Source organism: Triturus cristatus, chromosome 2_2 (assembly GCF_964204655.1).
Source record: "Triturus cristatus chromosome 2_2, aTriCri1.1, whole genome shotgun sequence".
NCBI classification, from domain to species: domain Eukaryota; kingdom Metazoa; phylum Chordata; class Amphibia; order Caudata; family Salamandridae; genus Triturus; species Triturus cristatus.
In genome coordinates, this window is record NC_140582.1 from 314269187 (window position 1) to 314557544 (window position 288358).

The 288358-nt window shown below is 44.3% G+C and overlaps 1 protein-coding gene across 2 annotated transcripts; it reads left to right on the forward strand.

Moving 5' to 3' along the window:
• The first annotated feature begins 28943 nt into the window (after positions 1-28943).
• On the forward strand, positions 28944-210510 carry CFI (complement factor I). 2 transcript variants are annotated; one of them, XM_085641367.1, is made up of 14 exons: positions 28944-29038; positions 57874-57960; positions 99346-99658; positions 107866-108028; positions 127036-127214; positions 128530-128640; positions 149278-149388; positions 175036-175059; positions 179156-179191; positions 183527-183630; positions 196621-196724; positions 200058-200341; positions 205444-205545; positions 210200-210510. In XM_085641367.1, the coding sequence occupies exons 1-14, from the start codon at positions 28967-28969 to the stop codon at positions 210415-210417; spliced, it is 1908 nt and encodes a 635-aa protein (XP_085497493.1). In that variant the 5' UTR covers positions 28944-28966; the 3' UTR covers positions 210418-210510. The 2 variants fall into 2 exon arrangements, with proteins under 2 accessions (XP_085497493.1, XP_085497494.1); XM_085641368.1 differs by lacking the exon at positions 57874-57960.
• The last annotated feature ends 77848 nt before the right edge of the window (positions 210511-288358 follow it).

Here is a 288358-nt window from a genome sequence, read left to right on the forward strand (position 1 = left end):
TTGCACATCTAACAAGCATTGGCATAGCCAATAGGTCTCGCCTTTGGGACCTTATAAGTGTTTAGCCATGCAACAGTTCATGTTGATACAGTACTCAACAAGGCATGGATGACACTGGTTGCCTTACTACTAAGGTGGGAACTAAAATAAAAGAGGGAGCGAGGGAAAGAAGGAAGGAAGAGAGAGAGAAGTTGCCACAATGATACGTTACAAACCTTGACATTGAGAAAGGATAGGTATGGTCGGGTAAATGGTCAATAATTAAGCATCATCCTGATAATCGCTAAACAATCATGTATTGTCTCAATTTATTGGTGTAACATGTTAACGGTGGGAGCTTTTTGCATGCACACTAATAATAAATCTGCCAGAGCGTGTTGAAAGCCGCCTGCCAGATGAGTGGTACGATTGCACTATGAAGAATGTGGACAACTAACCAGGAATAGGTGAAAATGTCTTGACAGTAAAATGGCTGAAGTTCTGAGTCCTCCTAAGCTAGTTAATTACTCTCACCAGTGCAGTTTACTATTGCATGGCACTATGGAAGCTTGGCACAAGAGCACCTCTTATGGTGCATGGTTGGTGCAGCACCTCCAGGCGGAGCCCTTTTAACGTCTGGGCTAACACCGCAGCTGTCTGAAGGACATAAATGTATTAGTTCTTAAAATATACATAGATAAGTCCTTGACTCCATCCAGAAGAGTATAGCCTTTATTACCACCTTCTGTTTGGGGTCTCATTCTTCTTTCCAATAAGAGCTTCCATTGCATTGGTCTATATGAGGGACTACTTTCCGTCTAGAATCTATACTCAATCATCACGCCGTCACATTGAATTCTTCTATACACATTTTACTCAGGGAGCATTCCTTCATTTCTCCTTTTGACCCCGGCATAGGCAAAGCCAATAGGGAAGGCTTTAATGTGATAAAGAGCATTTCCGCATGCAACGCTTGTATAACAACATTAGGGAATGGCTGTATTTAAATGTATTGACACATTAAAGCCAGCCCCATTGGCTTTGTCAATGCTTGTTTGTCATAAAACAGAAAGATTCTCCTGGGTGATGAAGCCCTGAAATATTTGAGTTGTGGTGATACAATTGTGTCTCTCTAAAAAGTGTATCGGTCCTTATAAGGAAATGGCTCTGTCAAGAAAAATCTGAAATAATATGAACAGTTTCCGGACTGACAACAAAACTTCATGTCATCAACGCCGCATGTTGGTAACCTTGTAACAAAATAAACCTCTGCTACTGAGGCCCGGCTCGCTAGTGAGCCTGGTGCATGGGGGCACAGGGTGTGGGCAAGGTTAAGCCTGCAGCCCACAATGCTTGCCTATTTTCGAAGAAGTATGTGATCTTTTGCTCGCAGATAACAACTCCCGAGGAAAGACCCAGCCAAATATGTAGCGGTCAATTTTACGTGCAAACCACCCACGGTAAAAAACACACCAACTTGGCAGAGGAATCAAAACAGCTCCCATCGCCAGGTGTTACTGGAGCCGGCATTATTTCTGGGAACAAGATATCATCAAACAACCCCCCAGGTGTGGCAGACGCCGCCATTGTTTCTGGAAACAAGACACCACCAAACACCCCAACATACTTAACAGGGCGTGAAAGCAAACAAGCACAGTAGTGTCATCGAAGAGCCGCGGATCCAAGTGAAACAATGGCTTTGATTGGGCAATCTCAAGATGCACATCTGATAGAGGCGCTCCCACTCACAAAGGCAGCGCGTGCACTGCCCCCGCCGTACAATGCACACTTGCTTGCAGATACGGGGAGGAGGGGGCAGGGGCGCAACTAGAACCAAATTTCGGGGGGGGGGGGCTAAGAAAAAATTTCGGGGGGGGCTGAATCTTTTAAGCCATAGGCAGAGTGGAGCTGAAGGGGCTCTTAGAAGGGGTGAAACAACAGCAAGGCCTCATTAACATGCAAATGGTATTTTAAAGACCTGTGAAGTGCTCGGGTGCGGCTGTGTGTGCGCCGGGAAGCTGTCTCATCCTGGGCTGCCACACACGAGGGGGGGGGGGGGGGGTGAGCCCAATGGGTGTTGCGCGCCTGGGAGGGGGCATGCAGATGAATGAGCTATTCAGTATGGGCTGCTGGTCCCAAGTCATGGTGCTGACAGCTAGGGCAGGCAGGCACTGAGGCCTTACTCCAGAAATCCAGGGATAGGAATTCGAGGAAGTCCTTCCCAGGAAAGCAGAATCTGTTTTACATAGTTTAGTGCTAGTATATACCGGCTTCTTGGCGCTAAGAACCAAATCAAGGGAGGACCAATATGAAAAAAACACGAATCTGGAAGAACAGAAACATCTTCAGAGACTTTCAAAGGAACATAGAGCAACCAATTTATAGCAAATGAACTGAAGATTGCTTCAAAGTTTTGGGGCCCAGAACATCAAAGAGTGCCCGCTGACCATGTTTAACTTTGAGAGCAACCAAATCAACAGAGGATCAAAGCTAAGAGCTATTAAGGTGATATAAGCGGGATAAAAGGGGTATTGATGACTGGTCAGAATGATAGCTATCTCTAGGCATTAGGCGAATGCATTTAAGTTGAAATCTCTGCTCGATGCGCAGCCAGTGCCAGACTCTTGAGGTCTCAGAAAATTGCTCAAGCTTTGAAAAATGGAAAACAAGGAACCCTGTTGGGTTCTGTACTCTGAAGCCTTGTTAGAGAATATGCCTTAAGACCCAGGTATTAGACACCAAAGTAAGCCATCTTTGAGAGTGAGGTGGCACTGTGGACAAAAAAGATGGATTGAGATGCGTTCCGAGTAATTACCAGTGGCTGAGATTAATTCAAGCATCCCACTCGTTACTTTTTTGCATAATTCAGTGTAACACCTTAAGTGCTCCGGGCATGGCCAGATGTGGGTCCTGTGTTCACTTTGCCAATGGAACAAGGCAGCACCTGATTAAAAGCCCCAACTAGGGCGCAACTAGTCTTTGGTTGTTTGTGTTCCAGGTCGCAGAGGGCCTGACAGTTTGGTTTCTGTTGGATAGAAAAAAAATTATGGACAGAATGCTTGAATTAATCTCAGCCACTGACAGCTACTCGGGCCACATACTACATCCCAATTCATTGTTATCAGTTTGGACCCACTATATGCAAATCACACTTGACCCTGCTCCAGTCGGAACTGCCAAGCCCGTCCTAAACAGGAACACAAGCAACCGAGGACAGGTTTCACCCTAGTTATAGGCTCAACCAGCCGAGCACAGCTTAGTTCCAGTGACACAGTGTGCACGGGGCCTACATCTGCTTCAGACAGGATCTGGCTTGGCAGTTTAGACAGGACAGTTCCTGTTAGAGCAGGATCGAGGCTACTTGGCGTAAGGATGAGTCTAATACAAGGTGACATTGTGGGGTAAAAAAACAACGTACCAGGGTACGCCCCATGTAATTACCAGTGGCTGAGCTTAATTCAAACATGTCGCCCGTCACCTTTTTTTTTACAACTTATAAAGAAGGCACTTTCTAAAATGTGTACTATGCTGAATTAAAGAACACAAGTGCAAAAACAGAGTATTTGGACTAGTCACAAACCCCAATAAATGATTCTTCTCATGGTCAGGGGCCAGCAGAACTAACTGAATCTTCCTTGTGCTTACAAATGTGCACAACAACACTGGAAGAAATGTGCCTCTTTTGGAACCAATGGAAATACCACACCAGCTGTTTACCCAAGGTCAATTCCTGAATCAAGCCAGGTTTGTGCAGAAGCACCGAAGACCCATGATGAGGACAGACATGAACTGCTGTTTTGAAAATCATTTAACGTTTCAATGGAATTCGCTCCTAGGAGGGTGTAGAGTATATCTACGTTGCCTGTTCTTGCCTCCCCACCCCCGGACCCTCCAATATTGCAAGTGACTATGAGGCGGTTTGATAGTTAGAACCCGTTCTCTGCTCACTTTTTCCGATCCATTCACAATGTGAATCTGTGCCAGTGGTCCATATACAGCACATATAATGATGGGAATATGTTGGGAAAGATAGCTCAGTGACTTAAGATAGCACAGTGAGCTAAGATAAAGCTGCTAAGGTCTACATGCAACCTGCAAGTCATATGTACAGATGTCAGATGGTCAATTTGGCCTTGTTCTGAGTCGGATACAATGATTCAGTTGTGAATTAATAACTGCTACAGAAAGAGATGCGAATTGGCAAACAATGCTGTAGCGAGCATTGTATAAAAACACAAATAATCACGTAAAATTGAAAGTTAACTACACATGCAGAGTAAGCCTATAAATACACCAATCTACATTTTTTGGGACTAAAACTAATAGATCGAATAGTATACATAGAGTTGCATGCCAAATGCCGGAAAGCTCTATAAATCTGCTAATCGTACCCAGCTCAATATATCAATGTTTCAGTCTGTAAAACGAAGAACTGTTGTCCTTGCCAAGATTAAAAACAAGCGCGCGCGTGCCTCGCGCTAAAAGTGGGAGGGGTGGGGGGAGTGCAACAGCACACAAAGCGTTTCCCTTGCGGGAGCGAGCCAGGGGCACCATGTGTTTGTAAGTTAATTACAAACATATGGTGTCAAGCTCGCTCCCGCAAGGCAATCGCCACACGTGCACGCGTTGCCATTGAAGGCAAAGGAACGCGAAGCGATTGCTAAAGGTCTTTTTGCCTATGCAGCTCATGCGCGTTGTGTAGACAAGACCTAAAAATGGGTGTCCTTCGCATATGAATGCACCTCAGGCTGAAATGTTGGTATTATGTTAGAATATTGACCACCAGGATGACCTGGTACCATAATGTTGATGTCAAAATATTGACTTAAAAAATATAGGGCCTGATTCTCAAATGTAAAAAAAGACGAAAGTCTAACTTTATGACTTTCGGTATTCACGAAGGGCATTTACTACTCGTGAATGCCATTTGTGAATACCGAAAGTTGTAAATTTCAACTTTTGGTATTCACAAAAGGCATTGACTGTAGTATATAAAACCCAGTTGTGGTTGCCACTGGGCAGCTATAGTTTGGATCGTGTTTCCATAGGAAATGCCTTTTGTGTTGCTAATAACTTTGGCGCTGTTTGACGAATCTCCAGGATTTTTTTTTTTTAAATGGTGCTGTTTGAACTGTTTGTGCATGGAAAGTTTCCAGGTGATCTGTCAAGCGGGGCGGCGGTGAGGAAAAAAGGGACCCCAAAATGCGTTTTCCCCATTCATTTTTCTATAGGAACTTTAGACACAGCTACAGCCCAAACCGATGAACGAATTTACACCACATTTGGTCAAGAAAGAGTGCTTTTTGTCATTTGATGTAAATTCGTTCAGTTGTTTTTGAGCAATTGATGCCCTAAAAAATTGTATATCTAAGGATACGGAGCCCACGTGGATTCAATAGATATCAAGCTGAGATCTGATTGGCTGCCACCACGTTACCCAGGAAGTGATGGCAGACATGGCAGAAAAAAAAATCCTGAACGTCTTTTTAAAACATACCCCCCAGAGGTGGGCCAGTTCATGGGGGTGACATAAACTGTATAATTCCCTGGGGCCTAAGGAGGCTAGGGGAGGGGTGATCCCTGGCCCTCCACCCAGTTTTTTATTGAATTTGGCTCTAGGGGATGGGGTCCCTGGGGCCTAGAATCCTCGTGGAGGGGGACCATGTGCGCCCTCTCCCCATTTTTATTTTATCTGGCCCCAGGTATGCAGTCCCCGGAGCCTTGGGCCTTCCCCAGGCCCTTTGCCCCCTGCCCTTTTTTAATTGAATTTGGGCCTGAGGGATGGGGTCCTTGTGGCCTATTGTGGCTCAGGTAGGAGGACCCTGTGGCACCCTCCCTTGAATTTGATCCCGGGGGTTGGGGTCCATGGGGTCTAATATGGCTAGAGTAGGGGGGGGCAGTGATCCCCTCCCTTTTTGTATTGGCCCTGGGTTGGAGTCTGGAGCCGGATAAGGCTCGAAGTTGGGGGGCAGGCGTCCCGCTCCCCATTTGTGTTAGATTTGGGCCCAGAGGCTAGGACCCCAGGAGCCTATTTAGGCTTGGGAACGGGGGCTGTTTGCCCTCTCACCCTTAATATATATGTTTTGGGCCCAGGGGTTTGGGTCCACAAGGCCCAAAGGCCAACCCTACACCACCTCACCAAAGGAAGTGTGTGGCATGGGGTTGGTAGCCTGCGGGGGTTGGTTGCCTTCTGGTGGTTTGTCCACAGGGGCAGGCTGAAGGCCAGGCCCTGTGGCCAACCCCTCTGCTACACACGGCCGAAGGTCATGTGCAATTAAAAAATGTAACTTATTTTCCCGCTGGCCGGGTCCCACATCGTCTCTGCTTCTGCTAATGCTCCAGGAAGCAGGTAGCCAGGCTCCCACCCCTAAGCTGCTTTGTGATTGGTCGGGAAGTCGCCCAGCCAGGGCCTAATGGCCCGGCCATGTCCTCCATGTAGGCTGCATTGCAGCCTGCATGGAGAAGGGCAGAGTGAGCATGACTGGTTTGGTCGGCTCCAGAGGGGTGACCAAACCAGTCATGTGCAGTCAGGAGTAGGCACAACACTCCTCCCCTGCCCAGCACTGCTCGCAGAGCAGCCCCGCCCGCCCGCCCGCCCGCAACCAAACCCTTCTGCTTTCTCACAGTGAGAGAAGCAGAAACATAAAATGGTAGTTATTACCATTCTATGTTTCTGCTTCCCGCACTGCGTGAAGGCCCTTTGACCAACCCCGCTTTTCACTGTCGAAGGCATGGGGTTGGTTGACATTGGTGGGGGGGGTTGGCCACAGGACCTGGCCACAGTCGAGGTCCTGTTACCAATCCCTGCTGCTCAGGGCCAAAGGCCATTTGCAGCATGGGTCTGGCTGCTTAGGGGGAGATTGACTTTACGTAAAATATTACTTTACATTTAAAAAAAAAACTAGAAATTTACTGAAAAAACAAACGGTTAAAGTAATGTTATAGTTAGGTGAAATGTTCAGTAAAATGTATTGTTTTAAACACTGAAGACCACAGAAACTCACCAGTTATAGTTATCTGAATGTAATTACAATTCGTGCCCTTCTGTAACTATAACTCAGGCCCTCACCATGCACTGCTAATTACCCCACATATTACATCACTTTTGACATCTTCTATGACATCACTGATATTACTGCAACATTTACAATTAAATTATTGGGACAGTCTTCTTATTAATAATTTCCTTACAAATGTTGCAAACCCCAAACTCGTGTTGAACAGGGCACCGTATAATTGGAGTTCCTGAGTTCAGAGAAGATGGGACTTGTTGAGATTGATGATGAAGCCATGGTCCTCCAGACACATACAAACCATCCCTAACATTTCTTGGCCCTTAAGGAAAGATGAGGCAGAAATGAACCAATCAACAAAGAAGGGGAACAACAATTTACCCCAAAAATGCAAGAGTCCGATTAGATAAGTTTGGGTTTTAGTAAAGACCCTGGGGTGGAAGCAAGGCCTAAAGGGAGCGCACAGAATTGGAAGTGTTGCCCCACTGCAAAGGATCTCAAATACCTAAAAAATCATGAATTAATGGGAATATGAAAGTAAGCATCCAAAAAGTCCAAAGAAGCAAGGAAGGAGCCAGGCGAAATAAGAGGTAATATCTTATGTTCACTCTACAATCTACATCATGAAACTCTGATGAGGGATATAGAGATTAACAGTCTTTAAATCCAGAACAGGCTAATGCTCTCCAGTGGTTTTTATTTCAACAAGAAACATGACGTAATAGCAGCCAAGACCAATTTCCTCCTCTGGAACTGGAATTATAGCCCACTTCTGCAGAAGGTTGAGAATCCCTTTCTGAAGACCTTCGAACTTCTGAGGATTTCAATGAGTTTGTGTAGTGATGAAGACATCCAGTGAAAGGAAAGAAAATGTGATGGTGTAAACGTCTCTTAGTAAATGGAGAACCCAGGTGTCAGAGGCATTCCTTTCCCAGATGGAGAAGCATTTTTTGATTCATCCTCCCACTCTCAGATAGCCATGCTTTAGGGGTATTTGAGGAGTCTGAAAGAGTGGAAGGTTGTTGCTGGGACTTGTCACTGGACAGAGTGCCACGACCACATCAACTTCCACAAAAGGGCTGAGCTATTCCATTCAGAGCAGTAGAAGATTGTCCAAAAGCTTGCTTAAATACATAACCTCTACTCCTAGAAGAAGGTTTAAAAGGCGTGTGAAGCTTACAATCCTCCACTGACTTCTTCAAAAGTTCCTACAGCTGAGGACCAAAGAATTTTGCACTTATTGAATGGACTTAGATGACTTAGGAGAGCATTCTGATATCTGTCCACTCTCCAAGAACACATCCAGACGTGACGGAACCAGAAACTGCAGCAGCTGCTGATAAAGAATCAAATGTGGCATAAGAGTGGAATCGCGCTTGCTGCTCAATAACTCATAACCTTGTGTTCACATCCTGCCCCTGCTGCTGTTTCTCTGACAGAGCTTGAAAATCAGGGAGCAGAGACTGTAAGGAAAAGGTAGCGTAGGCTCCTGCTTTGATGGGAAGGTTGGATGCGGAGTATGCTCTTTTAGTTGCATTATCCACTTGATCAATAGGTGAAGCATTCTCCGAAATGATGGTACCATTAGATGCTAAGCAGGCTATTTAAGAGGCCATCTTAATATTGGAAGGAAACTTCCCAGAAGTTGTAGAAGTATGCTTCTTTGAAAGGAATCTTCGAAATCCATACTATTCAACTACTGCCTACTCCCTGGATAAAAGGCCCCATACAGTCTTATGAATTGGAAGTGTGTCTGTGTTTTTTCTCCCATGTCTGAAGAAAAAATCCTTTTCCTCTGCCTGATAAATAGTCTCATGAAATGCCAAATTATCTTTACGGTGGGTCAATATTTCCTTCAGCTTGGACCCCCTGATGAATTTCCCTTCCTTTCTTCATCCTCCGACCCATCTAAGTCAGGAGCTGGCTGAAAGGAAGTTCTTGGAATTTTGACAGAGGGCTGGCTCTCACATGCAGCAAATGCAGACTCACTGCCTATTGATCATACTCCAAAGTATGTCCAAATCTACACCAGAAGTCTCTTGGGAGGCTGATGTATTAGCAGGAGCTTCCTCATCTGCACTGGACTCGGAGACATTTCTTCTTTTTTGTAGCTCACTTCACCTCCATGGCGCCTCACAAACAGCAGCCATAGAAAAGAAAGCGAGCCTCCCGTTAATAGCAGCCACCACTTCCTGCATCTACCTTTTGCCTAGCAACAAAGATGCACACCGCTATGGGAGTAGGAAACCGTCTCAAAACAAATAGAGGACACTGTTCCAAAGGTTGGATGTAAGTAATCATCCATATACCTTCAAAAATAGAGGAAGGAACTAAAGTTCTAGGTGGGGTGGTCCCATCAACCAAGGGAAAGAACATATCTTGCCTCTTGTTGCCCTCACACACCCCTAGGGGTGTCATGTTTCATCATCGGGCAATTGCTCCTCGTTGGGACCGGCACTGCAATACCCAACGGGTCCCCCGAAGGGTCGCTTTATCGGAGATCTTTTGAGGCATGCCGGATGGTGCATGAGGGTGTGTGGGGTCCTATATGGGGGTAATACAAAATGTGCGTGCATAGTGATTTAAAACTGGCAAGGGGTGACCTTAGAAAAGGTAAAAATAGGTTAGTTCCCCCTTTGACAGAGTAAAAGACTCCGAAATGGAGTATAATCCCAAAAGGGCATACTGTGCCTTGTTGTCACAAAACGGTCAACATGTTTCGCGCCTCTGTTGCCAAAAAGGTCATTGGCGCTTCTTCAGGACCAGGATAATGGAATTGTTGTGAAGTGCACGGGACAGTGGTTAAAAAGTAATAAATACCCATAATGCATGTGAAGGCGGGCCAATGTGCTGCTCCTGATCATAACCTAGAACAGAAAGGAAAAGACACATACACAGGATGTGCATTAGACTAGCTTAATGCTACATAGCGTGCCACAATCGTGTGCACAACAGACCTGTGAAAAAGAGAAGTGAAAAGAAACAATTGGAAATAAGAACTCCCCTTAATAAACTTAGGACATATTACGTTGCCGGATATCAAAATGTTGGGCAAAGTAATCAGGAAGCCCAGATTCACAACATCCTGCTTCCATAGTCATCATACTCTACATAGTCGCGGATGACAAAACCCCTAAACACAATGGTCCACACAATCTCATGACCTCTCACATCAAATCTGTGGGTAGGGCTCTATCGAAAGAAATCTTACCTCCCGACTAACCGAGAGTTGCTCCAATGGCTGAGAGCGTGAGACGCCCGCACCTTGCTGGACTACTAGAAGAAATGTGATAGAAAACAGCATAGGTAAACATGTCCCAGAGTACAAACAAACGCTAGAAAACAAGTGGCTGCGCGTCTGCCGAACCTGATGAATTCCTGTAAGCCTCCCTACCCAGTCATTTCCAAGGCTCGTGTATATGAAATAACTAGAGAAACAGTGAGGATAGAAAAGACAGTAGGTCCCTCGGCTCATCAGCCATGCAACTGCTCAATCAAAAAGAAGAAGGGGGGACCTGAGAGCCATTAATGGTCCAGTGTCACTGCTCCCCAAAAGAGGCAAGATATGTTCTTTCCCTTGGTTGATGGGACCACCCCACCTAGAACTTTAGTTCCTTCCTCTATTTTTGAAGGTATATGGATGATTACTTACAGCCAACCTTTGGAACAGTGTCCTCTATTTGTTTTGATCAGTCCCCCCTCCTTCTTTTTGATTGAGCAGTTGCACGGCTGATGAGCCGAGGGACCTACTGTCTTTTCTATCCTCACTGTTTCTCTAGTTATTTCATATACACGAGCCTTGGAAATGACTGGGTAGGGAGGCTTACAGGAATTCATCTCTGGGATACACCCTTGGTTTATATGAGGTGATGGCCCCCCACCCTTTAAACTCCCCCACCCTTTCAACTCCCCCACCCTCTCTGTTCACCAACTTTACGTGAAAGCAACAGAATGGAGTTATTTACGCATATATGTACATTAGGCATTGGTATAACACCATGACTATACACATTACTCTTTCAGGTTATGACGTGGTTTGACTTAATGCAGGAGTCCCCCTTATATAGAAAAGAGAGTTTTCTCTTCACTAACTAGCACACGTTTTCCCGATTACTGTCCGTCACACGGACTTGGGGGAGTGGCTATGCTATATCTCGCAGACTGTCACTAAACTAGCCTCTTAGCGGGGCGGACACGCGTCGGGGATCAGTCTTCTCCGTTTATGCATGCGCATTGTGGGCCAGCTTGCACGCATGCGCTTTTTTCATTAACACTATGGAACCCCCCGGAAGGAAGGTCTGCCTGGGCACCAACACGCATTACTATTTAATAGCTACCGCCCCTCTGCCACGAGTATTGTACCGGCTGACGGAGGGACGCATTAGGTGCAAAGGCCCAGGCATCTTTTGATAACGGTGAGAAGAGTTTAGATAATGGGGACGAGGTTAGGCAGCCACGCAGCCACTTGTTTTCTAGCGTTTGTTTGTACTCTGGGACATGTTTACCTATGCTGTTTTCTATCACATTTCTCCTAGTAGTCCAGCAAGGTGCGGGCGTCTCACGCTCTCAGCCATTGGAGCAACTCTCGGTTAGTCGGGAGGTAAGATTTCTTTCGATAGAGCCCTACCCACAGATTTGATGTGAGAGGTCATGAGATTGTGTGGACCATTGTGTTTAGGGGTTTTGTCATCCGCGACTATGTAGAGCATGATGACTATGGAAGCAGGATGTTGTGAATCTGGGCTTCCTGATTACTTTGCCCAACATTTTGATCTCCGGCAACGTAATATGTCCTAAGTTTATTAAGGGGAGTTCTTATTTCCAATTGGTCTCGTGTCTTTTCACTTCTCTTTTTCACAGGTCTGTTGTGCACACGATTGTGGCACGCTATGTAGCATTAAGCTAGTCTAATGCACATCCTGTGTATGTGTCTTTTCCTTTCTGTTCTAGGTTATGATCAGGAGCAGCACATTGGCCCGCCCTGACATGCATTATGGGTATTTATTACTTTTTAACCACTGTCCCGTGCACTTCACAACAATTCCATAATCCTGGTCTATTTGTGAAGGTATATGGATGATTACTTACATCCAACCTTTGGAACAGTGTCCTCTATTTGTTTTGATATGATTTTGGAGAGCACGGACACTGGACAATTAATGGCTCTCAGGTCCCCCCTTCTTCTTTTTGATTAGGTAGAGAGGCGTACAAGAATTCATCTCTGGGATAACTTGGCAAGTGGAATCAACGGCCACCCTTCTCCCTAGGGTCCATACTTTGGAGAGAGCCTGGTCTAGGTTATCGGTGGACAACTGGATTACTAACCTTGAATGTACGTGTCCCTCCCCAGTTTTGGACCCGGTAATCGCAGATGCAAACCTCGATCGGTGGCTGACCAGCTCTCTTGACGCTATTCTTCCTAAAAAGAGAGTGTTAAAGAGGGAGAAGAGAATGGGTTCTGCCCCATGGTATACACCCAAGTTGAGAACCCTTAGGAAGGGATGTAAAAAGTTGGAGAGGGCTTGGAGAAAGGAATGGGTGGAAGCCAGGCGAGAGGAATATCGTGCGGCAATTAGGGTGTATAAATCTGCTCTTCGTTGCGCTAAGGCTCAATTTTTTGAGGAGAGAATAAAAAGTGCCTCTAACTCTTCTAGAGAGACTTTTAGAGTGGTAAAGGAACTTCTTAAAGTTCCCAAGCCCTTGGTAATTCATGACAGCCCAGGTGAGAAATGCAAGGAGCTGGCGAACTATTTTCATATGAAAATAGAGAACATTCTAAAGGCCTTGCCCCAGGCTGTCCACAGAACAGATACTGGCAGTCAGCCAGGGGGAGTTCTTGTCCATTTGGACACCCTTGGGCCAGTATCAGTAGATGAAGTACTTAAGGAACTGGGCGCTATGAAGAGTGGTTCCCCTAGGGATCCGGTCCCTATGAGATTCCTGAAACAGGTAGCAACCGTTATTGCGGTCCCGGTTACGGACCTAATTAATGCATCCTTTGTCCAGGGCTTGGTGCCACTGAGCTGGAAGAGAGCAGTGGTAAAGGCTCTCCTGAAAAAGCCAAATCTGGATCCATCGGATCTGGCAAATTTCAGGCCCATTTCCTTGCTTCCTGGATTCGGTAAGATCGGTGAAAGGTTGGTGAACCGTCATACTTCCTGGAGTCGAATGGCCTGTTGCGAGACTCTCAAACTGGATTTCGCCCAGGTCAGGGCACCGATGCCGCTCTTCTGGCAGTCGTTGAGGAAGCTAGGAGCATTGTGGATTCAGGAGGGTCAGTGGCAGTGATCCTCCTGGACCTTAGTGCGGCCTTCGACACTGTGAACCATTAAGTGTTGATCCAACGGCTGTCAGATATAGGGGTTACAGGTGTGGCTCTGAAGTGGCTTATGTCATTTCTTTGTGACCGGACGTACCAGGTTTGGGAATGCAGTGTACGGTCGGCATCTATCCCCCTCCAGTGTGGTGTGCCACAGGGCTCCTCCCTTAGCCCCACATTGTTTAATGTATATATGGCCCCCCTGGAGGATGTGGTGGCCCCATTTGGTATTAAAATCGTCAGCTATGCTGACGATACTCAGCTGGTGGTCGCTTTGTCCCAATTTGTGGATAACCCAGATTCGCTGCACTCCTTTATGTCCAAAGTTTACACCTGGATGTGTGAATCAGCTTTAAAGTTGAACGGTTCAAAGACCGAAATAATGTTGCTAGGGCATAAAATTCCCTCTCTCCCTTCGACTATTTGGCCTAGATGTCTGGGAGACCTCCGAGTCCTAAAGAGGAGATTAAGAGTCTGGGGATCTGGCTGGAACAAGATCTTTCTTTCAGGACCCAGGCGAAAGAAACGGCTGGAGTATGTTTTGGTCTTCTCCGTTCAGCTCGTAAAGACTTGCCCCTGCTTCAATCTAGGAAGCTGCTCATTCAGGGGCTTATTGTATCGAGACTAGATTATAGCAATACTATTTTTCTAGGTGCCCCGGAAGCTACGTTCAATAAACTTCAGCAGGTTCAAAATGCTGCTGCAAGGCTGCTTATGAGTATACCAAGGATGCAGTCAGCTAAACCCGCTTTAAAGGCCCTGCACTGGCTCCCAGTGCGGGAAAGGGTTAAATTTAAGGCTCTGTGCACAGCGCATAAAATTCTTCAGGGGAAGGGACCTCCTATCCTGAGGAATTTAGCTATGCCCTATAAGGCTAATAGAGCTTTGCGCTCTGACCAGAAACATCTACTCCAAATTCCCAGAGTGAAAAGGGCTCGTGCTGGTGGGCGAAGATTCTCGGTCAATATAGCCATCCTGTGGAATGTGCTTCCTCTGAGTTTGCGCTCAGAGACTTGCACTTCTCGGTTTCGTAAACTTCTTAAAACCCATCTCTTTCCTGCCTGACGCTGCTGAACCTGTCTTTTGTTAATGGTTGTCGCCCTGGACAAGCGCTGGGATGCCCTAGGGTAACTATGCACTATATAAAACTCCAAATAAATAAATAATACACCCTTGGTTTATATGAGGTGATGGCTCCCCACCCTTTAAACTCCCCCACCCTTTCAACTCCTCCAGCCTCTCTGTTCACCAGTGTCCTCTATTTGTTTTGATATGATTTTGGGGAGCACGGACACTGGACCATTAATGGCTCTCAGGTCCCCCCTTCTTCTTTTTGATTGAGTAGGAAACCGTCGCCATCTCAAAATAGACGAGTGGTCCTTAAATGATTTAGCAAAAGCTACCATCAGGTAGCGGCTGCCTCCCTCTCAATCCACAGGGGAGGTAGGGTGAATTCCTTTACATTTATTCAAAAATAGGGATGTGAGACCAACTTCCTGACTCCACCAGTGCCAGATAAAAGTGAAAGGTAGCGGCTGCCTCCTAGTCAATCTGGGGAGTTGCGACTTACCCAAAAAGAACAATACACCTGGGTCCATATTACAGGAGTGCCTCGGGAGCACAATGGGCATTTGTGCCTGCTTTGTGGATCTACAAGTCACTTTGGTATCACAGAAGGGGCTGCAGACACTTGTGCGTCCCCTTCTGTAATACAGATAGCGCTGGCAATCAATCAATCAATCAAAGTCATTTATAAAGCGCACTACTCACCCGGAGGGTCTCAAGGCGCTTGGGGGGGGTGGGGGGGGGGTGCCGCTACTGCTCGAACAGCCAGGTCTTGAGCTTCTTCCTGAAGGAGAGGTGGTCTTGGGTCAGGCGCAGGTCGGTCGGGAGGGAGTTCCAGGACTTGGCGGCCAGGTAGGAGAAGGACCTTCCTCCTGTTGTCGCTCTTCGGATGCGGGGGACGGCGGCGAGGGCGTGGCTGGTTGATCGGAGATGGCGTTTGGGAGCGTAGAAGTTGAGGCGGTTGTTGAGGTAGCTCGGGCCTTGGTCGTGTAGGGCTTTGTGTGCGTGGGTGAGGAGACGGAAGGTGATTCTCTTGTTGACGGGGAGCCAGTGCAGGTCTCTCAGATGTCCGGAGATGTGGCTGCTTCGGGGGATGTCGAGGATGAGTCTGGCTGAGGCGTTCTGTATCCGCTGGAGTCTCTTCTGGAGCTTGGCGGTGGTTCCGGCGTAGAGGGCGTTGCCGTAGTCCAGTCGGCTGGTGACAAGGGCCTGGGTGACCGTCTTCCTGGTCTCGGTGGGGATCCACCGGAAGATCTTCCATAGCATGCGCAGGATGTTGAAACAGGACGAGGAGACGGCGTTGACTTGTCTGGTCATGGAGAGGGAGGAGTCCAGGATGAAGCCCAGGTTTCGTGCGTGGTCTGTCGGTTTGGGTGCGGTGCCCAGGGCGGGGGGCCACCAGGAGTCATCCCAGGCGGAGGGCGAGGAGCCCAGGATGAGGACTTCCGTCTTGTCTGAGTTCAGTTTCAGGCGGCTGGTCATCATCCACTCGGCTACGTCTTTCATCCCTTCGTGGAGGTTGGCTCTGGCGGCGGCGGGGTCGTTGGTCAGGGAGAGGATCAGTTGGGTGTCGTCTGCGTAGGAGATGATGTTGAGGTTGTGTTGGCGTGCGATGGCCGCAAGGGGGCTCATGTAGACGTTGAAGAGGGTGGGGCTGAGTGAGGATCCTTGGGGGACGCCGCAGATGACTTCGGTGGCCTCTGACTTGTACGGTGGTAGGCGGACTCTCTGTGTCCTTCCGTCGAGGAAGGAGATGATCCATTCCAGTGCCGTCTCCTGGATTCCGACGTTGCTGAGGCGCTGCACTAGGGTGCGGTGGCAGACAGTGTTGAATGCCGCGGAGAGGTCTAGGAGGATGAGGGCCGCTGTTTCTCCGTTGTCCAGCAGGGCTCGGATGTCATCGGTGGCAGCGATGAGGGCGGTCTCGGTGCTGTGGTTGGCTCGGAAGCCAGACTGTGAGGGGTCGAGGGATCCATTCGTCTCGAGGAAGGCGGCCAGCTGTTTGTTGACGGTCTTCTCGATGGCTTTGGCTAGAAACGGGAGGAGCGAGATGGGGCGGTAATTCTTGAGTTCGGTGGGGTCCGCTGTTGGTTTCTTTAGTAGAGCGCTGAGTTCGGCGGGCTTCCAGCTCTCAGGGAAGGTGGCGGTGTCGAAGGAGGTGTTGATGATGTCCCGCAGGTGGGGTGCGATGACAGCGTCGGCCTTGTTGAATACGTGGTGAGGGCAGGGGTCGGTCGGAGATCCAGAGTGGATAGAGTTCATCGTGCGGATGGTGTCTTCTGTGTTGATCGGGGTCCAGGCGCTGAGGGTGGTGGTGGGGGGCGTTGGTGCGGTCGTGGGGGGCGTTGTTTGTGGGATGAAGCTGTTGTGTATGTCAGCGATCTTGTTGTGGAAGTACGAGGCGAGGGAGTTGCAGAGGTCTTGCGATGGGGTGATGTCGTTGTTTCTGGCGTTGGGGTTGGAGAGCTCTTTCACGGCACATATGTTGCGTCAGCGATCTCTCAAGAGGGTGTTCCCTTGTTTGCATGGAAGCATGGCCCCATGCAAATTAGGGAATCTCTTTACCTCAGAGCCCACGCCATATTATAGATGCGGGCGCAGAGGTAGAGAAGCTGTCAGAGGACCCACTTACAATGCGCCACAAAAAGGTGTTGCACTGTGAGTGCGCCCCATGATGACAGCCCTCTGAAGGGGAAATATTGGACCCTATGGATACCCCAGACATCCCCTTGCAGATGGGTGCAGTCACTCAGGGCACACGCCTGCAAGGGGATCTCTCTCCCTTCTTTAAAGGGCAGCCAGGTGCCGCTGCACAGTGAAACAAGGAGCAACTTTGAAGCAGCCGCTCCGTATTTCACTTGAATGCAGAAGTTTGTGGCCGTCCTGAGGGCAGCATATTCAACCTAACAGGGCGCACTTTCTCTTTGTGCCACCGGCACACCTTTTTGAAAGTGCACCGTGGCACAAACAGGGAAAGAGTGCCCTATAGGTAGTAGGGCCCCTGGCATAAGCCACTAGAGCAGACCAACATACATAATAACAAATAATGATGCGATAAGTATGCATAAATAAATGAACCTACATACATCATTATGGGTGAAATCTTACCACATACAGAAGAAAAAAACAGGAATATCCTGGGTTTCAGCCAATCTTTATTGGTCATGTGGCAAGAATTTCCTGTGGAGGCCATATTAGGTGGGGAAATAAAACTGTAGACGGGACATGGAGTGCTCCCTGGCTAGGACTGTGACAAGGAAGATGGAGGAGAAAGGTAATTTTGCTTTGCTTGCTACTCTTTTTTTCAAACTTTCTTTTATTGGGTCATTACAAATTAAATAGAAACATAACATTGGATTGAATTCACCTGTTCTAAAGCATAGACACCACAAAGAAATGTCTACTTTTCCGGGAAAGTTCTCTTCAAATTTTTTCTAGGTGGGTATTTTTTTTATTTTCATGGGCATCTTAGAAGTGTACTTTATTTCTGCAACGGGTTTTGTCACCTGCTGATATTTATCATAAAAGGAGATATTTCATAATACAAAGTCTATGTTTTATGTACTAAAATGAAGGCGCCGGCCTCTATATTCAGGTAATTACTGACTGTACTTGTGAGGCCTCAGTTTTTTTAGAAGAATGCAAGGTGTTGTGTTTCTTATTATTTTCTATAGTACACTGGTAATAATCCACAGAATGATATGACCCCCCTTTGCAAATTAGCAGTCATCATAGTAGGAAAGGGGCTTGCTTAGTGTAGCACAGTCAGGCAAGCAGGATGAAGGACAGATGTTTCCTGTGGCTTATTGGCTCATGGTCTCATGCGTGCTAGCCCAATGACAACTCTGAGGAAGAGTTGGTACACTATCCTCGGTGGCTTTGGAGAGCTCCTGTTTGGAAGTTCCAATAAAAGGCAGTGCCACAGATCTATAAGTGCACATTGTGCAAGAACACAATACCGTCACTCAAAGAGAAGTAAGTTAATGGAGGCGGAAATGGGGTGTTCTTGTGCCCCACACTGTGTGGTGTGGTGGGTGGAACAAAAAGGTGAATGACTATCCAATGGATGTAGAAGTCCTTATAAATAAGTATATTGCATATATTTTATTAAAATCAAAAGGTCTTGCATAGTGAAAACCTGTTTTTCCCCAAACAGCCGTACAAAGGCCCCTAAAGCCGCTGCTAACTCTAAAGAACCATGCACTGGCTATGTGGACTGCAGTTGAGAGGGCGCAGGTGCGTGCTTTACAATCTCTCATCTGATGGATCTTTTCAAGTTGACTGAGACGCCAAGGGAGTTAGCAACAATAAAACATTTCAATCTGTGTGAAGCCCATTTGGCCGCTCAATAACAACCAGGAATCAGTAATTAAAGTTAAGTTGTTTATTGCAAATTATTAATCAAACCAATATATATGATAGCAAGAGAATATTTAAAAGATACAGAATTACAGTTGACAATCTGAAATCTCACAGTAGGTTCAGTCTCAGAAGGATAAGGTATGAAATAATCACAGTCACTACAATACAGTGAACATGAAATCAGTGTTTCATAAAGAAACTTTGATTTTTCCTCCTAAACATAAATAAGTTAGAGAGTCACCTAATCAAGATTCTAAGTTTAGAATAAGGATGGTTTCAAGGAAAATCAGAAATGTGAGAAGGTCTCAGCATGGTAAAGACTCCAGTAGAAGTCTTTTCAGAATGGGACTAAGTGTTTAGCACAAAGCTTCAAACTTTTCTGCTCTAACTCCTAACAGCGAGTTCAATAATCAAAACAAAACGAAATTCAATAACAATTGTATCTCTTCCCACTCTACCAAGAACCATTCGATTTCATCCTCATGTTGTGCATTTTCAACGTTACCGGATTTTCCTATTCCACAGAACTTGGACTGTTACTGCAGCCATGAACATCCCTCCGTTCCTGATACATGATGAATAGGAGGCTTCATTAGCTCATTAGGTCATTGTGTTCTTGCCAAGATTCCTCTTATCAGGCATTACTATCAAGAAACTAAAACAGACCACAATACTCCTTTCTCTAGCCAATAAAATCTTGTAAATGCACCTTCAAAAGAAAGAACGCGCTAACCAAGCAAAATACATTTTCAAAAGCAAGGCCTTAGTCAGGCTTAACGTTAACTAAGCATTTAATGTGCACTTCGATTTCATGGTTATGCATGCACTTGTGTAACTTCTAATAGATTATACACCATAAATACATGTTTACTTAAGCAAATATAACTTGAAGTGTAAATGTAAAACGTGAATAAACAATACATGATTCGTTTAAGTTCAACATTAGTGCACACAGTTATAAATCTTTATGTTCTACTGTGAATACTTTTCAGTAATGCATTAAATGTGTCGCACAATTTAATATTATTAAGGCACACAGTAAATATAATGTCAGGTGCACATATGTAGCTGCACTTCTGTGGCATATAAGGGTGAAGCCTAAATTATGCTGCTCCACATTTAACAGATTTTAGGGTGGGAGCAAAAACACTGTTATGCTTAAAAAAAACAGGGATCTTGGCAGAGGAGTGGCTCAGAATATTAGTAAAGAAGAGCTCCCTGTTTATCTTAAATTAGTATTTTTTTTAAAAAACTGTTGGAGCTGATAAGAGGTATTCCAAGGCTTTCTTGGTCTTTTAGCTATCTTGTTTGGAGCACCAAGTAATGGAGGCTGCCTTCTCTGATTCTGTTATTACTATTCCTTGAAGTTACGGGAGCCTGGCATGGGATTCCCTGAGAATCTTGATTGTGTAGACTGCGTCATCTCTTGGAGAAACTTCATAGTATACGCACCGCTTTTTAACCTGTGGTCCAAAGATCCCTGTGGGTCCGCTATACCTACTCAGAAGGTCTGTGTCTGTTTCGAAAATGAATGAATTCATTAAAGTTGATTAATGTCCTATTACTTACCGGTAATCTTCATTACTCCGGGTCCTGTAGTCCTCGACACCGTCATGGACAAGTGAGATGTAACTATCTCACTGACAGAAAAAGAACGAAGGAATGCTGGACCTACCCTTCCCCCTCCCACTGGGAGTACTTAAGGAGTACCGTCCCAGCATTCCTCCTGAAATACCAAGCCCCAATGAAGGCCGGCAGACAGGGAGGGAGGGAGGGAAGTCATGACGGTGTCGAGGACTACGGGACCCGGAGTAATGAAGATTACCGGTAAGTAATAGGACATTACCCCCAGGTCCCTCCGTCCTCGACACCGTCATGGACAAGTGAGAAATACCAAAGCAAACCCCGGCATTCATACCAGAAAACACAACAAACCACCAGGACAGCAAACAAACCCAGAGATTTATTGGAAATAAAGTAGAAAAAAACATTTAGGAGCGAACAGAGCTCAACACCCCCAATGCAAAACCTCCATCATCCCCCAACAGATTGAGGAGGCGATAATGCCTGATGAAAGTATTGGAAGAGGCCCACGTGGCAGCCCTACAAATCTCAGAGAGAGGAACACCCTGAACCTCTGCCCAAGAAGCAGCCACCCCTCTCGTAGAACGACCCTGAACCCCCAAAGGAGGAGGAGAACCAGACAGAGAGTAGGCCAAGGAAATGACTTGCTTCAGCCAACGGCCGATGGACACAGAAGAAGCCTTACCCCCAAGCGAAGCCGCACCAAAGGATACAAAAAGGGAGTCCGACTTGCGAAAAACCGCCGTACGGTCCAGATAAATGCGCAAAGCCCTGCACACATCCAGCAAAGACCACTGGGGACCACCAGGAGAATCCAAAACAGAGCCCAGGGCAGGTAAAACCAACTCCTGACACCTGTGAAATTGCGAAGAAACCTTCGGCACAAAAGAAGAATCCAGTCGGAGCACCACACCCTCCTCCGTGAAGGAAAGAAAAGGAGGCCGCGCCATCAAGGCCCCCAACTCCCCAAGACGACGAGCAGAGGTGACAGCCACCAGGAAAACCACCTTGAGAGTGAGAAATTTTAAATCCACCACATCCAAAGGCTCAAAAGGAGGACCGATCAAAACCCGCAGGACCAAAGGTAAATCCCACAGGGGAAAAGAAGGACGAGGAACAGGCCGAGAAACAGTAAAACTGCGTAGAAGACGAGAAACCAAGTCTTCAATATCCGAAAGATTCCCCCACGGGGAACGAAAAGCCCGAACAGCGGCCCACTGGGCCCGCAGAGTAGACACAGCCAAACCCTTCTCGAAACCTTCCCACAAAAACTGAAGGACAACCTGCAAGGAACAGAACAAAGGGGAGACCCCCAACGCCGAACACCAACGATCAAAATTACCCCAATGCCTATCATAAGCCTTAAGGGTAGAAGGCCGCCGGGAACGTTGAAGAGCCACCGCTAAATGTTCCGGGAAACCGCGCCGTCTCCAACCCTGCCTCTCAACTTCCACACCGACAACCGCAACCGGAGAAGCGACAGGCACGGGGAAGACGAAGCGGAGACGGAGACAGGGGAAGAAACCAGGGACCCTGCACCGCCAAAAGACGCACCGTTGGAAACCAAGACCTCCGAGGCCAAAACGTCAGGACCGCCACCACCTCCCGATCCTCCTGACACAAACGGGCCAGAAACCTGGGAACCAGAGCCAGGGGGGGGAAGGCATAGAGGAGACGCGACGGCCACGGGAGAGACAGAGTGTCCACCCCCCAGCAACCCTCCTGCAGAAACCGGGAGCAAAACCGAGGGAGCTGAGCATTGTGCCGGGAGGCAAAGAGGTCCAGAAAGGGACGCCCAAACCTCCCGCACACAAGCCGAAACGCAACCGGGGTGAGAGACAACTCCAGAGAATCCGGAAAGCACCGACTCAGGGCATCCGCCACAAAGTTGTCCACTCCCCGAAGATGAACCGCCGTCAGAGACAGCAGATGGCCCTCCGCCCAACAAAACAGGGGCACCACTATCGCATTCAAGGAAGCCGAACGAATCCCCCCTTGATGATTCAGATAAGCCACCGTCACCATATTGTCGGACCGCACCAACACGTTCCGACCGAGCAACAGATCCCGAAAACCCATCACAGCTCGGGACACCGCCGTGAGCTCTCTCCAGTTGGACGACCGGCGGCTCTCCAGGAGGGACCAACGACCCTGAAGGGAACCAGACCCCAAGGTCGCCCCCCAACCCAAGGCGCTGGCATCCGACGTCAAGACCAGAGAAGGAGAAGACTGCAGGGGCAGACCCAAAGACAGATGATCCTTCACAGACCACCAAAGAAGAACCGGGAGGACCACCGGAGACACAGGAATAAGAACATCCAAGTCGCGGGACAGGGGATCCCAGAGAGACAGGAGGTACACCCAAAGGGGGCGCAGATGAAAACGTGCCCATGCCACCGTAAAAACTGTCGCCGCCATCAGACCCATAAGACGCAACCAAAGGCGTACCGGAAAAGCACCCCCCACCCGGAAACGACGAGCAAGGGACACCAACGTCACAACCAGAGGCTCGGGGAGGAACACACGGTTCAGATCCGAACGGAAGCGGGTCCCGATGAAAACCATGTCCTGTGACGGCGTCAGCTGACATTTGGGCAAGTTGATCAGAAACCCATGGGACCGCAACGCCGAGCACACCACCTCCCTGGCCTCCAGCAACAGGACCCGAGATGGAGCATGGATCAACCAGTCGTCTAAATAGGGGTACACCATCACCCCTTGGAGATGAAGCCACGCGACCAAAGGCGCCACCACCTTCGTAAACACCCTTGGCGCCGACCGGAGCCCGAATGGCAACACCATGAACTGGTAATGACGCCCCTGAACACAAAACCGCAGAAACCTGCGGGATCGAGGATGGACCGAGACATGGTAATACGCATCCTGAAGATCGAGGGTACACATGAAGTGACCCGGCAGCACCAATGGAATCACCCTCTGCAAGGTCTCCATGCGGAAAGGAATCTTGGCCACCCATTTGTTCATAACCCGCAGATCCAAAATCAAGCGGAAACCCCCCGTGTTCTTTGGAACCAGAAAGACCAGGGAATAGAAACCCAACCCCGTCTCCAACGGAGGAACCTCCTGAATGGCACCCTTCCGAAGAAGGTCCAGAATCCCGAGAGAAAGATGAGACCGCTTCACACGACTCGAAGGCCAAGGAGTCGGCCGAACACCCGAGTCTGGAGGAGGAGCCGTAAACTCCAGAACATAACCCTGGCGAATGATGTCCAACACCCAGACGTCGGAACAAGACTGAACCCAGGCATCCAGGAAGAAGCGCAGCCGCCCTCCAACCAACAACCCGGGAACCACCGCCAAAGAGTCAGGAACGCGGCTTGGCAGGAGGAGGGGACTTAGCCTTACGGTCCCGACCACGGCCAGAAGCAAACCTACCCTGGCCTCTCACAAACTGCCTACGAGAAGCAGGGCGAAAGAAAGATTTGGGTTTAGAAGTGACAGGAGCAGTAGCGGAGACTTTAAAAGAAGAAGAATGCTTCTTTTCCTTAAATAATTTGTGCAATTTCGCCTCCAACTCCCCCCCAAACAACATTGTACCCTGAAAGGGCAACCTCAAAGCGCATGCTTTCTGCGCAGAGTCCGTCTTCCAGTCCTTAAGGACAAGACTGCGACGGGCAGCCACACAAGCCCCCCCGGACAGAGCAGAAGCACGCACAACGTCAAAGGAGACATCAGACAGCAGCTCCACCTGACGCTCAATCTGCTCAAGCAAACTAGAACAGTCCGTGGCATTATCCATAGACTGATAGAGAGACTTCAGGTCAGACAACGGGGACTGCGACACATAAGTCCCGTAGATGCCCGCCCTCAAGGCCAGGTGGGAACCAGAATACACCTTACGGAGCGCCACATCCGCCTTCTTGTCAACCGGATCATTCAGCACAGCATCTTCAGCAAGGGAAGTACACCCCACCAAACTAGCCACAAGTGAGTCAATAGGAATAGTATCAGGCAGTTCAGTAGCCATATCCTGCAGAGGATAGAGTTTAGTCATGAATCGCGGAATCAGGATGCGGTCAGGATCAGCCCACTCGCGCTTCAAAACATCCTTGATGAAGGGATGGACAGGTACATCGACAGTGGCAGCACTCTGAAATTGTCGCAACAAAGGGCCCCTAGAGGTACTAGGCGCGTCCTCGTCAGGGAACCCCATGTTCTCCTTAACATGCTGCACAATAATGGTCATAGCATCCTTGTCCACATATTTGCCCTCCAACTCTTCATCCCCCAAACCAGCAGACTCATCGCCACTAGAGGCCGAAGAAACAGGAGCAGGACACCTGCGACGGGATCCAACATCACCCATCTCAGTCAAGGTTTCCCTGATCATGCGCTTAATACGCGCATCAGCACCAGCATCACGGCGCCTGGACCTGGCAGGTGAGGGAGACCTGGAAGAACTAGAAGAAGAGGAAGACCTCTCCCGGTGATGTCTTTTCCTGGAATGCTTTCCCATCGTAAAGAACACACCAACAACAGCAAAATCGCCAGAGATAACAACCGCTATGCGGTACTCACCCCAAACGCTCGTTATAACGAGTTTCCCAAAGCCGGTAACCTCGAGGCGCCTGACTTCCGTCCACACGATCAAAAACCGGAAGTCAGGCATGAGGACTTCCGGCCGGGGAAGGAGCTCCAACCTATCCAGAGTAGCAGCTCGGCCGCGCCCCCCAGCAAGCCCGGCAGGCCAGGGGAGGCGGCCATCGGGCCAAGAAGAAACCAACGCGGCATTACACCGCCGCGAGGTTTACGAAAATGGAGAGGCCCGCGCCACTCCCCCCAAGCCCAGCAGGGAGGGAGAGGCCAACAACGAAGGGCCGCCGGCACCAGGTAAGAACCAGCAGCCACAACGCGATATCCAGAAAGAAGGCAGGAGCGCCCCCGCTCCTGCCGCGTCCTCACACCGTCAGGAAGACAGAAAAAGAACAGGAGGAATGCTGGGACGGTACTCCTTAAGTACTCCCAGTGGGAGGGGGAAGGGTAGGTCCAGCATTCCTTCGTTCTTTTTCTGTCAGTGAGATAGTTACATCTCACTTGTCCATGACGGTGTCGAGGACGGAGGGACCTGGGGGTAATAAAGTATATATACATTAAAAAACGAATTGTAAAATTACTTTTTTTTAATGCGCTGTAAATGCAAAGGAATTTGAAATTAAAGGCTAAAAATGTCATTTGTATCCTTATCTTGAATCGTGGAAGCAGCTCAAGTACCAGAAACTAGTATGGACAATACACACAGACCAAAAAGGAAGCATGCATAATGAGCAAAAAAGACAAAGTGGTAAGTTAGAGCCTAGCACATTGTTTCCTTGTTTTTGTGAAGTCAATGGTATATTTTGTAACTTGTATAGGAGCTTGATGTATGCTTTTTACTGTACTTTTTGTATTGCTTTGAGATTCAAAATATAGAAATTGTTTCAGCTAGAGCCCCTGGCTTTCTGTAGTAATTTAATGGGGTTCCAGAGAAGTCAACAAGAACAGCAAATATACATTGCTCATGTATGTAAATTAATGAACTAATTACTTACCGAAAATTTTAATTACCCTTAGGAAAGTCCTTGTCGTCATAGTAATAACAACAGAATCACTTTGCCAAGTTTTTTTTATATAATCCCTCCTGACCACGACCACTTCCTAGTGGTTCCAACCACATCCAATAGTGTGGGATCCTACTATGATGAGGAGGACTTTCCTAACTATAATGAAGATTACCGGTAAGTAACTCGTTCATTACTGCCATGGAAGTCCTCCGTGTCATAGTAATAACGTGTGAGGATGTAGCCAAGTGCAAGAAAAGAACATCACAGACACAATTATATGCTTCTGAACCATTTCCAACAATTAATTAATTGTAGTTTTCACCACTGAGTTACTAAAATTGCCAGTATCTCATGAGGAACAAATTCAGGGGCATATTATCAAGATCCGACGTTGAAATTATCGCCGCTGCCGCTAAAGCAGCGATAATGGGCTTGATAATATGCCCTTGAGAATTCCAATAGAAGCCCATGTTCTGGTGTGAACATGGGCTTCTATTAGAATTCTCTGCGGCATATTATCAAGCCCATTATCGCCGCTTTTGCTGCAGTTTCCTGCCACTAAAGAGGTGATAATTTTAACGCCGCTCTTGATAATATGCCCCTCAATTCGTAATGTGACAGAAAAGAATTGGAAAAGGCCCATGCAAACACTCTGCATATCTTCTGGAGGGAAACCCCTCCTGCCTCAGCCCAAGAAGTAGCCACAGCCCTGGTAGACCTGGCCATGACACTCTCTGGCCGATCCAAGCCCATAGAAGGATAGGCCTGACACATCTACTGATATTAGTGCTAGCTGCCTTTTGACCTCTAGAGGCTGCCTGCCCCACGAGAATCAAAGAGAGACTCGAATTGGTGTTGTCTGCTTCAAATACTCCAAAAGAGCTCTTCGGAAATCCAGGGAAAAAATAATGTTATCTAAAGACTAGAGAATGGGAAGAATTATCTCCTGTGAACATTGAAAAGTAGATTGGACCTTGGACCAAAAATAAGGATCCGGTCTTATCACTACCCTATGTCACAAAATAAACCCCTGCAGGATAAAGGATCCTGGGGCAGTTCAGCAACTATAATTAGAAATGACTTCCCCTGGCGACCTGTGTATTCAGTTGAACAGCTCAACAGTCACCTGGACAGATACGTATGCGGCAGAGAAAGCACAATACGACCCACTTTGGCATATGCTTTCTTTATTATTTGTTGATTTATCCTCATAAAATTACATTGAAAATATAATAGACATTTTATACATCTTATCAAAATCGTAGGGACGATGAAAGACACATTATGATAATGTCACTACATGTGGATTGTACCTAAGAGAGGCATGCAAGTGCAATAAATAAAAACTCATACCTACATCATTTATGGAATCGTGCGGCACCTCTTTGAACGGAAATCCCAACATCTCCCTGATCAGGCGCGCAACACCCATTGGACTCACAGGGCTTCAGCCCGGGCCCGTCGCGTGTGGCAGCCCGGGCTGAGACAGCTTCCCGGCGCGCACACAGCCGCACCCGAGCACTTCACAGGTCTTTAAAAGACCATTTGCATGTTAATGAGGCCTCGCTGTTGTTTCACCCCTTCTAAGAGCCCCTGCAGCTCCGCTCTGCCTATGTCTTAAAAGATTCAGCCCCCCCCTCCCTCCCCCCCCGAAATTTGGCTCTAGTTGCGCCTCTGTCCCTGATATGCTTCAACTACTCCTGAAAATGGACGCCTTGAGTGTATCTGGATTCCAGAGCAGAAGAAAGTGTCCCTCTGAGACAGAAACACGAGAAGGAAGTGGCTGTGGAGAGGGATTATATTGAAATAACTTGGCGAAGCGATTCTGATTTAAGGCAGGACAGCCTCACACGGTATTACTATGACGAGGGGGGCTTCCATGGGGTTAATGACTGTGGATTCACACTGAGCCTTTAATAAATAAAGGCGCGACCAATGTGTGTAGCACACTAGACATATAAACCCTCAATCGAATGGGTAATTAATATAGTGAGAGCGTCAAGGAATGTGTTAGAGATCTATGACGTATGAAATTAGATGTCATTTACTGTTTATGTGTTTTTAACTCCAAAATAGTTTTTTGTGAACATTTGGGAAATGCGGAGCGTGTAGCAGCAAAGAACGAGGAATAAGTCCAAGTGCTACACACGCTATCCTACGTTGTGAGGAAACTTGTTTGTGGACGTTTAGTAACGATCGCCACGGGCCTTTTTGCAGCGAATCCTGAGCTCACGGGATTGCTCTATTCGCTACTGGAAAATATATCTCGAATTCTCTCTGTTTCCTACACCTTGTAGCTTGCTATCTTTGTAGCTAAGTGCCCTACATAGTAATAAATATACAAATGCTACTTACAATCAGAGGCGCAACTGGAGCCAAATTTCGGGGGGGGGGACGCTAAGAAAAAATACGGGGGGGGGGGGCTGAATCTTTCAAGCCATAGGCAGAGTGGAGCTGCAGGGGCTCTTAGAAGGGGTGAAACAACAGCGAGACCTCATTAACATGCAAATGGTCTTTTAAAGACCTGTGAAGTGCTCGGGTGCGGCTGTGTGTGCGCTGCGAGGCTGTCTCATCCCGGGCTGCCACACGCGACGGGGTGGGGGGGTGCGGCTGAAGCCCTGTGAGTCCAATGGGTGTTGCGTGCCTGCTTACAATACTGACAGGTAAACGAGCTGATGCGTTATCGAGCTAATCCGATGTATATTTAAATGAGGGAAGGCGCAAGCGGAAGTAGTGTGAAGTGGAACTTCCAATAATGAACACAGCCATTGTTTGAGAGGTTTATATAGTGTAAGAGAATAATCCCGCGGTGCATCACCTCTCTCGCCGGATCGGCCCGCTGCCGGGGGCGGAGTCTGCTGAGTGACGTGCGCCTTATCTCTTCTTTTGCAACGCTGCTGATTCCCGTAAAACCAGGCTCCTGGGGGCGGTGTTTGGGTTCGGGCTCTTTATACATTCCGGCGCTGCTGGTCTTCCAAAGAAGCCCCTCGGTAGTATTTCAAGAGAGGTTAAATATTAAACCTGCGTCGTTTCATGTCCGAAAGGAGCACCCCTTTCATCACCACAGAGGAACGGAATTCGCCATGAAAGCGCCGCAGCTGCTCTGTGTGCTCCTCGGCCTGTCCCTGGGCGTCCACGCACTGGCGGTGACCACTGTAAGTTCGTCGTTCTTTGCAGCGCCAAAACTGTACTGTATTTAGCATCTAAATAGCGCTTCATAACATGTATTCTAAAACTGCTGCTAACTTAATTTGGGGGCGCTGGTATAGTGCTATGTGTAACGCTGAAAGTTTACGGGCTCTTATTGAGGATTATTACTCTCGAAACATGGAAACGCTGTTCAAATTACAAACATAGTTAGTGTACATTTGCGTTCTGGAGAGGGTGCGTACTTCAGTTCACGTCGATCGGTTTTTATTCTTGCACGAATTACAAACACGTCAAGCATAATTCTTGAAACATTTGCTTCTGCAGGCCAGGGGGCAGAGGAATGGGGATTAAATGGTCCGCGTGGATGGCATCACAGTCATGCATTACAAATGTAATATTGTACAAGATTGTAAAGATACAGAACATAATAACGATTTAGTGAGATAAATTTAGCTATCGTTGTCGCAGCCAGTGCAATGGCACAGGCCCAATCAGGCCCGGCTCCAGGAATTTTTATTTGGGTGGGCCAAGGGTGCATTTGGGTGGGCCACTGCGGGCTTGATTTGTCGCAAATATGTCTAGGCAGGCCTGCTTCCGGGCCCTCCTTTATCTCTCCTTAGTCTTACAAGGCCCAGTAAAACGCACTCTTTTCCAAATCTCTTTCTAAATATTATCACTCTCAAAAAGTGTTTTTTCTATGTATGTTCCTTTGATGGGAACATGAGGTTTCTGAGGTGGGAGTATCAGGCAACTGACACTTCTCGGGCTCCCTCTGTGCGAGCCTTCAGGGAGAATCCTTCTTCATTACTACCTCCACCTGACCCCGGACTCTGCAACGCACCCCTTTACAGGCTTGATTATCCACTACTCCTCTCCAGTGCACCTTATCTCACAGTTGACCTTGGGCCCCAGCCCCATATCAGGCACCATCGGGCTCCACAAACATTAGTAAAATCACCTTCAAACTTAAAACATTGAATATAGCAGTAAATATAATTAGCACACACTTTAAAGTATGTTCCAGTAGCCCTTATGACCCGACTGCTAATTAAATAAACAAAAACAGAAAGACCATGACAGGGTCTTTAGCGCTGATGCGAAAGTCTTTTTTGGCACCACACCAAGAACCTCTTTCTCCGTAAATACCATTACTACCACCTTCCAACAGTGCCCCTCATCCCTCCATGGCCCCCACTATTGACCTCTTCCTCGGATTCCCTCACTACCACCCTCCACCAGTGCCCCTCGTCTCTCCCTAGCTCCACCCTCCACCCCATGACCTCTTCCTCAGATTCCCTCACTGCCACCCTCCAACAGTGCCCCTCTTCGCTCCATAGCCCCTCCCACTACCTCCTCCTCAGATTCCCTCACTGCCACCCTCCAACAGTGCCCCTCATCTTTACGTAGCCCCTCTCTCATATGCATTTCATTTGTTGTATAGCGTAACTCATATCAGTGTAGTGTGTGTCAGTACTTTAGACCACGCACACATTATACAGAGACAATGAATCATACAAGTATATAAATCAGTCTACAGGGAATGTCACATAAGCCAATGAGGATTACAAGGTGTATGAATCACATGTCATCCATACTGGTTGGCAGTATATTTTGAGAGGGTTTGGTCTGGGGAAACACAACCGTAGGATTTAAAGAGTATTCCATGGGGATCTGCTTTACTGATAAAAATGTATATCTGCTCAAACCTACTCATATTAGCAACATTAGAATAATGAAAGACTGAGGAAGTTCTAACTATATCACAAAACTAAACAAGCATTGGAAATGCAATTGGTCTCACATTTGTTTGAGTTAGAGCTATTGGCATTGTAAATGGCAATGTCTTTTACCTATGTGTTATGAAGTGTATGTATGTGGTGTGTAGTGGAATTATGTGGGTTGGATTGGATTAGTTAGTTGTGTGGCGTGGAATTCCTTGGTGTGGAGTGGATTTGTGCTGTGGAATTATGTGGCATGGTGTTGTGGAAATATGTGGATAGTATTTATGTGGTATTGGTGTACTGGAATTATATGGAGTGGGATTGTGTGTTATGGAGTGTAATTATGTGTAATTGCATTTTGTGTTGTGGAGTGGTATGTAGTGGACTTTAATTATGTGGTGTGGTGTTGAATTTTGTGGCACAATGTGTAATTGTGTGGTGTGGATTGGATGTATGTGGTGTGTTGTGTAATTGTGTTGTTTGAATAGTATTATGTGATTTGGTGTCAAATTATGTGATGTGGATTGGACATGTGTGAAATTGAAATGTGTGGCATGAAACTGTGTTTCTAGCTTTGTATTTGAGAGCTATTGGCATTGTCAATGTTGATGTGTTTTAGCCATGTGTTATGGAGTGGATTGAATGTATGTGGTGTGGATTAGAATTATGTGGGTTGGATTGGAATTGTTTGTTGTGCACTAGTGTGGTTTGGAATTGTGGGGTGTTGAGTTAAGTTTTGTGTAGTGGAATTATCTGCCATGATGTGCAGTGGAATTGTGTAGATATAAATTATGTGGCTTCAAGTGTATTGAAATTATTTGGAGTGGGATTGTGTATTATCGAGTGTAATTATGTGGAGTGATATTGGAGTGATATTGTGTGTCATGGAGTGGCATGAAGTGGAGTGGAATTTTGTGGTGTTGAATTTTGCAGCATGATGTGGAACTATGTGTTGTGAATTGGATATATGTGGTGTGGAGTTGAATTGTGTGGCATGGAACTGTGTGGAGGGTCCCTGTGTTCAGCTGGCCATTGCGAGGAGTTTCCTGCTGCTGCCTTTACCAGCGCTGCCTACCTGCTGTGCTGCAGTCCCCCGCCGCCGCTATCCACACCAGCGACCGCAGAGCGGGGACAGGGCAGAAACTACATCCCCCAGCATCCTGAGCACCACCAGACCCGCGGACGCCCTGTTTGCGCCACGAGGCGCTTAAAAGAACGCCGCTGCCTCGGCAGAGCGGGTCCCTGTGTTCAGCTGGCCATTGCGAGGAGTTTCCTGCTGCTGCCTTTACCAGCGCTGCCTACCTGCTGTGCTGCAGTCCCCCGCCGCCGCTATCCACACCAGCGACCGCAGAGCGGGGACAGGGCAGAAACTACATCCCCCAGCATCCTGAGCGCCACCAGACCCGCGGACGCCCTGTTTGCGCCACGAGGAGCTTAAAAGAACGCCGCTGCCTCGGCGGAGCGGGTCCCTGTGTTCAGCTGGCCATTGCGAGGAGTTTCCTGCTGCTGCCTTTACCAGCGCTGCCTACCTGCTGTGCTGCAGTCCCCCGCCGCCGCTATCCACACCAGTGACCGCAGAGCGGGGACAGGGCAGAAACTACATCCCCCAGCATCCTGAGCGCCACCAGACCCGCGGACGCCCTGTTTGCGCCACGAGGCGCTTAAAAGAACGCCGCTGCCTCGGCGGAGTGGGTCCCTGTGTTCAGCTGGCCATTGCGAGGAGTTTCCTGCTGCTGCCTTTACCAGCGCTGCCTACCTGCTGTGCTGCAGTCCCCCGCCGCCGCTATCCACACCAGCGACCGCTGAGCGGGGACAGGGCTGAAACTACATCCCCCAGCATCCTGAGCGCCACCAGACCCGCGGATGCCCTGTTTGCGCCACGAGGCGCTTAAAAGAACGCCGCTGCCTCGGCGGAGCGGGTCCCTGTGTTCAGCTGGCCATTGCGAGGAGTTTCCTGCTGCTGCCTTTACCAGCGCTGCCTACCTGCTGTGCTGCAGTCCCCCGCCGCCGCTATCCACACCAGCGACCGCAGAGCGGGGACAGGGCAGAAACTACATCCCACAGCATCCTGAGCGCCACCAGACCCGCGGACGCCCTGTTTGCGCCACGAGGCGCTTAAAAGAACGCCGCTGCCTACGCGTCGCGGGACGCGTGCGGGCGACGCCGGGCTGAGCCCGGGCAGAGGGCGGGCCGTCTGTGGCCGTCCGGGGCCGGAAGAGGCCGGGCAGGGCCACCCCCCCTTATCTGCTGTGATACGGTCACTGTTATAAGGTACTGTGACAATTGCAAACGTTGGGACTCTGGCATTCTGTTGCACGTTGTGGATTGTGATAGCCCGGGACAGAAGGAGGCTGTGATCTCTCCTTACGTGTAGTAGCACCAACCGGGTCTAGCTCATATTGTCATAGTGGATTGTGGAGAATACGAGAGGGTTGTCAGGGTTGGTAATCGTTTGTCATCTATGACTGAATTGCAGTAGTACTGTATTAGTTTACTCCATGTCTAAAGTTAAATCTATTTCAGCTAAATCAACCATGGATAACTACCTAGTGAAGATGGTCGATAAGATAAATCAAGAGCGTAGGAAATCATTGGGGCGGGTGGAAGCTATTGATCCTATTTTCTCAAATATTATCCCCCCTACTCCTTTACCTGCTGTAGTTAATGTAAATGATGAGATCAATGACCCGATTCATGATACGGATGACACCATAGTGGTTGACACCATAGATGAAAATAGTACAGTTGACCCCTCTCTTGAGGATTTAATACGTACTTCAGACCCATCGACTGCTACCCTGACGGCTACAACATCGCAGAGAATACTACGTTCTAGCCGGACACATAATAAGATTGCACATTCTAAGAGGGGGGGGGGGCGATCATCATTATCTAAGAGAACTGATCCTTTAGTAATTAATTCTGCTCAAACCCCTATTGTAGTACAGGATAGCCACTCGGTCACTATTGATAGTAGACAGCTGGACCTCTTAATCAGTATGATTGATGCCAAGTTTGATCTACTAATTAAACCATTACTGAACAAACTTGATATGGTAGTTACAGAAGTGGCCAGACTAGGAGGCTTGTTAGAATCACATCTCAACGCAAGCAATGGTACCAAAGTTAATATTGAGGTTCCAGAAAATAATCATGTCCCTCGACAGGCCTCTGAGATAGTTAAACCAACGGCCAAGATTAACCCCCCTAAGACATCATACGGTGAACAATGTGATGAGAGACGAAATGTTATAGATTCTCTGCAGACTCTAGGCCAACAAAGATTGTTGTATACCCCTATCGCTGTGAATCAGTCTGGACCTGGTGTAAAAAACACTGGTACTTCTAGACCTGACCTGCCCCCAGCTTGTGTCCCGTTTGTGGCAGTTCTTACCAATGTTCCACAAGTTAAAGAAACAGGCCGCAATCATAGTGAAACCCATGCTTCTTTGAAAAACAAAACTGTGGATTGGTTGCATCGGGAATGCGGCTTCCCAGTAGTCTTGGCAAAGGATATAATAAGTACAAGAAGAGTCAATTGGATTGGGAGCTCGCGCAAGACTTGCGGGGGTGACTGTATTGTAGTTAACTTCCGTAGCCCCCATCTTGCATCCACAGCTTTGTTAAGAGCACAGTCATCTTCCTCATTGGACCAAGGGATATCTCTTCGGCCTTTAGGGTATTTCTATAGGCATCTTAATACCCGTCCCAATTTTGTACCTACTGGGACGAGAGAAGGAGATATGCATGTTTTCCCTGGCCCTACCATTACTACGGCAAACCGATTTGAAGTATTGAGCGGACTGGATGGGAATGATTGACTGGCGCCAGTTTCGTTTAATCCAACAGATGCCGCTGACACTGTGGGAGGCAAGGGAGGGAATGTTACTGTGAGGGTGTCAGATACAGTAGATGCCAGTGGGAATGACATTACCAGTGGGAAGATTGGTCACTGTGAAAGAGAGAATTGTGCTCCCCTGTTCGGGGACCAGCCTTGTAGTTCTATCCCTTCTGTTCCTACTAGGCCCATAACCTCTCCCAAACCTGGGAGACAGAGTGCTTGCTTGATCGCTAGCTGGAATATCGCGGGACTTTCATCTAAGGTCACTTGCCTGGGATGGGTAGAATTTATTAATACTTTTAACATTATATGCTTTCAGGAAACTTGGTGTGTTGACCCAATCAATTATAATGGTTTTGTTTCTTTTAATTTACCAGCTGTGGCCTCATCGTCGGGCAGAACAAAGGGTGGGTTATTGGTTTTGATTTCTGTAGATACACCCTTCAAAGTTAAAAAACATGTTTTGGTTGGTGCACACTCCCAGATTTTATGGCTTCAACAGGAGCAGGACAGGAATATCCTTTTAATTAATTTTTACAATAATGTCTTTGACTGTTCAAGGTGCCAGGTTGCACTTGCATTGGAATCTGCCATGGAAGACATTGTAACCAAATTTGATATTGTTTTTGATATCGTTTGGGTAGGAGATTTTAATACAGTGGTGTGTCCCCTTGCCGCTCAAAGGGTTTGTGGCTTTACTGATCACTGGCGGGATGGTGTCTGTCACTTCCCTCATAATTCTTATGGTAATTCTCTGAACAAAATTTTAACTATATATGACATGGAAATATTGGTTAACCAGGTTAATCACTCAGGTGAAATTATTCCCACTTACACGGGAAGGAACGCCAATACAGTGATTGATTTTATCTGTATATCATCTGGTATTGGTCCATGGTGTTCAACCCCTGTAGTTGTGGATAACTTAATTAGTGATCACAATTGTATCACTGCTGAGATATCCTTATGGAAGGAACGACCTGTGTATATTCCATGTACCATTACCAATATTGAGCCCCATCGCCCTAATGGTATTCGTATCAGATGGAAAGGTAATAAAGCGGACATTCAGTCTAATGCCATTGTATCAAAATGTCTTACGGAAATTGTTACAATTTTAGAAAGTGAAGAAGGAAATGCCGAAATCGTGCATACTTTTATTAATATTAATTTAACCATAGATAGCAACTTCACTGTACCTCATAAGGGCAGGAAACTCCAGCACAGGGGATGGTTTGACCATACATGCACTACTGCACTTAAAAGGCTCAAAATAGCACTGTCAGCAGAGAAGAGAGATATTGGAACCATTAGGGGATTACGAGGGATCTACCAGACCGCTATTAAGTCTAGGAAAATAGAACTAAGACAAGAGGCATGGGATAAATTGGACCAAGCAGCCTCTAGTCGGGATTCTTCATTATTTTGGGCAACAGTTAATAGCCCCTTTCTAAAGGATGATAAGATGCCCGAACTATCAGCAAATGTTAGTTCGGAGAGTTGGGTCACCCATTTTTCGCAGATTTTTGATTCGGCTAGAAACGGAGAACTTCATGATGACAGGTGGCCTGTCATACCTTTGGACATTACCACCGCCGAAGTGTGGGATAGTATCAAATCTAGCAAGGGTGGGAAGGCCCAGGGACCAGATGGGGTTCCCATTGATGTATACAAAACAGTACCAGAGATTTGGGGTCCGTTGCTTACAAAGGTATTCAACACTGCCGTATCCAACGGGGTTCCCCACACCTGGGAGGAATCCATTATTGTACCAATCTATAAGAAAGGAGACAGGGGGGATGCGAAGAACTACCGCCCAATTTCCCTCCTGGACTCCTCGGTGAAAATCATGAGCCGGGTGCTCATGGTTAGGCTAGAAGAATGGGCTGAGTCCAATAATATCCAGGCTGATTCCCAATATGGCTTCAGGAAGGGCAGAGGAACATTAGAACAATGCCTCAACCTTGACTTAATTATAGGGAAATATACCAAGGCAAAAAAAGGATCTCTCTATCTCTGCTTTGCAGACTTGAGTAGTGCCTTTGATATGGTGGACCATAATATTTTATGGACCACGTTATTGGAAATGGGGGCACCAGAGTCTATTGTTTATTTCTTAGCGAGACTCTATGCTAAATTAAATTCTAGTGTTCGTTATGGTCAGGCTGGGGAGTGTACCCCCAAGTTCAGTGTTAGACGGGGAATTAGACAAGGGTGTGTGCTTGCCCCTTTACTTTTTATTCTTTTTATTAACAAAGTGGACTCAGTTTTAAAGGAGGTTGTGGCTGACGCACCTAAAATTAACGATTTCAGCGTCCCCGTACTTCTTTACGCGGACGACGCTGTAATTTTGTCTAGGACCCCCATTGGCCTACAGCGTTTGATGGACAGGTTTTCACTGTTCATCAACGACAGGAAGCTGTTGATTAACAAGACAAAAACTTTTATTATGGAATGTGGTGTGGTATGTAAAAAACCCCATGCCTTTTTCATAGAAGGTCATAAGGTGTCAACAGTGGAGTCTTTTAATTACCTCGGCATCACTTTTTCTAAATCGGGCAGCTGGACCAGTGAGATCAATAGTGTCCAGGCTAAGATGGCAAAAAGCTCTTATGGGGTGTTCAAATTTGCTACTAATATTGGAGATAAACGGATTAAAGATATGCTGACGATCTTTCAAATGAGATGTTTATCGGTGGCCCTCTATGGAGCCGGGGTGTGGGGGCATATCAAGGCAGGGAACCTGCAAGTGGAGGAAAACCTCTTTCTTAAAAGGCTGCTGTGTTTGCCGAAATCAGCCACCAACGATTTGGCTCACAGAGAGCTAGGTATCTTCCACCTCTCTGATTTACTGGCACTAAGGCCCTTAATGTTGTGGCGCTCCGTCTGGTTAAAGGAAGAGACCTCCCTAAGTAGAGCAATTATTGGAGACTGTCTCTCCACCGATGGCCATCTAAAAATCCCCTGGATTAAATATGTCATAAATTGTTATACAGAGATTTATGGTATTAGACTTAAAGATGATTGTAACGCCCCCTCCAGTTTGTCCAAAGAAGTGATGAAATCGGGCTTTATGAATTTTAAGTTAGAGCAACGGGAAAGGACCAGTAGTAACTTAAGTACATGTATGTTTTACGGCAGATTCTGTGAAAACGAGGGATTTCAGCCGTATCTGAGCCTAGTTACTCGACCCTCCCACAGGTATGTTATTACCAGATTAAGGTTTGGGATAGTCCATCTTCTGGTGGCCTACCCGTGTATCAAAAAACATCCGGTAGGCCCATGCCCATGTGATAACGTATCAGCTCAAAGCACTATGCACTTTCTTCTGTTATGTAACCTATATGATAACTATCGTCAAGCCTATCTCAAACCTATCCTGTTAAAATATGGAGTTAGGAATACACAAGATGCTATGAAGTTGCTTTTTAAACCATATCCTGATGTATGCTTTTTTACTGCTACCTTCCTCCTATCAGCTATCAAAGCAAGGCCTGGTATGCTTTTTTAATTATTTAAATGTTTTAAATCATGTAACCTGTCCGCAATTTTATAATGTGATATGTTTATTGTATTTGCTGTGTATTTGCTTTGCTTTTATGGACTTGTGTTTTAAGCTCCGAATAAAGCCTTATGAAATGAAAATGAGTGAAATTATATTGAGTGTAAATATGTGGTTTGGTGTGGAGTGTATTTATGTGGATTGTTATGTGGCATATAGTGTATTTATGTGGGGTGTATTTATGTGGTATTGAGTAGAGTGCAATTAGGTGGAGTTGAAGTGTGTTGTTGAGTGGTATTATGTGGAGTGAAAATGTGTTAGGTGATGTTATACGGTGGTCTGGTTGAATCATGGTTGTATTGTCATATCCATGGCATCCAAGTCAATACTAATAATAAACTGCTCAAGAATTCTCACTGCGGTACCGGTCGCCATCCAGAGTTAAAAGACAGTATAAGAACATACAGCAAATTATGAAAGGAACAAATGGAAAATTAAAGGCTAGCGTATTGATATTCTGTGTGACAGTAGGGGACTTCTCCTGTTATTGCAGTATTTTCAAAGAAAAGCAGACGGCTGCCAGTCATATGGTAAGTGAAAGTGAAAAAATCATGTGCAGCAAGTCTCAGCACATGATTTATCACTCAAAAATCACCTTTAAATATATTGAAAATGTAACCAATTTTCTCCAAACATCAGCTTTAAGCTTTGAAAATACACACATTTTCATCTTTAAATAAATAATTTTGTCATACATATGTTAAGTTAAGCAAACAAACCGTTCCAATTCATAAAGCTGGGATGCACACAGGAGACCGACTAACAAGTAGCTGGAGAGCGACCAGTAGCTCATTAGCTACTCGTTAGAGAAGCCTAATGTAAAGTCTTAAAAAATCAGTTCCCCAAAAGTGGATGGATACAGTACTTTACTGATGGGAAACTGATAAGAGAAGCAATAGGAGGCAAAAGCATTGGTAAATGCAGGAAAGCATGCTACAGTAATCTAACGCATTCACTTTTTTTACCAGCATAATAAAACAAGCATTTGCAATGCAATAGGTCTCGCATTTGCGAGAGTGTTAACCTATTGGCATTGTAAATGACAATGCCTTTTATTTATGTTTTAAAAACCCACACATAAATAAAAGGCATTGCCATTTACAGTGCCAATAGCTCAAACTCTTAACAACTGCGAGACCTATTGCATTGCAAATGCTTGTTCTTACATATTCTCAGTGATTTCTGGCACTACAGAAACACGCCACTATTCCGTAGTGCACCAAGCACTATTCAAACTATTGACTTTCTCGTGAAACATACAAATCTAGAATTACTGCAGTAACCACGTGAGCTTTCCTACCAGAACAATGCATGTCTCACGAATTGGTTTCACTTGCGTTTATCATTTAAGATGTGTGCCTTTGCATCATATGTATGCAGGAGTACGGCCAACAACATTTTTACAAACGAATATGTTGTACGCACAGGATTTGCCCTTCTATCACAGGATGTTAAGTTAAAACAAGCCCTTTTGTGGTGTGGCAACAGCCACACTGGCCACGTCTAATATCTTTCATGGTGATGACAGAGCCCTCTTCTGTTCCCTGTCAACATGAATAGATATTCATTGCACTCTTCCATGTAGGGGATATATTGTGCATTTGTGAAAAACATGCCTGTGGTGATGTAAGCCACTCAAGTGCAGCCCACCACGTCTAAAGTACCAGAGTGTTTGATGGGCCGCACTCAAGCTGAAAAAGCCGCGTGATCAATGTTTACAATCTCCGGATCCAGGTGACCGCGGCCATCTTGCGAGTCGCTCAATAGATGTGAAGGGGCCGTGATATTGAAGGCAGCCGAGCGCTCCACTTCAGCTGAGTGTGCAATCTCCTCTCACAATTGTGCTGTCACCGCCTCCGACACTCAAAGCTGTCAAGCGCGACTCATGACAAATTGTAGGTCTTACGAAACGAAAAATGAAAAAAGTGCATTTTGTGGCTGAGCACAAAAAAGGAAATACAAAATCCATTCATTTCCTGCCAAAGTATTTGCAATTCGTTTTAAAGAGAGCGTGGCGATCTTCAGTAGAGGAGTAAAGCATGAAGCAGCTAATCTAAAAGTACCGCCTCAACATAAACATTGCAGCACATTAAAAACACAGAAGTGCTTGTTTCTGACGATGCAATGACTAATGCGCACAATAAAAAACGCCAACAATGCCACAAAATATGAGCAATGGTTTCCATTTGATGCGCTTCGTGATGTCAGAGACAATTGTAACAAGCCCGGCGGAGCGTGGCGAGGGAGCGCATTCCAGGCAGGGGAGCGGACCCTTTGAAGTGCGCGATGCCAAAGCGGATTGCATGGCGGCACAATGCGCGTGATTGTGCGCGTGCTAGCCATGCAATCCGCTTTTGGGAGCACTTTGATACGCCATGGCTTTTCCCAGCATTGATGCAGGATATTTTTACCAATCTATTTGCTCGAACTCACCACGTTATTTCAGTAATCAGAATGACTCAAACAGAATGCCATGGTGCAAAAGACACAGGCAGACAGAATGCTAGGTGTTCCATGCCAGAATGTAAACCAGATCCTCACGAGGGTTAGTCTCACGCATGGAACTGTTTACTCACGCTTACATATCATCAAGATCAAATAAATGTTATAATTGTGAACTTACTTTCAACAAAATAAGCAGAACTGCCATGTAAAGCTAGCCTCATACACATGTTCCCCTGAATTAATGAATAATAGGACAGTTGCCACAACAGCTATTCCTGTCGGAATTCTAGTTCTATTTTTTTTTTTTTTTTTAGAAAAAACATTGCTTCTCAAATTCGATGTAATTTTAAAATAAATTCTTCAACTCGCAATATGTCACTTAGTGCTACACCATGCCTACAACAGGAGGTTTTGCGCCAGCAGTTGACAGAAAACACTTTAAATACAAATAGCCCAACATAACTGAGAGATTAACTTTCACTGCAGTTTATCACTCAGTGCTTTTACAATTCAAACACATGATTAACTCAAGTGGAGATGTCAACCCAACTTGGGAATCCCTAGAAACAGCGACCAAATGTGCCAGAGGTGCTAATTAGAAGCACACTTTCACTGCAAAAGAAACGTACAGACAGGAACATACCACTGCACAGGCAATAATACCAAACCTTCCAACACTTATGCAAACGTTTGCCATCCAACCACCATAGTGACAATACATACGCATTCAAGATTATACAACTGCAGTGCAAATCAGCCAGTGCTGCAAAAGCACATACTTGAATGTACTTCCTGAATGGCTCATACCTGGGATGCACACAATAGGGGCAGGATCTGCACTTCCTCATCATTTCTGACTCTATACATAGACACCACTGGGACAATACATACACCTGCCAGATGAGGGACCTATAAATCAAGCCACAGACCTCTTAAAACAAGTCGCCATTGACATGCAATCAGAGGCGTGGAGAGGCAGAGGCGCCACCCTAGTGCAGGATGCCTCTAGCAGTGCAGTGTTGTGTTTGCTTATGGGTTTGGTTATAGATGTTTGGGGTTATGTTGGTCGTAGACTACTAAGAAGAGTGGACCAAGGTGTTTTACTTGGTTTTATATAATGTGTGCCAAGTCTTTCTTGACGTCAGAGCCGTGTACACATAATAGAAAACAGTAGCTCGAACAAACCAGTACATTCTATTACAAAGGATTGCACAAGAAGGCAAACGTTACTGAAACTCATAGTATGAACAAATATGTGTTTTAAGTGAGTTGCTAAAGGATGCAAAGATCTAGGTTTATGCAGATTAGGGATACGCAAACTGATCTCATTGGTTTACGCAGTGCCTAGGGTCTCGTGGTACTCCTAGAGCTGGTTTAAGATTCCCAGCCGTGGTGGCTGTTTCCACATGCTAAAAGAATAGACATGACAGATATGGAAAACCAAACTCCACGGAAGCCGCCTGCAAAGGCAATGCGCAAAACACTATTAAACGTACCTCTTTAGTGACCTTATGAACGTGTTAGGCCACACTTGTTTGAGATGTCACACCAAGACGCATTGTTTTCACTCATTGTATTGCAAAGCCAGGCTCCCCCACAGCTGTGAAACTGGATGCAAACGGAAGCTTACGGGAAACACACAAAGTCTGTAAATATCAGCGCTCTGAAAAAAAAATTGAAGCTGACGAGGAGGGAGTGGGAGGGGATTCACTGAAAGTGACACGGCAGTGAAAGGAAAACAAACAAGCCCGGCGGAGCGTGGCGGGGGAGCGCATTCCAGGCGGGGGAGCGGACCCTTTGAAGTGCTCCCAAAAAGCAGATTGCATGGCGGCACGATGCGCGTGATCGTGCGCGTGCTAGCCATGCAATCCACTTTTTGGGAGCACTTTTCAAACCCGCTTTCAATAGTCTCGCTTTGCGATCGCTTACGCGATAGCAAGGCGAGACCTAAAAAGCGAAGTTGTAACTATACCATTCATGTTTGTATGCAGCTCTTTGATGACAGTTCATTGGTCACTGTCCTATGTAAGGATTGTAACTTCTGAACTGCAAGGAACACAAGGATCTCTGTGACAAAGGCAGTAACCCACTGAGCTATCCACATAAAACACAGTTCATCTCCATTTAAAAGCTACTAACAGACAAATTATTGCTCTCCAGCAGGATCATTAATCACCAGCGTTATCTGGGCATTTTGTATTGTCTTATTGTTGTCCTGCATCGGCCATGATAATCATAAAAACTGTTTAAATGAAGCACACACGAAGTATGTGTCCTGCTGGGCCTGTGCATATTATAAACCGAAAAACAAATAGTAACAAATTCTCTTACCTACTCCATTATTCAAACTTTGTGTCACAGCCTGATGTGATAAGCAGCTGCAGGGGCCAGGAAAGGTGATAGGAATAAACAAACTTATTTTCTCCTGCGCTGCATAGAAAAAGAAATATCCACGCAGCAGGACAGTAGGCAAAGTTTACCTTTGTCAAAGAAAGGATTTGTCCCTTTCCCCATGTGGAGATGAAGGGGTGAAAAAATAAAAAACAAAGCCTCGTTAACATGTAAATGGTATTTTAAAGACCTGTGAAGTACCCAGGTGCGGCTGTTATAATCTCAAAAACTGTCTGTGTGCGCGCCCGGGAAGCTGTCTCGGCCCGGGCTTGACACACACCACGTGTGCTCTGCGCGCCTGCCTTCAAGCCCTCACTGCGAGGGCCAAGGCTCCTGTTTGGGTGGGCCAGGCTAATGTTTGGGTGGGCCTGGCCCACCCGGCCCACCCGCTAGAACCGGGCCTGGGCCCAGTCCTGAAAGCCTAGTAATATTGTTTCCGGGTTCTGGGCTGTACCACGGGCCCCTGGAGCCGCTGTGGGGCAGAGGGGTTTCTCATCACATTCTGTATCAGGGGCCCGTCTCCTGCGCTACGCCATTTACTGTGCACTGCTGCCCCGAGGCAGAGAAGTACAAAACATACTTAGCGGTACTGCAACACATGGATTAACGAGATGGAGGTTCATTGGCAAAACCGCTTGAGAGTGCCTTGGTAGTACAGCTGGGGTGTGTGCTGCAGATCTGTGAATCAGGTGCGTTAGCAGAGCTGGTTGTGAGGAGTGCTAGTCATGTTTAATGTTCATTTAATTAATAATTGACTGTTGTTGTGGCCAGCTCTAATTAGCCAAAGAGCGCCTCCTTGTGGCAGACTGTCACCAGCCCTGATGTTGACAATTAAGGGCCTATTTCCGAGCTCGCTAGAAAGCCCTCCGTACGACTCGGATCTGGTGGGCTTTCCGAGTGAAACGTGCTCCGGGAGTCTGAACGAGCGAGTACAACGCAGCCGTATGCTTACGGACTCGGTTCGCTCGGACTCCCCTTGAACCCTATGGGAGCCTATGTACAGATGCATACACAGGCTTCCATAGCAGAAAAGGGGTGGATGGGGAAAGCATACACCGGGTGCCCGCCACACTGTGCATGCCTGGATCGGAGGGACCCATGGGCACACCCCCGTGACAGATTTGGAGGGCCTTGGGTGAAGGGGTCTGCTACGGCCCCCGAAGTAGGATGCCGACAGCCGTTTCGTCTTCCTGAGGCCGAGGCGAAGCGGCTGTCCGAATCGTGCATCGTACTCGCTTGGTCAGAATTCGGCTCCATTGCGCAGCACGATTCGGTTAGGAATGAGTCATACGGACCGGTTCAGGCCCAGAAACGATTTGGTCACCGAGTACGTGATCTTCGCATCGTACTTGGTCGTTCGGGCCTGTGTACGAATCGGTTAGAAACAAGGGCTACGAATTGGATCTGGGAAAGCCAAATCCGATTCAGAGGCCTTCCGAACGACATCGGAATCGGGGTCTAAGTGTGGTGCTGAGCACCTGAAACCACCGACTTAAATTAACCACTGGGTTGTGAGGATCCTGCTACAGGAATCGGTTGGGACAGTGCTGCAGGACTCGACTGGGATGCATTGCCAGAACTACTTGTGTGTATGTTTTATGTGTTCATCACTAGAAAGGGACTTTGGCTCCGCACACATGTTGAGACCCAGAAGTACATCTTTTGATTCGGAAGAAGTTGTGCGCTTCCACAAAAAAGTGATTGCCCTCAGCAGCTGTGATCATCTTGTTTATTTATTGAGCTTCCTAAACGTGAACTTTCAGGGGCACACACATGACATTGGAATGTTATTAAGTGTCTTAGATGGTAATCTGGCTTGACAGTGCAGCAGAGTGGAGAAGTGTGGCTCAATGATTAGAGCGGCAGACCCTGATGCAGAGGTCTAGCCCGGGACCAGGGTTCAATTCCCCGTCTCGGCGGGTCTTGGGCTAAAAAATTCCACGGACCTGATCATTCTTGCCTCGGTGCCATTCCAATCATGGAGTCCCACTCTGCAACTCTGGGCAATAGCTTGCTTAATCTCCACAACGGCCCCCACAACACTAAGGAAGCCTGGCCTCCACCTTGGGGGTGCCCAGGAGTGGACGCCTCACAGGGAAAGCCAGGATGGGTTCCACAGCGGTATTCGTACAAGCGCCTTGAGACACTTGCGGGTGAGTAGTGCACTATACAAGTATCAATTTACAATTTACATTTACAGCTGTCAACTGACCTTTTAACCTACAGCAATATTATTCTACAGTTTTTTGCCTCAAACACAAGTACATATCTATTCCTATGCTATTTATTTGGAATGCTTCACACTACCCTACAACATTCCTTTAAAGCCAGTGCTTGTTTAATATTATACAGTGCAAACTCTATGTGAAGATATTGGAGTGCTGTACATGAGTATCAGTTACACAAGAACACATTAATTTTTAGGCTCTGGGAGATTAAGTGATGTTGAACCAACACAACACTATGTTATGTTGTCTATAAATGTACAACAAACACCAAGACCTCTTAGTGCTTTTGATAAAAATTAAAGGAATTATGGAGAGTAAAGTGGTAAAAACAATTTGGAATTTTACTTATTAAAAGGTAAAGTTCTGAGATTTTTTTGGATATATATATAAAGATGGCGTGCAGGCAGTTTTAATGGAAGCTTGTTCTATTCTTTTGCTTCAGCAACAAGAATGTCCTGTCACAAAAAATCTGTTTTAGTTTTCGAGGCATCCAACAACCTGGGTACAAGTCCTAAGGAAAATAATAGGCTGAAAATATTCATTTAACATTCATGATGACGTGACAAGAAGCAATTTCATGCCTTTATAATCAGCCTCAATTTAAAGGTAATGGACATATTTCACAAAAATAAATTAACATAATCGCACATAACATTTTTGTTTTTACTTTTGTATAACTCATAATTTTCCCACATATAATTGTGTAACCAAGCTAAAAAATGGCTAGTAGTGACAATATTTATAAAGAGACTGCTTTCAGTAAGTGAAATACTGGGCGGGACTCTGTACGCCCACGTCCAGCCTCGACTTGTGACCTGCCAACAACACTTGGTCAGATGCACACATAGAGGCATTACTGGAATGTCTCTATCAAGAATGGTTAAGAAGAAGAAAAGTGAATTATGCCATAAACAATTACCAAAAGTTTAACGATTACTCTTTTCCTCCTAAGTAGTCAGTGAAGGTGTTTTAGAATGGGAGTGTATCGAATTACAGCAGAGTTTATGCAAGAGCCATTTTAACTGTAATATGTTGATCAGAGGCAATATAATGTAGAATTTTCCTCAGTCGCTAAATTTGCCAAAAGCAATGCTTGCCACTTTGGAGATCGTAGGTGTTCGAAATTGGGTTACTGGTTGTCCTGGGTATGAGCCCTGGTCAAGCAGCAACCACAATTTTAGTCAGGGTAAGAGACAGGAAAACCCTACATTAACCTGCGCTCACCCTGGTAGCTCGGCTCAACTTGGAGGCAATGTGTAAAGTGTTTGTGCAACACTTCAAACAGTCAAAACAGTGAAAACACCACACAAAAAGATCCCACACCAGGTTTAGAAAAATAGAGTATATTTTAATAAATAAAATAAGACCAAAACCTCAAAATTCCATTGGTAAAGCCTGAGGTATTGAATTTTGCAGTTTATAGTGAAATATAGTGCCAAAAATCACAAGACGCCATCAAGAGATATCTGGTTGCGCCTGACCAGGACGAAGTCACAAGTTCAGGCCAACTGCGATGGAGCACGGGTCGGCAACAGGGACCAGGCTCGGTCCACTGAACAAAGTACATTGAATCCTGGTTCCAGAGTTTTGCATGGATCTGAGGCGAAGTGGTGTCCTGCAGTTGAAGCAATGCATTGGTTTTGAGAGGCGGCGAGGCTGCAGTGCAAGGCCCTGTTGCATCGTCATCAAGGATTTTGTCGACGGGGCTTTAATTTGAAGTCCGGGCATCGAGGATGCAGCGCGCAGCTGATGTGTTGGCTCCGATGAGCTGCGGGGCTGCATTGCAGAGGCCAACGTTGTCGTTGAGCTAGTGTCGACCAGAGATGTGAGGACCTGTGTCGGAGATGCGCTGCGCTGCGCTGTTGGCAATGCATGAGTTCTGAAGATACGAGGGTGATCTGGACCTTCTGTGCCAGGCCCAATCCACGCAGCAGTGATCCGTCGGTTCTGCTCGAGGATGCACCGCGCAGCTGAGTAGATGCATCAGTTCGGCTAGAGGATGCGCTGCTCAGGAGACGAGATGCGTCGGTCTTTCTGGTAAGCACCTTTATCCACTTCCAAGGGGTCCAGTACTGGGGTGGCACCACTTGTCAGGGTAGACTCGTAGATGGCAGAGCCTAGGTGCAAATGAAATGTTTTTGGAAGCCTGATATGTCTCTAAGGCTGCAGATCAGGAGGCCATCCAAGCAGCCCTTGGAGTCACTCTAGCAGGGCCGGACTGGCCGTAGCGGGCACCGGGACATCCCCCGGTGCGCCACACGGGTGGGGGCCGGTTTTGGGCCCCTGGGGGCTGTTTTTGTTACAGTGCCGTTTTTGCAGCATAGCTGCAAAATCGGCCCTGTAACAAAATCGGCTGAAAACCGGCCCTGGCAAAGAGCTCGGCGGCACCCCCAACCCCCGCGAGGGGGGAAGGGGGCGGCCGAGCACTATGCCAGGGCCTGTTTTGGTTCCGAGTCTGGCCCTGCACTCTAGGTTCTTGGATCAAGAGATGCAGGCCCAGTACTTGTCACCCAGGCAAGAGGTCAGCAGGCAGCAGGTCAGAACAGCAAAGCAGGAGTCCAACAGAGTAGCAGTCGAGCAGAGTGGAAGTCTGTTCAGCAGCATAGCAGTCCTTCCTGGTAGAGTATCCATAGGTCCAGAAGCATACGGAAGTGATGGTGTCTGAGGTCCTTCTTTTATACACAGTTGTGCCTTTGAAGTGGGTAGAAACAGCTAAAGGCAAGCCTTTGAAGTGCACAGATGATCTGCCCTGCCAGCACTGGCTCCAGACTAACTACAGTGGGTATACAGTCCTTTGTGTGATGACAGGACACAGTGTAAGCAGGTGCGAGTGAGGCTTGGTCCAGCTCCCCCCTCACATCCTGTCAGTGATGACCCACTCAGTCACACCTAAGGCCTCATTGTGTGTGGCTGTCTAGGAGGAATACACAAAGCCCAACTGCCAACTACACCCAATCATGTAACCAAAAGCAGGCTGTAGGCACCAACTGGCACATGCATCAAAGCTTTTTGCGATCGCAAACGGTGCGATTCGCAAAAATCGTCCGTTTGCGATCGCAAAATTAGCTTTTGCGATGCAACAAGGGTCAAGGCCCTCGCAATTTGAGAATTCGCAATATATTGCGAGTTCTCAAATTGCTATTGCATTTAAGGAATCGCATTTTGCGATTCCTTAAATGCAATGCAAGAACCACTTTGAAGTGGCGATTTCACTACTAGGGGGCGCAAATTACCATGAAGTTGAACTTCATGGTAATTTGCAAAAACTTAGAAAAATGCACTAAAGTGCATTTTTCAAAGTTGTTGGTTACACACACAGATGTCCTTGGGACATGTGTGGGCGCAACATTTGTGCACAGATCAATGTCAGGGGTGCAACAGGGTGTCCTTTTGACACCCTTGCACCCTTGAAATTGCATGAGCAATTTGGGAGTACCAATTGGTACTCGCAAATTGCGCTTGCAATTTCCCATTGATTCCTATGGGCCTACAGGCCCATAGGAATGAATGGGAAGCTATTCCTTATTTGCGACTCGCTATTTGCGAGTCGCAAATAAGGAATGTGTAGGAATCGCTATTATTATAGCGATTCCTACATGCATAGGATTTTGCAAGTCCTTAATTGCGAATCCTTAATATTCGCAATTAAGGACTCGCAAAATCCTAGCATGATGCATGTGCCAGCAAATGGCTAGAGCAAGAAAACGACAACTTTCTAAAAGTAAAAGAACTAATGATATACGGAATGCTGAACAATGTCAAACACTCAGCCCCAGTACAGAGATATGCGCCTAAATCCATAGTTATTTTGCTCACCACACGATTCCAGTTTGGACCCAACCATATGCAAATCAGGCTTGACCCTGTTTCTCATGGGAACAGTCCAGTCCGAACTGCCAGGCCAGGGCCTCCCTGGACCGGAAACAAGCATCCTAGAAAAGGTTTTGGGGTATCACCCCTCATCAGCCAGGATAGCTTGACTCCAGTGGCATGGTGAGCACGGGACCCATATATGGGCATACCCGTCCTACTTAGGGCGACAAATGCAAAAGAACAGATAATGGACGGAATGCTGAACAATGTTAGGATCAAGACTAATTTGCATATGGCTGGGTCCAAACTTGAATGGTGTGGTGAGCAAAAAATAATGGATTTAGGCTCAGATCTCTGACTGGGGGCGAGTGTTTGACATTGCTCAGCATTCCACCATCAATTGTTCTTTTTGTACTTTCTAAATGTGGCATTTTCAGATTTGTAATATAAAATCCAAGTTAGGATTTTAAATTAGGGTTTCAGAGACACCAAACATGAACCAATTGTATCTTCCCATTTGGAAATTAAGCTTATAAAATGTAATAAGGTATTCCCAATGTTAGCCTATGGGAGATATAGGCTTTGCAGGATTGAAGAATGAATTTAAGAGTTTTTCACTACCAGGACATGTACAACTTAAAAGTAAATATCCTGCTATTTAAATACATTACACCCTGCCCTCTGGGCTGGCCAGGTCCTACCCTAGGGATGCCTTATATGCATTAAAAAGAAGGTTTGAGCCTGGTAAGAGGGTTTACCTTTGTAATGCAAAGTATCATCTCCACACATATGGTCAAAGTGTGTAGAGAGTTACGTTGTTGTATGCCATGTGATGTGATGTTATATTATCTTATATTATCTTTTCCCATCCTTGAGTGTTGTCAGAGTTTGTGCACACAGATGAATTGACCTGACAGATTGAGGTTCTTGAACACATGCTGAAACATATTTGTTTCCTACTTTTGTGTAGGACATCCTACAATTCCTTTGGTATTACACCCAACTGGGTGTCGGTGGAAGCCTTTGAACTTCTCCATGCCAGCCTGCTTCCTCCTATGTTTCAGTTAGGTAGCATCTAACAGTGCAAGAATAAAAGCCTTAACCTGCAGTTATTTGTATATTGATTCACCCTACAACAAAAGAATATGGATCCCATTCGTCAGTTTGCCTCTTGTATCAAGCACCATGCCATATATACCATCCTACAAGCTAGTAGCAGCAAAAGCAGTGTTTGAAACTAAGTTTTGAGCTTTGTTTTGATTTTTTGTTGTTGACTCCTAAACAGATTATTGGGACACTAATTAGTGCCGCATTGCATGAAATGAAGGTGGAATACATTTCCCAATGAGTGGAAAATTCTGGTTAGATGGCAGATACTTATTGATGTTGATGATCCTACTTTCTTTGTTTAAAAACTTATGAAACATTTGGCTCGATTGATTTTACTATATTTAATAGCTAGCCCAATTTGTGGTTTGGACTCAAGGTCTAAGGTCAGCATTAAGGGAATGGTATTTTGGTACTTTCAAAACAATACAGTCCCAAAACGTCACTTAAAAAAAAAAAGCAAATAAAGTTAGGTTCTAAACAATTTCTTTAAAGCTGTTCACTTTTGCTAGCTCCTAATTAACAAAGTATGCTATCCTCTCAAGTGTGGCCTCTAGCTCTGCCTCAACAAATAGTAATGGTGCATGGTCCTCGCCAGGCGGAAGGTGAAAGCAATGAGCATTGGTGACAATAGGTTAGAGATACCGATCTCGAGTTAAAGATTCCTTGCACCCGCTGGCTTCTGGTAGAAAGGAAAGCTGAACGACATGTAGCAGGGTTGACTTTAGTAAATTCTGAGCGGGAGGCATTGATTAATGTCCTAATCATTATATTTATTTAGAGGGAGAAAAACCTCATGTGTCTACCTAGTCAAGGGTGGCTCCATGTGGGTTGCGCTCACCACAACTAGCTCCATAAAATCTTAAACCATCCCAATTCTCTCCGCCATTATAGCAAAATCCTTAAGTGGTATGCTTGTTCCTAGTATTTGAAATGATCTGTCCTCTTTGTGCCCTGAGTCAAAATAAAAACTATATGCCCAGACATGGCCTATTCTAATCCCACATTAATTTTGTAGGGATGGTTTATGTTTTTGTACGAGGATTAGATGTACTTTAGTTGATATGCAAAAGTGGAGAAGGATGATCATATCTCATTTATACCTCCCTAGAAAAGAGTTGTACTGCGTATCCCGTTATTATAGTCCAGCTTTTATGTTCTAATAATGCTATGGAAAGGTTTCACTACATACATTTTTAGGAGAGCCAGGAGTATTTATCCCAGGTATTTATTGCTTTTTTGGCCCATTTTGTCTGATTCTTTTATGGCTACGTCCTTTAGCTCCGAATTAGTCACGTCCATTTTAAAACCTGATACTTCCACAGAAATTTTGACTATCGGTAACAGATTTATCTAAGTGCAGAATCACATCATTCAAAAAGCTGTGCATTACCTGCTCTAACATTCCTGACCTACATATGTTATCTGAGCATTGCTCCTCACCGTAGAAGATAAATATGGAATTGTCATATCAAAGAGAAAAGGTAATAGAGTAAGAAGAAAGGTATTTGGTGTATAGGCAGTTTTGGGTATGTCTTCCATGATAAATTGTCCGATTCTCACCATAGAGCTCATAGAGTATGCATGTCTCATGCAAGTGAGTGATTCCATAGGCCCAAATTACCTAGGGGTCCTTTTTGACAAATGGTATTCCCCACTGTCAGATACTTTTTAGGTTCCGCTAGAGGTTGTACTACTGGCACTTTCAGTTTTCAGTATTTGTTGTATAATTCTTCCTGCATTAGCAAAGGTGTTATAAACCGCTATAATGTGGGCCAGACCAGTATCTATATGAAGAGCATAGATTGGTTTAATCTGAAAAGATCAATTTTACATATAATTTTTTGTCAGAATGGTACCTTTAATGTTAGACAAGAGCTGAACTTTGTACATAACCCTTCAACTGTAACGGATATTTCAAAAACATATGTTTTCAAAAAGTTTGATATCAGTATAGCATTGGTTTGAGACATTTGTATTTTTATTCAGCATGGTAATTAGAATTTCCAAATTAATTTGGTTATATTTGTGTATGGCAATTGTTACAATTAGTTTGTTTTTTCACATTATTGCAAACATTTACCAAAATTTAATACATTAAATGAGATTTTGTTTGATTTGATTTGGTCTAATCTACTAGCCACAATCTTATGGTAAAGTTTAACATCCATGTCTATACGTGCCATTGGTCTCTAGCCATATAGATAATACCTTACCTTCTAAATGAGTTGAGGTTTCGGTGAGAGGCTTTATGAAGAAAGGCATAAAAATCTCTAAAAAAAATCGAAAATCCATTGTGGCATCGGCTTGCTATAAACAACAGCAACATGATGACTTTTAGCCCTTCAATAAGGACAGGTTCCTTTGGTTCCTCTTTTTGGTGTAGGGTAAGTGAAGAAGATATAACTCATTGAAATGTCTACCTCGGATCACTGAATGTGATGCTTCCGCAGGATAACATTTTCTGTACTATTTCCAAATTCCAATCTTTTTTTTATTTTTATTTTGATTATTTTATTTATGTTTTCAAATGAGAAAACAACAACTGACAATTACAACACATAAAGCCAGCATGACCAAATTCCAACCTTGACTCATCCTTGGTTGGGTGAGCATACTCTTTTTATTGATGAGCATTTAAGCCTGTGTGCAAAACTTTACTGGCTATGTTCATTTAACTAAAATACTTTTTTTTAACCACAATAATGCATGCTCCATGTTGTTAGTAAGATTGGTGCTCATCTTTTCTCAGTTCGAAAATAGCTTGGAGATGTACACTGTCCGCCATTTCAGTTCAATTCCATTCAATTAAATTCAATTCAATTCAATAAATTTTTATTCGGTTTATCAAAAGTCATAAAAGACACATATTAATAAAAACAATCATAATGAGGATACATTACAAAGATTAACAATTCATTCAGTTCTTTAGAATACATAAAATAGGTGAGATCTTCAACAAAATATACACAATTACTATATAAAATTTAAAATCTTATTTGATCTGCAGTATTTAACTTATTGCCTGCTGTAAAATGCCAACTACAGCTAAAGAGACTGCAACATTTTTAAGAATAAAAGGGCGGATATACACTATTTACTCTGGCTTTCACGGTGGTGGAGGACATTACCTCTGATACCCTAACGTAATCTGTGCACATTGAAAGGCCCTGCCGTCACTGCGTTGCCGTTCAATCTACGAAACGTTTGGTGGACATCTGCCACTTTGACTGCTGTTTAAGAGGCTTTTAATATTTTTTGTTTTTCAAAAACAGACTCAGTCAAAAAACAAATCTTAAATTCATTTCTCCAAGGGCATGAGGGGCAGTATTTTTTTTCCTTGCGGTGATGGACAGAAAAAATAGACATCACACCATCCACACTAAAAAGGGTGGACGGTGTAATACCTCTCCTCTGATGCCCCTGTTCTTTCAGAGGAAGTGGCTCAGTCAACGGAAAGCTAATGGTCTGCCAATATCTAAAAGAGACAGGAGGACCAAGAGTTTGGTGGACAGGGTACTCTGTCGCGTTCAACACATAGTATCTTGTCTGTCAAACACTAAATCAGGCCCTATATCATGTAAGCAGGTCTTCTTACCATATTTACAATTCAAACTTGCGAGATGATCCAATAGTAGTGCATAAGAAAGATGCACAATATAAAGGGAAGAAGCGCAGTGCTAGATGCCGTCTGTCAAAATGGCCCCAAATATTATATTCGAGGGGATAGCAATACAGATTTCACGTCTTCCTACCTACAAAAATAAATGCATAATTTATTAACCAGGACAAGGGAAGTACTAACATACTGACCTTTAGAAATCATGACTATAGACTATCAACTACCAATGTTTCATTAAGGTAAGTGTTTTTTGGTAAGTATAGCTTTGATATTCTTAAATCAACATCTATGTACTTTTACCGTATCTATTTATTTTAAGGTGCATGGATGTGGAATTAAGAATGCTAAATCTATACTTAGCTACATACTCTTATCTTGATGATGTAGTAGAAGTCAATATTCTGCAGGCAATATTTTTGTAGGTTTTCTGACATGCGACCATCCTTTTATTTTCTTCTTTTTCTTAAGAGAACAATCAGCTTGCATTTCGCAGAGAAGAGTGAGCCTTGAAAAAGTCCTGTGTTTGAAATATGCCTTAATGTATATTTAGGAAACAAAATAAATCAATACAATGAGGACTGTTAATAAAAAAGAAATAATACATAAATCACTAGGCCAATCGGGCCCCTGTTATCGACAGCTAAATCACAGTTAGGTAGGGCAACCAGTAACTAATGGTAAACACTGTACTTAGCACAAAGCATTAGGCACAAACCAAATAACAGCACTTAGCATAACACATTATGTATACACATAATTAGCAGTGCACCATTAAAAACATTTGGGCAGGGCACACAGCATAAATACGACTTGCCCACCTTAGGCCTATGCCGATTACCAGTAAGGTACATAGGGTGCCAACCTTGGCAATGTAAGCCCAAAGCCTAAGCACATCAGGGCATAACATATTAGACATGCACACAATCCACAGTGCATCCTAGTAATAACCAGCAACATCCACTGTGTATACTAGGCAGGTTCCGGCAGTGAGACCTATTAGCACAATGCATGAATGACATCCATCCTAACATCAGGATATATTATAGGTAGCGCCGTACCTTAAGGTTTGTTCTTACGACACAGGAGCCTCTGCACTCCATCCAGTGGAATTAGGGTAGTTCCTTGGCAGCCGTTTCCACTTATGGTCCCTCGGGACTGGCCAGGCGGCTAGAAATGACGCCCGTATGCAGTCATACCAGGTAAGCCACCGTGGTGACGGGGGCGCACGTAACACTGGAAGAGCAAGAGACTTCACTCGGTGTCCTGCATAGGCAAGGCTGGACGAAGGGTAGCTGCCAGCGAACATGCAGTGCAGTTGCCGGTCCAGGAAATGCCAAAGGGAGAAGCTCTCCTGCTGTCCCTCCTTGGTTGGGCATCGGGAGCAAGGCGTGTCTCAGTCTGCCTCTACTGAGGTCCAGCAATCACTGCGACTTCCAGTGGAGCCCTCGTGCTCCGGCAACACAGAGGGCTCTCTGCCTCCTTGATTAAAACCCTGCCCATAACCAGGCAACAGCCGGCAGGCTTCCGGTGGCTTAATTCTCTGGCTTGGCCATGCCCCTTTTCCTGACATCAACATTACCCTGGCGCCGATTCTACGCTACTAGTGAGCCGTATTTGCAGCCCGGGGCTACGTAGCAGAGCCCCGGCTGCCGATAAGTCCCCCACTCGAGATGAAGGGGGCAGGAGAGTGGGGAGCGCAGCTCTTCCAATTACTCTCCTCTCTTGCTGCTGTAACCTGCTGAGAAGAGGGCAGCGCAACTCATACGTCACAGCAATGGTGGTACTCCTGTCCAGTACAAGGGCAGAGTGAGTCCACCTCCTCAGGCCATCAAGCAAAAGCGCTCATCAGGCGCTATTCCCTATAGGCAGGAACAATTGAAAAACACTCACTATGCACTACTGGCAGAGTGCTGGGGCACCCCAGCTAGGTGTAGGCAGGCATGCCTGCACAAGGGGACATCTGTGCAGAGTAGTTGTCCCCCGGCGGTTCCTCCTGGCAGTACAGCAGCCTGCTAGGGGCAAGCACCTGCAGTGTCTCCTTTTCCAGTCCTAAGCGAGCTCAAAAGACATGGGGTCACAGCCCCAATATTTATAGTCCATAAAGTCTTTGTGCTCTGCTGGCACAGGGCTCTAAGCCCAGTCCAAACGAGATATGGGAGAGCACTTAAAAATATCTTTACGTGCACAACACTCCCCATTGTAAGTGTAAGCCCTGGTCCCAGACACACCACAGGGGGCGGAACCATCATTGTGGAAAGCAGACACAGCCCTATTCAGGTGCAGGTGCTACTCCTCCCACCACTTCAAATGCAGACCGGGCCTATTCAGCCTAGCGCTGACTCATCCAGACTCTCTTGAGCCACTGCACCTCCCCAGCCCCTGTCACTTCAAGGCCAGACAGTCAATACACAACAGGCACGCACAAAGACACATAGCACATAGAAATGCCTACTTCTAAAAGTGGCATTTCTAAAATAGTGATAATAAATCCACGAACACCAATACGCAGCATTTATTACCACTATTCCAAACATACCAAACTGGATCACGTCACCCCTCAGATCAGGAGTTACCACTGAAGCACATATCCGGGAATCCCCAATGCATTCCTATGAGAGGGCAGCCTCACAGTAGTGAGTAACCAAAAAGGCTGTTTGTCACTACCAGGATATGCCACACAGTTAAGGCACATATCCTACCTTTTACCTACACCGTACCCTGCCCATAGGGCTAGCTGGGGCCTACCTTAGGGGTGACTGATATGTAGTAAAAGGGGAGTCACAGACGTGGCAACCACTTTATGTGTCACGTCACGGCGGCAGAAAACTGTGCGCGCAGGCCCTGCAGTGGCAGAGGCCTGAGACAGGTTTGAAAGGCTACTTTGGTGGGTGGCGCAAGCTGCACTGCAAGCCCACCAGTAGCATTTAATTTACTGGCCCTGGGTATATGAGATACCACTGTACAAGGGACTTACAGGTAAATTAAATATGCCAAACAGGTGTAGACCAATCTTACAAAGTTTACCATAGAGAGCACATTCACTTTAGCAATGAACAGTAGTGATCAAGTGCCCAGAGTCATAAAACCGCCAACAACAGGTCAGAAAGATTACAGGAGGAAGGCAAAAAGTTCTGGGATGACCCTGCAAAAGGGCCAAGTCCAACAGTAAACATAATAGTTTAAATATTTGAGCTATATCCTGCTTCAGCAATGTACTGCTTCATAAGAACGTTCACCTACAGATGCCCCAGCAAAAGAACATAGATGTTTTGTATCTTCTCATACATGGGTGTGTCCAGGGGTGAAAAAGTAGAAACAGGACAAAGGAGATATCAGAAGAGCAAGAAATGAATGTGAGGCGAAGAGAGCAGGGAGAAAAAAAAGAATTAAATCATAACGTAGATCAAGAAAGAAAGGGATAAGACGATCAGCAGTAAATCACACATATTCCCTTTTGAATAAAAAGAAAGTTGTGCTATAATATGTACCAAATTTGAACCGTATGCAGTCACTCCTGTAACATTCACCATGAAGGTTTTCTAATCCTAGCATGATTATGACCTTCTTAAATCTCTGAACTTTCAATACCAATTTGCTGGGCCACATCAACAGGGGGAATTGTAGTCGGCTATTTCACCAGCTTTTCTCAAAGATCATTGGAAGAAACTTGCGGTCCCACATTGTCAGTGATGTTGCATGGCATATCCAAAAATGTGTCTCCTCTGTAGTAGTTGAGACTACCACATCCACAAGATTTCAGTGCTGTAATATAGCCTTATAAACCTTTGAGGAGGGCTATACTGGCCATTAAAGGCCTGATCCAGCGTTATATGTCCTACCTGACAGGCCATTATTCAAATGAAAAGTATTTTTATGATATTCATCCTGTAGAGAACCCAGGTTAATGAATGCTGGGTGCAGGACTCTTCTCAACTGCCATAAGTACATATTAAACTGCGCTAACAATCTGACCCCCAATATTTATTATATTCATTTATATATTGTAGTTTTATATAGTGTGAACCAGGCCCACTTGGGCATCAGAAGGCATTACAAAGAGAGAAATGAGCACGGTTTTTAGTTTCCTATTAATATTCTGTTTTTGTTTAGAAAGGAAAGATTGAAACAGCTGATGGTGAAGAGAGCAACCAGCAGGATGAGGCAGAAGAAGAGGGGGTCGAAGAAGACATAAATACAGTGAGTTTTAAAATTTTGGGGAACAGGGATATCCACTCAAAACTTAACAATAGTCCAACTGGACCACATTCATTCTGTGGCACTGCAAGGACCAGCATGGGCTGCAATAAAGAGGACCAACCATGCTTTTGTATCAATACAAAAAGAAATAGCTTTGGACATATCTAATAAAATCAAAGGACTCTAAAGTAAACATAATAGTTTTAGTATTTGAGGAATATAATAGAACAAGTGTTCTGCTTCATGGATGTACTCCTAGAGCAAGCCTCATAGGAACGTTCACATACCAAGGCCCCAGCAAGAGAACTGAGACTTTTCTTATCTTCCCCTACATGGTTGTGTTCAGGGAGGAAAGAGTGGAAACAGGACTAAGGAGATATGAGAAGAGCAAGAAAGGAAAGGGAAGTAAAGAGAGTAGGGATAAGAAAATAAATGAAAGCATAACTTGAGTAAAAGAGTAAAGTGTTAAGTCGATGAGCAGTATGTCACATATTTCCTCTTTTGAACAAAAAGCTGATTATGCCAGAATGTGTATAAGCAAAAAATGATGTGTAGGAACTGAGTCAAAAAAGACTTTTTATGATAGAGAAAACTTTAATTAGTCTCTATTACTGGGTATCATTATCACAACAAACCTACATTGGTTTAAACTCTATCTCTGGAGTAGACCCCAATTCTAAGTATACAACATTGAATCAAAAACACGTCAAATTAAAATATACAAACTCATATACAAAAGGATTGTTTCTTCCATATGTAATAGTTTTTTCAATTTATATGGCTGCAATATTCAACAGTCCATGGCAGTCCATACGGGATATAGTCCAATGTCAATACACGCCCAAGCAAACCACAGGGCCTTTAAATCTATATGGTGTGTATTCAAACCTACGTACAAATGTAATCCTTAGTAGGACTCCTCCATGTCCAATGGTCGACGTGTTTCAGCCAAACGATTCAGGCCTTTTCAGGACAAAGAAAGAAGAAAAAACCTAAAACAACATATATACAATTTCTTTTGAAAAATTTCTTGGATGCCAGACAAATATTAACACACTTATGACAAGCATATTGTGCTTCTAGTGAAATGTACACATGCTCGACTCTCAGAGGATGAAGGTTCCGTCGCCAATGGAATCAAATATAATATTAAAAACTCTCACCCTTTTGATTCACTGAATCAAAAAGATTAAAAAATAAATAAATTAAAAAGTGAAAAAATGGCTAGATTGATGGTCATATTGACACTACACTCTTGTGCTTTCCTGCATATGTGGCCCTGGGAGTGTCCGATAGGCTCACCTTTCCTCTCAAGTACCGCAAGGGCTAGCAAATGGGTATAGAACTAGGGGCGGCTCTACAGAACATATTGACACACTGGGGCACTGATACTATGCCGACAATACATGGATGGCTACACCGCCTTTGGTACATCCTTGGCATAGAGCGCATTTCCTTTTCGTTGCAGAGTGATGGGGCTTCCTTTGCTGATATGTGGCGACCCTTTGTATCCTTGCTATGCACTGAGTTCTGTGAATTATCATGCCCGAAATACTTAAAAATTCTCCGCCTGCCTGCGCTGAGCTACAGTGCAGACTAATGTCACTATTCAACCTGACAGGGGCCGATCCAGATTTTCGATTTCCTGCTTAAGCACGCTCAACAGGGGAGGAGATGGGAGGGGGGAGGGGGGAGGGGAGGGTGGGTGCAGAGAGTTGGGCTTGGGAGTTCTTTTTGTATTTTTGTTTCTCCTTGATGCTTTGTGCAGCGATATGAGAATTCTCGGCCTATGTTACAGGCCTCAATATCCATAGCATCTGGTTGTTGATAACTCAATAAAAAGATTTCAAACTAAAAAGTGAAAAAATGACTAAATCATAATCGATCCTTTCATCCAAACGTGCACGGAAAAATACAGAAATAATGCTGTTCTCTGTCGTCTACTTAGAAAAAAACAGCCATCTTAATGGGGAATGCGACAAATATGTCTAAAGTCAAGCGAGATTTGTGCTGTGAACACTGCAAGATGTTGTTTGTAGTTTCTACAACATCACTGCTTGAATGATACACACATTTTTATATATTTATATTTCTCGGCTCAAATCTGTCTTGCATTTAGATAAATTTGGCCACATTCCCCATTAAGTCGACTACTATTAGGGCCGGATTCTTGCCTACCTGATTATCTCCAAGAATCCTCACAGGTCGCCAGGATCTTTTTATCTGCCAGATAGCATAGAGGGGATTAACACAATTATCAAAATATATCTACCACAATTAGACTTCATTTGGAAAGGACCACTGACTCAGAATCTAAAATTTGTAAGATTTTGTTACAATCAAAAACATCTGAACATACAAACACCTCAATACAAGGTGTAAAAGGTAAATGGGCACTAAGACAAAAGTGAGTCTATGCAAAATTCTCATTCGACTCAAGACAAACAGAATTACGGATTCCAAAAGCATCAGGAAGATAATCGTCAGACTAATGTCAATTTTAGGAATCATTAGTCAAAGAAAAAAAACAATTCTATCCCTACACTAACTCTAAAGTGACATCCCTACTTAACAATCCCATCCCAGGCAAGAGGATCAAGAAAAAGGTGTCAGAAGTGAAGACTTCCTAAGAAGTACATTCACTTAGTCAGAGCTCGATCTAAGATGCTCCTTCTAGCTTGACGTCTAAATCTCATCTGCTCAACCCACGGGGCACTGTCCATAATACAAAACCCCAAAATCGTAGAACACGCCCTTCGGCACACCTCTTCGGCCAGGTCTTCTCCCAGTAATTTTCCTGCAGTCCACGGTTGGCATCCAATGACGGTTAGTTTGACCTTGGGTCCCAGGCACCTTTCTCCCTAAAAGTAACTTCTTCACATTCCAATGCACTCCCCTGTTGGCTTCTCACTCCCAAAACAAAGACCTATTCTCACTAACGAGCTAAGTGTCCTTGCACCTGCAACAGAAACATGGGAACGAGAGAAGAAACATTTCACGTCTTAAGATTTTATATTTCTCTACAACCCGAAGCCTTTACCAAGGGAATCATTTTCGGCCTACAACATTAGCTAACATAAGAAATGAACAGGCCTTCTCTTCTAACGTATATGCGATCGGGCCTTTACAAAATTAAACACACTACTAAATCACATTCTAAGCATTAGTTCATTTTTCTCATGTAAGTAAATAAGCAACCTACACGTATACTTTAATATGGCTCACGTTAATCCTAATACATTGCATTATACGAAAACTAATCATCGTGCATTTTACTAAATACATTCACGATAACGTGCGACGTTGATCCTCACAAGAGCGTTATTACTTTTCTAATCACCTCTATGTTAAACGATTACAGCAATACATTTCTATGGCACTTCTAAACATACATTGATTAATATGTGGGTGCTGACTAACAGTGAATATGATGCACCCCTAAAAATTTCCAAATCTGATGACGCTCTATCAGTTCCCCCCTTTGATGACAAATGTCATCACACCATCACAATCTTATTCCCTTGGAGAAAGAACCGACCTAAACAGTGCTTGTTGCCATTCTACCCTGTCAGAACCTCTCCATTCTCTTAAGATTCTGATATTGACTGTCCTGCAGTCTCGCCATTCGTCTCTCACTCGCGCTAAGAGCTCTTTTAACTCTGTTTCCTCTGTACCACTTACAGGCTCTGATGAGACCCCACAAGCAAACCACACAAACCACAACAATAATAAGGGGCTTCAATACAAAACTAAGGAACCCTTTCCCAAAGCTCGCAAACCAACTTCCCACATGAACAAATCCTTTACCAATCTTCTCCCACACACCCTCTTCAGTTAAATTCGCAATCTCCTGATGAATTGTGGTAATGTTGTCTATATATTTCTCCAGATCCTTGCCGTTATCTGGAATATACGTACAACATTACTGAACTTTCAACAATTTACAGACTCCGCCCTCTTTTGCCAATAATACGTCTAAAGCAAGACGATTTTGCCAAACCATAGTCCTTATCGACAACATCTCTCCATCCACCAACAACAACGACCTTGCAGTATTCATTGACAATTCATCAACCACAGTCGCCAACTTTCTTATCTTCACATCATTCAAAACCACTCCCAAACTCGGTATCATTGCTCCAAAGATATCACCAATCACTGCTCCTGCACTTTCAGCTCTCCGTACTTTAGAATGATGTCCTGTCTCCAAAAGATTCAAATCTTCCGCATGATAAATCTTCGGAAAAATAATAGCCAAGTAACATGTACCATACAAATTCGCAGGCAACCTCACATAGGCATTCCTTCCGCACACATAATACACAGTTGGAATCACTTGCACCGGACCTTGCAAAAAGTTCTTAGCAGAGTCCTCCATAGTAAAGGTATGGTCACACGTACTCTGTCCTACCGAAACCTTTTCATAATAGGTCTGAGGACGTCTCACACACAACTTCCCCTTCTGCGTCTGATCTAGCGCTATGGGTCCTTAACTCCCCTTAGATCTGTGTAATCTCTCCTCATCAGTCCAATCTACTGGACTCTCTCCTGTATTTCGTGTCTGGGTTAGTTTTCTATATCTATCCTCTATTTGACCAATAAACTTCTTCTCAGTTTCCGACAATAAACACGTTAGATTATGTCAGTGAGCATAAGCCGTATCCAAATTCAAAGTCGGTATGAAATACTTCAGAAGTCTGTCCTCTGACTTATAATAGTCGTACTTATTCAAATGCTTATAGGCCGGAACTTCAGGAAGTACTGCATCGTAAGAGGAAAAGAAATACTCAAACTGTCTTCTCTCATAGAAGATGCTAAGTAATAAGCTGCAAGAAATCCCATAGGCTAGTGGAAGGTGATGGTATCTAATACCCTCATCTACAGAAGAAGGTAGCTGCATGCACACATAGCAATCTTTCGCATCCATTGCATCCACATACTCATACAACAGCTTCGCATAAGCATTAAGCTTAAAGTCACTTCTAGACAGGTCTACATGGAATCTACGACTCTCTTCAAGTATCAAAGCTCTTTGAGCTCCTATAGTAACCCCTTTTTGGCTAGAGGTGGTAGGTGTAGGTGTCCCCTGTACCTCCCCCTCCTGCTCATGAGAAACGATATATGAGGCTACAACTATCGCAACTATAGCATCTATCACTACCCCTAAAAGTGTACCTATCACTAATTTAGCCCTACGATGAGTATTTCCAGCATCTACCATTTTTGTAAAGTTCTCAGAATTCAGTTCAACAGCAACAGGTAAAAGTCTCTTTCTCATCCGAGTATTGCTTGTCAACCCAGTTCACACAACGCTTCAAAGCTGGAAATCCCCTAGCAATTTTCAGTTCCTTATTTACAAAGTCCACAAAAAGACTTCCCTAGCCCTTGTTCGTTGTCTCTAGCTGAAAGTCCCTAAATGTATTCTTCTTCCACTCGGGCCTAGGTTATCTTCTCTCGGACTTATGTACAACAAAATTAATCACTTTCAGTCCAGAACAATATTCGCTCCCAAAAGCTCTAAGACCCCTTGCAAAATTTCGAGACGAAGTATCCCCAACTCCTGATGTGGTGGCACAATACCAAAAGTCGGAAAAACCAGCGTCTCCAGAATCAACTCACGAACTTTACTAAGAAGCGGTGGATTCAGAATATTGAGGGGTCAGTATTTCTTTGATCTCCAATCCCGGAACTCTCAGCAACACTTCTATTTTCAAGTTCGGTGTATTGCTAACCAGTGTCAAGGATCTCAGCCTCCCCGTGCTCGGTATGCCTGGCATCAGTCACAGCGTATGTCCACTCTGGTGAGGCGTACCTTTGACACAGCACTCTTGCTCTCCTTGACCTTCTCAGATTCACTCGAGCTTTCTCTTCGTCACTTTGCTCAGATTCAGATGTTTCGGACACTGGGGCAAGATCTCTTCCGGGTGCCAATCTCAAGTTTACCCATCTCTAGTTCACGGGCCAAGCTCTCTCTGCTTCTGTGGCACTTCTGCTCTCCCTTCGAGTACCCTGTGCACTACTTCCTTCTTCAGCAGGATTTGATTCCACTCCACCCACAGCAACACTTTCTCCATCTGAGTCAAATTCGGGGCTTCGACTTGCACATCCCCTTTCAGCTCAATCTAGTGCACAACCAACTACATCAGCAACCCTCACAGCTTGGCTTGCCCTCTCAGATGGCTCTGCCACCTCAGCTGGATTTTCATTCACGAGAGGGGCTGTATCTTCCAAGGGTGCTAGAACTCTGCGGGTATGGGAGGCGTGCACCCAGTTCAGCAATCCCCCACACTTCACTGCCATGTTCGTGACCAGTATTACTTGGTATGGACTACGCCAACGAGCATCCAGGCAACTCTTCCTCACGTGTTTACGCACAAGCACCCAATCCCCTGGGCACAAATTGTGGCATAGGCCCTTACAGTAGTCGAGAATCAAGTCATCAGTGATGTTAATCAAAGCAGTGGCAGGTATTGCTGGCAATCGCATCGCTCTCCCCATGAGTATTTCATGCGGTGACAACCCAGTCCTCCTATCGGGAACACTACGAAGGCTCATGAGAACTAGGGGCAGAGCATCAGGCCATTTCAGGGATGTCGAAGAACACACTTTTGCCATCCGTGCTTTCAAAGTCCCATTAACTTGTTCCACAATCCCAGAAGCCTCTGGTCGGTAACTGCAATGCAACCTCTGATCCACATTTAAGGCAGCACAGAGCAATTTCATGATCTCACTATGGAAGTGGGTCCCTCTATCTGACGCCAAAGAGGTCGGGAAACCGAACCTCGGGATGAGCTCTCTCAGTAGCAGCTTAGCTACAGTGAGTGTGTCACATCTACGTGTTGGGTAAGCCTCCACCCATCTTGAAAAGACACATACCACAACTAAGATGTACCTCAACCCATTGCACTTTGGCATCTCAATGAAATCCAACTGCATCCTATTGAAATACCCTCCTGACCTCCCAATATGACTTAAAGTCACAGCAGTTCTCTTCCCTGCATTCATCTGCTGACATGTAACGCACCTCTGACATACAGCTTCAGCTGCTGCACGAAACTTAGGATTATACCATGTCTGTCGAAACACTTGCATCATCGCATCTCTTGCAAAATTGTACAGCACCATGAATCAATCTTGCCATCGGGCTCAACAGACATTCTGGCAACACAGCTCATCCATCACTCGAAACCCATACATCCACATCTCCCTTCTCACATCCGGCTCGTATCCAACTATCCCGTTCTTGATCAGAAACTTCATCTTGCAATCGTTTTAGTTTCTCCCATGTATCAGCCATGGCCAACATCATGCTGAGATGGGTTCCTTCTTGGCTTTCTTCTACATGTCCTTCAGTAAATATGCATCCCTGTTCTGCACAAAACTGGGCGACTTCATCCGCGTAGCTGTTACCCAGCGACACAAAATCATTCCCCTTGCTGTGCGCGGAACATTTGACAACTGCAATTTCTTCTGGACATTGCAACGCTTCCAACAATTGTCTCACAAATTCCCCATTTCTGATGGGTGAACCGGAAGATGTCATGAACCCTCTCTGTGACCATAACTGTCCAAAGTCATGAACGACACCAAACCCGTACTGACTATCGGTATAAATCGTTACCCAAATCTGGTCAGCAGCCAAACAGGCACGGGTCAAAGCAATGAGTTCAGCGACCTGTACGGAGTATACTCCTTCTAAACAAGCGGCTTCAACCACTCCTGTGATGGTAAATACAGCAAACGCTGCTCTCAGTCGACCAGCACTGTCTCTTAAACATGAACCGTCCACAAAGAAAATTTCATCAGAGTCGGGGAGCGGCTCATCAACAATGTCTGGTCTCGGTTTGGTGCACAATTCAGTCACATCGAGACAATCATGGTCCTCACAATCTTCATCATCTACATTTGGAATCGACAACAATGTGGCAGGATTTAAAAGAGAACACCTCTTCAAAGTCACATTCTGTGCAGCAAGTATAACTTGCTCATAACGAGTCAATCTGTTATTCGTGAGGTGCTGTGTTTTAGTCCTCGTCATTAACAATTCAACAGAATGTGGCACATAGACTGTAAGCGGATGACCCATGACAATGCTCTCACATCTTTCAATACTGACACCTGTTGCAGCAACGGATTTGAGACATCCGGGCAATGCAGAAGCTACTGGATCTAAAGTAGCTGAAAAGTAGGCAACTGGTCTACGGACACCTCCATGACTCCGAGTCAAGACTGCCAATGCGCAACCTTCCCTTTCGCAGCAGAATAGGGCGAATGCCTTGTTGTAATCAGGCATCCCCAAAGCTGGAGCGCAACACAAAGCTTCTATCAGCCCCAAAAATGATCTCAAACAGCCTTCGTCCCATGGTACCAGATCACTCACATCCTTACGCGTCAGCCGTTGTAAAGGCTTCACATCAAAGGATAAGTTGGGAATGCATTGATGACAATAGCCAACCATTCCCAAGAACATTCTGACTTCTCTTTGAGTAGTAGGCACGGGCATATTCATAATAGCCTAAATGCGATCTGGTGACACCTTTCTCTTGCCTTTCTCAATTCTGTGACCCAAATACTGCACTTCGCTCAAACAGTACTGCAATTTGTTCGAGAGACACCTTGTGTCTATTCTCTGCTAGATAATTCAGTAGGGCAATGGTATCGATCCTGCAAGCGTCTTCAGTCTCTGACACAACGAGCAGATCGTCGATGTACTGCACCAGAACAGAGTTCCTTGGCAACACAAGACCTTCAAGATTCTTCTTCAAGGGCTCTCCGTATACCCCTGTGGGATACGACACCACGTTAACACACCATTCTCCAGCCGAAAAGCAAAAAGAAATTGGCTCTCCTCATGCAGAGGAATCGAGAAGAAAGCTTGACACAAGTCAATCACTGCGAACCATTCAGCTTCACATGGGATCTGAAACAAGATCACAGACGGATTCGGTACCACTGGACAACATGGAACGACTATCTCGTTAATTTTTCGCAGATCTTGTACAATCCTGAACTTCCCACTTGGTTTCTGTAGTTCCATGATGGGTGAATTGCATGGGCTACCCATGATCTCCTTCAAAATTCCCTGCTTGATCATAGACTCAATTACAGGCTTGATCCCTGCAATCGTTTCAGGTGACAGATTATACTGGGGCATCCTAGGAAATTCTACATTCGGCTTGACCTGGATTTTCACTGGATCTACACCTTTAACCAGTCCGATCTCCTCTCCACTGAGGTCCCACACATCAATTGCCACAGAATCCCTCAGATCGAGTGGAAGTTCCTCCACCATCAGCGCTGGATACATTTCTACGCACACACGCTGATTCGCAACCTTAAAGGTCGCATCATCATCCTTCGTCTGTACTTCCACTCCCTTTGGGGTACAATAGATGGTTCAATTCAGTTTGCACAACAGATCTCTACCTAACAGGGAAACTGGACTAGAGTCGCACACCACAAACTGGTGCCGATCTCTGAAATTTCCTATCTTCACCAGAATTGGTTCCGTCAGTGGGCTAGTCAGTTTCTTATTCGCTACGCCAACAACTTGGATTGATTGTCCAGAGAGGGGTAGGTCAGGGACTACTGCAGATCGTACAGTAGACCGAGTAGCACCAGTGTCAACCAAAAAGGTTGTAGGGTGACCATCAATGTCTGCTTCCACAAACTGTCCCCTCTGATCTACCTCTAAGACTTCCCCCAGCTCACAGTCCTCTTCCCCTCTCAGGCACGGTTGTGCCAACGGATCTGGGTTGTATTCCTCACTCCCTTCAAACATAGGCATCTGTAGGTAAGTTCGCACTCCCTGTTGCATATTCTGTATCCTAGGTGGTTGAGGAACCTGCACCTGCGGAACACCAGACCCCACTTTGACCATCTTCAGTCGAGTCACTGTAGGGACCATGTCCGCCACAGGAATCTGAACTATCTCTTCCTCCTGCTGTATCTGATTCAACGGGTTCAAAGGACACTCGCGTTTCCAGGGTCCGACCTGGTGACAAAGATGACACACAGTGGTCTTTTTCAATGTCGCCACATCCACTCCTGTCTTGGGATCAATTGACTTTGGTCTTCCCTGACCTTGGTAATTCTAGCTTCCTCCTTGATTATTTCCCTGTTTTCTTCCTAAAGTCCCTCCATTAGACTGTCCCTGAGCTGTTTGCATCTGAACAAGCATCAATTTGTCTTTCAACTTCATGTGCTTCGATTCTATCTCATCACTAAAGTACCTTGCATACCGTAAAATCTCATCCACAGGCTTATTCTGCCAACAAATCAAATGCTGCTGTATCATGAGACTAACCTCTGGTCTCAATCCCAACACAAACTTCGAAACAAACTGTCCCATGTCTTTTGTGTCTAACACATCCAATCCACTGTACTGTTTAAAAGCCTGCAAAAGTCTCTCATAAAACTCATGCACCGTCTCTTTTGGCTCCTGCACGGTCCGATCTATCTTCACCCAATCAATGTCCTGAGGTGAAATTTTCGACTTCAACCATGTGATCACCTGTTCGAACTTTTTCATCACTATGGGCGACGGACCATTCGAAATCGGGTCTCTGTCAGGCGCTAAGGTTGGCCACTCCACAGCAATTTTACATGCCGACCACAAGTCACTCGGAACCACAATGTCAAACAATGTGTTCAAATCAACCCACAACACCTTCGAGATTTTGACAAACCGATCGACTTGCTTGTACCACTCCACGGGCTTCTCCCTTAATCGGGGAAAATCATTAGTAAAGGCAGCCAAATCACCCCTACTCCAAGGCACATGCACGTATCCTCCATTTTGTACCTCTCGTAAAGGGTAATTCCCTATCTCCGTCATCCCCCCACCTGGAGGTGGCGTCTCTCCTATTGTTCTCCTAGAGCTTTTCTTCTTGGACCATCTTTCTTCCCACTTATCGAGCATAATCCATGCACGCATTGCTATGATAAAATCTTTGATATGAGTTCTCAAACCCATGACTCTCTTTTCTTCCAGTTCCTGATCACTGTACTGCAGTCTATGACTTCCCTGCAATGATTTCGTTTTGGACAAATCCACATCATACTTTTTAGCCAATTCTGACAACTTCTCATGTGCAGTTCGTGCTTTGCGAGTCACATCTTTTGTTACAAAGAGTAACGCATCTTGTTCATACATGTATGTTCTCTCAAGAGGTAAGTTCCCGTTTATTATCTCATCTACTTCTGCTTTCAACCTCACAACATCTAACATTCTTCCTTTCAAGGCTCCCTTCAGTACTTCTCTACAAGCTGCTCCATCTCTTTCATCGTAATCACATTCCCATTCCTGAGATCTACTCTCTTCTGACACACTCATAGGAACTGAACGATTCACTATTGTGCCTCGTTCACTTTCTGCTGTTCTCACACTCTGATTCTGATTCCTCATTGGCAGTGCCCACATCCGCAAATCTGATCTTGACTCGGCCAAAGACTTCGGCCTCAGGGTTCTCGCCTCTGCCTGTCCCCTAGAGGAGTCTGCTGTAGCTGGCAATGGCTTACTCCATTCTATAGGCTTTGGAGTTTGCTCCATTCCACTCACTGATCCATTTCCTTCAATCACACTCCTCGCTCCTACAACCGACTGCACTGAACTTCCAACCTTCTCTTGATCTGGGTCATAAACAGAAACAATGGGTCCAATGGTGACTGGTACCTTTAGAGCATCCAGTACCCGCATACCTCTCCCAACCTCTGTGCTGGCTACAGGCTGATTTCTAGTACCCTCAGCTCCTGTCGAGATCTTCCCTTCTATTCTCACTTCAGGCTGAGTCGGTACTCCACTATTCCCTTCTGACGGAGCCGATTTTCCCTCGCAAAGATCAGGATTGTATGGAGGTGGTCTCTCGGACAACAACCTCTCTAGCAGACTATCATCTGTGTCACTGTCATCATCATCATCCACACTTTTTGTCTTCGAGCCATCAGTCTTTACCAATAAGGGATACAACCTGTCTCCTTCTATTGTTTGTACTCTCCATCTTTTCTCTTCTGCATCCCATCTCGCATTCTGAAATGCCTTAATTGACTTTTTCACCCTCTCCTGACTTCGATCTCTTTTCCTGTCATGTGCTGCTCTAATCCATGCATGCAATGCTTCAAACTGAGTTGGTCCCAGCAAAGGTCGTAAAGCCGCCATCACGGACTTCAACTGATACAACACTTCCAACCTGAATGAACCATATCGTGGGAAAGCTAATTCTCCTTCACCCTGGGTCATCTTATGCCAATTTTCAAGCCAAATTATAGTATGTAACCCTACATTTCTTGCCATGTAATGTGCCGGAGTATCCTTGGGAGGGGCCTCTTCTCCCCCACGAGTAACCACATGTTTGTCGCCTCTGCACAATTCTCGGAAAACTTTAAAACACTTCATGATGAACTAATTTCGATCGTACACAATGTTTTCGCGTACTTCCTGATATCAAACCCCATCAATAACAGCACGACTCACACCAACCAACCTATCCCAGCGCGACACCTTCTGACGTCACTCTTCCTCCGCTCGCAGCAGTTCCCCTCCTTCACAACTCACGTCTCACCCTTGCATTCGTCCCATCCATATGCTGAAATAACCGTTTGTCCCAAACAAGTTACTTCTCTGACTGTTCGTCTACAGTCTCTCGAAATTGTCGACCCCGGTTGGCAACTGTCTGCCCACGTCCGACCAGACAATCACCTCTGATAGGTTACAAATACTCAATTCCACGTACAACAACCCACGACCAGCGTCGGTTTCTCATGCACTCACACATTCGCACCCCCTATCTCGGTCCAGGTGAACGATGACGTCTCACGATCCCCTTTCGGTGGTCAACAAAATCTACCTTGGGTGTCTTCTACACCACTTGTCGAGCCTAAGGCTTTCCCGGGCTGCGCGCGCTCACAGCCTGATCTCACAATCACTCAACACTCACTCCAACTCCGCAAGACATCGCACAACAATCAACACCGCAATCTACAAACATCTCACCCTATTCATACTCACTCCTCCACGAACTGCTGCTTTCCACCGCACCGCTACTCTCCATCAATCTCCATCAACCGCCGTCGTCCGCTGCTCGCCATCCGATGAGTCACCATCACTTGACTTCTGTGGGCCTCAAGGATCTCTTATCCTAATCTAGATCTCCCCTCGCTATCGGAAATAACCATCCTACTCTGCTACCAACTGATAGGGCCGGATTCTGGCCTACCTGATTATCTCCAAGAATCCTCACAGGTCGCCAGGATCTTTTTATCTGCCAGATAGCGTAGAGGGGATGAACACAATTATCAAAATATATCTACCACAATTAGACTTCATTTGGAAAGGACCACTGACTCCGAATCTAAGATTTTATTACAATCAAAAACATCTGAACATACAAACCCCTCAATACAAGGTGTAAAAGGTGTAAAAGGTAAATGGGCACTAATACAAAAGCGAGTCTACGCAAAATTCTCATTCGAGTCAAGACAAACAGAATTACGGATTCCAAAAGCATCAGGAAGATAATCGTCAGACTAATGTCAATTTTAGGAATCATTAGTCAAAGAAAAAAAACAATTCTATCCCTACACTAACTCTAAAGTGACATCCCTACGTAACAATCCCATCCCAGGAAAGAGGATCAAGAAAAAGGTGTCAGAAGTGAAGACTTCCTAAGAAGTACATTCACTTAGTCAGAGCTCGATCTAAGATGCTCCTTCTAGCTTCCTGTCTAAATCTCATCTGCTCAACCCACGGGGCACTGTCCCTAATACAAACCCCAAAATCGTAGAACACGCCCTTCGGCACTCCTCTTCGGCCAGGTCTTCTCCCAGTAATTTTCCTGCAGTCCACGGTTGGCATCCAATGACGGTTAGCTTGACTTGAGTCCCAGGCACCTTTCTCGCTAAAAGTAACTTCTTCACATTCCAGTGCACTCCCCTGTAGGCTCCTCACAGCATCCTAACTCCCAAAACAAAGACCTATTCTCACTAACGAGCTAAGTGTCCTTGCACCTGCAACAGAAACATGGGAATGAGAGAAGAAACATTTCACGTCTTAAGATTTTACATTTTTCTACAACCCGAAGCCTTTACCAAGGGAATCATTTTCGACCTACAACATTAGCTAACATAAGAAATGAACAGGCCTTCTCTTCTAACGTATATGCGATCGGGCCTTTACAAAATTAAACACACTACTAAATCACATTCTAAGCATTAGTTCATTTTTCTCATGTAAGTAAATAAGCAACCTACACATATACTTTAATATGGCACACGTTAATCCTAATACATTGCATTATACGAAAACTAATCATCGTGCATTTTACTGAATACATTCACGATAACTTGCAACGTTGATCCTCACAAGAGCGTTATTACTTTTCTAATCACCTCTATGTTAAACGATTACAGCAATACATGTCTATGGCACTTCTAAACATACATTGATTATTTTGTGGGTGCTGACTAACAGTGAATATGGTGCACCCCTACAAATTTCCAAATCTGATGACGCTCTATCACTACTTTGATGCATATGGAACTTTTCTCATATATGTGAACAATAACACAATGCTGCTACTTTACTTTTATTTCCAACTACAGCCAGTTAGCCCCGTCTTCCACTTGTTCTGTTTGTATCTGAGCAAGGCACAATTTTCAGACTTTTGTGTTATTGTACTCAACTTTATTAAAAAAACAATTCTCAAAGCTGTACTGCATACTTTGGAGTATTCTTAATTGCTGATTTCCACTCCCTTGGGGTGATTCACCATGTAGTTTGAAGCACCACAGAATTTTCCTTAGAATGAAGAATTTGTATCATATTAAGTGGCCATTCAGGCTCACAACATGTCATTTGGAGAGGAAAAAAGCATAGTGCTATATCACATTGCAGTGTTGGTTAACAAACTTTGAAGGTAATGTGAGTGCAGATAATCTTCTATGTTTAATAGAGCGAACAAAGAGAGCGAGACACATATTCTGTATTCCTCCCCTGTGAAAAATTGGGAAACACCTGCGTCATTTTAAAACAGGTTTTTCTCACAAATTGGCCAAAAATCCAGTCATTCTGATAGAACTTTTCAAACACTTTTAAGTGTAGGCAAGCCTTAATGTCCTATGAAACGTTTTAGGAAATGGTGGCAAAGCAGTAGATTTTCAGAACAACTTTCATAATTATTAACTTCATTCAAATTGGATAAGGAGCTAAATTTATTATAGACAGCTAAAAAACACTCTGGATCTACAATGTTACATAACCCGTAATTTTTCAGAACATAGCTTATACATATACATTTATAGCATCTTTCTTCATTTCATTTGTCCAACCTACCTTTTCAGTGTAGCTTTTCAAGCATACATTATGACTGGCTTTCTGCTTGGCTATGACAGGATGAAACCAACAAACAATACAGTTCAAAAAAGGGGGGTCTAAGGGAAAATGTAATGACCACCACAAGATTTATTCCCCATAATATATATCAAAACACAGTAAGAAATCTTGGGGTCAATGAACAAACTATTAAACAGTGTGTGTAAGTATTTTTCGAAAAGTAATAACCCTACAGATGTAAACCAATGACTAAACCTCACAGTCTAAAACTGTGGGCATATCCCTTTAAAGGACGAATTCCCTCACTCACCATAGGTGACATGCTTCATCATTTGGGAATCTCCTCCCAGAGGAAAAACCTAGTTCCTCCGGGGGCAACAACCTCCTCTCTGAGAGGAGGGAGCTCAGGGATGTTTTCTTTTTTAAGTATAGATGGAATATACTAAATCCACAAATGATGAGCCTAGTGCATGTGAGGATAGACGCAGCGCAAAATATAACCAAATGTGCAGGGAATGTGATTTAAAACTAGTTAGAGAATGTAAAATGGAAACTTTATTCTAATACATCTCTACTAGGATTAAGAAAAACAGTGCACCAACAGTATAATTTAAACTGTTTTGGTGGAATAGAAAAAAATGGTCGACATGTTTCAGCCTAACACCCTATGGTGGGCAAAGCTTTCATCAGGACCTAATAATGGTGCTGCTGCATGGATGTGTACGTGATAACAACTGAAAAGGATATACGGACAGGAGCTTGGAGCAATCTGTCTTTTCTTCTAAAAACCAATACCTACATAGGAGACAATAAACAGTGCACAGCATCATATATATATCATCTCTAGTCCTATTTTCAAATGCCAAAGGTCTAAACACTGTGAGTGATACTACAAATCGAAAATAAGGCTTACCCGCATTCTGCTGGGTAACCATTTCACCTCAACCTGGCAACAGCTCAGGATGGGGCACCGCTCTATAAAGAAACGATGTGAAATACATTATTAAAACAACCTTAAAGCTCCTGTCCGTATATCCTTTTCAGTTGTTATCACGTACACATCCATGCAGAAGCACCATTATTAGGTCCTGATGAAAGCTTTACCCACCCTAGGGTGTTAGGCTGAAACATGTCGACCATTTTTTTCTATTCCACCAAAACAGTTTAAATTATACTGTTGGTGCACTGTTTTTCTTAATCCTAGTAGAGATGTATTAGAATAAAGTTTCCGTTTTACATTCTCTAACTAGTTTTAAATCACTTTCCCTGCACATTTGGTTATATTTTGCGCTGCGTCTATCCTCACATGCACTAGGCTCATCATTTGTGGATTTAGTATATTCCATCTATACTTAAAAAAGAAAACATCCCTGAGCTCCCTCCTCTCAGAGAGGAGGCTGTAGCCCCCGGAGGAACTAGGTTTTTCCTCTGGGAGGAGATTCCCAAAAGATGAAGCATGTCAACTATGGTGAGTGAGGGAATTCGTCCTTTAAAGGGATATGCCCACAGTTTTAGACTGTGAGGTTTAGTCATTGGTTTACATCTGTAGGGTTATTACTTTTCAAAACATACTTACACACACTGTTTAATAGTTTGTTCATTGACCCCAAGATTTCTTACTGTGTTTTGATATGACAGGATGAACTCACCTAAAGTGGTACAAATGTTACAATCACTAGCCAAATACATCAGAGCCAGACCGAAGCAAAAGAGTCCTTTTTTTTTTCTTCTTTTTTTTTATTGGACATCAGATACAGAAAACAAACAAATCAGTGTAACATATAGTCACAATAAAAAAAAAAGACAAGCCCATATCTGAGGCCAACATTTTTCCCCCTGGTTATTTAAAAAAGCTTCCTAAAGCAATACTTGTCAGATACATAGAGATTACCGTGCGGGAGCAGAGGTTACACCGGTTGTATATGCTCAGGCATCACATACAAGTTATGTTTAGTTTATTGAAAGCTTAATCAATAGAACTATTGAAATGCCTCCACATGAGTCATGAAAGGGCAGCCAGAGAAGTAATGCTCTCTGGTACTAGGTACAATGGGAACTGTGATGTGCTTTTGCCAGTTTAAAAAGCAAAATTACTGAGAGCTTATATCTTCTTTCTACGGTGTCCACACTGTGTGATCTTGGGCAAATGACTTATCGATCTATCTTTGTATTTCCATACACAAAAAGCCCGTGGGCACATGGAATTAAACAAACTGAAACAAGACTACAGCCAATAATTTGTCATTACTGATTTTCGACTCCTGCTCAAGTGCAATTGACAATGCATCAATATTGGCTCATACAATCCTGCACAGGCGGTGCCATGGAGCCAGCTTACTTGCTGCATTGATAATGGATCGCAGGGGCTGATAAAAATACAGTCACCACACAAAGGTTTGTTGTGCTAGAGAAAGGTGTATGGTCTGAGTTTTGAGCAGGGATAGGAGGTCTCAACTGTGAGACGTGCCCATGCTCCCAGGTATTCCAACAGGCTCTTCTATCTAGAACCTCACCCTTCTGTCAGAGCTCCTCTAAAGCAGCACAGGGGTTTCTAGCAGGAGTCTAGGCTAAGGAAGTGGTTCTCTCAATCTATGCAAGGGCTTTCTGGTCAATTTATGGGACATTTGCTTTCACAATAATAGTAACCTCTAGGCCCTCCATCTACATTCCTTACCCCATGTCTACACAGTCATTTGACCTTCAGCTTACATTTTAAAACACTTTGAAGTTCTAAAGCACAGTTTGCTGAAGGGCGAGAGAGGATCAGTCGACATCTAGAGCTTCTTTGTGGTGGATGTTTTTTTTTTTGAGTTTTATATAGCATGAACTAGACCCAAAAGATATCAGAGCACTTTACATGAGCATCAGTTTCGTTACAGACGGACACATTGATTTTTTTTTTAGACACGGGGAGATTAAGTGATTTGCCCAGAATCACAGGATGTTGAGCCTCGTTGGCAAGACTTGAGCCTGGTTGCCCAACTTCGAGGTCGATGGTCTAGCCGTAAGGCTACATCCTCCCATGTTTCTATCCTGAAGTCCAATTGGTGATTGTCCATTAAGTAAACAAAGGCAGCATGCTGCTATATCTAGTTGTTGGAATCATCAGATTGGCTGATAGTGTAACATTCTCCCGTGCCAATTTCTTTTTGTATGTAAATCAAACAGTGCACTCGTTTCCACTTTAATATTACATAAACATGTATTTTAATATATCGCTTCATATCACACGTCCTCAATAAATACAGAACAACGATGCTGTTACCCAATTTCATGGCACCAGCTTTAAGGATCAGAAGAATGAAAGATTAACTCTGCCTTGTCATGATCTGAACTTCTGCCTTACTCACAGTAGGTGTTCGTGACAACTGTTTGGCTCACAGAGCCATGATCCCAGCTTGCAAAGAGAACAACAGATAGATGAATTCCCTTTTAGAGTCTATACTGTACATTGTATTATTTCCTACTGTTGATGTCCATGGGAGCATTCTCACAGGCTGTCAACCATATTCATTGGCTAGGTGATTTGCCATCTCCTCGCCAAGCATTTTCATAAAAATCTGAATTATGTTGGGTAGGTTGTTTAAACACATGTACCTCTGGTCTGTTTTTGCACTCTTACAAATATATTTTTACCAAATATGTAAAGTTCGTGCAGATCACAAAATTGTGGCAGGATCACTGCAACAGTGCAATGGTGCAATGGCTGTATTCAAGCCTATGTTAAATTACCTTATTACAGGTGACTTGTGGCGTCTCTAGTCACCTGTAATAAAGAAGTGAGGTTGCTGCTCAACTGTTGTATCTTATTACAGATGAGTTCTGCCTGCTGCCAGAGCCAGCAGCCAAAGTGCAAGGCAAGACACAAAGCATAATTAAAGCTACAGTTTAAACAAACATTGGAAAATTAATAGGTTTTACCTTGATGACCTATTTGTTTGGTTTGTCAGTGATTTTTAGCCATGCTGTACAGCATCCATGATGTTGTGCAGGATGACTAAAGAAGACAAAAAAAAGGTGTGACGAGATGGCCACATCATTTTATAGGTGTGCGCACGACTACAAAATCAGTGCTTTATCTTTTGAAGCGTCGGTATGGGGGCCAATTGGTTGATGCAGTGAGAGGAAGCATCATGAAAAAGGTGGGTGGAGGAAACAACACTGGCATTGGGGAAGTAACAAAGAGGACGGAGGGAATGGAAACAACAGGGAGGGTGGAGGTGAAACAGGGAAACAACGGGTGAGAGATAGCAATATGAAAGAAACCTGGCGACAGAAAGCAACTCAGAGTGCTGCTGTGTGAGAGAAGTGCACGAGAGACAGCTTGAAACTCATGTACTCTCATGGAATGCTTAATCCAAAATAAACACGCATTGGCATAGCCAATAGGTCTCGCCTTTGGGAACTTATAAGTGTTTAGCCATGCAACAGTTGATGTTGTTGCACCAAGGATATTGTGCTGCATTACTAAACACTTATAAGGTCCCAAAGGCGAGAACTATTGGCTATGCCAATTCTTGTTACATTTTGTATCAGCTACACAAATACTGCAGCACCTTTGCTTGTTTCCCCCGCCTTCTTACACTGCCTTGTGTCACTGTGGAATCACTAATTTCCGTTGGCAGTAGGGTTCTCCAGTGTGAAACATATTTTGGCTGTCTGCTTGTCTCATCTTTTGAGGCCTTTTAGAAACAGTGAGGGATCTCCTTTTGACTCGCCCAGGGCTTACATAAATGAACTTGATGTTGAATTAATGTGCTGGGGTGAGAAGTTTCTGTAAATATACTCGGAATGAAAGGAGTATGTCTGCGGAGCACAGATAATAAAATGGTTGCTGGTAAGTCCAGGTTGACACCGAAGACCCCTTCGTCAATTAATCTTCACACATTTTAAAAACAAAGTGAAATACAGTTACGGCCCCCCTTGAGCGTCTTCTGCACACTGTAAATTGTATACAGTGTCAGAATGTGGCTAATGATATTTAAAAAGTGCTATGGCTGGATTGCTTTGGAATGAAAGGATTTCGCAGACATGTCTTTGAAGTTGCAGTTCGTGATGTATGCCATTGACACCATGCAGTAGTCAGTACAATAGGAAAACAAAACAAGCATGTGCACGTGAGAGCGAGCACCAGGTCATATGTTTTGAATTATCGCGCCCGTGTCTGGGCACGATAATTCAAAACATATGGCGCCCATGCGGGTAACCGCAGGTAATAGGCCACACACGCATGAGCGTGAGGTGAGCTTTTTGAAGCCCTCTTACAACAAGTCTCGCAGGGCAGCGCATGCGCGCTGCTAGGCGAGACCTAAAAAGTAGTGCCTGAAAAGCAAGCAGCGGAAGGACACAAGTAATGCCTTGATGCTCCAGGGGATGGACAAACGCAAGAAGAGGAAGGAAAGCTCACACAAGATAATGAATAAAAAGCGAGCAAATGAGAGTGAAAATAAAGCCAACCAATGGGGTGGGGTCTAAGCTGACAATAGGTATTTTGCCTATAGAAAGTTGGCGCTGTTTGATAGGGGAGATCTAAAAGTGAAATGGAAATCTGGCATTTCCTTCTGCTATGTTTTTCTAGATGTACAGTGATGAGCAAAAATATTTTTTTTAGTGCAACTTGTTTATTTTTTCCAGCTTTAGGTAATTATAGGAAAGATAGAATTTCCCTATATGTTTCTGCATATTCTGAGCTGCAGATCTTTACTAAATCTGACTTGAATAAAAATGATTCTAGAATATTTTTGCAATAAATGTCAATTGTGTTTAATTTTGAACGAGAGTTAATAATTGTATTCTTCATGTTTCAAACGCCTATGTTTTTATTATGAAAGAGCAACACACAAAGAATTTAAGTGGTTTTTTGGAAGGGTGATGGTGTGACCATGTATTATAAGTAATAAAGTACCTCCTACATTAGAAGGATATTGCAAGTCTCCTCAGAGTATGTGGTCACAAAACCCACTGGTGACTTGCAATATCCTTATAATGTAGAGAAAGAGATTCTTTAGCCCATATATAATCTAATTCTGTATGACATACAGAATCTATTGGTGAAAGCCAGGCCTCCCTTGCCCTATGTGATGGCTGAACACACTTAACATGATATTTGTCAAAATGTTGGCAATTCATTTTCAAACCATGGTAACTCCCTTCAGACTTCATCACTCAGAAATATTTGCTGCAAATATTTGCATCCTAACTTTGCTTCTCTTTGTCTTCTGAGTATTGGGGTAACAGAAATGTATAGGTTTTTATGGGTATAGGTTGTGTATAGACAATAAACTGGGTGCAGGTTATTTGTAAATATTTGGAAAGCAACTCCAAGCAAAGTGTAAGTTTAGTCCTTCTGTCTTGTAGTTGCAGATATAATCCTTGTGCAGTATGGAAACTTTTATATATCATAGAGTTGCTTGCACTGGGTGTTGGACTGCCCCCTCCAAGAATGATTGGCTTCCTGGAAGATCACACTGAATTGGACATTTGTCAGATTGTCAGCATTTGTTCCAAAACATGGTTTCATTCAGTCTTCCTCACATAGCAACATATCTATGCCAAGCGCTGACACAAATCTACATTCTCGTATGTAATTTGAGTGCTGGGTTAGAAAGCTAGTTTGTTTTACATTGGTTTGAGCAGTTATCTACACACTAGACAGCAGGGGATGTTTTTGAAGTGAGGAGATTCCATGTGGGATATCTGAAGTATTTGGGCCCGGGGTGGCTGTTACCAAGGGGAACCTACCAACCCGAGACATTTCTTGAAGCTAGAGACATAAGGGAATCTATGATGAGGTGACTTGTATGACTCCCACCACATTTTATTCAGTAGAATCCCTGCAAATGTCAATGTATGGGTAACAGAATGTTTTCAATGATAGAGAATTCCAGAACTTCAGGCAATGGCAAACTTTCTCCTCTTCAATAATCCCACACTTCTCCTGATAAAAACAGTACCCCACATGTATGAGTGGGCCTATAGCGTGGACAGGAATAGGCCAAAATTTCTGACTACATGACAACCACAACATATACGCTTCACCTGGTCACATATTTGGTCTGTTCCTGACAGTTACAATAGCCCCACCTACAAATGTAAGGTACTGTTTTCATTCGTACAAATGTGGAAATACTGGATAATGGAGATTTGGCTATTCTCCACAAATTCTAGAACTTTCCATCAAGGAAATGTGAGAAACTCTCTTTAAGGTCTCCCTTACCAGACAGTGTAAGCTGTCTGATTGCAAAAACCCTATTAACTTAAAGTAGACTTATAGACAATCCATTGCTTACTATTGGTTGTCTTTTTTGTCATTCTCATTTGCTTACTTTTTATATGTTAACTTGTGTGTGCTTTCCTTCCTCTTCTTGTTTTTGCACCTCCCTTGAAGCATAGCCTCTTTACTTGTGCCTTTCTACTGTTTCCTTTTGGGGCACTACTTTTTTAACTTTGGGTAAGCACTCCATGAGAGTGTTGTGCTTTTCTATCCGCGTTGCTCTCTCACTTCTGTGCTTCTCCCTCAAGTGCTGCTTCCTCCTACCACCTGGCCACTCCCCATTTCTGCCCCTTCCACTAGCCTAACAAAACCAAACCTACAATGTATGTATCTTGGCCACAGTTTGGAGGCCAGAAACATTTTTAAGTATGGAAAAAGAAACAAATTAAACTTGAAAACCCTTACCTGATACTTTTATACGAGCTAAACCTCATTAGATCCTTAAGAAAGATGTACAAAGTAAGGAGTAATGAAATGTATACAACTGCTTCCAGGTACATGTTCTGCAGCACTTGTTTAATGCCTGCCATGTGTCAACAGTTCCTAGATCCCACTTACAAGACTTACAAACAGACCCAATCAGGATTACTGTACTGTGTAATGTTTCACCTAACATTCTCATATTTCATCAGCCAAACACTTCTCATTAGGCAATGATCCATGCTAACAGGAGCATTATACTTATCGGGAAACTCCCCACCTCTTCCAAACAATTGCCAAAAGAAAACAAAGCAAATGATTCACAATTAATGGCAGATCCACAACTACCTAGAGATCTAAGATCTACAGCTTAGTAAGTCCCAACAACCTCAACTTTCTTCATGGAAATCTGGCCTAAACTTGAATTTCCAACTTAAATGCATACCTTTCACCTCTCTAACTACTGTGCTTGGAGGGAAAATCCTACAGAGGACGTAGAAGAAGGTATAGCTACAAGCCTTGAAACCAGTATCAAATGTACCCTAATCTCTCCCTTTCCCCAAGTTTCTATTAAAACATTGCATCATAAATGTTTCATAGACCTCATGCATTCAATGTAATGAATTTTCATGCCGGTATTTTTGGAGATATGAGAATACCTGCCCCTTAGACGCTTTGTCTGGACTACTGAGCCTTAGTGTCTACATTCTGTGTATTTTCATTAAAATGGCAACTTCAAATTAAGAGCCCTTTGGGAAAAGAGAGATGAACTAGTACTATGTAAAGTTAGACTTAAATATTATTTCAGAGGTGAACTTCTGCACTGGGTAAACTACAACCACCAACCTATGTTATATGGCTGTGATCAGCCCAGCGTCTGTGACAGATGTTAACAATATGTCTGGTTGGTACTGAAGGGCCAAGAATTGTGCCTTGGTTGCTATTCATGTAAAGCTTTTAACATCAGTTTGAGATGCTACAATAGTTCAGATAATCTCTTGCTTATGGGCATTTTGTAAGGTGGCGATTTCATTGTCTGGCAGTACAAGATAAACCGAGTTGCAGTGCTTCATATCAAAGCCAGATGCTACTAGTCTTCTTGTTAGGCTTGGTTGGTGTCAATAGAAGTCTTTTAGCCTCTGGCAAGTAGTATTACCTCAAATTGTTTCGAGATGAAGGAGAGGTAATGCCCAGGCTGGGATTCTTGATAGGCAAGTATCTATTTTGTCATGCTCATTCTCCTTCAGGTGTGATTTCGTAAGAGAATGGCATGCTGTATCAGTAAATAATCAATTTGAGACCAAATTATAATATAAGGCCTCCCACAGGATCCAAATCAATATTGTAGAATACTCAGAATAATGCTGACCATTGTGGCTTGCCTTGACCCTAGCCATCCAGTGGGGCTTGTACAAAGAGGATCTAAGCTCTTACCATGTTTGCCCGTAACATAGCTACCTTCGTGAGTCTCCTCAGTCATTTTGACGTTGACTAATAATTAAAAGACAACAGATTTTTCTGCATCCTGAAGTCAATCATTTCCATAACAGTTTTTGGTAGAGGCCAATGTAAGATTTTGAGACTCTACAAATGAGCTATCAGACATTTGTTTAATATTTGAGTTTTTCATGATTTCTGAAGCCAGTGGAAATGTAGATCTGTAGTCATACAAATGGTGTGTGTATAAAGAATGTATTTTTCAGGTGGCAGTCAATGGGTAAAACTTAACTCTTCAACTTCAGTTCTATCTCCTAACACCAGTTGAACACTTATCAATGTAAGTGCATGCATTGGGGGGGAGGGCCACGTTTATTATTCTAAGTCTAGTCTGACAAATATTGGGCAAGGTGTATACATGAGGGACACATTTACTAGTCTAACTCCAATCTAACAAACACTGAGGAAAGTGGATACACTGGCTGTGGGATCAAATTTACTACTCTATTTCAAGTCTAACAATCACAAAGGAAAGTGAATACATTTAGATGGATTAGATTTACTGTTTTAACACTAGTCAAACAAAATATTGGAGAAGTTACAGACAAGGGAGTAGTAGGAGTTGGATTTAGTACTCTAACTCTAGTCTAACTAACACTGGGGGAATGTATATTTTGGGAGGGGAGGCAAATGTATTAATCAAACTCCAATCTGGCAAATATTGGGCAAAGTGCATACACTGGAGACATGTGGGTCGAGGGGGCTACTATTCTAACTCCAGTCTAACAAACATTGGGGAAAAGCATACTTTGTGGGGTCTAATCTACTACTCTAACTCCAATAGACAATGAGGCAAATTCAGACATGCAGCATGATTATATTTACTATTCTAACTCCAATCTAACAAATATTTTGGAAAGTACAAACATTGGGGGTACAATAATAATAATATAAAAAAATAACAATACCATAAACAAAAAAACAATACAGTAAAACAATATTATAGTAAACATTATTTTAAACTATGATAACATTGTAAAACAGCAAGAAAAAAAATTCTATTTATAGGTTTGTCCAAAATAAGTTTGGATTCCAATATTGTGGCCACAATATTATGGTCTGTGGATATTTTGGAGTCTTAATTTAGGTGGAATAATACTGAGGTAGTTGGGTATGACACCAGGTAGGTTGTTTGAGGTACAGTCTCTGCATTGATGATTTGGTATGTTTTTTACAAACCAATAGCAGTCCTAGATTTGAAAATGTGAAGGTTATGGTTTTGCCAAGTGGGTACTACGATTAAACAATTTTCTACCTTTTTGTTGAAAGTGAGACAAGGATCAAACAATGATCCTTTTGCAAATGTGGGGACATGTATCCAATCCTTTATCAGCCAGTCTTTTTGCTGTAAAAGTGCAGCAGTTGCCTTTTTTGTGTGCCTGTGTATTACAGCTGTTAGCCCTGAATAAATATTGCTTAATGTATATTCCACTGGTAGGTGTTTAAGATCTAGGTAGATTGTCACTCTTTAAGATTGCCACTTGTGATAACAGGTGCGTTCCCGCACTATGGGCCCATTCATTAAAGCCATTTGTATGAGTAAATTCAAATTACATGGGCAAAGGTCTTCAGCTTACCAGTGAGCTTCTGATCATTTGATTGATTTGAGACTTTGAAGTCCAGTTCAAGCTCAATTGGGGTGATATATCTGAGTAGAGGAAGGAAGGAGCAACCGTGAATAAAGAATCTTTAAAACCCACCTGTATTGGCTGTGCGGCTTGCATGGTATCTGACAGCTGATCCTGACAATATGTACTGCAGTGTGATAAAGATATATCCGAAATAGTATTTGTGGATTTTTGTTTTATCGAGTGTCAAGATTTGTATTACACGTATGAGGTATAAATTTGTTTTACAAGGATAAATGATGTACAATATAGGCCTTGGAGCAAGAAGAATTGGCTTGCACGTCATACTGATCACAGACCACTGAACCCACCCTAAATAGCATCCTGAGTCTTAACAGGAGCATATTACTCAATGGTGTAGGCAAGACAAGAACGAAGAGAACAGATCAATGATAAATTCAGAAGGGTTTGTGGTGCTCATGATAGGTTCAGGAATAATATCAAGTAGTAAGCGTAATCGAGTTATGGCGCGCATCAGTGAGGTGAGTAAGCTGGTAGTGATCTGCCCTAACCCAAAATGAGTGCAGATTATTCAGTGGAATCTACTGAAGGGCTAATTTCCAAACCCATTCTACAATGTTGCCTGGAGATGGTCCTGGAGAAGCATGCACCACACTGGCCTAATTCAGTGTTCCACCTCAGGGTTGTCTAGAGGCAAGTTTCGTCTCTGTTCATTTAAGGCCTGGAGAGGGATTACAATCCCCGTGGTTCTGCCGTGACTGTTTTTCCAAAGTGGTGGAAAAGTCAGGTGGTCAGTGACTTTCAGGTAGCCCAATTTCAGGAAGAGCCATCATTCTCTGGTTTGCATAATCTCACTGCTGTAACATTTAGGATTTCAACTTTATGTCACTGTTGCAAAGTTTAAATTGAATTTTATTTCATTTCAATATTTATTTCTTGTTTTGTCACTCTTTAGATAGGGGTGGGGAGTATTGAAAGCAGTGTCAAAGGTAAGGTATCACATTTTATGGGGAATGCCTATTTTTTTCTCTACATTACAGCTGATGTGTGTTTTTCATATTATTAAAACGCTATGGACCGTATCACATAAAGTGAGCACTGGGAGTGCTAATTTAAAGCACCGTCTCTGCCACTGTTTTGGACTGATCCGTGTCCTGAATAGTTAAAGAGCTGGAGCAGCGGTATTTTACCACCTTAAACAGTGGTAAAAGGTCGCTATTGCTTGTCACTGGAACTTTGAAAGCACGGGCTGCTATTGGCTGGAAAAGTAGCAGCATGTGCTGACATATCGAATGTAAACAGCATAACAAAACACAGTAGCATACACCAAGCAACATAGCAACAAAATTCAAACATTACAGGGCAAAACACAAAAATAATAAAACAGAGGGCCTGATTTACAAAGGTAAATTTACACTTTTGTCTAAGTTTGTGTTTGTTTTGGCATTGACTGGCAGGGAGTTAATCGTAAGTTTAGGACTGCAGGGACAAACCCTATCTTTTAATTTACGGAGTTCTCCGCCCCAACTTCAGACTCTCAGCAGTTGTGAACTTACTATTAACTCCGCATTTGTGAATATCAAGACAAATGTAAATGTACACAAAAGTGACCTCTTCAGGTCTCAAAAATAATAGGGCCAAAAGTTACCTCCAGACAACACTGTGTGATTACTATTGTTAATCAGGCCCAGAATGCAGCACAACCACAGTAAAATGCAACAATATCTTATTGTAATAATGTAATAATGCAGCAGAAAAACACTGCAGCATGAAACACAGAGCAGATCACCACTGCAAAACAAAACAACTACACAGCATATATGCACACACATTCCCACCTCCAGAAAACTGTTTCATAAAACATTTACTTACCACCAAGGTCATGAAATGGCACCAATCAAAAATGTTTTGTGATCTGGCACCATGGGCCGACTGCATTACTGAAAACTTGGCGTCCGTTCAAATTACATTAAGATTTCTGCACCAAACAATTGAGCAAACTGGACGTGCCCTATTTTTACAGCGTTTACATAACAAGGAAAAGAATAAAAATGATCATCCGTGGAACAAGTTGTTTTCTTTAGTCAAAACTTTTTTACACACGTTAAATGATTCTAACCAGTGGCAGTGCGTCTATTGGGGGGTTGCCCCACCAATGCCACAGCCCCATTCAAATTCTTCGTTCTACTTCTCAGACGCTATTAATTCCAATCAGGACTCCTGATTAGAATTAGCATTGGAGAAGTAGAACGAGGGACGCTGAAGGGGGTGGGAGGGAGTGGGGGCAGAGCGGGGCTGCGGCAGCACTCAGGGAGTTGAGTGACAGCAGCACACTAGACAACTGTCACAGCAATAGTGCGCATGTTAGTTTTTGGGCTTGTAATTTCAACGATCATCCCGAACATGCGCACTAGCCTTCCCCTTAACAGACCGAGGGTTGCTTCATACCACAGCCCCCGGTCTCCTAATGGGCAGGTAGTATCCCTGCCCTCAGCCAATCCTGGCGCTGCTGGAGCAGCGTCAGTAGAGTGGTTGGCAGTGACGTCGCAGCTGTTCCTGTTTGAAGAGGGCGGGACCCCGGCCCAGGAGCAGGTAAGACTCTGTTCCCTTCTCAGCTTTTCGCTAAAATAAGTAATGTGCACCTTTTCAATTTCAACATAGTCTGAGAACGGGTGACAAATTTATTGCTCTTTTTGGCTGTTTGTTGCTTGAATAAATACTTCTTTTCGCACCATCTTTTACTGCTTTTACACTTTTCCAAACATCACTGTTGTCTTGCGCTCATGTACGTGCTGTGATTGAAGCGAAGCCACGAAGCTTGAGTCTATGCCACAAGTCGCATGTATGTGGGCAAACACAGCCCTCAAGTTATGTGAGACTGGGTGTGCTCCTGAACGACCCAGCACCGTGTCTCCAATCTTCACTGCACTGGTTTTGGGCGCTTTGTGGCCAGGTCTTTTGGTCCTTGATGGTCTGCTTTTGCGTGATTTATGATGAGGTTTTGAGATGGGGTTTTCAGGACTATGTTTGTGGATTAGAATTACCGGGCCATGGCTGTAGAGAGGGAAGGCAGCTCTGGTTTGGGTTTGCGTTAGGGATATGTTTTCAGCATGGTCTAGTTATTGTGTGAGTTGGTGTGTTTTCTGAGTGATTGCGATGTCGTTTTTGGAGGGTTACCATATTTTTGGTCGGGGTGGCTTCTTTTAGGATGAAGATGGTCAATCAGGCTTGTGGCTAGGGAAATCTTGGTTTTGGGTGGGGTGATCGGGATTTTGATGGGTTGCGGGATTACGCTGCGATACTGCCTCGGTCAGCCCCTCCTGTTCCCCTGCTCTCCTTGACAGTCGGACTGGCATCACCACACACACACAGGCTCATCTCCAACATGGGCTGCTTGCCTTGTCGATGTGGCTCCAAGAAGGGGAAGTGGATTAAAAGGGCATTGAGCCAGCACCTCGCACAAGAGGGGAGACTCATTTTTGCCATGTCCAAAGCCAGAATTACTGCCACAGGCCTCAGAAGCTGAGAGTGGCTGGGACCCTCCCTTTGCATTTCTGAAAGACTTGGGTTGTTTCGGCCTCTCCGGTCCACCTCCGGAGGTTTCCGAGAGCCCGTGGCCCTCTGTGTGCTACCAGGATAAATGTCCCGAGCTCGGTAGACAGCGTTCTGGCTGTTATGGTGGCCCAAGGCTGCGCCTGTCTACAAATACTAATTGCTATTTCGGGCTAACCTCTGTGTTTATGTTGAAAAGAGCCATACGTTGCAGGCGCTATCTTCGGAGAGTGTCTGGTGTTGGAGTTGTGAGGTTTGTGGCAGACAGTCTGGGGCTGCCCGGTTTGTTTCATTTGCAGTCGGAGCACACCACAGCTCCATGTATTGGCTGCTTTGTCCCGGGCCTTTGCCAATGTCGCCTGTGTTAGGAGGTGTGCACTGGGCCTCCGTTACATAACGGGTGATGTACTAGCAAAAGGACGTGCAATGGCCTTCTCTGCTCCCTGTAAAGGGTATTTTATTCAGGGCCCGCGACGTCCTTTTAGGTCTCGGCTAGCGAAGGCTGCGCTTGCGCAGTCTCGCTTGCGAGATTTAATGACTTGGAGAAGAGGGGCTTGCACCCGCCCCTCTTCTCCACTCTTCTCCATTGGCTGGCCTCTTCAATGCTGGCCAGCCATTGGAAAAGAGCTCCGTCACTCCGAACAGGCCCCGTCCTTTTCGGATTCGGGGGCGTGTTTTTTTCAACTTTTCTAATTATCTCCTCCAGCCAATGGCAAGAGGAGAGAAAAGCAAAACACGCCCCCGAATCCGGAAACGACGCTGCCTTTCTCCGGGGCATTTCTGCTTCGCCTCGGAGAAAGGCGGTGGTGTGCTTGTTAGCCGTCTTGCGTGCGGTCGCAATACTATTCTTTCCACCCTCCACCACTCGGCTGCAGGAGACACTGAAAAGAAGCAGTCACTAATTTCCTTTGGCAGCCTGACATTCCCCGCCGCAGCGCCTCCCCCTAGTCACGCGCACCGCTCCCCGGGCCTCTCCCCTGGGCCCTGCATACGTGCGCCCCGGCACAAGCCTGCACTTATAGTATTGTTCTCTTCCTGCACCGCCCGATCAGAGTCCGCTGCAGCTGCCCTCAAAGTCACTTTAAGGAAGCGGTAGAGCGCGGTCGGAAACCGGAGCCTGAGCAAGGGGAGTTAGTGGGAATGGAAAGAGGCGGGCTCTAGCGCTAGAGCGCAGGCGCCATGTTGGGAAATAGACTACCGGTGAACCCTTCGCACGAGCGGAGTCACAGAGAGCTTGCAACCTTCGTTATACTCATGAAATACAATGTTTATTATAAGGCTAAGAAGTTTTCAAGCACTGCAAAATGTAGTTGGCCCAGGGGGTTTCGTATAAATAAATACCATAATCCTTTCATAATATAACATACACCGTACTGTTTGTTGGTTAACACTGCAAGTGCTCTCCGTATACATTAAAACTGCTGCTTAGTTCTTAATGCGTCGACGGCTCTAGCGTTTCGGATACTGTGTCACCTGCGCGGATCACACAAAAGCCGTTGGAAAAGCAAACATACTGGCTTTCTTTTATGTCTGCTGCCCTGAAATGGAGACCACCGAGCGAAACCCTCGATGCCCCCCCTTGAACAACAAGAGCGCATGCGTGAGGGGGGAGAGAAATGGAAGAAGGACCAAAATCCATAACCTTTACAGAAGAAGCTAGAAATATTACAGGCGAAGCAGACGTTTCTTCTAGACTGTCGTTGGCGTTTTGTTGATCAATATGCCATAACCAATGCAGCATGGTACCCGTCCGAAGCGCAGGATGTTTTAAACTAGTAATGGCAGATAGGTAGATATATAAATTGGCTCAGATGGTGTTGTAAACAACGATATTATTAGAACACAATATCTGAAAATGCCGTGCATTTATTCACCCGTTTGTTTATCGGGTCTCTTAAATTCTAGTCTGGAAAATGTTATCAAACTATTTGGATATTCGGTTTTTGAGCACTTTTTGTGAATGATATGGAAAGGTGTTATTTGTGTGGCGGTCAGCAGTAACCTAGTACCACCACCAAGCCACCTTGAACGCGGACATGTTCAGTAAATTGTTGTTTTGAAGTGAGAGATAATAGCGCCCGTTTAATTTGACCTCCAGTTTTTTCTCTTTAAGACTTTATTTTCCGACAGTGGAGTTCTTTATTTCAGTTTCAGTGTTGTTTTGCCTTCCAACAACTGGACCATCTCTCCCTTTCGGAGGATGCGTAATTTCCATGAGACCGTAGGAGCAGATGTCCAACTGCATCCCTTTCACTGTTTGGAAATGCACTCACGTAACACTGGCGGTGTAGACCTGTGTATAAACTGGCATTTCAGATTGTTTTTAGTTTATTTGATATATTGGAGATCAACGATTCAGATCTAATATGTGCTAGTCCGACCGCATCCCTGTATTTATTTGGAATTCATGCATAATATTTTAGCGCGTCTTGCATTATTTCTTCCTTCTTGTAAACGTGTATGTACACTATTGTTTTGCTTTCCAGTGTTTTCGACATTCTATACAAAACGTAATGTATTTTTGTCGCTAGTGTATTGGTTTTCTAACATCGGGAGGTGGGAGCGCATTGCTAGGAAATCGCAAATGCGCATCGCTGAATGTGACCCCCCAACTCTCCCCTAACGCCAGAATGAGTGGTTATTGCCGCATAACATAATGTAAACCCCGCTCCCTCCCCCATGCCTCTGACGCAATCCTGGACTGCCCTACTCGAGTTGACATGCTTGTAGGAGGCACATCGTGAGTAGTCACTACGCAGAAAGGGAGAGAGCTGAGATCGAGCCAGAGACTGGGTGAGTACCAGAATACACAGCAGGACTTTGTCCAATGCAGAGATGCCAGATAGTTCTTAAGTACAATTTGAGTGTTTTAAGCCAGAAGTTGGCTAAGACTGAAACTGTGCTTTAAAATATTAGACACGCAGACTCTGAGCCGGACTTAAAGTACTTGAGATCGTGACTGTGCTCAAAGGGTTGAGGCTCTCACCCTAGCAATGCGACCTGGTGGGTTTGACAGCAGGTCTACATCCGTAGGTGAGACCTCAGATTGAGACTACGTGCTAAATAGAGTAGTAAGATCTACGTTGTGTGGAATTGAGACAGACTGCTTAAACATGTCAGCGGGGAATCTATGTAAATTATTTCGATCGAGCTTGTTTGAAGAATAGATGAGGCCGTCGTTATCGATATTCCAATTGTGGTCGAAAGGGTCTTCTTTTCATTCGCGCCCCTGATTCTCTTAATAATTTCCACTCTATTTGACAGCTACGCAAGACCCCCCTTGTATTTCCTAATATTGACGACATTTTCCTCGTTGTTTATTTATTTCACAATTTTCTTATGAAACTAGGTGTCCTAAAATAAGACACATGAAGCTTATTCTAAGTTTCCCGAATGTCTGTGTTTGGCAGTGCTTGCAAAGTGTCAGGCTTTCATAAAATGATGACCGTGGTTTGAGTGAAACTGCGCTCCAATAAAATTTGCACCCAATGTGCGCTTCTGTGCTCCACATTGGGAGAAGGGTACTCCATACAAATGAAGGCATAGATAGTTTATAGGGGTATGAGGTGGAAGCAGGCGACCAGGCGTGTTCAAATCGGTATTTTTATCAAATGTGCACATCATATTATAAACGCTGGTTAAGGAGCTGGCCCTCTGAACTCCGCAACGGGTTTAGCTTGCATCAGCAATACTCAACTCAACACTCGGCACACAGACGTACTCTCCAACCCCCTCCCCCCCCACACACACCAACCTTCGAAGTTTGAAGCCAGGTTCCCAAAATAACCTGATTTTAAGGCGTGAGTAATTCATTTAGTTCGCTATTCATTGTACAGCACCTCAACTTCGAGGTGTTTAAGTGGTTTACAATTCACACTGTCAAAGAAACAAACCTATAGTAAAAGTAACCGTGACGTTTCGCGCAAATAAACGTTTGTGCAGCAGGTGCATGAACCTAAGTACGCGTCCACATTAGTGGAGAACTAACATTAACCTACCAGTCTCTCTTATTGACAACGAATTGGTGTGTGAGCTTGTTGGATGCTATAAATATAATCTGGGGTTGCATTGCATACAGTTACTGTTTCTAAATTCAAAACCAGCTACCAGCATGAAGATGACGTCAAACGTTCATAATTTATGTATGGGATTATGTCATCGTAATTGGGTTTCGATCATGGCCGCCAGTTAAATTTACACACTCCTCATTCACATTATAGAGTTCAATATATATTTAGCAAATTCTCGGAGCCAGAGCCTATCCCGGGCTAGCCAAAAGAAGGCAGGTATATACAGAGTTAAACGATCTTCAGTTTACCTTCAATCAAGGTGAACTGGGACTACATAAGTGAGTGCATTGTTGTTTTAAGTGAAAACTGCCAGTCGTACAGTCAGTTTTAAGGTTCCCTTCTTTTTGTAGTAAAATCACACGAAACAGTCTGAACAGTCATTAAAAAAACTCCCTTCGCAGGGTGTGGCACTATGGAATGCCCCTTGGCCCTTTCGTTTCCTGGGAAGTTGTTACCTCATGGTGCCACCTAGAAACAAACATTCGAAAGCTCTCATTTTCAGATCTTATTTTCTCAACCGTGCGCTTCTAGAGCTCTTTTCGTCTAGTGTTGTTTCACCTTCCTGAAAATGCATGCAGTCATATGTTTCAAGCATCGGTATACTCAATTATAAACCCTTATGGTACGTTCAAGAGCGCACCAAGGAGGAAGCCATGTTGTATTGGCTCGATACTCTTCAATAAGTAGATTCATTTTAAGGGTGTAGTGGCTTTCAGGATGTGCACCCACCAAGTATGCAGAGGTATCCAGGGAGCAGGAAGCTCGGGCAACCAAGACTGATTACTGAAGCTTCTTCAGTCATATCGCGTGTCTGAAACGGACTCCTTCACAACATTTCAGTGTGGGAACTGTTAAGCATACTTAAGTGATAAAATAAAAAGGAACAATAATCATCTTTTCAACGTGCAATTTTACATTCTTATTAAAGCAGTTCCTGTGACTGCTTTGCATTTCCCCGCACTAGCACTATAGTGTAGCGATGGAAAGCAGTTCATGCCAGTGGATGTTTTTGTCTGCTGTGCCTCTTCTCTGAGTTAACACTGTAGGGATGGACTTATTTCATATTTGAAAGCATATATTTTTTTCAATGTGCAAATACACTTTGTTCCTTTTACAAATACAATCTTTACTAAACATTGCTCATCCTTCAGGATGAATCTGTAGCCAAGGACTTATTTATTGTTTAAAACCCTTTTCTTTTTTTCAACGTGGAATGTTTCTTTTTTTTGTAAAGCAGTTATTGTTCACGCAAATGAATCATGGCGCTATATCCCAAAAAGACACTGTACTGATTACGGGAACTAGCCTTATACACATGAGCCAAATGCTTTCTTAAACAACCTGGTTTTCAATGGATATCTAAAAGTTTCAATTGTGAGAAAGCGGATATGCAACAGAAGAGAATTCCAGGCTTTAGGAGCAAGTATTGAATACCACCATCCTCTGATTCTTGCTTTGCGAAAGTTGAGAACCACAAAAGGGTGTCCCTGGATGCGTGTTGTGGCCTTGTTGGGACCCATCTCGTTATTCGAGGGCAACTTCTTTTTAGGTCTCGGCTAGCGAAGGCTGCGCTTGCGCAGTCTTGCTCGCGAGATTTAATGACTTGGAGAAGAGGGGCTTGAACCCGCCCCTCTTCTCCCCTCTTCTCCATTGGCTGGCCTCTTGAATGCTGGCCAGCCATTGGAGAAGAGGTTTGTCTCTCCGAACAGGCCCGTCCTTTTCGGATTCCGGGGCGTGTTATTTGCTACTTTTCTCATTATCTCCTCCAGCCAATGGCAAGAGGAGAGAAAAGAAAAACACGCCCCCGAATCCGGAAACGCCGCTGCCTTTCTCCGAGGCATTTCTGCTTCGCCTCGGAGAAAGGCGGTGGTGTGCTTGTTAGCCGTCTTGCGTGCGGTCGCAATACTATTCTTTCCACCCTCTTCAAGCTCACTCTTGCTATCACTGGGGTAGTTGGACATTTCTGATTCTTCCATAGACCACTCGGCAGCAGGAGACACTGAAAAGAAGCAGTCACTAATTTCATTTGGCAGCCTCACATCCCCCCGTTGCATCCCAAGCATTGTCACGACACTCTCAGACAGATCTTTATTCCGGTCTATAGATGCATTAGAGACTGAATCAAGATTCTTAGAATTAACTAGGCCGTGCTCTTGTGCACCTTCCAGTGATCGAGTACCCTGTACAGTTAAGTGAGTGTCCTCTGCTGCACAAGCCCCAACTGACACCATTTCCCCTCTCCCGCTGTGCGAGGTCAATGTTATCCGTATTATCCATATTCATCCCCCCAGCAATTATTACAGTATTACTGCTTGTGTCATTAATATTTACACTGGGAATGGGTGGGGTTGGTAGGGGAAATATCCTGCATACCTTGTGCCTGTTCCGCTGCGGGGGTTTGAGATAACTGTAGGCATGTGTTGGACTCGTCTGCAGAGCTCGGCGTTGTAGCAGCTGCCTCTTCCAGCTCTTGCCTCTGACCCGATCCTCGCAGCAGCTCAATCACCACAGGGTCGGCCGGGCACGCATTGCCGGCAGCCCCGCCTTTCCCTTTTCGTCCTGCCTCTGACTCCTGGAGAGCACACCGCCCCAACCACAGATTCTGAACCGCAGTTTCCTCACCCAGCAACACCGCTCCTGTCAAGGTTGATGTACGGGCTGATTTCACCTCCTCATTACCGCCACCAGCCACGACCTTTGGCCCCATCTCTGCCACAAACCCCAGGCACGGAGCACAGCACGAGTGGAGCAGGGCTGCCGTCACCAAAAACTGGACAGCTGAGAGCCCCTTCAAAAGTATCAATGTTCGTGGGCAAGTCCCGGTTCCCTCGTTCCACCGGCATCCCAGAGGTCTGTTTTAATCAGTTTTACTTATTTTTGCTTAGTTCATAATCACAACCCAACGGTCAGTATGCTGCTACTGCTAACGGCCGCTACATGACCGCCATTTTGCTTCTCAAATGTGGGTCTCATTGTCTGTCAATGACCCTTCACTTACCGATCATGCAAACTTAAAGCAGACAAGCATTTACAATGCAACAGTCTCGGCATTGTTAAAGTTGGAGCTATTGGCATTGCTCATGACATTATTTTTGTTTATGTTTCATGTAAAGAAACGGCATTGTTATTTACAATGTCAATAGCTTAATCAGTGTGTGTGTAGGTGGCTCTGTGTGTGGGTGCAAATGCAATAGGTCTCGCATTTGAGAGTGATTAAGCTATTGACATTGTAAATAACAATGCCGTTTCTTTAAATGTTTTAATAACAAAAACACAAACAAAAATAATGTCATGAGCAATGCCAATAGCTCTAACTTTACCAATGCCGAGACCATTGCATTGTAAATGCTTGTTGTATTGTTCTTGCGTGAAGTAAACAAGACTTGTTTAACATGCCCTGAATCGCTTCTAGGCACTTTGCAGAGGGCGTGTAGGGCCCACGTTGAGCTCACCTCGCTCCCGGCAAAATATATCTCTGGTACAACTATGAATAGGAGTCCATGGGATTTATGAGTATATGGCATGCAGTGGTGCAGCAGGGGGCATACAGAGGGGACATATTGCGGTATCATCGAGCCTGAGAGTTTGGTGAGAGATGGGAGACGTGATAGGCATGCTGCAACATTGAGCTTTACCAGCTAATTCCGGAGGAATGGTTGAAACGTTTATGAGGAAAACATGAACAGCTATACACAATGTTTGAGGGCGAGGTGAACCCGACAGAAACTTCTCATCGTTGTTGCCAAATCCCAGAAAGATTTTAGACTTGGGACAAGACGAGGAAGAATACAAGCTGGGGGCATTTGGGGTGACGAGAATCCTCTAAAATGTACTCAGGCTTTGCTCAAAACTGTGTAGATGTCATGTTTTACAGGAAGAAAACACAATGTTCGAAACCAATGCACCATATGACCTGGGTGTGCTCGTTACTTTCCTGTATTTTCAAGAGAAACCCTTTCCTAACTTGTAAAGGGGCAATCACTTAATTATGGCTGCGGCATTAGGAACTCAAACTCAAACCATGCTAGCCCTTTGGGGAAACAGTGCATGCTGGAATTAAAGCACTGGCTGTTTTGGCTCTGGAATGTTTTAGCGATGGAAAAGATTATATATTCATTAAAAGACAAACTTAAGTGATTGTGAGCCAATTGGTAGCCCCTTCTGTCTTTCCTCTCTCTCCAGAGAGGGAGTTAAGGAAGATCTGCCCCTGCTGCCTCTGAGTGCCAGTCATCATCTCCTCAGAACTGTCCTAGCTTCTCGCGACCAGATGACTCCCTTAATCACTTGGTCATTCTCATCCTTGTTGTGAACTTTGGAAATAGTTGCAAATAAAGTTTGGTCTTGAATTTGGTCTTTATCTGTTCTTCAGGTTATCATCTGACCATACACCTTGTAATGTTGGGGCAAGTGGAATGGGGAATTATTAGCTTCAGGATTTTATTGATCTGCGTTCTCGCCAACCAGTTGTTTATAGAAGATGGTATGTGCACTATAAAAACGAAAACCAGCTAATCCCAATTTATGAGGCAAGAAACTGAAAATGATATTGCTCATTATGAGTTTAAAGGGAAATTATGCAACACATATGTGGCACGGCTGTCTAGCTGTTATGACATCTGAAGAAACTGAGTAACATGAAATGATAAAGTTTGTTTAAATATCTGTACATATTCAACAGACCCTATCCAAACTGTTATTCACTGAATAATAATAGCCCTGTATTACATGGAAGCCCAGTAACACTATTTTATTAACACATTTATTATTTTTGTATGTATGTATGTGGGTATTTATAAAGCACAAACCTAACCAGGCACAACGTAGTAAAGTTAGTGAGCACTATTAGGATGGAGGGGTGAAGAGCTGCTGTGTTCAGATTAAGAAGGTGGCTCTTCTAAAGTGTTGTGATGTAGTGTTCTTTAAACCAATAAATATTTTGCTATTTTCTGAATTAAAGAAGGAGTTCGGCAATTCTGATGGTCATAGGGATGTGGATTGTAAAGGCCTGTTTCCTGGTAAAGGCCTGTTTCCTGGTAAAGACCTGTTTCCTGGTAAAGACCTGTTTCCTGTATTTTTTTCACCTTGGTGGAGTCTGACAGTGAGGGTGCCAGAGGACTGTATATCTGCCAACATGACGGACAGCTGTCTGCCAAATTTAGAGATAACTGCCGGCCCAGGGGTTACATTGATTGCATTAGTGTATTATCTGGCTTGGGCTAATGTGATGAATTGTCTGTGTTTTGATCAAAGAGATTTTAGTGTGACATCCTTGGTGATCTGTTTTTCTTTCATTTTCATTCTAGTTTGCAAACGGTTTACTTATTGTCCCTAAATTATTTTAAGTTCTATGGGGTAGAGGGTTTACATCTGCACTTGTGTGTTTCACTGGTGCATGGACTGTTAAGCTAAAACTCTGTACTTAGCATAGTGTGCTGCCACACTGGTATTTTGCTTCTTCTGTCATTGTCTCCAGATATATAATACAAGTGACATTAAATCTACAACCAGCCAGGACTATAGGCTTTGTCAATGGTTGTAAGTTGCATAAGATAAATAAAAACAAAGTGCAGTATTTTCATTATTATATACAATGAAAACATAGGTGTTTCAGAGATGTGTTACAGGTGGGAAACACTTAGAGGGCCTGTTTTCATTGGTTGTATGTGCTTGGCTTGGGGGTCATTTTGCAAGCAGACCAGTTTGAAGATTGTGCACATTTTTTATTTGATTCTAATGTGTTCTTCACACTTGTGCTTCAAAATGCTATATTTGGATCCCCCTTTTTTCAACAATTTGCAGGAAATATGTGGTGTTAAACCAACCATTTGAATCAATTTTTTAAAAACAATTCTTGCGGGGGGAGAACCCCCCGGCACCCTCCTTTTGCAGCTTAGGCTCGCTTGCTTCGCTCATCGCCACTGATTATAACCAAATATGTCAGGTTTATATTTGAGTTTTTATAAGTCTGTTGCTGTTGTAAATGGGATTTTTGGGGAATATGGACTGGAGCAGAATATGTTTTTCCCATTGCCAACCACACAAGCAGCTAAAACAGTGCGTGCTCACTAAAGTGCAGAAACTCATTATCCGAGAATACCTGCCCATTTAAAACACTAGCTGAATGCTTACCAAATACCCTGCCAAGCCCAAAAAAAGAATACATGTGTCTGTCATAGCAGAGACGTTTTAAGGCATGGGCAAAGTGGGCTCTGGCACAGGGCCCCAGCCTTTCAGGGGGCATCCTGATAGACTGGGCTCAGTTATCCACACAGTCCTGCCCTGATGACCTTGACAGATTTTTAAATACAGATTGTTTCAAATACCATGTTTCTTTAATGTATGTTTAATTCTGGTAATGTGTGGGTGTCTATTACAGTCATTTTGCAGACAAATGTTTTGTTTATGTTTTTGAACACCAGGCAACACCCATTAAATAACTCCTTTAAGATGAAAACAGGACCTTGCATTTAAGAAATCTCAGTGGGTCGTAGAGATTATTTGCAATAATATTAGTGAACTGATGATATATTACAATATTGAAAACGCGCATCACTCTCCCTGAATATTAGATGGAAATACATTTAGAATTTGGACTGGTCTGTCTCTGCAGTGCCAGTGACCTGGCCATAGATGGCATGAAATAGCTTCAATTCAAAGCTGTTCTGAACAGGGGCGCCCCAAATATATCTGCCCCATGGCCCCCATATCCTTAAGTTGTCCCAGTGTCATAGGTGAAGAACTTTGAGAGATGTAGATGTCCCTGTGTCATAAGTGAAGAACTTTGAGACATGTATATCTGCCTCGGCGCTTCCTAAGGCGGAGTTGCGTCGCCTCACTGCCTTAAAGCACGCAAAAAAGGAAAAATAAAATGATAATACCGAGATGTTATTATCATTGTATGTTTCTGTGCTGGCGCAGTTTTGTGGGGTGGGGCTAGGCTGCGCAGAGGGAAGGAGTGATGGCACCCTCCTAAGTGCGCATGAATGTTTGGCCGGCCATCTAGGGCCGGCCATACATTCAAGTGCACTTAGCATGTTCTCCACCCAGGCTGCATTACAGCCTGGGTGGAGAACATGGCCAGGTTTCAATTTCCCATCTGAGCGGCGGACCACGGTGCTCAGACCAATCACAGCGCTGCATTGCAATGTTGTGATTGGCGCAGGGAAGCCTGGGTGCTTACCAATCACAACTCTGCATTGCAGTGTTGTGATTGGCTTAGGTGCTCCAACAGAAGCCAGGAAGAGGACGGAGAAAAGCTTGACGGCTGGCTGGCAGGTAAGTATTTTTATTTTTTATTTTCTCCACCCCCGCCCTCCTACCCATCCCACTACCGATTCATGGGAGCAGCCACGACTGGACAAAGTTGTGTTTAATGTAAAAGAGCATTTACAATATAACATTCCAAGCTATTTCACTGGGACTTTACCAAGGCTGACAGGTTCTGCGTGTGCCTTTCATTTTTCATGTAAAATCCCTGGCATGAGGGGCACAGAACATCATTCTCAATATATATTTATTTTCTTTACCTGATTGTTTCTGAGAAGCGCCGGTACTCTCTCTCTCAAAATAAAAAATTGCCGGTGCTCAGTACTGGCCCATTTAAAGCACTGTTTCTAGCCTATATATTGTAAGTGAACTGGTATTTTTTATCTGCAGAGAAATAAAACGAAACAATCCGCAGGAAAAAAAGAACAAGGTCCGGCAAGCTACTTGAAAAGACTGGATGACGTTTGTTTACTGAAAAGCTTTACCCAAAGCTCTTGCCTCAAAGTCTTCTGCCTGCCATGGGAGAGGTGCATTGATGGAAAATGTTTATGTAAGCTGCCCTACCAGTGTCCGAAGAACGCAACTTCCCAAGTGTGCACCACCTCTGGCCGCGCATTCAGAAGTTACTGCCAGCAAAAGAGCTATGAATGCCAGAACTCCAACGAGCGCTTCTCTGTGGCTGCTGCGGACTGCAAGACTGCAGGTAAGCGCATGCGTAATATGCAGCATTCTCAAAACCCGGCCCACCTGGTGGCCCACTGAGATCTGCCCACATCCAGTGGAGTAATGCAACATGATAATCCCGCCCCCTGCAGAATGTGACAAGGGGTCCCTGAGTCTCGGGTTTAATGTATAAAGGTAAATTTGCGAAATGATAATGGAGCCTTGGAAGCACCACCTTTTTTAGAAGCACAATGCAATCCATGGTGGTCAATGGGAGGGTGAGCCAGAATGTCATTTGTGACCTAACTGCTGTTATGGCTTGTTAGACTTGGGGGTCTCTACTTGGCACAGGTATGCACTTGTGACAAATATGGACCCTCGCTTCTAGTCAGGGTAAGGGGGTACACTCCTAAAATAACCCCTGCTCACCCCCTTGGTAGTTTGGTACGAGCAGACAGGCTTATCTCAGAGGCAGTGTGTAAAGCATTTGGGAACACATACAGTAATCATGTGACAACACTACAGATGGACACCACACAGGTTTTATATCAAAAATAAGTATTCTTTATATAGATTTACTACAAGACCATAAACGACAAAAATCCACAATACTGTCACTTAAAAAGGGTAGTAGCTAGCTTAAGTCTCTTTAGTTCTTAAATGCGACACTTTAAGTCAATGTACCTGTAGATGCGACACGCAGGGCAATGAAAGTGTTGCAACGATGTTGATGCGATGAAAGTTTGGTGCAAAGAAATAAAGACATGAAGATCTTGCTGATGCGGCTCGCTTCTCTGATGTTGCGAGAGATCTCGGCTTGATGCGTCTGCTACAGCGGCGGCACCCTTGTCCAGTGATGCGACGACAGCGGATTTGGCAGCGACACTCTTCTCCAGCGATGCAAGACACTTCTGCTCGATGCGACAGTTACTGCGGCGACACCCTTGTTCAGAAATGCGACGGCGGCACGCTTCTCCGTGGATGCAAGGTGCTTTTCTTGATGCGGTGCAATGCTACCGCTACAGCGGCATCATCCAAGATGCGACGTCAGCGGCTGCGACGGCGACACGCTTCTTCCTCGATGCAAGACTCTTCTCGTGATGTGGTGCAATGCGTCTGCTACGATGGCTGCGATGGCGACACGCTTCTTCGGTGTTGTGGGGCTATTCTCATAATGCGGTGCAATGCGACAGCTACAGTGGCTACACCCTTGTTCAGTGATGCAGCGGCTGCGACGGCGACACTTTTCTTCTCCGTGAGTCGCGCTTCCAGCTCCTTGCGACACGCAGTGCTTCAGAAGGCCCAAAACAGCAGTAGGCACTTCCAAAGAACTCTGGGGAGCTGGTGGTTGAAGGCTGTTGTCCCTGAGACTTCAGCAGGAGGCACGCTCTTTTCCAAGCCCTTGGAGATCCTTCACAAGTTGAGCAAAAGTACACACAAAGTTCCTTTCTCCTCTCTTTGGCAGTAGGCAACCCCTGCAGGTTAATCCCCCAGTTTCAGGGATAGTCTCTCCTCAGTTTCTTGTTAGTTCCTCTCCTCAGCAAAGGTTTCTTCTTGTTTCCCAAAGTGATCTAAAGTTCTGGGGTCTGGGTCCCCCTTTTATACACAGTTTCTCTTTGTTCTCTGAAGGCAGAGAGGCCTTTGCCTAGTCCAAACCAGTTCTGGTCAGTCCTGGAGCACTTTGTTTACATGACTCCTTCTTTCCTTTCAGAGTGCAGGGCAGAGACATCAGACGCACCACAGGAGGTGGAGCCAGCATTGTTCAGGGAAAGCACAGCCCTATTCAGGTCCCAGGTGCAACTCCTCCCACCCATCTACATGGAGATCTCTCTATTCAGCCCTGTGCTGACTCACCCAGTCTCCGGGAATTCCCCAGCCCCCTGGAATTCCCCAGCCCCTGTCACTCAAACTCCAGACAAGGAATACACAGCCTAGCAGAGGCAGGTTTGAATGGTTAGACAAGAAAATGCCTACTTTCTAAAAGTGGTATTTTCAAACACAGAATGTTAAAACCAACTTCACTAAAAGATGTATTTTATCATTCTGAGTTCAGGCATACTAAACTCGAATTTCTACCATGTTCCCTGAGTCAGTTAGGATTATAAGATGTAATAATCAAACTGCCCATTCTGGCCTACGGAGAACAGGTAGCCTTGCAATAGTGAAAAACGAAAATGGCTGTAATTCACTATTCGAACATGCCACACACACCAGGGCATGTCCTACCTTATACTTACAATGCTCCCTGCCCTTGGGCCTACCATAGGGGTGTCTGATATGAAGAAAAGGGAAGGTTTAGGGACTGGCAAGTGGGTGCACTTGCCCTATTAGCATGACAGTTCCAGACTGCACGCAGGCTCTGCAATGGCAGACCTTGGACACACTTTTACAGGCTGCTTCTGTGGGTGGCACAACCAGTGCTGCAAGCCCACCAGCAGCATTTGGATTACCAGCCCTGGGCACTCCTGGTGCATTGTACTAGGGTCTGACAGGTAAACCAGATCAGCCAATCATGGAATCACTAATGCATACATTAATTTACAATAGGGAGAGCATATGCACTTTAGCACTGATCAGCAGTGGTAAAGTGCCCAGAGTCATAAAACAGCCAACAACAGGTCAGAAAAAATACAGGAGGAAGGCAAAAAGTTTAGGGATGACCCTGCAAAAAGGGCCAAGTCCAACATGGCTTGTATGAGGTTTCCCTCTAGGAGGTCCCTTGGTTCTTGATAAATTTAGATACCTAAGTATCGGAATGCCGTCTGTTGCCATCGTACTAATGTGTTGCTGATCACCAAGGCTGGGTCAGGCGTTGTCTTGGCGAATGGGTACAATCATGATTTCCCCCACTTTACTCGGAGCCCCGCCACAGAGGCGAACTCCAGTAATGCTCTTTCTATTTCTTCGCACAGCTCCAGAATATTCCGGAGGTATATTAACAAATCTTTTGCATATAGGGAAAATGCGTGCGTGCCGTCCCCTATAGGAATACCCCAGTCTTCAGCCGTTCGACGCAAAGATTCAGTTAGTGGTTCAATGGCCAGTGAAAACAACAGCGGGGAGAGTGTGCAACCCTGTCTAGTGCCATGTTCAATTGGGATCGAGTTAGATATGTAAGGGCCCATCTTGATTTTGGCAGTGTGTCACATGTATAGTAACTTAACGAGGCCTAGGAAGTTGGCACCTAGTCCATATTTGCTGAGAGAGACGAATAAGAAGCCCCACTCTAGCTTGTCAAACTCTTTCTCTGAGTCAAGCACGAGGCAACCTCAGTGCCCAGTGCTGTCTTGAGTAGTGAGCTACTCAGAAGAAGCGTTGCAGGTTTAGTGATGTACAACGGGCGGGTACGAAACCATTCTGATCTGCGTGCACTGCCTCTGCCAGTCTGTTTGCTAGTATTTTGGCTAGTATCTTGTAGTCCGTATTTAATAATGCTAGCGGACAATAGGAACTTAGCAATTCTGTATTCCTATCTGGCTTAGGCAATGAAACTAGCAAGGATTCACGGTGCGTCACAGGTAATATAGATATCTCTTGCGAGCTGCAGTATATTGCAAGTAGTTGTAGGGCTACAGTTGTTTGATACGTTTTGTAATATTCAGCTGGTAGCCCGTCTGTGCCAGGCACTTTACCTGTTGCCAGCCCTTGAATTGCTGCCTGGACTTCTAGAAGTGTGATTGGCTCGTCCATTTCAGCCCTCTGCGCTGCGGACACTGATGGTATGGAGAGTGGGGACAGGTAGGACTCTAGTGCTGTGGGTTCTACATTGACAACTGATTTATACACCCTGGTATAGTGGGCAGCGAATTCTTGATGGATGTCATGCTGGCAAGTCAATAATTGCCCCCTATTAGATCTCAATGAAAGAACCGGCTGTTGTACTTGTTCCTGCTTGCTCAATTTCGTTAGCAGTCTACCCGCTCTGTCGGCAGTCTCATGGGTGCACGCTGGGTGCGTGCCATAGTTTAGGCATCGCAGTCACTCTATAACTTCAGTATGTTCGTGCCTTAGTTTGTCAAAGGCCCATTGGCATCCAGTGTTGCATGCTATAGCGGTTTCTAAGCTAATAAGTACGTCTTCAGTGCGTTTGGATTCTGTGTCTAACTGGCAGCGTTTGCTCCAGCTGAGTCCAAGACACTGCCCTCTGACCACTGCCTTACATGCATCCCATACTACGCCTGCGTCAGGGACCAAATCTGTGTTTGTTTTGAAATAGGTAGCTATAGTTGTGCCTAACAAGGCACTAAAGTGGGGGGCTTCCAACGCTGTGGGTTGTAACCTCCACATTCAGGTAATTTGTTCTATGCTGTGCCCTTGTAGTTTGTAATGTGTGAGGATTATGGTCCGAGCGTGTGCGGCCTAGATAGTCCGTACTGATGCAGTTCCAGAGGAGTGTCGCATTTCTCACAAAATGATTGCGGTGGACGTGTAGCCCGTGCGGGTGAGAGTAATAGGAATAAAGGCATGTCTTTGGGTTCAGCATCCTCCACACGTCTAGTAGACCCTAATGGCGCATGCACTCCCCTAAGGCCTTAGCGTTGGATGTGGCTGTGGTTTGTTGCAGTGGCGGAAAGGCCCTTTCTAGGCACGTGTCCAGCACTGCATTGAAATCACCCCCAGTAGAAAGGGGATGTCACACCACCGGGATAGTATGCCAGAATACTGCCTGTTCCATATTCAGGCATATATGGATACTAATACTACTTCAGGCGACCTTTCGTCAACACAAAATGGCCGTGCTTGTCTATTTCTGACTCCTCAGGTACTTATGGAGTGCCTGGGCGGACCCATATTAGGACTTCACTGACATTAGGAGAGTACCCTGTGGTGAGTATTTGCCTCTTCCACCTGTGCTGCAGCCTAAAGATCTCGGTTTGCTCTAGGTGTGTCTCTTGCAGTAGCACTATGTGGGCTGTGTGACGCTTAAGGTACGCATAGGTTTTGTATCTGCTTGCCGGTGTGTGCATGCCTCTGACATGCCAAGTGATTATGTCAGTGGACGGCATATGTCATTCTTGTAGGGAAGTGGCACCTGCAGGAGGCATAGTTCACTGGGGGTGAGTTGGTAGTTGTATTTTAGCTGGCAGGCGTACGCCATGCCTGTGATGTCGTTGGTTGGATAGTTGCAGTGTGCGTGGCGTCAAATAGGGAGATAAACAATGTGCTGTTCAACTAGGATAGAGCAGAGGGACCATGTGTATCTCCCCAAACTACTAACCGTGCCATGTGGCAATATCCGGGTGTTCATGTCTTTTTTCCTGTTGGGGGGTTGGGTTGAGCCTACTTGAGGTTTAGCATATACTTGGGCCCTGAAACAATGCTTAAGTGGGCGTACTGTGTACACTCCATCATGTGTTTTGGTGCAACTACGCGGTGCTTCTGGCTGAGGTGTAGAGGCGCATGCTGTAATGCGTCCAGTTTGCTTATGCTGAGGCGGTGTACAATACTTTTACATATGAAGTTATTCATATGGGAGATCTAGAGCCTCTGTTGGGTGTCATATTAAGTCATCTGTTGTTTGGGTCGTCACTGCTGGGGGTTTCTGCGAATCGTCACCGAGTGGCCACACAGCAGACGAGCTGTCTTCGCTGAGGGACCGCTCAGAGGAGGCATCCGTATCTCTATGGGCCTGGTGGCCCCTCATTGTCGCCGCTTTTTGCAGGGCTTCTCGTCTTTCTTGCAACACTTGCGCTGGAGATTTCCTAGACCACCTGTGGTGTCTTCTCTGATTTCCACTAGCGACTGGAGTCTTTCTGCAAATATTGTCTCACCTGCTCACTGAGGTGTGACGCCCTGTGGTTTCGAGCCAGTCCCAAGCCTCCTCCGCCGTGTTAAAAAAGTGAGTGGAGCCGTCTATAGGTACTCATAGGTGGGCTGGGAAAAGGAGAGAATATCGAATGTACAATTCTCGCATCCGTTTCTTGACTGCCTGGAATGTGCTTCTCTGCTTCTGAACCCCCAAGGCGTAGTCTGGAAAGAAGAAGACCAATGAGTTATCTACTTTGCCCTCCTCCATCTTGCGTACTTCGTGAAGGACTGCATCACAGTCTTTGTAGTTGAGGAGGCGAAACAAGAAAGGATGGGGTTTGGTGCCCAGTGGTGGGCGACCCGAGGGCATCCTGTGGGCTCTTTCTACTGCAAAAAAGGTGGAGAGTGTGTGTGCTGGTATCAAGGACTTCAACCACTGCTCCATGTATGTCACCACGTCGCGGCCCTCCGCTCCCTCAGGTAGGCCCACCATACGGACATTGTTGCTCCGGGAGCGGCCCTCGGCATCATCCATTATGAGTTCTAATGTGCTGATCAGTGTTGTGCATTCCCGCACTTCGGTGGATGTGGTCTTGGTGACTGGAAGGATCTCCTCCATCTCTTCTTCCATATCATTGACCCTCTCCACTAACTTACGATAATCCGCATGCAGTAGTGTGAAGTCAGATGTGATTTTATCTATGCTTCCCTTCAGAGATGTGCGGGTTTGTGCCAGGGAGACTCCGATCTGTGCTACTGCCTGAAGCACTGAGTTAGTCTTGGATTCCAACGTGAGGGCCCCGAGTGGTACGATACCTCATGATCTTACCCTGGTGGCTTTGTGGTTGCAGTTGGCTCTTAGGCTCCCATGCCAGTCCCAGTGCGTTGCCTGGCCATCTTTATGACTTTACAATGGGGCGCTGTTTGCTCATCTCTTTGATGTATGGTCGATACGGGCCAAACACACTTATGACCAGGTTTTATTTGTATAATGAATGGATGCTTCCTGGGTTACGGTCTGTGTTAGTTCTTTCCTTTTACACATCAGCAGGTTGGTAGTTCGGTTTGAACATTTGTGGCCCCTATTCTTGTAGCCACTTAACTCTGCGCGGGCAGTTGTTTCCAGTAGTGCGCTCGTGAACCACTTCTACACTGGTACTGTAAGTAGAAGGGTATGAGGCATTCAGCCAGTCAGCCATGCATCATGTCATTGTGTGGCCTCATAAGGATGAACTCAGTCATCTGCCCAGGTGCGTGCCTCGGGCCAGGGATTCCAGACCCGACCAGTTCTCTTACCCGTACCCACATGCTCCTCTACTACTTTTTGACAATTTGAGGGTCACCGGTTGGTATAAAGGACTCCCCACAGCCACTGGTCCGTCTCCTGTGTCCGCCCGCTCTTCAAGAACTCCCCGCTGGTGTTATGGATGAGGTGGCATACCACAACCCGGTATAGGGCTTGGAATCTTGCTGTTGCTCCTCCTCCAATTTGTACTTGGCTATGTGGGCCTTTTGGTAAGTGCCCTTAGGCAAGCCCACATTAGACATGCTGTCTGCTGTAGGTAGTGCCTATGTGAGGAGTATGATACTGAATTATGCATTCACACATGCTCTTCAGAGAGTCATTTGTCTGCAGTTTTCTTAAACAGTACTCTGCAGATCGACCATGGTTCAGACCTTAGTGACGTCACCATTATTTATGTCATTAATGATGTTCTAAGGGGTGATATGACATGTACATTAGCCCCGTGCATGCAAACTTGATCTGACTGATCATATTGACATGCGGTTTCGGCTGCTAGTATAGAGAACCTTTAAGTTGGACTTTAGTGTGTATTGGCTCACTGGTAGTGGGTCACCGCCCCTTTTGGGTACCGCCTCATCGTCCCTATTGGCAAGCCACCACAGGCTTTATTATCTCCCCTGGTTACTGATTCCTTGGTACTGGGTCAACATAATACTTGGGCAGCCTTACCATTCGGAGCTGCATTTTTTCTTAAAGGAGACTGTGAGTTTATCACTTCATTATGCATTTAATTTGCGTGTGCTGCATGTTATGCAGTAAACCTTATATTGTTTACAAATTTGCCATGTCTTACATTCACTGTCTTTATGTGTCATTTCAGTATATTTCTTCTATTTTTTACATTTTTTTGCAATTTTTATTGTACGTCACATTTAGTTTGTTGCTAAGTGCTTTGGTGAAAAGTGCCTTAAAAGCTACTTTCGACAAACAATAATGCACTGCTCGGTTTCACTTGTTGGTCGAATTCTATCAATCAATGCATAGAAACATTTATTCAGCCACGTATATTACGACATTGTTTATACTAAACTGACCAGAATTCAAGAATAAATTAACATTTACGTCATTTTGTGAACCAAGACTTTTATGCTGATTACTCCGTCAAAGTATCAGCAAAAAATGTTTTCATACATGTAAATATATTGTCAGTGACTGACTGGTATCTCAAACATCAACACCTTACTAAATTTCAGGAAAATTCCGCATTTCTTTGAAACATGAAGATGGAAGTGCATCACAATCTAAAGGTATCGTCGAAGTATATTTACCAAATAATGAACATGCAAAATACATATGCAAGAAAGAATGGACAACACAAGAGGCAAACGCAGTCTGTAGACAGCTTCAATTCAACAAGTAAGTGCATTCGAATACCTTATCTCTAAATTTTATAAGGCTGATTTAGGATAGCCATTGTTTCTTGATCAATATAGTTTTTGTATGTGAAAATGAATCCCTTCCATAATGAAAGAGCAAAAGAGAATATGCAAGGATTTTCAATTAAATTAATGACAAAAGCAGCAAATCAGGCTATGTAGAAACTTTTAAAGGAAAAGAAACCGTATTTGGCGAAAGTGTATGCATAAAAACACTGTGGTGGACAATAAAAATAAAAAACATATTGTCTGGAATTAAAATACAGCTTCACTGAAAGTATTAGTAAAAATGTATATTTTTGTGCATGGAAACTAGACCATCAGTAGCGAATGGATGAATATAAATAGACAAATGACTTAGATTCTTTCCTATAGCTCCACACTATATACAAAATGCAATTCCATTTTTTTTTTTTTTTTTTTTAAAATATTTTTATTGCAGGAATCCGTAAATCGTTACATAACCGGCCAACATTATATATCAAGCCCGATCAATGAGACGCAACCCTCCGTTCCCCCACCGTAAGTTACTTACACAGCCATTCAGCCCACAACCCTAGGGTCGGGCGGCGAAATTCAATGGGGGCTCAGGAGGATGTCGAAGCTGGCCCGGAGAACCCGCTGTCCGTCATCTGCTTTTCCAAACAAACCCATAAACCCAAAATAACACCCCACTCTTAAAACACCCCAACCCCAGGTAAACCCTCCCCCTCCCCCCGCCATCAGCGCGCGGCACCAACTGCCACAGGATCTCCAAAAGGACCCACGGGGAAAACAATAGATCTGAAAAGTGCAATCGTCTATCGGGACTCAGGGCGAGCCTCTTCCTCAAGCTCAGAGTCGCTGGGGGCGCCATAATCCCTAAGGGCCTGCACCAACATCTCCCATTCCAGCGCTGCCTCCTGTGCCTTCTCATTACGCTGCCTCCAAGCTAGCTGGTATCTGAGCGTACTCTCCCCCGCCGCCCACTTCAAAAATTCGCTGCGCCACCGGCTTCCCGTCGGACCAGCTCGTGCCTTCCAGTTCCTGGTCACCTCCCGTTTAGCAAGGAGTAGCCCCAGATCAATGAACTTGCTAGAAATTTTATTTTTGGGGGTATGAGGGAACCAGTGCAGGAGACCCACCGCCGCGTCAAGCGATAAAGATCTCCCCGTCGTCTCGTCCAGGGTCTTCCCCACTTCCTCCCAATAGGATGACAATCCCGGGCAGGCCCACAGCATATGGAGGAGGTCCGCCTCCTGGGCCGGGCACCTGGGGCATTCCGCCGAAGTCGTACCAAAATATCGCCTGATTTTCACCGGGGTCAAATAGGCTCTATGGAGCACGTAGTAGTGGACCAATTGAAAGCGGGCGTGGCGTGTGCCCTTCCAGGCCCTCCGCACTAGCTGGGCCCAGGTCGTCTCCGGGATCTCCCTGCCAATGTCCTCCTCCCAGCGGTTTCTCAAAGTGGTGAGGGGAGCCATCCCCTCATTGATCAGTCTGCCGTAAAGGCAAGTGACCGCCTTCACCGTGCCCGCAGACATCATCACGTATTGGCATACTGGGGATAAAGGGGGTTCCTCCTGCCCGCGTCTCCAGTGCGCCTGGATCGCTCGGACAAGGGCCGAGTGCAGCAAAAAGTCGCCGCGGGGAATCCCGAAGCGCTCGATGAGCTCCTGGAAGGGCAAGAGCGACCCGTCCTCGTATAGATCCCCGATTAGCTGCAAACCGGCGTCCTCCCAGGTCGCCAGCCGCGACCAATCACCCCCATGGGGCAGAGCCGTTAGCATCCCCAGCAGTATTTCGGGCGCGTACGGTGTTCGCAGGTGGCCCCGGGCGTGAGCTCGGTTCCAGCACAGGCGGATAGTCCGCTCCTCCATTGACAAGTCCTGCAAGGCCAACCGTTGTCTCATCGCTATGAAGGAGAGAACATGCCTGGCCATGCCCGTTCCCCTCTTTTCTTCGGGGCCCCGGAACTCCCGGGCGATCTCCTGGGTGAGGGCCTGGAGCTGCGCCGCTAAATAATACTTTTCGAAGTCCGGCACCGCAAGCCCACCCTACTCCTTCGGCCTCAGTAGGGTCTTGAGGGCCACCCGCCGGCGGCCCGAACCCCAAAGGAATCCGACAATCATGGATCGTAAAAGTCGAAACGTGGTCGGTGGGACCCAGATCGGTAGTGTCCGGAAATAATATAGCAACCGGGGGAGCGCCACCATTTTAAGCAAAGCTATCCTCCCAGCCACCGAGAGCGGCAGCGTGGCCCAAAAGCCCATACTGCCTCGAAGTGCTCGAATGCCCCGGGCAATGTTCCCATCCAAGAGGCCAGAAGGTTCATGATAGACATACACCCCTAGATACTTAAAGCAGTCGGGTTCCCATCTAATCTCCCTACTCAGAGTAGGGGTAGGGGTGCCCCTGCGGACCGGGAAAAGACAGGTCTTAGTCCAATTCACTCGGAGGCCCGAGACCGCCCCAAACTCCGTGAGCGCCGTCGCAGCCCCATGTAGGGCATCTAGCGGGTCTTCTAGGAAGAGCAACAGGTCGTCTGCATACAGTGAGATGTAATGCGGGCCCGAAGGAGTCCACAGGCCCGTGTAATGGGCTCCCGACCGGAGATGCAGCGCAAGAGGTTCCACCGCCAGCGCAAAGAGCAGTGGGGATAACGAGCATCCCTGCCTCGTGCCTCGTTCCACCGGATATTGTGAGGAAATCAGCGGTCCCGCCCGAACCCTGGCTGACGCCGAGGCGTACAGAACCCTGGTCCACCTGATGAATCCCTCCCCGAGGCCGAACCTCCGCAACACAGTACAAAGGTAGTCCCATTCCAGGCTATCAAAAGCCTTCTCTAAATCCACTGAGAGGACAACCGGGCACGGGGCGTCCACAAGCGGTTCCCCTAGCAATCGGAACAACCGGCGAATATTCATGGTCGTGTTACGCCTGGGGATAAAGCCAGCCTGGTCCTCATGTACCAAGGAGCTCATGTGGCCGAGCAGCCTCGAGGCCAGGATGCTGCTCAGTATTTTATAATCCACCGTCAGCATCGATAAGGGACGGTACGACCCCGGATCGGAGGAATCCCTTCCAGGCTTGAGGAGCGGGACCACCAATGCCTCACACATCGAGCCTGGGAGACGCCCAAGCCTCTTCGCCTCCCTGTATACTACCAACAATCTAGGGGCTAGGAGATCGGCATAGGCCGCATAGAACTCCACAGGAAGACCGTCCAGGCCCGGGGTCTTATTTCTCGCCATCTTTTTGATGGTGCTACGGATCTCTCCCAATTCTATGTCGGACCCCAAGGCTTTCGCCACGTCCCGCTCCATCGTTCGGATCTCTAAAGGCCGCAAATAGTTATCGAGCAGGTCAGGGTCTCGGACCGAGCGACTGCGGTATAAGCGCTCGTAATATTGCCGGTAGCAGCTCAGAATCGCAGGCTGGGTGTACACCTGGGTTCCGTCTGCCCTGCGCATGGACGTCGTCAGTGAGGACTGCCGCGTAGGGTTGGCCAGCCATGCCAACAGCGCGCTCGACCTATCCCCCTCTGCGATGGACCGAACCGTATAGGCCTTATAGTCAAAACAGCGGAGCCGTTCGGCCTCCGCCGCCACCGCCTCCTTCGCCTCCGCCGTGCGCGCCTGCAATTCGGGGCGCCCGGGGCGGCGTAACTCCAACTCGCGGAGTTTTCGATCCGCTGCCTCTAGGTCGGCGAGGATACTTCGCCACACGCCGACCTGTTTAGAAATGCAGTACCCCCTCACCACCGCCTTAAAAGCGTCCCACTCTAGCGCTCTCGAGCTCGCGGTGCCACGGTTGGACGCAAAGTACTCTGAAATCGTATCACCTAGGTCCGCCTTGAAGACACTGTCCTCAAGGATCTCGGGCCGTAATTTCCAGGTGGGCACCGCCGGCACCCCGGGAAACCAGCCAAGGTCCAACAGGAGGGGGTTATGGTCAGAAATGGTCCTGGTCAAATATTCAGACCGGACCGCTGCTGAAACCAGTTCGGGCGAGCCAAGAAATCCGTCCAGTCGAACGTGCAATTCATGGAGGCTCGAGAAGTAGGAGTAATCCCTGGTTGTGGGGTGTTGCGCCCTCCAAATATCCGTTAGACCCCAGTGAGTCTGCCAGTCCCGACGATCCCTAGCCAAGCGACGAACCGGAGAATCGGGGAGGGGTGGATGCGAGCGGTCAATATCTACATCCACTACTGAGTTGAAATCTCCACCGAGCAGGAGGGGTCCGGAGAGGCAATGGGCCAACGAGCCCGATAACCTGGAAAGGAAGGCAGTCTGGTCTACATTAGGAGCATACACACAGCAAACGTTTAGGTCTCTCCCTCCCAAAGTCCCCGAAATAGCCACATAACGCCCCTCTGGATCTATCACTGTGTTCGTGACCTGGAAGGGAACCCCAGCCCTAACCCAGATCAGCGCCCCTCTGGCATACGCAGAGTACGAAGTGCAAAAGACCTGCCCCCTCCACCTACGCTGTAAGGCCGCCCCTTCCGCCTTGTTCAGATGAGTCTCCTGCAGCAGCGCCATTTGTATTCCCCTACGCACTAAGTAAGCGTGGACCTTGTGGCGCCTGGACATAGTGTGAAGCCCCCGTACGTTCCAAGTAACACATTTCAGATTAGCTACCTCAGCCATTGTCCCATATTGTTCTCGCAAAGTCTCCCCATCCGGGTCCCAACAATAATAGGACATCGATCCTCACAGCACTGATGGCGGCCATTTTCCCCAACCATAACTTAACAACCCAAATATGAATCAACTCCCCATCCACCCTCCCCAGAACAGGACCCAAATAGCACCATCTAGTTCCCATCCAAACCATATTCTCCAACTATACCCTACTAATCCTGCAGTCGCCACCGCAGGAAGGCCTTAAGGGCCAGGTGCAGGCCGGGCGGAGGCAGTGGGCCCTCGACGCTCAGGCCACCAGGACTAACCGAAGCCCAAAACAGTGTCACAAATAAACCCCCTCGGGGCAAATCCAGGGCACCCCACCCTCCCTACCCCGGTAGTCAGCATCTCTGATCGACACCGGGCCCCCACCCAAAGTGAAGAAGCTCACCCCGTTACCCCTGTCCATCCAGAAGGTCCTCCGCCGATTGCGGTGTGATCACCGGCGTATGGTCACTGTCAGGCACGGATTCCTCGGAGTCCGTTGGACCCTCCTCGTCCTCAGGGACCGCTTCCTCCGCAATGGCAGCGTCCCGTGAACCAGACAGCACTGATAACACCTCTAGAACTCCCTTCCGCTCCGTCGATGTCTCTACAGTTGAGGGACCCCCCGAGCGGCCACGGCGACCCCGAATCCTCCTGGATCTCCGTCTCTGCTCCGGTTCCGCCACCTGTCGAGGCGAGGAGCCGGATCCACCTTTCCCCGCTCTATATAGTTCGAGCCAGTGACAAACGTCCTCTGGGGTATCGAAGAACTGAGTTTTGTCCTCGACAATTATGCGGAGCCTCGCAGGATAGAAGAGCGAGTATTGGATACCCTCGCTCCGGAGCTCGCGCTTGACCGCCAGGAAGGAAAACCGTCTGCGTTGAGTTTCATAGGTGTAATCCGGGAAGATGTTCACCTGGCTGTTCGCCACTTTAAATGGCCCATTATGTCTGGCGACATTGAGGATGAAGTCTCTGTCCCTGAAGTGCAATAATCGCGCCACCACCGGTCGTGGGGCACGTCCCTGCTGCGGTGGCCTCGCCGGGACCCGATGGGCCCGCTCCAGGGTGTAGAAGGAGGATAGACCCTCCGGGGCCACCGTGTCTCGGAGCCAGGCCTCCAGATATGCCACCATGTCGCCATCCTCAATCTTTTCTGGCAGGCCCACCACGCGGATGTTGTTCCTCCTGTTACGGCCTTCCGCGTCCTCCGCCCTCTGCTCCAGGACCGTAATCCGGGATAAGGCATCCTTCATATCCGCGGCCAAGGTCCGCTGTGCCGGCTCCAAGGTTTTCACCGAGCCCTCCACTTCCTTGACCCGGTCCGAAAGTTTGCTGTGGTCCGCTCTAAGGAGACCCAGGCTCGTCGCTACCTGGGCAATGTCCTGCTGGAGGGCCGAGCGCGTGGTCGCTATTGCCTCTAGGACTCGGTCAAATTGCTGCTGCAGTGGTGCACCGCCGGCATCCTCGGGGCCCCCGCGTTCCTCCTTGTCCTGGGTCTCCGAGTCCGAGACAGCTGGGGCAGTCCCCTTGGCTCCTCTAGGTTTCCCCATGTCGCCGGCCGCTCTCCGTGCAGGTCTCGGAGCGGACGCCTCCGAGTTCAGGCCCCGGCTATGACTCCCCCGGGTGCTAGGCCTCAGGTCGAATGCCGGAGATCCCCGTCTCCAGGGCCCGTTGAATCGTCTCAACCTTGGCTCACGCCACCAACACGGCGTCCGGGGGCACCGAGGAGGAGGCGGAGACAGCCGTCGCCAGGTCGGGCAGGCCCCCACGGCCGACAGAGTCCCGGAGTGGATGTCACCAGCTCCACCGGACGATTCGCGGCCCCAAAAGGTTGCGCCTCCCATGGAAGTGGGTCGGCCAGGAGAAAGTGGCCAAGTGCGGTGTAGGGAGTGGGGCCACCGACAGGGCCTCCTGCCGTCCCCGCGTGGGATCCGCTAGGGTGTGGGCCTCCGTACATCCGCGTGCAATCCCCGTTAAAAGAGACCGCTCTGACCGATGTCCAGCTCCGACCCCCACCGGGAGCCGGCAGAGCAGGGGATGCACCGCCGCCAACGACGTTCCTCCAATCTAATGGATCTGGCCAGGGGGACAAAGAAGTCCGGGCGCCATGTTGGGTCGCACTGCGTGGTACCCCGGACTGCGATTTTCGCCGGGTCGCCGCTCGTGCCGATCACGCCAGGGGCCCCGGCAGGTTTCCGTCGGGCCGGTCCGCAAAATGCGGGGGCTGGGGTGCCCCGCAGCCGCCGAATTACAGGATAATCACGGGCTCAGTCCCGGAGCCGAGCTCTCAGGCGACCATTACCATCGGCGCCCAAGCCACGCCCCTACAAAATGCAATTCCATTACTGAGAAAATTGCATTTGGAAAGGTAAAATTAAAATTTGCAAAAATGGCAATTCTTTATCATCAAGATATTTGAATGTTGATCATCGTTTATGTCATTTTGGGAAAAACACGTTAATAAAGAATTGAGATAAAGAAAAAACAAGAGTCTTACAGAAGGGACTGTGAGCTGCAGAAACCTAACAAAATTGCGAACGACGATGACAGAATCTTTTCGCACACATGGGATGGAGCACATCTTAACTACATTCTGATCATATTGCATGGCATGGTAGAGGATTGTGACCACATTTATGGAAGAGACCAAATGCTGAGTTTGGCAGCATAGCGTACATTCTAAGTATGGTAATCTACTATATCCTTATAACGTGCTATACATGGTATTTTTCCCTGTATCACATGGCCACACACCCCCCTTCATCAAACCCTCCTTTTAATTCTTGATTTCTAACTCTTTCCACTGAAAGCGATCATGTGGGTGGAACTATGTAGAATAAAAGTGGAATCTCTTCAGAAAATCTAAATTTTGTGATTTGTTGCAAAATACATTTTAAGCAGTTTCAGCTGAAGGCACTTTCAAAATTGGCTTTAGTTCAGAATGTGCAGCTGTATTGCACTTTTCGTGTAATGAACTCCAGTAGTGAAATAAAAACTCTCTATTCTTTTTACAGCATAGTTGTGACATAGTCACTGGTAGTAAGAAATTGATGTAGCTGCTCACCTGCAGTAATATATTACAGTTGAGTTTTGATGTCATAATACTTTCTGCTGGAGCCAACAGAACCCTTTAGTTATTTCTATGTGGAATGAACTTCTGGGTTTTTCTGGAGATCAAATTATGCAACCTAGGGGCATTTTACGAGAAGGCTATTTTAGGTACAACAAACGTAGGGACACATGCTTGCCTTCGTTACATCTTCATATATTTGTCATCTGGGACACATTGAGATGTTCGTAGTGCAAGGTTTTCCAGTTGTTTGGCATTGACTGGTTTTCACTGATTACCTACAGAAGCTGGATTTTTACCTTGCATAATAATCGAAAATTCACAGAGAAGCACAAAAATACTAGTTACTACTTTGATTAATTTGCAAAAAAGTGTCACTCATTTGGCAGTATAATGCCACTTCTACACACACTGAAACCACCAAAATGTCACACATGAGAAATCTGAAAACTGGGCAGCTATAAGTGGTCAGGGTGATGTAAGAATTAAACACACTCACTGCAATGTTTCATTATTGTCTGTCCACTCTTGTGCTGCTCCCTACAGATTAGTAAGTGTCACTAGTACTTTCTCCAATCCTTATTTAATTTACCTTTAGCGCATCATGATCATGAGCCTATGTAAACTGGGCACTTAGTGCCCTTCCATTTCTGGTGCTTTGCAGCAGTTTTAAGATATTCTTAGAGTTTCTTGTTGCTCAAATGGGTGTAATTTCTGATATATATATGTTTCCCTCGTCTTCATTGCTTGATTTTGCTCGCGATAAAGTGTCACTCATAAACCTTGAATGTCACTCATAAGTACACTGAAAACGTCACACACTGCAATTTGAAACCTTGGCAGCTATGCTGGGGGGCCAAGGTGGGGAAAGGACATCACTGCACTCAGGCTGCTGCACGGACACAGACAGCGGACTGAGGCTTTTCACTGTAACCAAACTGAGGGAAGCAAAATGATCACGAGGATCCCCAGAGGTGGTGGTGGTTAGGGATAGTAGGTAGGGAGGGGGAGGCATTGGCAGAGACATAGGTGTAAACCTGAGCCTCTTCAAGGCTTGCTGTGTGAACTCCAGCACATGCGGCTAGTCTTGACTTACTCTATCAGCTGCGAGACTGGTACTGTTGATGGTACAGGCCAGCCTTGACGACTTCCCACGGCACTGTCCCGGTCGGGCACTTAGACCGACTCATGCAGCAGCGGCATTGGCTGCACTGGACTGAGCACCACTCTCCAGCCGCGGTCCAATCCAAATCATTACGAGGGCGGGGCAGACAGTACGAGCTGCCAAACAATTTTAAACTATTCTGCGTGCGTCCCCTCACGCTGGCCTGCTTAAGCTGATTGGCCAATTACATCATGACACAGATGCCTCGCGACCTGATGTCAACTATTGCTGCAGTATATGGCAAAACATTATAGCCAGCCGTGAACTGAGCCAGGCCTGAAGCAATCTGTCAGCTAAGAGCTTTAGCAGTCAGAAGAGGTGCTAACTTGCAGTGCTCCAGCAGACAGCTGAGGCGCTTTAAATGCGTGACAACGTATTTTAGTGCAGTGATGCAGAACACCACACTGAAATGCGTTAGTCTAACGCCTGATGCGTGGTACTTGGCAGGCAGGCTCCACAGGACCCCTCAGCATATCACCCTGGCCTGAGATCTCCTGATTGAGTTCAGAGGGGGCCCAACCATGTACCTTGCAGGAGGGCCCCCTCACGTTTTGTATGTCTTCAGTGAATGCAAACTTGCGAAAATGAAACATATATGATAGCATGTTAATTTTTTGCACTGAAATAGCTCATTACATGTAAGCTTGTATGTTTCTGCATGTCAGCATGCATTTTAATCAATATATCTTTTAAAAGACCACTTTCGTTAAACTGCTCATAACCTGGTTTTCGCAACAAACTACGAGCTTCATATTGGTATGTTTAACCCTTTAACAGCTGAGGCTTACCTGCCCCGAGTGCTAAGCCCATTTTAGGGTTGAGCCTGCGAGAGCATGCACTAGCACATGCATCTCACTTGCGAGACACTCTTGTGTCCAAAAAGGGCCTGGAGCCTGCCCTTTGCTTACCATTAGTCTCATTCAGAGTCATTCTTCTTTGCAGGCATGTTCATTGACCAGTGCAGCCGAAACGTCACTTCCAATGCTTGCCGTGGAGCAGGGACCTAGCACAGATTGATTAAACTTAGTCCGTGCCCATTTGCTGCTCCAGACGTGATTGGGGTACTTTTTCTTGCCCCCTCCCAGCCTCCCATGCCCCTGTTCTGTGCGCAGTCACTTGCATGCGTTTCAAATTGTACTTCTCCCCACTGCACATTCTTGCTTCTCCTGTCCCCCAATCACCCTCCTCTCACTGTTGCTTGCTCCCTTCCACACCCCTGTGGCTACTTGCCCCGTCCCTCTCCCACCGTAATGGGGTGTTGCTTGTATAAGGGCGCAAACTTGACCCAAAGGTATTGGAGCACTTTCCATTTTAATGAGTGTGGTCTCTCTGGAAACTTTCTAGTTGCCATACAGGTCAATTTATGATTGGCCTCTTTCGTGGAGTGCCGCTAACAGCAATATTAGTCATGTCAGCTTTGTGGATGGGTGGGTATGTGGTTGTGCAGTATAATTCTCTTTAGAAAACCAATGTAAAGCCTACTTTCAGTTGTATTCATGGAATGAGAGAAAAGGGCAGATTGTTGTGGGCTCCAGCACCATATCAAAGGCACCCCCGTTCTAAATTGGCATGCTCCTACTGGAGCATTCCAGCATAAAGCAGAAATACACTTGTCCTGTGTTTCCCAGCTGTGTGCACCGCTAGGCAGCCAACTCTGACCTGTACCACAGTGAAATCCAGGGGTCTTAGCAATGGGAGTGATGGTGTGACAGCTGGCATCCTCTCCCCTTTTCCCTGCCTCCCACCCACCTCACTCCCCCACCCCCTCCGTCCCCACTGCATGCACAGCTATCTCCTGTTTGGCCAGATTTAACAGCTAATGAAAGAGGAAATAGTAATCACAGGAGAGAATGAAAATTTAATTTAACTCCGCCTATTTCTAGTTTTTTTCTACATGCCTTTCTGAGTTCCCTTTCCCCTAGAGAAAACGCTCTCAGAGTACAATGAGTGTAGTGAATGTTAGACTTTATTGCAAGTTTTGTCCAGATTTTTCACTTATTTTTTTTATTTTCGAATCACCTCTTTTCATGCAACGTATTCTTTCCAACCTGTATACAGTAAATATGTCACTGATTGACCACTTTAACTTAAGAGAAACATCACTTCCGGTCATTTTAGGTTGTTAGCTTTATGTGTGACATTCGTCTGTACTTTTGAATGTATGTGGCCACTTTCAGTGCATGGCATATGACTACACTCAGCCACTGATATTGAATTTACAGCGGCACAGTTTGCTATTGGTGCAGCCAATAGCATTGACTTTGGTAAACGTAAGAGACCCTTCCGCATCTTTCTTTGTGGCAACCTCAGTTCTTTGCTGCCAGAATCATTTTGAATGCCATGTACCCCCCTAAGTATAGTATTACATTCCTGCAAAGAAGCGATGGCACTGTGCCACAAAATAAAAAGAAAGATTGGCAGCGTCAATAGGCCTCGCCTATACGAAAGCTATTGGCTTTACCAATGTCTTTCAGCCATGTTGAACAGCAGCATAGCTGTGCAGTGCAGTGCAGCATAACTAAAAGTAAAGTTAGAAAAATAAAGCGCCATGAGGGGAACAGCACTCTTTTTTTAACTTTACTTTTATCAATGCTGCACAGCCACACTGATTTAAGCACGGGTAAAAGACATTGGCAAACCTGATAGCTTGCACATCAGTGAGACCTATTGGATTTGACAGTGCTTGTTTAGTTCTGGCATTAACCAAGACCTTTTGGTTTTGCTAAAATTATAGGTAAAATATATACTTATTTAAAGGGGCTTTCAGCCACATATCCGCGTCCATTTGTCTCTGGTTGTGTCATTCACATGATGTTTCCGCCCACTACAGCATACAGCATGAGATAATGGTTCACCCTACTTCAGCCACTGGTTAACTTCACTTTGAGTGTCTGCATTTTGCTCTCTCACAAGGAGCACATCCACACACGAGGTAGTCCCATTGAGTGCCAGTGTTTTTGCTTTTACTTTAATCTTGCCTCTGTGTTTTGCGACTGAGGTGGAAGCAGGATGCTTTATACCAGATGTGAGCACAGGCCACATTCCACGCCTGTCTCCTCCTAATGCTGTTGTAAATTCCTTTTGGAGTGTCCTATGTTTATTTGACTTCACAACATAACAGACTGCATTCATTTGAAACTGTTCTGTATCTTCAATATTATACAAAGGAATTACTAAGTGAGCAATTCTTCAAAACACATTTATTATGAACTCATTTTCACCATTTGTTCCTTAATACATTTTGCCCAGGGAGAAAACCAGCCTTTATCATGTTTACTTTGCAACACTTTTTAAAAATGTACTTCCCTTGTTCTTTCCTTTCTTCCTTCTATCTTTCTTTCCTTCCTTCTTGCTTTCCTTCTTTTTTCCTGCCTTCTTTCTTTCCTTTGTTCCTGCCTTCCTTCCTTCTTTCTTTCTTTCCTGTGTTCTTGCCTTTCTTCATTCTCTTTTCCCTTTTTTCTTTCTTTCTTTCCTTCCTTCCTTATTTCTTATTTCCTTCCTTCCTTTTATCCTTCTTTCTTTCCTTCCCTTCCTTCCTTCCATCCCACCCCCAGGGCATAGCTGTTTGCACTCACTTGGCGGGAGCTTAGACAGCGCCTCCCAAGTGAGAGCAAACAGTAAGTCCGCTCCCAGAGGGCAGGAGCAGGAAAACTGATTTAAAATCCGTTCCCACATGCAGGGAGCATCATTTTTGGCTGCTCCCTGCAATGCGGGAGCAATGCCAGCTGCTGGTGGAGGCGGGGAGCCGGCAGGGACCACGGGGGTATTGAGGCTCATCCGCGGTCCCCAGCACTGCACACTGGGTGGGCTCCAGGGCACCCAGAATCAAGCTGCTGGGCCCCTTTGATGGGCTACCCGGGGCCAAAATTGGCCCTGGGAGGGGGGGGCTGCGTGGACCCCCTCCCATTCTTAAAAGCACTAATGATCCTAACTTCTTGGGCTTAGGAAAGGTAAAGCAAGTGTGTTACTTCTTGTATTCCACTTTGAAAAGCGAGCTGAAATCCTTAATAGAGGTGAATGCATCGTTGATCTATCTGAGCACAATCTGATCTGTAAATACTGTGACAAGTGGTTTCTTTCTTGTTGTTTCCTGGTGAGAGCAGAGTTTATGATTCTTCCTTTTAATTACCCTGAGTATGCAAATGCCCAAAATCATCTGCAAGCTCCCCCTGTTTGGCCCACCCCATTTTCCTTTGTAGAAGGAAAGGAATGCTAAATGAAAAGGTGAATGGATGGATGAATGAAAGAGAGAATGGGTGATGTTGTTTGGGAAAAAATGTGCTGTGCAAGATGGTCTATTTTGTTCTAAAAATGGCATCAACTAAAGGGTTGCTGTGCTAAGATCACCATTTCCCCAGCTGTCAGTGACAAACAGAGCTGTATAAAAAAAAATAACCTTTTTTAACACAGTTTAGGCTTTTTTTGTTAGAAGTAGCCTATTTCCCTATTTTTTGTGGTTTCAACATATTTGCAGTTTGTGGTGGAAACAGGTGTGACTTTTCAGCCATACAAGCATAAATAAAAATACTAGGTGTCACATTTTTTTCATTTTAAATGAATTGATGAACACTAAATATTCCCTTATACTGCGGACCTACAGAAAAACCTATTTAGTATTATAAATGAAAAATAAATGATTATCAATTAAACAAACAACAACATTACCAGGTGATGGACAACCACACCAGATGGAAAGCTAACTGTATCTTTACCACCTCGACATGGTACCAGAGAAATGAGGTCTCAATATCTTCTGAAAAAATATTGTGTCCTAAAGGATTAATTTGACAAAGTTAACTGTTAAATTGATAATATGCCCTTGAAGGCACAGTATTATCGCTTGGTGACACGTTCTCACCCCTTGTTCATTGAATATTGGTTTTAAAAGTGTTAATCCGGAAGCAATTTGGGGAAAATACATACAATGTGCAATAACGTTACATTAGTATAACCACATAATCTATACTTTTGTGATTGCCAAACTTGTACCCATATAGGTGTCCCATCTTTTGTTGGATAGTGGCCAAACCTAAGCTTAAACAATATATCCCTTACCGCCGGTTTCAAACAAGATGTTAGATAGGATTGGGGTTCAATTTTATTATATGAATTAATAACCGGCCAGGCATGCTTTTTTTTTACAATCCGCTCCTGATCCAATATAAAAGATACCAAATTAGTTGATTGATTTAAAATCTGTTTTAAAATGGTGTTATTTCTAATCATATCGTCAAAACGTAGGAGCTTAAAAGTATTCAAACTTTCCTTTAAATATAACCTCCATGGTCTGGTATACTCCTTCCTACTCATTTCTTGCTAACACAAGGGACTCAGGGTCCGATAAATAGAGTGAAAATTGACATTTTAAAAATGCAGCTCGCCTTACCAATATTTGGTTTAACAAACCAAATTCTAATCTAACTGTAGAGTGTCCAACATTTTTTGAAAACCTAAAAACTTTTATTTGTAATTTATCCAGCAGTTGGCTATCTTTACCTCGGAAAATTATTGACCCATATGTAAGCACGGGGATAAGTTTCGCATTTATTACTTTTAATAAGTGCTTGTAACTTGGGCATGAAAGTTTATCACGCAATGATCTAAAGGCAAAAGACAATGAAGTTACTTTGGCCTTTAGGTTATCAAAATGCGGTTTAAAAGTCATCCTATATAAAAATTGGGATAACATTCCTTGTAGTTGCCCATTCCTCTAGATCTTTGAGTAATAATGTTGCAAACATTTTCGCCTCTACAACCATTAGGGCTATTAGCCTATAGTTGGCTGGGTTATCAGGAGGGCCACTTTTATAAATAAGATGTAATATGCTGCCTTGCCAGATTTCTGGGACTAGTTGAGTTTTTACAATGTCTTCAAACATTTGGGTGAGAGCTTTTGACCATATGGCCGTTTTTACTTTGGAAAACGCATTCGGGATCCCATTTGGACCAGGCGCACCATTTGATTTAATTCTACTTATCAGTGATTTTACCATGTCCACCTGTGGTGACTCAAATATTAATAATTGATTGTCATAGTTTTCGTGCCTTCTATACCATTAGTCAAAATATCTCTACATGACTTGCCAAAGTCTTATTCATTTCCAAGGCTAGAATCCAAAATGGCTGATTTATAACTGTCTAGTTTGAAGACGGTGATGAGGAAGAAAGGCAAAATCATAATGGCCCCTATTGAAGACAGTGCAAGTATATGTGACATTGTTGTTTACTTCAAAACTGAAAACAAACCTGGGCTGTAATCATGAATTTGGCAATCAGTCAATCAATCAGAACATTTGTAAAGCGCACTACTTACCCGTGAGGGTCTCAAGGCGCTGGGGGGGGGAATGCTGCTACTGCTCGAAAAGCCAGGTCTTGAGGAGTCTTCTGAAGGTCAGCAGGTCTTGGGTCTGCTGTAGGGGGATGAGGAGGGTGTTCCAGGTCTTGGCGACGAGGTGGGAGAACGATCTGCCGCCGGAGGTTGTTCTTCGGATGCGGGGGACTATGGCGAGGGCGAGGTCGGCGGAGCGAAGCTGGCGGTTGGGGGTGTAGAAGCTGAGTCGTCTGTTGAGGTATGCTGGTCCAGTGTTGTGGAGTGCCTTATGCACGTGGGTGAGGAGCTTGAAGGTGATCCTCTTATTGACGGGGAGCCAGTGCAGGTCTCTCAGGTGGGGTGTGATGTGGCTGCGGCGAGATGTCGAGGATCAGGTGTGCAGAGGCGTTCTGAATGCATTGAAGTCATTTCAGGAGTTTGGCCGAGGCTTCAGCGAAGAGGGCGTTTCCTTAGTCCAACCTGCTGCTGACGAGGGCCTGGGTGACCGTTCTTCTCTTTTCGGTGGGGATCCACCTGTAGATCTTGCGGAACAAGCGGAGGGTGTTGAAGCAGGAGGATGAGATGGCGTTGACCTGCTTTGTCATGGAGAGGGTGGAGTCGAGGATGAACCCTAGGTTGCGTGCGTGGTCAGTGGGTGTTGGAGCTGTTGCTAGAGCGGTCGGCCACCAGGAGTCGTCCTACACCGAGGGGGTGGAACCGAGGATGAGGACTTCCGTCTTGTCTGAGTTTAGCTTCAGTCGGCTGTTCTTCATACACTCGGCAACGGCTTTCATTTCTTCGTGGAGGTTGGTTTAGGCGGTGTGGGGGTCCTTGGTGAGGGAGAGGATCAGCTGGGTGTCGTCAGCGTAGGAGATGATGTTGAGGTCATGCAGTCAGGCGACGTGGGCGAGCGGTGCCATGTGGATGTTAAACAGTGTTGGGCTGAGGGATGAGCCCTGGGGTACGCCGCAGATGATCTCGGTGGCTTTGGAGCAGAAAGGGGGTAGGCGGACGCTCTGGGTTCTGCTGGAGAGGAAGGAGGTGGTCCAGTCCAGGGCTTTCTCTTGGATCCCAGTGTCGTGGAGACGTGTGCAAAGGGTGTCGAAGGCGGCTGACAGATCCAGGGGGATGAGGGCAGCTGTTTCTCCGTTGTCTAGCAGGGCCCTGATGTCATCGGTGGCGGCGATGAGGGCAGTTTCGGTGCTGTGGTTGCTGCGGAACCCAGACTGGGACGGGTCCAGGATGCTGTTCTCCTCGAGGTAGCGGGTCAGTTGTTTGTTGACGGTCTTCTCGCCAGGAACGGGAGCAGGGAGATGGGCCGGAAGTTCTTGAGGTCCTTGGGGTCAGCCTTGGGTTTTTTGAGTAAGGTGTTGATCTCGGCGTGCTTCCAGCTCTCCGGGAAGGTCGCTGTCTCGAAGGAGATGTTGATGGCTTTCCGGAGATGGGGTGCGATGGTGGTGCTGGTTTTGTTGAAGAGGTGGTGTGGGCATGGGTCTGACGGAGATACGGAGTGGATGGTGTTCATGATTTTGATGGTGTCGTCGTTGTTTATGTTGGTCCAGGAGAACAGGGGGTCGGTGCGGTTGGTGGTCATGGGGGTGGAGGTCTCAGTGGCTGTCGGGGCGGTCGTGGCGTTGAAGCTGTCGTGGATGTCTGCGATCTTGCGATGGAAGAAGGTGGCAAGGGAGTCGCACAGGTCTTGCGAAGGAGGGATGTCGTTGGTGTTGGAGCTGGGGTTGGAGGGTTCCTTCATGATGTTGAAGAGCTCTTTGCTGTTGTGTGCATTGTTGTCTAGGCGGTCTTTGAAGGAGGCCCTTTTGGCGTATGTGATGAAGTGATGGTGTCTGCGGGTGGCGTTCTTGTGGGCTGCGTAGCTGTCCGGTGTTCGTTCACGGTGCCATTTCTTCTCTAGCTTTCGGCAAGTTTGCTTGGAGGCCTGGAGGTCTTCAGTGAACCAGCTGGCTTTCTTGCTGGTGTGGCTGTTGGAGGGTTTCTTGATCGGGGCAATGGTGTTGGGGCAGTCGTCGATCCACTGTCTGAGGTTGCGGGCGGCGGTGTCTGGGTCAGTGGGGTCAGCGGGTGGGCTCCAGGCGAGGGTGGTGGTTAGCTGGTCTTTGGTGACTTTGCTCCAGCAGCGGCGGGGGATCTGTTGGGTGCGGTGGTGCGTGGTGGGTTTTCGAAAGGTGAAGTGGATGCAGCTATGGTCGGTCCAGTGGAGTTCGGTGGTGTGGTTGAAGGAGACGTGGGAGCTTGCGGAGAAGATGGGGTCAAGCGTGTGGCCGGCGGAGTGGGTGGGTGTTGTGACGAGTTGTCTGAGTCCGGGGTTGGCGAGGTTGGCGATCAGGGTGGTGGAGGTGGTGTCGTTGTTGTTCTTGAGGTGGAAGTTCAGGTCCCGAGGAGGATGCAGTCCGTGGAGGCGAGGGTGTGTGTGCTGACGAAGTGTTGGGATCGGTGTGGATCTGGAAGTGCAGGTGTTCGGCGGTGCTGAGGGTGTCGTCGGTGTCAGTCGAGACTCCGACAGTGTTCCTGTGGACGATGGCGATTCCTCCTCCTACTCCGTTGGTGCGGTCCCTGCGGGAGATCTTGTAGCCGTCCGGGATGGCTATGGCGATTACGAGAGCAGAGGAGGGGTTCAGCCAGGTCTCCGTCAGGAAGGCGACGTCTGGGGAGGTTGAGTCAAGTAGGTCCCAGAGTTCAATGGCGTGTTTGCGGGCGGAGCGGGTGTTGAGAAGAATGCATCTGAGGTAGTTGGGTTCTTTCCTGGTGGGTGGGTTGGCGGGTCGGATGCTGGTGAAGCTGCAGTTCCAGCAGGAGAAGGGTCCTTGGGTGCGCTTTGGGGCAGCCAGGAAGCAGGTGTGTGGGCGTTCTGTGTTGAGTGCGTGGAGGGTGCTGGCATCATAGCGGAGACGGGCGTCATGGCGATCGCGGGGGCCAGGAGTTCTGGCGCTGGGCGCCGTCCAGGCGCGGACGGGCGCAGACGGGCTTGCCTTAGGTGCGCCTTTGGTGTGCCAGCGGCGCGGCCGCGCAGCAGCCACCATAAGAAGGGGAGGTGAGAGGGAGGAGGCAGCTGGGAGGAGGGAGCGGACGAATGGGCGAGCGGGGGGGCGGGGCTGCGGGGGATGCAGCGGCGGGAAACGGGGGCAGGAACGGCGAAGGAAACAGAAGGCAAGGGGCACAGGGCACAGAATAAATAACGGGGAACAAGAAGGAAGAAACGCTAAACAAATAAGGCTATACAATTACAATTATGAGGAAACGGAGGCAAAAGGGCATGGGGCACAGAATTAAAAAAACTGGGGACAAGGAGGAAGAAACACTTTGGCGCTAGTCCAAAAATGTGTGTTTCTCGTCGGAACACTTTTGCCTCAAATTGTAATGTAAAAAACAATTTACTGTGCAATTCCAAAATTGCATGTCCCTTCTCAGCTGTCCACCACATCATGGTGTGTGTAATCTGGACTCCATACATTACTACACTGTTTCATTTGTGTCACTTCATGTTATGCCACAAGGAAAATTGTTCTCTGTAAAGCTTATGAAGTCTCCCGGAGCTAGGTCTTCCCTATATTAAATACCTCAAAGAGTTACTTAAAGCTTCCACATGTAATGGTGTTTCGAGATCTTACATTTTGCTAAGGAATAAATAGATATTCTTGAATGTTGGTATAAATGGTTTTGAAACTGTTTCTGTCACTTTCTTGCTTTTTTTGATCTCTCAATTACCGATTTGAGTTGTCGTCTCACTGAATTCAGTACTACTACTAAATGCATATTTTTGCATTGATAGAGGTGCCGTTCCACCAGTGCCAAAAAGCATCTCCCCAGAACCCATGTCTGATCTTCCCTGTCTTCAAGTAAAATGCCGTGGTCATGAGACAAGTCTTGCAGAATGTGTTATTACTAATGGATCACGGAAAAACGCCACAGAGAGTCCTGCTGAAGTAGAGTGCTACACGGATACCAGAGGTAGGTGCTCTGCTTTTAGACACTCCGCAAGGACATTACCTCAGCAGGCTATAAAATACCACAAGCTCTCTTTGCTCCATTGAACGATCGTCAAGAGTACGCATTATGGGTTTTCTGGAAAACCACTTTTCAGAATTTCATATCTATAGTTGTCCTTATTTTGAGCCTTGAACCACAAAATTTCAAATTGTAAAACCCCTTATGCTCAGTGATTTGTAATGGGAAGAATAAATCTGTTCCTTTTCTATGCTTGGATAGCTCACTGTTTTTATTGTTCTGATTGTAAGTGCGGAACCAGCAAGACACTAAAAGATCTACGAGGTGGAATGTGTTGCGGTATGGTTGGTGTTTGGATGGAGCAGCTGTGATTTATCTGGATTTCTCTTGTCTTGGTTCTCTGTAGATTATTGCATTTTTCTCATTGTTCCACCAGTGGCAAAACACATGATCGATTTCTGTTTTTTTGTGAATAAAAATAATACATTGTTTTTATACCACGCATAATACCACAGATTTCCCATTTCTAAACACTGCAAATAAAAGCTGTTATCATTCCCCTTAGGTGGCATTGCTGATATTCAGATCACATGACAAATCGCCCACAAGCACGTACCTTGCTGGGCCACTGTGCTGTTTTAGCATCAGAATAGAAATAATGATAATTGCAAGCTGCTCATAGTTTGTACTTGTGTATTTATAGTGTAGCCCCTCTACCAGAAGTGCTGTACATGGTTACAATCAAAATGTACACAACAAGTAGGTAAGTACATCCTTGGATAAGTAGATGATCAAGGGCTTCATGCTGTTGCATGCAGGAATCCTGATTCAGGCACTTTGAGCCAGAATTCAGATTCTGAGTTTTGTGGTGATTACCCCACTACTGGGTTGTTATACTGCACGATTTTAATTAGTTTAAACTCCCATTCTATTTCTTCGGGTAAGCACTACAATTATTTTACAACAGTGTAAAACATGCAGTGTTATCCTGTTATCCTACATTCGCAAGTGCAGATCTTGGAAAGATGCGATTTGGGTAAATGGGGGTGTGGTATTAGCCCATCAGCTTACAGCTGGAAAGAGATTGACTCCCTAGCGGTTGTGTGTGGTTTGGATGGTGAGATATTAGCATATTACTGTTATGACAATGGTGCTACACTTCACATACATTAGCTCACAGCAAATGTCCAGGTATAAGCCCTAAACAGATAGTATGCATCAGTGGATCTTGGTTTTTTTGTGATTGCCTATCGATCTACCATTTTTATATTTTCAAAGCAGAGCCTCCACCAATAATCTGTGGTCTTTCATCTAACAGAGTGCAAGAAGAATGAATTCCATTGCGTAAATAAGAAGTGCATTCCTGTTAAGAAAACCTGTGATGGCATTAATGACTGCGGAGACTTAAGTGACGAACTATGTTGCAAAGGTAATTCAACATTTTCCTAATGCCAAAAACATCAATATCTTATCATGACTTGATCTCATAAAATAAACAGCAGATGGAAGAGGAGGAAAAAGATACATCAACTTTTTAAACGATTAAATGAAAATAAACAGAACAATATTGTACACTATGAATATTTCAAGAATATATAGTTTGTGGGCCACACCCAAAAAACAAACCATCATTATCCAGAAAACAAAGAAATGTAAGATATGTACATATAAGTGGATGAGCATCATCTGGCACAGTTCAGTACACGTCTCTGTTTTCTGAATTACACAATTATAGAGCTAATTCAATATTTCCAAAAAGATGCAAATGATTACGACATTGTATAAAATATTTATTTTCTAACTTTAACACAGATTCTTTACACTGCACTGAGTAGTTAAAGAATTCTGATCATCATTCTTAAGGAGCCAGGGTGAAGGTTTAATCCACCTTTTGACCTATATCAATCAACTTATGAACATTGCTACTTTCTGATTTTAGGACATTTACTGGCCCTTTAGGCATTTAGGCAGACGGTATCCTATAATGTTGTTTGAAAATATTAAACTAGAAATCCTAAATATTTATATTGCAAACATATTCTTGAGACTAGCTTTTCTTTTCATCAGAAAACAGGAAAGTCGAACTTGGCCCATATCCCGCTACCAGAATTTGACCATGGTGTAATATTTTTTTAATATCATTTTCTAGTCTTAAAAGATATTTGATACATATTACACCATGGTCATATAATTTTCTATGCTTCAATGATATAGTTTACTGTTATCAAGTCTATTTGAATTTTATTAGGAGGATAAAATATGTCTGAAATAATAACCTTGTCTCCAATATATTGGACCTTTACATAGATTTATGTACCAGCTTGTACATTCATAAGTGTTATTTTGTAATGTTTAGGAAGTTGTATTCCTGGGTGTGAAATCAAGTAATTACAGATCTGTAGATATTTAAAGACTTGGCCTTGCCAAAGATTGATCTGAAGTTGCAACAAGCTAAATGGACATAATAGCATAATATGTCTCTACTATAAGGTTGGCCCAGTCTCAAGTTTTTAGTTGCCCAGTACCTGCATATGCAGCACCTTTACCCCGACCTCACTGTATGGGGAAATCAAGGACATTTCCAGACTCTCAACAATGCTCTTGCCTAGTACGGTCTCTCCATGAGAAAACTGGATCCAGAAGGAAAAGTAATGTTCTGATTACTTACCAGTAGTCTTCTTTACACTGATTCCTAGTCTTCCTCACCGCAGTCTTTATACAATAAAGAGGCTGAGTCAGGTCTGAAAAACAGCAAACTGCGCTATCCCTTTAAATTTAACAAAGGAGTTTAGCATCCTCCCTCTTTTCCTTGAGGACATAAGTACATGACCTCTAATCTACAAGTCCTGTTTATAATACTAAAAATGTAGTATGATGTTTAAAGACAGAATGAATATGAAAAAGAGAAGTAACCAAGCACCGTGTCACTGAAGAGTAGGACATGGTGTAATGAATAATAATGTTAGGTAATAGGGTGTGTTTTGACCTCATCCTTCGGCCTCATTGTGGTCCTAAATTTATGAGGATATGAAAGCTGTGCCAAATCTAAAACTAATCCCATTGGCAGCTATGTACCAGTTATACACAATTCATCTGCCTCATGGGAGTATTAGTAGCAAAACACCACTTGGAAATGTCTGTCTGATGGCGAGAGGACATTGTCTCAATAAGTTCATATTTAGAGAGCATGATACCATCCACCTGCAGAATATCAATGTTAATAATAGGTGAAAATTGCATTGATGGAACAGAAGGCTCAAACCAGCAAATGTGAAGACGCTAAAGGTGACCAGGAAATATGTGTGTATCCAATCTCCATGAGACACAATTTTTAAACTAGGAGGGTAGATCACTTTCTGAAAGTCACAACTATCCGGACCATGTGCAGCCAGGGAGTCAGCCTATGACCATTCACGTTGACCTATTGAAAAGAAGCATGCCAGAGAAATCAAATAATTCTGGGAGATGGTGGCACAGTAAATTAAAAAGTGCCATCAATTAAATAATTAACTTTGGTCAGTATAATACATTTCAATACTCTGGACTTTAGGAGAATGAAATCACACTTCAAACCTTCAATCTTGCCATAGTCCTATTTTCCACTGTTGTAACCCGGAAGAAGGAATGCCAAGACTACTGTCTACATACATAGAAAACACTTCCTCAAGCAAAACTTTAGGGCAGCCTCTGTCCTTCTCATAGACAAACTCCTGAATCATGGGAAATCCCCTGAACAGCCTAAGGAAGGATCATGTCAGTCAGTAAGAAATTAGCACTACTACTAAGGGAGCTAATTTGATTAGAAGTGTGTGACTTCATTTGAGGGCCCAAGGCAGACAGGGCTACATGGCCCCAACTGAAGTGGTTGAGATTGTATGCTACATGTGTCCTGGGGCAATCCTACTATGGCTCTGCAAACTAGGCAGGTATGCCCTTTCCTCACCTGACTCTGAGGGTAGCAAGGATGAGACTGGTTTCAACCTGATTGGGACTCTTCATTCAGGTGCAACTTGGTTTCAGTGACACAGTGAGCATGAGACCAAGGGCTAGGCATACCTGTTGCACTTAGGGCATCACACTGAAGTATACAAAAACGTGATTGCTAGAATACTTTAGTTAATCTGAGCCCCTGGAAATTACTCAAGTCACATCCCAGACTGTCATGAGTGTACACACCATGCCATCTTAGTTTGTGGCCTACCCCTACGCAGATCAGTCTCGACCCTGCTCCTGGAGGTACAGTCCAGCCCAAACAGCTGGGCCAGGTCCCATGCTGTCTGAGCCAGTGTAACCAGGGTACACACATCGGAGTGACGAGCCGCAATCAGGGCAAATCTGTTCTTGTGGTGCTTCCCTGCTGAAGTAAAACCTGAACTGCCCTCCTGCTGCTCGCTGTCCCCCACACCACAGGCAAGTGAAAACACCCTACACACATTTACCATCTGCTCCAAGCAGTGGGTGAAGGTATGCAGATTTGGGCATGTTATTTTCACCGATGATCGAAACACACTCGAAATTGGACCCGGCATTCATTAGTCCACATGTTACTCCACATTCCAGAGTAAAATAGCTTGTATTCCTCAGACATAGGTGTGTTGCTACCAATCAGAATCAGACATTCAGGCCAGCAGGCATCCTCACACCTACATCCGGTAAATTCTTAATGAGGCTCATAACATTGGTATACTATATCAAGACTGTCTTAGCTTTGAGGTGTGCTTCTAGGATTTAATAACCATTTCTCTCTTTCTGACCTTTCTTTGCGACCCTTGCAGCAACATACCTTACAGTTAATTTGCTGCTTCATAATTTCATCCAGTTCTTGACATAATTGCCAGCCCAAATTCATTATGGTATTTGTAGTTTTTCTTGTGATAATGCATTTCCTCACACTTTGTTTCAATGCGATTCTTTACTGTCAGTGTAATTATTAATTCGCTCTCATTTAATACAATTTTGCTTCAGTGCAATTTCTGATCATATTTTACTACACTTGGAGCTCTTCAGTGGACTTTATTGATGTCAATTTAACAAAAGGTGCATTTTCACCGCCTATTTCCTTAGTTCCTGTTCAGTAACAGATGTTCCTGCAAATGAGTGCCCGTGGGTAGATACAAATTGCCTCACTATAAAGTGATGTGTTATATAAACATAATTTTACTATTGGTTATGCTTTGATATTTGAACATAATCAGGAAATTAATATTTTCTAATGATCTGCAGACGCAACATTATGGTACAACATGACTGCGGTTTATACAGCTTTGTTAGCTGAAAGGTTTATATAGATAAACAAAGAAGGTCAATGAATTTACCATCCAATTTGAAGAGAACTCAAATCAGAGAATGCGTCAAAATTAATTCAATATTAAAAGGGAGCAGTAGACTGTTAACTCATTGAGCGGGGCTAGATGTGTTATTCATTATACCAATGGTCTACCTTTTTATGAGCAGAAGGTTGCAGACATCCAAAACTCATGCCCTGTAAAGTACAAAGAGATCTACATGATTTCAGTGCTGCTCTAAATGTTCAAGTCACGAAGAACCTCAATAATATTTGTATAAATGGGTAGGCCTGTGACTGGACAATATTTATTTAGGTCTTCCAGGTAAGCTTGAGGTTTTTTAGGAGAGGGTAAATCTAGCCAATTTTGTGGCAGACTGGTACCCCTCCATTAGCAAAGGGATACATAGTCAGATGAATGCTAAACAGTACCAAGTGCTGAAGTCTGTTATGAGAGAGGCAGGGAACGGTTTGGAGAAGTGGCAACAGGTTTTAAGGTTAAAAATGGTAATGATCAGTTTTTCTGGAGTAATCTTCCTGAGAAAGTTGCAATTGATTAGGCATACAACATTAAACGTCTTTGTCAAGGGGTGGCCGCAGTGAAGATCTCATTTCTTGTGCCCTTCGTTACTGCCTGGAGAAAGGGAAACTCCTCCTAGAAACCATGGTGTCAATCAGCACTAACTTTTACCTGAAAGGTGTCATTTGTCTCCTTAAGAGGTTTCCCGTTAGGAAGAAGGGGCCACAAACAGCAGAAAAAAGCTGTTGGCAATATAGATAGATCTTGATTGAAGATAAAAAAAACTTTACAAGAGTGGGGAAGCATGGCACCAAAACTACCCTGAGATAGAGGATAGAAATAATCTAGCATAATCTTCTAGGCCGAAGAATCCAACACGGGAAAAAATAGTTCCAGACAAAAATCTGGGGCAAGAAGTAAAGAACACAACAGAAATGGGGAGAATGAAATCATTGTGATGCACCATTCACAGATCCAAGCTCCCTTAGTTATGAGAAGAGTAGAAAATGACTTCACAGGAAAATAGCCAAACGCCATTTTGGACAGGCAAGCCTGGCAACACAAACTGAAAAGATGACCATCTTGAATATAACCCTAAACATACCCACCATCACATGAAAATGGCGTTGTCTTTTTATGGCAAATACAAAAAGATAGATTAACTGTGCCTTTGAGCCAACTGGCATCTTTGATCCTCTTTAATGATGCACTTTTTCCTCTGAACTCTCCTTTGGGCTCTCTCTGCAAAGCAGCCTACTGCCAGAAGAACCCCTTTAGGGCTACTGCAGCTCTGAGCATACCAAGGACAACCTGCAGTTTTGTGCAAGCAGGGGGAGACTCTTTCCATGCCTCTGAGGCAACAATGCTGCTCTCTGGTGATTAATATCTGCAGATTAAATTTTTTTTATAAAAAAGTTGAGCAAACTCTTAGCAATTGTTTTCTGTTTGGTCATTAACAGAAATAAAGGGGAATGATTATTTTTCTGTTTAACAATCTCAAATAGATTTTGTGGAGTTTTTAGTTGAAACACATTACAATTCTACAAAAAACATTTGACTTCAATATTATGTTTTTATGTTCTTTTTTGTCTAGGTCTAACTTTTCAAGAAGATGTTTTGTGTCTCTTATTCTTGATTCAATATTTATGTTTTAGTACAGATCATAAATTTAGAAAATGAAATCTATATGTGAATTTAAAAAGAATTGGACTTGTCTACTGGGATTGGATTTCCAAATTACTAAATTCCATCTTTAATAGTAATATTTTTTAAAGTGGGGCCCGTCCCTCGTGTAAGCTCTTTGTAATGTTGCTCAGCTAGAAAGTCAGGTAGTTTTGAGACAGCCAGAGCATCTTTAGGTGAAGATTACAGAAAAACAGAAAAAATAAAAAGACCAGCAAGTTACTGAAAGCCCCGCCCGTTCTTCTCCACTCTGCAAATGCGCCTCCTGGTGCACTGTTGGTTGGGGGATTGAAGTCCCCTTGTCTCCTGAGGGTCCACAAGCCCTCCTGTTACCTTCGACAAGTCCCACACAGTGGGATTGCTGAGAGGACTTCGGAGGCTACGACTCCTTTCTCCACCACTCTGCAAATGTGCTTCCTGGCGCACTACTTGTTAGAGGATGAAGTCCCCTTGCCTCCTGAGGGTCCTTGGCGGCCAGAAACCCCTCCTGTTACCTACATTAAGTCCCCCACAGCGTGATTGCTGAGAGGTGGTCAGAGGCCACGCCCCCTTTTTTCCATCACTCTGCAAATGCACCTTCTGGTGCATTACTAATTTGGGGATGAATTCCCCTTGAATGCTGAGGGTCCTTGGGGGCCAACAAGTCCTCCTGTTACCTCCAGTAATTCCTAAACAGCTGGACTGCTGAGAGGACTTCTGAGGCCATGCCCCCTTCTCCGCAACTCTGCAAACGCACCTCCTGGCGCACTGCTGGCTGGGGAATGAAGTTCCCTTGGCTCCAGATGGTCCTCGGGGGCCAAATACCTCTCTTATTACCTCCAGTAAGTTCCACAATATGGGATTGCTGAGAAGTCTTCGGAGGCCATGCCCCCTTTCTCCACCACTCTGCAAACGCACCTCCTTATGCACTACTAATTGGGGGATGAAGTCCCCTTGGATGCCAAGGGTCCCTGTGGACCAGGAACCCCTTCTGTTACCCCCAGTACGTCCCAGACGACGGGATTGCTGAAAGCTGGTCGGAGGCCCCGAACCATTCTCCATCACTCTGCAAACGCGACTACTAGTTAAAAAAACATAGAAATTCACTGAAAAAGCCAGAGGCTACACGGACATTATAATTAGGGTCAGGTTTCACTCGTACCAAACCAGTAACATTTAGCAGCTGAGCTAACTATAATTCGCAGGCCCCCGCAATGCACTGCTTATGACCTCACATATTACATCACTCATGACATGGTCAGTGACATAGCTGTTGACATCACTGATAACATCTCAAATGATATCCACAAACAGGTGGAAAGTTACTAATAGTAACTTTACAATCAGCTCTTTACATACAAACATACTTTTGCGAACTGGGCCAAGATGGTTTCAATTTAGATAAGCTAACACATTTAAACAGTTCCATCCTGGATCATCATCATTCTGTGGCTACTAATTTCGTTTTCTTAATTCCTCATCTTCACATTTGCCTCTCTCCTTAAGTCAGAGCACACTGGAACTATTGGGTAAACATCATAGTGAGATCATAGCAGTAGCGGTGCATGAAAAATCAATTTACTCCTGGATGTCTGGCATGTGCTGAAGGCGAAATCACCTGTACACCAAGATGCTGTCTCTGTTCAGTTGACCTGCTAAATGCAACAGAAATGCCTTCTCTTGTACAGAATATCAGCATCAGTCAATATTAACAAGTAGAAAATTGACGCTTCTAAATATTAGAGGGTAGGTCAGAGAGTAGACTATCATAATTGTGCATTGACCAACTTTTCATCCCATGTAACATACATATATCAGTACAGGAGATAGGTTAAATGAGTAGAGATTGGGTGAATTTAATAACTTTTGAAGTTCTTTATATTTTGATGGGTCATTTTAGGAGGGTGCTTTATATGCATTTACCTGAATTTCCCCTTTAGATCTGGAAGTATGTCGCTGTTAATGCTTCTTCATCCTTGTTCCATTGTTCCATTCCACATGGCAAATTATCATTTTTGTGGATTATGATGCTACTCGCAGCTTATGCATCTTGTGAGCCTGTTTCACAAACAGCTTTTTGTAGAATGTAAAGAAGTCCTACAGTCAGTTGTGAATTTGAACCTGGGGGTTGCAGGTTGGGCCCAACGGCAATCATTTTTGTGGACGGGCACATATTTTTCCCTTTCAGGCTTGCCTCCAGAGCAAGAGTGAGAAAAACACAAAAAGGGGAAAGGAAGAGAAAGATGTAAAAAAAGTGACAAAATGAGAAAACAGGGATGAAAAAGAACCTGCAAGATTGTAATTAAGAGTTAGGGAGTAGTGTCTGGTGGGAATGAGAGAGAAATCAGGTGGAACCAAGTTTTCACAACCTTGGTATTTGGCACCATTGACATTCTTAGCACCAGCCAATGTCTTCCGAGCAAATGTTTGGGCCTTGGCACTTAGGGCCTATTATGAGTTTGGCGGTGCAGAAGCGGGACCACCACGCTCCCGCACCGTCAAACCTGTGGTTGAACCGCCCGCCAGATTAGGAGTTTTCTCCTGTCTTGTGGGCATTTCTTTGGCACTCCCACTGACCCTCCTGGTAGGTCGCTCCCCCGCCGCACAGCTCCGCCTGTGTGCTCCTGCCCAACTGCCGCTGCTGTATTCTCGCCCGTAAGTGTGCTTCCTCCGTTTCTGTGCCCTGTTGCTTTGCTCCAGCGCCACTGTTCTTTCCCCTTGCTGACCCGTTTTTGCCTTCTGTACCACTGTTCTTTCCCCTTTGCTGACCCACTTTTTTGCCTTCTGTACCACTGTTCTTTCCCCTTGCTGACCCGTTTTTGCCTTCTGTACCACTGTTCTTTCCCCTTGCTGACCCGTTTTTGCCTTCTGTACCACTGTTCTTTCCCCTTTGCTGACCCACTTTTTTGCCTTCTGTACCACTGTTCTTTCCCCTTGCTGACCCATTTTTGCCTTCTGTACCACTGTTCTTTCCCCTTTGCTGACCCGTTTTTGCCGTCTGTGCCACTTTTTCTCCCCTTTGCTGACCCGTTTTTGCCTTCTGTGCCACTGTTTTTTCAACCTTGCTGCCCCATTTTGCTTTCTGTGCCCTCGCCTCCCCCACCGCTGTGCATCCTGCGGTCCGCCCCCCTGACTGCCCATTCACTGATCTCGCCTCCTGCCTCCCAGCTGCTCCTCCCTCCCACCTCCCCATATATGCCGGACGCTGCGCAGTAAGGAGAGGGACCCCTGACCCTCCTGGTAGGTCGCTCCCCCGCCACACAGCTCTGCCTGTGTGCTCCTGCCCAACTGCCGCTGCTGTATTCTCGCCCGTAAGTGTGCTACCTCCGTTTCTGTGCCCCGTTGCTTTGCTCCTGCGCCACTGTTCTTTCCCTTTGCTGACCCGTTTTTGCCTTCTGTACCACTGTTCTTTCCCCTTTGCTGACCCACTTTTTTGCCTTCTGTATAATGTTCTTTCCCCTTGCTGACCCGTTTTTGCCTTCTGTACTACTGTTCTTTCCCCTTGCTGACCTGTTTTTGCCTTCTGTACCACTGTTCTTTCCCCTTTGCTGACCCACTTTTTTGCCTTCTGTACCATTGGTCTTTCCCCTTGCTGACCCATTTTTGCCTTCTGTACCACTGTTCTTTCCCCTTTGCTGACCCGTTTTTGCCTTCTGTACCACCGTTCTTTCCCCTTGCTGACCCGTTCTTTTGCCGTCTGTGCCACTGTTTCTCCCCTTTGCTGACCCGTTTTTGCTTTCTGTGCCACTGTTTTTCCCCCTTGCTGCCCCATTTTGCTTTCTGTGCCCTCACCTCCCCTGCCGCTGTGCAGCCTGTGGCCCACCCCCCTGGCTGCCCATTCGCTGATCCCGCCTCCCAGCTGCTCCTCCCTCCCACCCCCCATATATGCCGGACGCTGCGCAGTGAGGAGTTTGCTTTGCTTCTGCACCACTGTTCTTTCCCCTTTGCTGACCCGCTTTTTGCATTCTGTGCCACTGTTTCTTCCAGATCCACACCGACCCCAACATCACCCTCAGAAGCACCCTCATCTACAGACCCCCCCCAGACCCCAACCGCAGTTCAGCGACTCCATCACTGACCCCGTCAGCCCACACGCCCTCGCTCCACAGACTACATCCTCCTCGGGGACCTGAACTTCCACCTCGAGAAACAACAACGACCCCAACTCCTCCACCCTGATCGACAACCTCGGCAACCTCGGACTCAGACAACTCGTCACAGCACCCACACACTCCGCCAGCCACACGCTTGACCCCATCTTCTCAGCGAGCACCCACGTCTTCTTCGACTGCACCACCGAACTCCACTGGACCGACCACCGCTGCATCCACTTCACCTTCCGGAAACCCACCACACACCACCACACCCAGCAGATGCCTCGCCGCAGCTGGGGCAAGATCACCGAGGACCAGCTAACCGCCGCCCTCGCCCAGAGCCCACCCACAGACCCAACCGACCCGATGCCGCAGCCCGCAACCTCAAACAATGGATCAACGACTGCGCCAACATTCTCGCCCCACTCAAGAAACCCCCCAACACCCACACCAGCAAGAGAGCCAGCTGGTTCACCGAAGACCTCCAGGCCTCCACGCGAACCTGCCAAAAACTAGAAAAAAACTAGACCCGCGAAAGAACACCGGAAAGCTACCCAGCCCACAGGAACGCCAACCGCCGACACCACCAAATCATCAGATCCGCCAAAAGGTCCGCCTTCAGAGACCGCCTCGACAACAACGCACACAACAGCAAAGAGCTCTTCAGCATCATGAAGGAACACTCCAACCCCAGCTCCAACACCAACGACATCCCACCGTCACAAGAACTGTGCGACTCGCTGGCCACCTTCTTCCACCGCAAGATCACAGACATCCACGACAGCTTCGGCACCGTCACCACCCCGACAACAGCTGACACCCCCGCTCCCACGACCACCACCCACACCAACCGCCTGCTCGCCTGGACCAACATCAACGATGACGACACCATCAAGATCATGAACACCATCCACTCCAGATCCCCAGAAGACCCCTGCCCACACCACATCTTCAACAAAGTCAGTAGGACCATCGCTCCTCACCTTCGGAAAACCATCAACATCTCCTTCGAGACAGCGACCTTCCCGGAGAGCTGGAAGCACGCAGAGATCAACGCCTTGCTAAAGAAACCCAAGGCGGACCCCAAAGACATCAAGAACTTCCGACCCATCTCCCTACTCCCATTCCCGGCGAAGGTCATTGAAAGGCCGTCAACAAACAACTGACCAGCTTCCTCGAAGAGAACAACATCCTAGACCCATCCCAGTCAGGGTACCGCAGCAACCACAGCACCGAAACTGCCCTCATCGCCGCCACCAACGACATCAGGATCATGCTCGACAACGGAGAAACTGCGGCCCTGATCCTCCTGGACCTGTCAGCCGCCTTCAACACAGTCTGCCACCGCCACGACGCCGGAATCCAAAAGAAGGCCCTGGACTGGACCACCTCCTTCCTCTCCGGAAGAACCCAGAGCATCTGCCACCCTCCCTTCCGCTCCAAAGTCACAGAGATCATCTGCGGCGTACCCCAAGGCTCATCTCTCAGCCCAACGTTATTCAACTTCTACATGGCACCACTCGCCCACGTTGCCCGACTACACGACCTAAACATCATCTCCTACGCCAACGACACCCAGCTGATCCTCTCGCTCACCAAGGACCCCCACACCGCCAAAACCAACGTCCACGAAGGATTGAAGGCCGTCGTCGACTGGATGAGGAACAGCCGACTGAAGCTGAACTCGGACAAGACGGAGGTCCTCATCCTCGGCTCGGCCGACGGCACTAGGAGCACCCCCTACACCCACCAACCATGCACGAAACCCAGGGGTCATCCTCGACTCCACACTCTCCATGACTAAGCAAGTCAAAGCCGTCTCCTTCTCCTGCTTCAACACCCTCCGCATGCTTCGCAGGATCTTCAAGTGGATCCCCACCAAAACTAGAAGGACGGTCACCCAGGCCCTTGTCAGCAGCAGACTGGACTACGGCAACGCACTCTACGCAGGAGCCCCGGCCAAACTCCTGAGACGACTCCAACGCATCCAGAACGCCTCCGCTTGCCTGATCCTGGACATCCCCCGCCGCAGCCACATCACACCCCACCTGAAAGACCTGCACTGGCTCCCCATCAACAAGAGGATAACCTTCAAACTCCTCACCCACGCACACAAGGCACTCCACGACACCGGACCAGCGTACCTCAACAGACAACTCAGCCTCTACACCCCCGCCCGCCAGCTTGCCAGCTCGCGACCATGCCCTCGCCACCATCCCCTGCATCCAAAGAGTGACCGCCGGCGGCAGATCATTCTCCCACCTTGCCACCAAGACGTGGAACACCCTCCCCATCCACCTACAGCAGACCGAAGTCCTTCTATCCTTCAGGAGTCCCCTCAAGACCAGGCTCTTCGAACAGTAGCAGCATCCCCCCCACTCCCAGCGCCTTGAGACCCTCACGGGTATGTAGTGCGCTGTACAAATGCTATGATTGATTGATTGACGTTGCCTATGAAATAGGCACCACAATGGGAACGTCAAAATCAGTACCTGCATGGCATGGGGTGCATGCACACACGGGGGCACAACATGTGCTCTCCTGCATGCACACCATGGTCCTGAGGCAACAGGGGGCCCTGTAGAGCCCCCTTTGTGAGCGGTGCACTAGTCCTAGTTGTATCAGGTCAAAGCCCTCTCTAATTGCCAGTTTCCTGGGGGCTATGAGTGCCTCCTCCCACTTCTCATCCTAAAGCATTCCCAAATCTCTCTCCTAGTTCTCCTTTAGTTTAATCATTATCTACGGGTAGTTGCAAAGTAGTTGTTAATATTTATCTCAATAAAATCGCTTTTACTGGCAAAGGTTCATTCAACACCCTGTCTTCTAATGGTGAAGCCTCCTCAACTGTTGTGCATTTAGATATGCGTGCCAATAGCATGTGTTTGAGCTTCAAATAGCGGAAGACCTCCGTGCCCCCTAGTTGGTATTTTCTCTTAAGCTCGTGCTGGGGCATCAGGCCATCTTTGCTCCAGACGTCTCCTAGCCTGGTTATGCCTATCAAATCCCATTTGGCAAATCCCTTCCGATGAAAACCTCCCTGAGGATGTCGCTACTCCAAAGCGAAGTCTTAGGTGTCATTTTTTAATCCCATTCCAAATATCTAGTGGCATTTCGCCAAATCCAAGACATAGTAAGAGTAAGTCTTGTCAAGTTCATGTGGGATCTCTTCTTATATAGTAAGGCCAGCACAAACTACACTTCTAGAGTTTCCATTTCCCCTAAGGAGACAAAACAGTAGTAATGTACTCAAGGCCAGCCTTGGAATAGGTCTAGCACCATCCAAGGCTTCTCACAGGTAATGCACGACACTCCTATATAAAGTGAAGGAGGAAGGGACTTAATATAACCCCCATAGGAAATACAATTAACATAATTCAATTATTTGGACGTTTATGTTATGTTATGTTAACATAACATAACATAACATAACATTTGGACGTTTATACTATGTTTATACATACTTTTGTTGTCTTTAATAATATGCAAAATTAATAAATAAATATTGTATTAATTTGAAATTTGAAATATCAATTATATCCATTAAACACACCTTTTAAATACATTTGCTAAATATTAGAAATAAAATTGCTAGGTTGGGTGTTTTATTGTGGCTTGTTTAAAAGTTAATATTTATCAAATAAATTAATATATTTAATTGATTTAATTATTGTGTTTGAAGTGGTAATGAACTCTAACATTTTATTTTATTAGCTCCAGGGTAGACATAATTATGTTAATTCATTTTGCATTTATATTTTACAATAAAATCAATATAATATCCATTTTTAACAAAAATATAAGTTTAGTAATTTTTCCCAGTCTGTTCCATAGGGAGATCTCCACTCCAGTGATTGAGATCTCGATCAAGTCGGTCGAGATCTCCGTCTATGTGTGATAAGTTACAAGTAGTAACTTTACAGTCATATTTGGCTTCACCCTGGTTTCATTGGGTGGATATGTGTAAATCTACACTTTGGAGTAACTTTACACTTTGTAATGGTGAATAGCCAAAAACAGTAAATTACTTCAAAGTGTTAGAAGAGCATTACAGGCATAGGTTTGCTTTCATATAATTTTACCTTGGTGATTAGGCTCCAAGGTTCACTCTTTCACAATTGTAAAAGCCTGTATTTGTTCTTAATGTTTACATCTCATGGACCAGCTATCAGATACTCAGTTCACATCCTTCCAGTTGACTGCCTGAGATACACCCTCAATTCTGTCTTTGGATGAGGGATTCGGTTGAGTACAAATGTTAAGACCTCAGGCTTCACAATGTAGTCCGTCTTTTGACCCAAATGTCCTAAACTATATCAGCACCAGAACCAAAGTTAATTTTTGGTGTTAAGCCCCAGAGCGCCTATTCTTCAGCCAACAGAGCCTTGCATCAGTTTGCCATTAACACCATGGAAAGGACTTTGCCAGCTCCATAAACCCATGGAAACCAAAGTGCTAATCTACTTATGGAATGAGTAGTAGCACACCACGGAGGCTTTGTTCTAGACTAGACCTCCTCATATTCACACCAAAGTTTAGATACTTCTTTGTTTATCAGTGATGAATCCAATGTCATCACATACCATCCTAGGTCCGATTGTCCCATGTTCCAGGAAAGTTAGACTAAAATGCAGACAGACAATTACCTTTACAGCATGTGCGGAACGCAGTGAGACACACATTTACTTATTTAATACAGTGATATCTTGAGCTTCATACCTTTTAGATGTCATGGGCATTTGCTTGCTTTATTTATTGCAAAGACTGAGGAACCAGAACTGTTCTTTTCCTCGACACAAACGGCCTATGCGCTTTAGTTGTATGTAATGTTATTTTTTATTATGCTATGCTATGTTGTGTTATGTCATATTATATATTAAGCCCTGTATTGCCAATACTATAACCTTGTGTTCGAGGCATATGAGCTGCAGATTGTACACTTAGCATAGGTCGCCATCTGGTGTTGGGCCCGGATGTTTGCAGTTTGTTTTTCTTCTTGGACAGTCTTTGGAAGTCACGAGTTTGGTGACTCCTCCTTCGGTCCGTACTGCGCATGGGCTTCGGCTCCATCCTCAGATAGTTTTTTTCCGCCATCGGGCTCGGATGTGATACTTCGTGCTCCGGCTTCGAACTTCTACGGTTCCAGCCTCGACGGAAAATCCTCGATTCTTCGAGTTCCTTCATCATCTTCATCTCTCGAAGCGGCACTTTTCTCCATCCCGTACATCGACACCGGCCTTCGGGCCCTCCGCGACTCCGGTCCCGGCCGATGGAAAGGACTCCGTTCAAAAAGTGCCCAAAATGTGGGTCTAAATTTCCCCACACCGACCTCCATCAGGTGTGTAACCTTTGCCTCTCTCCGGAACACGAGGCTAGAGACTGCCCCGCCTGCAAGTCTTTTCGATCGAAGAAGACCATCCGAGATCGAAGAGCTCGACGCACCATGGCGCACTCATCCTCGGCAGCTCCACCGGACATCTTCGGAGACGACGCCGAAGCTTCGGGGCAAACACACACCGAGCAGGAGGAAGACGTCGTCAGCGCTTCCGAGGCCGACGACTCTGACGTGGAGGACGTTACACCAGCGCAGCGGGCCGTGAGTACTATGCCCCCTCCCACCCCCGCGCCGAAAACCAAAGAGACTCAGGTTACTCCCTCGCCTGCCGGCCTGGGCAAAACCAAAACCAAAACTTCGATCACCCCACCTTCGGGCCCGGTGTCGAAGCACCCAAAGTCTCATGGCAGCTCGGGATCGAGCCAGCCGACACCCGGTGCCGAAAAACAGCATCCGGCACCGAAGACTGCAAAATCCAGCTCGACTCCGAAACCACCGGTGCCGAAGCCTGGACACTCGGTGCCGACCAAACACAAACACAAATCTGTCGGCACCGACGCTCCGGCGCCGAAACATCATTCGACGCCGAAACACCCGGAGACCTCAAAAAAGCATGGCGCACACAGACCATCGAAACCCCCGGTTCCGAAATCACCGGTGCCGACAGACGACTCGACACCGTTGGCTCTGTTTACACCAGACCCTTTACAAAAGACTTTGTCCAAAGATCCAAAGACTGGGCTTTTGACTTTAACTACCAAGAAAAGACGCCTTGATGCTCCGGCTCCTCCTCCTCCACCCAAAAGGAAGGACTCTGCTACTTCTCCCCTCAGAGTGCCCTCCCCACCACCGCCTCCCCTACCCACTCCACCTCCTCCACCGCCTCCACCTCACAGGTCTCCGCCACCTTTACCTCACTACGATCCGGCCCCATCCCCAGATCCGGATGATGGGGATCCGGACAATTACCCGGCGGACGCCCCAATGGATCCCACTCCACCAGGGACCCCAGATCCATGGGAGGATTACAATAACCCTGATATACCCAATGTACCTCAGGACGACCTATACCCATCAAGGCCGTCTCCTCCAGAGGACTCCTTAGGGTTTCATCATTTAGTGCAGAGAGCAGCACACTACCATGGGGTGGACATGCACAGTGAACCAGTAGAAGAAGACTTCCTACTGGATACATTTGATATACAAGACAAATCTACTTCCATTTTACCCATGCTTAAGGGTGTCACCAAGCACGCTACAGAGGTGTTCAAAGACCCTGTCAGAGCCAGAGTACTGAACCCTAGAATAGAGAAGAAGTACAAGGCGGCACCCACAGACCCTGCTTACATCAAGGGCCCTGCTCCCCTAGATTCCCTAGTTGTCTCCACAGCTAGAAAGCGGGCTAACTCCCAATCCTCAGGAGATGCCCCACCGCCAGACAAAGAATCTAAACTTCTGGACGCGTCTGGTAAACGCACCGCCTCCCAAGCTGCAAACATGTGGCGCATTGCAAACACACAAGCACTGCTTGCGCGATATGATAGAGCACACTATGACGAACTAGAGGCTCTTATGCAGCACCTTCCAGAAAAATACAAGCACAAGGCTCATGACCTCATACAGGAGGGTAAACTAATCACAAACACCTCCATTAAGTGTGCCCTCGATGCAGCCGACACTGCTTCTAGGGCCATAAATACCAGTGTCCTGCTTCGTCGCCACGCCTGGCTCAGGATCTCAGGGTTCAAACCTGAAGTCCAGGCATCCATACTCAATCACCCCTTTGACCAGGAAACACTCTTTGGGCCAAACGTAGACGAAGCGCTCGAAAAGATGAAGAAAGACACAGACACAGCAAAGTCTATGGGGGCACTCCAAACACAAGCCTCCAAACGTTCCTTTCGACGCTCGTCCTTTCGTGGCACAGGTAGAGGCTCCTCCACCGATAACGCCTCTACCTCCTACAAGTCCCCTCCTCAAAATACCTTTTCAAAGGGCAATCAGAGAGGTGGTTACAGGGGTAACAACAATAAGGGCAGGGGCAAAACCAACAACACCCGTTCTGCCACCCCCCCCGCACAATGACTCCCCTCCGCTCCCCCCAGACCATTCCACTCCGGTCGGGGGCAGACTACAAAACTTTATCCACGTATGGGAGTCCATAACATCGGACAAATGGGTGACCCAAATTATTCGGTCAGGGTACTGTCTAGAGCTAACATCTACCCCACCCAATATCCCACCAAGGCACCGTCCAATGTCTCAAGAACATTCCACACTGCTCAAACAAGAGGTACTTTCACTCCTGCAAAAACATGCTATAGAGCAGGTCCCCGTCAACCAACGAAATCTAGGGGTCTACTCTCTATATTTCTTAATACCAAAGAGAGACGAGACCCTCAGACCCATTCTGGACCTCCGGCCTCTAAATGCCTACATACACTCAGACCATTTTCACATGGTCACTCTACAACAAGTCCTCCCACTCCTCTGCCAGGGAGACTTTCTCACAACCTTGGATCTGAAAGACGCATACTTTCACATTCCAATACACCCCTCTCACAGGAAATACCTCAGGTTCGTGGTGGACGGGCAACATTACCAATTCACGGTTCTCCCCTTCGGGGTCACCACCGCACCACGGGTGTTTACCAAATGCCTAGCAGTAGTAGCAGCACACCTCAGACGTCAACATATTCACGTCTTCCCTTACCTAGACGACTGGCTGATAAAAGCCGCGTCCTACGACCAATGTGTGCAGCATACAAACAGCACCATCCAACTGCTCCACCAGCTAGGCTTCACGGTGAACTACCAAAAGTCCCACCTCATACCATCTCACACAAAGCAATACCTCGGGGCCACTATAGACACCTCCAAGGGTATTGCCTATCCAAACTCAGCCAGAATCACAAGCATTCAAGCCTTACGCAAAACATTCCTTCCTCAGCACTCTCTTCCAGCAAGAGTGTTTATGAAGCTCATAGGAATGATGGCGTCTTGCATTTTCATAGTGCCCCATGCAAGACTCCACATGCGTCCACTTCAAGAGTGCCTAGCACAACAGTGGAACCAGGCCCAGGGTCAGCTGACGGATCTGGTGTTGGTGGACGGCCGCACACATCACTCTCTGCAGTGGTGGAACACCACAAACCTTTCCAAAGGGCGGCCGTTCCTGGACCCGGTTCCTCAAGTGACTCTAACAGCGGACGCATCGCTCTCCGGCTGGCGAGCGCACCTTCTACACCTCACCATGCAAGGTCTATGGACGCCACAGCAAAAATCGCTCCACATCAACCATCTGGAGCTCTTGGCGATCTTTCTAGCCCTAAAATCTTTCCAAAAACAGATTTCGGGCAAAGCAGTCCTCATTCGCACAGACAATATGACTGCAATGTATTATATCCAAAAACAGGGGGGGACACACTCTCCCCAGCTCTCCCGCTTAGCCCAGAGCATATGGAGATGGGCAATTCCTCAAAACATCTTTCTCCTGGCACAGCACGTTCCAGGCGTACAAAACACCATGGCAGATCTGCTCAGCAGACAAACGCAACAAATACACGAATGGGAACTGCATCCACAAGTTCTTCACCCATTCTTCCAACAGTGGGGGCATCCTCACATAGACCTCTTCGCCACCCACGAAAACAAAAAATGCCCAAGCTTCGCCGCCAGATACCCACACCCATTGTCCAAGGGCAATGCGATATGGATGAACTGGTCAGGCAGATTTGCATACGCCTTTCCACCTCTCCCACTAATTCCATTAGTGGTCAGGAAGCTACAACAGCACTCCCTCACACTCATTCTGGTAGCTCCGACGTGGGCCAGGCAGCCGTGGTACACCACGCTACTACAACTGTCAGTGGTACCACATCAAAAACTGCATCTATCCCCATGCCTCCTAACCCAGAACCATGGAGAAATCAGGCACCCGGACCCAGCTCAGCTCAACCTGGCGATCTGGCTCCTGAAATCCTAGAATTCGGATACCTTAACCTTCCCCCTGATTGTATGAACATCATCATGGAAGCCAGACGTCCTACCACTAGAGCATGCTATGCCGCAAAGTGGAAAAGATTTGTAATTTACTGCCGTAACAATACAATCAACCCTCTAGATGCATCCATACAGCACATCATAGGCTATCTGCTCCATCTTCACAGGTGTAACCTGGCATATTCATCCATACGCCTACACCTAGCAGCGATCGCTGCTTATCTACAAAACAGGCAGCATTTATCACTCTTCAGAGTGCCCGCTATTAAAGCCTTCATGGAAGGCCTTAAACGAGTAATTCCTCCCAGGGCACCACCTTCCCCTGTATGGAATCTAAATTTAGTTCTTACACGACTAATGGGTCCGCCCTTCGAACCAATGCACAAATGTGAGCTACAGTTTCTCACCTGGAAAACAGCTTTCCTTGTAGCTATCACTTCCCTTAGAAGGGTTGGTGAAATACAAGCGTTCACCATACAGGAACCCTACATACAAATGCATCACAGCAAGGTCATACTTCGCACAAATCCGAAGTTTCTGCCCAAAGTCATTTCCCCCTTCCACCTCAATCAATCAGTGGAATTACCTGTCTTCTTCTCGCAACCCCAATCTGTTGCAGAAAGGGCCTTACACACACTTGATGTAAAAAGGGCGTTACTATACTACATACAAAGAACGCAACCCTTCAGGAAGACTAAACAATTGTTCGTTTCCTTCTCTCCACCACATAAAGGCAACCCCATTTCAAAATCAGGGATAGCTAGGTGGATTGTAAAATGCATACAAATTTGCTATCAAAAGGCAAAGAGAACATTATCTGTTCCTCCTAAAGCCCACTCTACAAGAAAGTTAGGGGCTTCTATGGCTTTTCTAGGGAATATACCCTTAGATGACATCTGCAAGGCAGCCACATGGTCTACACCGCACACCTTCACAAAACACTACTGTGTAGATGTGCATTCCAAGCAGCAAGCTAGGGTGGGCCAGGCTGTACTAAAGACACTTTTTCAAACAGCTGCAACGGATACCGGTGGTCGCCGCTAAGGTTGGGTACTGCTATATAATCTATGCTAAGTGTACAATCTGCAGCTCATATGCCTCGAACGGAATATGCTACTTACCAGTATGCATCTGTTCTTGGCATGTAGAGCTGCAGAGTTGTACACGCTCACCCGCCTCCCCGGCTACCTGTATCCGTTCCAGTACATCTTATTTAGATACAACACATGGGTTTCTCACTGTTATTACTACGCTCCATCATTTCCCTGTTGGCGAAAAACAATCTGAGGATGGAGCCGAAGCCCATGCGCAGTACGGACCGAAGGAGGAGTCACCAAACTCGTGACTTCCAAAGACTGTCCAAGAAGAAAAACAAACTGCAAACATCCGGGCCCAACACCAGATGGCGACCTATGCTAAGTGTACAACTCTGCAGCTCTACATGCCAAGAACAGATGCATACTGGTAAGTAGCATATTCCTTGTGCATGCTTTTGAACATTAGGCCAACCTACAAAACAATCGACTAAGCCTGTTTTCCAAATGTATGGCTAGTCTCCTGAAATGTGACTATATTTCCAACTATACTATGATGTAATATATAGTATTAAATTGGTATAAATTAAATTACCAAAGTGCATTCAATTGAAAATAAATATTTCATTTTTTTACTAGAATGCGGTGAAAATGCTTTCCACTGTCATTCAGACACGTGTATTCACAAGAGGTATCTCTGTAATGAAGAGTTTGACTGTATTAATGGAGAAGACGAATTTAACTGTACAGGTAAGACCTAACAATATAATTTTTGTTTGTTACTTATTTGAGCATATCATCCCACAGATGCTTCCTTTCAGTGCCTGGTGTAATTCCACTGGTCATGCACTTTCGCAGGTACTTTCTTTTTTATTTTACTTTTCAGCACTCCACAGGAGTTTATGTCTTTTCAGACTGTCTCCTACTCTTCCCTCTTCACATCATTGCTTGCCCGTTCCTCATCCGCTGCTGTCTGTAGTCTTGATTTTGAAACACAATTTTATTGAGTTTTTCAAAGGTTTATGACATATAAAATTCACAGCTGATCCATAACACAAAAGTCTGTGTAGAAGCTCTTGTGGTACAGTAAGTTAACCAAATTGTAAACAGGTATATGATCAAATATACATAATGACATTTTGCAGTACAGCGGTATATCAAGTATAATGAATTAGGATTACAACTGCAAATAATCAGCCATGCTGTCTGTAGTCTTGATGCCCCCCTCCGGCCCGTCTCCAGGAGACCCTTGTGTTACTTGCCACCCCAACCCTCCTCCTGCTGTCCCCTCCAACACTCCTGCAGAACCTCTTGTTGCATTCCCCTCAGGCTGTTGAGGTCGGTGTGGAGCGACCCGCAGTAACAAAAAAAGCACTATGATGCCGCCAGCACTGGCAACGTCATAGAGCTTTATACCCTCCTGCCTAATTCTGTCACATCCTTTGTCACTCTCACCATGAGGAGTTTGCTTCTATGCTCTCAGTTCCACGATACAACGCAAGATAGTGTCTGCTATCTCCCAGTTGAGAGGACAGGCAGAACGTTTTTTGATTAAAAATAGATAAATATATAGGCCCAAAGTTCTTCTTAGGAACCAGCTTGCTGCACTACTAAATGCCGAGGCTGCCAGGTACTAAGGCTGCCTACTCTTGACCCATCTCATGCCTCACCACCAAAGACTTCTTGTCTCTTAAGCTTACTCTTGCAGGTTCTTATTCATCTTTTTTCCCTTTGTCCGTGTATTCCTCTTTATCTCATCCTCCTTCTTTTTCCCTTTTCTGCCTTTCTCTGTTGCTTTGAGTCATAGTCTGATGATGAACAAGCATTTACAATGCAATTGTCTCGGCATTGTTAAAGTTAGAGCTATTGGCATTGCTCATGACATTATTTTTGTTTATGTTTTTGTTTTTAAAACATTTAAAGAAACGGCATTGTTATTTACAATGTCAATAGCTTAATCACTCTCAAATGCGCTCTTATTCTGGGAAAAAACAGAAGCTATGTATTGTCTATGATCCTAAAACAAGATTTCTCCTTCTCAAACATGAGATTATTGACCCACAGCTACAGTGTAATCTTTTCAGCGATAGATAATATCACACTAATTTATCCTCTGGTAACTCCTAAACACTATACCCCTTCATCCTCCTCTTTAAACCACCCCCATCCCTCCACTGATTACATTTCGTTTGATCTGCATGATAATGTATAAACAAATGACGCATATGTAAATCGCTTCAATATCAGTTGGTGAAGAGGCACTATAAATAAACATTGTAAATAAATAAAATACACTTTATGAATGTTTATAAACAGTGTCAGTGATAGAAGGTATCTGGCAGTGATTATGTGACACCATATGTAGCTGACCCTGCTTTAGGGTCTGTAATCTTTACTGTAGTAGGCAATACACATGCATGATCAGTAGCCACAGCATGGGAGAGGGGCGGTGGCTCACCTGCTGCTGCAGTCTAGCCCTGTATTCAGATACCTGGACATCCATCCTCAGCGCCGCTAAATACCAAAAAGAACGAGCATGGAGCCGGGCCAGCACGTACTTCCTGCCCAAACAGACAGTTTCCTGCTGTGTATGGCAGCCTGCGAGCCCGACTGGACTTTAGCGTGGGTTCCGCTGCGTGGCAACTTCTTTCCGAAGCAGCAATGTCCCGCAAATGCAACTTAAAGCAAAGAAAAAATAAATCTGCAAATATATTTAAAAAAATAAAACAAATAGAGAAAGATGACAAAGGGGGCACTCTGGAGATAATTTTTATAAGTATAAGGTTATCCCGTTTTCTAAAGCCATACAATTATACAGTCATATTTAAAATATATTGCAAAGGTGCAAATCTGTTTCTAAAGAAAAATACCAACTACTTTTTTTTAATGTGTTAAACGAGTGAGAAATGTTAGCGCGCTCGTCTCTTTCACCCAAGATGGCGGCGACATTTAACCAGTACACCTTCCGGTCTTTCTTTTGTTTCTATTTCAGTCTTAATACGTACGACATAGTGGAAAGGCTAAGGTTTATGCAAAGAGAGCTTCTCAGAATATCTCGAAAAAGATACGCCCTTAAAAAAAGCCCGAATAACTTTAGTTCTATATATAAATTCAATATTTTAACTATACTCATTTTAATGATTGTAAACAGGGACAAGGACGATATTTTACAAATATTATTTATATGTTGCTCGAACTGTTCTTTTTTAAAACAGCGTCTGCCGTTATGTTACAAACAAGGGCTTTATTTAGATTGGACCTTGTTTTTCATAACCTTGTTGTTAGCTGCAAAGATAATGGAACATCGAGAAAGATAGGTAGGTGTCATGCCTTTTGAGCTATCGGACGAAATGAATGAGGAATTATGGTTTAGCCCTTTCCATTGGCTGGCAATTGGGATTACGCGAGTTTGCTGAGCGGCGTTTTTCGCATAAGTACCAGTAGAAGGTACTGGCTCTGGTAGAGGTATATGAGTCTGATAATGTATAGGAAATTGGACGAGCCGAGCCAGGACCCCGCTTTACTTACTGTAAGAGCCCAAGGAGCAAATTTAAAAACAAGCTGACAACGCGTTCAGGGGGGAAAAAGATGTCCCGCAAGTAGGGAGACCAGCTTTGAAGCTGATTAACTAGGGGAAAGCTACGGACCTGCTCATCGCTACGCCGGAGAGCACCATGGCAGAGGCAGTCATGGAAGCTATACAACGGGATATTGCTGAGTCAGCTGCGAATCAAGTGGAATCGCTTGCAGAATCACGCCATCAGAGCCATGAACACCACCGTCTTTCTCCGAGGTCAAGCAGAAATGCCTCGGAGAAACGCAGCGGCATTTTCGGATTGGGGGGCGTGTTTTTCTTTCTCTCCTCTTCCCATTGGCTGGAATGTTTACATTCCAGAGGAGAGAAAGAAAGTAAAAAACACGCCCCCGAATCCGAAAAAGACGGGGCTTAAACGGACAGACGCCCCTCTTCTCCAATGGCTGGCCTCCGTTTGAGAAGCCAGCCAATGGAGAAGAGGGGCGGGTTCAAGCCCCGTACTAAAAAACGTTAAATCTCGCGAGCGAGACTGCGCAAGCGCAGCCTTCGCTAGCCGAGACCTAACAAGCGCAGCCTTCGCTAGCCGAGACCTAAAAACGAGTTCCAGTTGGAGGCCAAAACGGAGTGCTGGTGTCCTCCTCCTACAACCACTGCCACAAATTAAACACTTCTTCACCCAACATTTGACAGGATCACAGCTCTCTGCATCTCCTCACTCAAAAAAACAGAATATTAGAAGAATTAATTTTTGATCCTTTCCAGGAAGAGCTAGCTCTTTAATGTGTTCTCTAGGTGAACACAAAAGCTCATTTGTTTTATATGTTTTGTTGGTCTAATGGAGAGTATCACTACCTTATTTGGCCCTAATTAAGAGTTTCAGGATACGCGGGGTAATTTTATCACACAGTAAAATCGCAGCAATTTTACCATTTCCGTGAAGGAAGGTTGCCCTACTATCTTGCAGTTATGAGTAAAACTCCATGGAATGAGGAATCACCATGTGGGGCTTAGTTTGCCACTTGATCTCAGCAGGCGGTAAATGTATGTAGGGCTGGTGTGTGGCTTATGGCCAAGGAAAGGGTGTGAGGGGAGTGGCCAAAGGGAGGCCAAGTTTTTTTTTAGCAGGGGAAAGCATTGTTTACTTCCCCATTGGAACAAAAAGTGGCATGGGACTTGCCTGCACCCACACCCTGCAAATCCGGGAGCACAAAAAACCAAACCACTATTAGGCAGATCAAAATTAACATTAACAAGAAAGGTGAAATTGAGTTAATTCAATTTCACCTATTTTGTAATAAGTTCTATGGAAAGATAACTCAGCTTGTATATTGCTGTGAATGGTTATTAAAAATTTAGTTAAGGAGGGAATTACCAGCTTTGTAAAAATTGAAAAAGGTACTAGCGCCGTCTTAACGCATGGGTACTCTGGGCAGTTGCCTGGGGGCCTCATGAGCATAAGGCCCCTGCAGACCAGAATTAAACACTAATTTTCCGTTAAACATTTTTATTTCTGTGAGCGGTTGTGCAGGCAAGGCCCAGTGCACTGCTTTACCCGGGGACCTATAATGCTGTTAAGGCAGCCCGAAAGGTGTGGAAGAAAGATTCTGCAGCAGTGCACCATAAATATATGGTAACATAGCACATGTTCCTTTGTCTCCCATTAGGGCAGTCAGGTGCACCGAGATGGATTCACAATTCCAGGCATCTCATGATACTATTGGATGCTAAGAAATATGTGATTCTGATCTTCTAAATGTGAAACATGGGCACTCCAAAGGCAATGACATCATACCGAAAGGAAAAAAAAATGGATCAATGGCGGCTAAAGGCTTGTTTCAGATTTGGGTGGGAGAACCCACCTTTGGAATTTTCTCAGTGATGGTCATTGCATCGAGCAATTCTCCCAGAAATCAAAGAACTTCCCATTACTGGCCAGCTCTAAATAAGGTCCGAGATCTGAGGCAAGTATACAACCTAACCGCAGCGGGCATCGGGCGTTTTTCCGGGAGGCTGGAAGGGCGGGCCAAATTTGAAGCGGTGGGGGTTGTTTTTAGGTCTCGGCTAGCGAAGGCTGCGCTTGCGCAGTCTCGCTCGCGAGATTTAATGACTTGGAGAAGAGGGGCTTGAACCCGCCCCTCTTCTCTCCTCTTCTCCATTGGCTGGCCTCTTAAATGCTGGCCAGCCATTGGAGAAGAGGTTTGTCTCGCAAAACAGGCCCCGTCCTTTTCGGATTCGGGGGCGTTTTTTTTCGATACTTTTCGCTGGGCGTGTTTTTCTCTCCTCCAGCCAATGGCAAGAGGAGAGAAAAAGAAAAACACGCCCCCGAATCCGAAACCGCCGCTGCCTTTCTACGAGGCATTTCTGCTTCACCTTGGAGAAAGGCAGTGGTGTGCTCGTCCTCTCGTTTTTACGGGCCAGCAGTCCACCCTTGCGAGGAAAGAAATAATGTATAGGTTTGAGTGCTCTAGCGTGGGGTTGCTGGTGGAGTCAGAGCTAAGAGCCTTGAAACCCGGATTAGCGCTGCTGCGCTGCAAAGTCTTCTCAGACTAAACCGTAGGGATGAGTTGGGGTTTAAAGCTGTGTCTCTTCGTTAATCACTGGAGTTTTCTGTCTAGTGCCAGCAAATGAGGTTTACGCTACTTACGCATTAAGGAGGACTGTTGTTTTACCGTCTTTGCTTACACAAGCCAGAGTAATAAGACGCACGGAATTCCCATCACTGTAGTGAGCGTTACTGTCGCAACATTGGTTCAGGTTTTCACGAAGCTCCCATGTCACAACAGGCATGTCAGATGTTCTGTTATTGTTCATTCCTCTCAGAAGCAATAGTTTCTAGCGTCACTAGCAGAGGCTTTGAATAGAGGCTTTATCGGCTAGAGCGGCCGACTTTGAAGCTGAGGAACTGGGTCGGTGTCTCGTGCGAGGCTCAACATCCTGTGAAGCTGGACAAATCGGTCCGTGCCTAAAAATACATGTGTCTGCAAGGCAACTGGTGATCACATAGAGCGCCCTGATATCTGCGGGTTGAGTTCGCGCTATATTAAAAAGAACAGCAAAAAAAAAAAAATACAACAATGTACGTGGCAAGCAACCTACATCACAGGGCAGGGGGTTAGGATCGCCTCTCAGCAGTTGACTTGGGCAGGGTGTGTGTGTGTGTGTGTAAGCATCTAAGCTTTCAGCTCATATAAAACAGAGTAGCGTTTAAAAGGTACAATATCTTATAAAAATGCTTTTGCGAGCTTTTGTATAAACATTTAAAATATGTCAGTCTCTTGGAATTGGATTTGTTCCCAAAATTAGTTTTTAAATAATTATTTTTTCTTGACTGACTCGTTTCTGGACCCCCGCTTTATTCCCAAGATGGCTACCTTGTAGACCAACGAACGAAATCTTCAGCTTGTCGTCCGTTGTCTATTTCCACTCGATCTCCGCTCTCAAACCACTAGATCTCTATGCTCTTTTGTTTTCATTTCGTGTCACACGAGGCCAGACTAGAACGCTCCCGGGGGAAGGGGGGAGGGAGAACGAGAGGGCAGTCGGGGAGGTGCGTCACCGCATCCGGTGCTGCTTTTGCTGCCTCTTTCGGTGCATTGTGGGATCGCGACGGGCTCCTCCGGAGGCTCGAGCCTGGTCGCCTCCCTCCTTCCCCAGCAGGTCCATGATGGCGGCCGCGGAGGCAGCGGCGGAGACGCAGGCGCCCGTGGAAGAAGACACCTGCCTGGGCTCCTTGCAGGATTTCGCGGTGGTCTGCTCATTCCTGGAGCGGTACAGGACGCTGCTGGAGCTGCCCGAATTTACCTTCCCGCAGCTGGAGCGAGTGTTGCAGGATACCGGCCCAGGTGAGCGGTATTTAGTCTTTCACGTCTTTAGTCCCTGATTTCCCCAACAGCCACTCTAAGATCTGTGTGTGTGTGTGGTAGGCTCTATGTGTGTGTGTGTATATGTATGTGTGTGCCTCTGTGTGGGTGGCTTTTTTTGTAGGTGGCTCTATGCATGGGTGGCTCTGTCTGTGTGTGGGTAACTCTGTATGTGTGTAGGTGGCTCTGTGTGGGTGGCTCTATTTATGTGCAGGTGGCTCTATGTGAATAGCTCTGTGTTGTTGGCTCTGTGTGGGTGGCTCTGTGTGTGTGGGTGGCTTTGTGTGTGTGGCTGCAAATGCAATAGGTCTCGCATTTGAGAGAGATTAAGCTATTGACATTGTAAATAACAGTGCCGTTTCTTTAAATGTTTTAAAAACAAAAACAAACAAAAATAATGTCATGAGCAATGCCAATAGCTCTAACTTTAACAATGCCGAGACCATTGCATTGTAAATGCTTGTTGTTACTGGGGGCCGGTTTTTCAGCAGTGCTGCTATATTGGCCACAGTAACAAATGCAGCAGGGGGGCTGGTCTGTCAAATTTGCAAGGGTTGCTTTGGGTTACCAATCCGGCCCTGCGTACAGCTGTCTTAACAAGAGCTATTGTACATTATAAATTTGGCAGCCGTGCTACATGATGCAACAGACCAAAGTGCATCACGAGCAGGAAGTTCCTTCTCCTTTGGCAACAGGTGAAGGCGGTGGTGTGCAGAAAGTTAAATAAAAAATACTCACCACTTGTTATTTTCCATCGTAGGTGCCAATGAGCGTTTATTTGTTCTAATAATTAAAGGGAATGGAAGCCAATTCTTTAGTGTTTCCCACGTCATCGCTGAGTTATTTAAAAATGTAGTTGACTGAATGAAGGAGTAGTAGGGGCTGCTGCTCAAAGACAAGAGCGAGTTAGCTTAGAAAGAGTGATGGTGTTTCCTTATTCTGGGTCGGATGTTTTTAGGCAGAACGAGATTACATTGTTTTTATGTTTATACATATTTTACACGAAACAGGATGCACATGAGATTTCAGCGCCCGATTTTTCATAAAATGTATCCGAAGGCACATTACAACTGGGAGCTTGCAGTGTATATTTCCTGCATACCTTTCTGGATTAGAAGAGTTTAGCAGTACACTGGCATCAGTAAATGTAATTGGACTGCAACCAAAGGCCCTGGTGACTTTATAACTAAAGGTATTGGAGGGAAAGACAGTGGGCCCGAGTCTCAAAGGTAAACTTACACTTATGTGTAAGTTCACTACTTTTCAATATTCACAACGGTAAACTTAGACCAAAAGTCTAACTTAACTGCTTTTCGGTATTCACAAAGGTAAACTTAGACGAAAAGTCTAACTTTACTAGTTGTAACTTACCTTTGTGAATACCAAAAATTTGTAAAGTTAGACTTTTGGTCTAAATGTACCTTTGTGAATATCGAAAAGTAGTAAAGTTAGACTTTTGGTCTAAATTTACCTTTGTGAATATTGACAAGTAGTATCACTCTGGTGTTTTTGACATAGGACCAGTGCGTAGTGGTTCCAAGCAGGCTAGCAGAAGCGTAGAATGCGTCAAAAGACAAGTTGAAGTTTGTGGTGGTGCAATGTCCTTGCACTTGATGAATATATAATTAAAAGTTTGTAGCAGGCCTTAAAGTGATGCGTAAGTGGTGCAGAGCTGAAATGCTGAATGGCAAACGAACCAATGCAGTCATCATTTTAGACAGGAGCAGCCCAAGTCTACTTTGAATGGAGTGCTAGCCAGTGAACCTAATTTGTCAAATTGCTTACCGTATGGGAAAAGGTGACAGTGACAAAAGCAATCAAATTGAAAATAGAATCATACATGGCGATTGTTAAAGAAATCAATTTAGTTCAATTCATTGATTGTGTCATTTAAGTTGATGGCTACTAAGGAGTCTTATCCAATGCATTGCTCTCTGTAATAAATGTTTATTGTTGTTCCGGTCTGGTCTGATTTGAACTTATTCTAGAACTTGATATTTAAGTTGGCTGATATTATGGCTGATATCATTAAAATGTTTGGTTACTGGAGACTTATTGTTTTTAATCTGATGATGCTTCTGAATACATGTAAATGAATGTTGATGTTTTTTCTTATATTGTTCCTACATATAACTTGGTGCAGGGACATTTTACAGGTAACCACTTATCCAGCGGGTTACTAACCGCAGTTACTCAACTACTATATACTCACCTGTGCCCATAAACTCACACACATTCACATAAGCTAGTAGATACCACTGGGGTCAATTTATTGTACTAATACCTGTGAGATGAATTTATCTAATCATTTCTTACCAAACCTTTCTGACCAAATGTACTTTTCTCTGGTCAATGGACCTTTTAGTTAACAGTATAGGTAAAAATTTACATAGAATAAACCTTCTTTAAATAACCACAGACTCAGGAGAGTTTTAAATGTTTATCTAGTTAATTCATGTGAGCCAAAGAACCAAAATACAGTTAGAACACCGTTTTCTCCAAGGAAAAGAAGGCAATAAAATGTAAGCAGAATAATCGGTAAACAAAGTTATTATGATGAGAGAACCTGGATAGGGAGAAAATAGAGAGAGCAGTACAATGACATACTACACAGAATTATAGTTACCGAGAATGGTGTGAAAACCAACCCCTTGGCCAAGGAATTGGAATGGGTCCCCTGGGACAGATCAGGTGACAAAGGCTCAAGACAGGATTCAGGGACAGGATAGATGACTTCTTCTAGATACGACGCCTGTGTCGCACCCCTCTCTCTGACACTATCTTCCTCCTCGATTCTTCTGCGATGTTCTTCTATTATGTGCCTCCTCGATTCTTCCGCGATGGTTTTCTAATTAATTGGCTCAAAGTCTGGTAATGGATCTTCTTCAGTATTCTTCTAATTCTCTGACAGCATCTCGGTCTCTCAGCATTCTGGTGTCGCTGCAGTCTGCGATCTCTGTTCGTCTAACTAAACTACCTCAATTATACCTTTCTAATGGCATGCACTACCCCTAAATGTTTCGAATTTATGAAACTCCTAACTCTGATTGGACAGGAAAAGGGGAGATGATCATCACACCATGCTAAGTTTAATATTTTTCTTTAAACTCCTTGTTCTGTGCTCCCGCTCCTTAATTTACTTTCCAATGCTTTATTTCCCACCCGAGTTTACATTTTTATCGCTCAAAATTATACAATTTAATAATTTCTTCATTCATCAGTCTGGGAGATGATTCCGTTCCCAGGACATGTTGAGGTCATGGCCTTTGATGAGTTTCAAATTCATTCGTCATGGTCCCTGGCGGGTTACGAATACACATGTGTGGAGACCACGTGGGGTATGGACATCGATCATCCTTTGAGGCCCAGAATACGTACTAATAAAGAAGTCAGAAAGAGACATTTTAAATTCAAAATAAAATGATTTCACTGTATACCACCTATTTCTACTCTAACCCCTTTTACTTATATAAATCTTTTGCATTAGCATTTTATTAAATTTGCATGGTTTAATTTCAGCAAAAGCGTGCGCATTAACATGTAAGTTCCAAGCGGCCATCTTGAAAGCGATTGCGCAGCTGCAAAGATTCCCTCCAAAGCATAGGTATGTCATTACTACGTAGATGTAGTTGACGCATGCGTAGTAAAGATTCCCACGTTAGCGGCCATTTTAGTCACTCTCGGGTTACTTGTTAGTACGACACATAGGCAAGCTTCCCTTAAGCTTAAATGTACGAATTTTCTATGTGTTATTAGTATTTACAAACACAATTATTATGGAATTACGAGTTATCTGAGAAGATTGCATTCGAGCAAGTCTCTTTTATACGAGTCCTTGCTCCATCACCATAACATGTGGTGTCACAATTGGCTCTATCTTGTATTTTGTATTTCTTTCCAGAATATGCATAAGTGACCTTATTGCCTAATATTGTCTTTACAGTTAATACTATTGAGGGAAGGGAAGATTTTACCTTATTGAGTAGTACTCCATTTAGTGTAATTTCAGTTTTTATGCAGACTGTCTCTTTTAAATTAAATCTTCATTTATAAGCGAAAATAACAATTCAAGCAACCCTTCAAAGATAATGGAAAGCTGTTTTACCAAACCAATCACAGTGCTTCACAAAAGCTCGCCAGCCTCTAAAATCTTTAAACGTGATAAAAGAATTGGCACTGTGTGAGAAAGTGCCCTCTTTCTGCATGGTTGCCCCCACTTTTAGCTGAACTGCTGATGTGCTTTGACTGAGCGTGCCCTGGGCTCCTGCTGATCAGGTACCCAGGGCCTATGTTCTTTCCCTAAAACTGCATTGAAACCAAAACCCTATTGGCATCCCTGGCCACAGGTCAGCCCCTGGTAAATGATACCACAGATACCCAGGGCACTGTGACCAGGGAAGGCCTCTAAGGGCTGCAGCACTTATTGTGCAACCCTTAGAGGTCTTGTACCTTTACACTCACACACTGCCTTTGCAGGCTGCGTGTGCAGATTAAAGTGAAGAGTCGACGTGGCACACATCCCTGTATGCCATGCCTACAACCCACTGCCCTGGCATAGGTCAGCCACCCCTCTAGCTGGGTGCACTATACCAGTGGTGAGGGTACAGAAACATGAGCCCTGTACCGCTACAGTGTCTAAGTCCATTCTTAGACATTGTAAGTGCAGTGCTGCCCTTAAGAGTATATGGTGCTGGGAGTTTGTCATTACGAACTCCACAACACCATAATGGCTACACTGAAAACTGAGAAGTTTGGTATCAAACTTCTCAGCACATTAAACCCACACTGATGCCAGTGTGGGATTTAATGAAAAATCCACTCCGAGATTCCTAACTTTACTACTCCTAAATGTTTTTTGTGAATACAGAAAGTCGTAAAGTTATGATTTTTCTCAGTTTAGCAGTAGTAAAGTTAGGAATCCGAACTTTTGCACTTCGAAATGCCTTCTGTGAATACCGAAAGTCGTAAAGTTAGGATTTTTGTCAGTTTAGCAGTAGTAAAGTTAGGAATCCTAACTTTAGTACTCTTGAATGCCTTCTGTGACGACCCAAAGTCGTAAAGTTAGGATTTTGTCTCAGATTACTTTTGTGAATCGGGCCCTAAGTGTGGAGTTGGAAAATCAAAGAAATCTTTTAAAACTAAATAACCAAAACGCTTTTACTTACCTGTTTACAGGGAATGTCCCAGTGCAGTATCCAGGTATACTGCACTGTGTAAGAAAAGTGATCTGAAAAGTAATTTACATGATATTCTACTAAAAATCCTATACAAAGTATATGTACTGTATTCACTACTGTAATCAAATCAAAGTACATTTACAATTGCAATTCAAACTGTTTACAAACTACATTACTACTGTAAAGCATGTATTGCTTACCTGTGCCAGGCTTGCTTGGTTCTACAAAATAAAATAACTAAAATATTATTTTTAATAACAAAACAATTGGTCTGAAGTTCAGTCTTTGAGTGTGTGAAATCATTTGCTGATTGAGTGTGTACAACAAATCCTTAACACTGTCCTCTGCTAAAGCCTTACTGCTCGGACCACATCTACCAAAAATAGAGAGTAAGGTGCTACCTATTTTTACCTCTGCCTACCTTTGGGGTTCCACCAGAATCTGTACACACTATACCTCACTTTGGTATAGTATATACAGAGCCAGCTTCCTACATTGGTGGATCAGCAGTGGGATATACAACTTTGCATTTGTTGGACTAACTCTGATACCACCTGATAAAACAACAGAACTCTTAAATTGTCTTTAGAATTCAGATTTTTTCAAATTGGCATTTTTGCAAAATTGCTAAAAGTCTTATCAGGGCCTTGGTTAAGTCCCTTTAGAATTTTAGAAAAATAAAAAATCACTTTAGCTAGGGATAAGAGGGGTTAGAAGTCTAACTATGTCTCTTAACAAGAACCCAGCTGTTTGTGAGGATAACCATAATGACAGAGGACCAGGTTTTGGAGCTTGACCTCACCTCTTACCTTCACTTGCCTTTCAAGGAGGTAAGGTCCCTATGTAAAACGAAAAACATAACCATGGGGTCCCATCCCACCACACAAAAGCTCCAGGTGCTGTTGGCTGGGTATGCTAAGGACCGCCCATCTGAAAATGGTGACGACCAATCAGATGAGGAAGAAGATGAAGGGGATAGGGATACAGTCCACCTCCTCCCCCACTTCATGGGGAGAGAAGGGCCCCAGTGGCCCTGAATCCAAAAATCAACCTCTCAGTGCCTAGAGCCCACACAGGTGGTTCGGGCACTACTGAGGACATTGAGGACAGGCTCAATGAGGAGGAGAACCAAAAGATTGAATCTAGAGACCAGGTTGCTGGCTCTCTCTCTCTAGAGAGAGAGAGAGAGAGCAGAGATGGGCCTAGCACCCATCAATGGTGGCAGCAATTTAATTAATAAGGATAAAGAGCAATCTTATGATACTAAAATCCCCAAAGGGATTGTTCCTAAATATGAAGAGAGTGATGATATCCCTAAATGGTTCACAGCCTTTGAGAGGGCTTGTGAAATGAGAAAAGTGAAGATGTCACAATGGGGGGCACTCCTTTGGGAACTGTTCTCTGTTAACTGCATCAATAGACTCCTAACCCTTTCTGCTGCAGATGCTGGGTCCTATGACCTCATGAAGAAAACTGTGATTGAGGGATTTGGACTCACAACTGAGGAATATAGAATTAGATCCAGGGGGGCTCACAAAACCCAAAGCCAATCCTGGATTGACTTTGTAGACTACTCAGTTAAGACATTAGATGGTTGGTTAACTGGACGCAATGTGCCTGATTTTAATTGACTTTACAATTTGTTTATGAAAGAGCATATATTAAGTAATTGCACTAATGAAAAGTTGCATCAGCATTTGGCAGCCCTAGGTCTAATTTCTCCCCAAGAATTGGGAAATAAGGCAGACCATTGGGTCAAGACAAGGGTGACTAAAACAACCACTGGGGGTAACCAAAAGAAAGGGGTTACAAAACCTCCCCAGGGGAAAGGTGGTAGAATCCCCAAGATAAAAAGCCTGAGTCTTGTAAAGGGCCACAAAAACCTGCACAGGGGTTGGTCCCATAACTCTTCCCAGTCCAATAATGGGTACAGTGGAATGAACTTTGATCCTTTAAAGGCCTGGTGTAACGCCTTTAAGAAAGTGGGACACTTAACTGGAGATGCTGCTTGCCCTGACAAGAAGCCCCCTAGTCCTACTACAGCTACTCCCCTGGTGTAGCAAGTCTCCAAATGGGATCAACAGTGTGCCAAGAGCAAATTGGGTTGCACACTGAAGCAGTTCTAGTTTCAGAAGGGGAAGTTGAGTTTGGCACTGTAGCTGTGTGGCCACCCAACTTAAAGAATTATTTGCAATACCCCTGGATTAATGGAACTAGGATAGAAGCTCTGAGGGACACATGTGCCAGTGTCACTATGGTGAGAGATACACTGGTTACCCCTGAGCAATACTTAATTGGGAGAACTTACCCAGTCACCAATGCTGACAGTGTTACCACTAACCATGCAATGGCTATGGTGACATTAGACTGGCGGGGGGAGGGTTACTGGCCTGAAGCAGGTAGTGGTCTCTCCAAAGCTTCCAGCTGCATGTCTGCTTGTCAATGACCTGGAAATCTCAGCATGGGCTGGGGTTTAATTGAAAACCCATGCAGTAATGCTGGATATCCCCGAGATGGTGTGTGTAAAAACAAGAGCACAGAGCAGAAAACAGGGTGAATAATAAGTGTTGGAGCTTGCAAGTATGGCCCAACCTTCCAAGAGAAAAAGTAAGAAGACTGGGAAACCAGCTTCTGTACAGCAAAAGGACCAGGACCCCTTTCCTCAGGGAGAGGACTTGGACACCCCAGAGGGAACTGAGCCCATGGAGCTTGACCCTTACCAGGTTGAACTCTTAGGCCCAGGGGGACACTCTAGGGAAGAGCTGTGCCTTGGACAGCAGGACTGTCCAACTCTTGAAAGCCTGAGGCAGCAAGCTGCTACTCAGGAAAAGGGAGATGTCAGTGGTACCCACCGAGTTTATTGGGAGGAGGGACTACTGTACACTGAGGCCAAAGACCCCAACCCTGGAGCTACTAGGAGAGTAGTAGTGCCTCAGAAGTACAGGGAGTTCCTGCTATCTTTAGCTCATGACATCCCCCTAGCTGGACATCTGGGCCAAACTAAAACCTGGGAAAGGCTAGTTAGCTACTTTTAATGACCTCAGATGTATCAGAAGGTGAAGGAGTTTGTCAGCCCCCGTGTCACCTGTCAAGCCAGTGGCAAGGCAGGGGGCCACTCAAAGGCCCCCTTGATTCTGCTACACGTGGTTGGGGTTCCCTTTGAAAGGGTAGGTGTGGACATAGTGGGTCCACTTGAACCTTCCACAGCATCAGGAAACAAATGTATTCTAGTGGTAGTGGATCATGCCACTATATATCCTGAGGCAATTCCACTTAGGACTACTACAGCTCCTGCAGTAGCCAAGGCCCTCATTGGTGTCTTCACCAGGGTAGGGTTTCCTAAGGAGGTGGTTTCAGACAGAGGTTCCAACTTCATGTCTGCTTACCTAAAGCACATGTGGAAGGAGTGTGGAGTGCACAACAAGTTTACTACACCCTATCACCCACAAACCAATGGTCTTGTTGAGAGGTTCAATAAGACATTGAAAGGTATGATTATGGGGCTCCCTGAAAAACTTAAAAGGAGATAGGATGTCCTCTTACCAATGATGCTTTTCACCTACAGAGAGGTTCCTCAGAAGGAAGTAGGGGTTTCCCCCTTTGAACTTCTGTTTGGCCATCCTGTCAGGGGACCACTCTGTCTTGTAAAAGAGGGTCGAGAGAAACCTTTCCAAGAACCAAAACAAGACATTGTGGACTATGTGCTTGGCCTAAGGTCCAGAATGCCTGAGTACAGGGAAAGAGCATCTAAGAATCTTTAGGCCAGCAAGGAGCTTCAGAAGCACTGGTTTGACCAAAAAGCGGCACTGGTAGAATTTCAACCAGGGCAAAAGGTGTGGGTAATGGAGCCAGTGGCACCAAGGGCTCTCCAGGACAGATGGGGTGGCCCTTACCCCATCTTAGAGAAGAAAAGTGAGGTCACCTACTTGGTTGACCTGGGCACAAGCAGGACTCCCAAAAGGGTGATCCATGTGAACCGCTTTAAGCTTTTCCACAACAGGGTTGACATCACCATGCTGATGGTGACTGATGAGGATCAGGAGACAGAGACTGAACATCACCCTGACCTCCGCTCATACAGCCCCCAAAGATGGGTCAGTGGAATGGAGTTGTCTTGTCAGACACTCTCACTGCCCAACAGCAGACTGAGTGCAAGCAAGTCTTGCAGCAGTATGCTAAGCTCTTTTCCTTGACTTCTGGTCAGACAAACTAGTGTACCCATGATGTGGACACTGGTGACAGTTCACCTGTCAAAAACAAAATCTATCAACAGTCTGATCAAGTCCAGGAAATCATCAGAGCTGAAGTCAGCAAGAGGCTGAAATTAGGGGTTATTGAACCCTCTGAGAGCCCCCGGGCCAGCCCATTGGTTCTAGTCCCCAAACCTCATCCACAGGGTGGAAAGAGAGAAATTAGGTTCTGTGTGGACTATAGAGTGCTCAACTCTGTCACCAAGACAGATGCTCACCCTACACCAAGAGCAGATGAGTTGATAGACAAATTGTGTGCAGCCACATTTCTAAATACCTTTGAGTTAACTGCAGGGTACTGGCAAATTGGCATGGCCCCATGCCCAAAAGAAAAGACAGCATTCTCCACACCTGATGGGCATTATCAGTTTACTGTTATGCCCTTTGGTTTAAAGAATGCCCCTGCCACCTTCCAGAGGTTGGTGAACAAAGTTCTTGTTGGGTTGGAGTCCTTTAGTGCAGCTTATCTTGATGATAGTGCTGTCTTTACTTCCATCTGACAGGATCACCTGATCCACGTTGGGAAGGTTTTAAATGCCCTGCAAACTTCAGGCCTAACTATCAAGGCATCCAAATGCAAGATAGGGCAGGGAACTGTGGTGTACTTGGGCCACCTTGTTGGTGGAGGCCAAGTACAACCCTTACAGCCCAAGATCCAGGCCATTCTGGACTGGGCAGCTCGAACAACCCAGACCCAAGTCAGGGCATTCCTTGGCTCTACTGGGTACTACAGGAGGTTTGTGAAGGGATATGGGTCCATTGTGGCTCCCCTCACAGAACGTTCCTCCAAGAACATGCCCGAAAAGGTAAACTGGACAGTTAGCTGTAAAAAGGCTTTTGATACCCTGAAAGAGGCAATGTGCTCAGCACCAATTCTCAACGCTCCAGACTATTCCAATCAGTTCATTGTGCAGATTGATTCTTCCGAGCTAGGGATAGGAACGGTCCTATCCCAGACAACGATGAAGGCCAAGACCAACTTGTTGCTTTTATAAGCAGAAGGCTTCTCCCCAGGGAGCAGTGTTGGAGTGCAATTGAGAAGGAGGCCTTTGCTGTGGTTTGGTCCCTGAAGAAGCTGAGACCATACTTGTTTGGTACTCACTTCCTAGTTCAAACTGATCACGGACCTCTCAGATGGCTAATGGAGATGAAAGGTGAAAATCCTAAACTCTTGATGTGGTCCATCTCCCTACAGGGAATAGACTTTGTAGTGGAACACAGACCTGGGCCCACTCATGCTAATGCAGATGGACTTTCCAGGTTCTTACACTTAGTAAATGAAGACTCTCTAGGGAAAGGTTAGTCTCATCCTCTTTCGTTTGGGCGGGGAAGTCATGTGAGAAAGTGCCCTCTTTCTGTATGGTTGCCCCCACTTTTTGCTGAACTGCTGATGTGCTTTGACTGAGTGTGCCTTGGGCTCCTGCTGATCAGGTACCCAGGGCCTATGTTCTTTCCCTAAAACTGCATTGAAACCAAAACCCAATTGGCATCCCTGGCCACAGGTCAGCCCCTGGTAAATGGTACCACAGGTACCCAGGGCACTGTGACCAGGGAAGGCCTCTAAGGGCGGCAGCACTTATTGTGCCACCCTTAGAGGCTCTGTACCTTTACACTCACACACTGCCTTTGCAGGCTGCATGTCATGGTGTAGAACAAAGTGAAGAGTCAACATAGCACATATCCCTGTGTGCCATGCCTACAACTCACTGCCCTGGCATAGATCAGTCATCCCTCTAGCTGGGTGCACTATACAAGTGGTGAGGGTACAGGCGCATGAGCCCTGTACCCCTACAGTGTCTAAGTCCATTCTTGGACATTGTAAGTGCAGTGCTGCCATTAAGAGTATATTGTGCTGAGAGTTTGTCATTACGAACTCCAAAACACCATAATGGCTACACTGAAAACTGAGAAGTTTGGTATCAAACTTCGCTGGACAGTAAACCCACACTGATGCCAGTGTGGGATTTAATGAAAAATGAATACAGAGGGCATCTTAGAGATGCACCCTGAAAAATGACCTACCTCTAGTGTCCAGGCTGAGTGGCTGCTTTCAGCTGCCACCAGCAGACATGTTTCTGGACCCCTGGGTCGAGAGCCTGCTGCTCTCGGGGGCCTGAAACAATGCACATCCTGGGACAAGGTGCTAAGCCTCCTCCCCCAAGATGGGCAGGGTATACGAAGGGAAAAACAAGTGAGAAAGAGAGGTGTGCCCACCTCTGCCAACTCGACCCCTCAGGTGGGGGAGGCGAGGTGAAGCACAACTCCCAGTCCCCGCCATCTTGCAGATGGGGGGACCCAGCCAACCATGGAGAGGCATATGCCCCCCTTCCACTGGTGGGTGGCATAATAAGGGGTGTACCCACCCCAGGGAAGGGACCTATTGGTCCCAACCTTTTACCTACCTGTAATGCCCCTAAATCTATTGTTAAGGGGCACCCCAGAACCTTGCTTTGGCAGACAAGAAACCAGAAGAAAAAAAGAAGAAGGACCGAACAGCCGTGCTGAAGTTAACAAGAGGAGGACACCCACTGACTTGGCCCCAGCCCTACCGGCCTAACCCCACCTTGAACCTGCTCCATTGAAATCCCTGTGTTTCCTGCAGCCAGCAACCTCGAGAAACCCGGAGGACCTGCCTGCCTTCAAACCCAAAGATTTTGTCTTCCGTGAACACTGGAGGTCTCCCCGGCGATCCAGACCCGAGTTCCAGTGATCCCTGACCTGCCTCAAGCCTCCAGCTGACGCCTGCAGCCTCAAACCAGAAGGTCCCCCAACCGCGACCAGGAGCTGGTAAGAAAATCCGACCCTAAAAGGTACTCCTGCGCCTGATGCCCCACGGCCGTGGGTTGCCCAACCGACGGTTCCTAACCAATCCCCAGCCTTCGTCCCCGAGCCTGCAGTGCTTTTGCAAACCGGAGAAACCCCTTTGAAAGCTACAGGGCGCCCGATGCCAAAACAGCACCCTGCACCCGGCTGCCTCAGTGCGGCTGCGGGTGCACCTTTTGTGCTGGCTTGAACCTCCATTTGCCTTCAGCTTAAGTCTAGGAGCTTTGGTCCCACAACCCAGTGACCTGCTCGTCGGCAACCACTAACCGGCTGCCCCTATCCCCCATTGGATAACCTTGGGCGTCAGCACTCTGCACCCGGCCACCCTAGTGTTGCTGAGGGTATAACAAGAGTGCATCCTTGACGCTGGGGGACCCCTGAGTCTAACCCCAGAAAATCAACTCCCACAAAAAAGTACTTACCTGTTAACCGATAACACTATTTTCCTCCATAGGATAACATAGACTGTTTTTTCTATGAAAAGTTTCAGAGGGCCCGATTCACAAAAGTAATCTGAGACAAAATCCTAACTTTACAACTTTCGGTATTCACAGGAGGCATTTAGGAGTACTAAAGTTGAGATTCCTAACTTTACTAATCCTAAACCTGAGAAAAATCCTAATTTTATGACTTTCGGTATTCACAAAACGCATTTGGGAGTAGTAAAGTTAGGAAACCTAACTTTAGTACTCCTAAATGCCTTCCGTGAATACCGAAAGTCGTAAAGTTAGGGGTCGTAAAATTATTCTCAAAGCCTTTGCATCACTTCAAACTCTTCTCTAACTGTAATTTGGGACTGATATAGCCAGACGAGATTCAACATAAGATCCAACCCAGTGCCTTCCCAGAAATACCAAGACTCTGAAAAGTTTTGTAAGGCTAGGTTTCTGATTTATTAATTAACAGTTTCATAGGGAGGGTGTTCTTTAAATTGTATTACTTGCTTTTCAAATTTGGGGATGAAGGTAGTGTCACATTTTCATAATAGCTAGGTAGACACCTCCACAGTGGTCCAGTGTTGGCTTGGTCCATTGAGCAAGCCAGTTGGGAAATAAAGGGGTGAGTCTCATGTGCCAATAACATGCGATGTGACATATACCCATTATATGGAATTCAGGAGGGCCCTCTGAGTCTGAGTTACAATATGAGTCTGCATAATCCCTAACAACACAGAACCTGAAGAACTCTTTCTCTGCAGGTGCTCCTTTCACCTACATTTGGAGTTGGTCAATATAAGAAATTGGAATTTTATTTGGGGTGGATGACTACATGTAGGTGCAGCGTTAAGTATAGTAATCATTACCCGTGTGGGCAGAGCCCAGTTATTGTCATGTGAACTGTGGGCAGCTGGCCCTGTGTATCTCCTACTTGCAAATAAAGGTTTTGGAAACTTTAAAAAAAAAAAAAAAAAAAAAAAGTATAGTAATCATTGGATACTTACCCCTTTTCACCTATCTTGACAATTTTGTGGTAGTCGGTAATTTGGCTATGATATGTTCGCAGTACGATATTAAATCCACAATATTCTGTTAATGTAGCAAGCATCCATTCACCTGTCGGTTGCTTTTTGGACTAGTCTTCCACCATTGAACTGTGCATTGTCTGACGCCAAACCAGGCATCACTTTTGGCCTGCAATTTTGAAAACATCAAAGTTTTACGAAATATCAAGACAGGCAGCTTTAAATAATATGGACTTGTCCCTCAAGAAGCAGACTTCGTCTAAACATTCCAATAGTCTTCTCAATAGCATAGCCTTCTTAAACTTTGCCACATACCTTTTTTCTTTTATCTAGTCCAGCATTCCAGAATTCTCCTAGTTGTTCTTTCACCAGATCCACATTACTTCCAACCATTTCCTGAAGAAAAAGATTTTTTCTCTCTTACCCAATAAAACAGCCAACTTATAACTACCCAGCTTTTCAAAAATTCCCTGCAAGCCTGATGATAGATTTTCCTACTTAAGCCAAAAAACAAATTTGATTAGTGCCAGTGGTGGCTTGTGGCTTGTGGATTTTGAAAGTGGTGAGGCCCCTAGAAGCCCAAAAGCACTCTACAGCACCCGACCTCTGGCCTTGCCAAAAACCATTACAGGCTTTCAAATTGCATGCACACACATACCCTTAAACATGTGATCTGACATACAAGCAAACATACATACGCACACAGTCAAAGGCACGCTCACAGAGACAGCCACACAGGTATACACATGCACTCTCCAGCCCACAGATAAACACACGCTTGGGCTGCTAAACACAAATAAATTCACCTCGGGCAGTGTTTGATTTGAGGGTACATGATCCTTGTCTGCAGGGCCGGCCAAAGATTTCCTACTCAAGCTTCCACCCAATTAGAAGCCAGAATAGGGTTGAAGGTACCGGGGTAAAGTTTTTTCTCTAGTACAGTTCCATTATCTGACATGCTGCACCGCCTGATGCTAGTACCACATCTGAGTTAAGTATTGTGTTTGTGTGAGCTCTGGCTGTAACAGTCCCACCTGACACACACAATATCAGCTAGTAGAGCCCTCGTCTGCTGGCAAGGTAATAGTACAGCTTTTACATGCAAACAAACGATCCCTGAGATTGTTTGTTTTAATGTAAAAGCTGTAACATGGCAAGCAATAGTGGCAGAGTGAGGCAGTGGGTCGACACCCTGGCGCCCCCAATGAGCAGCTGCCACTGTCTAGTGCCTAGAAATCTAAGGCAGCAGCATTGTATTGACCTATGCCTTAGATACCTATCCACAGTCCCTCCTCTTCTGCGAATGACACATAACACCTGTGCCTACATTTCCATGTAGACTTAATGTTTATTTTTTGCTACCTGAGGGAAGTTGAAAGATACTCCGGGTTATCACTATAGAAGGTAGGAGTTGTTCAAGTCCTAAATCAGGCAACAGAAAGAAAGTCAGATACCTCAATGAGGGAGAGAAAATAAAGCATGAATAAGTCAAGTCTCTTATGTTTTTTTCCAAATCACAGTAATATGTTCCATAGATGTGACCAAGCTATATAGATTGGTGGTGGTGGTGTCCATATAGTTTGTATAATTTTTTCCTTCTATCCAGTAAGGTGGCTTACCCGTCCACAGCTATTTTAGGGAACGCCTTCATGAAGTTGAACTAGTCAATTGTGCGTGAGTTTGATTCTCAAGAGGGGGCACAAGTATATGGAGAGCATCATATGAGATGGGACATTTCTTCCAGCTATGAAGGTACACGAGGGGCACCTGTGATTACATGTTTCCATCCACACTGCAGACCATAGAGTGTGCCTGCTCCTGTACAGGTTTGCACCACAAACCGACATTCCAACTAGTGCGCAGGGTTCCAGAACAAAGAAACCAAGGCTACACTGCTGATTCATAAAGTGTCACTCTAGCACTTACCCTCGACCCCTCTATACAGAGTGGTAGTGCCACGGAATAAGTGGAGTACTTCTGTTCTGCCCAGCCTCTCGTGCACTTATTCTTGGGAGACATCCTCGATAAAGACTTGAGAGGGCTTAGCTCACTCAATTGCCCCTTTTATACCTCTTACCCTTCTTTTTGGCTATAGGGTGTTGTTTGTCTCTTGGCTATATCCTAATGTCTTACAAATCCTAGGACATGACCAGGCCTGCATACACCCTTAACAACCCAGCAAGCTGGGAGGGGGTAGTCTCAGGCCCTGACACATGCTTGGACCCTCCCTCATATTGGCTCCCTGATAGGAATCATCCTTCTTGAAGGGCTCATTCTTAAGGGTCCCCTTGGTTAGGCCTTCCAAATTATTGTCCTCAATGGCAGTATGGTTCAATGTTATTCTGGTACTGCACGTACTGCAAAAAATGTTCCCCTAGTTACCAAGCTCCTCAACAGAAGGCTGGCTTTGCTCAGGGCATTGCTTGGGGTACTAGCTTTTCTAACAATGGCCACTTTAAACCTAGGTCTGATAGCCAAAGAAACCTAATTTGTAACCGGTTTATAGGAACTATTAAATAGCTGGTGTTTGTGCTAAATGCTTCCAGCAACCTGGCGACCACTATGAAATATACCTGGTGTCAGATTGCGTACATTGCACTGGTGTAAGAAATGTGGGTAGTAGTTTTAATTTTAATAAACAAAAGAATAAAACAAAAAGAAATCCACTAAGCACAAAATGAGTTAGGCATTTTGTATTTTTGAATTAAAAAATAGCGCCAAAAAGCATCAAGAATGGTTCAGCTGGTCAAGGACCAGGGTTAGTTTTAAGGCTGACCGCAATCGAGCGCAGGTTGGATACATGCACTAGGTTCATTCCGATCAAAAAGTTACCTTCACATTTAGAAACGTTTATGGAGTAGAAAGTCTTTAGTATATTAAGTCAGTAGACTGTGACAGATGGTGGGCTCACTGATGATGGGGAGCCACAGGACAAAGTCTTGGTGAAGCCGTCATGAAGGCGGTAAATCTCAGAGTCGGAGGGGTTCAGGTTTTGCACCCAAACAGCAACAGCCTTCAACGTCGATCGAATGCAGGTGGTGGCTTGGTCTGATGAAACGTTCTACGTTTGTACTTAGAAACGTTTCTGAAGCTTGGATTTTCTCAGCAGGGCAAGACTACAGGCTGTAGCAGAACACAGCTCAACATCTTTGAATGCCAGTCGATGGTGGTCCAGCAGAAAAGGATTGCCTGCTTCAGAGAAGAACATAGCGGGGGCTGCTGGAAACTGAATTCCAGCAGTGATGCCCCCATGCCAGATCATCTTGGCAGGTTAGCCCCTGTCTCACGCCAGTTCTCAGGGAAAAAAGTTGGAAAAATGTTTCTAAGTCTCAGCTTTCAGGAAACATTAGGAAGAGTACACTTTGATACCAGCCAATGGTCCATGACCTTGAGGACAGCATTCAGGGGTCAAGACTCACTCCAGCAGAAGTCAGAAGCAGGGTCAAGGGCAGGTCCAGTTGGAAATGGTCAGCTGGAAAAGCAGGAAAATGCCTCTTGAAGCTTGTTGTAGCCATGTACCTCTAACAGGAGGTCAGCCAATGGACTCTTGAAGTCACTTCTGGGGTCCTGGGTACAAGGAGAGCAGGTCCATTCTTCTATAGGTCTTCAGACAGCATGGCATTACCCTTCTGAATCGCATACATATCTAGCAGTGTTCTGAAGAGGGTACTGTGGGTGCCACCAGCCTGTGGGCGGGGGTGTCTCCTCACCTCTTCCTAACCAAAGAGGTCAAAAATTCCCATGGGAACACTACCTACTTTTGCAACACCTCCTGTGTGCCCTAATGCAAACAATCCCATATTGCTCCTCTTCTTCCCAGAATGGCAGAAACGTTCTTCCCCTGTGCAGAACTCCGGAGTCCATCCCAGTGATGTGGCCAGGGAAATGAGCAATCCCTCCCATGTAGTCACTCTAAACCCATTCTGAGCGCAGCTACTCTCCCACTTGGCCAGATGCCTGATTGTCAAGGGGGCAAAGGAATCGACCAGGCCCAGTTGTTAGCTACATCTGCCTATGACAGGGTAGGCTTCTTTGAAGTTAATTAAGTTCCTAGGCATAGCATAAATGATCAGCCTGTCAGAGAAATAGAACACCTCCCCACACCCAAGGTCTTTGTCTCTGCTCTGGAAACAAGGTTGCACCTCATCAGGAGGCTATTCGGCTCCGGTGTCACAGTTGGAAGCACATGCAAACAGGTTCCTAGAGGCTTTAGTAAGATAACCGGCAAGTTTGCTCAAAATACCTGTTGTCAAATATTTATCACATATCCAACTTTATCAATAGATTGGGTTTGTAATGCAGTTGCTTTCTAGGCAGAGGTAACAATAATACGTTTGTAATACTTTATTCTAATACATTTCTATGGAACAGCTAACCCTACTTTGAGGGCTTTTTCACTGTAAGGAAATGTTCAACATGAAACCTTTGCACGTCCTACTTTTAAATACCATGCACCCTGCCTTATGGGTAGTAAGGCCAGCTTAGTGGTAACTTACTTATTTGATAAAAAGAGGGTGTAGGCCTGTCAAAAGGGGATATTTTTAAAGGGTGAACTTTGAGTGTACACCTGCACAACCAGGCCACTAGTGGCAGGTCAGGAGCCATGTTTATACTGTCACTCAAGTGGATTGCACAATGGGTGCTTCAGTCCACTTGTGACATTCTATTGACAGGTCCTGGGTACACTGTGGTACCACATACTAGAGACTTATAGGTAAGTTAAATATGCCAATCGGAGGTATGCCAAGTTCATCATGTTGAAAGGGGGAGCACAGACACTTCACCATTGGTTAGCAGGGTTAAAGTCTACAGAGTTCTACAGCCACCAAAAGCACACAAGGCAAACATCTATGGTGGTACCACACAAACAATGTTCATTTCCATTGACTGATGATAAGCAATATTGCACCAGGTGGCACCTGACATTTTCACTGAACAAATGGTATAGCAGTTGGTGTAAATTTCATTTTGCTGCTATTCATTGAGGCAACTGTCAGTGCAAAAGTACGTGACATCACTGTACTTTTGCATAGCACTAGTGCAAAATGTCCCTGTCTTTCCAATTTAACTGATCTATACCCAAGAACTCATACATACAATTTAAAGTGGTGTTTGATTCCTTGTGCGTCAGTTTATTAACAGTAATTATCCCACGTTTCATAACAAAGTTTAGTAATTTACTTTGCTGAGCAAAATAACTTGGCTTAAGAATCAATTCAGCACTTGTATGCTTTTGTGAGGAAGATATTGTTTACTTTGCAAACATGAGTTCTTTTTTTTCTCCTTACAGACCAGCAGCAAATAAAAAACCGAGGTAAATGTTTCGATTAACTTAAAGCAATACCTTATGAGAAATTGTGAAATTCTAAATCAGTGTTTAAAATTCTGAACAACCTTTGTCACCTCAACAACCTCTCTAGACACTCTTTCAGAAAACACAATGTTCCACTATGTCAAGGAAAAGCTGCACACTTCATTGACACACTAGGAGCCTAAGACTGCCGCATCACTAACCCTAACCCCACCTTATCTTACCAAAAACAACAGGGCAAACAGCATGAAAAAGTGAAACAGAAGCTCGCCTCTCTAAAAGTCTGGTGAGGACACCTTATAGATACCGCCAGTTCTCTGCATCTTTAAAAGAGGAAATAATTACTGCCTCTGTAAAAGCAAGACCCACTCTTTGCAGAATGATGCACCCAGGTAATAGCAACAATTCATGGAAATAATAAAAAACATTCTTCCAGGCCTTGGCTAGTCTTCACTTGCTGCCCAGCAGAGCCTGAATCATTCTCACAAATCTTTTTTTCACAGACTAGTGCTTGCTTGTATTGCCCCTACACTTTTTAGAAATCCTCTCTCTATATCACCCTACTGACTTCTTACTTAGATAATGTAAACCTTCATACAACAGAAAGATTGAACACGGAGGTGCATGCTTTAAACTGTGACACTGTTTTGTATCCTGTTTATTCTGCTGTGCATTCTATCTCTAGTGCTCTGCTCCTTGCCACGCAGCCAGTGTGTGAGGTCATTTAGAATGTTGTGAGTGTTTGTGCTTGAACGAGTGAAGAGTTGGAGTGAGTGGGCTGAGCAGCAGGGATGCTGCTCCTGGTGGGTCTTACTGACTATCTTACCATCATACCAGTTACCTCTAACTGACTGTAACTGATGAGACAATGTTTGTTGGCGCCTCCCAATGACCACCTCCACCACAAATTCCCTCACCACCACCCTTCAACAGTGCTCAAGTCTCCATAACCACCCTCTCTCAGATGCATATATAGCGTCACTCATACCAGTGTAGGGTGTCAGGGCACTTTGCATCACACACATTAAAGAGATACAATCAATCATATGTTTGTGAATCAGTGTATAGGAAATGTTACATAAGACAGTGGACTACCAGGTGTAGGAGTCACATGTCATCCATATTGGTAGGCAGGATAGTTTAATAGTGCTTGGTCTAGAGAAGCAAAAACTAAGAATTTTAAAAGGAACACCATAGTTGGGGGTTCTCTTTAATAATGAGAATAGATTTCTACCCAAATTAATCCTTTTTGCAACATTAAGCTTTGCTCAAATATACACTGTGCACCATGCGGGCAGTTCTTTGACAAAAGTTAACAGCTCTGTATTAGCATTTTTAACTTATAAATTGAAAGTAACAAATTGATGTCTCTTTTAAAAGCGGTAAACTACTGACCTATTTCTGTTCTATGCACTTTGTAATCTGCACCATACTTGTCTTTTTATACAGGCGTATTAACCTTCTTCGCTACAATAGTGAGTCAAAACCCCAATTAAAACTTGATCTCTCGTCAGGAAGAACAGGCGTTATCCTGAATTCTTTTTGGGTTGCCTTGAAATTGCAGGACAAAACGAACACGGCAGCAGGTGCTTTAAAATAATAATGAACTTACACACACGGCGCCCCCCGGAAGTCAGCACCCGGTGTGGTGGCACCGGTCCCACTGCCCTAGAGCCGGTCCTGCATGGCGACAAGCACTTCACTTTGTTTACAACACACAGCATGAACCCTATGTCATATTTAGGAATCACCTCAAACCCTTCTTCTTCTCCAGCACAAGAGTGGACTAACGAACTACAAGGATCCACAATCTTTGACTACAGTACACTAGACTGAAGAGGCTCTGCTAACATTTATTTAAAGTGTCTCTTGAACGACCTGCCTAACCATCAAAAGCTATATTAAATCTAACTTCATTATGTATATTCTGTCTGGCACTTGCTCACTTCTCCATGTTGGTAGCACTAGTCACAATTTTTTAAACAATGTAAGAGCATGTAAATGTGATTTGCAATGAAAATGCATTGCATTGAGTAGTACAAAAGTAATAGGGGCTCATGCATCAACCTAAATACTGATCGCAAACGGGCCGATTCGCAGAATCAGCCCCTTTGTGAATGGTATTTAGGCAATTGGGATGCATCAACCCAAAACCCATTCCCAATATAGGTAATCGCAAATTTTGCAATTACCTAAATTGCGAATGCTTTTAGGGAATTGCAAATTGCGATTCCCTATTTCGGATGCATCAAAGACTTTCCTAAATGTGAATTCGCATTTAGGAAACGCTAATTACCATCAACTGCAAGTTGATGGCAATTTGCAAAAACGTTGAAAAATGCACAAAAGTGCATTTGTCAAAGTGCCATGTGGCGCACACATATGCCCTTAGGGCATATGTGTGCGCCACATGTACACACATGCGAAATTTGGGGGTGCATCAGGGTGGCCTTTAAGGCCCCCTAGCACCCTTCAAATTGCATTCGCAATTTGAGAGTACCTATTTGGTACTCGCAAATTGCGAATGGCTTCCCATTCATTCCTATAAGAATGAATAGAAAGGCATTCCTTAGTTGCGAATCGAAATTTGCGATTTGCGATTAAGGAATGTGTAGGAATCGCAAATGTTTTTGCAAAACCTACATGCATAGGCAATTGCGATAGCGATTCCTTAATAATCGCTATTAAGGAATCGCAATTGCCTAGCTTGATGCATGTGTCCCTTAAAATCAGAGGAGTTGTGTTGGCAAGAAAATTTTGGTTGCCCCTAGTACATTTCTTGATGCCCCCAACTAGTGCAGGTGTACCGACGTACCATCTGGAGCAGGAAAAACAGACAGGTGTCCTGTGGAACTCCACCAACTAACCTGAAATGGATCCACATTAGGAACAGACAAACTTCCCAAAAATAACAGACATATTTTTCTGAGTTCCCTTTACCTTTCCTGAGATATAGCATACATCCAAGACATCTGGACTAGTGTGATCTGAACTAGTACTAGTAAAGGGCTTTATTAGAATGGTACAGAACATATGCAAAATAATGATAGAAAATATGACAGTTGTAGTGGCACTAAAGAATATGCTTGTTGTGTTATGTTATAAATGTTTTAAAGCGTGACAGGCTCTGAAAACTGGCATCCTGGCTCTGAAGGAGAAGCCATAGAAGTAAACTCAGGCCTGCACAAAGAGCCAGGTATTAAGCTTTCTTTTTAAACAGATCATGGCAAGAATTTCTCCTTATAGTACTAGGTAAGGAGTTCCATAGCTCAGTTGCAAGAAATGAGAATGAGCAGCTGTGCATCAGTGATTGAAACAAGGGTTCATCTCAAGGTTTTTGGATGCTGAATAGAGGGACCAGAGGGAAGATAAGGCAAAAATTTGCGTTTAAGATATGTGGGACTAATGTTGGATATGGCTGATTCAGAACAATGATTTATGGATCAGCATTTTGAGTAGATTGCAAGCAGTGTACAAGGTAGGCAGAATTCCCCTAATAGAGAGTTACCGTAGACCAGAATGGAGGAAGAAATAAAAATACTTTTTCCAGCATTCTGAGCATTAAACAGTAAACAGCTACAACTTGATTGACTTGGTTGGAAAAGGTGGGTTTATCAATATGGAAACCTAAATTTCCGCAACAGGAACAGGGACCGGGATGGACCTAAATCTGAAGGCCACCAAGATGAAGATCAAGATGAAGGCTGTTTACCAACTTAAGTAGTGTCACTTTTTCGATTCAAACAGTTCTTCTTCATCCAGTCTGCAACCAACGACATACATGGGGATTCGTTTAGTCCTGTATAAATTATACGAACAAAACACCACTAACACTAAACAAAACACCATTTACACTGCATTCGATATATGGCTATATGAATACCAGCACGCCATCATAATAAAAATTTAGGACACACAACAGAGTGATCCCAAAGATGTGCCAATTTGCAAGTGGAACTAGCACTATGAATGTGTGGAGTGTGTTATGGGCAAAGATTATGTAATAATGTGGGAAAATAATCTAGTGTTAGGTTTATAATCGTTAAACTATTAAATGTATTGTTCATTTCTTTCCAACACTAATGTTCATCTTTTCCAGATAGTGGGACACCTGCTAGGATGAACATGGATGATGGTGAGTAAACTACTGGTTTGTGGAAAAGCTTTGAAAGTGATAGGTACATAGCGAAGTGACATAGCCACATTTATTATAACATGTGCAAAATCTATTCATTTTCACATAATTCCTCTTTCTTTATACATAAGCATTTTGCCCTCTGGACCATACTTCATTAACCAAGCATGGACAATTTTTCAATCTGCATCCATGTGCTGGGTGTATTTGGGCTACATATTCTTACGTTTGTGAAAAATTCTCTGCATGGCAACAAAGTTAATTGATAACAAAATCTCACAAAACTAAGAAGGCTCCCAATGTTCAAATCCGAAATTATTACATTGATCTCAAATGTCTATGTTACATTTAGAAATGTCAAATTCAAGGTTAAACCAAATACCCAACACACTTAAAGACATTTACTAAGTCAGACACACTCATTTTACATTTTTTTAAATAAAGCTGTTGAGATACTCAGGCAACCTGTTAAGATGACTGCTGCTTATGTATGACCATTGGGTTTTGTTTTTCAATTCCTAGTTTTTACTTTTTTGTGCTTTCTCAACACTGGATCCATTTCAAATGTCCTTGCTGTTCCCCCTACATGCTTCTGAATGTAGGAAACTGGAATTTTGTTACAGTTGTCCCCCACTTTTTACCCCCATTAGAACTATTATGTGCTGGGGTTTTTGACTCTGGCAGTGCACTGAAGCCTGTTGATCAGGCTCCAGTGCCAGTACTCTTTCACTAAAGTAAAGTAACTATTTAGTTATATCCCAATTGGCAAAGACTTTAGCACCCCTATAAGCCCTAGTAAGTAGCACCCCTGGTACCTAGGCCATGGGTCCTAAAGAGGGTCCCTAAGGGATGTATCATGTAGTATGCCACCCTAAGGGACCCCCATACACATTACATGCAGGCTGCCATGCTGGCTGCGTGACATGGTGCAAACCATGAGTGAAAACACAAGATGGCACAAACACTGTGTGCCATGCCAAAGTCACTACATAAAATATATGTAAGTCATCCCTACAGAAGGCCTTGTAGCCCTAACACAGGGTGTGTATACTACATGTGAGGGCATCTCTGCATGAGCAGCTATACCCCCGAGCTGTCTAGTTCAATTACTAGACGGTACAAGTGAACAGGGAAGTATATGTACTGGGCACTGGTCATTACAAGTTCCCCATCTACATGGTCATATTGAAACCTATGGTGTGTAGAATAAAACGGATTGTTTTAATAAAACTGTACTGTTGCCAGTACAAGATTGATTATGACATGAACCCAGAGGGCATCTTAGAGGTGCCCCCTGAAAACCTACCAGTATCTAGTGTACTGGCTGACTGGTATCATCCAACCTGCCCCCACAGGCAGGTTTCTGACCGCCTGAGGGTGAGAGCCCACGCTGTCCGAGGTCAGAAACAATGCCTATTTGGTACCAGGACAGGTGGGAAATTAGCTATGCAAGTAGGCATGTTGCCAGCCGCGGCCCTTTCAGGAATGAGCAGTGGGGCCGGGTGGGGGGATTTTGACAGACAATGACGAGGGAAAATCATTTAATTTTCCCTCGTGGTCATCTGTCAAATCCTCCCCCCCCCCCAACCCAACCCCACAGCTCTTACCTGTATGGGCCGCGGCTGCGTATTCCACTCCAGGCTGGTTACACCCCTAAGGTCGGCTACCTGATGTGCTCCACAAAATAAGAGTTCCACCATCTTGTTTTTGGTGGAATTATGAACTCTGGGACTGGGTTATGCCCACTCCTCCCATTGGCGACTACCCTTCACTCCCCTTAACACCCTTAAATTAATTATTTATATGGCCCCCTGACACCAGGAACTCAAATTCATCTGCCTGAAAGAAGAAGGACAAAGAAGAGCCGAAGACGTGAGAACTGTGGAACAGCATCAACTTTGGTACAAAACTCTGCCTGACTGCTGCTCTCCCAACAACCCCCAACATCGACTCGTCCAGAAGTGGAACTGCCTGCCCAAACCCTTGGAGGTCTGTCCAGCCCTTCCTTGACCCTGCAGCATCTCCCTTGTGGTGGAGGAGCCACTCCTGTGCACCAGTAGGCACCGACTGCCACTGCCCGGTACACGGTTCTGTTAACTCTCAGGACCACCAAGGGAGAAGCACCCTAGCAACAGGTCTTTGTGCTCCAGGAGGCCAGATCCATCCTCTTGCCAAGTCTGGAGATGCCAGGACCCCCAGGAGCTGCCCAACACCAATACCTGTGGGTATCGGAGCCAGTTGCAAGCGCTAAGGCTTGTTTGTGTTCAGTCGGAACACCACTGCTGACAAAATGTACCTGCACATCGAGGGACTCCAAGAGAGGTCAGCCCAACACCAAGAGTGGCTCTTCTGTGTTTCTTTTCCCTCCTCTGCAGGTACCTCAAGAACTGTGAGAACCTCTAACTCACTGACCTGCCGAACAAAAAACCACTCCACCCGAGCTCCCCAGCCCGAGATCAGATAAACCGATGGTGTCTCTGTGGCCCTGAGACCCTCAAGAGCCAAGCCTCCCTTGGGTTCTGCCTGACTGGTCCCCCAGTCATCGCTTCCAGCCTTTACTTATAGGTACTTTTCCCATTGACTTTAACGGGTAGTGTTTGAGGCTACCACCACGTAAAGCACCTCTGCATCCGGAAACCCCAGGGCAGGTAAACTTGAATTCTTGGTGCTTTCTTGGACATTGGCCCATACTTAATTGAGGTCCAGAAGAACAGTCCTGTAAGTCTTCTGTTAGTGTATCTATGCAGTGTATGTTTCTCCCATAGGATAACAATACTGAATTTGAAGTCTCACGCCTCAGATCTGACAGCTGTCATTTTCTACCGTTTTTACTGTGACATTTGATAATGCCTAACATACTTACCTGATTCTGATAATCTTGGTGTCTAAAATTATATAAAAGTACAAAAAAATACATAATATTTTTCTAAATTGGTCTTGAGTTTCTTCTGGAGTGTGTATCTCATTTATTGACTCTGTGTGTGCAGCAAATACCGTCATGAGTGATGTAATATGTGAGGTCAAAAGCAGTGCATGGCGGGGGCGTTAGTTCTGCTAAATATAACTGATTAATTTCAGCTTTTTTTTTGTTCAAAGTAATATTTTATTATCATACGTAAAGCTAACCCCTGCTGGTCACGGTCTTTGCCTTTGTGTGGGGATTGTCCACAGGCCAGGCCCGGATGCAAGCCCTCCACAGGCAGCCAAACCCACACTGCATACAGCCTTTGGTAATACACAGCAGGGGGCTGGCAACAGGGCCTGACATTGCCCAACCCCCCCCCCCGGAGCCAGCACCGTTTACTGCTAATGTGGAAGGGGGTTGGGTGCAAATGACCAGAGAGTGTATGTGACCGGGCATGTTTTAAACAAATCCGATTCTCCACTCACAGCAAACAATGGCAGACTTGCATGACAACCATTGGCTAGAAATTTGAGGTCACAAAAGTCTTCACATTAACTCACAATTTAATGTAAGTTTCAACGTGATCTTTTTTCAGAGGCAGATGCTTCCTTGGTGCAACGGGGATCCACCCCCCAATTTTCCTGCTTTTTGTGCCATTCACTTTGGTAATTAAATAATCACATTACACACTGTGTATTGTGATTATTAAATTATCAGCCTGGATGGCCCATAAATCAGCATACCTTGCCTTAGAGACACCTGACGTTGACGCTGTATCACCAGTGCCTGCTCTCCTTGTTGGCATCATACTCTGACCATGGCGTTTTGCGAGGATCAAGCAGGCCCTTTCATTGACACATGCCCTAGTGCGCATGTGTCAGACATCATTAAGGCCCTGGCCGGCACTTATCTGCTGGGGTCTTTGTGTTCAACCCCTGGATGACAGGCAGCAGTGTCACTTTTTGCAGCAGCCCCGGGCGGCATGAGCATCATCTTCTGGCGTGGCTGCTTGCCAATTAACAATGCCTCTCACCGCACCCTTTCCTTAGTCGTCATAGGGTGGGATGGGGTCAATGAGCCCCTTTCCCAATTCGTTATAGGGTGGGGTCCATAAGCATCATGGACCCCACCCTGTTATGCCCACTTTTGTCACCGACAAGTACGGGTGTCTCTAGTTTCAGTACTAACTCCGTTGGGGCAGCCATTATGGAGAGCAATCAGAGCAACTCATGTTGAGGACCAAAGCAGGGAATCCACTGCTTCAATAAGTAGGGCTGTGGACGGAGTGGAGGGACTGGGTGACCTTTTCAGACCTAAGAAAATAACAATAGAATATGTTACTTTGTGCGGTATAATTATAACAGAAATGTTTCTCAGACTTACCGATATTTGGCAAACAAGTTAACATGTTCCTTTTTTATTTTTAAAAGAAAGGAAAATTATACGGTCGAGTCTGCCAGCCCTAACTTGTGGTATAGCGTACCACAGAGGTAAACGCGTCAAAAGAATTATTGGAGGCGAAAAGGCTGACAAGGTAAGACATGTGGCACAATGTGGTGCCGTGGATTCAAATGCATTGTGTTTTGCTACTGGAAAAATATTTACAGTGGTTTAATAGTTATCTTGTGGAAGTTTAAGTGCGGCCTAAGAGTCACTGGTTCGATTCCGTGTAGAGCTAGCTTAGTCTTCCATCTTTCTAAGAATAGTAAATAGAGTATGTTGTATCTTACTATATGTAGCCAAGTTGTAGTTTAAGTATTTCTTGTATTATCTTCAAGTTGCAGGAAGGTAATTTATGTACAACAGTCCACCAGCCTGGTAATCCTCATACACCAGCCCCACCAGGAGCAGCCTGCCTGCTGCTCAGCCCATCTTCCAACTGTCACCACTCATCCACACAGGCACCCAGGCATTCCAAGCATCACAGTCACACCAACATTACACTGTCAACACTCACACTGGCTGAGCAGCTAGGAGAAAGGTAAACTGGAATACATATGATTAAATGAGCAGGATATAACAGAGTACCATTGAATGGCAAAAGAGGGCCAGATGCACATGGCCATTTGGTCCCAAGATTGATGGTCAATTTAACTAGGTTCTCCCCCATTGCTGGTTAAATCAGTCGGGAATCTTTGAGTTATTCTCAATACTGACCTATCATACATCAATCAGGTCAATTCTGTCACTTCTGCCACTTTCTTTACCCTCAAAATGTTCAAAATGATTCTATCTTTTATTCTTTCTTGCCTGCAGAAAACTGTGGTTACATCCTTAGTTCTGTCAAAACTTGACTATTGTAATGCTCTTTACTTAAACACGCACCAACACGTTCTTAATAAGTTTAAGACCGTGCAAAATGCAGCTGCCAGGGCTCTGTGCAAACTTCCGAAATATCATTCTGTGTCCTCAGCTATCCAGCAGCTTCACTGGCTCCCTGTTAGAGCCAGAATAATTTTTAAATCAGTATGTGTAGCCTACTAAGCCCTGTATGGTCAGAGAACGGCATTTCTGAGGTCTGCCTTTTCTTTCTATCTTCCATCTAGATCTCTACGTTCCGCCTCATCCAAACTTGTGCTGGTCCCTCGCTTTAGACAAGTGAAATGGGGCGGTTGTGGTTTCATTATGGGTGCTTCAGGAGCTTGGAACACTCTCCCTCTTTCCATCAAATGCTTGCCCACCCTTCTGGCTTTCAGAAAGGCACTTAAAACATGCCTTTTTATCTCTCGCTAATATCTCTTCTACTGTAGACATTAATCAGGTTTGCTCACTCCGATATCGCCAAGACACCTTATTGGTATTTGAGTGCTTTATAAAACCTCCTAATATAAGATAACATAAATCTCTGTTTAGGGTCGATAGGCCCACAAATGTGTCAGTTTGTGGATATTCACAAAATCCTATATGACACTTAACCACCCTAGAAAAAAAGGTCAGATGATTACTCTTCTTCCATGGTAGGCAGGGGAATTGAAAACCTCCAAACTTTATAAGGGCCTAAGGGAAGTAGTGTCTCCACTTCCCTGTGGAGAAAAGAAATTGAAAAATATGCATTTGCCTAGCAGTTTACATTTTTCCAATATGGACTTCTTGTACCCAGGGCCGGACTGGTAAAATAATGGAACTAGCATTTCCATGGGGGTCTGGAGACACTGGAGGCCAGTTTTTGGAAGCGCTTCACCTCAATATCTCCAGCTCAATAGGTTTATTGGTGCAGCAGCACAGAGAGGGCATAAGCGGAGGTGGAGCAGAGGATACACACAGAGAGAAACGGGGAAAAAAACAGGGGTGAGGGAAACATAGACATCGATTAACCAAAATGCCTGGGGTAGCAGAAGTGATGTCACATGCACTTTGATCCCCAGCTGGTATCATGTGTTGAATAATCGGAAGGTTAATGGGCACATAATGATCAGCAAAAGTGCAATTTGCTATTTAAAATCAAAAACATTCATGTCCCTTTCCCCACTGCCACGAAGAGGATGCCACGGGTAAACCGAGACTCCGCTATCAGATGTGCACTAATATGTGACCTAACATGCGACCTAATATGCAGCCTAAGTTGTTGTTATAGATAGAGCAATATTAAAGTCTATTACAAGAAATATATTTGGACAGTGCACATGGAACTTTTCTATTTCAAGGTGATCTCAATGTGATGATAAGGGAAAACGAGGCTCAGAGAAATAAGTTATTTGCTTAGCCTAACACAATTTAGTCAAGTGGGGAAGCTAGGACTGATCCCTGTTTTCCTAATTTCACGTTGTGCAATTTAGCTACTAGATGGGTATCTCTTTCTTTCTTCAGTTTTACATCAAAAGTAATGTGTCTTTAATTAATTCCCACATTAAGATGCTTAAGAGTAAATATTGGTAAGGCTTACATTCAAAATGCACAGGGATAAGAGGAGCTGCATGTGGTGCAAACCCCATCATGCAAATGTTTCTTCGTGTACACTGCCTTTTGTGCGGTGGCTTGTGGACTACACAAAGTGATAATATACAGTGGGATGATCTAGCACATAGCCCACAGTTTTTGAACGGGGGCGCTCTCTGTCCCCTGAAGAAAGTCCCTCTCAGGGAGATTAAGCATCATTTCATCTCTTTTATGCTCTAACATCTGTGCTCCAGGGCCGGACTGGCTATGTCCTTTTCCCCGGCAGGCCAGAGGAGTAGGGGCCGGTTTTGTACCTGTGGGGGCCGGTTTTGCTCCTGGGGGCTGGTTTTGCATTAGTGCTGCAATATCGGCCCCCTATAACAAAACCAGGAGTGGTGCTTCTTTCTCAGTTGCACCCCATGCCCCCCCTAACATCTGTGCTCCAGGGCCAGACTGCCCATAGCGGGCACAGGGCGTTTCCCCCGTGGGTCAGAGGGGTAGGGGCCGGTTTTGTACCTGTGGGGGACGGTTTTGCTCCTGGGGGCTGGTTTTGCATTAGTGCTGCAATATCGGCCCCCTATAACAAAACCGGGAGTGGTGCTTCTTTCTCACTTGCACCCCCCATGCCCCCCTTAACATCTGTGCTCCAGGGCCGGACTGGCCATAGCGGGCACAGGGCGTTTCCCCCATGGGTCAGAGGGGTAGGGGCCGGTTTTGTACCTGTGGGGGCCGGTTTTGCTCCTGGGGGCTGGTTTTGCAGTAGTGCTGCAATATCGGCCCCTGTAACAAAACCAAGAGTGGTGCTTCTTTCTCAGTTGCACCCCATGCCCCCCCTAACATCTGTGCTCCAGGGCCAGACTGCCCATTGCGGGCACAGGGCGTTTCCCCCGTGGGTCAGAGGGGTAGGGGCCGGTTTTGTACCTGTGGGGGCCGGTTTTGCTCCTGGGGGCTGGTTTTGCATTAGTGCTGCAATATCGGCCCCCTATAACAAAACCGGGAGTGGTGCTTCTTTCTCACTTGCACCCCCCATGCCCCCCTTAACATCTGTGCTCCAGGGCCGGACTGGCCATAGCGGGCACAGGGCGTTTCCCCCGCGGGTCAGAGGGGTAGGGGCCGGTTTTGTACCTGTGGGGGCCGGTTTTGCTCCTGGGGGCTGGTTTTGCAGTAGTACTGCAATATCGGCCCCTAAAACAAAACCGGGAGTGGTGCTTCTTTCTCACTTGCATCCCACGCCCCCCCTAACATCTGTGCTCCAGGGCCAGACTGGCCATAGCGGGCACAGGGCATTTCCCCCGCGGGTCAGAGGGGTAGGGGCCGGTTTTGTACCTGTGGGGGCCGGTTTTGCTCCTGGGGGCTGGTTTTGCAGTAGTGCTGCAATATCGGCCCCCTATAACAAAACCGGGAGTGGTGCTTCTTTCTCACTTGCACCCACTATGCCCCCCTTAACATCTGTGCTCCAGGGCCGGACTGGCCATAGCGTGCACAGGGTGTTTCCCCGGTGGGCCAGAGGGGTAGGGGCCGGTTTTGCTCCTGGGGGCTGGTTTTGCAGTAGTGCTGAAATATCAGCCCCCTATAACAATACCGGGAGTAGTGCTTCTTTCACACTTGCACCCCCCTCCTCGCGCGGCCGGTCAGGCCAGGGCCTGCTGTGCTCGTCTGCCTATTGTGTGCTGGCTAGCATGGTTCCTCTTGTAATAAATGCACTGGGATATACAACATCCGAGAACAATAGAAAGGCCAGAATGAAGAGTATTTATCTAGGCATTACATATTTTTGTAGCTGAGAGATACTTACATAAGAAAAAGAACATTTTTGATTATACCAAATGTAAGATTGTTGAGGAATGGAATCAGAGTAAGCGACTGTAGACTTTTCAGTAAATATTTCAGAAAAATGAAACCGGGATGGAACGGTATTGGTGGATACTTCTTTGTTTTAGCAAGTTTAGCTCCAAAGTATGAATAGCTTCGGTGACAGCCTATTTTAAATGTAATTGCGGGTTAAGCCCCACTGCTGGGACCCCACAGCCTCCCTGCTCTTTGTAAAGTAACTTTAATGCTGGGCAGCTCAGGCCGCCGTGGCAGAGTGTAAAGAGAACAGACCGCTGCAGGTCTAAATAACAGGCTGTCAGTGGCTCCCCTCTGATGATCATACAGTGCAAGGTGGACCACTGTTGCAGAAAGACGCAGGTTAACGTGACCACGCACATGCGTCATTACTGTAAAGAGCTGCACAGCCTCTCCCCTGCACAACGGTTTATAAATGAAGGCTAGACAGGGAGTAGACATGGAGTGGTGCTCACAGGGCAGCCGAGCTGACCCTCAGAATGCATAAGGAAACGGCAGGGTGAACCAGGAAATGTGATTAGCTGTCAGTTAGAGGTCAAAAGAAAAGTAACAGGGGTCACAACTGGTTGGCTAGGGTTCGCTGTTGCGACCCCCAATTGACGTCCCTGGATGAAAAAAGAAAAAAGAAGGAAAAGTGTGAGAGGGTTGGGGGAGATCAGAGAGTGAGACATAGAGAGACAGAATAGGTGAATGGAGAGAGAAAACAAGCATTGGCAAAGCAAATAGGCCTCTCCTTTGAGACCTATTGGCTCTGCCAATGCCTTTTGTTCATGCCGTACAGCATCAGGAAAAATGGGGATGCTGTAGGGAATGGACAAAAGGAGAAAAAAGGCGCTATGAAGTGGCTGTGTCATTTTATGGACGCCCATATGTCTGAGAACATATGTGTACGCAACACTGAGCATAGGGAGCATACAGATTGGAGAGAACAATATAGAGCCCCTGATGTTCTGCTTTACACACTGTCTAAGCGATGGAAATGTCTCTAGTTAATTCCTTAACATGCATGCCCACAACCGAGGAAACTTGTATTTTGAAATCCGGCATAAACATTGTCCGAATCTTACTTTACATTAATGACATTGTTAGCGTGCTGTAAGCAGTTTTCTTAAATTTTCCAATCTGATATTTGAGAATGATGTACAATTGTCCAATTGTAGCGCTGCCTCACACTATTCAATTCTTATTTATCAATCTGCTTCTTAAAAAAGTTCTAAAACACAACAGATGAATTACAGCCCTGCAGTGCACCCGCCCATGTACAATGCTTGTTTGTCACTTGAGGGGTAGGACAATACAAGTGTTCTTCTTGTTAGCCACTAGCTAATCTGGTTCTGGCAATTGCTATGTGTAGGATTATTGTCTCTGTAATCTTGCTATCAGAGGGGATTTCGCCAGTCACACGAGGTGCTAGCCTTAAGGTTGTTTTCTGTGAATGATCATGCACACGTTTCCCAAAACTTTGTCATAGCTGCCTTAGCTTTTCACAAAAGGAGGGTTTGGCAAATAAAATCAGAAAAAACTGAATGAAAGGGTCACTTGAATCATTATTTGTGGCTGTCACGTTTCAGCTGAAGAAGAATAAAGCAGTATTTATTTTCCTGCTTCCCTTTCTCCTAGATACCTACATGGGTTTATTGATTGAGCGCTTTGAGATACAATTTCCATACAGATAGGAGAAGAACTTTTCTTACCAGCATGGCCTTCGTCAGTGCCAACAAATAAATAAATAAATGAAAGTGACCTTGTGTAATGTAATCTGGTACTCAGGTGACTCGCTCCAATGCCGTGGAGCTGATTTTGCACTATATAAAAATAATTGTGAGCGGGGTGTAGGTGGTAGGGGTGGGGGAGATGGGTGGATTGGCCGGATGAGTTACAGGAAAGGAGTTAGTTAGAACGAAGATGTATTTTAAAATGTATAAATAAATTAAACTGACCTTGTGTAACGTAATTCGGTACTCATGTATAGCCTTTGGGCCGATTTGGCGCAGCTATATTAAGAAGAATTGCGAGCTGAGTGAGATACGGGATAGGATAGACGGAAACGATCTGCAAAACTATGCAGATGGACCCATTCCCTGTAAACAGAGTGGTAAGGCAAGGCTGTGCCCTGACTCTCTTCGCGCGCTATGTTACCAACCGGATCTCATATCTGAACCATTGTGATGGAGCTCCTCCATGCCTGGCAAGCATCAAAGCTCCTGCCTTAATGTTTGCCAATGATACACTCTTATTGTTGAAATCGCCTAAGGGGCATCAAAAACCTCTAAATCGCTTTGAGAATTTTTGGGTCAAGAGGGGCCTAGAAATTAATGTGGCAAAAACCAAATATGTGATCTTAAATCCTTGCTACTCTACAAGACCTAACCCAAAGCTCATGGTGTCCCCCTTGGATCATGTTTAAACATTTGAATAGCTAGGGCTGACGTTAACAGAACAGCTTGACTGGTGGTGCCACATTGAAAAATGTAAGCTTAAACTGGAACAGCACTTTGGGGGCTTGGCTAGATCACAACAAAGATTGCACATGCGCCCAGTTTCACCAGTGATCCAAATATATAAGCAGCCGGCCCTTGGAGCAGCCCTTTACGGTGCAGAGCTCTGGGGTCATAAGGATGTGGCCAAATTGACAATAGCGGAAAATCGTTCCCTATGTCAAATGACGGGATTACCAACTAGCACAGCCCTGCTCCCCCGTAGGCACAATGTGGGGCTATGGCCAATTTCAGAGGGTGTGGGAGTAACACCAGTTTCATACTGGAAATACATACGGGCCACACCTTAGCTTAGCTCCTACAGAGAGGGGCGCTGAGGGAAGTTCCAGGAATTCCTGGTGCAGGAAAGATATACTGGATTTAGTTTATAAGAGAGACCTTGAGAAAGATAAAGGGGAACTATACTCAGTATGAGATGAGCCTTTTGCACACACAACCCTCCTTTGGTATCTTGACTGATTATTTCCTTTTGACAAAGGTTAAGTTTAAATTTGAGCACCTTCTCGATGACCTTGAGCCTCACCTAGCGAGGAAGCTATACCTACAGTTCAGGTAAAGCACATTACCGCTTGATACGTTTACTGCTAATTGGGCTAGAGTGCCAGAGACAGCCAGGATAGCCTGCCCCCTTTGTGGATCTACTAGGAAAACAGAACATGTCCTGTTCTGCCCAGCCTACCTGGTTGGCATGGACAAATGGCTAGTACCAGTCTGTTGGAATCTAGGAGTCAGGCAACATGTAGGGGCCCTCCAAATCCTAAAATTTGATGTGAGGCAAAGTTTGGTCTTTGCTGTCTCCTGTTATTTGCTTTTTATGTGGAGAATTAGGCAAAATGAGAGTCTGTTATCAATTTCTCCAGACTCCCTGGAGGTACAGGGACCTTCCTGATTTGTACTCTCTTGCAGTACCTTGTTCTAAATGTTCAAAGAGAATTGTGTTTACTCCTCTCTTAGATGTCAGGTTATTCTATAGCATTAAGCTAGAGAGGAATTTTAATAATTTCTTTTAATGTACTTTATTTATAAAATTAATTATGTTTTTGGATTATTAATCTAGACACAAATTTTAAAGTGACAGTTTTCATGTATTATGTATTCATTTAATGACCTTTGTTCTAATGTTTTAATTGGAACTGAACTTTTAGTGTGCTTTTATGGCAGACTGCCGAAATAATGATTTATGAATGAATGAAAACGATGCACTCTTATGGAGTGCTATACTAGACAAGTGATTGCAATACCAGTTCGGCCGTTAGGCATCCCATGGATGGTGCAACACATGATGCAGAGGAGATTCAGATGGACAGCAAGTAACACATGCCGAACAACAGAGAAAAGGGTTGCAAATCCTTTCTCCCTGTGGAATGAAACCATGCCTCCACAACAAGAGCCAAACCCCACCTCTTGCGGAAGACTGCAAGCCCTGGTCAAAGCCAGCCGAACCCATTCAGCAGTCCACTCGTGTGAGTGCTTGGAAAGTGCCAACTGTATGTAGAAATAAACGAAGGACACCAGTTCCAAATTAGAATGAATTGATAGAAACAGGTTTTAGCTACAGAATGTCATTTAACAACCAACGTATTCAGAATAATTATGTAATCTGCAAAATTTCTTAGTGTTATAATCCCAGAAGCGGCACAAAATATCGGTTTTAAATGGCCTGTTTTTGTTAATCTATGTAAAAACATGTTTTAGTCATTTGTTACATCATCAAGTTTTAAAGGAGTGAACTAGTAATTTAGACAACATTCTGAGTAGGCCAGTAACCAGAGCCCTGCGCAGCTGTAGACCAAAACTGAGCTCGGAGCAGAGCTAGCAAAAGAAAAAAGAGTTCCACAGAAACAACACATGAAGACCAAAGCATAAAGATACAGTAGTTAGGAACTGCTCCGTGGGAGGATACAAACAACAATGAGGAGGGACAAAGAAGAAGAATTAGCCACTAGCAAGTAAGCCTTTATGTTGGACAGTCGAAGTGATGAATAAAAAGGCAATGGGCTGGCTGTAAGCCCACAGAGTGAATACAGCATGTCTCAAAGAGACAGTGCATGTGCTGCCTAGGCTCAACCTAAAAAGAGAGAGAGAGGAGGATGGCTCAACATTTTTGCCAGTGGGGCTTTTAGTGTCCAGTCTGTCCCTGGTTGCACTGTGCATATAATCTTCCATTGGAGAAGAGCAGATGTCATAAGACATCCCTGAGCTGGAGGCTGTGACACTGGGGCATGGAACTACAACGTGGGAAAGGTGCTGTAGCACCCCCAGAATAACCTTGTAGGAGTTCACATTTTAATAAAGAGGCCTTTACATTTATCATGTAGCATTTGCTGTGCATTCAAAGACAGAGGCAAAATGCCAAGCAATGCCTTCTCACAAATGGCCGCTTATTTTTTTGTAATATGGAGAATGGGGCTTAAATTTTCCTTGTCTTACTGTAAAGTTGGTGAATTTTTGAAATGAGTGACAATCCTCTTGAGGTGCAGAGAGTGTGAAACAAGAAGAGAGCAGCATGTCAGTTGTTTTCTAATGCACAAAAACATTTAAAATACTTTTAAATGAACTTTACAAATATTTCAAAATATATCAACTGCACGTTAATGAGGAATGCTGTTTTTTCTAATACTGAATTGTGATGTATACCAAGCTTTTAATAGAATCAGAACAAAGCAAGGCACTTTACTTGTTTGTAAATATGCACAGACACCAAATTTACAACAGTTATAGTGTGTTCTTCATATACGTTCAGCAGTATCCCTGCATGCAACTTTAATGCCATTTCAACTGGTCATTAAAATGTGCTCTCTGTACATGGTAGTACCAGATATATGCTTTACTTATATATTTGGGACACTGTGCTTCAAACTGCACTACTAAACACGCACTGCAACCCTATAATATAACTTCTGATTGAACTTATCTCATTTACTACACTTTCCTTTATGTAGGTTTGATTTTTCACAAACACTGTGACTTCAGAGAGACAAAACATTGATGGCAGCACCTCCAGTTTGTAAACTGCTTCAGCACCAGCACAGCTTTCCAGTTATATTACTGGGAATGTTTGTGAATTTCATACAGTAGTACATTTACATCCATGTAGGAGTACATCCATGGATGTGAAAGTCGGACTTTTCTTTATGAATCTGGCAAAAGATGTATTTATGGTGTTCTTTATTTTTAATACAGGATACATAAGTCCTGATTAAAAGTTTGGCATGTTTAGGTGCTGGGATACCGTGTGGCTAGATATTATTTCCAGGTGGTATGCCTGTACCTAAATACACCTAGTATGATTACATTCCCATGAAAGGTGAATAACTGTACAGACCTCCTTTTTCCTGGCAGAATTCAGTGCGGATTTCTCAATTCTATGGGCATCAATGCTCACATGTTCTGAGATCTGGAAAAAAGCGAGTGAGGTGGTGGAGGGTAAGGAGTGGAGGAAGAGGGGGTAGGATGGCTGATAAAAGAGGAGAATGTTGCCTGGCAAGGGGGAGTATTACATGCCAGTAAAATAACTGCTGTTGTTCCCTCATCCATGACATCTGGGAGCTTAAACTTCAGGCCACTTATAATTGAACAAAGCTTTATCCTGCCCCGGTATACCGCTCCACTCGTAATCAGGGCCCTAGAAAGTAAGGATGCCACCGGTAGGAGCAGCACAATGTCTTTGTTCAGCATCCCTCGATTACCAGCTAAACTACCAGACAACATTCTAACCTGAAAAGTAAGAACAGGTGTATAGTATTATTCAAGCCAGCTGATTAGCAAATAAGTCCAGGCACACTTTTCACATTATGTTATGAATTGTTTGCTGACACCTGTCATCTTCTTGAGATGATCAACTGTGCATGTGTCAAAAACAAGTTATACCATATTTACACTTGCCAAGGTTTGGTAATGAGCAACATCTGTTTTTTACAGTTAATATTGTTACTTGAGTTTGAAATCCCTGAAATAACAGAAGACAAGAAGCGTTTGGCAAAATAGGAACAGTTTGTTTAATTAAACATTACGCCCAGGAGAACAGTTACAGGCACAAGGTCTGGAGACAGTCCCAATATACAATCACTATGTGTCCTTCTTTTATACAAAACATGATGGGTTATAAAAGTTTCTGGCGTACCATATCTGGTGAGGAATGTTAGTTGCTGCCTCTGGAGTCATAAATTAATTGTCTTATGGTTACTACAGGTGGGACTCGACCTCACGTGGACACAATGTGACCAATTGATAAGATGTCCAGATGTCCGGCATGGGGAGCGCGTGATCACTCTGTGTGCTCGGTCCTGATTGGATATGTGTACCTTACTCGTGTGGCATCTGACTTTTTATGGTGTTTTAGGAGTACGTATCCCCACCGGTCATGTGTGCTTTATTAGGGCAATCTCCCTTGTTCCTTGTAATGTTGCTGCGCCTATCTGTGGAATTGATCAAGAGTTTCCTAACCTGAGCGTTTGCCTGCCAGCTACGCACCTTCCCACCAGTGACATATCATTCAGCAATCCCGGGCCTTAGTCTCAGGTCCTGCTTAACAACATATTTGCAAGTCAAGGTTGATGTGGAGTTCTCAACGGGTGATTCTGTTAATAAGGACAAGATTTAGTTTTCATCAATGAATGCATTGATTTCCATATTAACAATATGTTATATGATGCAATAGAAGTAAAATTCATCTTGTCAGCTTCGTATCCTCCACCCATTTATCCAAAAACAACTCTTCCCACTCTGTTCTATGCATCAAACAATATACATATCAGCATTGCGTTATATGTCATGATTCAATCAGTCATAGTACCCGCAGCATGGGGCATGTTCCTGTACTTTACACTGGCAGACCAGGAGCATAGCATCTTGCCTATTCCCTTACTTTACAAAAACCTTTACAACATCCTGAACCAGCTATGTAAGACACATAATCAAACGTCTACAACTGGATCTTGAAAACTCAAAACTAACCAACAAACCTACAAATTCGTGCCACAGAATTAAAAAAAACAATTATAAGACCCCTTAGGACTAAATCAACTTTACAGGACAACAACATCTAACATATACAGCAAATGGATCATGAAATAAAATCACCAATACCTATTGTGGTCTGGAAGTTGTGTGAAAGCACATAACCTTCGCCGCACAGTAAAAGCAAACACTAACTTTCAGCCTGAATAGTGATGGCACACAAAACAAACGTAACACATTTTCAAACTTGACAACTGGCTCACGTGGAGAAAAGAGTCACTTTCAAAATCCTCACTCACGCCTACAAATACCTACACAACAACGGACCCAAATACCTCAAAGACAGAATCAACTTCCACGTACCCAAAAGAAACCTCGGATCTTCCAATCACGCACTGGCTGAAACCCCGCGCATCCACAGAGCAGGCGGAAGATCCTTCTCTCACATTACAGCCAAGACCCGGAACAAGCTACCGGCAGACATCAGACGCGCCCCCTCCCTGAATACCTTCAGGAATACCCTCAAGACCTGGTCCTTCAGCTAAATAGATCTGCCGGCCCCCCCCTCCCCCTGCGCCTTGAGACCCTCATGAGTGAGTAGCGTGCGTAAAATTCCCTGATTGATTGATTGAAACTTAAATAGTTTTGATGACCGATCTCATGCTTGCACCCTGAAACATAAGCACCCACTAAATGGAAGCCGAGAAGCAGTAGCATCCCTAAGCAACACCTAATTTCTTGAAAAGTACCCTCCAGAACGTTGCAGCAGTCAAGGCTCTGATACAGCCACAGTCGTAATCAGTCCTAAAATTCACATTGAAAGGTCCACTGCTATGTTCTGCAACCAGGCCTAGACCACACATAACAGCGTCCACCCACAGGGATGCAACACACTTCACTTTTGATACATTTGGGCTGATGGAACTACTTCATAACTTTACTTTATCAAATACTAATAGCTTAGCATGTTAATAACGGTTGTACCCTGGAGCACACTCACACCTCTGCAAATTGATAACAGCTGAACAACCGTGCTCTGGCACACAATAAACCAGGTTTTACCTCGAGAAATTTGTACAAGGCAAAATACCCTCTATAAGAGTTTTGCAGCTCCAAATGAGAAAAAAAAGTGTGTGGCAAAACCAATCCAGCGCATTATTTTCTAGAGGAATTACCCAAGGAGTGGCATCGGTATTTACCTCCCTATTTTTCGTCATGGAAATACCACAGGACATGGAAGGAGTCCTATGGTATTACGAATGTACATTTAGAAAAAAAACATATAGTATGGGAAACCTCTTGCCTTGCTTTTTTTATCTAACCTTGACTCCTCTGTTTTACAGGATCAGTTTCCATGGCAAGTGGCAATTAAAGATGGGGAGTCAGTAAACTGTGGAGGAATTTACATTGGTGGTTGCTGGGTGCTGACTGCTGCCCACTGTGTAAGGTAAACAGGCCTTTTATTCTGCCAAATGTCTACTTATTCCCGTCTTTGAAATATGACTTGAAATAATGGAGAAACTACCAATGTGGGCTAGTCTGTAGCAATACACAGGGCTCAATAAATTGGCCTTAAAACTCTTTGTGCACTAGATTTCAACACTATTGGAATATAAACCACTCATGAATAAAAACACTCCCATTCCTTAGTGTCCAAATAGTTATACAGAGAGAAGATACAACTGCTACATCATCATAGTGAATGAGTAAACTTCTTTAATTCTTCTATTTTCTCCCTTAGTGGTGCAGGGATTATGCTGATACCTGCCCAGTGTGGCTTGCCAACTGTCCTGTTGTTTTCCTTCCTGTGTGGCATGGGGGGAGGAATCCACACTGGCAACATAAGGGCTGACAATAACTATATGTAAGAAACTTTGAGGGTGTTAGAGACATGCCCTACGCCATCTTTGTTTTACTGGCTCTGGCCTTCATGGGCCCTCACTGAGCCAAGTTCTTTCAAAGATTACACAGACTGACAGGCTCTGTGTTAGAGTACTGAGTGATGCCTCAGGTGAAACAAAAGTGTTTGATTAAGACATCATATAACAGAGCTAACAGAGCTATATCTGGTTAAACAGATCAAACCCAACTGCCTGAAAGCTATTTCTTTAGTGTGGTGGGAACTCAACTGTATAAGAAAAGGATAAATTAGTCACCTCATCCATAAGGGGCTAAGACTAGTGTGCAGTTAAGGAAGCTTGGGTATAACATAATGAGTATCGAATTTCATACCATCAAGGTGTATATCCTCAGTTTATTTTACATGTCTATAATACACAATTATGTCAATATAAATCAATTAATCATAAATAATCAATAAAAAAAACAGATGTTACAGTCTGAGGACTTGCGTAGTGGAGCTATCCTTCAGGTTAGAGAGTGTTTCTGTTGCATGACTGTACAAACACCACAAAAGTCACTGAGTGGGTCCCCTAGAATTTCCCCACCAATCAGCATGGTGGAGGACATACCACATCTGAAACCCAGCCACTAAAGTGCCTGTCTAATCCCTACCATCCAGTCTCAGATGGATGTGATCCTGGGATTTTCAATATTCAGATTTCACTTGGGGTATTTTGATCACTTGTGTTGTTTTCCATTATGGAGCAAATCTCGGACTCGCATAGTGCATTAACACAAACGCGACCATTGGGAAAGCCAGTAAACTGGCTGCTGTCCCTTCTGCCTTCCTCACACTTCCTCCTACTTGGAGTGCATGGGATGGTGGTTTTCCTGAATGCAGAGCCACCACCCAACTCCATCATCAGGAACACACTCTGCTGGGCATCTGCCAGTGTCTATAGCGTCAGACTCCCGGCCAGCTTATCTTCTGCCTGGGACTGCCATGTGAACTTTGACAGTACTGGGCGAGAAAAATTCTGATATCATGGTAAACAACGTTTACCACAAAAGTTTTTCCCCGCAGGGAATCACAACGCGGTCGTTACAACGACCGCGCTGTGATTCTGCTTACCATTACTCCGCAAGTCGGAACAACGACTTGCGGAGGTGGGTGGAAAATGTTGGATTTAAAATCCAACACCTTCCCTAGTGTCCGCACAGACTGGAGTTGGAATAGTAAATTATACTATTCCAACATCCTGCACCCCCTCTCCCCCCTCCGCAAGTCGTTGTTCCGAATTGCGGAGTAATGGTATGCGGAATCACAACGCGGTCGTTGTGATTCCCTGCGAGGAAAAAGACTGCGGAATGACGAGATACATTCGTCCCCCAGTACACCAGGGGAATTACTGTTCTGTTTTCTGAATAGAATCCACTGCTTTAGTGTTTGCTTTCAGAAAAAAAACTAAAGCAAGTGCACCATGGCAAACCTGCCTTCAGTGTTTGTAGAGGTGAGTGACCATTTGCCCAAAAAAACAAAAACTGGTAGACCCAAAAGGCAGCTAAATATTAGTATGATGTGTGGGCTGGGGGGGGTGGTGCAGAGAGACAGCGCCTCTAAATGAGCTCTTCAGTCTTTAGGCACAATTCACTCACTCAGTGCCCACGTAGCTTTTGTTACCAAGAGTGAGGAAAGTAGGTGTGTTTTCTTACAAACATATACTCACACTCTTCTCTGTGATATGATGGGCATGCATTCTGTGAAAAAGGAGAGACTTTTGTAAAGCCGTGTTTCGTCCATGGGAATTTTTCAAGGCTAAATACTCAACGGCGGTCATGAAGGGCAGTCTTGGGTGCCCATTCCGACTCAGAATGAACAGGGGTGGTAAGTTGGCTGGAGAGACAGATGTTTCGCGAAGTAGCCAGTCATTGAAAACTTAAAATTACCATCGACGCTAAAGTCGTTATTCCCGTCCGAGCGGTTCGTGAGCAAGTTCCAAAGAAGAAAGCAAATTTGAGAATGGTAGAAAAAGAACTGGCTTGAGAATGAGGAGTCAAAGAAGATAATTTCAAAGGTAATGGTAAATAAAAATAAATAATGTAGATTTATGAATCCTATCAGCACTCAAATAGCTGTAATTCATGTGTCCCAAAAAAAATCAAATGATGTATTTTAAAGGACGGTGGTATAGTGACATAGGCTCAAAATGATAGGGGCCCGATTCACGAAGGTAAAGTTAAACGAAAGTCTAACTTTACGACTTTCGGTATTCATAATGGGCATTTACTACTCGTATCTGTCCTTTGTGAATACCGAAAGTCGTAAAGTTAGACTTTCGGTATTCAAAAAGGGCGTTTATGAGTAGTAAATGCCGTTTGTGAATACCGAAAGTCATAAAGTTAGACTTTTGTCTAACTTCACCTTTGTGAATCGGCTTCATAGACTTTAAAGACAACTTTAAATGGTCTTTACCTTTATATGATCTTTGCAAGACATCCCTCAGGAAAATATGTGAACCATTGACATTTCATGGCAGGTAGTGTGTTGTAAGGTACATTGGGTGAGTAACATCGGTAAACATAGAATTTAGAAACGCAATATGACATTTGATATGGACTATTTTTTGAAGATGAAGACCGTGGATTTTCAAAAATATTTTGGCCTTTAAACTAATTAGAACAGTACTTAGCATACTTAGATAAAGCACTAGTCTGTCTTTTACTACTAGTTTGTTTTTCTACTGATGGTGCCCATGATCTGTGGAGTTCCAATTCGCCAGTATTGCATACATTGAACAGATAGGATGAAGCAGTGTGGCATTCAAGCAAAAGACCTCTGCTTGCAATGTTGTACATATGGTTTAAATAAATTATTATTACCTGTGAAATGGCATTAGCTACTGTGATGACTAAAGTGTGTGTTGCCTTTCTTTTGTAGTTCTTCAAGACCACAACAATACCTGGTAATGGTTGGGTTGTTAGACCGGACGACGTATGATAATGATGTAGACGCGTTCCCTGTTATAGAAGTCAAGGTTCACCAAGATTACAATCCGACTACATATGAGAATGACATAGCACTGCTTCTGGTGAAGAACATATACAACGAAGAAAAGTGCATAGGAGCAGACAACGTTGTGATGCCTGCCTGCATCCCATGGTCTGAATATCAGTTCAGAGCAGGAGACACGTGCAGAGTTTCTGGCTGGGGACGGTCAGATGGTATGTAGGCAAACAGTGTGTTTTACCTTATCATTTATTGTGGGAGTAGTGCACATGTGAGATGGTATGGCCCTGATTACGAGTTGAGGTGCTATTTATTGTACCAGATAAATAACAATGCCGAACTTAAATGAGTGCTGAAGCATTTAATGCATTTGATAATTATCGGATGCTTAAATACATTCTAACTCGTAATTCCGATCCGTGTGTAAACACGAATTTATGCATGGATTGGAATACACCAGCCATCCTGTAATCAGGCCCAAAGTGTTTATCAGCTGTATTTTACCGCCAGAGATGCTCATATCCAGCCATATTTAACACTAGTGATCCTTCCATACTGTTTGAACTACCACATCATTTGCTTACCACAGTTGGATTCCAGTACAGTGGTAATTTACCAGCAGGAGTATTTCCCTTATTCACCAAGATATACAATGAGCCTCGTTGCAAAATATAAATATCCCTAAAGCTTGTTTTCTATTCTTCACAAACAATTTTTTGTTTGTTGTTAAAGCACCCCATGCCGTTCATCACTTTATTGGCGTCCACGGTCCTTTCTTTAGACGCAGCTCGCTGTATTGAACTTGACAATAAGCTGAATACAGTGAGCAAAGTGTAAAGAAAGGGGCGCAGCCACCATATATGCGAAAGCATGGCGTGGTGGGCTTGAAAACAAAAAACATTAAATACGGCAAGCCCGCACAAAGAAAGGCCTGAGGAAATAAAAGGCGCGCAGCCGCTTTAGTAAAAGTGTGCCGCTCTAGTAAAAAATAATAATAATAATAATGTTGATGAAAAGGTGCAATTTGGCCGCCATTGGTAATATAAATGTAAAAGCGAGCACCGTGCTGAAACCTAAAGCGCAGCGCCCAAGGCAAAGCAGGCACCCTTGCAGGAAAGCATGTCGTGCCTGCAATAGGAGAAAACCAGTAAATAAAATATACTTTGTAACAACACAAGTAAAAGGGCCAGTCCTCATGGGAGGTTGCAAATGTAGAAAATGCAGTACTAAGCAGGGACTACCAAACATATTCATGAATCAAAAGCAACCATTTTAAAAGGACAGTCACAGGAGCCAATTGAAAAGATGGGCGGAAAATGGGCAGAGCTTCAAGTCCCTAACACACAGCATACCTGGCAGAGCAGCACATACGCTGCCCAGGCTCGACCTAAAAAATTGTAAAAAGAGGTATAACAACAACATGGCACTTACTACATTGTTTGGATGTGGGGCGGTAAGGATTTTTCAAGGGGTAAAGAAGGCATTTATTTGGTTTGAAATCTGCATTTTTGTTGGCAGTGTCATAAAATGTGGCACGCATATATTAATAACAGCATCCACCACCATCTTAAACACCATGGGCATCATTTATAGTCTGGATATCAGACAATGTTGCAAAATTATTATCTCTGCCTAGGAGACAATGGGACATTTTAATAGCCTGTTCTGCTTTGCTGGCTGACGTTTCACTACCAATGTCGATGTATTGGCTTGGGAGAAAAACTGGTGGAAAATCTGCCAATGCCCATCACGTCTGGTGGAATGTCATCTGCCAGATGGGAAAACTAAAAATGTACCCCCAAAAGTGGCTACATGAGGTGGCAGATCAATCACACTAGGTCAGCCTGAGCAACAGCTGGAGGTGCTGGCAGTCACAGTAGTGTAGGAGTGGCAGATCCATGATCAAGGGTACACTTACTGATATACAACCACAAGTGCAGATGGAAAATCAGCAGGTTTTGTTTTTTTAGATTATCCACTACTTCTAATTCTACATCAGTCTTTATAATTTACGTAATTCTAATGCAAGGGATCATGATTGGTGAGATAATGCAATTGAAGTTCTGGGTTACTGGTTGGCCTGGAGCATGTTTTTTCCCAGTGATTCCTGTATGATTCCTAGCCTAGTGGATTCTGATTAGGGACCTCATTACAAGTAGGCAAGGTAACCTGTGCAGTAATTTCACCCTGAGGAAAATCCATGACACACCTTGAATTTTGTGAAATGACCATATAGTTCTATATTTTCTTTACATAAAGTGTGGAACAGGAGTTATTGCATCCAGGATGCACAAATTTTTACTTTTTTTCAATGTCTCCCCATGCACATTTTTGCCAAGAATTATCTTGCAAAATGAGCCTAAGGAAACCCTGCATGTGTGCAGTATTAGAGCAAACAATGTTTGCATGAAATCGTGGTATTTGTGACCTAGTTTTAATAAATAAAGATAACAGGACTCATCCTTAAACCCAACTCTAAACTGGGTAATATCAAGATTACAAACGTTGTGTATTGCTTGCTTTTATCTATTGTCCTCATGTTGTCTGACCTCTTGCTTCCTCTGTACTGTATTTGATAATGCTGATGCTCATTCTTTAATAAAAAAATGTACAAAACAAAACAACAACAAAAAGATTACAAGTATAATGCTTCTCTGGGATTTACTCATAGTCAGATGCATCAAGTGATTGCATTATTGGACTTAAAACATGTAGTCACTGGGAAGACATTATATTAAGATTCCTTTCAAACAGTAATGACAACAAACATTTTACACATAAATAATAAAGAATCAAATTGTGAATCGAGAGCTGCAGAAACGTGAACAAATCAAATCCTTTAGTCTCCAAGTATTTGTGTGTCTTTGACAAAGCAGTCTCAGTTTTACAATGTCAACGTTTCGACAAAACAAACTGTGCCAAAGGGTCTCCTCATAGCATATTGACAGTACGTCTAAAACCTACAGAAATACATTAAAACATATAAAAATAAATGAAGAGTCCAGTTAATGTAAAGAAATCTGACTGTCCAAATATGGGCACATTAGAGATCAGACAATTAGATTTATTTCAAGTTAACCCAGCCGCACTAATTGATTTTGTATTATTTGTGAACATAATTTGTATTGTTGCACGTACACAGAGTACATCACAGTCTACACTATTGTTTTTATTTTTACAATTCATGTTATGGTATTCAGTGCAAACTGCTACAACTGTTGCTTGTGTAAAACATTGGCCCAGTTAACAAAATGTCTGTTCCATGTAAATATGTTTAAAGTACTTAATGAAATTCTTTGAGGTACTTGACTGCAAATGAAACCCAGGGAACCACAGCTCTCAAATTCTTCACTACTTGTAATGAGGGGATAGAAATACCTAGCCAAACAATATGAGAGGTTTTTGCTAGGGTTTTTATAGGACAGTCTTGCAAGAGTTACCAGAGGAAAGTATTAAGTCATACTAGGAAGAAACAAGATGTGAAAGCAACCGCTAAACTAGACCACTTGTTGGTACCAATAGTCTCCTATTGGAAATTACCATATTAACATAATGTGACATTAGAGGGAAGCATCGACCTGAAGAATACTCAGCATAAGAAATTATAGGCATATTGGGAAGGAAAACATATGGGTAGAATTTACACAGTTGTATAAGGAGATCGTTTAGAGCCTGCTGATAATGCTGCAGAGTGGAAAAAATATCCATATGTTCATAAGCATGTATTTATGTATGTGTGTATTTGTATAGCAGAAACCGAGCTAAAAAGCAGATGAGTGCTGTACAGAGTTAAAGGCAAGCATATAGTCAATGAGTCATAGAAGAGGCAGCTGGCTACTGGAAGAAGTCTACTGTTATTGCATTGTGGTCTAATTTATTTTTTAAAGAGATGCATCTTCAGTTCTTTCCTGAATTGGACCAGCTTTGAGCCAGTCATGATGGCTACATGATGTTATTCCAGATCCTGGGGGTACAGATGGAAAAGGCTCTCTGCCTTGTTTTTTCTATTTTTTACACTACAGTCTGATGGTGTCCTAGCTGCAGGCTAGGTGAGAGCCACTTTAGCTGGTGAGCTAGTTTCCATGATAAGCATGGGTACTGTTTGTGATGGCTTTGTAAATGACGCAGCTTGTTTTCTAGGTGTAGGCAAGCAAAGGGAGCCAATGGAGAGACATCAGGATGGGGTGATGTGATCATACTTCATCAGGCCCTGGAAGAGATGTGCTACGACATGCAGGATGCCCTTAAGTTGAGGACTGTAGTGGAGTCTGGGAGGCCAAGGAACAAGCTGTTACCGCCATCCAAATGTGAGATTACAAGGGCTTGAACAGCAGTTCTTGAAGGAAGTTTCAATTTCTTTAGAAGGGGGAGCTGGTACGAAGTCAGCTTTTTGCCAATGTGTTCCTAGATGTTGAGGTGTGAAACCAGGGTGAATTCAAGTGACTTGGCATTTAATGAAAGCTGAAGTTCGAAGCTGTGAGGATTCATGTCAGTGAGACAGGTTTCTGCTACTATGTGTTGATCTTGGCAAATAACATAAATTCTGTCTTGGTGGGGTTGAGCTTCAAGGTGGTTCTGGATATTCAAGTCTGGATGAGGTGCAGGCAGTGTTTGAGGCATTAGATGTTTGGAGAGGAGGAGACTTTCAATTTGAATTGTTCGGATAATGGTAAATTTTGATGCTGTAATATGTGATTAGAGCCACAATGGCCACCAAGTAGCCACCAAGTAAACATTTGAATATAAGAGGGCCCCCTGGTGTTCTTTGCTGATAAGGGTTTTCTGGGACATGGAAAGGTCTTTGTGAACGTAAGCTTTAAAAACATTATAGAAATTGGCAAGAGGTGTAACAGTAATCCCATACACCACCTAGTACTTTTCTGGAAAATATCCAGCTACCTTTTAACTCCAAGAGGGGAGATGAAGAAATGACTGCTAGTAATGGTGTTACCTTTTCTTATCCCCCCTTTTTCCCTGTTGCTTTCTAAATTTGTCTGAAATTGTTTCTCATATTGTCAATATTTGACAAGCCACTTCCTCCATTTTTACAGAGCAGGTTCTAAATTGTGACATAAGGAGGTAATTCATCCATATGCCCATGGATGTACTCCACCTCGATTTTGCTCGAGGCTGGCACATATAAGAGATTATTGATAATATTCAAGCAGGGTCCACGAACCCAGAGGGGCTACTCCTGGCCAGAAAAAAATAAACAGCTGTTTTTTTTAACAAATTCTATTGTAGGTAAACATTTTAACACAAGGACCCAGTTCTGTTACCTGTCAGAAATAAACTCAGACTGTATCTCTTTTTTCAGGATTTGTCAAAGTATTTTACCTGAAATGGGGCAACATTAATCTAATGGCAAACTGTTCAGAAATCTATAAAGAACGTTACTTCAAAAACATGGAATGTGCAGGTAAGACTTTCCATTAGTGCTGTCTTTATAATAAACTTTAAAAAAATAATTCTGTGTAGGTCCTTGTTGCTAGTGTCAACAACGGGTAGACCTGAAGGTTTCTGGTGGTATCTGTCACATATGAGTTGGAAACCCTTTTCAACCTCAATTTGTGGAACTTTAAATAATTCTTGGCAAAGACATTCTAAACTCTAACTGGGTCTCCAACAACTGATCTGATGATTACCGTAGGTTCTTAGACAAACATTAGTAGTATTATGATGACTTTTTACGCATCAATGAAGATCTTGTGTGAGTGATTTCCAAGCGCCTATAATCCTTTAAAACCTCTGAGAATCTGTCTCTTGTAAAACTTTAAAAATGTAATCAATGAAAACTGCAAATAAGCAGCCATGTTTCACACATCTCATAAATAAACACACTGGGGTCTGATTCACGACTTATGTCTAATTTACTACTTTTTTAGTTTGCACAAAGGTAAGTTACTGCTAGTGAACTTATTAGTAGTAAAATTACTAGTTGTAAAGTTTCTAGTAGTAATTAACCTTTGTGAATGTACATTTAGGCTATGTTTACTACTTTTTGGTCTTCACATAGGTAAGTTACTACTAGTAAACTTACTAGAAGTAAAGTTACAACTAGTACAATTGCTAACTAATAGGAAAGGTATTAGTAGTAACTTACCTTTGTGAATACCAAAATTAAATCGGGCCCTTGGTGTATGCTAATCAAGTATATTGAAACAAGCAACTGATCCATTTTTATGGTCCAAAGCAGTTGATCAATTGAGTTTTATTTTTTTTTTATTTTTTGGCAGCGTGAATCGTTTCTGTATTCAGATGCTGTGCATTATTCCACCTTCTAGTGGTTGGGTCCGGAATTGTCTCATTGTAGTCTCTCTTCTCTAGCCCTCTCTTTTTTTTTATTGTATGGGTGTCATCAACCATTGGGCTAATGCTCCTGCTAGTTTGAGGTCAGACGTGCATCCTGAAACCCTTCGACATAGCCGCCATCTTCAGGTTCTTTGTCCTCCCTTGGGTCTGGAAGCTAATGTGAGAGCTTCGGAGTCAAGGAACAAGAAACTGCATCGAGGAAAGTGATTTTTCATCAAAAGTCACTGTCAAGAGAAAAGACATTGTGATGTGATGGTCTCTCTTTCTCTCTCAAGAGAGAGAGAGAAAGAGCGAGAGATATCACTAAAAAGCACTAACAGAGAGAGAGAAAGAGAGAGAGATATCACTAAAAAGCACTAACAGAGAGAAGACCGACGCACAATGAAACCACGTGGTCAGAGAATCAAAAATAGTCATAGAGCATATCTCCTTTAAGTTTTGCCCTAAGTGTCATCACAAAAACGCACAGAAGGCCAGACACAAGGTGTGTAACTTATACCTGCCTTCCGTAGGACTACTGCATTTTAGGACTGCATGGCATGTGCAGAGTTCTTGCCGGAAAGCATCAAAACAAAACCAAAGTATAGGTTGGCATTCTGTTCCTTGGCCTCACCACAATGAAAGGAGTCTTTATAACACCTCGTATTGTCGAACAAGGAGAAAGATACTCCCAAGGACACAGAGAAGGCCAAAGGAGAGGAACAAGTACGTAGTGAAGATACCAACTGGAAAATGACACAAGGAGACGCTGAGGGATAACAAACAGAAGGTAAACCCTCAGAGTCAATCGGCAGTCAAACTAAAGGTTTTGAACTAGAAACACACAAACAAATGGCAGCAACACTGAAAATCTTGATGTGGGAGGCCAAGATCAGGCACAGAGAGCCACAGAGGCCCAAGACATAGGACACCTCTGGAGGCAAACCCTCAATACCAGCCTCAACTCGATAAAGTATCGAATGCTTTTGAGGGATAAAAGCTCTGCAGGAACAAAATGACTGGAAGCAGAGACAGAAGACCAGCTAAACACCCATGTCAAAGAAGATCACCTCAACGCCAACCCCGGAGGGTAGCGGTCCCCAGGTGCCGAAGTATAGCTTGGAATCGACACCAAGGCAGAATTAGAGGCCTTGATGAAAAAGAAGAGAGAGTTTGACGACTCTGCAAGGGTATTGAATACCTCTAACACAGCACCCAAAAAGAAAGCAGGAACCAGAAGAACTAGAAACTCCTCTGACCCCAGAGATACAGGAGGAGATGGAAGAGGATATCCTTGAATTCGAAGAAGAAGAACAGAAACAGATGGGAGAATCCACAGACGAGTGGCAAGACATCTACATCGACTCACCAGATGAAGAGGTAGACTCTTACCCATCTAAACCATCACCATGAGATGACATCCCTGCATACAATTAAATTATTAATAGAACTGCAACTACAGATGCCGTACAGCTAGAAAAAGAACAGACAGAAACGTGCTTCTTTCTAGAGACACTGCTGTGGGAGCAGAAGAGGAAACAATTCCTCCTAATGTTACTCAGGGTTCTGGATCAAGGTAGAGAAGTCTGCAAGGAGCTGCAATGAAGACTATAACCCACAGGGGTGGAAAAGAAGTAACGATTTTCCTCAAAAGATTCACCCTACATCAGAGGAAATGTGCCAGGTGACTTCCTCATTGTGGCTACAGCAGGCAAGAGAGATAAATCTCCAGCATCAACAGGCCCTCCTCCTGACAAGGAAAGCACAAGACTAGACATGGTGGAAAGAAAGATGGAAAGATCTGCCGCAACTCAGTGGTGTATAGCCAATTTGATTGCCCTGCTCAACAATTGCACCCACCAACAGTGGGATGAGATGAAAGACCTCAAGCAAGACTTGCCAGAAGTTCTAGAGAAGGGTGAATAATGTGCTGCAGGAAGGCAAGATAATTACCAGCACATGCCTCAAATCAGTATTGAACGGAGCGAAGTCGCAGTTGGCAGCTATGCACTGCTACCACCCTGCACAGACATGCTTGGCTGGGGATCTCAGGGTTCAGGCAAGAGGTCCAGTCAGCAATAAAAAATATGCCTTTCATGGGGAACAGCCCTTTTGGAGAGACAATTGACAAAATGTTGCAACACATAAAGAAGGATAATGAGACTGCTAATGCAATGGGAGTCCTACAGTGCAAGGGACCATTGAAAGGAGGCATGGCACAAACGAAAAGCACGCTCACAAGAGGAGCCATTAGCTGCACAGCACAGATGCAGCCTTCAGCCACTTGAGCAAGGCAACAATAACACCACCACAATGGCATTACAATGCAAGTATAAAGCAGCCCTTTCATGGATGCGGAAGAAGAAGAGGAGGCAAGTGAAAGAAGAGCTGCATGGGAAATATGAAAGTGGGTGCCGTGCTGTGAGAGGAGGAATAATATTGAGCAGTCAGCAGGCCACCCTTGTTGAAGCTAAAGCACGGTGTGCCTGCTGCTTTCAAAACCAGCTGAAGCAGCGCATGTTGTGCCTGTAGTAAGAGAAACTCTTTAGAGAAAATAATGCTTACAGACTGAATAACAGGTACTATGTAACAACCGAAGTAAAAGTGCCAGTCCTCATGGGAGGTTACAAATGAAGACAATTGGAGGGACTCACAAGCCTCTTTACTAATCAGAAGCCTGCATTTACGAAGGACAAAGACCCAAGCCAATGAAAACTATGGGCGGAGAGTGGGCAGGGCTTCAAGTGCATACTCCAATACTGCATGCCTCGCAGCAGCGTATGCACTGCCCAAGCTCAACCTAAAAAACAGTAGAAAAATGAATAGTGTAACTCTAGATGGAATTTTATAAGTTACACTTGACCATTTACCATATTTGGTCCTGAATGGGCAACACAGAGTAAGTGGCTCATCCTCCAGGTTCAGTCTTTATTGGGCTCTCCTTTTTAAACTGAGGTTCTGATTCACAAAGGTGACTTACACTTTTTTTGTATGTTTACAATTGACTGTCCTATCTTTTTAGGTACGGAAACTCTACATTTGTAAAAATACTACTAGTAAATCCCTTTTTGAATAGCAAACAATCGTAAACATACAAAAAAGTGTAAGTTTACCTTTATGAATCAGGTCCTGAATGTCTGTCTTTTTCAGATATCCGTTTATTGTTTTCTAAAAAGTTTTGTAACAATAAACCGTGGCACAAAACACAGTGCAAATTATGACAGTGTTATTTCCAAAGGTCTAGTTTGTACAGTGTTAATATTTTACTTTTAAAGGACATTTTAATCAGCTCATCTCTCCAGTGTCTATTTGCCGTGAATGTCTAGCTTTTTATGCTAATTCCCGTTGCGAAGAAACACTTTCGTAAAGCGCCAATTGAGAGTGATTACCCAGTAGAAAAAACTTGTTGTTTCCTTTCCCTACTGATCCCCACATTATGCTTGGTTACTCCACCAATGAAGTACTATAAAGATATGATGAAACTTCTTGGGAACCCATCTAATAGCAAGACACTAGTATTCAACAATTGTGTAATGTTTATTGTCTTGGGAGTTTTCAGTGGAAGTGAAATAAATGTACTTCATCTCACTATCTTTCTCCTGGCTCAGTATTCGTTCATTGTCAACTTTGACATCTTAATTTGCGTCCAATGCATTGTCACCTGCAGCAGGTACGAACTGTCTTCCTAGCACTCCGATGTTTCAACTTAAAAATACCTCTATAAACACAGGTTGTAACTGCCTCTTTTTTTTCCCTCTCTCCATCCTCCCCCATCCTCTCAGGTACCTATGACGGATCCATCGATTCTTGTAAAGGGGACTCCGGCGGGCCTTTGGTGTGTGTTGATAAGCACAATGTGGCATACCTCTGGGGGATTGTCAGCTGGGGTGAAAACTGTGGAGTGGCTGGATACCCCGGTGTTTACACCAAAGTGGCCAATTACTTTGAATGGATAAGCCGCCATGTTGGAAGACAATTCATTTCCAGATATAATGTCTAAGGATAGCAGTAGTACATATGTAACACATACATATATTACTCAGTCATGGTTGTAGAGGATACAGTATAAATATTCTCAGCTCAACAACACAAACAGTGTCCTGGTGAGTCATTTCGTATACACTTTCTAAAATTAATTTCAAGTTGAATATAAAGACGTGTGTAGTCATTAAATATTTTGGTGATGAACTGCAGACATTTTTCTAATAAAGGAATGAGAATGAGACAGGTCTGCCACCTCACATTTCTGGAGGGGAACCAAAAATGTGAAACTCCCACACGTTCTAGCAGAATGGCAAGTCACTGTATAGGAGCTATAATTGGTGAAAAGAACTGATGGTTGTTGTGTGTATCATGAGCATTTAAAATTAATATTTACACCCAAAAGGCACACGGTTTTTATGCTTCCAAACCTATAGAGGTAAACTATAAATATACCCACATAGGTTTTTCATTTTGTATTAAATTCATGCTTACATACCTTACACATGTGCACCGCACTGCCTTCCCGAAGAAGAATATATTATGTGATGATCACAGATTGGTCAGCTGCATTTTTTCTCTTAGAGCAAATTTTGATAAAGAACCATATTCAGAAGTCACAAGCATTTTAAAATTAAGAGTGAGCTCAGGGGATTTCTACACGGAGATTAGCTTTTTGCAGACCTCACATTTTCAATTACATTGCATTTGTGAGCGTGTGCACTCATACACGTGTGCACACTTTCTGTCAGCTATAGTGGGTATGCATGTGTATGTTTTTTTTTACCTTCAGTTTCCATGGTAGGGAGCAGGAGCTCAAGTGTGCAGGGCCGGACCTGAGGAGGGTGCAGAGTGGAAGATCTGTGAAGGAAGAAAAGTAAATAATTAATGTCTTGCTTGTATACACGCGGGTGTAAAAGTATGTTTTTGTTATGGTGCTCGTACATGGTAACCTACTCCAGGTAACCCCCGGCATATAAAGTAAACTATGGCATACGGTGGACACTGTGGCACATGGGTGTGTTTATGGCATGATCAGGTTCAAATCTTTCATAGTGTTGGCTGACATATCATAGGCATTCTTTGCATGATGAGTGTAGCTCTTAGCGTGTGATGGCTAGTCTGTGAGAGGTGTGAGAGTGCTGGTGAAAAGGTGACTACGGGTCTGTGAGGGGTGAAACTACTGTCAGTTGTGTGTAACTGCTAGTTTGTGAGAGGTGGACGAGGGCTACAGTACTGTGTGACTGTGAATCTGATTGGTATAATAATTCTGAGAGTCACTGAGGGTATTTTGTTTTTCCATAAAGAGTGTTTTTTTGTGTTTGAAAAGCTTTATTGGCAATTTGAAATAAATAAAGACAACAGCAGTAAATATAAGAATTCAAATACAACAATATCAAAAAGAAACTAGCTGATGGCTGGAAGAAAAGAGTAAAAGCAATGTATGGGATTTATAGAAGGTAAAGAGGGGGAAAAGGGGGAAGGAGAGGCAGAAGGGGGAAAGGAAAAAACGAATACTGTAATATAAAGAAAGAAAACAGAGAAAATATACTAGATAAAATACTGTAAATGCATAAGTAAATATAAATACATCTAATGAGTATAACAAAATATATAATAACTTAACAGGGTGGATAATAAAGAAGAGAGACAAAGTCTGTTCAAGGGGGCTTGAAATTTTCAGAAGTTATATGCAGAGAATTTTTTTAAACAATTCGGTCCAAATAGGTGGTAAGGTGCAACCAAAATAGATCCCTATTCATGAGTGGTTTGCAGGAAGAAGCAAAAGCAACGTCAAGTCTATGGAAATGACAAAGTGTGTTCCGCCAATGCGGTATGGACAGTTTGTCAAGATTTTTCCAATTAAAGGAAATGTGTTGAAAAGCCAAAGCAAGCATGAGGTCAAAAAGACCATGGTCATGTGGAAGGAGATCTAAAGAATCGGAAAGACTACCAGCAAAGAGAAGAGGTATAGAATAAGGAATGGAGATTGTAAACAAATGAGAAATGTAAGCCCAAACTTTCTCCCAAAATTTGGAGACTGAAGGACAGAGAAAGAGGAGATGAAAAAGGTCAGCATTAGAAGAACCACAGGTCCAACAGTTAGAGTCAGCAGTAGGAAAAAAACGAGCAAGGGAAACAGAGGAGAGATAAAGTCTATGATAAAGGAAAAACAGAGATTGGGAAAGAGAAGCAGAACGGGAAATTTTTAAAGATCTGGACCAGTGTTTATCCCAGAAAGTAGTAGGCCAGTCACATCCAAGATCCGATTCCCAAGAAGTTTCCAATTTGGACTTAGTGCGATCAGGAATAGGGGCAGAATAAAATTTGTATATAAGAGAGCCTTTGGGGAGAGTGGGAAGTATATTTAGAAGAGGGATTTGGATATCAGATAAAGAAGAATGAGGAAGGGAATAATATATGTCGAGAATAAGTGCCATAAGAGTAGTAAATCTCTGTAAAAAGGAACGAGGACAGTGAAACATGGATTGAAATTGAGGAAAGGAGCAAGGTGAAATGCCATCAAAAGCTGATTAACACATAAAATACCTTTTGACCTCCAAGCGTTGCAAAAAATGGGTCTGTTGTTAAGTAGGATAAGCGAATTATGCCAAATAGGAGAGTCTAAGAAAGATGCACGGGAAACGGTAGAGGGATGAACTACAGGTTTCAGGAGGAGACAAGTATGTCGAAACAAGGGGAGGGAAGTATGAGAAGTTTTAGCAGAAAAACGTATAACTTCTTTGAAGGAAAAGGGTAATAATAAGGTTTGTTCAATGTAGAGCCAAAGAGGGGAAATGGAGGAAAGATCCGACGTGAGCCATCGTGAGGCCTGTCGTAAAGAGAAAGATTTATGATGAAGACGAAAATCTGGGAAATTCACACCACCATTAGATTTGGATTTCCGAAGAGAAGATGGGGCTATTATGGATTTTTTATTCTTCCAAAGGAATCTAGAGAGGCACGAATCAATATGTTTAAAGTAAGTAGAGGGGATATGAACAGGAAGCATGTAGAGAATATAAATTAAAATAGGGGCGATCGTCATCTTAACCGAATCCAGTCGGCCCCACCAGGAAAGAAAAAGGGGATTCCAAGAGGTGAATAGTTTCTCAATTCGAGAAAGGGCAGCAGACATATTCAGTTTAATAGAAGAGGTGATAGAATTGGAGAACCAAATGCCTAGGTACTTTATTTTTTAACTATTCCAGGCAAAACCAGTGGAAGAGAAGAAATGGGGAAGACAGAATTTCGTGAGAGGGAGGATTTCAGTCTTGTCAGAGTTAATCTTGTAGCCAGAAACCTGCGAAAAAGAATTAAATTCGAGAAGTAAAGGAGGAATAGAAATCTCAGGAGCAGAAATGAATAAAAGGATGTCGTCCGCATAAGCAGAATGTTTCAATTGGTGATCACCATAAGGAAAACCGGAAATAGAATTATTGATATGGATAGAAGTCAAAAAGGGTTCAAGAGCTAAAACGAAGAGAAGAGGGGATAAGAGACAGCCTTGACGAACGCCACGTTGAAGAGGAAAGGAAGATGAAACGCGACCATTAACAAGAACCAAGGCTTTAGGAGCAGAATATGATTAAGAAATAAGTGATACAAATTTAGGACCACAACCATGCCAGCATAAAGACGCAAACAGAAAGAACCTATCGACTCTATCAAAAGCTTTCTCTGCGTCAACAGAGATAGCAGCTAGGGGAATAGAGAGGTAAGAGACTTTATTTAAGACATTGAGAAAAAGACAAGAATTGTCGGAAGTTAGTCTACCCTTGACAAAACCACATTGCTCCTTCCCAATAAGATGGGGCATAATAGGATCTAAACATAAAGCAAGCAGTTTAGCAAATAATTTATAATCAACGTTAACTAAAGAGATCGGGCGATAGTTTTTGCAAAATTTAGGATCCCGACCATCTTTGGGAATGAGGCAGATGGTTGCCTCTTGAAAAGTACCTTCTGTCTTACCAGATAAATAAAATGAGTTAAAAAGTGTCAAAAGTTTAGGGAGTAACAAATCAGAAAAGTGCGAATAAAATTCAACTGAGAAACTGTCTGGACTGGGTGATTTACCCTTAGTGAGGGTATTTAAAGCATTGGAAAGTTCTGTAAGGGAAAGTTCATCTTAGAGATCAAGGAGATTAAGATGAGAAGAAGAAGGAGGAGGGATTTTGTCAAGATAAGTCTGAATAAGAGAAGAGTGGGGGGAGATTCTGGTGTGTAAAAGTTTTGATAAAAAAGTTTAAATTCATCGAGTATTGCTTGATCTTTATGAAGAAGGGAGAAGTTATCAGAGGAATAAATCGAATCAATAAAAGTAAGTTCTTTGCGTGTAATAAGATAATTAACTAGAAGTTTCCCTGCTTTATTTCGCCCACCATAAAAGCGAGCACTACTGCAAAGGAGTATTGAAGAAGCATTATCAATTGAGGTTTTGTTAAACTCCAGCTTAGCTCGTATCAATTCTGGTGAAATGGAAGTTTGTGAAGATGTGTAAAATTCGTGTTCCAAAAGTTTAATTTGAGCTAATATAGTTTTCCGTTTCTGAAGAAAGCGTTTCTTTTTCTTAGAAACAAAGTATATAATGAAACCTCGTGCAGTAGCTTTAAAGGAATCCCAGATAATATAGGGGGAAGTACTAGAATCACAATTTAGGAGAAAGAATTTATTAGCGAAGGAGCGAAAAGAGGAAGGAAACAGGGGATCAGTTAGAAGGGAATTATTGAAACGCCATCGGGAAGATCTTGGATATGGAGGGGATAAGTCAAGGTCTGTTACAATTGGAGCGTGGTCCGAGATAACTATAGGGGTTCAATAGATGAAGAGAGTACGTTTTGAGACAAAGATTGAGAAAGAATGATGTAGTCAAGACGAGAAAAGGATGAATGAGGGGGAGAGAAAAAGGAGTAGTCAAGAGTGTTGGGATGAGAAAGTCACCAAGAATCAATGAGATGTGATTGAGAAATAGTACCAAGGGAGTGCTTGTGAGTCTTGCTTGGAGTAAAACGAACTGTAGATTTACGACCAAAAAAAGGGTCTACTATTTGGTTGCAGTCTCCACCCAGGATTAACAAATCGTCTCGAAATTGAATACACCTTTGAGTGATCAAAGGCCAAAAAGAACAATCAGGATGTGTAGGACCATAAATATTAAAAACAGTTAAAGGAACAGAATTAATTGACAGTTTAGCTAAAATCCATCTACCATCAGCATCATTTTCTTGCGAGAACACTTTACATTTTAATTTCTTATGACATAAAATGACAACTCCATTTTTTTATTAGTAGATGGAGAGAATAAGACCGTACCCACCCAGCTTCTCCTTAACTTAAGTGACTTAGTTTCTGTAAGGTGGGTCTCCTGCAAGAGGACTATATCAGGATTATAAGAAGCGAGGTGGGAAAGGAGTCTCTGTCTTTTAATAGGATTGATAAAACCCTTTACATTCCAGGAGATAACTCTGAATGCAAAAACATTAAAATTCTGACAAGAACAAAATTTACAGTACTAGGAACATCATAGAGAATGAAAATGGATATAAGAGAAAAAAGATCATGAAAGAAGAGGAAAAAAGGAAGAGGAGAGAACGAAAATGTAGAGAAATAAGTGATGGAGTCATACATAGAATGAGGTAAGTCGAGCAAGGGGAAAAGAAAGGAGAATAGAACAATTAGAGGAGAAATAAAAGGGAGGAAAAAGGGGAAAAGGAAAGAGAGACAAGGAAAAAGAGGAGACAGTACATATCCAAAAAGGATGACTGAAGATAACATACCTGAGGGGAGAAAGAACAGACAATGGGGCAGGGACAACGCAGGACAAAATGAACCACCCAACGTGGGGAGTCCAACCGCATCAGGACTTAAAGGAAGTAGAAGAAGGATCATACGGGATGAAGAGACATAAACACATCAGTATGAATAAAACAAAGAGACACTTAACGTTAATATAATGTCTAGAGATATATATAACTGATTAGCATATAACCAGCAACATGGTAAACATGAGGAAGAAGATAAGAGAAAAACATCAAAGAACAAAGCAACTACTTAACTAACAGGGCCAATGAAGAAACATCAAGAAAGAGACAGAGCCAATGGAAAGAACAATCACAGAAACTCATGCAGGAAAGACAATTAAACAATCAACCATGTGAAGAACCACTTGAATAATTAGTAGTATCCATAACATTAGTGGTGTGAATATGAATACAATTCTTAAGTTCTGCATGATCTTGAAAAGTCCAAGTTTGGTTTTGGAATGTCACTTTGAAGATACAGGGATGAAACAAACCGTATCTAGTGCCAATAGCTCATAGAGGTGGACGAAGATTCAGGAATTCCTTCCTTCTGGAAGCAGTGGCGTTGGAAACATCTTGAGACAAAAACACCTCCTGACCAAGCCAAGTAATTTGTTTTTTTAGATCTAGCTGCAGAGAGAACTGAGAGCAGATCGGTGAATTTCAAAAAGAGGATAATGACACCACGTGGTTTAACTGGAGCTGTTGAGAGAGGGGGACGAGGGCCGAGCCTATGAGCTCTTTGAATGCTAAGTGAAGTAGTAGGAGGCATATCCAGGAGTTTCGGCAGAAAGGAGGAGACGAAAGAAATCGGGTCGTCGCCCTCAAGAGACTCAGGCAAACCATAAATACGAAGGTTGTTCCTCCTATTTCTATTTTCTAAATCTTCAGTGTGTTGTTGAAGGCTGTGGACTGTTTTCTCTAAGGAAGAGATTCGCTGAGAGTTATCCTGTACCTGAGGTATTTGGGAATCCAATGAAGTCACTCTGTTTTCCATTGTAGACCATTTTTCCTCCAACAATTGCATCCTATTATTGGTTTCCTCCACAAACGGACGTAAAGCACGTATCTCCTCCAAAAGTAGCTCCATAGATATGGGGGATGAAGGTTTATCAGGAGATGGAGGATCGTGTTTCAAACGTTTAGTTGAGGAGGTAGAAGAAGATGCTTTGCTTGAGGCGGCCTGTGAAGATGACGAGCTACGTTTACGAGTTACTCCAGCCATCTGCAATGTAGTAGAAGAGGAGACTGGTGATAACACAGCTGGGGAAGTTACCAATGGTCTTTGTCGTGATGGAACAAAAACAAATTTTGGCTTGCGTAATTTTCCCATAAAGAGCTATCTGCCAATGGGTAGAAAGGACGGTGCACAGGCCTCGAGAGAACCGTGGTATTAAAATTTACCAGAAGAAACAACCAATGGTGTGACCAGCCGTGGTTTAAAAAGAGAAGAAGCCCATTGGCACATAAATTTCAACAAATTATAGAGTCTCAGACCTTGAAAAAGGTAACATGTTGGCCATTAGGTAGAGAATCAAAAATGACACTGTATTATGCAAGAGGAAGGCGAAGAGAAAGACTCCAGTCATATCTAAGCATATAATAACTAGGTGATTATAAAACATTCAGTATATTGACATTTGAAGAATTGACCTGGTTATATAAGTGCAGATTAAGTAATGAGGCATATTAGATCAGGCAACAGCTGCATCCAGGAAAGAAAAGCGTATTGGAAAAAGGTGGCCTGACTCTGTGAGAAAATTCAAGCTAAAATATGAAGCTTGTGGCAATAAAGAGGAAATACAGTCATAATATATCGTAGAAGAGCAGAAATTTCTTGAATTGAACAGCGTTCAAAACCTTGAAATAGTAAACTGAGAAGGTCTCATGACAGGAAGCATGTGAGGTAGAAAAAAAAAACCCAAGTCCAGAGTCAGGATAAACATACAGCAAAAGATATACTCTCAAGGTAGAAGAAAATGTGTGTATGTCACTTTAAAAGGCATTCAGGGAGCCATGAGGGAGTTAACAGGCTCCAGTGTGTCAGCCGGGAATTCCACCGCTACGCTCAGCACTTCAGAGGAGACGCGCGCATTCCTAAAATGGCGGGCGCTCCGATCCAGAGGAGAGCAGCAGGAAGAAAATGCGGTGAGCGCGAAATGCGCGAAGCGTTTGGTGATGAAAGAGGGCTCACCGGAATCATCTCATGCTCTGATGTGCTAGGCAAACAATGCCTGTAGAGAACCAGCACTAGAAACGTGCCGGCAGCCTTTATGTCGTCCCGGTGTGGCAGAGCTCTGCCCTTAAGCGGCCATTCCGTCCGGCGCCGAAGCCACGTCCCCTTCCATAAAGAGTGTTCTAACAGTTACTCTCAGGTTTATCAGTGAGGCCATGCTTGAAGACACACTACATATTTATTTTAAAATGGACGACTTTTATTCTTGAAACAACTTTGAAACAATTTTCTATGCAGAGTTCTCTTCCTCTGCATGTGAGTACTGCTGGGCTGCTTACGCTAGTGAGGCTGCCATTACCCGATGGGGCATTAATGACCCAAGCTGTCCGTTTATTTATGTGTTGAAAGCACTTGTCCAGTAAGCCTTTGCACACCAGCACCACCTACATCCACAACCTCCCGCCACCTCCCCACATACATCACTGACCATAATATCATGTACGCAACCAGTTGCATTTCCTGCGGCCAAGCACCAGTAATACAGGTGAACAGAGCCTCAAACCTCTACCCCTGGGCTCGCTGTTACTTACCGACACTCACAGGCTGTTAGAGCTTATGGTGCCACAGTAGGGGTAACTGGGGGTAGGTGAATGGTGGCAGAGATGGTTTCTTCTGGGGCAGGAGCAAAAACCGTGCACCTCCACTGTAGTTCAAGTGGGAATGTTGGAACTTGCTCAGAAGGTCCCTGGGGTTACTGGGTTGTAATTTTGGTACATATGATATCCTGCAGTCACCTTACCATTAGTCCAAAAGCAATCACTTTATAGGCCCTATTAGCACCTGACTCACAGGATAGTACAAACGGCATAAAGTTAACCAGACCTCTAGATACCCTCCTAAACTAGAAATCTTTGTCGGAATGTTTCTTGTGTTCAACAATATGAAGCCTCTTTCTATAGTGTACTCACTGCATTCACAATGTAAAACACCTTCTCTTCAGTGTGCCACAGAGTTTACTTTGTGTACTATTTGTCAGAGAGCCCAGGCAAAGCCCCTTCCTACTGTGGTTGACCTAAAGCTTATGTTGACAATGTCGGTATCAGTTATGAGCCATGAAATTGCTTCATAGGTGGGCTAACACAACTGCTGCTCAATAAAACGCCCATAAGGAAGAACACCAACAAATGGGCAATGCAAAATCATTGGGGTTACCTTACTATTGGTTCCAAAATGAGGAACAAGTATAATACTTTAGCACCTGACCCTCAGTTTACTTAGGCAGAATAGTCCAAGGTTTTTTCAGAGTGGTGGAATGGGCTAGAAACTAAGAACTCTGCTAAGCGTGCAGTAACATTTAACTGATGAATGTCAAACCAGTGCTTTCACTTTTCACACACAATTAAATACTAATCACAAAATTACAATGTAAAACCCCTTCTACTTTGTTTGTCACGATGTAACGCCATGCAAAACCCACTTCTACTGTATTTGCCGCAGAACTACTTCAGAAGTTAGCTAATCCAACTGCTGCCCAATTAAATGCTTGTAAAGATGAAGATCAATGGTGAGTCACACCATGAAACTATTTTACTATTGGACCCAAACTGAGCTCCAAATAAACCCCCTTTAGTGCTCGACTCTCAGCGTAGTGAGGCAGAGCAGACCAGGTCTTTGACTCGGAGAGGTGGAGTAGGTTAGAAACTCGGAATGCCACAAAGCACCCATTAATGCTTTAATACACTCAAAGCCAAACAATAAACCTAAAACTACAAATGTGGACAGTAAAAACCAGACTGCTCTCTTCCTTAACTATAAATCTATGTAATGAGGTCTGTAAGTGCTAAATTATACAAAGTCTCTTCTTGTGGTGTTTGTCTCAATTGAGTGTAAAACCACCACCCACTGCCTTTGTCAGAGTTCCCAATGTAAAGGGGAGAGCCCAGTGTAAAACCTATTCCTGTTGCATTAGACAGAGTTACAATTTAAAACTCATGTGAAATTAAATTCTCCCAATTATGTTTCTAAACTTCCTTCTTCTATGTTCCCAGATGATAGGAAGCAGACCGAAACCAGTAGAGGAGCATCTCCAAAGAGCACTAGCCAGATTGAGTTAATAGCCAATCTGTCCTGCTTCTAATCTTGACACTCGGGCTATTTTAAATTACTACAACTTCTATTCTGGAGGAAGACCTTGAGAGAGGGCCAGATAGGTACCCACCTTAATACCTAGTTTTGTATCATTACTAGTGCTCATACCAGTGCTTAATTTCCAGAAACAAAAAACTGTAGGGGCTCAAATGTTTTCTTAAAAGCCTGAAGCCTGGGTTGCCAAATACCATGGCTGCCTAATCTTGAGTCTACCTGGTAATATGAATCATTACTCTTTGAGGTAATGCACAAGGCAAGTTTTATTCATTTTCTATTCCTGTCACCTCAAATTCTTTCAAAGAACTTCAAATAATGTTGCATAAATTATACATTTCAGGTTTGGTTTTCATAGTATTCAGTACAATGCATTGTGGGTAATGTGGTCCTAATGCATAAATAAAATATTTTTGTAAAACAATTTCAATTTTTCATTTGTAGGCTCATGACATAGCAATAAAATACTGTGAATGATTGCGTAGGTGGAAAGGAATCCTGAAATAAAAAATGAAAACACTACAGAAGTAGACATAAAACTTTGACATATGTTGATCATAAACATTAAAAGACTAATTTAATTTTGTTTTAAATGAGAACAGCTCACCCTACTCATATGACACAATAAGAACCTAAGGATGTGGGTGAAAAATTGTGTCACATGGAAGTTGACACAGCAGAAAATGTGAATAATATTCCCACAAATACTAAAAGTAGAAAAATCAGCTACAATAATCTAACTACATTAGTTGGGTCCACTACATATATTGCATCACCAGCAGAAACTGAACACGAGACCATACTATCAATACCTATATTGCACACAAAAAGTAAAAAGGTCATTAAAACCTACTGTGAGGTCTAGAATTCGAGACACTTGGGACAACTCATCTACTGCACAATTCCATGTATTGGAGCAGTCCATGCTGAAAACACAATGAAACAGTGCAGGGCAACCTCAGAATTGAGTTGAAGGGCTGGTAGATTAGCAAGAACTATTTCTGAGCAAAATAAAGTAAAGAGATCAGACCTTGATGAGTTTACAATGGATGATCTGGCCACACAAATGACTCAAGACTCTGCATCAGACAGGCGTCAACAGAGACACAATGGCACTCGGCTCCAAACATTTGACCGTTCTGTTGAAGGTTGGCTACAGGGACCGTACTATGTGTAGGAAAACAGATAACATGCAGGTGAAGTAAGTACACCACAGTGATAATGTGGCAAACATCCTAGCACAAATTACAAATATGCTTGAACAAACATAAACAGGTAATGAAGGAAATAAGTCACCAAGATCTGTTGGGGAAAGCTAGGAGGGCTCAAGTGTGTATTCGCATTGCCTATTCAGATACATTAAGGAGCACTGGAACCCAGAGTTGGGAATGGTAAGGAAAGGCCACCCAGCATTAAATAAACAGTCCAAGTCCTGGACGTCAAAGGCGTAAGATACTGAATGAAATAATGGCAATGCTTATTTAAGGATAAAGTAAAAAATGTAACCAGATTTGTTTAATTCTAAAGAACATATATATCAAAAAAGAATATTACTACAATTGAGATGTTGTCCATCTTCAACGTAATCTGTGAATAGGCAAAAAAATAAAACTTTGGACATTTCTCAGAACATTTTGTTTTTTATATTTAAAGAAATCTCTAAAACATTTTTCATTTACCTAAAAAGTATTTGTTTGTGATGGCATCGCTATGCACACGTTCCTTTGTAGCTCCTGCAGCATCAGGTCGTGGAGGTGGCAAGTGAGGGAGGGTGTCTCCATTTTCCTCATCAGACTCATCACTTGCTGGGTCAATTGCAAAGCACATGTGGATACCATATTACAACACATTGTAGGGGCCAACTCAAGAGCACGCCCAGTTTTTTGCAGGCGTCAGAATCTGCCTTTAAATAACCCAAACGTTCTCTCGAAAAAAGGTCCTTGTTTGTTTGTGGGTACTATTGTACGCCCTTTGTCTAGGTGTTCTTGGCTGAAAGTGGACAGTCATAATCCATGGCCTTAATGAATATACATTACCACCTGAAAATGTAAAAAGCTGGTTCCATTTTCAAACAAAACCTTCAAATGGGAAAAATAACTTTAAATGTGTCCTAGAATAACCTAAAAATCATCCATCTCCAAACTGTCCTCCAAATAGCAACTCACAGCTGAGTGCATCGCTATTATCGAACTCAGTAAGTGGTCGAAATTTGCGAGCACAGTCGCAATTTGTGATTGCAGTTGCAATTAGCGACTGTGGTTTAAAAAATGCCAATTTACTTCCTATAACTGCTGAAGGGCACCAAACCGGTAAGTGGTGGCCCTTGAGGATCCTGATCAGCAGTCACAGTACATTGGGAAGCCTGCAGAACAGTCCAATTCTGCTTACAGGCACCGACCAAGCGGTGCAATGGCCAGGAGAAGGGATCAAGAGAGCGCTGCCACAAAATCAAGTTCTCAGAAAGGGAACTTTAGATACTCACAGATAGTTGCTGCAACAACCATGAGAATCTTTTTTGGCGTGCTTCCCAGACTGTGACAGAGTTGGACAACAGAAATAAATGGAGGGAGATGTAGCAGCAAATCATTGCCCTGCAATGCAGACAGGTGTATAGATGAGCTAAAAAAGCTGTGGCATGACCTGCGCTCTCGGGCCAAGGAGAAGGTGGCCGTACCAGCTGGGAGACACCCAGAATACTGGAGGAGGTCTATCTGATTCCCCCCCATCATCTACGGAGGCACTGCTGGAGACAATACAAGAGACAGAGGCCCCATGGCCCCTAAACATGTCTGCAGCACCCCACCCCCCTGGTAAGTGCAATATTTCTACTATTCAAACATACCTACCATAACCCTGCAGTCCACACGCATGCAACACACCCTCACCTTGATACACATTGAAGCTCAATTTAGATGCACTAAAAGTCACAGCCACTGCATTATGGGAAACGTAGTCGGGTACTTAAACAGTGCAGTTACTGTTAGACACAAACTGAATAACATTGTATGACCACTGAGACAGTGTCTCATATGTTGACTGTATTCATCTCCCCATTTGCCACATAGATACACCTGTGGGAGGACAGGAAAGCCAAAATGATGCAAGCAAAGACTAGGACCAATAACTTCAACTGCTTGTGAATCATTCCACCATCGCCTGTTATCCTGGAAAACGGCTGACCCTATTATACCTAGCACATGAAAAGGTTCACTATACCCGCTCCTTGCCACTATTAGCCAAGGGGCTTAATCCTCTCACAGTTGGTCATAGCAATCTTTATTCTTACAACCATGTTTTTCTGATTCCATAGTGTTTTTTCATTGTATCTTGTTTTTGATGAACATAACATAACACTCCATTCTCATCCAAACTCTTAATCATGCCTCACATCCTCCACAACTTTGATCAGTTTGGGCCCAATGTGGCCACTTAGTAATTTCAATTGGGTTTGACCCTTCATATTTGTAGGGGTAGTGCCATGTTACGATATGCGGCCTGTCAACTCTTTCATAATTCATACTTCACCAATCAGGTTAGTTGTATAATATCTTCATGCAGCTGCTTTGAGGATAATACAATGAAGTTTTAATCAGTTTGATGCCACTTTTCTTGAGGAAATTGGTTTCTTTATTGATAACATATCCACACCGATTTCACTGACCAATTGCTTCTGGAATCCCTACCTATAAAAAGCCTGTCATAGCAATGATTTTACTTTGCTTGGTGGTGGAGTCTGTATATTAGTTTAACCTCAATCCATTTACTGAAGTAGCTGATGAGTACAATGGCAAGAGGATTTGTTTTGGTATAGCATTCCTGTGATCAATTAGATCAATGTCTCCTTTCGACATGCTCCCTCTGCTGTTGTTACTGAGCCCAAAGAGGATGAATGAACCTTCAATATCTCCTCTGCAGATCTGTATGCATAACATTCAGTAAGCGTTTCTACATCATGATTCAGTGCTGGCAAGCAATATGCCGCTCTTACTTGTTTTCTAGTTCTTGTCATGTCAACAGGGTCTTCATGGGTAAACCAATGAATTTGTGTTCGAGTGGTAAAGATGGCAACCAAAACATATCCATATACAATCATGTCATCCTCAATAGCCAATTCCTCATTAACTTCCAATAAGGCTATGGATTACCATTGCAATTTTTTTTCTTTTGGAAAGACTTTGACAGTCAGCTTGTTAACAATATTGTGTTCCATAAGTGTTTTAATTGCCTAGGTCCAATCTTGTTTGCTAATTTCATTCAGTCACTTCCTGATGCCCATGTCACAGCAATATAATTTTCTTCCTTTTTCATTTCCTCACTACCATCTTCTCTCTGGTGCTCAGGATAAATAGCCTGGAGCACAATTAATTTGATAGGATGTGCTCAAAAGTGAACGCAACAGTAAAAGCATACCATGCAACCTGCAAGCAGATTTGGCCACACAGTCAGATAGTTTTCCTAAAATCTCACTCATTAAAATGCTCAGCACAGGCGTATGGTCACGAATGGATAAGAGACCCTTCTAATGCGTTGACTACCCATATCTATGAAATCAACCCATGTTCGATAATGTTAGTTTGCGAGATTCAAATCCAATGGTTCTGTTTATTTTACCATCTGCTTAATTTTACTCTACCCTCAGGCCTGACTTACAACAACTGTAATTATTGATTTAAGAGATTCATCAAACAATTGGAATGATGATGTTAGCTGCAGTTCGTTTATGGTTTATCTCATGCTTTCAGGGCATGCAGTGCCCCAAACAAATAAAAATCTTTTTCCACAGGCTTCCATGTTGGTTTTTCAATGTAACGCCTAACATCCAAATCACAAAATGTGTTCATCCCAAGCAAAGTGATTAATTCCACAAGGTGTTTTTTTTTAATGGTGCTGGAGATTTTTATAATCGAATGTATGAGGCGTGGCTTTGTCGGCACCCATCAGATCCAACGACATTCCCCCAGTATTCAGTACGAGACTGCATAATTTTACTTTTTTTTTTTTTTTTAAAGGTTTACCTGCGCTCTTCCATTTTATGTAACACATTGCAGAAGACTTTGAACTGCTCTTCCACTGTGGCATTGAAAATTAGTACAGTGTCCTTGAAGGCCGAAATGCCTTCCATGCTCTCAAATAGGTTATCCATAAGGCACTGGAATACAGCTGAGCAGAACATAAACCAAAGGGCACTGGATAACATGGATAGGATCCCTCTTTGGTGATTACGGCACATCTGTTTTGATAACATGCAGATAGGAAATAAAGAGTGGTGAACAAGGTTGCCTTACCAGAGTCATTACCATTTCCTGGATTAAGGGAAGTGGTTAACAGTTCACAGCCACCTTGAAATGTAACTGACTAATGTCCAATCATAGTCTCAAATCCACCTCCCCCTTTTTTCTTCCAATTAACACTGAAGGAAGCCAATGTGATGCATTGATAGATTACATCACCCCAGCTTTACACCACTCCTTCAACATACTATTAATCTGTTTTCTTGCTGACAATGGTATAGCGACATATTTCTGTTAATCGTTCTGAATAATACAATGCTGCACTTAGGAAAGTTAGTACAAATCTCAAGATTTTCTTGTATGTAGTAATGTGCGCAAATCTTTGGCCATTACACTAAGTACATATAGCTTCCTGCAGGAGACCATCCTTACTATGACCACCCTAGTATGTGGATGCTTTGTCACCCATATATACTTTAAATGCTGTGGACTTTTTTCTAAATTGCAACACAACACTCAATACTCCCCCGAGAACTATCTTGTGCCCACCATAGGCACAATGGGCCTGATTCACAATCTGCACTTCTGTTGTAACTTCCACTTTTAAGTAAATGTACTACTTTTGGTACTCAAAAACTTCACTCTTGTAGTAACGCAAGTTTTTTTTTGCAACTTACACTTTTGTGATAAGTCCCTACTTCCATAATTTTCTATGGGAGTGTGTTGTAGTTCCGAGAAACGACCCTTAGGTGGGAGGCAAGATGGCGTCTGACTAGTGGCAGTAGAGAACGCTCCCGATGCCAAAAAGCGGAAAATGAGGCTTTTAACGGTGTATTAAGGATACATACCCCATGGAAGCAGCCCTCAGCACAGGCGATCTTGTGTCAGCGGCCGAGGAGTTGATTCACGAACTTCTGGCGGCGGCAGCGGTATTGTTTGCAGAGCTCCGAGAATGGAGAGCTGGGTTGAGAGCCAGGCTGAGATCGGACACAGATAAAGGAACAAGCGCAGCGAGCGGTGAAGAGAGCAGAGTCAGCGGGAAAGCCGAGAACGGCGAGAACGGTGAGAGAGACGACGGGACTGCTGCCATCGTGGTAGGAGCCAGGTGGGCAAGCAGAGCACCGAGAGATCGGCAACACAGCTCCCGGAGCGCTTCTCCAGGAGAGGAGCTTGCACTCGAATCAGTGCTTTCTCCGAGAAAGTCAAGAACAGCCAGCGGCACCCCCAGCAACACTTTCAGGATGCCGCCAAAAGTAACGCGAGGAGGGAAAGGAAGAGTCCCGGATGCTGAGCAGACAAGCAACAAACTACTTGCACCCCAGAAGGATGTGGAGAAAGCCAAGATTAGTGAGGATGCCGAAAATGGTGAGAAACTTCCAGGTGAGAGCGGGGGTGCAGCATCAAACATGGGGACCTGGAGTAACATTAGGGGAAAGAAAGTTTGGGTGCCATGCTCAGTCTCAGGCTCAGAGACTCTGACAAGTACTACTTTGGCTCGGGCTGCAAACCCTGGTGGAAATATAGGAGGCACTAAATCCATCACGGGGTATTTTTCCCCTGTTAACCAGGACACTACAGTTAATATAGCCAATACAGCCAATGTAGGTAATACAAATGACAAATCTGTGCCGGCCCTGGAAAAGAGAAAGAGGGATAAAAACACGGCTGTACGCAAAGGTAAAGCAGATACGCAAGAAAATGCAAGAAAGACTCCTGAGACACAGGACATTAACTCTGAGACGCAGTGGGGAGAGATTGTGGAAGGCCGTGAAATTGAAGAAATTCAAGAAGAGCTCGATAAGAGAAGCACAGAGTTGAACCCAATGGTTTCTTTAAATCAAGTACAAGGCCAAGCAGGCCCCCCTGGAGCTGAGGTAGCAGGATCAGAGGTGATAAGTGTGGAGAGTACAACAGGCACGCCAAATATAGAAGTATTATCGACTAAGAATCTGATCCTGGGGGCTGTCGCAAGTAGTGGCCCCAGTGGCACAGAGGATAACATAGATGCAGCTGACAATTTCTTCTCAGTGACTGACGGGTCTGAAGATATTCTATCTGAGCTAGAAAGAAGCGATGAGGAGGCTTCTACAGACGCCAGTCTTGATCTTAGCTCAGGGAGCAGCAGAGTCTCCCTTAAAGAAAAGGACATAGCCGTTAGAAAAAAGAGGCTCTCAAAACGACAAAGAGACACCCAGTCACAGGAAAAAGCGTTTAGCGGGCAAAGGCGTGTAAGCGGAGGGGGTAGTGCAACAAATCTAAAATGGGATTACTCAGCCACCCAGGAGGTTTACCTGGAACCACCGATGCAGGGGGGTGTTGGAGAGCCAGAAATGGAAGCTCCTCCGCTGCAGTTGATATTAAATTCGATAAAACAACTCCAAGAGGCAACAAAGAGTGAGGGGAGGAAAAATCGGCTCGCAACCAGGAGTCTGCAAGGGTCAATTAAAAGAGTAGCTAAAATCTGCTCAGATACAAAAACGAAGGTATCCCACCTAGAGGACCGTATTAGCACCATGGAAGACCGACATGCAGAAGACACAGCCAAGGCGAAAGGACATGAACAGCAACTCTCTGACATCCAATGGAAATTGAAGAGTTAGAAAACCGCCAACGGCGGAATAATCTAAGAATTTTGGGTATCGAAGAGGGAAAGGAAGGGAATGATGTGAGAGCCTACGTATTGAAGATGCTGAAAGGAGCCTTCCCTGAATTGAGTCACTGGGACTGGGAGAAGGAAGTCCAAAGAGTTCATCGATTCCCATTGATGATGAAGAAGAAAGAGACACAGGCTCAGGCTCAGGGCGGAACCCAGAGACCACAGAGGCCAAGAGCTATACTGATATTTTTTGGAAACTTCTTATTAAGGGAGGAAGTGTATGCCAAAGCCCGTCCCAACTCTAAATGCTCGTTCGATGGCCAAACTTTCTTTACAACCCCTGATTATTGTCATACAACAGTGGAAAGGAGATGGAGACTGAGAGAGTTGCTAGATCCATGCCACCAAATGGGATTGCAGGCTTATTTGATGAACCCTGCCAGGTTGAAGATTATATATAAAAACACGGTTAGAGTATTTACCTCTGAAGTACAAGCAAAGGTGTATATGGATACATTAAAAAAAAAAGATTAGTACCACTGCCTGAAGGAGGAAATATAAGAAATATTATGGGCCATGTAGATCTATTTTAGATATTGGTGACAGGGGGAGGGAAAAAAAAAAAAAGGGGGTAGAAAACGAAGGAGGGGTATAACAATAGAAGAAGAAATGGACGATATGGTTGTATAATGCACCGGGAAAAAAATAAAAAAATTTAGAGGATTCTAGGCTTAGGGAGGCTGACAGTCAGACTCCATCACAGAGACCTATTGGTCTGCTTGCCTCACAGGGTGGAGGGGAGGGAGGGAGGGGAGGGGAGGGAGGGGCTTGTAGGAAGGGTGGGATAGGGGGGGGTCTAGGGGGAGAAAAGAGAGAGAAAAATGACATCATCATCAAGAAATCATACAGAAGGAGGAAGGAGGGGATTAAGCGGGAAAAGGGGAAAAAAAATCGAACTTTATGCGGATAGTCACAATCAACATAAGCGGATTGAATGATGCTAAAAAACGGAGAGAGCTGAAAGAATATCTTAGGGCAATACACGCTGATATAGTATGTGTACAGGAGACACATATTGAGATATCTCAAAAATTCCTGCTAGAGCAATTAGGGTATCAACTCCTAATATGTACAACGCAAGGGTTTAGGACACGGGGGGTGGCGGTATTGGCACGGGGCGGCATGGTGACAGTAAAAAAAAAGAAGGCAGATCCCCATGGTCGATGGGTCATAATAGAATGCAAGGTGCAAGAGTTTGTCTTTACACTATGCTCTATCTATGCTCCAACCGTCGATGATCCAGAGGCCTTAGATCATATTAACACACAATTGACAAACTGGCCTATGCCGATTATAGTCTGTGGAGACTTGAACATCAACGGCTTATATGGTCTGTGGAAAAATGATCCAATTAGATTTACAGGTCGAAAAAAGAAAAGTCATAGGGCACTAATACAGATGATGCAGGATAACGGGCTGACAGATATATGGGAACAGCAAAATTCTGGGGGAGGGGGAAGCACCTATTATTCTGCGCCACACAAATCTTTAGCTAGATTGGACTATTTTCTGGTATCAGCAGTATTGATGACGATCGCTAAGGTTAGAAAATTGCCACGGGTGGTATCAGACCATAGCCCTTTGATATTAGATATCGCTATTTCAAATCAACAAAAAGAGAGATCTAGCTGGACCTTCGAGAGAGCTCTGTTGCTTGATTCTAAGTATGTTACCCAGATGGATAGCTGGCTAAAAGAATATTTAAAGGTAAACAGAGGATCTGCTTCCCCCAGAATAGTTTGGGATGCTATGAAGGCGGGCATAAGGGGGGAGACTATCAGCTTTACATTAAAACGAAATAAATTAGAGAAAGAAGAAATGGAGGGCAAACAGAGATCAGTCGCTGTTGTCGAAGAAGAATTAATTAAAGCAATAGAGGCCAGGAAAGAGGTCGCTGGAATACTACAAAGGGTGGCAATAGCAAAGGCAGCAGTGAGTGAGTCGCTCGCAGTCAAAGCGGCTGGGAAATATTTGGCGTGGAAACAGGACCAATATGAGTTCAGCGAACAGATAGGGCGCATTTTAGCTATTAGGACACGACAGGCGGCCACTAAAGGAGAAATTTTACAGGTTAATTCCGTGGCAGGGATAGCAGCGACAACACCAAAGGGGATATGCTCTGTTTTCCAAGAGTTTTATCAGAATTTATATAATCCTGAAAGTGGCGCTGCAGATGGTGAAATAGAGAACTACTTAGAAAGCGCGCTAGTAGAGAAAATGACAATGGAGGATAGAGCGAAGCTGGAGACTAATTTCTCGATAGAAGAGGTACGGGCAGCAATTAAAGATTTACCTGCTGGGAAAGCTGTGGGTCCTGATCTTATACCGCTCGAATTTTATAAAAAATTCCTCCCTAGTATAGAAGAGGATCTCTATCAATTAATGGTAGCTACACAAAGAGGGGAGACACCTCCCGAGTCATGGGGGGAAGCAACTATGGTGGTATTCCTAAAAAAGAATAAAATTTCAACTGATCCCGGGTCATATAGACCCATAAGCCTGATGAACAGCGACACTAAGGTTTACTCTAAGATATTAGCTAATCGCCTTAGTGCAGGCATAGGCAAGATTATTTCTCCCCGACAGCAGGGGTTCATCCCAGGAAGGGGCACAGCGGACCATATCAGAAGAGTGTGTGCATTGTTTGACGGGACGGCAGCCTCACGAGACCCTATGGCCTTAATTTTGTTAGACGCTGAAAAAGCGTTTGATAGGGTCTCGTGGGGCTTCCTCTGGGCGGCTTTAGGGAAGGCAAACATAGGAGATGTCTGTATTGGGGCTCTGAGAGCTCTATATAAGAACCCCACGATAAGATTAAGGATTATGAGAGAGCAGAGCGAGATAATAAAGATTGGACGGGGCACCAGGCAAGGGTGCCCCTGCTCCCCGTTACTCTTTGCCTTCTATATAGATGCTTTCATAAGAAAGATAGAGTTAAATGAAAATATCAAGCCTGTTGTTTTGAATGGATTTGAAACAAAAATTTTAGGGTATGCCGACGACCTAGCCATAACATCTACGGACCCAACTGCAGCGCTGCTAGAAATAGAAAGGGAAGCAACGGCTTATGGGGCGCTCTCGGGGTATAAATTAAACCAGAGCAAAACTCAAATAGTAATTAATAAAAAGGTAATGATGGTGGATCAAAGAATTACAGACTCAGCTACTTATTTAGGGATAACAATAACTTCAGATCTCTCGAAGGTGGTGGAAATGAATTTGGGGCCGGTAATAAAAAAGGCTAAAGGGGACTTAGATAGACTAAATAATCTACATTTAACAATAATTGGCAGATGCAATTTAGTAAAAATGATCTTTTTGCCCAAAGTACTATATCTGTTCCGCACCATTCCACTAAAATTTAATAACAGCTGGTTTTGTGAAATAGAAGGACTCACAAATCGTTTTATTTGGGCTAAAGGCAAAACACGGCGAGCATTGAAATTTCTGTCGTTACCGAGAGAGCGAGGGGGCCTGGCGGCACCTGATTATAGGGCTTATTATTGGGCGACTGTCCTGCAATATATCAGAGGGTTAGTGGGAGGAAGTATGGAGGATCGGTGGAGAGTAGGAGAGACCGTCCCTGATATATATGAGTTATTGATTAAGGACTCTAATAAGTGGCTTCTTTCGTTTAATGAAGGTAGCTACTACAAAAAAGTCAAGTTCAAGACTCTAGGCGCGGCAATGGCAGTATGGTCAACTGTCAAGAAGAAAATGAAAATGGGGAGGATGAATTATTACACCCCGTTATTTAATAATCAGCTGTTGCCAGAGGTCTTTCATGATCCAGTTATGAAGAGGTGGGATATGATGGGGGTAAAAACGATCGGTGACCTCATGGGTACAACAGGTTTCATAACATTTGATCAAGCACAGCAGCTATATAGCTTAGACCGCAGGGACTTTTTTAAATACCTTCAAATAAGATCAGCTCTGTTAAAAAAACAGGGAGGGGATATCAACTATCGGAGAGTAGAAATCATGGAAATTCTAAGAGATAAGAAGGGCTGCTCAATATCCCAGGTATACGGGGAATTGACCAGGCACAAGGAGGACGATAGTGCAAAGGTTATAGAAAAATGGAATATAAAATTGAATTTATCTGGGAATGAGGTTGAAAAAGCTTTCAAGCTATCAAACTCAGTGTTAAGAGTAGCCACCTTACAAGTCCAGCAATATAAGACCATGTTTGAGCTCTATTACACCCCACACAGAATTGCTCAATGGGGTGGAACGACGGGAGTGGTTTGCCCAAGATGTCAGGCAACACAGGCAGATACTATACATATGTTTGCTGCATGCCCCGCCTTGGATTTATTTAAGAACTCAATAGAGCAATTTTTGGATAGAGGACTAGGGATCAAAATTACTATAACTAGCAAAGTTATGGTTCTGGGGGTAACTAGGGATGGTGTAGAAATACCCCAATTTGAGTTTATATATATAGCGATGATTTTGAGCCGACTTTGTGTCGCAACAATGTGGAAAGATCCAAATCCGCCAACATTCCAACAATGGCTATCGCGATTATTAGCTGTATATGCATTAGAAAAAGCCCTGTACGATAAAAAAGGATGGAAGACAAGACAAATGGGGAATCGGATATGGGCCCCTATTGCCTATTGGAAAGAGAGGCTTGAAAAAGATTAAAATATTGACATTCTCCGTTTTGATCGGGGGCAATCAGCTAGCCCTCCATGCATTCTTGGTCTTATCATGTTTTGTTTTTCTTACTTTTAATTTTTTGTGTTTTTTATTTTCTTCTTTTTGATGAAACTGCATAATGAAATGTATCATTAAATATAATTCTCGATGATGATGAATAAAAGATAAAAAAAAAAAAAAAGAAACGACCCTTAGAATAGTTCTATGAAAACAGGAAAGAAGAACTTAAAGGAAGCCCGCAGAAGGACACATACTCTTCTATAATAACGCAAGACTAGATTATGTTGTCATTTGCAAGCCGTAGTTAATGCATTAGTGTCTCTACTTTTGGACCTCTGAGATTTATCTTTATTGTGATAAGTGTAGAATAAAGTTGTGATGTACTGCCATAAAAAAAAAAAAAAAGGGAGTGTGTTGTAGTTCCAGGGGTTGGCTATGTGTAGTGCAGGAACTTACCACAAAAGTGTAAGTTACTATAAAAGTGCAGTTTGTGACTACTGAAAAGTAGTAAACTTCTTCAATTGTGGAAACGCACTCAAAAGTGTAAGTTACCATTGTGAATCAGACCCCAAGTGTGATTCTGCTACCTCTCAGCTACTTGATATTTGGTATTGCACTGTACGACTCCAGAGATATTAATGTGATACTTGATTGTATATCGACAAAGACCTCCACTCTCAGCTCCTAAATTTGTGCAGTGCACTTTGGGTGATAATTCTCCTAATTTTTTCCAAAACGTGCAACCGTAAATACCAGAACCATCATGTGTCCTTCTGTGTCAAACATATCATATTTTTCTTCTATTGAGAATACTCTTTTTGATTTAGACACTTTATAAACAATACAAAATGTTGATCTTCTTGCTTTTCCAGCACCCGTTTCTTAAAACAGTATATATAATTTTATGTATTGATACGTGAATCGTATCCACAGGAACAAGTACTTTTATTCTTCATGTTGTTTTTGCTCTTTCTTACACTTGGTGAGTTATTTGAACACTCTCTATGGTTCTTTACAAAATTTACCTCAGCTCCATGTAAGTCTGTTTTTAGAACTTCTAAACCTTCTACACTCTTAACAGTGGCAATGTTTTATCTCTAGGCTTGGATCATCATAAAAACATAATTGTTGTCCCTTGGTGCAAGGTGTGCGGAACACTAGTGTTATGCACAACAAGCAGAAATACAATGTTTATCTAAGATAGAGTATAGCACCTAGGCCTACTCACGACAATGTTAAAATGCACATGTGATAACTAAATTTAAACAAAAACATATGGTTCATTCTGTCTGCTAAACCTAAAATATTAAACAACTTGAAAAACATTATATGAAATAATTATGTGAAATAATGAATGTCAACTGTAAATCATATGATCAGGTTACATATTAACTTATCAGTAAGCGAAAATAAGTGATGGTGTGCCTCAGCTTAGTTACAGTGTAAGCGAATACTACCAAGGTCATCTATGAAAGCATTGTGTTCTCTGCATCAACTAGGTCTAGGGTTCAAATCTCAGGCAGTTTCTATCTGACTGTGATGCTGCCATGAAGGGTTGATGGTCTGTTGCTGTATACATGAATAAATCTTAGTGAAAGCTTACACTGGAGTGCCCGTAATAATCAGAAACTAAACACCGGTGACCAATGCCTGCTGAGGACAGGTGAGGAAAGATCATCAACCTCCTCAAGAAACCTACGTGTTGAACTTTTTGGGATAAGGCAGCTTTCTGACTTACTGGGGAGGAGTGTCTATTATGGAGCATTTCTGATTGCTTGACGGATATAGTGCAGCGGTTCCATTATTGTGGCTGGCAGGTGTGGAGCACTTGTCCCGGTCTGATTGGAAGAATCGTGGCACAGCAGCAGTGGGAGCTGAGAATGATGACATCAGTGTGAGCAGTGAATCTCGATACATGAAGCAGCATTGGAATCAACAGCTACGGTTTGTAGAGTCTGCGTACGGACATTCCGTGGCCATTTTGAACTGGGAGGCATATTGTGGCCATTTTTGGTAGAAAATAGAGCACATCAAAGCTCAAGCAAGGAATGACGTGAGATACGACTGGTTGTGTGCTCAAACTGAACACACTATATTCGCGTGTTTGTTGGGGGTGTGAGGGCCACAAAAACACCTTTCAGTGGATTATGGGCAATGTGCTGGGGTGAGTATGCTTAGAGAGTGTGCACTCTGGTGATGTGAAGGCCTGGGAAAGGTCATTTTTTAACTCGTTGGTTGCCTTTGGGGGTCAGATAAGAAAAGTAAAGTGACACATTTATTGCCATTATTGGGAGATTTCAAGTGCGCCGAAGTTTTGTATGTGTCATATCAGTGCTGTACATTTATGACAAACACTAGCACAGGGCCGTGTCGTTAGTGTGTGACAGATGTCTTTGCTACTATTGGAGAATTTATGTCTACATCATCATTGTAAAGCATCGTATTATAAGTGGGCTGTGAAACTTTAGTGCTCTAGTAGTGTGTAACAGTTTCCCTTATTTCAGTGTTAGAACATCATGTTAGTTGCTAACATGCCACAGCCCCCGCAGTTCCTCTCTGACAAGGGTGAGCCTGTCTTGCCGTTGAAGAAATGGAAACAGTTATTTGATTCCTATTTGCTCGCAATTACGGGACAGAAGTTTTCTGCAGTAGGCAAACAAGCTATCTTGTTACATAATCTTGGAGTTGCGGGCAGAAATGTGTATGAGAGTCTGGATGAAATTGCTATTGGACAAGGGGAAGGTGAGCCTGATAATATATACAATATGTCAGTGATGATGTTAGAGAATTATTTTGTCTCACAGATGAACGTTGTGTTAGAAAGGCACAAGATTAGCCAAGAGTGCCTGGGAAACAGGAAAAAAGTTGGCAGTTCTATTGTGTCCTTCAAAACATTAGCATGCACATGTGACTTTGCACAACTTACTGACTCATTAGTCAGAGACCTGATCGTTATATGCACCAATAAAAGTTCAGGGAAAATGCCTCACAAAGAAACCTGACTTGAAGGACGCAATAGCCATAGTAGAAGGTATGGAAAATACAAGTATATGGGTACATGAAATACGTGATGAGAAGGGGAAGGATGCTCAGGTACTGGATGAAACTGTTCATGAGTTTAGGGTGTTGGGCAAGAGTATGGACAGAAAAGGTGACAAACATCCAGATACAAGGAGTAGAGCAGTTAATAAGAAATTTGGAACTAAGAAATCTTCTCACGGAGAGAATCCCATTTCTGTCAAGAATATTGGGGTGAAGTACTTTCAATGTGGCAGTGAGGGACACCTATGTTATGGTCCCAGATATTTTTCGTAAAAAATGTGGCAAGAAGGGGCATTATGCTTGTGTGTGTAGGGGAACAAACTCACAAGATGTGAATTATGTGGAGACTAAAGAGAAGTGTGTTTCTCAAATTTGTATGTGCAGAGTAATGGAGATCCTATCTCCTAGGATTAAACGGTGGATGGAAGGGTTGTCTACTTTCAATTATTATGTTGAGTATGTGTGTCAGGGTCAAATAATAGCACAACAGATTGTATATCAAGGGTGCCAATTGATCAAGATGGCTATTTAAGTGAAAATACTCTAGTGGGCTAAGAATGTGAATTTGTACTAAATGACAATGAATGGGCGGTTGCCAATTTTAATGATTCAGGCTTGTTGGGCATGAAGGATTTTACTGTGAAGGGTTGGCCGGATGACAAGTATATTCCTCTCCCCTTGAGGGATTTCTCCAGTGTTGACGATGAACTATGCGTTGTGGGAGAGAAAATCTTCAGAGGAAATCGAGTGGTACCCCCAAAAGACTTGACAGGAAAACTAATCAAGTTGGCTCATGAAGGGCATTTATGCAGGAATTTGACTAAAGCCAGGATATGAGAATGGTATTGGTGGCCTGGAATGGATCATGAGGTAGAAGAGGTAGTAAAGGATTGTTGGCAATGTGCAAAAAATGACCCACACTGCCCCTCTATCCCCGGTTATAATTCCATTAGAACCCTGAACCAAATTGGGTTTAAACATTGCTGGTCATTTTGATTTAATGTCTCATAATGAACGATATGTTATATTGTTAGTTGATTACACATCCAAGTGGGCATTCACCTCAGTCTAATGGTTTAGCTGAGAGTATGAACAAGATGGTGAAGAGCTGTGCTCAACATGCACTTCTCACTAAAAGCTCTGAAAATGGTTTGCAGGGAAACATGGTGGGCATACCATAACACGCCTAAAAATGTGACGTCAGTGTCACCATTTGCCTCATTAAGAGGTAGGAAGCCTCACAGTAAACTCAATCCAGCTTGGTTGAAGTTAAGCATAAAAAAATATGGAACATCATACACATGAGGATGTAGCTTGGCTTCGATCTTTACATCAAAACAAATATAAAGCCCATTTTTATTTTAAGAAATGTGTACAAGAAGGATGGTGGAAAGTGGGTGACAGAGTGAAGGTAAGAAAACCGGGAATGCCGACAAAAGGGCTTTCCAAGCTCATGGGTCCTTTTATTACAGCTGGTGTCAAAAAATGGGGCAATTATGGACTCAGGAGATGTAGCGAGTGTGCCACGGTAGGTAAAAATGGATGACAATCCAGGTTCCCGAGCTGATGCATTGGTTGAGCACCACACCTCTGTTGACTTGAATAGTGGTGATGAACATTCAATTAAGAGACTGAGGGGCTTATTTACAAGTCCCTTGCACCGCTTGTGCATCACTTTTAATATGGGAAAAAATGACGCAGCAGCGGTGCAAGGGGCTTTTAAATAGGTCCCTGAAAGTCAAGCCTGGTTGGCACAAAGACTAAGTTACATATTAAGTGTTATTTCTCAACCTCAAATGCCTGTTCTCAGCATTTGCATGCCATTTTTAATGTGCTATGTAAGATGATGTTTTTGTAGTTATTTTTGTGGTTAGTTTTTTTCCTGCACTGCAAAGCACATTGGGAGTTGTAGTATTCGCTAACTGAGAAGCGGTAACGGTCAGATCAGGTGATTAATCAGCACACGAAAGCATCGGGGAGGGACTTTAATTCATACGCGAGGTTTAAAAACCGAGCGGTGCCACGGGCGGGTCAACGATTTTTTCTGAAGATGAGGATGTTGAATCTTTAAAATTCCCGGGCAGGTACGTGCGTAACACGTTGAACTCTATTAGGTACGTGTGTTTGTAACGGGGAAATACACAGGAAGGTTCAGTTTAGTTGGGAGTCTATGGGCGGAATGCTTTCTTGGGGAGAGGAGAAATTAACATAAAAGTAAACAATAGATGGTCTGCCAACAACGTGTGATCCATCGGGGTTGTTTAAATTGGCTTAACGTGATTGGCTGGTTATGAAGAGGGTCTTCGATTATCAGAAGTATATAGGACATGTTAGTAGTTAGTTTTAGAAGCTTCACAGTGTAGAAGGGGGTGGTTATTGGGGAATGATAATAAGGGGGATGTTTATAAATTTTGTTTTGTCTATATATGCAGTACAATAAATTTAGAGCACAGTAGATTATCGCTGTTTGCAAATACTTTGCTGAACAATTTAAATGTATCATGATATATGTACATGTTTATTATTAATTCATGAAATATTTCACTTGTAGTTACCCCTGAAGAAGGACTCGAGCAGTCCGAAATGCATTGGGTTTTATTAAAGAACATGCCTGGGAAGAATCATGTGTTGATTGTGTTTTTGATAGAAGTCCGGATGGTCTCATCAGAAATATAGGAAACTTGGAAAATTAGCATGGTTCTTCAAATGTGGATTAAGCGGAGTAAAGTTGGAAGAGAGAAATGAATGAATACTCTGCTAAATTTGGATGAACATTGGAATATCGTGTACTTTGCGTATGAAGCTGTGCACCTGGCTTGGGACGTAAATGACGCCCCTCCAAATTCATAGTTTTTTTCCTGGTCACATTGTTTATTTATTTTGCATTTCTCATATTGTTTTAATTATTCGAATCGCATAGCTTATTTGGATGCTTGGAATATTGTATGTGGGGAAAATGTGCTGTGGCTTAGTTATAGGGTAAGTGGTCGTCTAGGACAGCATTGTGCCCTCTGCATCAACTAGATTCAAGGGTTTGATTCTCAGGCAGTTGATGGTCTGTTGTTGTATATCTGAATAAACCTTAATGAAAACGTACACTGGAGTGTCCGTATTAATCAGGAACTTAACATGGTGCCACTGCGTCATCAAGGCCAAGCCACCACAGCAACAGGAGTCAACATAATCAGGAAGACAGGGTCAGCCTGAGCAATCTACAAACTGCAAGACTCTCTGGCTAGACCTGAGGGCAACAGAGGCAGGGATGGAGCTCCTTATAGTAGAACATGACAAACAGTAGATCGTATAATCATCTCCATTTCATATTGAACAAGCCACAAATGCTTAGAAGCGTACAGGATGAGTTTTATTCTTCCTCCACTCCTGTCACTTCATACATAACGTACCCCAAACATCACTGAACCACCCGCAGCCAGCCAAACCACAAACTTCTATTTGTAAATACAGCACAGGGCACTTCATGTGCTGTACACATGGGGTAAGAAGAGTAGGTAAGGCCAAGACGTCAATCTTATTCTTACCTAAGGAACATGTTGGGCATACGTTTTAGAAAGAGGACATTACTGAGAGTGGAGAACTTGAAACTAAGAGGTGGTGGGATAACATGCAGGAGGAAGGAGAAGGGCTTCAGACACTTGGCACTAAGTGTTAGAAAAGAGGCAGCATAGAAGAAAGAAAGACACAAAGGAGAAAATACACTGAGCAGGGGCAGGAATAAAGTTAGCAGTATGGAAAATAATAGGAAAAGAGAGATGGTGAGTCTGTATAGGCAGAAGGTGGTAATTGAAGTCACTTTAGAGGCAGGCCAATTATTTAGTAGAAGAAAAACGAGAAGATGAGTTGGAGTGACAGAAAAATAGGAAAAACTAGACGAAGTGAGTGTACCGAGAAAGAAAAGTAATTGAAGAATCGCAAATAGGTCTGTAAAGGGGAGAAAATTAAGCATTCATATGAAGATGAAAAAAAAAATATATGTATATATATTTTTTAATGAACGCAAGAGCTTGGTGCATCTGATGTCTGCTTGCATCGAATTTCAAAGCTATAAGGCAACATCAGAGAAAGACTGGTTGGCAGCCCAGTAATGTTTTTTTTTTATTTAAGCCAGAATGTGTCTTTACTCCTCAGTGTTTTTCAGACTGCCAGAGATTTTAAGTTGGTTGTGAAGATCGTCTGGTTGCTTTTCATGCAGTACACTGAAGATAATACAGGTGGCTTTTAATCTAATCAGCATCTCCAAAGAGAGCCGATGCAGGTATCTTAATATAGGAGTCAAATGGCCAATATTTTTCTACCAAAGACCAATCTAAATGCTGAATGAATACAGATTTAAAGGGCTTAGGTTGAGTTTTAGCACTGCGAAAAGAGTGGAGTTCCCATAATTAATGCCAGAAACCACAAGAGAAGGAACAACTAGACTGACATCCAAAAGTTGGAGAGCTCTTTCAGCTCTGATAGTTGAGTAACAGGAGGAACTAGGACAATGATAATGAGTTCGTAATAGATATTAATCCAGGATTTAATACTGGCAAAGTGATTGACTTGGAAGCTGTTGATGGCATCTGCTATGGGAGCAACTGTGGGCATTCCCTGATCTACAACTGTGCAATTTACAATTAAATGAGTATGGCACTGTTTTGTTTTTTCCCAAAAAGTCAATGTAGGGAACCTTTCTTGACCTCTGTATTTATTACTTAAAGAATGTGTCCTTTGAAGAAATATGAGGTGTCTTGTCTGTCTAATGTTTACTTTGCACTACATATGCTTCTCTGTTCCCCATTACTGAGACTCATTGCTGAGCAGTTGAGAATATGCTGGATATATCTATAGAGTACGATACACTAATAATGTAAAGCATTGCCTGATTTCTCAGTGTTATGTACCCGATTGTATGACCTGTATCCTGACATTAGTATGATCACAGCACTGTGCACGTAGCAATCACCTGTAAACAGGACAACACAAAGCAAACGAAAAAAAAACTACACAAAACAAAAAATGAGAAGTCAAGATAGAAATGCAATTATTTTCTCAATAAACAAATTCAAACAAAATCAGGTATATTTTTTCTGTAATTATACTAATGAGTATTTAAGTTGCACACCTATCAACTAATTGTTTTCCACTCTATATATATAATGCTCCACAACCAGACCCATTTTATCAACATTAAATAACAAAAGATTGAATTAAACTCTGCAAGGGGTCAAACTTATGACTTGAAGGCTACATGCAGTGGGTGCAAAACACACAGGGCCTAATTATGGTGTCGGTTTGAGTTGCCTCCGACCAACACCGTTTTGTGAAAGGAACCGCCCGACCATAGGTTGGTGGATCAGATTGCGCAATTGGGATACGACCGCACATGGTGCAGTCGCAAACTTCAATGTTTCAATGAAAGCTTGTGCAGCGGGCTAAAACCGTCCGCAGCACAAGCTCTCATTGAAAAATGGAAGTTTTTAAAAATCTCTGCACCAGGAATGTCCTTCTGGCCCAAATGCGGTGGGCCAGGGGTCAAGGGGGTTCTGCTAGGGCTTCCAAAGTCAATTTATGACAGCCAATCCATGTCAGAAAGGCTGACAGTGATTGGCTGTCGGTAAACCGATATCATAATCCCGACAGCGGAAACGCCGTCCTTAAAGGATTATGAGGGCTTTGCGGCTGGCCGACGGGCTCAAGGATCCTGTCTGAACCGTGTTGGATTCCCTGGCTGGTTACATAATATGGCGGTTGGACTTTAAACTTCCCATGAGGCTTTCTGACCAACATCGTAATCAGGCCCACTGTATTTTACCTGATTGTAACTTGTGACCTGTGGATTAAATAGGAATTTTTGCAACAAAAGCATTAACTCCTGAGCTATCACACATAAGTTTGAAATGCATGTTACATGTAATTCTTGATTTTACCAGTACTCACAGGAGCTAAGTTCACCAAATTATGGATGGAACTCAGGTCATATTAGCAGCTTCTTTGAGGTGACATGCTGAGTGTCTCCCTTGGGATGCCTAACCAATGTGTCTGATTGACCATGCAAAAGACTCAGGAATGAACAAATACTCTCAGGTTCCAGAAATAGGAATTAGCCATTTATTTATTCACTTTGTATAGCTATACCCAACGTGGGCTAGACACTCCACCGAAAGAGGGGAACACATCCTAAAAACAGGTGAGGGAATAATTGGTATAGACAATTTGCATCAATGTCACGTCATCATAGGAAGAGCTGTCACAACTCAAGGAACGGAGCCTCTACCACCACGGCCAGGGGAGGCGACCCTGGCACTCACCTTCAATGAGACGGTTCCCAAGGAGGCTCTGGAGGATGAGGGCGGCCGGAGCGGATATGTGAGGGGCCGGCCTTGGTCTGGCCTGGCAGTGGCGACATCGTTGGACTAGGCGGGAATAACTACCCCGTGGGCGGAGTGAGAGGTGGAGAGGCTGCTAACGCCCTGGCAGGGGTGCAGCGTCGACGACCTCCACCATTAGAACGGTCACAGTATCTCCTACATCCCCGCCTACCACACGAGCGGACCTTGCTGGCGGTGGCGGTGGCGCCTGCATGTACGGCAATGGAACATAGGGCCAGAAGGCCCATTGTCGGTCACAAATACACCCCTCAGGGGGCCCGCCTCGCGATCGTGGGGGCCCCCAGCGGACCAATGGGCAAATCTAGAGCAGCGGCACCGGTTCCGGGGACTGCGTCGGTGGCCCCGGCCAACCAACCCAGCGGGTCCTCCAGAGCCGCTGGATCGTCAGGGGAGCCCTCTCTATCGGACAAGCTTGACAAGGTACTGGCGGCGATAGAACAGTCGCGACTCTCCCTGGAGCACCAGCTGGGTACCCTCACAACGGACGTCAACCTCCTCCGAGATGACCACCGCAAATTGTCGGGTAAAGTCTCGGACAACGCGAAGGCGGTAGCCGACATCCAACCAACGCTGCGGGCGCACCAGGACTCGCTGCACACCCTGATGGGTCGCGTGGCCACCATGGAAGAACGCATTGATGACCTAGAGGGGAGGTCGAGGCGCTGCAACATTCGCGTCCTTGGGCTGCCGGAGGGAATTGAACGATCCGACGCAGTAGAGTATATAGAGACCTGGACTAAATCATTCACCCCCAGCGACGACCGCACAGCATACTTCTCCGTCGAGAGGGCGCACCGTGTCCCGGCGCGTCGCCCGCAGCCAGGGGCGCCGCCGCGTCCCATGTTGGCCAAATTTCTACACTTCAGAGACCGCGATGCGGTGCTCCGGGCGGCCCAACAGTCGGGACCGCTCCGAGTCGAGAACAAGACCATCATGATCTTTCCAGACTACTCACGAGCGGTCCAGCGCCAAAGGGCGTCCTTTCTGGAGGTGAAGCGACGCCTACGGGCGGAGAAGATACAATACTCCCTGCTCTTTCCGGCCCGCCTGAAAATCATACACAATGGCGCTACCCACTTCTTTGCAGAGCCGGAAGAGGCGCACGACTGGGCAGACCAAAATTGTACTGTGGGTCATCGGGCGGAACGCGCCCAGGAGAACCGCATGAGAACAGAGGGCCCCAGGAGACAGCGCTCGCGAAGACAACATCGTCCAGGTGCCCCTGCACCGCTTCCACATACTCTGGGATCCCCGGACCTGGAACAAATAGTTCAGGAATGGCGCCAGGCCCTAAAAGCAGCGGCGGGCCTCTGTCCGGCCTCCCCAGCAACGGACATTGAACGCGCCCCCCACATGTTCACGTCGGAGGAGGAGGGGGACAGTGAGGCGACGCAATCTGGAGTGGACTCGGTGGTTCTACCTTCAGTCACCCCGCGAACAGGGGATGACTTGATATGACTGGACCCTCGCAGAAAGTTGAGCATTTTCAATGTGGGGAGGTGTTCTCAACTCCTAGATATTGCTAACCCCGGCGCTGCGCGCGTCCCCTTGGTGCCTCTGACCATAATGTCCCCGGGTGCGGATCGGCATGCCAAGAGCTAGTCATAGATAACGCACATAGCCCATGCGTTGAGCCCCCAGCAGACACTGGCCGCCACCCCCTAAACTATGTTGAGGATCTCGTACCACTTGAGAGCGAGTTTGGACGTATCGCCTTTGACGATAGATCCCCCGCATTGGGGCAAGTTATGTTCCATTCCAGCGATAGACGGAGAAGGGGTAGGTCACTACGTCCCGGGCGAAGGAGCACGATTTCTCCTTAGTGCCAACTCCACTTTGCTGATGGAGCCCTAATCCCTACAACTTGAGGGTTGGGTTGAGGTTTCCAGATAAGACAGGTAAACCTCTCAGCGCAAAGACGCTGGACTTACCTTAATATTGAGGTACAACAGGTCTACAGAACCACACCTCACTGAAACCTGTTATTCTATTTCACTCACAAACAATTTCACTCACTATTTAAATTATCTTAGGTCCTGACGAAGCGCATTAGGGATCCCTTAAGGACCCATTCGTAAGCGCGAAACATGTTGACCATTCACCAGTAGGCTCCCCACTCACATTCCTGAGAGCAGCAGTTACTTTCCAGGATCTGCCCTCTTTTATTTCTTTCATTAAGAGTAGCTCCAGGATTACTATTTTTAACCATTTGCCAGGTAGAGCAGTGAATAAAGGTCTGAAACTCTACCCAGCAATTTTTAACCGCACCACCCACTTGTCTTCCATTAGGCCCACACACACCCATGCACAACTGCGGCGTCTCCAACCAAAAGATCTCCGCCAAAGAGCCCTCTTGCGGGGCCCGTGGGGGACTGCAGCGCCACCCCCACGAGGAGCAACGCCCTATGATGAAGCAAGACACCCGAAAGGGTGTGTGAGGGCACTATATACAAAAGGAGAAATTCCCCACACCGCGTTGAGAGAACACACACAACCATAATTCCTCAGGAACAGTTACCCTCTCGTAATATTCAGGCAAGTTATGTTCGCCTCACCCCAGTTTTCCCTCCCCCCTATCCACACATTTTCTGCACTATGTCCTAGTCCACAAGTCGATGAGCAGCTGCGCTGACACACGAAAGGCACGGGTAAGGGGAACGGGGATCAGAACCGGGTATATCCGGGGGAGCCTGCTGACCCGTCTTACACTATACGCTAGACATACGCATTGATGGCACACACTGGTAAAATCACAATCATTACATTGAACGTGCGCGGCATGCATACTGCACGAAAGAGATACTCCGTATATGCATACATTAAGCGCCACCACGCACAAATTGCGTTTCTACAGGAGACACACCTTAGCAGGGGAAGTGGCGAAACTACGCAAGCGATGGCGGGGAACCTTATGTGCCACAACTTATTCGGCCTTTGCCCAAGGCACCCTTATATGGGTGCGTCCTGGGGTTCCCTTTCAGGAACAGTCTCATACAATAGACCCAGACGGCCGATACGCACGAATGCTAGGTCGGCTGGATGGTCAGTCAGTACTACTGGGCAGCATATATGGGCCTAATGCCGAACAGAATAAATTTTGGGAAGCGTTGTCCACTCCCTTAAGCACATACACGCAGACACCCTGGATCCTGGGGGGAGATTACAACTGCGTGCAAAACGTAGCACTAGACAGGTCCCACCCACCCCATCCAGCATCTCCCATTGTGACACAGGCAAAGCGATTTGCAGCATGGGCACAGCACTGGTCCCTAAAGGACGCTTGGCGAACCCGGAACCCTACCACCAAACTCTATTCGTTCCACTCCAGACCACATGACCTTAGAGTGCGCCTAGATAGTTTCCTCTGCTCCCCTACCATCCTCCCTATCGTTTCAGACACTGACTATTTAGGTAGAACCATATCAGACCATGACGCCCACACGATAACGCTTCGGTGGCGCCCGCCGCATCTTCCTGTCCCCACCTGGCGTCTCCCTAGGGATAGTCTTGACGACCCAGTGTTTAAACAAACTTTAGCGGATCACAATTGGTCATTACTTTCAGGAGAACACAGGCACGGCCACCACACGTGCGCAGGAGTGGAATGCATTTAAGGTTGTAATGCGGGGCACCTGCATTCATCACATCACAGGAGTCCGACGGGTTCTGGAGCGAGATATTCAAAAAGCGGAGCAAACGCTGGCCGAGCTTACCAAACAGACCAATCCGGCTAAGGCCACTACGGCCCAGATAGCCAGCGCCGAAACCGCTTACGCAGAGGCGCTGGCAAGTATGAGCCGGTTTAATTTCGCGGCATATGCGGCGCGGGTCCACGGGGAAGGCGACCGGACGGGCACGTTATTGGCTTGGCTTGTTAAACAAGATTCGAGCCTTCCGCCCATCACGGCCATCCATAATGCTCAAGGCACTCTATTATACTCACAAGACCTGATTCTTGGGACTTTTCAAGAACATTATACATTATTATATGCCAGCCCCCACCCCCCGACATCGGACGATGTCCTTTCCGAGTTCCTGGACCGTATTAGGTTACACCGCATAGATCATGATACACGCCAAGATCTGGACGGACCTATAAAGGCGAATGAGATTAGGCGCACAATGAAGTCACTGGCTACCCGCAAGGCTCCTGGTCTAGATGGCCTCCCACTAGAATTTTATCACGCCTTCGCGTCCCAATTAGTCCCACAACTGGAGGCACAATTCCAGGCTGCCATGGACGAAGGGGCCCTGCCCCAATCCATGTGCGAATCAGTCATAGTGTCCCTTCTCAAGCCGGATAGAGACCCACATCAACTGGGATCTTACCGACCCATAGCCCTATTGCCAACAGATTACAAAATTTACGGGAAGGTCCTGGCAGACAGGTATGCTACAATCCTTCCGCAGTTAATCCACCCGGATCAGAACGGATTCGTCCCAGGTAGGCACACCTCTTATAACATCCGGCGGCTGTTACATGTACAAGACCAGATACGGGAGCGGTTTCCACGGGCAGCATGTCTGGTGTTGGACCTCGAAAAAGCGTTCGACACCCTCTCATGGGCTTACCTGTTTCAGGTCCTGCAACGCATGGGCATAGGACCCAGACTGCAAGCCTATACTCAGCTCGGCTATTCCGCGCCCAGCTCCAGAGTGCGGATATGTCCCCTCATCTCGGACTCCTTTCCGGTCCGCCGTGGCACCAGACAAGGATGCCCGCTTTCCCCCTTGCTCTTCGCAATGGCAATGGAGCCGCTGGCAACCGAGCATCGCGCAGCGGGCGAGGAGTGGGGCATCCCAATAGGAGATTCCACCCACTCAGTATCACTATACGCTGATGATGTGCTTATATACGTCCGGGATATCACAGCCGACTTGACTCCTATATCACGTATCCTGCACGACTTTGCGGAGGTGGCGGGACTCAGGGTCAATTGGCCCAAATCCACGGTCTATCCCCTAACACAGGCCCTGGCCCACTGTCAAATACGAATGGGGAACGTGGACATCTCGTGGAGCCCTCAGGCGGTTCGCTATTTATGAGTTCGACTATACCATACACCGCAAGATATGTATGAGGGGAACTACCATAAATTGATGGGTAGCATTCGATCTTCTGTCCACTTTTGGAAAGATCTACCACTGGCGGTCACGGGGTAGATAGCGGTCTTCTCCAACCTCCCGGTGGTCCACCCACGATCCCTATTTCACGAGCTCGACACTCTGTTAGGGTCCCTCATCTGGGGCATTGGTCGCCGACGTATTGCTTTGGCAAAATTGCAACTGCCCCTCGACCAGGGTGGGCTAGCGGCCCCATCGTTCGAGGCGTATTTCCTGGCCGCCCAGCTGCAATGGGTGTCACGCTGGATGGCAGACCGGGTACAGGGGGAGCTGATCACCACAACAGGGTGTATTCAAACCCCCACTATTCACTGCATGTTACTACCAAGGGCAGCGCCGATTCCGGCTGGGCCCCTACAAGTAAATACGGTGCGCGCCTGTCTGGCTCGTGTCCATCGTATGGACCGGGATGCACCCCCGTACTCTCCACTTCTGCCACTGATAGGGTTCCCCAGGGGCCGAGTACATTATACGGAGAGCATGCTGCAAACATGGACAGACCACGCCGTGACAGAGATGGGGATGTTATTTTTTGAAGGACGCCTACAGACATTTGACGCACTGGTTGACGATTTCGAGCATCCCAGGGGACAGTTCCTAAGACATAGACAGCTTTTCACAGACTGCCGCAAACAGTGGCGCGTGATTGACACGGAACCCCCCACACACCCAGTCATCCACGCGATTCTGCAGATGGGAGCTGGACGCCACTTAGTCACTTGGATCTACAGGGCCATACGAACCCTAAAGCAACCCACACTCGCACCTCTCAGGGAACACTGGGAAAGTGACTTCCGCAGGCCGCTACATGACAGGGAATGGACCATGGCCCTTGAGTATACCAAAAAAGTGTCCCGTAATTACCGCTTCAAGAATATACAGTTACACATCCTGCATAGGGCATACCTCACTCCCGAAAAACTACAGAAATATTTCCCTGACAAATTGTTTACCTGCCCCAGGTGTCTAGAGCCCACTGCCTCTTTCATGCACATGCTCTGGGAGTGTCCGACACTTCACAGTTACTGGAGCGCGATCCACACCACCCTTCGCACAGTTACGGGGTTGCAGGACTTATACACATGGGAGGCTAGCGCCTTAGGCATTCATAGGCGGCACAAGAATAAGAAGGTGGAGAGGCATTTTTCTTACCTGGTGCTCATCCTGGCCAAACGATGCATCACCATGCACTGGAAGACACCGGAGGGACCTCCCTTAGTGGCTTGGGTGGGTGCAGTTAAGAAGTGGGGTAGGGCGGAGGAAACGCTACTTAGAACGGAGGAAGCCCAGGGACATCGCAAACACCCGATCTCCATGCCCTGGGCAATGCTAATGCACTCCTTCGCACAGGAAACATTAACGGCGGCGGGCCCGCGAACGGACGGTTCCCCGGGGACCCTCGCGACTCAGGAGCCCACCCAAGGTGACACGCAGGAGATCCAGGCACCCGGCGGGTCCTAACTACGGACTGCAACTATTCCCTCATTAGGCCCACACATAGACAATGATCAATGCTCCCGCCCCCATCCCCCTCCCCCAACGCCTGCGAAACCCCAACACTTTAACACGCAATGGTACAGCTCTCCGGCGCAAGATTCATACTGCTTATAATCCAAGATATGGTGCACTCCCCAGTTTACATACCCCCAGTTAGTTGATAGTTACCAGGTGGCTGCAATTCTATGACCTATATGATACAACACAAAGGGGAAATAGACACACTGAGTAGCCCCCGCATGGCGCGGCGTCCACAATGAACACTAGTGGGATACGCGCAGGCACAGGCCTCGGAAGCCTGTCTATTACTCAGAGACAGAGCGGGGATCAACATACCCCAGGCCTGCGAGTTCAGAAGACCACACAAGAAGCGTATGTGCGCTCCTGCCCACAGGCCCACATCTATTGCATTTCCAAATGTGTTAATGTATGCAATGTTTCTTTTACAAATGCCAATAAAAAGAGTTTTCCAAAAAAAAAAGGAAGAGCTGTCACAAACCTACCTCCGCTGCAGTCATAGCTCAGGGAAAAACCATGAAATGCAGTTTGCATATGCATTTAGGATATTATTTACAATGTCTCTTTTGCTATGTATGCTGCATGCAGAGATTGCAGCAGTTGATGACCTTGGTATGTCTTTATTAGTGCCCTGAAGAGAACTTTCAATTGTCTGGGCACTATACAAAATAACAATACCATGTATATTATCACAAATGGAAATGTGAAAGGAACATTTAAAGGTTATTTTACCTATTGTAAATCACATACGTATTTTTAGAAGAGTAGGATATAGTTGACCATATAAATGGCTCATAAGTATACTATTTTAAAACAAAGGAAAGTTACGTTTGCGTGGTGCCTTTAAAAAGGACACTTTTTGAACAAGTACACTAGATATTTTGTGTTGAATAGTTTAATGCTTAAGTTTGAAGGTCCTAAAAGTGAATGATGGGTTGCAAATACAGCCTTGTGAGTATCCCCTTGCTTTCCCTTTAGAAAGGCAGAGAGCCCAAGATCACACCTTGTCTGTGTGGGAAACAATCTGAAGATACCTGACCTGAACATGGAGTTCTAAAATTTTTGGTGGGGGCCAAGCCCCAATAGCAGTTATAGCGTAGCACCTGTGTCTGTATTGTGCCCTGATCTGCTACATAGGCCCCTGCTGTGGTTGCATTAATTCCCCGAGCTATCTTCAAAAGCACTAGTGGTGTTTCTGCATCCCCGGAAGGATTGGAAATTATTACGCAAAGTCATGTGATTAAAATTGGGTTTCTGGTTGGCAGAGGTATACATACACCCTGTCCAAGCAGGAACCACAATCCTAATCAAGGTAAATCAGATACATGCCCTTAATTAATCTGCGGTCACCCTCTGTTATCGTCACACAGTGCAGTCAGGCATAACTTAAGAGGAAATGTGAAAAGTATTTAGGCATCACTTCAAACAGTAAAACTGTGAAAATACCACACAAAAAGATACCACATCTGGTTAACAAAATAGAGCTTAATTTAATGTACAAAACAAGACTAAAACAACTAAACTCCAATAAATATAACCGGAGTTATGAATTTTTAAAGAATAAACTGAAATGTGGTGCTTAAAAGCATAAAGCAACAACCGTGGCTATCTAGTTGCACTAAACCAGGTCAAATCCAAAAGTTCAGGCCAACCACAATGGGGCATGGGTCGGATATAGGGACCAGCCTTGGACCGCTGCAAAGTACCTTAGTTCTGATGTCAATGGAGCAGAGATGTGCGAAGCAAAAGGATGATGCGCCGTCGCCGAACAGCAGGAGGAAGGTGATGCGTCGGCTCCAACACGCGCAAAGTCAAGGATGCATCAGGAATGGAGGTGATGTGCTGCGCAGTCAGTGATGCGATGTCCTCAATCCTCACGGCAGCGGCAATGCGCCATCGTCGATGGAGATGCACCAGTTCAGAGTTGCACATCACCGATGCATAGATTTCTGCTAGAGACTTCATACACAATTCAAAGGGTCCAGGACTGAATTGGCACCACTTTGCAGGGCAAGACTCACAGATGGTTGACTCCAGGTGCTGTAGCAGGGTGAGTTGGAAGTTTTTGATGCTCATGAGACTTCAAAACAGGAGGCAAGCCAGCAATCCCCTGGAGTCACTCTGGGCTCAAGTGGTCCAGGTCTAGTTCTTATCACTGACGCAAGAAGGGCAGCAGGCATGTCAGTACAGCAGAAAAGCAGTCCTTCCTCCTGGCACAGTATCTACAGGTCCAGTAGTTATAACCAGTTGTACCTTTAAAGTGGAGAAGACTTCAAAGAGGGGCTTGGAAGTACTCAGAGGTCCTCCTTTCCTGCCCTGGCTCCAGTCTCACTGCAGGGGGTTAAGCAATCCTTTGTGTGGGGACAGGACATAGCCTATTCAGGTGTAAGTGTGAGGCTGTGCCTAGCTTTCCCTTCCTGCCCAGGATGGCCTATCAGGATGTCGATGGGGATGGTCCATGACTTTGTGTGGCTGTCTAGAGGGAATGCACACAGTCTAGCTCTCACCATGTAACAAGGAATCTCCAATGGTAACCTACTGGAGGGGTAGACCTCACAGTAGTGAAAAACTAATTTGGGAGTTTTTCACTATCAGGACATGTAAAATGTAAAAGTACATGCCTTACCTTTTAATTACACAGCCCCCTGTCCTATGGGCTACCTAGGGCCTACCTTAGGGACGACTTATATGTACTAAAAGGGGACTTTAAGGATTGGCAAGGAGTTTTAAATGCTGAGCCGACATGGCAGTTCAAATTGCGCACACAGGCTCTGCAGTGGCAGGCCAGAAACATGTTATGAAGGGCAACTTATGTGGGTGGCACAATCAGTGCTGCAGGCCCACTAGTAGCATTGAATTTACAGGTCCAGGGCATATGTAGTGCCCTTTACTAGGGATTTATAGCTAAATGAAAAATACCAATTTATGGCAATCTAACCATGTTTTAGAGAGAGAGCCCTAAAGCCAACAAAAATAGATTCAGCAAAAAGGGGAAGAGGAATGCAAAGGTTTGGGGATGACCCTGCAGAAGGGGCAATTTTCAACAGCATAACACTTGGTAGGGACTCTGGAGGCTGCAGCTAACAGAAAAAAAGCTGATACGTACGGCTGGGAGGCAATGCTCCTTGCATGTGATGGACCGTTGAGGTCTTTTTAGTCACTTCAATATAATGCAGACCTGGCTCAGTCTGCGATGTTCCTTGGAGACTGGGCTAACAGCCCTCTCCTTCCCGTGCAGTGTAGTGACTCTAATAATAAGAGACAGTTGAGCCAAGAGTTAGACAGGCATGTCTCTAAGAGCCCATCCACGACCTGAATCATGAAAATGTTTTGCATGTAAATGATTCAAGAAGCATCACGTAAAATATGATTATGTTTCTTCAAAAGACGTGTTTCACCTTAGTGCATCAGATTATATCACTTGTTTGAGAGGCATTTACTAAGTTATTGTTTTTAAACATTAAGATCAAAACATTTGGGGAGGGCGTAGCCTGGCAAGATAGCTGACAGGACATTTTGAAATGAGCCTGCCCGGGCCCACGCAGGGGGCCCTCCATCAGAGGGCGGCCACCTTAGTGCTACATTTGGTACAACCCAATGGGTCTAGTGGTTAGACCCCTGGAGTCCCGGGGTCCAGCACATTGCTTGCATCACTTCTGGCGCACTGAGTGGGTGGGGGCTAGGTAAATCGACCTCCCCCACCCATCTGGCTTTCCTTTTGCCCCGAGGTTCTCACGCCGTTTGACGTGTCGCTGATCAGGTCAGGAGCTGATAGAAGGAGAGTCCGTAGCCAATCTTCCCTTTCCCCTAACCCCTCAGCGTTTAGCCTGGCACCGCCCGGCCATTGCCTGGACTGTTGTCTGCTAAAGGGGGGAGTGGCGCAGCTCCCCCGGCCCAGTGTTCGGATTCCTCCCCCAGTCCGCCTAGGGTACTTACTATGATGTTAAAAGGCTGCTTGGCAGGAGTCAGCCGGGAGGTGCATGTGACTGAGCTGAGCGGAAGGCACCAGGGGGGTCAGCAGCCGGTAAGTGTTGCATCCGCACCCCTCCCCCCCTACGATTTTAACAGTTTGGGAGGGGGGGCGCTCATGCGGGCAGTGACCGCAAGGGTGCGGGGAGGGGCCCACGTGAGTAGAAAAGGGCCCCCCCTCACCAGCGTGAAGTGAGCCAGGAAGCCTCTGCCGCAACTCTAGCGGCTGGGGCAGCAACGGCAAGTACACAAGGCATGGGGAGGGCGCCAAGATAGCACGCGGGCCCTCCCCGGCACGACAGGAGCCTGGCTGCTTCCCCGCCCCTGCAACTAGCACACTGGGGCAGCAACTTGTTCCTACGGTGTGTGTGGTGCCACAGGCCCTGGACTGTGGGTGGCATGGTGCAGGTAGGGTGCCATGAGAGCAGGCGGGCCCTTCCTGGCACGGCAGGAGCCAGGCCGCCTCACCACAGTAACTGGCACGCTGGGGGGGGGGGCAACTTATAAGGATCGGGTGCGTGATGCCGCGAGCCCCGCCGGATAGTGGTCCACTAGGCTTGAGGAGGGTGCCACGAGAGCACGCGGGCCCTCCCCGTCACGGCAGGAGCCAGGTAGCCCCACCCCAGCAACCAGCATGTTGGGGCAGCCACTAAGGGGAGGGACGTTTTGCACAGGGAGTGTGCCACTGAGCACGTGGGCCCTCTTTGGCTCCTCATGATCCAGGCTGCCTCAGCCCCAGCTATGGCTCGCTTGGGTGGCAACGTGCGGCCCAAGGTGCCGCACTGTTGTGGGACTATGCGGGGGAGGGCGTCGCAAGGCATGTGGCCCCCTCCCCCCGGGCATTTGGGTGTCAAGAGGCCTCCGCCCCAGCTAGTAGGTGCTGGGGCGCCTACAAATTGCGGGGGGCTGCTATGTCATGACCCTACACCCCCTCCCCCTTTTTTGGCTAGCAGGCACTAGGTGGGGGGAGGGCATTACGAATAGCGGGGCCCGCTCGCGGCTTTGCATAGTTCCCCCTGCCGAAAACTAAAAAACAAAAACGGACACATACTGGTCGGCGGAGGGGGATCCCTCAGCTGAGGCCTTCTGCCCTTGGCAGGGCGACGAAGTTGGGTTAGGTCAGACTTGGTGTTGTGTTAAAAAAGGACTGCAAGCTGAGGATCGCCATCGATTCTTCCCCCCCCACCTGTGTCTGGGGGCTGTGAATTTCCAAGAGAGAGAACTGGCACTCGGGGGTGCTCGGCGGGGAGCAGTATGGCGCCGTAGAGGCCCACTGAGAGTAGTCAGCCTTAGCTGATGTGGGTGACGCAGTGGAGCTGAGAGAGCATTGGACGGCTGGGATCCATCTTGCTGTCTGGCCTGAGGCAGCCCTGCTGATACACAGTGGGCAGGGCTGTCTCACAGAGGAGGCAGTGCTGGTGTGTCGGATGGTCAATGGAAACTGGGACAGTAATTGGAGTGAAACCGATGGTGGCAGTGATGGATGCAGTGCAGTGGGAGGATTGGCCCAAGGGAACCAACTGTTGTAGTGGCCATATTTGGGGGATTGCCTGGGGCCACACCATGCACACCACTGCAGCAAGTGATGTCTGTGGACCTGAGGTCTATTTGTGAGCTGCAAACAAAATGAGCCTGGATCCAATCAGAGTTGGAGGCATGCTGAGACCTGTCATGTCCATGCACGTACAGTAGATAGCGGGCCTTCAGAGACCGGGTGAGATCCAGTGTAACCTTGTATAGAAGAGTCGCCATGGACCCTCTAAGACAGGGGTACTCACAAACTTTCTCTCGGGGGCCAAATTTACAGTGTGGTTTCTGGCTGAGGGCCGCACCGGTGGGGACGGGGCCAGTGGGGGAGGGGGCGGGGCTAGACAAAAAAAAAACTATGACCATGAGGTTGAACACAGGCCCCTGCAGCGGACGCCTTCGTCCACTGAGCCACCAGACCAGGCATTCACACCTATCTATCTATCTATCTATCTATCTATCTATCTATCTATCTATCTATCTATCTATCTATCTATCTATCTATCTATCTATCGCTCTGTCTCCCTCCCTCTCTCTGTCTCCCTCCCTCCCTCTGTCTCCCTCCCTCCCTCTGTCTCCCTCCCTCTCTCTCTCTCTCATTCTCTCTATCACTCTCCCTCTCTCTCTCTCCGTCTCCCTCCCTCTCTCTATCTCTCTCTCTCCCTCTGTCTCCATCACTCTGTTTGTCTCCCTTTCTCTCTGTCTCCCTACCTCCCTCGCCCTCCGTCTCCCTCTCTGTCTCCCTCTCAATCCGTCTCCCTCCCTCTGTCTGTCTCGGTCTGTCTCCCTCCCTCTGTCTCCCTCTCTCTCTCCCCCTCCCTCCCTCCCTCTCTCTCTCTCCCTCCCTCTCTCTCCGTCTCCCTCCCTCTATCTCTCTCTCTCAATCACTGTTTGTCTCCCTTTCTCTCCGTCTCCATCCCTCTGTCTCCCTCCCTCTCCCTCTCTGTCTCCCTCTCTCTCTCCCTGTCTCACTCACTCTGTTTGTCTCCCTCTCTCTGTTTCCCTCCCTCCTCCTCTGTTCTCCCTCTGTCTCCCTCTCACTCTGTCTCCCTCCCTCTCCCTCCCTCTCTCTCTGTCTCTCCCTCTCTCTGTCTCCCTCTCTCTGTCTTCCCCCTCTGTTTATTTAGTGATTTGGCAGTTGAATGTAATAAAGTTTCAAGAAAGACGTATTGGAAAGAAATTATATTTTTAGTGTAACGTTTTTAGACTTTTGTAATGCAGCAAAAGATGACGTAAAACAGAACCTCCGAAAAACACAATAATAAGAATCATAATGTCTCAAAACTTACAGAACCGATTGCTATGGAAAGAAATATTTGTACATCTGAACAGAAATAAGTTGTGTTGAAATGTTGCGATGTGTTTCCGGGCATGGACTAAAAGGGTTGAAAATCACTTTGTTGTGGCACATGTAGGTAAAGACAAAGGGTAAATACAAAAGGTTTGGGTCAAAGGTTGTGAGCACAGTTATCAGGCTGCTGGGTCATTGTTCAGGCTTTCGTTGGATGGCCTCTTCACTGAAATCACCAATGGCGATGTCTTGGCGCTCTCCCTCTTTTTCTGCTGCTCGGAAGCCTCGAGTCGTCTGGGTATGTTTAGGTGTACGTGGGGCGAACCCTGCTCCCCGACTTCACTTTCTTTCCCGTCTTCGGTGTCTTCCTCCTCAATACGCCCCACTGATTCAGGGTCCTCACTGTAGCGGGGGGCAGGGTACAGTGAAGGGAAGCCTCCGTCCCCCCTGAACCGAAGGTGATGGGCAGCCCTGTTTTCCCTAAGTTTTTGAGGATGTTGGCAGGGGAAGCTCTTCCCCCTCTCCCTCTCTCTCTCCCTCCCTCTTCCTCCCTCTGTCGCACTCTGTCTTCCTCCCGCTGTCACCTCACCCCCTGCTCTCACTCCCTGCTGCCCTCCATCACCTCACCCTGCTGTCCTTGTCACCCTCAGTCACCTCACCCCGCGCTGAGACAGCTTCCTGGGAACGCACACAGCCGCCGCACCCAAGTACTTCACGGGTCTTTTAAAGACCATTCACTTTGGTTTTGCTTTGCTTATTAAGAGAGACAGGCCCAACGGGGAGCACCAAAGTCCTGTAGGAACTACACCGTGACCCGATGCCAGTGCGTCGAAAAGAGATTCAATGTATGGGTTTTGCACGCTGCCATTGTGCTTTGTTTTTAAGGATTTTTTAATTAGCTTTTGCTGCTAGAGTTTACGGTAAAGAAGGTTCGCCATAATCTTTGTCTCTGTGAAATCTAAACCTCCTGTCACAATAATGCGGGGGTGGGTTACACTATGGTCCACACAGTGCTACAGTTCGGAGAAAAATACTACAGAAAGAATACAGAGAGGGAGTTGCAATCTGTATTTTCCGTCCTAGGTATGGAGGAATAACGAAGTCACATGTCCACAAAATGTTGTTTAACTCCAAGTGGAGGCTCTGAGACTTAAACGGGTGGACAGCAGCTGTGGGGCTGTTTCGTTGTCTTGGTGTGTATACATTGTCTTCGTGTGTATACTTCTCTTAGCAGTGTCGTGGAGTAGAGATACATTGGTGTTACATCTGCCTCTCTACAAACAATTTCTCTCCTGAACTGCACACGATGAGAGGGGAGGCGGGGCGGGGCACAGAGTGGCTTGAGCGCACACAGCCGCCGCACCCAAGTACTTCACGGGTCTTTTAAAGACCATTCACTTGTTAATGAGGCTTTGTTGTATTTCACCTCTTCTTAGTGCCCCTGCATCTCCACTCAATCAGAGTAGAGATGCAGGGGCGCTAAGAAGAGGTGAAGTACAACAAAGCCTCATTAACAAGTGAATGTTATTTAAAAGAATCGCCCGGCCCCCATAGCTCGCAACCGGCGATATAAAAAACACAAAAGCATATGATGTCGGCAAGGTCCGCGGGCCGCCAAGGAAGGCTTGCCGGGCCGCTGGCGGCCCGCGGGCCGTACTATGAGTACCCCTGCTCTAAGACATAAGTTACCTGTTGGAATGGTACTTGGTTGGCATAGCAGTAAACACATCAGAAGGTAGTTGAATTACATTGAACAATATGGATGTCAGTTACACATTGGACACAGCGAGTTAACCTTGGGTCATAGAATGATTATAGAAAAAAGACAGGCACTGATTAATGCCACTGGCTCAGAGTCCATGGCTCTAACCGGGGACCCTACAATGTCAGATTTACTCTATGGCATACAAGAGTGGTCTGCACACTCGGCACAAAGATTTATGAAATCACTACTGAAAAAAAACTTATTACAGACAAACCACAGGAAAATGACAAACTGAGCCCAGACAACAGGGCCGGACTGGGAACCGAAACCGGCCCTGGCAAAGAGCTCGGGCGGCCCCGGTGGAGGTAGGGAGGTGGGAGGGTGAGCTTTGTGCAGCTTTTGTTGCTGAGGTCCAATATTGCAGCTATGCTGCAAAATCCACCCCCGGTAACAAAAACTGCCCCCCAGAGGTCTAAAACTGGGCCCCACCCTGGCAGCTCACCAGGGAAATGCCTGTTGCCCGCTACGGCCAGTATGGCCCTGCCAGACAACTGAAAACAAGGCAAAAGATTTGCAGGGCAAAGTGACAACCTTACAGAAATGGTGACTATATTAATGACTCTGGCCAGCATGCTGGAAAACATGGAAGGGCAGTTGATTGTTTTTCTGTATAAGTGGAGAAAATAAAAGATGTTGTGGGCTACTCTTTACTATCAGGAGAGGGATGGAAAGATTGCATCTAAGAGATTTATACTTAATGGTGACACTAGGGTGGCACACGTTAAGTTTTAGGCAAATTTTGTATTGTGCCTGCCCATTAGTGGAATGAAGGAGGGAACAGCTTGTGCTATGTATGGTGTTTGACTTTGTATCCAGGATACATAATGTGCCAGTGAACTACAATTCATGAATTTGGCTGCCCTGCCTTTCAATATATAGAAGCGCGTCAGAGCATGTTGTCAAAGCTATATCCTGATTTTTACATTACATTGCTGATGTCAGCTCAAAACCGTATTTCCTGAAATGTGTGGGGCCTTAAACATTACCCGAAAGGTTATAGAGCACACCCCTACCTTAAGCAACAAGATATACACATTGCTATGCTGCTGGTAACCCACTTTTTGCTATCAGAGGTGGAAACATTGAGAAAAAACTGAGCGTGCATGCATCTTCAGTATATTCCTCTACTTACTCACAGGGTGTATTCATATAGATTGAGGCAGGGATACCATAGCTGACCCCTAAGGCCCATGTGAAAAAGTGAAGAATGTTAGATGGTGTTTAGTGAATGTGCACGCTCCTAACATAGATGATATATCCTTTTTCAGGGAAATAATACAGTGTGTCCACTTATGTGAACTCTTTTTGAAGACTTAAATTGTACTCTTGATGATCAACTTGATAGTTACTTCCTAGACACAGGGTGAAACCAGGGATGGTGTCCACACTAATGCACATAATTTTGTAAAAAGATCTAGTTGATGTCTGGCAGTTTCAACACCAGACAGATGAACAATATTAATGTAATTCACCTACACACCACTCCTCTCTAGGACAGACTATATTTTGACTGCAATTAATAACCTGCAAATGATAGGCGCAACACATTATATGAATAGGTTCCTTTCAGACCGCTCCCCTTTGGTGTTTGCATTGAAGCAGGCAAATGCTAGACGCAAGATACCACTGTGGAGGCTCAAACACGAACCCTTGACAGACCTCTTGTTTAAGTACCATCGTGAAAGAGTCCATGTTGCAGTTTTTGGAGCGCAACCATGACTCCTTGCAAAGTAGGTAGTTGGAATGGGAGGGTTACAAAGTGGCCTTGAGGGGGTGAGTGCATCTTGCAGATTGTGGGAGTCAAACTGACCCTGGAAAACACGCTCCAAGATAGGAAAATAGAATGTAAACAAAATAGAGCAGGAAGTTATAAAGCTATCATTCAGTCAGTCAGTCAGTCAAAACCACTTTAATCGATTAATTAAAATCACAAAAGTACATCACAGTACTACAAATAATTAATTAGACACAAATACAATATAATAACAACATGCTAAAAATTCATCCCAACAAATACATATATCACTAAGATCATAAGGTGAGTTGTAGATCAAATTTTTTCCGTGCCCGAGCTGCAGCAACCAAAAAGTTAGCGATATTAAAAATGTTCCAAGGGCAATTTAATAATTGCAAGTACATCAAAGCAGGTCTTACTTGATAAAAGCCTCTCCCTTGCAACAATGGTATGATGTACTTCTTTCTGCTTTCAACATAATGTTTACAGAAAAAGATAAAGTGCACAGTGTCTTGGAGTGAGCAACCATCACAGTTACACAAAGCAGCATCTACGGGTTTACTCCATCCTTGAAAGCTCCCTAAAACAAACTGAATCAAGTTAAAACGAAATCTGGTCAACAGCCAACGATGATAGTGATTCCTGACCAGCTTAAGGTAGGGCTCAATCTGGGGAGAGGTTATTAGTAAAAAATGAGCCCTTACCGATGTTTTTGTAAGCTCCTCTTCCTCCCGCTCTTGAGACCTTAAGTTTAAGAACTGAACTTTAACCCATCCAATATCCCCCTTAGTAATTGTTTCTGGGTTCTCATAAATCTCACTTATAAAACATTTTCTTGATATACAAGAGCCAAGGGATATCAGCCATTCTATCTAAACCGGTGCAATCTTTTAAGATCAATCTGTTAAGGGAAAGTTCAGGGTTCAACCATGTTTTCAACCAAAATGTTAGGGGAGCCAAACTTATATAATCAGAGACAAAACCCATCCCCAGTTCTTGGTGTATTGAAAAAGTTGGAGATGATTGGGGGATGGAGAGAATTGAACGAAAAAAATTGTTTTCTGCCAACTGGATTCCCTCCGCTTTTTTATAGCCCCAAATAGCAGCACCATAAACCGCTATAGCTAAACATTTCGCCCTGTAGATGGCAAGAACTGCGTAACATGGTTTACCACCCAAACGTCGGGCAAAACTTAATATAGCGGAAGATGATCTACCTACACTATTCTTTTTAGCTATAAGCTGAGGGACCCACGAGCATCTATCGTCAAATATGACCCCCAAGTAAGTAAATACCTTAACTCTAGTTACCTCCACTCCTTTACAGTAAAAATGTTTTGCTTTATTTTTCTGGGTACCAAAGGACATCACATGCGATTTAGAGCTATTCACCACAAGGTCCAGTGAGCTCATGAAGTCCCCGAAGGAGTTCAATAGTCTCTGTAATCCCAGCGGGGTACGAGCCAAGAGGACAGCGTCAGCCGCGTATAGAAGAGCAGGTAAGGTACTGTTCCCTATACGCGGAGTGTCCAAACTGGCCTTACCTAGAGTTAGATCTAATCTATTAATATATAGGGTAAAGAGCAGGGGGGCCAGGATGCATCCTTGGCGTACCCCTCTACCCGATTTAAAGTGACGTGTGCATTTGCCCTCATGGGAGGACCTCACTGCAGCATACAAGTCTTGGTGCAGTTCCGCTAAAAAATGCACCAGACAAGGGTCTATCTCAAGGTCCAACAGGATCATCCACAGCTTTGCTCTGTTCACCAGATCAAAAGCTGTGGATAAATCCATGAATGCCAGATATAGGGATCCTTTAGTGGCTTTAGTATATTTATTAATTAACAGGTACAGATTGAGGCACTGGTCCATGGTACCTCTACCTGATCTATAACCATATTAAATCTCTGATAGAATCCCCTTCTCCGTTACCCAATCTGAGATTTTGTTCAAGATCACTTTACCCAAAATTTTGACCGCTGAATCAATTAAAGAAATGGGCCGGTAACAACTCGGGTCACCCCTATCTCCCTTTTTAAAAACCGGTATAATGATTGATTTGGACCAAGACACCGGAAACCCATTCTCGACACTATCATTAAAAACATTAGTTAAAATAAAGCTATCATATAATTTGCAACAAATGTTAGAAATTAAAAAATGACTCGATGACTTGTGGGATAGATTAGACAAATATGCCTGCACTCAATAGAGACAGACAATGTTTCAGGAGGGAGACAAGTCGGGCCAGATGCTAGTGTGGCTATTAAGACCTATATGCATATGCTATGATTGAGGCAGGTAGGCATGGCTGACATCAATAAGAGGAACAATATAAATAGCAAATGTTGAGAATACTTGGCAATACAATATGAGCAAATTAGCAATGTTCCTATTGAAGACATTAGAAAGTCTTTAATACAGCTGATCCTCCCCAAGCTAACTGTAGACTATCCCACTATGTTAGATGCCCCGTTGACCATTGAAGAGCTGAAAGGAGCTCAGGGTGGAATGCAGAAGCTGAAATCCCCGGGAACAGATGGATTGCCGGCTGATTTGTTTCAGTTGATGGCAGACCTGGTGGCAGAAAGACTGTTAGAAGTCTTTAACGAAACCTGAGCATTGGGCCTTAATAAGCCTGAAGAGGGCTAAGACCCAACACAATTGCCCTCCTAGCCTCCTACCGCTCCCTTTCAATGCTAAGCACAGATGTAAGAAGCTGGCGAACAGGGCCATGATGGGGATTGCCACCTCAATGCATACAAACCAGGTGTGTTTGACCCCATGCAGGAGTACAATGCACAACATGAGATGATTAACACATGTTATGAGTTCCCTGGTGGATGCGCAGAGTTTCTCATTGGCGTTGCTCGAAGTTAACTATGCCTTTGACACCGTCTCATTGCTGTATTTGTGGGAAGTGATGGGATATATGGGATTTGACCCTAACTTTATTACATGGGTGCAACTATTGTACACACTACCCATATCAAGGGTACATATGGGAGATAGGGTGTCAGATGAATTTAATGGAGGGGGCATGTCAGGGGTGCCCTATGTCATCCATATTGTTCGCCATCACTATGGAATCCCTGGCGTGTAGAATACACATGTTCATGATGCAATGGGATATAAGGGTTGGATTAACTACACATATTATGTCGCTATATGCACCGTGTCAGAGCCACTCCGGTGCTTCTTGCTGGATTAGAAGAATTCAGCAGACTTTCCAGACTGACACTAATGGGATAAATCGTGACTTTACCCGATGGGGGACATTCAGAGACTCTCATTGACAGCACTTCCAGTTGTGGGGGCACAATGGACATCGGATCATTTTTGTTATTTGGGCACACAACACTTCACACTAAAATTTAGCATTGCAACTGGGTATTTTCCCTACTAAGGAACTTGTAAAATGAAAAACAGAATGGCAGCTCGAGGTTGAGTATTAGCAAAAAGACACAGCACTTCACTTAGTGCGCCCAGAATTCCACACACATGACAAATGGAAGAAAGACCGTATGGACAAGGGCACTGGAAATATGCAATTCCGTGGCTGCTACTTTTTTGACATAATTGTGGATTTTCCACATTTGCCACATAATCCATCATCTGCTGCATAACGTGCAGATTACAAAAAATGTGTTTTTACATCAAAAAGATTAAAAGTTGCTAAAAACAGGGCAGTTGTGATTGTGTGCAGTGGAAGGCCTTTCACAAACGTTAACTGGTCATCTTTCACTTTCTTATATCTGTGTTTGTTATGTTATGTTATGTAAATTTAATTTATATCGCGCACAGATACTCAAAAGTGTCCTGGTGTGGAACATAGAGGGCAACCATCAGAAATGTATGTAAAGAAATATGATTTTAGATTCTTCTTGAAAATCAACGGATCCTGAATGGTCTGGAGGGAGACTGGGAGAGCATTCCAGGCAACAGCAGCTTTTCAAGCTAGAGAGCTGCCACCAAGCCTCTGACATTTAAAACGGGGAACCTGAGCAAAGCGCTGGGACAGGGAATGCAAAGAAGTGTAAAAGGCAAAGCGTTTTTGCAGGTAGATGGGGCCACGCTCATGAAGAGCGCGATGGGCCATGACCAAGGATTTAAATTTGACCCGGTCGGCTACAGGAAGCCAGTGCAGAGAGTGCAGATGAGGTCTCATGCTAGTCTAGCCAGAATTTCAAGAAGGAGTCTGGCTGCCACACTTCGGAACACCTGGAGTTTTTTTAACAGATAGCCTGGGATGCCCACATAAAGGGCATTGGTGTAGTCCAGTCGAGACAAAATCAGGGTGCAAATGACAGTCTCTTTTGCTGCCCTAGGCAGGAGAGGGAGAAACTTCCTCAAAGATTTAAGGAGGCCAAAACAGGTCCCAGCAAGTTTCTTAATCTGTGTAGCAAAGGAGAGGTTTTCCTCAAACCACATCCCCAGGTTCTTAGCGGGCCTCCCTATAGAGGTGGGGATAGGGAACTCGGGGGGCCAAAGAGTTTCTCTAAAATTCGAGGGAAACTTTCCATATAGGAGAATCTCCGATTTATCCTTGTTGCACTTAAGTTGTGCAGCAGCCAGCCATTGAAAAATGGAGGACAGACAGTGTTGAGCAGAAGAAACAGAGTCCACATTCTTATCCCAAGTTAAAAGAAGCTGGGTGTCATCTGCGTAGGCCATGACCTTAGCCCCAAGTTCCTCTGCCAGATACACCAAAGGTGTAAGATAAACGTTAAAGAGGAGGGGGCTAAGGGAAGACCCCTGTGGTACTCCTGCAATCACCGCCTGGGAAGAAGAAGAGGACGGTGGAAGCCATATCTGCTGAGCCTGTCTTTCAAAGAAGGTTCTGAACCAGCCCCAAACAGCACCCGACACCCTGATCTTGGTTAGACGCGAGAGGAGGAGGGAGTGGGGGACAGTGTTGAATGGCGCTGACAGGTCAAGCAGAATGAATGCTGCCTTCCTGCCTGGGAAGAAGAAGAGGACGGTGGAAGCCATATCTGCTGAGCCTGTCTTTCAAAGAAGGTTCAGAACCAACCCCAAACAGCACCCGACACCCTGATCTTGGTTAGATGCGAGAGGAGGAGGGAGTGGGGGACAGTGTCGAATGGCGCTGACAGGTCAAGCAGAATTAATGCTACCTTACCGCTGGCATCCAAACACTCCCTAATAGCCTCCGCAACCTCCACTAGGGCAGACTCGGTACTGTGGGAGGTTTTAAACCCTGACTGGGCTGGATGCACCAGGCCCTCTCTCTCAGCAAACTCTGTGAGTTGTCTGTTCACCACCTTCTCACACACCTTGGCCAGGCCGGGTAGAAGGGAAATGGGGCGGTAGTTCACTGTATTGAGTGGGTCAAGCAACGGCTTTTTTAAAGTGGCAGAATCTTGGCCTGCTTCCAGGCCTCCGGAACGCAGGCAGCCTGAAGAGACAGATTGATGATACCATTCACCTCCTTATTAATGATCTCAGCAACTGCTGCCAGCATTCTGGCAGGACAGGGGTCCGCAGGAGAGCCAGACTTCAGGCCTGTAAGAATTTTAAGGGAATCAGAAAGATTCAAAGGCTTAAATACATGCAGAGAGTGGTCAGGAGCAGCAGGTGATGACCCCACTACCGTCTCAACGCCCTTGTCGCAGGAGGTAAAGGCCACCTGAATAGAAAGAATTTAGTCCCTGAAAAAATTAGAGAGGCTCTCGCACCAAGCGTCAGTGGATGGAGACTCCCTCGAAAGAGCGGCAGGGGACGTAAAACTCTGTACAATAGAAAACATTTATTTGGCGTTGTTTTTGGAGGATTCGATGCGAATTGCATAGAATTGCCTTTTGGCCTGAGTTATCGCCCCATAATAAACTTTTTGTTTAAGATGAAGCTTCAGCTTGGCGGCAGGGCAATATTCGTTGTGATGCCAAGCACGCTCGAGAATCTTGCATTCATGTTTGATTGCTTTGAGATCGGGAGTAAACCAGGGTTTAGATGGAGAATCTCTAGTCAACCTTGAGCATGGTGGCGAAGTAAGCGAATTCCCTGCACTGGAGACCCAGTTGGTAAAATCAGCAAGCCGGCCCTCGAGAGCCCCCAAAAAGTTGGGCCTGGAAGCTTCCAAGGCCTGGCTAAGCGCAAGAGGGTTAATTTTGTTAAAAGCTGGTTTGCTATGCGAGCGCACTGATGGCTCGCCAATAATAATATCCCAAGAAAAATACGTTAAAAAGTTATCGGACCATGCAACCGGAAGTGGATCATCCACCGGATGGGAAAGTTGGTGCAAATGGGGTCTAATATATGGCCTGCCTGGTGGGTAGGAAGGTTAACCCACTGAGACAGTTGAGCTAGGTGCAGGGTATCCAGACAATCAAGCGCATCCTTGTTGTCTACTTGATCAAAATGTATATTGAGGTCTCCTAGCACCATGTAGTGGGAGAATTGTAAAGCTCGGGAGATAACAGCATCGCTCCACACTTTAAAAAAAGGGCCCACCGGACCAGGGGTCTGTAAATCAAAGAGCCTCGCAAAGTAAGATGAGCAGAAAAACTAATACTAAAGTCAAGGGCCTCACAGTCACCCCAGGAAGTAACATCGCCACTGCGAAGGTCCCACTTATTTTTATAAATAATGGCCACTCTGCCGCCCCTCCCCTCTGGGCAATCGGCTCTGGAGAACGTGCCGCCCTCAGGCGTAGCCAGAGTAACAATGGGATCAGACGTAGAGTCAAGCCAGGTCTCCGTAATAAACAAAAGGTCTACAGTACGATCGGTAAGAAGCTCAAAAACATCTACATGATGTTTCCTGAGTGAGCGAACATTGAGTAGCACAGCAGAGATAGGTGGGATTCTGCGTGACAAAGTGCTGGGTCGGGCAGGGGAAACTAAGCCCACACCCAGCTTAAAGCCACAGGTCGGGCATATGTTGCTGCTACAGTCCACCACATCCCAGTTACCTTGGTGGGGGCAGGACCGGCGACAGAGAGCCCACAACTGATCCCTGGTATAGCATAAACCTCCCTCTGAGCCTGGAGTTCGACAGGCATCATGGCTGGCGCTGGCCGCTACGGGGACGCTGACGGGTGCAGACGGGCTTGCCTTGCGTGGCTTTGGCACGCCCGCGGCGCGCGTCCAATGCGCGTCGGCGCCATCCCCTGTTTAAATGCGGGAGGGGAGGAGGAGAGCCGAGCAGAACCCCTAGAGCGACAACGCCAGTAATGGCTGCCGTGGAATGGCCAGGCGGAAGTACACTCCTGCCCAACCGGTCCTCCCTCCACAACAAACAGCCAACAAGAGCTGCAGTTGAACGGGGAGGAGCAGAGCTGAAAGAACGAAAAGAAAAAGTAATAGTAAGTCCAGCCGGCGTGAAACAACTTAAAACAACAAGACCCAGCCGGCGTGAAACAACTTAAAACAACAAGAAAGATTAAAAGTATTAAAAACAAGCGGCGAGCCCGCTTCTAAAATCCAGTCTAGATGTCAGAACTGTGCAAATATGCAGAGAGTGCAAATAAGCAGTGTGGGTTCCCCCACCTCAGAGAATTCGCCCAAAATAGCAGCTGCGGCCCTTCTCTATGTCCTGCGCGTCGGTGCCATAACCTGTTTAAATGCGGACGGGGAGGAGAGCCGAGCAGAACCACTAGAGCGATGACGTCAGTAATGGCCACCGTGGAATGGCCAGGCAGAAGTACACTACTGCCCAACTGGTCCTCCCTCCACAAGAAACAGCCAACAAGAGCTGCGTTGGAACGGGGAGGAGCGGAGCTGAAAGAATGAAAAGAAAAAGTAATAGTAAGTCCAGCCGGCGTGAAACAACTTAAAACAACAAGAAAGATTAAAAATATTTAAAAAGCGCTGAGTCCGCTTCTAAAATCCAGTCTAGATGTCAGATCTGTGCAAACATGCCGAGAGTGCAAATAAGCAGTGTGGGTTCCTTCACCTCAGAGAATGCACCCAAAATAGCAGCTGGTGCCCTTCTCTGGTTGTTAAATGGGTACAAATAAGGAAACAATCTTTACCGAGACAGTAATATCATGTGTAGAAATTACAAAAGAATGAAGTAATAATATAAAAAAAATTGCAGCATTATGCTGCATAATTTGCCTTTTCTTGCGGCATAATTTTTCAACCATGCCACATAATTTAGTGCACTCCTGTCGCATAATTCCATTGGCTCTGCTCATAGGATGCAGGAGGACAGCAGATAGGACAGGTCCTGCTGCTGTCCACATTCTGAATCAGAAACAAATTAAGCCATGATGGGGCCAAGAGGACTACGATTGAAGGGAGTTAACTGAGCAAGACTAATAAACCTCATCCCCACATCGAGTGAACTCCAGCTGGGGTCTGTGATATCAGGGTACTTAACTAACGAATACTGTTCTGGACACGACATATGTTTCTTTCTTTGAATACATTTAAGGCTGCCCTTTGGTCTGTCTTAGTCTTGAGGAAGACCCACCATGATGTATAGTCAATAACACTTGAAGACAGGGTTGAAACGTCGACGACATTACGTTATGTACTATGTCGGCTATCCTTGGAATATATATTGAAGATATAAGGATATACTGAACAAATAAATTCGGACATTTTGATTATATGTGCTTCTAAGGTCTCTTGTTTGTATATGTGATCAGTGGGAGATTTTTGATTGCCCCTCTGTATATGTTAATGTGATGTATTATTCTTTATGTGTTCTGGACAGCCGTGGAAAAGAGAAATATGACAAGAGACACATACACATGTTTTGATATTTGAAAAGCAATATATTTAAAATATAATTTAATGTGTGTGTTGTGTCAGTGGTTTTATGATATCATTTTCTTAAAAGATGTATGTGATTTAAGTCAGGAGAAGTTTCCCACATGTTGGAGGAATCACTTATAGGACCTATGAGTATTTAATGTTTAATGTAAAACATTATTTCCACTTCCTCTTGAGGCGATTTCTTTCACCCAGAACTGTTTGTAGCTCATAACTGTATATCCAGGTTCTGATGGACACAGGGTAACCCCATTATATTTAATGGCTGCTTATAAGATGGCCAATTGCAGGCGAACAACACATGGAATCCTCCAGGACAAAAACTAGGTCAATATTTAGCTAAATGGGCAGAAATGCTCACCAGACTAATGGATCCCCCTGAACATCGACCATTTTGAACTGTATGAAACTATATGATGATAATACGTTTGAGTAAGTAATATTCACAAGGTATAAAAAAAACAAACGTGGATCCTGCCTGTTAAAGATGTGATGAAATGTAACACTGGGAATGTGTGCATTGGACAGTGAAATGTATTGTTTAAGTTTGTTGGGGAAAATACAATTAAGTTTACTAAAAAAATAAATATGTAAACATTTATGTCCCCCAGCCTGCAAGAAAATGTTATTAGTGAACTAAGAGGAATGTAATTTTTCAAGTGGACCTTATACATAGACTACAATATGGTCTATTAAATCAAAAGCAAGAGATTTTACACAAATGGAAAAGAGAAATGCAAACCACTGTTAAACTTTCCAAACATTTCTGATGTTTTATTTTGCATTCCACAATATGTGTAATTTTAGAAATAATAACAGAGTTACGGAAGTAACTACTTTGTTTTCCTCGCAAGAAAGTATCATTCAAAGTGTCATACATAATGGATTACGAAAAGGGCTGGTGGTAGACATGGGCAGTGTGGGCAGCTGCCCAGAGCCCCAAATTCGAAAACATGGGGGCGCTGCTGTTTGAAAAGCCATACTAACACTGTCAGCCACCTGCTCCTCCAGTGTCCCCTCCCACGCTCCACCATTACATCACTTACGTATTTTTTAAGGGAAGGGTATTGGCCTCCCTAGGCAGGGCGTGTGGCATTCCCGGGAGTGCAGGTGGTGGGCAGAAGGGAAAGAGTATGTGGAGGACGTGACAGCAGCAAGGCTAACAATTATGTCGGCTTACAGGGTCAGGGGCGGGCAGAGCCTCTGTTAAAAACCTGCCAAAGTCTTGTCTGCGGTTTCTGTTTTCAGTTTCCAGGGAACAGAAGGCCCCTTTGTTTTCAGCACCAGCCGGACATTAACAGGTGACGAAAGCTGGGTCAAGGGAGGAGGGAGTAGTCAGATCAGACTGGTATGGTAGGGCAGTGTTTTAAAAAGTGCTTTGCTACTGCTTCGAGGCACGGGGAGGTGGCCCAATCCTCTGGAACTCAAAGCACTGCTGGATTGGGTGCAAGGTCCAGCTGTGGCCCCCTGCCCTGGGCCTTACGGCCATTATCTAGTGCTGTGAGGCCCAGGCTAGGTAGGCCCCCACTCGGCCTTGCAGCGGATCAGGCTGTAAGGTCGGTGTGGGGCCGCCTTCCCTGGGCCTTGTTCCATTACCTAGTGTTTTAAAGCCCAGGGCAGGGGGTCCCTCTCTTTGGCCTTTTCAAGTCGAGACATCCGGCGATTCCTGGCAAATCCTTTAAACCCCCATGTTTTAAAAAATAAAAATCTGACCATTAACTGTAAAAATAAATAAATGCAATGCCGTCAGGTAACAATCCTGGCCAGTTATTTAAATGGAAAAAACATAAGTGCAGGTAATCACAAAAACAAGCCTTTACAATGCAATGGTCTCGGCATTGTCAAAGTTAGAGCTATCGGTATTGCTCATGACATTGCTTTTTTTTGCGTTTAAAAGATTGAAAGAAACAGTATTGCTATTTTCAAGTTAGTAGCTAAATGTGTTTGAAATGTGAGAATTAGTGGTTTTGCTCACAGACACAGAGGCAAACATATAATGTAGTTATAGCAATCCACTTATAGAGAGCTTTTAGCATAGAGCAACAGCTACACATAGAGCCACTCATTCTGAGCCACCTACATACTAAGATTTACTCAGTAGTGTAAGAGGCTGTAATGCATAGAGGCAGTTTCACCAAATGGCCCCCTTATAGAGGCATATAAAGAAAAATACATACACATATAGAGCCTCCTGTACATATATTGAGACTTCTAGCTGTGTGAATTCGGGTATGATAGAGAGTTAGTATGAAAGAGTGAGTAGTAAAGTGGTATTGATAGAGTGTTATGATTTCTAATAAATTAGTAATGGTGTATTAGAGGGTTAGTAGTATTAATGTTTGTTGTATAGTGAGGATTAGAGTGAGTATGTAAGAGTGCGGTAAACATTAGTATTATTTGCAGTGTATTAGATAGTGTTTGTAGTTGTGTAGTAGAAGTAGTATTGTTCTTTGAGTTAGTGTATAGATATTGTGTACTTTTACATAATTAATAGTTGTTAAGAGTGAGAGAGTAAGTAGTAAAGAGTAAGTTGTAGACTTTAAATGGACAAGTAAGTATTAGTAGCAGAGTGCAGTAAGTATTACTGTGAAAGTATAGAGATACATTTGTACCTTTGTTTTCATATTAGTACATATATACTAAATATTGTTATGTATATGTATATATATGTGCATATATAATAGGTTATCAGAATGGTGCATATAGATGCATGCAAGTACATAAAAAATAATATCTATTCTCTGAAAAAAGAAACAGTAAGCCAAATGTCGTATGTAATTTTTATTAACTGAAACTTTAAATTTGTATTTAATATTTTTATATAATTTTGTACTTTTATGATGTTTGCATATTGTATACTTTAAGCTTTGTCCAGAATTTCGATTATGCATTCATTTTGAAAGATGATATTTAATGTCTTTGGTAGGTGTGGCATGAGAGCCTCTGCAAAGTCCTCAATATCTGCTGGTATATTTAGGTGGTCCATTAGAAGCGTAGTGTTAATTTGTACAGATTTCAAATGTTCGTTGTCTTCAATTTGTATTGTTATAGTACTTTTCTCCTGAGTTGTATTCTCTAGTCCATATATTGTGATTGTAAGTTCCTCTTGGGGTGGCTCTATTTTCTGTGAAATGAAAAAAAAATTGTTAATAAAAGCATTTATAGTGTATATGCATGTATTTATTGCTAGTTTTGAATGTGGTTTTGTGATAAATAGAAACGTGCCATAGATGCTGAAGGAAATTTTAAAATATATTAATGGTAATTGCATATAGTACCGAGAGGTAGAGACATGTGTGTGTATGGTTAGGTAATGTTAAAGACTAAAAGTGAGTAATTATGCGAAAGTATTTATGTATTTTAGTAAGGAGGGGGTGGTGTGTTGTAGAGTTTGTGATTTAGAGGGCGTGAAATGTAATGTAAGAGGAATAGAAGTTGAAAGATATTGCGAGAGATGGATGTTTGTACAGTGAGTTTTTTAGAAAAGCAGCTACATAGAATTAGAATATGTAGAGGTAGGGAGTGATATAGTGTGACTATATTAGAAGGTAAGTTACAGTTAAGATAAGAAAGGTACTTGTATTTCAAGGAAATTGTGTAGTTTTGTGGTATAAGAAGAGGTAAACGTAGACGTAGATAGAGATCTGGATGTTGCTTTGCTTGGGAAATAATTATTTATGAAATTGCTGCCATTTTGAGAGAAAGTTAGTGTTATATATAGACAAAGTTAGGTATTTTAGTTTTGCATGTGGTAGCAGGTAAGGTATACATAGTGAGTAAAACAGGTAGTATGTTATGGTTATGGAGCAGCATTGTAAAATGTGTGGAAAATTAATAGAGCGAGAGATGTAGTATGCTTTGCTAGTACTATTGTACATATATGGACGTTGTGCTTATGTGTAATTGTAAGTACGTTCAAAGTGTTGTAAAAGTTTGTTTGTAATGTAGCTTTCCTAAATGTTTTGTATTTTGTAGTTATGTAGGGAGTTGTAGGGAAGTTAAACAGAAATTTAGTTAGTTAGAGATATACAGGTAGAGTGTTTTAGGTATTAATGTATATGCATGTGGGTAAAGTGATATATTCTTTTGGTGTGACAGTTAGTTGTACTATTGCAAATCATATGTAGAAGAGAGAGCAAGAGATGTTGTTAGTTGTGAGATTAAAGAGATGAATGTAATCTGTGTTGTGTATTAGATGTGTAAGTAAGTTTTTTGTAAAGAATGCATGTATTTCAGCGAGAAATATTGGATTGTAGTTTGCACTTACTTGCAATTGTGTATTTCGAGTTGAATTTAATATTTTCTGGTTACTAAATTCATGCACTGTCAAATGAGTTATTTTGATGTATGTTGCAAGTTCGATTGGAAAGTCCGCTGCATCTCTCCATAGTGTTATTTTTACTGAGTCTGTTGCATCGTTGACTGTTATAGATTTTAGTTTAGTTTCTTGTCCTCCAATGAACACTGTTTTTGTTTCTTCTTCCTGTTAATTACAAAAAAAAATTTTTAGTATTGTTTGGAGCATACATTGTATATAGTGGAGCAGTATAGTTGTTTTTTGTCGAGGACATATGAACCAAATTTTAGTTGATTCTTGTAGTGTATTTGTTGTGTAATAGTAAGTGTGGGCTACGGTGTGTACGCTAGAGAGTGTGCGCTAGAGAGTATGTTATTAGAGTATGTGTATTATGTAAGCTGTAGGAGAGTGTATACAAAAGAGTAGATGAGTATATTTAGTATTGCTATCAATTTTACTAGTGGTGTGAAGAAAGAGTAATAATAGTTTAAATGTGTTGAAAACTGTTGACAGTGTTCCATGTAAGCAACACAATTCAATTGTGCATTTAGGTTCTCACCTACATGCTTACTTATTTATAATTACGTATTGTCAAATTATAACTGATATATATAAAAGAAATTAAAAAAGGAGCGAGTGGAGTCGATAGTACCCTGTATGTGGTATATAGTAAGTAATAGTGGTAGTAGTAGCAACATTATTGTCTAGCATATTGGAATTATTAAATTTATTAAGTATAAATATAGCCCTTAGAGATATTTTTAGACTATTAATGTTTTATTATGCATGTAGTAGATTTTACTAGAGACTATTGGGAAGGTTTATGTAGTAAAGAATGAGTGATAGAGAGTGTGTATGTAAATATATGTAATAGAGTGTGTATATGGCAAAGTGTGTCAGAGTGAGTGAATAGTATTGATGTGTTTAAAAGAGGAGGAACCAACAGGCAGTATTAGAAATTTTTCTAGATAGTATGTGTGTTACAGAGAGTGCTGTACAGAGTTTGTAGTAAAGAGTGTGCTGTTCAGAGTGTGTGTTTTAAAGATTTGGAGTTACCAAATTTGTTATAGAATGTATGTTATAGTGGTCTGAAGAGTGTGTCTTACAGTGTGTGTGGTAGATACTGTGTTTGATATTGTGTGGTTGTACTTGACTATTACATGTAATCGTTAATATGCATCCAAAAATTTCCTTTTAAGCTACGTACCTCAGATATTGTCCCTAATATGCTCATTAATGACCGTTAATTTGCCTTTCTTATTGTTTTTATTGGAGAAATCGGTCGAGCAGGTGGCTGTAGTATGTATTCTGCTTCCTGGATAATTTGTTGTGGAATTGTTAACGGTGGCATTCTGGAAATCTTTGTTTGTTTGGTTAAGATTATTACATTGTTCTTGTTGATAAAATTTCTAATTATAATCCCATTTCCTTCCTTTGTCTGTTTGAAAAAATCATCGTTGTAGCAAGTTCCTTTAATTAACCCACTTTCATCAGCTAGAGCAATATGATATAAAATTTTATTTTCTTGCTTAGCGTTTTTGTAGTTTGTTTCCGGCGAGCATTTCACTATGTTGGCTCTTATTGCTTTTTGATAAGGCTTGCTTTCTTCTTGTTTTGTCTGCTTAATTTCTTGTATAGAAATCATCTGCAATGAGAGAAAAATGTGAGCAGACATTCTGAATATAACATTTAAAAAAGGAAATCTCTGAAAGAAAAGAACATATCAAATGATAAATTATGCTTGTTAAACTGCTACCCATAATGCTTTGTGATCACTATAGTAGGACTCTAATATACCAAAGTGAGTTACATTTACATTAACATATATATGATCTAATGTTGAATTGTAGTCTGTTGTGTATGCTTGTATTTTTTGGTGACATTGGAATTGGTTTTGCATGTATTCTAATAGTAGTGTTGTGTTGTGCGATACTTGTGTTAAATCTATGTTGAAGTCACCCATTATTATATATTTATAATTAGGGTAAAAGTTTAATATGCTAGTTAATACTTGCAATAGTTTTTGTAGTTGTACATGTGGTGGTTTATATAATATTACAAATAAGTAGTCACAATTATTCAGATGCAAAGTAAAATGTACAATGTCAATTTCGTGTTGTGTTTCATAAATTGGCAACAAGGAAATATTTAGCTTGTAATAAATAGCGATTCCAAGCTTAGTATGCTTATTATGGAATTTATCAAATATTAATAGATGATAGTGTTGAATTAATAATGAATTGCTATCTCCTTTCCTAGTTGTGTTTATTTCAGTGAGACATATAATATCTGCATTCATGATATTTGTGTCGGCTTGGATAGCTTTGTAATTTTTTTGCAGTGAACGTATGTTATGTACAATAATATTAAAGTTTTGCAGATAGTTACATAATTGGGGTACTGATATTTTCAATTGCATATCTGTCCTTAATCGGGCCATTTCTTCATGAACTTTTGGGTGTACAACTATTTTGTCTTGCTGAAAGTTCTTAATATATATATTGCCTAATGATTTTGCTCTGCTTAAAGCAACATAATGCAAATGATGTATTTTGCTATTGTTAAAATGGATGTAAAGTGGTTCAATAGTTTCTCCTTGTGTTCTATGTATAGTACGTGCAGATGATTGGCGTAGTGGGAATTGCTTGCGTATAATTGTTATAAATTTTTGTGTAAATTGAAAATGTCTTGAGATAGCATGAATTGGTGTCCAATGAGGCGAAATGTTATTACAATATATATGGCTATTTTCCTGCCTTGTCAATTTACCAAAAGTTTCCTTATCAAAAAGAATCCATATCACATTAGGGACGCTAGTGATAGTTTCTACTAATTCAACTATACCTGTAGCACCATTTGTTAAGCCATCATTAACATTTATATTGCAAGTTAGATCGTATCGTAATTTTAATGCAATATGTAATATGAATGGCAGGCCCATGGTTTTAGTTGGATCTGTAGGTAATTGCATTAGTATTTTTTTTTTTACTATTTCGCTTAGGTCAGATGCAACAGTATCTATACCGTTTGATGTGTAAACAGGATAGTTTATTATGTGCTGTAATAAAACTTCATTATTAATGTTATTAACTTCTTTGTTTGTTGCCATAATATAAGGGATGGTTTTGGTAATGTTTTGGGGTGGGTCTAATTCGCGTGTTTGTATTTGTATTATATCGGCATTAGTTTGTTTTCCTTCTCTTAATCTGTTTAGTAGCTCAGCAAATGGTAAGTCATTTAGCTGCCTCATAATTTTTGTTAACTCAAACAACGTAAAGTGTGTTTGCCATAAATTCGTACTTACTGGTCTGTATGAATGCCTAGAATTTTCAAATATGTATGTGTCAAAAACTGGTTTTAATTGATAAAAATCTCCAATTGCTAATATGGATATTCCACCAAAAGGGAGGTTGGACATTTTTATTTCTTGTAACCTATTATGTATGAAATTGAAAAGATTTGCCCCCACCATTGAAATTTCATCAATTATTAGCAATTTAAGATGCAGTAATTCATTTTGCAGTGCACTTCTGTTCTCATGAGTTAGTGGTTTATGAGTTAGGCTTTGCGAAACTGGTATTTTAAACGTACTATGTAGCATTTTACCATGAATGTTATGTGCTGCTTTGCCTGTTGGAGCTGTAAGCAATACATAAATGTTATCTGGATTTTCTCCAGCTTTGGTATTGTAGTAGCGTAGTAAGGTTTGGTAAAGGGCTGTAATAAGTAAGCTTTTGCCTACTTCTGCACCACCTGTACAAAATGTATAGCAAGGTGTTTCTTTTGTTTTTATCCAATGCAAGTGATGGTATATAAAGTTAAGTTGTTCATTTGTAAGATTCAGCATCAAACTGTGATATTGGTCATTTGGCATTATATTATTGGTTAAAAGTTCATCAGTACTTGTACTTCAAATGCCTAAATCTAATGACAAGTCATATAATAGTGGTTCATTCACTTGAACTTCAGGACATATGTTTTCATCTGTTTCTATATCCATTGGAGGTATAAGTAATGTGTCTAATGTACAGTCTTCATTGGTATTAGGTGCTAATGGTTTATTATGCTTATTATACTTATTATGATTAAAGTCAACTATGTGTTGAATTTCTAGGTATTGTTCATAATATGTTCCCTTATTACCAATAATTTGATTTTCTACTCTCCAGGGGTAATAAAGCATTAACAATTCTCTATAATAATTTTCTGGATCATTTCTTTTGTTAAATCTGCAATAGCAAATTATTTTCTGTTTTTTGCGCTTTGTATAGTCTGGTTCCGCAGTTTCATTTGGTATATTAATTTCAAGTTCTTCCTCATCTGAGCTATAAAAGTTATTTTCTGTGAGGAAATTGTCACGGTCGGTTTCATTTTTTCGCTTTGTACTTTTATTATTTTCATTATACATAGATGCATAGTCAGCTAATGTACATGTTTCTAATTCTGTAGGACGTTTGCTGTACTTTACTATAACATTATCATATTGTATTTGATTGGATGTATCTGGTAACAAATTTATAGTTTCGATGTCTTTTAATAAGTAGGTACGCTTTTATGGAGGGCTTGTATTAATGAAAACATAAGATCTAGAACTTTTTCGTAAAGGAATTTGAAGTATAAGATATGCTGATTCTTGCGCACTTATTTCTGTACAGTTTAGGAATTTGTTACCTATATGCTTAAGTTGATCTTTTATACTTGGATTGTGATAAACTTCTTTTTCTGCTTGTGCAATTATCTTGCTCATTCCACGCTGTGATTTACTAATATATGATACTATATATACGGCACATGGATATGCATCTAAGATGTATTGTATATCAATGTTTGCTTGCCATGCTTGTAAAATTGTAGTATTGTAGTTATTAATAAAGCATTCTGCTGGTGTTCTTTTTAGGAAAATTGTATTTTTTTCTATAATGCACCGTATACATATAACATATTGTCTTAGATCTAGTTGCATAGAATCTAAAAACTGACTAAAGGAATAATTTGGGAAGTCTTGTGTGTTCATAGTGAGGTGTATTAGTTCAATTTGGTGAAGGAGCTCTTGATCAGTTTTGTCTAGTGCTAATGGTTCTAGTATGAAAGTTTCTGGCATTGGATATTTTGGGTACTGGTATTTGCAGGTTCTTTTATGTTTAATACGGCAATTTTTGGTATGCCCGTGCCTTTGCAGGGGTAATAAAGACTCTATATTTGGATCTTGTGTTTTTGCACATGTTATATATTTATTTATAAAAGCAGTAACTGCATCAGGTTCTGAAGTTTCATATTGTGGAGCATTTTCAATCCATATTATTGCATGTATATGTGGGGATCCTCGTTGTTGGAATTCAACTCTATAAAAGTAATCTATAATCTTGCCAATTGGGTTACTTTCATGCAATAAAATACAATTAAACAATTTTCTAACTTGAAAGTCAAACAGCCTCATGCATCAAGCCAAAATCCAGTCGGTAAAATACCGATTCGCTAATAGCTCCCGGTATTGAGTTAAAAATACCCAATCCCAATGCATCAACCCAAAAGCAAAAATCGCTATTTAAGGAATCCTTAAATAGCGATTCCTTAAATAGCGATAGCATTTAAGGAATCCCAAATTGAGATTCCTTAATTTAAGGAATCTCTATTTGGGATTCCTTAAATGCAATGCATGAAAGTAAATAAATTAGCGAATTCGCTAATAGGGGGAGCAAATTACCATGAAGATGAACTGCATGGTAATTTGCTAAAAGTTTGAAAAATGCACTTTTGTGCATTTTTCAAAGTTTCATGTTGCGCACACACGTGCCCTTAGAGCATGTGTGTGTGCAACATATGTGCACATATCAATTTCAGGGGTGCAATAGGGTGTCATTTTGACACCCTTGCACCCTTGAAATTGCATGAGCAATTTGCGAGAACCTACTGGTACTCGCTATTTGCTCATGCAATCTCCAATTCATTCCTATGGGCCTGGAGGCCCATAGGAATGATTGGGATGGCATTCCTTAATTGCTACTCGCAATTTGCTAGTAGCAATTAAGGAAAGTTAAGGAATCGCTATTTGAATAGCGATTCCTACATGCATAGCCTTTTGCTATTCCTTATTAGCGATTCCTTATTTTTCGCTAATAAGGAATCGCAAATGCCAATGTTGATGCATATGCCCCAAAATGTCTTGCACAAGTAATAGGATTTTGTTGTATTAATTTGCATTTTGCCTCCCATGACATGTTTTGGAATTCTTCTTCTGTACATTGGTTTTTTTTCTCACTACGTAATAATATGTTAATTAAATGATACCATTTAGTTTCTGCTGCTGAAAAAGTAAAAAAAAATGTTGATATTCCTAATTGTCTAATCATAGCAAATATGTCTTTTTTGCATTGCTCCCAATATGGTGGCGAGCTACGTATAGTTTTTAGTATTTTGTATCCCTCATTAAATTGAAAAATGCTGTCTAATTTCTGTTTTATGTCTTTTGCTGTAATAATGTTCCCATTGTTAAAGTATTTTCTAAGTGAGATGTATATTTTACTCTGTATTTGCTTAATATGCAACTGTTTCAATTTAAAGAAAACATTTGTTATGGACTTAGCTACTCTTTAATCATTACTTCTTAATTCCCATTGACAGATGGTACTGTAATGTATTGGTACATGCCTTTCTTTATTTGTTGGCCTTCGCTTCCCACAAAATATTGTAGGGAAAGCTAAATATTCAGAATCTTTGTCTTCATATAGGCCTCTTGGTGTGTTATATTCAGCAGGTGCTAAATTTATAATATTAATGCTTTCTGTAGTTATAGTTTCATTAGTTAGCATAGTATCTAAATTCCCTGCTGCAACGTTGTCTGAGGAATCTGATGTATTGTTTGTATCAGAAGTGTCATTACAAGGTGGTATATTTGCTGGTGTATATTCCCAATCTGGATTAACGGTGACTCCATATTCTTGGAACATACTGCTAGTAGTTGCTAAATATAGAGCTGCACGCTTTACTTTGTTTGGTCTAACATTTTCGAAATGGGTATAGGATTTATAGCTTAATTTTCATTTTAATTTTATGGGAATTGTCTTGTTATCACTAATTTGCCTTGGTAAAACAGTAACAGTTGTCATAACATCGGCAGGGACGTTAACTACTGCACCTGAGAGAGATTTTTGGAAGCCACGCGGTAGTGTTCTAATTTGTAAAAAAGGTATTCTTGGTGATACTAATCTCTCTTCTAAATTATGCAAGTGTAATTCTGGTAGTATATCAGAAAATGTCATCCCATTATAGAAAGAACAAGGTGGTATTTTGTCCTTGGCAATATATTTGTAGCATGTTTTGCATATATCTTCTGTTTGATATTTGCTAATGTTACATTCAATGAATTTTGCCTTTTTTTTATATTGTGCGTTTTTTGTAAATTTTGTTTATGCCATAATTGATTGCAAATAGTGCAAGCATACTCTGGGCCATATGTAATTTGTGCATGGAAACTACTAATTATGGCATTTGTTGTCAATGATGTTATATTTGTATCATTGTTATGTGGATTTTCTGGTTCTTGTGCATGCGTTCTTTTTCTGTTACTGTTATTTTGTTGGACTTCTATTGTAGTTGGTTGATTGTGAATTTCAGCATCAGGTGTAAATGTGCTTGTTAGTACATTGGTATTGTTAATAGCTATGTTAGAACCAATATTAGTTGCGGTTGTGGAAAGCTCTGTATGTATTTGACTATTGCTGTTTAGTGTTTCTATAATTGTATGTTCTACCTGTAAGTTTATTGGTGGGATATGTGGTGATGCATTCTGAGCTATGTTTGTAGTATGGACATATATGTTTTTTATAGTTTTCACTTTTTCTTTTCTATGATTTCTTTGTGTTACCTTAAGTGACAATTTGGCAATTGTGTTTATTTTAACTGGAGCGAAGTATAAAGTAATACTTAGTGAATTTGTTAGCTTGTCTTGAACAGCTAACTTTATGATGTATTCAATAAGTTGATTAGGTGACTCGATTTCTATAGCAATACATGTCCCATTAGCATGAGGTATTACTTTCTCATTTTGGCTATTCGAATTAAATATAAAGTATGCATGGATAGTTTTGAATATCGAAATAGTATATGTATTTAAACAGACTAATATACCATTTTGCAAATGAATTGAAGTAAGGGTTGTAAAAAACTTGGTATTTTGCATTTCTGCTTCTTTTACCTCAATTCCAAAGCATTTTTTTAGCTTAATTGCATATATAATGTTATTGTGATCTATGTAATTGGGTAAATATTGTGGCTGCATACAATTTTCTTTATTAACAGACTGCATTTCAATATATAGAGCATCTCCGAGATCCATAATAGATTGCAAGTCTAGACTATCCCAACTATCTGCGGGTTTACAGTAGTTCTGTAGAATAGCAAATAGACTATTTGGTAGAGATTGTGCACATCTTGATGGTAGTCTAATATCTGTTTGTGTTTGCTGTTTGTTTGTACTATTTAATACATTTATATTTTGTTGTGTTTCTGCTAAAAACGTTTCGTCTATGTTGTTATTCTTGATGGTATTTTGCCTCTTGGACAATATGCCATTGGTGGTACTTTGTGGAACAATTATTTTGTTACTATCAGTATCAGGTATGTTTGTATGATGGGAACTATGTGTATATGTGTTAGTATGCAAATCACTTGTTGAGGCTGTCAGGTTTTGTATATGTATGTTTATTCTATTACTACTTCTGATTTCTGTGTTGTGCTTAAGTGTATTTGTAAGTATACTTGCATATGTTGTAGTATTATAATGTGAGACGCTAGTATATTGTGTTGTATCTATGCTATTGCAATTAGGTGGAGGCAGTTGTGTAGGTGTTAGAGGTAAAAGGGCATTTGGTTTTGTTCTAGTATGTTGAGTATTAGCTAATGATGCTGATGGCTGTTGTGTATTTACGAGAGTGCTTGTGTTTGATTCCCGGAGCAAATATTTTTTTCAGTTTCTATGCGAGTTTTCAATTTGTGTGTGAAAAAATCTGTACATGCTCCAGTAGAATGTACATAAATATGTTTTTTAATATGGAACTTGTATTTTGTTCTGTTATGAGCATTGCCTTATGTAGTGAATCTTTTTTAATTGTACTTATATCTATTGGAGTTAATTCATACGGTAAGTAATTTGTATTGGGTCGCTTTAGACTATATGCCAGATTTGTAATGTACTCTATAAGTCCTTCAAATGATATTTGTATGGTAATACATGTTCCATTTGGGTGAGGCATTCCTGTGTTATCGCGGCTATGTGAGTCAAATACAAAGTATGAATTTCTATTGTGCATAATGGCTATAACATACATATCCATGCAAAGCAAAACACCGGAATGTAAATTTAGTGCAGCTCTTAATACTGTTTGCATATTTGGTGAAGATGGGTCAAAATGTTTTAGTATGTCCCCATAAGAAGGTTGTCTAAGCTTAAGCGAATAGATAGTGTTATTGTGTTGTATATAATTTGGTAAATCATCAGGATGCATAAGGTGTTCTTTATTAATGGAATGCATATCTATATATAAAGCATCCCCCAAGTCCATAATGGCATGTAAATCTTCTACAGTCCATGTATTTGCAGTTTTGTAGTGATTGCAATTGTGCTGTTTGGCAAACATTGTTTACCTCTCAAAGTAGCGGAAAATTTGGTATGCCCTTGATGATAAGCTGCTTGCAGTATTTCCATTATATTGATTGTAACACAGAAATAATTTTCAAATAAACTGCTGGCAAAAAACTAACTATGATATGCCTGTATTCCAGTGTTCTATTTATGCTGTATTTTAGTGTTGTAATTATATTGTATGCATTATATATATATATAAATATAATGGTAATTAGCATATATATTTATATATATCTACCTTTATTGAGCTTTCCTGATTTTAATACTACTAAGGAATTACCAACAGAGGGTGTTTAGTCAACCTATTTTTGTAAGGTTGGCTATATGTATACCTTAGTTTATTTATTTAAGCTATATGCATAGGATATTAAACTGAATCGAAGTGTTTTCTATGTATGCATTTAGTGTGTGTTTATATATGTTTTTAGTTTGTTTTTACGAAAGGTCTGCTTCAAGCAAAGTTTAGTGACTATTAAATAGCATGTGAATGGTATTTTATGAACTTGTAAGTATTAGCCTTTGTTATACTGCTTGTCTAATTGTAAGAGGCATGTTTTAGCTATAGCTTATCTAGGTTATGCATGGAAAAAAAATGTATATATATATATATATATATTATCTACTGGCGGTCGCCAGTAGATAGTTATAGTTAGGACCCTCTTTCCATAGGAAAACCGCAACATTCTATTTGGAATAACTTTGGCGCCGGTCGACGAATCCTCGCAAAATTTTCAAAATAGGTGGGGCGCTACGCTCCGCTCCTACCCTGAAAGTCTCGGGGGGATTCGTCAAGCGGGGGCTGAGAAAAAAGGGGGGTCCCAAAACGCATTTTTCCCATGCATTTTTCCATAGGACCTTTAGACACAGCTACAGCCCGAACGGCTGAACAGACTTACTTGAAATTTGGCAGACAGGTAGTCTACAGGTCAAGGAAGTGCCTTTTGTAGGTTTGGTGTAAATCTGTTCAGTAGATCCTGAGAAAATTGCATTTAAATCAATATATATATCTGTGGCAGCGCTCCGTGCGCTTACCGTAAGCTTACCGTACGCATACGGTGCCGTGCGCGAGCACGATTCTGATTGGCTGTTAGATCTTAGTGAACATTCGAATCGGTCGAAACCCGGAAGCTGCATCCGCCATTTTCTCTCTCGCACTCAGAGGGGTGGACGAATAACAAAGACAAAAAACATGTAAAGGGGCTGTTTAGACAGCTACTAACTATCTAGCCTTGATGATGGTGTCCTCAACGAACCTCCAAGGCCAAAAAATCAATTTTATTTTTTTCGAAAAATCGCCGATTACGCTTACCGTACGCGTACGGTAAAATTAATTAAAAAAAAAAAAATATCCACACTCTCTCCACCCCTTGTTCAAATGGTGCCCGAAGGGCACCATTTGTGCATGACCCATAAATATAAAACAAACTAAGAAAATTTAAAAGATTTCCTTTCACAACGAAGCGCATAATATGTCCTCCATGTGCGCACGGTGCGCGAAGCGCATCGTGCATACATGGCCCATCCAGCGCGCACCGCGTGCCCACCGTGCGTGCACGGCACTAACTGCGTAAAATGGGCGCGCGGTGCGCGAAGCGCACCGTGTGCTCACTGTGCGCGCATGGTGCGCGCACGGAACGAACTGCGTTAATTGGGCGCGCACGCCACGAATGGCGTAAAGTAACTTAGCATTTAAAAAAACGTACAAATTCACTGAAAAAACCATAGGTTTCACACACGTTATAGTTAGGAATTAGCATTTAAAAAACCTTGCAAATTCACTGAAAAAACCATAGGTTTCACACATGTTATAGTTAGCTGGACATTTTACTGATAAAAAACCAATGAAATTCCCCCGTTATAGTTAGTGCAGGCAACTATAACTCACGCGACCGCAATCCTCTGCTAATGACATATGTGGCTTTATGAAAAAAAAATATTTGTAATATATGTATAGCTAAAATTTAATGGAAGAAGACATGGGCAAATAATTGTCTAAATACAGTATTAGCATCAGCAGAGGATTGCGGTCGCGTGAGTTATAGTTGCCTGCACTAACTATAACGGGGGAATTTCATTGGTTTTTTATCAGTAAAATGTCCAGCTAACTATAACATGTGTGAAACCTATGGTTTTTTCAGTGAATTTATATATACATATATATATATATATATGTATATATATGTATATATGTATATATACTCTAATGATTTTATTTAATTCGTCTTTGGTATAGGCAGATAGGTTAACAACATAGTAAGATACTTTCACCTTGATTTCTTGATAAGGAATGAGCAACTTGCCACAGCGATCTAGGGAAGAATAAAAATAAGTATTAATGATGACTTAGCATATTAGTATACAGAAAGTTGTCGAATGGGAAGAAATTATGAAAGTTAGTAGTAAGAATAGTGTAGCATAGAGTGCATTATAGTATATGGAGCTAAGCATGTAGTAAACATTGTTTAGTAGAGATTTATAAAGAGTGTGTAGTAGAGTGTTCTAACAAAAAACATATAAAATAAATTTTGTGAAAAATATCAAAAGAGGAATACAGGTGTAATAAAACGTAGCTACTTTGTAGCTGAATGTTTATGTAGAGTATGCTAGAGAAAGTGTGGTGGAATGTAGTATACTAGAGAGAATGTGTAGCAGAGAAAGTGTACATCAAGAATGTATAGCGGAATGTTTACAAAAGAGTAGTAGAGTGTGTTTATTAGAGTGATTTATTGTAATAGTAGTGTGAAGAAAGAGAAATAGTAAGGCAGGAAAGTGCTGAGAAAAGTTGGCAGTGCCTCACGTAAGTCACCCCATGGGAGTATGGATTTTGCTTTTGCAAACATACTCACTTTTTCATGATAAGCGATTGCCAACTTAGAGTAGGAAATTGTGTAAAAGAAATTAAAAAAGAGAAGAAAGCGAAGAATAGAGAGTGGATAGTATATATGATGTGATTGAAAGAGTAGTAGGAGCAGTGTATGTAGTAAAGATTAAGTAGTAAAGGATAGTAGGAAGTGTACTAAAGTAAAGAACTGTAACTTTAGTAGTTAGTGGTTATTAGAATGCACAGAGTATATGTTGTGTTAAGTAGTAGGGGGTGTATATTTAAATGTGTGGAATAGAGCATGTGTGCTGTATAGTATGTGTTATAAAGTGAGCACTAAGAGTATGTGTTAGAGTGCGTGTGGTACAGGGTGCAAAGAATGTAAAAGGTATAAAAGGTTGTGTGGTGTGAAGAGTGTGTGTGGGGCCGAGAGTGCAAGGGGTTGAGAGTGCGCGGGGCTGAGAGTGCAAGGGGTCGAGAGTGCGTGGGGCCGAGAGTCCTCTCAGGGAGAGAGTGTGGCAGAGAGAGAGTGTGGCAGAGAGAGAGTGTGGCAGAGAGAGAGTGTGGCAGAGAGTGTGTGGCAGAGAGCATGAGGCAGAGAACATGTGGCAGAGAGCGTGTGGCAGAGAGTGTGTGGCAGAGAGCGTGTGGCAGTGAGCGTGTGGAAGCAAGCGTGTGGAAGAGAGCGTGTGGAAGAGAGCGTGTGGAAGACAGCGTGTGGAAGAGAGCATGTGGAAGAAAGCGTGTGGAAGAGAGCTTGTGGAAGAGAGCGTGTGGAAGAGAGCGTGTGGAAGAGAGCGTGTGGAAGAAAGCATGTGGAAGAGAGCGTGTGGAAGAGAGCGTGTGGAAGAGAGAGTATGGCAGAAGGGGTGTGTGCTAAGAGTATGCAACAATTATGTTTTTGGGCTGTTGTTTTTTTAGGTCTACCCTGACCTGTTCCTCTGTGCATCATTATGCAAGCAGTATTTTGGGTGGTGTGGCTTCTGTTTTTTTTGTGTTCCAGGTAAGCTATCTTGTCTATGTTTCTTATATAATGCTTTTTTCCTGTTTTTTATATGCCTTCCCCTGCCCATGCCATCCCTGTGTAGTGTCATGCATGGAGTGCTTTGGCCAGTATGTATGATGCTGTTTGTGGGTCTTAGATAGGAAACATAGGCAAAATGGCCTAAGGTTTTTTTTCTGTTTATTTACAGGTTTAGCTCAGCTCATGGCTAGAGAGTAAGTATTACATTGTGTATGTTAGCTTGTACTATGTATAGCACAGTAATTTGTGAGAAGGTTGGCTGCACAAACTTTTCAAAAATTGCTTGGTGACTTTCTTTGCTTTGTAACACTGGCTTATCTAGTATAATGCTGTTTTCAACTTGTTATTTCTCTCTATTTTGTAATATACTGCACAGACACAGTTACACACACATACACATACACACACACACTGCTTCCTTTGATCAGCAATTTGTTTGCTACATCTTGTCTATGTTTCTTATCTAACTTTTTTTTCCAGTTTTTTTACAGGGCTTCGCCGGTCCGTGCCGTCCCCGTGCAGCGTTGTACATTCTTCTTTAAGGTAAAACTAATAGTTATTCTAATTTATTTTATTTATATGGTTTTTGATTATTGCTATTGTTATTTTGGTGTTTTTCCCATTACTTTGTGCAGTCTTTAATTAGTAACCGTTCTTTAAATATACATCTCATGTTTTTGGTTTGATAGTAATACAGGTGGTTCTTGACGAAAGTGCTGTTATATGTATTTGGTGTGGAATTCGTTATTTGATTTCAGCAGGGTGGGGCACGTTTTTTATTGAATCTGCTGTTGTCAGAGTGTTTCATTAATTTCCGGATGTAACGGCAGGCGGAGCACAGCTGCAAACAGGGAAGTGCAATCTTTGTAGCATTTTTATGTTCTTTTTGGGATTAATCTTAATTTCAACATTATATGTCTATTTATGTACTTAACTTGTTGCGAAATGTCTCTTATTCATGATACTGTTAGTATTTTTGTATTTTTTTCTTAATGTGTGTAGCGTCATTGTGTAGCGTCATCTGAAGGTAAGTTACAGGTCTACTCTGGCCCTTAGCGTAGGCGTGTAGCGTTGTATATGGAACACTTTGCCTGGGATGTATGCTATTGGCTGCGGGTATTAGGTAAGCCATCTTGTCTATGTTTCTTATCTATTATGTAGTAAGAGCTTATGGCAGAGAGCGTGTGGCAAAGAGCACGTGCCATAGAGCGTGTGGCATAGAGCGCATGCCAAAGAGCGCGTGCCAAAGAGTGCGTGCCAAAGAACGCATGCCAAAGAGCGCATGCCAGAGAGTGCATGGGAAAGAGAGCATTGGAAAGAGTGTTTGTAGATAAATAAAGTGTATTCCTGTTGGAAACATAGAGATAGGTACAGTAAATAGTTGCAGAAAAAGTTGACAGTGTCTCACGTAAGTAACACCATTGGAGTTTGCAGATTGGTTCTCACCTGCATGCTCACTTTCTCATCATCAGCTATTGCCAACTTATACCTTGAAAGTGTAAAAAAGCATGAAAAAAATAGGAGAGTAAAGAAGAGACTGTGTGTAGTATACATGAAGTAGCAGAGAGAGTAGTAGGAGTAGTGTATGTAGTGTAGACCAAATATTAAAGCATAGTAGTGAGGATAATATGGTATTAGAGATGTAAGCATCAACTGTGGAGCATGTAGAGGAGGTGTGCATAAAAATGTGTGCAGTAGAGAGTGTGTGTCATAGAGTATGTAAAAAGACAGTGTGCTAGAGAGCGTGTGCTAGAGAGCGTGTGCTAGAGAGCGTGTGCTAGAGAGCGTGTACTAGAGAGCGTGTGCCAGAGAGCACGTGCCAAAGAGCGCGTGCCAAAGAGCGCGTGTCAAAGAGCTCATGGTAAAGAGCGCATGGTAAAGAGCGCATGGTAAAGAGCGCATGGTAAAGAGTGTTTGTAGAGAAATAAAGTGTATTACTGTTGGAAACATAGAGATAGGTAAAGTAAAAAGTTGCAGAAAAAGTTGAGTGCCTCACGTAAGTAACACCATTGGGGTTTGCAGATTGGTTGTCACCTGCATGTTCACTTTCTCATCATTAGCTTTTGGCAACTTATAGCTTGAAAGTATAAAAAAATAAGGAGTGAAAAGAGGAGAGTAAAGAATAGAGAGTGTGTAGTATACATGAAGTAATAGAAAGAGTATTCGGAGTAGTGTATGTAGTGTACACCATACAGTAAAGCATAGTACTGAGGGTAACAAAGCTAGTAGAAATGTAAGCATTAACTATGATGTATGTAGAGGAGGTGTGCATAAAAATGTGTGCAGTAGAGTGTGTGTGTTAAAAGATCGCGTGCCAAAGAGTGCGTGTCAAAGAGTGCATGGTAAAGAGTGCCTGGTAAAGAGTGCTTACTTTGCCATATGCCTTATAGGCCCCACCAG

What these genes read in the sequence shown, in the direction of transcription:
- CFI (XM_085641367.1), top strand. Translation starts at nt 28,967, where the DNA reads ATGAAAGCGCCGCAGCTGCTCTGTGTGCTCCTCGGCCTGTCCCTGGGC. An exon ending in AGACGAATTTAACTGTACAG is followed by an intron (nt 149,389 to 175,035) that starts GTAAGACCTAAC and finishes TTCTCCTTACAG; the next exon opens with ACCAGCAGCAAATAAAAAAC. An exon ending in GAGGCGAAAAGGCTGACAAG is followed by an intron (nt 183,631 to 196,620) that starts GTAAGACATGTG and finishes TCTGTTTTACAG; the next exon opens with GATCAGTTTCCATGGCAAGT.